General features: G+C 40.1%; 5 protein-coding genes across 8 annotated transcripts; 4 read left to right on the top strand and 1 right to left on the bottom strand.

Annotated features, from left to right (window-relative positions):
* The first annotated feature begins 78,087 nt into the window (after positions 1-78,087).
* SMIM15 (small integral membrane protein 15) lies at positions 78,088-80,909 on the top strand. 2 transcript variants are annotated; one of them, XM_034073003.1, is made up of 3 exons: positions 78,088-78,148; positions 78,266-78,342; positions 79,174-80,909. In XM_034073003.1, exon 3 carries the CDS (start codon positions 79,201-79,203, stop codon positions 79,423-79,425), a length of 225 nt encoding a protein of 74 aa, XP_033928894.1. In that variant the 5' UTR covers positions 78,088-78,148; positions 78,266-78,342; positions 79,174-79,200; the 3' UTR covers positions 79,426-80,909. The 2 variants fall into 2 exon arrangements, with proteins under 2 accessions (XP_033928894.1, XP_030907472.1); XM_031051612.2 differs by lacking the exon at positions 78,266-78,342 and having other exon boundaries at positions 78,125-78,148.
* On the bottom strand, positions 80,891-150,759 carry NDUFAF2 (NADH:ubiquinone oxidoreductase complex assembly factor 2). Its single transcript, XM_034073002.1, has 4 exons — positions 150,573-150,759; positions 109,759-109,848; positions 96,017-96,057; positions 80,891-81,998 (listed from the first exon to the last, which is right to left on the bottom strand). Exons 1-4 carry the CDS (start codon positions 150,697-150,699, stop codon positions 81,741-81,743), a joined length of 516 nt encoding a protein of 171 aa, XP_033928893.1. The 5' UTR covers positions 150,700-150,759; the 3' UTR covers positions 80,891-81,740.
* Positions 150,760-150,900: 141 nt separating this feature from the next.
* ERCC8 (ERCC excision repair 8, CSA ubiquitin ligase complex subunit) lies at positions 150,901-182,539 on the top strand. Its single transcript, XM_005151927.3, has 12 exons — positions 150,901-151,036; positions 153,183-153,278; positions 153,426-153,527; positions 157,344-157,467; positions 158,519-158,600; positions 159,197-159,265; positions 161,279-161,345; positions 164,183-164,286; positions 168,593-168,717; positions 172,658-172,855; positions 178,587-178,673; positions 180,740-182,539. The coding sequence occupies exons 1-12, from the start codon at positions 150,960-150,962 to the stop codon at positions 180,806-180,808; spliced, it is 1,200 nt and encodes a 399-aa protein (XP_005151984.1). The 5' UTR covers positions 150,901-150,959; the 3' UTR covers positions 180,809-182,539.
* A 22,945-nt stretch (positions 182,540-205,484) lies between these two features.
* Positions 205,485-239,685, top strand: ELOVL7 (ELOVL fatty acid elongase 7). Of its 3 annotated transcripts, none has more exons than XM_034072635.1 (8): positions 205,485-205,545; positions 225,113-225,206; positions 227,574-227,764; positions 231,613-231,693; positions 232,095-232,151; positions 234,338-234,443; positions 237,137-237,273; positions 238,555-239,685. In XM_034072635.1, the coding sequence occupies exons 2-8, from the start codon at positions 225,143-225,145 to the stop codon at positions 238,756-238,758; spliced, it is 840 nt and encodes a 279-aa protein (XP_033928526.1). In that variant the 5' UTR covers positions 205,485-205,545; positions 225,113-225,142; the 3' UTR covers positions 238,759-239,685. The 3 variants fall into 3 exon arrangements, with proteins under 3 accessions (XP_033928526.1, XP_005151985.1, XP_030907367.1); XM_005151928.3 differs by lacking the exon at positions 205,485-205,545 and adding an exon at positions 206,226-206,356; XM_031051507.2 differs by lacking the exon at positions 205,485-205,545 and adding an exon at positions 214,377-214,397.
* Positions 239,686-243,455: 3,770 nt separating this feature from the next.
* Positions 243,456-263,336, top strand: DEPDC1B (DEP domain containing 1B). Its single transcript, XM_005151929.3, has 11 exons — positions 243,456-243,561; positions 244,201-244,466; positions 248,213-248,348; positions 250,596-250,723; positions 252,758-252,888; positions 254,680-254,727; positions 255,196-255,336; positions 259,795-259,961; positions 261,447-261,623; positions 262,267-262,449; positions 262,698-263,336. Exons 1-11 carry the CDS (start codon positions 243,514-243,516, stop codon positions 262,857-262,859), a joined length of 1,587 nt encoding a protein of 528 aa, XP_005151986.1. The 5' UTR covers positions 243,456-243,513; the 3' UTR covers positions 262,860-263,336.
* The last annotated feature ends 18,440 nt before the right edge of the window (positions 263,337-281,776 follow it).

The raw sequence follows: 281,776 nt of genomic DNA, 5'->3' as shown, positions 1-281,776 counted from the left end.
ATAGGGAATGGCATGCGGGGGTGGGGCCTCCGCGGCCTCAACCCTGTCACCTCTGCGGGGAAAGCCGGCGAGCGGGTAGAGCTGCGCCGCGCTGCGGGAAAATACGGTACCGGCTGGAGCGGACGCTCCCGGCTGGGACTAGTGCGGCCGGCACAGCTCCGGCCTGCCCGGGAGATGGGGACCCGGGAGGGAGGCAGAGCGGAGCCAGCCTTCCGCCGCCGCTCCGAGGGTTGCTAAGAGCTGACGCGGGAGTGGCGGAGGGGCAGGTAGGAGGGAGCACATGTGCTGGAAATGCCTCTGCTCCTGCAGTACCAGCCCGCCTCTGGCGCGGTAGCCGCTGTGTGAACCCCGCGGTGCCTCAGCGGGCTGCGCCCCCATCTTTTTGTTTCTGTGATTCCCCGCTATTAGAGGGAACACGACACCGGCCGAGGGGTGCCCGGCGCGTGCGGTGCCGGCGGGTGCCTTGTGCCGGTCCCCGGAGGCCCGTTCGCTTCCCAGATGGTCCGTGCTGGAGCCCGAGGGCACGGGCCCGCCGCCGCCAGCCCGCGGTGAGTCACTGCGGCGGCGGGGGAGCTCCGGGAGGCGGCCGGCGAGGGGTGACTGTCAGCGAGCGGTGCGGCCGCAGCAGGGCGTGAGGTCGGAAGGGTTCTGTAGTGGGTGCCTGCGGTCACCAGAGGACACGCCATTCATTTGGTATCGCACAAAATGACTCAAACGAAGTGACCTTCCTGAAAGTGAAGAGTGAGGAAACTGGACACAGTGACAGGCTGCGGAGACCGGACATACATACACACACATCTGTATATCTATATTGAGATATATGTATACATATATATACCCATATATATCCATATACATATATAACTTCATATATATCGATATAGATACATATCTATATGCCTATCTTATGGATTGATATATAGTTATATAGATGCTTATCTGTCTATATTAATAGATACATAGATATCTCGAACATACATATGTCCTGCACAACACTGGGTAAATACCACACGCAGCCCTTGCTTGTAGCGGGGAGTTCCAGTCCTAATAGCAGCCACACTGCTAATGTAGCATTTTATGAAAATACTATACAGTAAGCGTCAGGGCAGGCAAATAAACCCGATAATGCCTTTCCTATGGAGAGAGACATTGATGTATCATTTTAGAGCAATCAGCATTCTTGATTGAATAAATATTTAATAAATGGTACCTTAGCTTGGAAACGGCATTTTTGCCAACTCACAGTTGAATAATACTTACTCCCCTGGCTGGGATTTAACAGCGAACTGCCCTGGCTAGTACGTGGTGCAGGAGCTGTAATTTGAGTGCCCGGTATCTTCATTCACATAGTCTAGTTCACCCAGCTACACTACATTTTCCATGATGCAATGCTAGTCTCCAGCTGGGAAGTTCGGGTGGGGACCTGGCTCCATCAAGGAATGCAGCCAAAGAATGTCAAGTGTGCCAGCCGTAAGATCTAGGAAGTACAAATAACATCGAGTTGACTCGAAACTTGACATCTACTTTTTGTTTCCAGCAAAACCCCAGTCTGGAACAATCGCTTATTCTCTGAACAGGGGAATAAGGAGCCTTGCAGAAACTGCACTTTCTATTTTTAGTAGAAGCCTGAAGATGGTCTAGAATACACAAATATTGGCCTTTTTATATGTTTGTAAACTCTCAGACTGTAGCAGTGATTTGAAATTTCATGAATAGGGATTTATTTTTCTAGGTATAGATTTTTTTTTGGTCAATTTTTTTTTCACTTGCTTATACTAAGAAAATTATTGATTTTTTTTTAACCACAGTTTGAACTGCAGACTACAAGGCCTGAACTATGGGGCTCTTTAATATATATACACTACAAGTTGTTCTTTCTTTGGGATCATGAGAGCTACCTTCTGGGTAAGAAATGAGTTTAAAGTGGTGCTTGTGTTTCTAAGTGCAGATGACACAAAACAGTTACTCTTGGGGTGCCAGTTTCATGAGTCCACAGATACCTTGCTGGGATATTAACTGGTTTCTTCCTCATTTTAGGCATGTACTTTACAAGTGATCTATTTGATTTATAAACTTAACTATAACTAAATCTTGAAGGGATTAGGGAGCCTGGATGCTGCAAGCCAGAGATGAGGATGTAGAACTTTCTTTTACTATAACCATGGTATTGATTGTAGTATTTCTGAAAGCAGAGAAGTGGAGTATGTAGAAGGTACAAAAAGAACAACTTCATGATTGCATGTGTATGAGGACAGAAGAAATTTATCTTTTGTCTCATTACTTGTTGTTTGCTTCATTAATTGTTAATAATTGTTCACATCTCAAAGCAGTTTTTCTTCTCTGTTGTTCTAGCACTATTTTGGTTTTAAACAAGTGCCTGGCAAGTCAGTAAAAATACTCTTCTAAATTAGGTATTGGCTGTTCTTTACCAGGTCTTAGCCACCTGCTGCAATAAAAATAACATGCTAATGCCATTCTTCCCGTTATAGTAAAGAAGCTTTACAGTAAAAATTGAGAAATACAAAGAGTGAACAGCCAAGCATCCATAATAAGCAGAAGTTGCCCATGCGTCAGTTATCTCAACTTGGTCGTTCTTCTGTCTTTTCAGCTCTGAGCAGAAATTAATGAATTCACTTAAGAAACCCCTGAGTAAAGGAGGTGGAAAAGCCCATAGATGTACCTCTTTCATCCGTCTACCACCCAGCAGGAACAGCTACTTCCCATTAAGTCCATGAATATTAATAGCTACACAGGATGCTGGTGAAGCTTTTTTGTTTCTGGGCTAGGGAGCAGATGGAGAGGTAATGGCATCTTTGCTTTTGACATTCCGCCACAAGCACCAAGTATGCTTCTCCCTCAGCTCCCCCTGCACTGGTACAGTGCCACAGCAGCTTGCAAATTATCGTCTGAGGCTGAAGTTCCTTTTTCCTGCCAGTTTTGCCTCTTGAGTTCCTTCAACTTTTGAATGCAAGTGGGAATGTGTGTTAACTTCGTGGAAGAAGTTAAAATGTGTGAAAGCCATACCTGAACTCTCTTTTAATTTCTCATTCCTTTTTCTTTCAGTGGATGTTCTTCTCATAGAAAGACCTTGCTGAGCTGAGCACTCATTTCCTCTTTTTCTGGCTCACAGTTTTGCAAAGTCTGTATTCCAGACCTATACAGAGAGGAGGGAATGGCTACAAAACAGAAACCTTAACTTGGTGAACTTCCTGCATGTAATCAAAGGCTATTCTGTGAACTGCTTGGAAAAGTACCCTTGGCCACCACTCAGTGAAATTCCTTCTTAATAATCTTTCAAAGCATTAGGCCACTTGCAGTCATTTTTGCTCATTCCAGTAAAACATGCAGGGCTTGAACATTCCAGCAGTTGTGCTAATTTAAACTAAAGATCACATACAGCTGCACAGCTGTCTTTCTATGAAGTAAATGATAGTCTAAATGTAGAAAAACAGGTGGCAGACCACCTAATGCTGGCCAACACAAGTTACCCTGGTGGCTAAAACTTACCTGTGGGGATGAAACTCAGCATTCCTGCACTAAAGCTGAACAAGAATCCGGATTATTGTGCTGCATAAAATATTTCTAAATGCTGGGAGGCAGGGGATCAGAGATGGAAACTTTGCAAGGGAGAGGAGAAGGCTCTCAGAGCTAGAGCTTTAAGGAAAAAAAGAGTAAGAAAAGTCACTTGCGGTGACAACACCACAATAATCAGATACAAGAAAGACTGACAGGTCTCCTGAAACAGCTGTGTTTGCAATGCTAAACCAAGTCTTTTTCATCCTGCTTCTTAAAGCATTTTTAGATAAATAGGCACTTCAGTTCCCACAAAAAAGTTACAGGCTTACAATATCAAATATACTCTAACATATATAATTTGAAACCTTGAAAAACACTGTTGATAAAGGTAGTGAATATCAATGCACTTTGCAGTGTAGTGGCTGTGGAAATTCAAATACAGGAAAAACAGACAATAGGTGATGAGTGTGCATGAAGTTACCATCTTAAGACTGGTAAGTGAAAAAAATTGTGTAGTTGGTCAATACCTTCAGTTTATAGAGTTTTCTTAAAACAGTTTGCTTCATTATGTTCAGAAACGACTTTTAATTTAATGAGTTAAAAAACGTTTGTGTTTTAGTACCTTTTAAATTAAATACTCTAGGATAAAGATTGCCAGCTCTTCAGAGTCTCTCTGTTAAAGTGAAAAAAAAAAAGCCAGCAGCACTGAATGAGCCCTTTCAAAGTGCAGCTTTTTATTCTAATTAAATTCCATGATGATTCCAAAACTGGAGTCAGAGGGTAGAATCTAAAAGCATTTAGGAAAATGTGCTTAAAATACTAAGCATGCTTTACCAGTATTCTAGAATAATGAAAAGAGACAAACATCTTAATTTGAGCTAAATCCTCTTGACACTCATTTCTGTGTCCTCTGCCTTTCTGTGGCTTGATACTTGACGTATGAAGTCATTCTGAGATGGACTGAAGGGCAGGGTATTGTGTGTGCCACAGTCCCAGAGCTGTGTGAATTAATGCTGCTCTGTATTTCCTCAAGGAATGAGCACATTCAGTTTACATTTATTGAGAATAGACCCTAGGAATGAATTATTTCTTCCTTATAAGGAGCCTTGTGTTGGTATATCTGCAGGGACAGTTTATCTCACTACTAAGTTACTAGGGATAAAAGCATTACTATTACAAGTAAAATGATAACGTGCAAGTGACTTCTTAAAATTAAACATGTTGAACTCATTTAAAGGGTTCAGAATTTCAGAGTCTTAGAATAGAGAAATAATAGTGTCTCGACTTTTTTCAGAGTTTAACTTCCTATTTACAAAAAGTCAAAAGCAGAAAATCCTGTCTCTAGGAGGACTGTAGATGTACCATCCCTCTGGGTTTGTTGTGACTTTCTGTGGTTTCAAGCTGAAAAATTCATGAATGCTCAAAGTAAAAACAGTGTTATTCCTCTCACAGACTTTTGTAAACTTTATTTTTAACAGATTATATTTTCCTGATTAAAAAAAAATAAAAATAAAAATAAAAGCAAACAAAAATAAACAAAAAATGTTACTGAAAAAAATTAAAGCAAATTTGATGAAAACATCAGGTTTTAGAATTACTGTCTTATTCTCTCTCTTTACTGTAAATACATACAATTAAGTGTACTAAAGTGGTTTAAAAAATACCTCAAAGCTTTATCCTGTTCTGGTCAGACATCCTCCACCAAAAATGCAGTAAGCCAGTTAAGAAGTTAACCAGGTGCAAAGTGCTTCTGATCTGTCTACCAGCATGTGTAGGTACACCTCAGCACATACAATGTGCAGAAAGGATACTGGTGGCTTAAAGGAAACATCATTGGACTGCCTTCTTGTGGATATGTGTCCTAGACTAACACTTCCTCCCTTTGAACTGCACTTTACTTCTGACTTCCTTGCATTACACAAAATACCCACCTTGCTATGGCAGGCAACATAATAATTCTTGGGCAGAAACTCATCATGAAGAAGGGCATGCAAACCTCAGTCCTCTAATGTCAGGAATAAAAGACATGGCTTACCTAGAGTTTCACCTTTGGCAAAGAAAGAGAAATATACACTAAAATTCTCTAAAGTGCACTTTCCAGCATGTGAAGTGCTGGCAGTATGGCTTTAAAAATTACTTTAAGGATAAAACCCAAGTCCCTTTTATCTCTCATTTCAAGAAGACTAAGTCCAGATACTTCTGTGATAGCAAGAGAGCTGTTCTTACAAGGAAGCAGTTTAAATAATGCCCAGAACTGCAGCTCATGCCCATGCACTATAGAGATGTGGTGCGTATCAGTAGGACCCTTGCTGTGCTGGTGCCTCCTTGTCTCCACCAGCAAAGCCAAGACAGCAGTGCAAGGAAGAGGCAAGTATAGCTGACTGGCCAGCAACTGCTTTGGAGATTTGCCAGTCTTCACAAACTTCTGTGCCCTTATAAGTGAGGACCCAAGGAAAGTATGGAGGCAGAGAAAAGGCTGAGATAGACAAACGCTTAAATAGTTCCTGTTTACACAATTGGCATTCTTTTAAAAAGCTTGGGCACAATGTCAGCTTCCCCTAACTCTGTCACCAGTGATTGCACTTAGCAATCTGTGGAAACTGAGCTGGATGTTTAAGTTATTTTTTTTCTTAAGAGTCAATTTAAAATTTGTTTCTTACTGATACTTGAATTCTGAGTTTACAAGTATTTGACCAATATTGCAAAGCTGCCTCTAGCTTTGCAGGGACTGAACCACCTAGTCAGGATTTACAGATGTCTCAGAGGCAAACTTGCAAGGTAGTGCTTTACATATGAGGGCTTCTGTATAATTCAGGCATCATATGAAATGGGAGACTGAGATTTTTCTGTTTGTGATAGAAAAATTGTTCTGTGCATCTGGTCAAGGTTCATTCGGTTGAAGAGGATTATGCACTGAGGAATCTTCTATTTGTATCTGTATAGCAGTATTTTGTGTCACTTTAAGCAAAGTGCCACTTAAATACTTCTACAGGATGGGTTTAACAAAGTAAAACTTGGGCATTTGCCCAGGGCTTTTAGAAAGGATTTGAAATTTTGCAGCCCAAGTGCTAATTAGACCAATGTGTACTTGTTTTACCAAGTTACCCCCCCCCAACACTGAGTGTCTGAGCTGTGGAAAATTGCATCTTTTTTGAGCAGTCAAATTTCAAAGTTACACAGAGCTTACCAATGCATATCTTAGGTGATGATACACTTTCACCTTTATTTTATACTCCAACTGTAACCATTTTCATTGTCTATCTGCCTGTTTCTATCTCTTCTTTCTCTTTCCCATCTTTGACCATACTTAGATGCTACCAGTTCGTTGTACACTGTACTTGCTCTGTCCCACCTAACGCCCTGTAAACTTTCTGTCTTCTTAACTTCCTTCTTCCTATTCTTCCGGTCCTGCAGTCTTTGAAATTGTACCAGAGCCAATATCAAATTCAGCAGTTAGAGACAGACCTCTGCAGTAAAATTTTGTCTGAGAAACCAGTACTTCCTTTCACTTCAATAGCTTCAAAGGTTTCACTAGAATCCCTTTCTTGGAGCAGGGATCTACTTTTTTCTAGTGGTCTGTCACTAAATAACATCCAACTTTTGAAGTTTCTCTGAATAACAACATCTAACTTTTGATGTTGCTGTGAATAGAAAGGGAGAGCATTCTTCTTTTTCCTCTTTTGTGCTCCAGGGATTAAGATGAGCTGGGAGATACGCCTCTGCTGCACTTCGCCACTTGAAGTAGTAGTGGCACAACACACTCTTATATTTCCGGAAAGTTAGTGCTTTGAGCCTCTTCCAGGGACGTATTAGGAGTTGCAGGAGTTTGACTGGTTTACTACTGAAAAGGAAGGGACCTCTTGATATTTAATACATATCCATGCTTCTTTGTTTCAATAAAGTAGGCAGGACTCACAGGAAAGCTGTCTTATTGCTAGACACTGTCCTCTGCTGGGCTGTACTGTGGTTCTTCAAAGGGAATAGATACAGGCACTGTGTGTGGTGTGGTTCAAACGCTCCAGGAGATAGTGTCAGATCCTGTGATCGCAAGTTTAGGCAGACGTCACCATCAGTCATCATGCAGATGTTGTGATCCATGTGCAGGAGGGGCAGAAATCTATCCTGGTGTGTTCATGTAAAATACATTTTTTAGAGCTTCCAACAACTGGAGCCTCTGGGCAGGGGACAGGTCTCTGTGGAGCCTCTGAATTTATCCATTTGTAGTGATGATCCAATGCAATGTCACCGCTCCCCCAGTCTTAAGAAGATGGCAGAATCTCCCCAGTTTCCTAACTCAGAAGTGCTCCCACTCAGTAACTTTGATATGTGCTTATCAGAGCTTTGTTACAGAGAGCACAAAAATCACCTCCTTTTGGGGTTTTGGTGGCTCTCAGCAGCAGCAGCAAAGCCTGGGCATGGTTTTTACTGTGCTCAGGGCAGCAGCACAAGCACCAAAGCTGCTTGGATATACACACTTGGATAACCAGTACTAAGTTGGTTTGTACCCTACTCTGACCTTTCAATTTATCTCTGCAAACATAAAGGCTTTGATTTTTGTTTTTTAAAACTGGCTGCAGTTGAATGTCAGCTTTTGAAGTTCACTGGGAAAGCTAGAGATCTTCTCTTCAGAAAGAAAATAAAACAGATCAGTAGGGTATGAGTTAAGAGTGGAAGAACTGAGAAAGAGAAGGGCAGAACTAATGCAAGATTTGAAGGATGAATGTATAAACCCAGATCCTTGCCAACTCCACCCTCGAAATGGCATTTACTGCCAGGGAAATTGGACCCACCCTGGACTGATTGTAGCGTCAGGAAACTCCTCCTAAAATAGCTCTGGGCCTTGCAAAAGTTGCAGTTTCCTTTCCCAGTAATTGATGCTGTGGTGACAACCTCCATCTGGTACTCATGAGCTGCAGCCACCACATCTGCTAAGGGGAAGAAGGCAACTTTTTCCCTTTCCTCAGAATCTCTTGCCTTGGCAGAGTGATGGTCCTAAGATGGAAAAATTGCTTGCTAAGTTTGAGCACTTCTTAAAAGGGATGGTGTCCCTTATTCTGGCAACTTGGAAATGACACTGCAATCTCCACTTACTCAAATTTCAAGGAGTGTAAACAAAGAGGAATCACTTTAAAAGTACCTGGGGATTGGTCTAAATTGCATTATTGCCATTGAATATGAGTTTATTTCATGCTGTTTTCCAAATTGAGAGTATAACCATGGCAACATTCATGACATGCTCTGTATGGATCTGCCAACACAACACTGAAATTAGCATTAAGAAGACAACTGATTGAAAGTAGATTGAGAAGTGAAAATGTTTCAGGCTACAGTCCAGATGAGAATACACTTCAGCATCTGCAGCATGAAAATTATGCAAAATTTACTACTTTGGCTTACACTGATCTCGGCAAGAGTGTTTGTGGAATCATTTATATAGATCTTAACCTTGATGAGTGAAAGCGCAATGATGTAATTACTAATAGCCAGTCATAATTCTGACTAGCCCCATAACAACCGTAGTTTTGTGTGAACTATACTGTAAAAACACAGACATTCCTAGCCTTTTATGCTCAAGTGTAGTGCAAATATGGTTAAAATCTTTTTTCCAAGTTTACTTGGGAAAACAAATAAATGACAATTCCTAAACAATACGAAGGATCTACTGTCTGCATATTTAGGAAATTAAAAAAAAAAAAAAAAGGTGTGGGGTGAATGGGAATAAGGAGGTGAATATAAAAGTAAGTTCTAGATCCCAGTTAGTGCTCTGCTGTCCCAGGTATAGACTAATAAATACTTTTTTGTTGTTGCATGTTGTGATGTTATTACAGAAATCTTTTATACAAGAATTTGTGGTTTGGCAAAGTGAAGGCAGATTGAATTATCGCTTGCTCCTTCATCTCTCTACAGGTCACTTCTTCCTGAAAGAAGCATAGTCAACATAACTACACCTTTCTCATTGAGTCATACCAGCTGTGACAAGTAATGCTGAACAAAAATAATTCCCTGGTTATGTTGTCTGTACTTCTATCACTGGTTAACTTTGCTGTTTTTGTTTAAGTTATTCTATTCTTTCATGTGCATCTGTCACATAGCAGGAAAGACACGATTCTGTAAATAAGTTTCACAAGTTGTTTAGAAGATGTGTAGGAAAATATAGAACTGCTTTTAACTCTACTTTTCAAAGTTGGCTAGATTTTAAGCTGACTCAGCCCTTTCAACAGATGCTCAGAACAGTGATTGCTCTTTATTCCCTTAACACACCATTTTGGGATAACACATCACACAATCTGATGAAATATTTCGTGTACAGTCACTTCTTTCTGTAAGTCAGTGTTGTAAGTGGCAATTACATCTGCAAATAACACAGCATCATTCATGTCCCTTGCTCCCCTCATGGCTAGAGGTGATAGATATAGGGAGGATTATGTTAGTCCCAAGAATCATCTGGATCTACAGAAATTACAGAAATGTTGCTAGTAAAACACAGAATACTGAATAACTAAATATTTTTCTATATTTGAAGCATGCAGGTAATCCCCAAACTTCTGTCACTCGCATGGTAACAAAAGATATCCTGCTCCAGCAGTAATTCTCGGAGCATGTTACCCATCAAAGCTAGGTTAAAAATAACATTCAGGTAATTCATTGTTTATATTCAAACTGACCAAAGAGCTGTCTGTATTACTACTGTTGTTTTTCAATGAATTTGAAACTGACAAAGGCAATCCAGAGGATTTGACAAAATTAAATACTTGCAGTAAAAAGTGTAAAGAAACCAATAAGGATAATTATTGGTTAGCATCCATGTAGGCGAAAAATGTATAACTAATATTAAAGGGAATTAGTAGAACTAATGTTGATCAATATGGGTATATGACAGAGCTGAGCACAGTCTTATTAAAAAACACATGATAAAGAAGTACTGTGTTTATGTAACAGTACTGTTTATGTACGACTTAGACTTAGAATCGTAGAATCATTGAATAGTTAGGATTGGAAAGGACCTTAAGATCATCCAGTTCCAACCCCTCTGCCATGGGCAGGGACATCTCACACTAAACCATATCACCCAAGTCTCTGCACAACCTGGCCTTGAACACTGTCAGGAATGGAGCATTCACAACTTCCTTGGGGAACCCATTCCAGTGCCTCACCACCCTCACATGAAAGAAATTCTTCCTTAGCCCAATCTAAACTTCCCCTGTTTTAGTTTTAACCCATTACCCCTTGTCCTGTTACTACAGTCCCTAATGAATACTCCCTCACCAGCATCTCTATAGCCCCCATTCAGACACTGGAAGGCTGCTATGAGGTCTCCATGCAGCCTTCTCTTCTCCAGGCTGAACAGCCCCAACTTTCTCAGCCTGTCTTCATATGGGAGGTGCTCCAGTCCCCTGATCATCCTCATGGCCCTCCTCTGGATTTGTCCCAACAGTTCCATGTCCTTTTGATGTTGAGGACACCAGAACTGCACACAATACTGCAAGTGAGGTCTCACGAGAGCAGAGTAGAGGGGCAGGATCACCTCCTTTGACCTGTTGGTCACACTCCTTTTGATGCAGCCCAGAATACGGTTGGCTTTCTGGGCTGTGAGAGCACACTGAAGCTGGCTCATGTTCATTTTCTCGTTGACCAACGCCTCTAAGTCCTTCTCCACAGGACTACCATGAATTTCCTTTTTGCCCAACCTGTAGCTGTGCCTGGGATTGCTCCAACCCAGGTGTAGGACCTTGTACTTGGCATGGTTAAACTTCATGAGGTTGGCATCAGCCCACCTCACAAGTGTGTCAAGGTCCCTCTGAATGGCATTCCTTCCCTCCAGTGTATCAACTGAACCACACAGCTTGGTGTCATCGTCAAACTTGCTGAGGGCGCACTCAATCCCACTGTCTGTATGTCATGGTTTAAACACAGTCAGCCACACAGTCTCTCCCCACACCTCAACCCCCCAGCCCTTTCTAGCCCTCCCCCCCCTCCCAGAGGGATGGGGTGGAGAATCAAAAGAATGTAACTCCCATGGGTTAAGAACAGTCCAGTAACTAAGGTATAACACAAACCACTACTGCTGCCACCGATAATAATAATGATAAGGGAAATAACAAGGGAAGACAATACAACTGCTCATCACCCACCGACTGATAACTCGCCCCATCCTGCCCGACTGAGTACTGACTGATACCTCATTCAACCCCACAGTCTAATAGCCCTTCTGGGTAACTCTCAGTTACATCCTGGGCATGAGGTGCTATGGTATGGAATACTTCTTTGCCTAGTTTGGGTTAGGTGTCCTGTTTCTGCTTCCTCCCAGCTTCCCCTCATCCCTGGCAGAGCATGAGGCTCATAAAGTCCTTGGTCAGTCTAAACATTTGAGCAGTATCTAAAAATATCGGTGTTATCAGCGCTGATGCCAGCCTGAAATTCAAACCCCCAGCACTGCACCAGTTACTAAGAAGGACAAAAATGACTGCTACTGCTGAACCTGGGACACCATGTCACCAACAAAGATGTTGAACATGACCAGTCCCAACACCAATCCCAGAGGGACACCACTTGTTACTGGTCTCCAGCCAGACATTGAACCGTTGACCACAACTCTTTGCGTGCAGCCATCCAGCCAGTTCTTTATCCACCGAGTGGTCCACCTATCAAATTGATGTCTCTCCAATTTAGAGACAAGGATGTCATGTGGGACAGAGTCGAACGCTTTGCACAAGTCCAGGTAGATGACGTCAACTGCTCCACCCCTGTCCATCAGTTCTGTAGCTCCATCATAGAAGGCCATCAAATTGGTCAGGCAGGATTTTCCCCTAGTAAAGCCATGCTGGCTGTCACCAAGCACCTTGTTGTTTTTCATGTGCCTTAGCATGCCTTGCTGGAGAATCTGCTCCAAGATTTTGGCAGGCACAGAGGTGAGACTGACTGGTCTGTAATTCCCTGGGTCATCCATTTTCCCCTTCTTGAAAATCGGGGTTATATTTCCCTTTTTCCAGTCATCAGGAACTTCACCTGACTGCCATGATTTTTCAAATATGATGGCCAGTGGCTTTGCAACTTCATTCGCCAGCTCCTTCAGGACTCGTGGATGGATTTCATCAGGTCCCATGGACTTGTGCGGGTTCAGGTTTTTAAGATGATCTCAAACCAGATCCTCACCTACGGTGGACCCAAGGTCTTCATTCTCACAGTCACTGTGTCTGCCTTCCAAGACTTGGGTGGTGTGGTCAGAGCCTTTGCCAGCAAAGATCAAGGCAAAGAAGTCATTAAGAACCTCAGCCTCCTCCAAATCCAGGACAGCCAGTTCTCCTGATAGCTTCCGGAGAGGGCCCATGTGGTCCCTAGTGTGTCTTTTATTCAGAATGTGTCTATAGAATCCCTTCCTATGATCTTCTTGGACTTCTTCCAAGCATTTTGACTTAGCACTGTGGGGTATTTTTTATGTCATGCTAATGTGATCAAGATGACCTGTTAACTAATAGAATATTAGTTAACTGGCAGACAAAAACAAAATGTTACCTGGAGAATTCTGAGCAAGTATACTCATATAAGAATTATTGTAGGACTTGTTTTTAGACATGTGTTATTCGATCTTTGGTTTAAATTACATCCAACATTGTACAAAATAATCAATGATGCTCATAGATGACCCAAAAAATATGGGTATATATTAAGCAACAAAAATAAATGATTTCTGAAGTGCAGAGAACTTTGTAAGTTGGGGCAAGCAGACAAGTATTTTGTGGATGACAATTAAAATAAATCATCTCTGAACAGTGGAAGCAGACTCTCCTTTCTACCTGTACATTTTGTCTGCCCACCAAATACTGGAGCTCAAGAACAGACACGACACTCAAATCTGGAGCTTCTGAGGGGTAGCAGTTGAGCAAGGTGTTCTTAAAATAAAATTCCCTAGCGCACACAGCCTTTTGTTTCAGGAGTGTTTAGGCCCCCAATTTGTTTTCCTTTGTTTCCTTGTATGTCATGGCTCTGACCATCACTGAAGTGTTCAGTTATGTTATAAGCTTATACAGTTTTATTTTGGCATCTCAGAGTAATGTCAAAACATCCCCATCCAATAGACTGACTTTACTTTTGAACCTTGAGCCATTCTTTCTAAGTATGTCTTATACCACTAATGTGTCACTACTTCTGCTACTCTTTCTCCACCTTGTATGGTCTTTTGACATGTGTTGGTACAGCTGTAATGAATAAGGGAATAAACCCATACTTGCAGATAATTCCCATAGTCTGGTCTTTTGCTGCATTATGAGAAAGCTAATGCTGATGTTGTCTTTTCCATCTTCAGAAATCTGCGTTTTTCTGGAGCCAAGAAGAGCAGAAGATGCTGGTTGGGATTTTCCTTCTGCTAGTGAGCTTGTATTTGGGGATTTGGAGGGCAAATGAAGAGGTGCAGAGATTTGTCAAGGAAAGTAATAATGAATGAACTCTTAAACATGGTGCTCTGGTTAAAACGCCTCATGTAATTCTTGGCTATACAAAGAGAAATGTTTAGTGACTATAAAGACAGTACTTGCTATACATTTGCTGCTGAAAAATTTTTTGTTGGATTTTGCTTTGTCCAGTTTAGGATTCAGGAAGACTGATGGTAGACAGAAAAGGTTGAGAGAGGAGCCAGAAAAATCATTGATTCATGTGCCATCACACAAGAAGGATTTTCAGCTTGGTTTATCAAACAGAAAAGTATATTGATTGCAGTCAAAAAGTATCTGCAATGAGATAGAAACTTAATACCTGGCTTTTCCATCTGGCTGACAAAGACATAACAGGATCCGATTACTGGATGTTGAAGCTGAACAAAATCAGACTAGAACTGAGTAATAAAATTTCCCTTAAACAATGAGCAGTTAACCATTGGAACAGTTTAATGAAAATTACTATGGGTTTTCCATCTCTAATAGTTTTAACCTCAAGAAATGTCTTTCTTAAACGATGTGTTCTAGCTGAACTCATCAGTAGTTCAGGAAATCTCAGGGACTTCTATGACAAAACAGATCAATCCAGATGGTCACATTGGATGCTCTAGCCTTATATTTGGTGGGGACAAATGTTGTTTTCATTCTTACTTCAGCTCTGCTATGGGTTTACCTCATGATCCATTTATTTGCCTATGGGTGCTAACATTTGTACTGGAACTTACCTGCAGCTGCAGCAGTTTAAGGAAGGGCATAACTGTCTGTAAATGATATAGTGTGGCAAGGCATCTAGACTGCATAAAAGCCCATTCTGAAGATGTACAGACACACACGGAACTTTATCACTCCTTTGTCACATTTACTCCAGTTTCTGAGCAACAGTCTTGTGAATTAACAGTGTATCTGGTGATTCTGTGCCACTACATGAGCTTATGGTCATATACAGAATGTGGAATATTATTTTGATTAGCAGTCTTAGATCATTTATTAACTCTTGTTTGCGTGTATGATTTTAAATGCACCACATTTGTAATTGGCTTTTTAGCATGTCCAAAACTTGCAACTTGAGTTTTGGGCTTTTCTTTGTGAAGTGATATTTAAATAAAGTGAAGTCCTTTAAATAGAAGGTGCAGAAGTAACTAGTAACATTAGCTTATCATTATTTACAGCAAACCAGTTCCCCCTTTCTGCATAGAAAACTAAAATTACATCCTTGCTTGGCTGAAAGCTTCCTTTCTGCAAGTGATTGATAAAAAAATGCAAATATCCGTTACAATGGCTATTTCAGTCTTCTTGCAGCTTGGGGCAAAACCACATTGGCAGAAGGATAATTTCTTGTCTCTGATGGCTGTGAAGCCACTGTGAACTTGACCTGAATATGAACTTACACAAAAAGGACCTCTGTGCAGTGACAAGAACTTGAAAACAGAGTATAATTATGTGAGAAATTTAAAATAAGTTGGGGAGCATGTTTCAATGAGATCAGCATTCCAAGCAGTCCCTAATCAGAATTGGATATTTGTATCTCTGTTGCCACTTATTTCTCTTTATGACTGATCATCTGAATTTTTCTGTTAAGCTTCCTCCAAGCTGAAACCTAATACCTGATACCAATCCTTCTTAACAGGCTTTTGGTGCAGAATTGGTCTTGGTATCCTACTGTAGTTTCCCCAACTTCTTTAATTACTTTGATACTGATAAGGAAGGTATGTGTTTAAAACCAAAAAAATAAGGCACCACAAAGGACCTTCTGCTCCCCTGTCCCTTGCTAAAGAAATTAATAAATTGCATTATCTCAAGAAATCAAGAAAAAGAAAAGCCACAATAGGGTCATGGAAGTAGTAGGTAGGTTACTTCATCACTGTAGCACTGACTAGGACAGAGCTGCGTGAATTGCTGACCTTAGTATCAGTAGCTCCAAAGCTCAGCTGTTATCCACACAAGTCTGTCACTCCTTCCTCATCCATCTTTGCATCAGATAGCTGCTTGATTACATTTAAACTATTTTGGAAATCTACAGATAAGCAAAACATCAAATTTCAAAGTATGTATTAGGCCTGAACATCTTGGGTGGGTGGTCCTTTGTCTGCATGCCTTGGGAACTCCAGTTTTGGATTGAGTCCTTCTAAAAATCATGTTTAACTTTGGAACTTTGTGTAAAGACTTTGTAGTAAAGACTCTGCTTGGCAATTCTCACTGAGACAGGAGGCTTCAAACTACAACTGTCATAAGACGATGGCTTAGTACCTTAACACCTCCATGACTGTTTTTTGCTTTATCCTAACAGAGTCTTGTGTTTCAGATGCTATTGTTTATGTTGTATCAAAGTCACAGGAGAAAGTCTTAAATGTGCAAAGCAGCACAGCATTTTCTGATCTATGCACAGATATACTTGGCCATCATTCACCCCTTTCTCATGGGCATTTGAAAAAACATTTGATCTGTGGCTGTGGGGGAGAAAGGCAAAATATTCTCCATCCTCTTTTCCCCTATTTTGCTCTCTATCTTTGGGTAGAAGTGAGATTCTCTTGGAGAAGCCCAAATCTTTCAGACTTCTGATGAAATTTTCCTGGGATTCACACCAGGCTTATGTCAAAGTGCTGTGATAATGGTCAGCTGTTTGTAACAGCAATCTAATTGCTCTTCCAGGCTGGAAGCATTCCTGTCTGAGGTACTCTTGAAGGCTTTTTCAGCTCCAGAGATACAATCTTGTTTCTGCTACAGAATGGTGAGTCTAATCTGTACTTTAAATTACAATGAAATCATATCCACAAACTGGCAGGCATTCCCCAGACTATCACACCTTGCTTTTAGCATATGGGCTGACTGACACAGTCAGATCAAATCATTTTCCAGACTTTTTGCTATATCAACTAGGCAGCATTTCTCATTTAAGATTCCTGTAGTGAGTCTGTATTTCCAATGATAGCTTAGATTCTCATCTGGTGTAAATTATCATAGTTTCCAGTCGACTTCAATGGATTTGATAATGTATGCCACCTGAGGTTAAGCATCTGAAAAACTCTGTAATAAAAAGCAGCTGCTAATCTGGAAACGATAAGTGCCTAGTATGCATCTCAGTTTAGCTGTCTTAATACCTGTTACACAGCTGCCAGCACACCACTGCATACTGCAGAATTAAAGTCCTTTGTCCTGCATCTGAGTTACTGGGGTTGTGTCCTGTATATTTTTAAAAATGAAAGCTGAACAGAGATTGCTGTAGTCCTTGACAGCTACTTTGCTGGGAGACCTGAAAGCCAACACCCCTTTGGCAAAGCCTGTGAGTTTGGCTCTGCTAGATAATTGTCATATCTTTATACGGACCATGAACATTACATATGTTATACACATGTAACATTTTAGAGCAGTTAACATAGATTGATCATTTTAGTGTGTTTTAGTTTTGATTTCTATAGTCATCTTCAAGCCTTATGAATGTTACTTGATGTTTGGTATCAATTTGAACTTGTAAAGAATAGGAGATTACACGGGTATCAACTACTTACACCATGAATGTGATAAGAGAAAGTGCCTATCACTATATCTTTGAAGAAAATGTGTCTTCTTTAGTTACAATTCTTAATTTAACTCTCCAGACAGAAAAAATCATCATTTTTATGTGACTAGAGTATGTTACGCAGTTTTGCCCGTAAAGATCCATTTGTGCTATAAAGCACCAAATTTCCCCTATTACTTTAAAATTAATATGCAATTGTGCTCTTTCTTTTGGTAACAGTGGGGCATAACTATAAACATTGCCTTTTCTATAAATCACATTCAGTTCTGGCTAAGGTATACACCATGACTGCTACTCAGTGGTGACACTTTTAATGACTGACAGAAGTTTCCATCTGTGCTCAAAAGCCATCCTTGACAGGACAGCAAGAAAAAGAATAATCTTTTGTTCCAACATGTTCTTCCAAAGTTATCAGTCTGACTATCTTTACACCTTGCAAAGACTTTACATTCATCTAGACCTAAGAGTGACTTTTCCTGGTATGCACGAGTAAAAGTATTGATATATGACAGAATGCTGGGTTTTGGAGATAAACTTTTATTCCTGCTACTTGAAGGTCGTCTTTTACATATCTAGGGCTGGCCATTTCATGTTTCCTCTGCATCACTCCCTTTGTTTAATACCCTACTACATACTTCAGCTAGTGCTAAGACATAAACCCCCCAGTTATAGTGGTGGTGTTGGGGGCAGGCAAGGGAAATATTTTTGCTTTTCTCTCCATTGTTAGATTTTCTTAAAATGTGTAAACAAGAATGACTTATGATCCACAAATCTAAAGAAACTAACTGCTAACAATCCCAAAGTGGGAGAGATATTTTGGTATTATTTGTCAAGTACTACTACAGTTGTGGGACTTGTTAAGGGAATCCTGGATTAGTTGCCATGGACAGTACCTGGAGCTGCATCACCCAGCAGGGCCTAGTATGTGCAAAAGGAACACATTCAGTCTTCAGAATGCTCTGGGAGGTGCAAACAGAAGCACAACAAAAATCATCCAGCTGACCCTAGGTAAATAAAATACCATCAAGCACAGCCAAAGTGTCCTTGTCTGTAAGTTGGTGGCAAAACTTAAGCAAGGACCTCCCCAGACTTCCATTTTCCTTCCTTTTCTCAGCCTCCCAGTGTCTTCACCCTCACTGCTGTCTGACCACATATTTGGGTGACTTCACCTCACTGCAGAGGGACAATGTCTTCTGTCCATCGCAGAGAGCAGCTGCTTTCCAGCTCTTACATTCTTCATCTTTCTGCCATCTTGTTCCCACATAGTGGCTATGTTGTGAAGTAATCACCAAGGGTGAGAGAAAGGGCAACAAAGACATATAAGTGTATGGAGATCATTGTCTCTGTGAGCTTGCAGGAAGCCTGAAGTGTGGTTGAACTGGTCTGGTAATATTCTGCCCTTTGGCATTATTTTATGTGTACTCATGGGAAATAATCAGTATTACAATCATTTTTATATTTAAGGTATACAGATAATTTCTGAGTACAATATTTTGTTTATGCAGCTCATATGTTTGAGTACAGCTTTACCTGCTTATGTTCAATGCCCCTTTATTCTTCATGTGCTTCAAAATAATTCTGCTTACTTTTTACATTGCTACTATGAATATATAAATAGTGTATGTTATCTGTTGGGCACAAACATGGCAACACATTGTATTGTTTTACATGCTGACAAATTTATTTTAATTTATTTGCAGCTAACCAAAGTACCATATCCAAAACCTCATCTTAATTATGGATATTCAATTTTGCATTTGCTAGAACAATAGGTAGTATCTTATGTCAGAGATGAGTTTGCATGATAACATATAAATGAGATGCAGTACTTGCAACTTCTCCTCAGGTCTAGCCAAAGGATGTCCTGAGTTATCAGTTGGTTCCAGAACCCACACAGCAAGGATAAATGCCTTGGCAGCAGGGGATGAAAGTACTTGGGCTCCAGGACGATCTTCAGAGGCAGAAAGGGAGACACCCTAAACTACTCCACAGAGCTAGTTTTGCAGCCTGTCCCACTTGTTTTTAAACTGTGTAGGCTGGGATGTAGTCAATTGTTTCTTGTTTGGCTATTCCCACCAACGGTCTTCTGAAAACTTAACCCACAATGTTTTACTAAGTTGAGCTGGTAGGATTTCCCCTTCAACTGTGAGAGATTTTGTTCATGTTCAAAGCCTCATTCAGCCCATTCTGGAAATACAGAAGCTTGGAAAATATTACAGACCAAATCCAAGCTGCCAGTGAGGGTCTTCAATTAGCTGCACCACAGGAGAACAGATCCCTTGCTCATTTTTCCACCTTTCTTCTCCTTTTCAGATTGCTTCCATGCCATGTGTCTCTACATGTCATCTAATTTACTGGATTTTGATATGCTTCCTAGGAAAATAATTTTGTAAGAAAAATTATTTTTCCTCTTGGAAGGTTTTTATTCTGATCTAGTGGAAGGTGTCCCTACTTGTCACAGGGGAGTGGAACTATATGGTCTTTGATGACCTTTAAGGTCCCTTCCAACCAAATCGTACTATGATTCTATGCTTATATAGTCATAACACAGGATGTAGTGTACTCTAGATACACAGTACATGTACCTATCCAGCCTAAGACCCAGTACAGGCAAATGAAGACAACCTCCCCATAAGGGAAGTGCATCCATCAGATAGTGGCAGCTTTGGTACAGTAACATGGCTTTTTGTGCACAATGAAAACATTCTCAGCTTCCTTCATATATGTGTGTGAATGCACTCATCACTCATAAAACTCCAAACTTTGTAGAAACACTACTTACATAAAAGAGGGTTTTGCTCTCATTCAGCTTGTGGGAGTCAACTCTTACTGCAAAAGCCTTTGTTTATGTAGAAGGCATTTCCCTTAGTGAGTTTTCTACTTGATATTATTTTGATTTCACAATGTGTCTTCTTCTCATATTATGAAATAGTAAATAAAAATGGTAAATTTCTTTACTGTTTGTGGTTTTTGTACTCTACACAAATGTCTATTGTATCTTAGCTCTGTCTCCCTCCAAACACTGAACTAGTCTCTGTCACTTCATACTCGAGCAATGGATAGTAATAATTTCCAGAATTCCATATCCCTATTAGGCTTTTTAATCTTTGTAGATGTTGGCTTTTTACATTTTTAAATCTTAAGTGATGGCACTCCTACTCAGAAAAAGGCATGAAAACCCTTCACATAATCACAGAATCCCAAGGGTTGGAAGGGACCTCGAAAGATCATCTAGTCCAACCCCCCTGCAAGAGCAGGGTAACCTGGAGTACATCACACAGGAACTTGTCCAGGCGGGCCTTGAATATCTCCAACGTAGGAGACTCTACAACCCCCCTGAGCAACCTGTTCCAGTGCTTACTTGCTGCTATCCTTTATCTAGATAGATGACTTCTTAATTAAGATCCATCTGTCTTCAAGCAGGGACAGTTAAAGACTGTAGCAGGAGAAATCCAGCTGAATTGACCTCTACACTTCTTCTGTAATCAATTTTAATGTACATTTGCAATTAAAATAATTTGTGTGAGGTGGGCATAACAAATAACAAATATACTAAGAACATTAAAATAATTTTAATTGTCAAGTGTTTTCTATTGGAAGTCAGAATTGTCAAACAGTTTTGCTTATGCAAGAATATAAGGGCTGAGTGATATTAATAACACCTCCTTTCTTTCTCATAGTACAACAGATTTATGTGCAAAGATAAATTTGCATAGTTGTAGTCTTCCTTGCTAACATTTAGCAATGCATATATATACATCTGAATCAGTATAATAACTGAACACATTTTGAAGAGCTAACAGTATTTCATTTGAATTTAAATGTCTTGTTTTGAATAAGCAGTTATGTTATGGAGCTAAATCAGTCAGCTTAACAACAAAGGGCAGTATGCTGATGAATTATGTATGTTATCTGCATTTTCTGCCTGCTGATAATTGACAGGTATCATGGCACCTTCTACAAACTTCCTGTAATTATGTGCCACATATCAAACACCAATGTACGTATAATGGTCCCCCTCACACACATATAAACACAAAATGTTTTTATGTTTTATTTAAAGCTTACAGCATTTTTAAATTTTGTTTCTCTCACTCTAGTTTCCAGCCTGCTTTGCCACTCAACCCATTCAACAGTGTTAAGTTAATAAGATTTTTTCAGTGTTAGTTGTCAGTTACCCATTCAGGCATTTCCTCCATCCTTTTGGGTTTTAGAATTTTTTTTTTAATAGTTGGGATAAATCAATACGAAAGAAAACTTGCTATTATTTGAAAGAAATTACTTGCTCTTTGGATACTTGTAGTAAAATAGATGTTTCAGTCTTTGATATCAAGTTCTTGTCCTTACTGACTGATATATTTCATCTTTACATAGTAACATTAAGTAGTTATAGATTAAAAACCCTAGTGTATTAATGGAGCTGATTAAATAGCTAGTTCCTTCTTGGTAGTATGCATTTAATTCAGACTAACTCCACCATAACAAGGGTGTATTAATTGGGTAGATCTGCAACTGGACTCTTTAGATGCAATGTCTACTGATTAAATTTAACCACTACTACATATCTTAACACTTGGTTCAGAATGACTTTTCTTTTAATTCACTGCTCTGCTCCTTGGAAGGAAATGAATTATGCTGAGAATTATTTTAGTAAACCTGTGATAATAAAGCTGTAATTAAAAGGAGTCTTTTTGTTACCTTGAAAGGCTTTTTACTTCTATTGCCTTAAATACCTGAATTTATATTTTAATCTAAAACCCTACATTCAATAAATGATATACTTGTTGTATGTAAAAAACACCACTGGTACATGCTGTGGAAGAGTTCTCACACTCTATCATCACATCTTTGACACTATTCATTACCAGAGGAAGCATGTGAAACAAAGCCTCAGCAATTACAGAAAGTAATTGTGCAGAAGGAAAATCAGATAAATATCTCTTTTGTTGCCATTAATTTAGACTTGATTTATCAGTTTCATTAGAAACTAAAGCTAATATTCTTATCCTGTATCATTGACTAAGTTGGTTCTGAGACTTACACTTTAGTGAAACAAGTGATCTGACACACTCTTTCTCACTGTATTAGAATAAATAAACTATTAAATATCTTTATAAAACCACTTTAATAAAAAAGTACTTCAGCTCTCAAATATGATGCCTTGACACTGGTGTGAAAGGTGACTGGCTGTAAACAGTCAGTGATGTCAAAGGGACGGTAGTGACTGCCACCAGCTAATAGAATCCCTGCTCTTCACTGAACTGAAAGACAAAACATCAGGAAGGGGAAAAAAAACTTGCACTACTTTTTTCTCTAAGGCATGCATTTTTTAAAAAAAAAGGTATATGAAAGTAGGGCCTGTCTGGCTTGAGAACCCTAAACTGAGTGCAGGTATACAAGGTAAAAAGCAGAGTGCAGGTTTTTCAGCAGCTGTTGGCAAATGATTATATGAACATCAATGCATCAATGATCATACATAAATCCAATTTGCAAAGACTTAGCATTCAGCTGAAGTGAATGCAAAATTCACAGGGACATGTGAAAGCACTGCTATCGGGCTGAGTGCTAGCTTCTCTACTGCTACCCCAGCACTGAGGACTTGTAGCTGATTCTACAGCCTTTGGGCTAAAAGTTACAAGGAACTGAAGCTGTGATTTAAACAGGAATGATCATGCTCCCTCTCAAAGTTTTATTTTACACTACCTCCAAAGCACCTCATGCTTCTGAAGGAGGTTTTGGTTCCTAGCTGATGCACATCCGGCTTAGCCTGAAGCAGCTCAGATGTCTCCCAGAAGGCCAGTGGGTTCAGCAGGAGAAGCTTTCCAGCTGACCTCAGATGTATGTGCACCACAGGAGGAGCTCAGGAAAGTGAGCAGGCTGGGGTGCTGGGGAGCACAAGCCTTCTAGAGGCAGAGTGTCCTGGGGACATTCAGCAACTGCTCTCAGAGGGAGTGGCAAATCAAAGATGGTTCCATAAATTGGCTTATTTAACATCCTAAAATGAAGATTATGGCAGGGCTGGATAACTTTTGATAGAAACAAAATGTGAATGTCTTCCACTCTGCAGCCTTGTAAACAACAATCAAACATTCAAAACCTAAACAAACTATGATCCTTTTTCATCTTTTAATGGTCTCCTCACTTGTCAATCTGCTTAGCATAGCATAATGTGTTTAGGGTTAAATAATACACCACTTTCTTCACAGGAGTCGTAGGTATTTAGGCAAGTAATATTACGAAATTAACAGGACTACTCCTTTAATTAAGGGGTTTAGGACAGGACCTTGGCAAAGACCTTTTCTTGTCAGTGAACATTCTCATCAAAAGTGCTTACATACGGGCTTATTATTATGTTAAAGCAGCGTTATCTGATGGCTTCTTTTCGGTGGTGATGGGCCCTGTTACATCCTATTTGGGCGCCCACAGGCTTCAGCTTCTCAACTTTCCATTATAGTGTGGCCAGGAGAGAGACTATTACATACCCTCCTACCATAGGAACAGATGTGTCATATTGCCAGATGGGTGCATTCCCCAGCACATCATGGAGAAAGATGCACTGAGCCCTTAGGACAGGGGTAAAATGGCTACTGGACAGATTTCTTGGCCCTGGCATGCAGTGCATTGCACAGTCGTCTCCTATGGGGTTCAGCAGCACCAGTAGGCCCTGAGCAAGCATCACCACACTAGATTTATTTAATAGAATTGTAGAATCATAGAATAGTTAGGGTTGGAAAGGACCTTAAGTTCACCCAGTTCCAACCCTCCCTGCCATGGGCAGGGACACCTCACACTAAACCAAGGCTCTGTCCAGCCTGGCCTTGAACACTGCCAGGGATGGAGCATTCACTACCTCCCTGGGCAACCCATTCCAGTGCCTCACCACCCTCACAGTAAAGAATTTCTTCCTTAGATCCAATCTAAACTTCCCCTGTTTTAGTTTTAACCCATTACCCCTTGTCCTGTCACTACAGTCCCTAATGAATAGTCCCTCACCAGCATCCCTGTAGGCCCCCTTCAGATACTGGAAGGCTGCTATGAGGTCTCCACGCAGCCTTCTCTTCTCCAGGCTGAACAGCCCCAACTTTCTCAGCCTGTCTTCATACAGGAGGTGCTCCAGTCCCCTGATCATCCTCGTGGCCCTCCTCTGGACTTGTTCCAACAGTTCCATGTCCTTTTTATGTTGAGGACATCAGAACTGCACACAATACTGCAAGTGAGGTCTCACGAGAGCAGAGTAGAGGGGCAGGATCACCTCCTTTGATCTGCTGGTCATGCTCCTTCTGATGCAGCCCAGGATACGGTTAGCTTTCTGGACTGTGAGTACACACTGAAGCTGGCTCATGTTCAGCTTCTCATTGACCAACGCCTCTAAGTCTTTCTCCACAGGACTACCATGAATTTCCTTTTTGCCCAGCCTGTAGCTGTGCCTGGGATTGCTCTGACCCAGGTGTAGGACCTTGCACTTGTCATGGATAAACTTCATGAGGTTGGCATCAGCCCACCTCACAAGTGTGTCAAGGTCCCTCTGAATGGCATTCCTTCCCTCCAGTGTATCAACTGAACCACACAGCTTGGTGTCATGAGCAAACCTGCTGAGGACACACTCAATCCCATTGTCCATGTCACTGACAAAGATATTAAACAAGACCGGTCCCAACACCAATCCCAGAGGGACACCACTTGTTACTGGTCTCCAGCTGGACACTGAACCGTTGACCACAACTCTTTGAGTGCGACCATCCAGCCAGTTCTTTATCCACCGAGTGGTCCACCTATCAAATTGATGTCTCTCCAATTTAGAGACAAGGATGTCATGTGGGACAGTGTCGAACACTTTGCACAAGTCCAGGTAGATGACGTCAACTGCTCCACCCCTGTCCATCAGTTCTGTAGCTCCATCATAGATGGCCATCAAATTGGTCAGGCAGGATTTTCCCCTAGTAAAGCCATGCTGGCTGTCACCAACCGCCTTGTTGTTTTTCATGTGCCCTAGCATGCCTTGCAGGAGAATCTGCTCCAAGATTTTGGCAGGCACAGAGGTGATACTGACTGGTCTGTAATTCCCTGGGTCATCCATTTTCCCCTTCTTGAAAATGGGGGTTATATTTCCCTTTTTCCAGTCATCAGGAACTTCACCTGACTGCCATGATTTTTCAAATATGATGGCCAGTGGCTTTGCAACTTCATTCGCCAGCTCCTTCAGGACTCGTGGATGGATTTCATCAGGTCCCATGGACTTGTGCAGGTTCAGGTTTTTAAGATGATCTCAAACCAGATCCTCACCTACGGTGGACCCAAGGTCTTCATTCTCACAGCCACTGTGTCTGCCTTCCAAGACTTAGATGATGTGGTCAGAGCCTTTGTCAGTGAAGACTGAGGTAAAGAAGTCATTAAGAACCTCAGCCTTCTCCAAGTCCTGTGTAGCCAGTTCTCCTGATAGCTTCCTGAGGGCGTCTACATTGTCCTTAGTCTGTCTTTTATTTGCTACATACCTATGGAATCCCTTCCTGTTTTCTTTCATATCCCTAGACAAGTTTAATTCTAACTGGGCTGTAGCTTTCCTAACCTGGTTCCTAGCTTCCCAGACAACATCCCTGTATTATTTCCAGGCCACCTGTCCTTGCTTCCACCTTTTATAAGCCTCATTTTTCCTTCAAATTTTCCTCAGCAGGTCCTTATCCATCCAAGGAGGTCTCCTGGCCCTCCTGCTGCATTTCCCTCTAGTTGGGATGCAACACTCCTGAGCTTGCAGTAGGTGATCCTTGAATATTAACCAAGAGTCTTGGCCTCCCCTGCCCTCTAGGGCTATATCCCATGGAACCTTACTAAGCAGGTTCCTGAAGAGGCCAAAGTCTGCTCTCTTGCAGTCCAGGGCAGTGAGCTTCCTGCACACTCTTCTCACTGTCCTGAGGACCTCAAATTCAACCATCTCATGATTTCTGTTTTGGTCACAGACTGCAAGCCATAAGGTTGTGGAGATTCAGACTGGTTGGTCAGCCTCTGAAAAGGCACCTACAGATGCTCTAAGATGAGATTTCCCATGCAGGTGAGCTACAGCTGGCTGTCTGCTCCATGGACCCGTAAAAGGAGAGTTCCCATGCTGTCCTCTCGTCTGCAAGGAGCTTCTGACAGGGCTTACACCTGTATCATTTTGTGGGCAGGCCTTCAAAGGGTGTACTGAAAACACACTGGCCTATACTTGCCCCTAGAGAATAAGCACATCATTTCTGCTTATTTTGGCACTTGAGTCCACCAACAAAAGGTTTCCCACTGTTTTCAAAATAGGCTGTCATTCTTATAGCAGGCTGACTTGATTAATATAGTTGCAAAGCTTGTTTTGCAATTCAAACCTTGTCAAACCAAATCCAAAATGATTTTCCGGGATAAATCCTATTAAAATGTAAATACTGAATCAGAATGTGTTTGTGGTATTTGCCAAACAAGTCTTTAAAATGGCTCTTACAGTAGCTAAACTGCTGCTCTTACCCTGCAAGCCCTCCTTGCCCACAAGGGGCACCTTGCTGGCACAGAGGTAGGCAGGGGAGGCAGGAGGTCATCCTGCTTGTGCACAGCCCCAGCTTTAGGCTATTTGCAAGCAGTGGTGCTCCACTCAGCCCTAGTGTTGCCTCGGTGGGAGGAGGGATTCCTGACAAGCTGATGTCTAATGGGAATGGACACATTCCCTATCCTCTTCTTATTTGAAGTCCTGTCCTTGATGAGTATGCTTCTGTCAGACCAATCAAGGCATCAGTAGGCTTTGCTCTGCATTGTTACTAAGACAGTGATGTTCTAAATTATGATTTGTCATTTGTTGTATGATTCTATTTAATCTAAAAAGAAAAAAGAAACCAAATAAGCATTTCTTATCTCTATAAAAATTTGCATAGGCAAGTGTTGAAAGTTCTCTCTTCCTGCAAAGCTGGCTGACATGTCGCCAAAATTGCTAATTGTGACAGGTTTGAAGAGAAAATGACAGATTTTCCTAACAACTGCTTTCTTGATCAGCTGGCAACCTTGATGTCTGCAGTTGCATTAGTTTGTATTGTCTGAATTTTAAGTAAGTGGCCACTTGAAAGGCTCCAAATAATTTGGAAGAGCCCCTTTGTTTTCATGTTACTGTTTTCTCCAGTTAAAATAACAGGATGCCAGGCCAGGGTAAAGGTCTCACAAATAACGACTGACATGAATGGTCCTTGCAGATTGATCGGGTTGTGCAGTAGAGAGTGCATGTTCATTCAGCACAGACTGAGGAAACGTTTCTAAGGGAAGCTTTTTTCCACCTAAAAATAGCAGTTGTTTAAACTGAATGTTTCCCAGGAATGTCTCAGTTTTGACAACAGCAACAACACAGAAATGTGAACAGTATCCCCATGCAAGAGCAGATTCTGTGGGATGAGGAGGAAGGGGATTCCCCTTATCAGGCTGGATGCATCAGAAACAAAAGGGTTTTCCAACTTCCCAGTCACAGAGCCACACTCTGTCCTTGTTTCTTTCCTGCTAGAAATATTCCACTTTGGAGAAGTCATCAGGTGGCACCTGGTCTGGGCTGCCTCACAGGCAGTGCCAGGGCTAAAGCTACTGCAAGGCACTGAGGATGATCCGCTTTCCCCCGCACTCTGTGCCTTGGGAACACCAGTGCTCTGCAGAGCTGGTCACTGAGGCACTGTCCCACTTTGCTGTTCTGCTTTCATTGGAGAGTGCAATTTTACACTTTGAAATGCTAAAGGAATCATCTGGTGCCAACACAGAAATAAAAGACACCTTGAATTTTTACATGGACAAAGCTACTGTTTTCCAGCCACACTCAACAGGACGAAAACATGGACAGGCTGTCGACAAGGTTGAGGACTACCTGGAGCTCTCCAAGCAGAGACTGAATCCCTATTGCATTTTTAGTGCCATATTTCACTTGAACAAAACAAACAGTAAAAGAAACAAGCCCCTTATCTCCAAAATGTTTCACCCACGCCAATAAATGTCCTTGTGCTGATGATGCTTAGACTAGGAATTTATGCATCATTGTATTTCAAAGATGCACTTTAAGTATTTACATGTAACAACTTCCTGAGTAATGCGGACTGTACTTGTCCAGAGCTGTTTCTACAGTATGTTTTTTCAACACCCAATTACTCCGTACTTGCCTCAAGATAGTCTGTGGAAGATTTCGTGAGAACTGCATTAGCCCTCAATTTTACAAGATGTTATCAGAATCAAAACAAAAATTCATTAAATAAATATACACTATATGCCAATTTTGTCTACCACTTCTGGTTTTATACCATTCACAAGTTCCACATTTGTATTTCATCTGTAATATTAATAAAAATATTGTCTTAAGACAGAAAAAATATGTAAAAGTGTGGGAAATTATGCTAAAATACCTGTGACTTACACATGAAAAACAAAGAAAAACATTAAAGAAATCCAGGAGGTCATTAAAAGCATCAAATCAACTCCTGTATTTCCTTACTTTTGATATCATGGACTAAACAGTGTCCTAGTTCTCTGACGAGACAATGGGGGAATAGTCTGTGGACAATGAGGTAAATCTAACAATTGATTCAAAAAATACTGCTATTCCGGAAAAAATAATTATGATGTGCTCATCAGTGAGAACCTACAAGTGAAACTGATCTGCTCTTGCTATTCAAGCCAGAGACAGAGACAGCAGGTCACTTAGGAACAAGACAAGTTTAACATCATTTTAGTGTCCTGTTTAGAACTTGGAAAACCCGTAGCACAGCACTCATATTTAAAGAATCCGTCCAGTTTTCAGTGAAAGAAGTGGGAAGAGCCCAAGCTCTAGTTGAGGGCTTTGCCCAGTGAGCATAAGAAGGCCTAAATACTCCTTTAATAAATATATTCTTTAAATACAAATGTTCCAGTCTGAATCATATTAATGTACAGAGGTTCGGTTCAGTGTATCAGCTTACCAATATTTCACCATCAAGGTCTGGTCTAAATCATCAAATAGTTTTCATTTGTGAAGCATCAGTCAGTTTCACAATACCTAATGCACAGAAAAGCTTCTTAAAACTTTTTTCTTTTGACAAAGAAAAAAGTTCTTGACTTGGGATGGGTTATGGGGAGTCGTGAGAAAAGATCCAAAGGACAGTGGACACAGCTACACTGCTAAGGTTTGGCTTTTAGACATTTTTTTTCTGATGGGAGCAAAGAAAGGAGGCCTGAATAATTCCCCCACCTTTTCTTTTTTTTTTTTCCTGCTCCACATAAGAATTTTTGGGAAGGGAACTGGAATTTCATAAATAAAGTAAAATGTAGAAATAAATAAATAAAAAATAAAAGCAAAAGCTGATTGTGCATAAACCTAGTGTTGAACCGATGCACAAGATCTCTTTTGGGAGAACTTCTGGCATCCTCCCTATCAACTAGTGTCATTAAAAAGGTTTCTTATTTAATAAACAGATGGTTTGGTTTGTGCTAGATTCTAGGCTCACTTTACAGTTGGATGTTGACACAATGGGAATATCAAGCCTTGTAAATTGCTCCATACCTTACAGTCTAGAGTTTCTCAGTGTCTTTTGTCTTAACAATATATATACATTTAAGAAACACTTATATGCTCCTTCTTTCAAGTTTGAAGATCACAACATCCACTCAGATGTGCAATGACAGTAGTAAATTAACAAGTGAGATTGATCTGTTTGCTGTATATGAGAAACAAGTACATACTCTATTGCCCCAAACAGAAATATACTACATTTCTCACTCCATCACTTGGTGTTACCCTTCTGGAGTCCTCCTTTGCCAGAGCCACAGTGAGATGTCCATGGGACCACAGACTTCTAAAGACCAAATACACAAAAGGGTTCATTCTGGAGAAAGAGAGAACACCTATTTGCAATGGCAAAACCAAGGACCTGAGTTCATTCATCCTACTGCTCTGCCAGGGCTAGAAGAGCGCATAGTGCCTGGCTACATCCCAGCACACACCGTAATCAGGAGAACAGCACTGGGTGTTCTTGTTGTGCTTCCTACAGGGAATTTAAACCCTATTATTGCACCTTTAGGCTTTTGCGAGCTGCATAACACACTTATTTATAATAAGCAGTTATATTTTTCCCTAGTGCCCTGCTTCTTTGCAGAAAAAAGCATCAGGTGCCATACATGTTACACCACTGGTTTATATTTGCACAGTGACTGCCTTGCAAATTGCAGTGCATGAGTAAGCAGAAGAGAAATGGAGAGAGAAGTCCTCATCTGGATTAAAGTTTTCCATTACCTGTGTTACACACATTTATCCCTGTGCTTGCCTTGGAATGGGTGCTGCTGACCAAAGAACATGACACCAAATTATTTGGTGCTATCACTTTGCCAAGGTCCCACATCACTGGCTATGTGGGAGCACTGGAATTCAAGAAGCAGCTGTCTACATCTGTGAACAAAAGCACCAGCTCCTTCTATTTCCACCCTACGCATTAATCTTAGTCTGCACAAGTTGAATTCACAGCTTTCACCTCCCAAGACTTGTGAGAGCAGAAGTAAAGAAACCACTGTGATTACTGATTTCTTAAGCACAGATGGGAAGATGCCCTACTTAAAAATGAGATGTTCTTCAAATCACCTCTATTACTGGGCAAGGAGAAGAGCTGGCAAGAGAGGGCGGAGCTACACAGAATGCTTCAGTTCTTCCTCTGCACCTTGGACATTGCTGAGTTTTGTCACCGTAACAAGAAGTCTGTGGATACAGCTGAAGGTGGGCAACACTGCCAGAAAATAACTGTGGTTGATGTGGCATCTCTAAAAAAGATTTCCAGCTAATTTTAATCCCAAGGTTTATGCCATGTTGGTCAATATTAACTCAGACTCACCAGTAATAGAATCATAGAATCACAGAATAGTTTGGGTTGGAAAGGACCTAAGATCATCTAGTTCCACCCCCCTTGTCATGGGCAGGGACACCTCACACTAAACTAAACTAAACCAAGGCTTCGTCCAACCTGGCCTTGAACACTGCCAGGGATGGAGCATTCACAGCTTCCTTGGGCAACCCATTCCAGTACCTCACCACCCTAACAGTAAAGAATTTCTTCCTTATATCCAATCTAAACCTCCCCTGTTTAAGTTTTAAACCTGTTACCCCTTGTCTTGTCACTACAGTCCCTAATGACAGCAGCGTTCATACCACAGAGAAAAGGTCTTGAATAATGATTCAACACTTCACCTCACAATGTTTTCAAAATAATTTTCAGCAGTATTTTACCTATTTGACTACACTGTTCTACATCTCCTTAGATGCATCTCCTAGAGCTGCATCAATAAAACCCTAACCATTTGGTTCTACATCTCCAAATGCCTCTCAGATATTGAAAAAACCCTCATATATATATCACAAATAGTGAATTTTAGTGTTCTTTCTTGACATTGATTTACTCTCTCTCCAGCCAACATTAATCTGCTCCTTTTTTGACACTTGTGTTGTGAGGCTTGAAGTGCTCCTGCTACATCACTGTGTAGGGATAGGAAAAAGGGGGCTAAGGGAAGGAATAATAGCTCTGTATTGAAAATAAACTCTGCCTGGGATGCAGGCAGGGTCATGATTAGCAGAGGCACAGACTCCAAGTCACACCACAGAAAGCAGCTTACACTGTTGGGTTCACACTGAGATCCTCTGCACTATCAGCCTCGAAGCACTCACAACTCTGCCCAAAGTTTTGCAGTTTACTTCATTTCTCAGCTCTCACTGTTTTTGGTTGGGTTTGGCAACAAAACTTACAGGTGGGAATGGGGAGCCCACAGGAGCTCTGAGGTTGTCACAGAACAAGGGGAAGTGACTAGAGCAGGTACACAGGTGAGGAAGGAAGGCTCAAGTGCTGTGGGACTTAGTGGAATGGCTGGGGAAGGAGCAATGAGAAAAACTCCTGCAGGGGAAGCATAGCCAGGGAGATGGGTGAGGAGCAGCGAAGAGGAGAAAGAGAGGTAACACCAAGCAGGCAGATGTAGGAACCATTTGGTCTCAAATGTGTTCTGACACCTTTGCTAAGATAAGCAGAATGGTTCAGATGGCTGACTATACGCCTAGGAACGCCCAAGGTACCCTCACCATATGGTACACACAACCCTAATGAAAACTTAGGGCACTTCATTATTAGCTCACTTGTGTAAAACACACAAAAGGTGCAATGGCAAATTAATATTGAACCCTGAAGCTGGAGAATTTTCTAGCTTTTAGTATTTAGTCTCTCAATCCCAACATCACTTTTACATCATGCACCATATATTCAATCATATCCAAGGAAAGTTAAGTGAAACTACAACTTACTGAAAAGTCATATTCTCAGGTTGTCATCAGAGTGCCATGTTAAATCTTTGACTTGCTTAGAAAACTTGAAATGTGTTAAAAATGCATTCAGACTTAATTAGATATGGTATTGCTGTTATAAGGGACAAACCTCAGATCAATACACTCACAAGAAAATACTAGATGTGATATCTTTTTTAATTTTTCTTTTCTAATAATAACCTCTTAAATGTGTTTATTCTATCCCATCACTTGGAATAGTTACCAATCACTGGTAGGCAGTACGCTCTGCTGTCGCTCATTTCCCTTAAAAAAAATGAAAGGATCAGGGCCACCCCATGTCTAACAAGGTTTCCTACAGAAGCAGTATTGAGGAGCGAGACTGCCCTCTCATCCCATGCTGTCCCACACTCCTCCTGCTTTTCCTGCTGTGAATGGTGAGGCTGGCTCGGCTTAGTGCGTCATTTATTATCTCAGGTCTCTCCATGAATAATAGGCAACAGAGTGTAAAGTGCATAGATTGTAGAGTGACTTCTCTTCCTTTATTAGCTACAGATGCAAGCAAGGAAACCCAGTCTTCTGTATTACAGACTACACCTTCAGCAGAGCTGTTCCCATAAAACCTCCTCTGAGTCTCAGACAAGAAGGTCAACTATTGACCAGAAAATACCAGAGCTAAGTCCACACATTAAATAAGTCCAGTTTCCTGGTCCAGCCAGCTCAGCATGACTGTCTGTAGGAGGCATATCCACAAGCTCAGACCTTCTTCCTTAGCAGTCATCAGCAGATGCAACTTTTGGAAGCCACCTTCTGCATAATCTTCACAGGTAAGAGGGCAAATACGTTCTTCCCCCGAGTTTTGCAGAAAGTCTCTATGATTGGCCACTAAAGCAAGACCTCTCAACCAGGAAGAGTCTACTATCTTTTTTCTTCTATAGCTGGCTAGTTACAGATGTAACTATGTGCAGAGTGGATATCACACTCGTGGTTATAACAAGAATTCTACCCAGCCACCATCCTGCTGCATTTCTCCAGTCCTTTCACCATGTAAACCCCACGTTATGGCTAAGCACCAACCAAACAGGAACAGAACAGTGTCTGACAGTTCATTAAATTATGTAGTGAAACAATAACAGGATTTTACATGCAAATAAACTTTAATCAGGTGTATAACTGCTGATGTATGACCTCTGATATCCGAACTACACCTCCTGAAAATTTCATCTATGCAGGTCATGAAACCAAAAGGAAAACCACAAAACTTGCACTGGCTTGCCTTTGGGACCGTCTGACACCTTGGGCCACAGTCACTTACCCACAGGAACTCTTGTTATAGCCCTGCTTGAAACTCCTCTCTCTGAATAGTCACAGGATACAGGACTGAGGTACTGGGTCCACCTTTTGAATCTCACTTGCTTTCAAGCCAGGTCAGCCAGAGTCGCACCAACAAAACCTCCACAGACCTTCCTCAGGCACAGGTGCTCTCTTGGGGGTTTATGCAGTTAATTATATTGCTGTTCCAGTCCAGTTTTACTCTCTGAGGACTATGTGATAGGTACAGCATTTACAGCCTTCACAAAGTAACTTTTTACCATACAGTCAGCCATTTCACTTACAGAGAAAAAAAAGAAGAGAAATAAGAGATGGGCAAAAAATAATAAACTTATTTTCTGGCATCCTTAGTACATCTGGGCAGTACAGCTCTTTCAGCTCCCCATAGTTGTGCTCACTCTTCCAGTCTGGTTACAATGAGAACTTTTTCCTCTTTACTGGGTGTTGCCATTCTCCCTTCTATTTTAAACTTGCTTACCAAGAGTTATTAGTAGTCCACAGCTGGTATCCTGCATTGCTCAGGCAAGACAGCTCTACTGGTTAGTACTCTTAGAATCATAGAATCATAGGATAGTTAGGGTTGGAAAGGACCTGAAGTTCATCTAGTTCCTACGCCCCTCCCATGGGCAGTGACACCTCACACTGAACCACTCCATGCAAGGCTTTGTCCAACTTGGCCTTGAACACTGCCAGGGATGGAGCATTCACTACCTCCCTGGGCAACCCATTCCAGTGCCTCACCACCCTCACAGTAAAGAATTTCTTCCTTAGATCCAATCTAAACTTCCCCTGTTTTAGTTTTAACCCATTACCCCTTGTCCTGTCACTACAGTCCCTAATGAATAGTCCCTCACCAGCATCCCTGTAGGCCCCCTTCAGATACTGGAAGGCTGCTATGAGGTCTCCACGCAGCCTTCTCTTCTCCAGGCTGAACAGCCCCAACTTTCTCAGCCTGTCTTCATACAGGAGGTGCTCCAGTCCCCTGATCATCCTCGTGGCCCTCCTCTGGACTTGTTCCAACAGTTCCATGTCCTTTTTATGTTGAGGACATCAGAACTGCACACAATGCTCCACATGAGGTCTCATGAGAGCAGAGCAGAGGGGCAGGATCACCTCCTTTGATCTGCTGGTCATGCTCCTTCTGATGCAGCCCAGGATACGGTTAGCTTTCTGGACTGTGAGTACACACTGAAGCTGGCTCATGTTCAGCTTCTCATCGACCAACACCCCCAAGTCCTTCTCCACAGGACTACCATGAGTTTCCTTTTTGCCCAACCTGTAGCTGTACCTGGGATTGCTCCCACCCAGGTGTAGGACCTTGCACTTGTCATGGTTAAACTTCATGAGGTTGGCATCAGCCACCTCACAAGTGTGTCAAGGTCCCTCTGAATGGCATTCCTTCCCTCCAGCGGATCAACCAAACCACACAGCTTGGTGTCATCGTCAAACTTGCTGAGGGCACACTCAATCCCACTGTCCATGTCACTGACAAAGATTTTGAACTGTTAATGGAGTATCTCAGTTTCTCTGACTGCCTTCCTTTCCTAACATAAAGTGGACAATTTGGGTTGCACTAGAAGTCATGGGGAGTTTGTAGAATAGAATAAATGCACATTGCAGAATTCCACTGGTGCTGCAGCCAGGGCTGCCTTTACAGTCTGGATTACAGCCTTCTGTGTTGCCTTGCCCTTGCCTCGCCCTATATGCAGCAAAGAAAACTGGAGAACAATCATCTGGTGGCCAGTGTGTATTCTTCATACCACCTTTGAGGAACATGAAACTGTGTCCACATAATTAAGGAAAATGTAGCACATTCTGGCCCTTCTTTCCATGTTTGCCTATTTTATCTTTTAAAAAATAATTATGACTACACATTCTATTCAATGGTGTATTTGTTTTCCTTTATTAAACCTGTTTTTCTTGTTGCAATAGCATGTGATCCATGAACTATTTAATACAATTAAGAAAAAAAAATCCCAGTAGCTCTGCAACCAACATTGTGCACACATTCCAAGGCTGTGATAATATCGCAAGTCATGAGAGCTTTGCTTTTCTGAGAGAGTATCATTTTGTCAGAATGGCTGGGTGTGGGTGCCTTTCAGTTAAAAATAAGTTTTTTAGGAGTTTTTTTTGACACAGCTTTTAATCCTTTGCCTACATTTTTAAGATAGGAAGGAAGTTTCACACTGCCAAATGTGGCATCTAAACATGTGACTAATTACATCAGAGACAAGCAGTGCTGCTGCTGCTAGGAACAAGTTCTGAGATTGACCATTTCCAGGATCATGCCAACATGTGCATTTTCACATCCTGATGGTATTTAAACTTTTTATTCTAGAAGCTTTCTCCACAATGTGTCTTTATTAGGTGACTTGAAGTGACCGTGTTTCACTTAATTAAATATCTCCTCCAAAACAATCGGGATCAAGGAAATTTGTCCTACTCATGCTGACCTCCAAGATGCAGCTCTTCTGACTTGCAGTACTGGTGGATTTCCAAAATAACTGTACATCCTATCTCATCCAAGGCTTCTTGCATACCTGATGGGTCATGAGATATTTTTCAGTGATTTTAGCCCTGCTGAATGCATTCAGGATGGTACCTGCATAATAATTTCAAAATCTAGCATTTGTTGTTTAAATTGATGAGACCTTTTTTCAGGATGTGTTTCAAAAGTACATATAACTTCAGCATTTGTCTCCTTTCCTTCCTGGCCTTCACATGCCAAGTATTTTTGTCTGCTTTTCCTGCTGGCTATTGCATGCCAACTAACTTATTGCTATGGCACAGAATACACCCCATGTGTCACAAGCATTTTTTAACAGAGTCTAAGCTGAATGTTGAATGGAACCATGCCTTATGTAGAGGAGTTTTAATTATTCTTTGGTCTATAGAAGAGGGGAGTAAGGCCTGGAAGAGGAGGACTGAGTTGTCAAGAAGATAGCTGGAGGGAATCAGAATATATCATTACCTAAGGGAGTGGTATCCTCAGTCTCCATCTCCTTTAATTCTCTCACCAGACACATCAAATGACAGTGCTGTAGGGCTTAAAAAAAATTGGGGCAAAGCTGGGGCAGCGGGTGGCTGATAATGACAGCCTGTCTAAATGTCTGAGTGGCAGACAAGTGGAGAGAAAGAAGTTTGTGGTATGGGCTAGCTAAGGTGGCAGGAGAATGTATTTGTTTTTTATCTGCCTTCCTGAGCAGGATTTGGCAGGTGGTTAAGCTGGATGTTCAAAGACAGGGTCTCCTGTACACATCATGCAACCGATGCTACATGGAGTAAGTGGGCTGCACTAATTACACAACAAGCTTGAATAGGAAATCCCAGTCATCCAGACATTCTAGAATCATGGACTGGCCAGAGGGCAAAGACTGTGGAATGTCACCAGAGAAGGAGGTGATGCGTGCTGAAGAGGCCCCTCCATATAATAAATTGTCAGAAAGTGAAAAGCAGTATGCCTTGTTCACTGATGGGTCCTGCCGTATTGTGGGAAAGCATCGGAGATGGAAGACAGCTGTATGGAGTCCTCAGCGACAAGTTGCAGAAACGGCTGAAGGAGAGGGTAAATTGAGTCTGTTTGCTGAGGTGAAAGCCATCCAGCTGGCGCTGGACATTGCTGAGCGAGAAAAGTGGCCAGTACTTTATCTCTATACTGACTCATGGATGGTGGCAAATGCCCTGTGGGGGTGGTTGCAGCAATGGAAGCAGAGCAACTGGCAACACAGAGGTAAACCCATGTGGGCCACTGCACTGTGGCAAGATATCGTTGCCCAGGTGCAGAACATGATGGTGAAGGTACACCATGTAGATGCCCACGTACCCAAGAGTCAGGCCACTGAGGAACACCAGAACAACCAACAAGTGGATAAAGCTGCTAAGATTGAAGTGGCTCATAGAATTATAGAATCATAGAATCAACAAGGTTGGAAAAGACCTTTAAGATCATCAAGTCCAACTGTTGCCCAGCACTGCCAAGGCCACCACACTGAAGGCCTCATTTACACGATGTATGAACACTCAGATGGGCTTAGGTTGGCAACATAAGGGTGAATGATTTTTGGCCTGGTGGGCCTATGACACTTCAGGCCATCATGGCAAAGATGCAACATACAGATGTGCTCATGATCGAGGGGTGGACTTAACAACAGACACTATTGCCCAGGATACTCACGACTGTGAAACATGTGCTGCAGTTAAGCAAGCCAAGTGGTTAAAGCCTCTTTGGTATGGAGGATGATGGCTGAAGTACAAATATAAAGAGGCCTGGCAAATTGATTATATCACACTCCCACCAACTCACCAAGGCAAGTGCCATGTGCTTAGCATGGTGGAAGCAACCACCTGATGGGTGGAAATATACACTGTGCCCCACGCCACTGCCCGGAGCACTGTTCTGAGAAACAGATTTGTGACGACATGGCACCCCAGAGAGAACTGAGTCAGACAATGGGACTCATTTCTGGAACAGCTTTATAAGCACTTGGGCCAAAGAACATGGCATTGAGTGGGTATATCACATCCCCTACCATGCACCAGCCTCTGGGAAAATTGAACAGCACAATGGGCTGTTAAAAACTACACTGAGAGCAGTGGGTGGTGGGACTTTCAAACATTGGGATACACATTTACCAAAGGCCACGTGGTTGGTCAACACCAGAGGATCTGCCAACAGGGCTGGCCCAGCCCAGTCAGAACTTTGACATACTGTAGAAGGGGACAAAGTTCCTGTGGTGCACATAAAGAATTTGATGGGGAAGACAGTCTGGGTTATTCCTGCTCCAGGTAAAGGTAAAGCCACTTGTGGGATAGCTTTTGCTCAGTGACCCAGATATACTTGGTGGGTAATGCTGGAAGATGGCAAAGCCCACTGCATACCTCAAAGGGATTTGGTTTTAGGGGAAAACAGGCAATGAACTCAGTCATATGCTGTTGCCTGCTATGTAGCACTTTGATAGCCCACCAGCCAGATGTCTTCAGGTCACCAGCAACTGGCCCTGACTTTCCTCCAACCATCATCGCAGCAAAGAATGAACTTTTATGAAACCAGACGAGCTCAGCAGTGAGCAGACAAGTTTTGTGGTGTCATCAGCAGGCAATAATCCAACACTGCACACTGTCTCTCCTGTTCTGAAAGACTGTTAGAAGAGATGGAGCCCAACATCATGGACCGGATGAGCTCAGCAGGCTGTGTGAGCAAGAGACTGCTTGGGTCTGAGTTACCGGCTGGGCTTAAATCACTACACCTTCTTATGAAAAAAACATGTCCATGTCTGTCTCACTATTTGCACATGTAAATGTATGTCCTACTCCCTAGGCTAATCTGACAAGCGTTCTTCTAGCTCATTCAGTTCTTGTGGCACATGCAGGTATATACTTGGCACAACAGCCACAAGTTACCTGCAGAACCACTGCTGATCCTTCCCCAAGCCCTGTGAGGTCAGGAGGTGCTGGTTCACCCCCAAAAGTAGGAGCCCTGGCACTTCCCACTGTTTCTCATGGGACATGAGGTGTCTCATCAGCCCAGGACTTCCCTTCCCTGTCCTGGCTCTGTGATTGCAATGAGCTGACAAGTGCAGAGTAATATGGTACTACCTCATAGCATAGAAGACAACTCCTGACTTAAAAAGCTTTTCCATTTCCAGTGAAAGAGAGCAGATGGAAGGTGGGATTGCGCTTATTTAGCTGTGTGTATTTAAAAGTTAGGCTTTTAGCTGGGGTAGTCACAAGCCTCCACCTGTAGACAAAGGAGAGAAACAGGCACTTCCAGAGGTGCATTCATGCGACCTGAGACAGGTATCTAAAAGCAGCACCTCTGGCAGGTGTTTCATCCCATCCAACACTTTCTCCACAGACAAGAGAAGGAGTCTAGACAACTGGGTGTCTAAGCTTCAGATGGCAAAAATGAGGTGAGTTGAGTTCAATACAGCATAGATAAAATTATACATGGGCACGAGTGTTTCCTTTGGATACCGTGCCCCAGCTGTTCTACAACGTTAATGTTGATTTGTTTTCTTTTTTTAATGTTAGCTACCATCTGAAGCCAAATATTTATTTAGTAGCAAAACAGGTCAAACCAGCTATTATAGATCTGCCTGTTGATTAGCAGCAGTTTTGTTACCACAGAAGATAACTAATGTACTATTACCATCCTGTATCATGGTAACTTCTTAATCAAAGTCTATCCCAGATATCATAAAGCTCATGACAACCCAGGGGAACACTCTCAAAGGTTTCTCTCTTCCACTCCCTGCTGTTGAAGCAGACAACAAGGTATTGCTCAGATGTAAAGGTGGCTGGCCACTTATAAGTAGTGTGCAGCATATAAACTCTTTGAAATTGTCCACTAATCCAGATTTCCAACTTACTTGTCTGTGGTGGTAGTCAGCAAGTAATCCCTTAACAACAAACTGAGTGCAAAAAGCTCACCACTAATAATCCTAGTTTCTGCTCTTCTGGACTTTCTCCAACAGCTCCATGTCCTTCTTATGTTGAAGAGATAATAAACAGGCCCAGAAGGGAGTACAAGAAAAAAGGCAGTAATGGACCACTTGCCAGGAAACACACATTGCACATCTGCAGCCTGGCTTATTCAGGCCTCTGCAAACATCATGGAAGAATACAGCTTGATGGAGACAAGCTGGCATTCTATGAGACTTATAAAGGGCTTTGGAGTGCCAGGGCAACATGGGCTTTCTCACAATCCACCATGAAGTTCTCTGTTCCTTCTGAGAAAGGAGAAGGTTCAGCAGAGTGATTTGGAAACGGCATCTTGTGTCACCCCACAGTAGCCTGTCAATTCTCAGTGAAGGATACAATTTAAAACATATCCTTCCCTCCCTGGCAGTGTTATTGCCCAGCTTTGGCAGCTCCCCACTCAGCTGCTGTCCACAAATCCGATTCCAAGGTGCCAAATATTCAGCATACCCATGGATTAGATTTGGGTGTTAGAAATGCCATTGGGTGCCTACAGCTTAGGAACTGACCTTCAGCATTATAGTGGCCAAATCTCCTTTTGGCTACAGACCAAAGGCACTGAAGAGCCTCATAAAAAGAGAAACAGAGAGGCTGTTCGCGTACATTTAGCTAGTAACAGGACATCTCTTTCTAGGCTGCCTCAGATTATGCCCTACTAGTTTCCAGTCTGCAGCACACTGGGTATTCACTCCACACCTTTCTAAAGGAGAGGAAAAAGACTCCAGTTTTACAACAAGATCCATAGGGCAGGACTCCCTTACAGGAGTCATTGCTAATCAGGGTGGTTTAGGTGTGAAGAGAAACGGTGTCAGGGTTAGCCTGGCTCTTTCATATTCAAACTGTACATCTCATTCCTTTTACCCTATCTTTTGATGTGTTTTGGTACTTGCTCAGCAGTAACATTTGTATGTGATTTATTTGTTTTACTTACTTACTTACTTACATGCTTGGATTTATATCTTACAGGGGTCCATATTGCCCAGCTCAGGGCAAAAGCCACAAAAACATGAAGTTGTGCTTAAAATACAACTTATAAATCACCCAGAGAGTTGGGACCCAACATGAAGTCACTCTGTTCTGTCCTTTGCTCCCAAATGGACAAAAGCTTTTAAATTAAGTAAAGCCATTGTACATTCACAATATCTGGAAGCAAATTTAAATTATGTCAGTTTCCAAAATGAGAAAACATGTTTTCAAGAGAACCATACTGCACAGGCCCATGCATTAGTCTGAATCCCAAAGAAGTTTAATATTGAGGATTTTGTGACCTCTCTAGCACCTGCCTGGCACTGACTGTGTCTGATGGGAGTTGTAGCCTTCTGCTTCAGCTTAGCACGCCATAAAGTTGGTGCTTGATTGGCCACTGCCTCTGTGATGATGTGACCCAGAGCCACCATTCAAGGGCAGCATATGAGGTATTGTAGGTACAAGTCCCTTCTGCCTTTTGTTTTTGCAGTGAAATGAAACATGTATTCAGGTAATTAAAAAAAAATACATTCTTACAGCCTTCACATCTACACTTTTAATCCCCTGTTGCACTGCCAAAATGTGAACAGCCAGTCCTACATGTTAAAGAGGGGTGTTAAAGACTTAGAAAAGCATATGATCTTTGGAAGCCATAGACCAAAGAGCCAGTAAACCAAAGTCTGCAAAATGAGAACCTCTTCAGGGCACATGGACTAACTTATTCAGGAATAAGCAAACTGCTTTAGCCTGTTGTTCTTTGATTTGCACAGAATAAACCTTCCAGACTGATACACATCTTACACAAAAGCCTATTTCTGGCTGAGGGGACTAGGGCCTGTATTGTCTTTTGTTTGGTGCTAGACCTGAAAACAAAAGACTTCGGTTAGGGATATTACTCATTTTCTGAGCAGTAGCACAACCAATCTGCACTCTAAAAATGGCATTTAGATGCATTCCACTTCATCACAAGTGTAGGTATTAGTTCTGTGCTGCAGTGTACTCCCTCCTCATTTGTGCTAGCACAGGAGTTTGCTGGGCTGCATTATCAGTCAGGGTAGAGGATTGACATGGCTTAAATCCCTCTTGCTCCCCTTTCTGCCAGAGCACACAGACTTAGAGATGAACCTCTTCACTTTCTGGAGGGCTTCGATGAAAGGACAATTCATGCACTGGCTGTTGGCCCTCAGCCCTGCATTTGGTCATCCGTTTTGGCCAAATTCTCCCCTTGGGCACGGCCTAACATGGTCACACAATGCCTTCAGTAGCAATCCTGCCCACTGAGCTGAGAGCACAATTTAGCTGTTAAAGCTGACACAAATCCTGATGCAAAAGTCTTTCCTTTGTTCTTTGTTATCTCAGAAGAATTTCAGCCTCCCTTGCAGCTGTTATTTTTATCCAACAATAACAACACTTTGGTAGTCTTTACAAAAAATTAATATCTGCCAAAACTTGTGCTTAAAATAACGCTGTACAGCATTTAAAGTATCATTTCTCTTTCATTACTACTTTCAGGCATCATGCTTAACTCCATGGGTTGCCTTTTTATATGCTGAGTTCGGTAGCTGCATTTCCTGTACAGCGATGAGAATAACACATGTACTTTTTAAAATTACTCTCCAACTTCCAGTGGACAAAACTGTCCCAAATGGTACAGGACCAGGCTCGTATCCTTTTTCTGGTATTGAAGAATAGTTTGCTGTGCAAGTTTTCCTACTGAATCGGTAAAACTGTCTGTGGAATAAAGCACCATTTGGGAATAGCGAAGATACTGACATTTAACCCTTCATTATAGCAGTACCTATTTCACTGTAGTCATATACCAAAACCAGTGCATCACCTAGGATAGCACCAACAAAAACACTAAACAAATTAACAAACATCTAATCCTCCCTCTTGATTAATTGCATGCTGTTACATTTAAATGGGCTTCAAGCTGTCTTCTGTGAATTCTTGGAGTAGTATTTTCCAGATATAACATCTTTTACATCTTTATTTTATTCAAAGATTTAATTAAATACTTATTTTTTAAAAATTAGTATGCAGAAAATTTAAGTCTGGTTGTATGCTCTGGTCTCCCAAGATGGTTAAAACAATGTTGAGATTTGAGGAAAGTGGATCAAGAGCTCATGGAAATTCTAAGTTTAAAATGAAGTATTACCAGTTTTTGAAAATTGTACATACACATCACACACACATTCAGGCTCGCAATCCCAGAATCATTGAATAGTTAGGGTTGGAAAGGACCTTAAAGGTCACCTAGTTCCAACCCCCTGCCATGAGCAAGATCATCTTCCACAAGACCAGGATAATGTAGAATGTCTTGTTCTAGGGCACCACCATGGTTCAGATGTAATATCCTTGTCTCATTGAAATTACAGTTTTTGTTGCTGATGACCTATGCTGGCAATGAAGGGGGCTGGAATAAGCCCTCTTCTAGTAGCTATGTAAGAATCTTAACTCTGAACTCCTCACTGCTCGCACATGGAGGGCCTCACTGTGACAGGAGGGGGAAAAAAATCATACGCAGAGAAAGGAAGACAAATGGACATCCTCACAGCATCTGCTGTTGGCCTGTGTGTCTATACACAGGCAGCATGGAAAAAAAGGTCCAGCCATAGAATGTAAGCCTGCATTTGACAGTGAGTGCCCCAAGACATTTTTTTTTTTAGTTAATTCATAACTATATGCCTCAGATTTTGAAGCAGTACAGATTATATATATGAACAAAAACTTCCTGCATGTGAACTAATTCTGTTGGAAACAGATGACCAGTTCTTGAATTTCAAAAGAGCTTTGGGACTACTACAGATTAAGCTCATGGTACATAGGATTACACCTCAAGAACGTGACATTTTCCACTGCAAAAGTATGGGCAAACCCAGAAACAATTTTTCAAAAGTCCTTTAAGAACACCGCAGAACAACAAAGTTGTAATTGTCATAGGGAATTGAGAGAGAGTGGTAAAACATCTTGACATATACAAAAAGACTGTGCATTTTGGGGTGCATTTTGTTTTCTAGGCCTCTAAATCTGCCCTGCCTTTCCTCTTTCTGTTACCTGGATCGTAAACTATCCAAGACAAGAAGAATATGTGTTATGACTCAGGATGAACTCTAATCATAGTAACTAACAATGAAGCACAGAGGTGCCATTGAAGGGGGAGAGTTCCTCGGTAGGGTGTGTCTTTGTCAGGAGCTGTTTCTCTTCAGAAGAACCATTGTGCAGAGAAAGACAAGATTTGAGAGCAAGCCTGGCATTTGGCACTAAATCTGAAGTGTGCAGAGCTCCACGGCATGCTGCCTGGCAAAGCAGCATTTACTATTGGAATCAGGAAAGGAGGTGCAACAGCAAAGACTGTAGTACATCAGTAATGCAAGCTCCAGCTGAGGCTTGGTTATATTAAAGGCAGAAATCCCTTTATATCACCTGGATGTATAAAAGCTAGACATCACATCCAAACTAGTCATCTTCACTCTTTCCTTGTTGCCAGTGGTGAAAGACAGACTCTTCAGAGCGTGATTTATCCTTCCTTTATCGGGTGCATACCCTGGGATAACATCACTCACATTCTGAAATGAATTTTGGGTAGAGGAAGGTTGCATTCCCTTTTCCAAAGGTTTTAGCAATTCCTGATTCAAAATGGCAGCACTGCCACAGTGTTGGAAGCATCTGCAAGAAGCTGAAGGAAAACACTTTTGGCTGTTAGTCATGTGAACCTGCTTCAGGATGTTGTAGGTAACAATGAAAACACCAGTAGTTTCCAGGGCCTGATCTATACTCACATTCTCCCTGTGACTAGCTGAAAGGGAGCTGTGCTGGCAGTAGGAGCAGCAAGCTATTTCTGCCATGCAGCATAAAAGGGCAGGATGACAACTCTCCAGCTAGCTCCAGCTAGTTATAGAAATTGACATTCTCCATTAACAGAGTGGATGGCAACACAACACACACAGCAAATCTGCCAAAGAATTCATTATAGTGGATTACTGTGGTGTGGGTTGCTCTGCCATATAATGACCCCTTTGTTAGGTGTAAACTGCACATCCCTAGATGAAAGATTTTATCAAATGTGTCATCATTTTACATTTTCATCTAACGACTGGGTTGCAATACAGATGTAAATGCTGCCTTTTGTTCCAAAAGAAGCATCTCACTCTGAACAGTAGGGGCATATTGCCTTCTTTGCCACCAATACATAGAAGTTGCACTGCAAGGTCATTCCTAGTGAGGCTCTTTTTGCATGTACCAGCCATATTTTCTTCTTAGATGTATCTGTTAACCTGGGTTTGGTTCACTGAAGTCAGTGAAATAATTGATACAGGGGAGATCAGAATGTGCTGGCTGTGACATTAGCCTTCAAATTGCCTGTCAAGCAAATCCTGTATTATTAGGTAATGTTTTTTTGCCCAGAACAAGCTACACTACAGAGAAGGAGAAGTGGCTTTGCAGTTAAAACTCCAGCACCGGTTTAAGGCCACTTTGTGCTACTCTTTAGGAGATTCAAGGGATAAACAGCTGTACTAAGCCTGGAGACCTGGATGACTCAGCCTGGGAGACTCAGGAGAGCAAGGGCTGGTTTTATCACCCCTTTCTGTCTGCAATGTGTGAGCACAGAGGGAGCAATCCCCTGGCAAACAAAGATCCTTCCACACCATAATCATACACAAAATTTAGAGCTGCCCTGAATGAAGAGCACTGTTAATGTCTGGACTACAAATCCTCTCCAGAGAAGGTGATTCTATTCTGCTGTGTAACTTAAATCTGCAATATAAATGCAAAGCAAATAGCTCAGTGTAAATGTGTCTTCACATTTCAGTTTTAATACACCATTGATATAATCACCAATAAGAAACAAAAACTGGTATCTGGTGACCCCATAATTTCACAAATGCTATAATCAGAACAAGAGAGGTTATTTGGAAAGCTTCAAAGGACCTTTCCCATTCCAGAATCAGATCTCTTGCTGATCTTAGTTCCTCCTCTGAATAATAATGCCAAAGCTTTATTAGTTAATCAATAAGACATGATACAGGGTATGGTTATCATAAAATAATCACACCCTGGAGCATTTTGAGGCATGAGCCTTATGCCTCTAATCAGATTGGGGTGAGATTATCTTTTGATAACCACACCCTTGGGGACTGGCTCATTTCTATTATGAGTAAATTTTATGGTTGGGGAAAATGTGCATTTCTGCTGTAGAAAAATGAAAATGGTAGTTTAGAATTAACAGCCATTTCTCCTAAGCTGAAAAATCTGATTTTCTCTTGGAATACTCCAGGGGAATTCCTCACTATACATGCTGTTTTAAGGCAAAAGTAATTTCTTGGGAAGTCATATTGCGAGTCATGTTTGGGAGTTAGGAAGTCAGTTTTAACCTATCGTTTTTATATATGTATTATATACATGTACAAGGACCACAGAGGCACACAGGAAAAAATATCCATGACAAGTCTGTAAAGATGCAAAACAAAGAAAGGCATCGCCATGGTTTTTTTGACAAACAAAATAAAAGGTTGGCTAATTAGGTGTTGTTTCTGATATCGTACATGCTACACATCAGATCTCTGTTTATGTACATTAGAAGCTTATCTGTGGTTCCTTTTTTATCTACTCTTTACTAATAGGAAATTAGAATGTGGATTAAAGTTTCATTTAAAGAAAAATAGCACATTGCACTGAACCAGGAAATAACATTTTCAAACTGTAGAGACTAGAAGTAGCAGTCACGCTTGGGTGTGTATATTGAAATGTACATGTATGCTCTGTTTTTATAAACAAATTCTCTGTAGATACATTTAGATATTCTGAAAGTGTTTTCCATGAGTGTTCATAACAAGCATTATTGAAAAAAGGTCTCAAAATTGCAACTAAATGTGCTTGCACAAAGCAATTTTTAGTTGTTTATGAACAAATGGGTGTATGAAGTGTGTGTGTGCACATACCAGCCCATGGTCAGTAGTGACAGAATCCCAAGATTTTTCTGAATAAGAGTAACATTATTAATGAACCCTCAAATAACAATGATTTCAGGACTTCACACTTAAGTTGGTATTTTTTATCACTGGAGCTCAACTCTGTTTCCCTTCACCGTGCTCCAATGAACTGGGAAACGAAGGCACAAAAAGGTGAAATAACTAGTCCCAACTTACTCAAGACCCCAGCGACAGAGTCAAAAGCAGAACCATCATCACAGTGTGGAGCAAATTTCTACACCATGACTTGCTATGGGCCTGAGAGGGTCCAGTCGCTAAAATGAGCCCATGTTAGGGCTCTTGTTTATGCCCTCTCAGGTAAAAATGTTCCACTGGAGAAAAAGCACTCCCTGCCTTGCTGCAGAAACAGTCAATATAAGCGTTACTGCAGGAAGCAGAGAGCACAGGGGGTTAGCTGTGACCTTACAAAGAAGATCCAGCTGATAAAAAGCTTCCAAATCAAAGAGAAGGCATGGCAAAGCAAGAGCTGTTTCACAGCCCTTGTTCCTATTTCCACCATAGAATCATAGAATCATAGGATAGTTAGGGTTGGAAAGGACCTGAAGTTCATCTAGTTCCTACTCCCCTCCCATGGGCAGTGACACCTCACACTGAACCATATCACTCAAGGCTTCATCCAACCTGGTCTTGAACACGGCCAGGGATGGAGCATTCACTACCTCCCTGGGCAACCCATTCCAGTACCTCACCAGACTAAAGAACATCCTCCTTATATCCAGTCTAAACCTCTGCTGTTTAAGTTTCAACCCATTACCCCTTGTCCTATCACTACAGTCCCTAATGAACAGTCCCTCCCCAGCATCCCTGTAGGCCCCCTTCAGATACTGGAAGGCTGCTATGAGGTCTCCACGCAGCCTTCTCTTCTCCAGGCTGCACAGTCCCAACTTTCTCAGCCTGTCTCTGTACAGGAGGTGCTCCAGTCCCTTGATCATCCCCGTGGCCTCCTCTGGACTCGTTCTAACAGTTCCATGTCCTTTTTATGTTGAGGACACCAGAACTGCACACAATACTGCAAGTGAGGTCTCACGAGAGCAGAGTAGAGGGGCAGGATCACCTCCTTTGATCTGCTGGTCATGCTCCTCTTGATGCAGCCCAGGATACAGTTGGCTTTCTGGGCTGTGAGCGCACACTGTTGGCTCATGTTCATTTTCTCATTGACCAACACCCCCAAGTCCTTCTCCACAGGACTACCATGAGTTTCCTTTTTGCCCAACCTGTAGCTGTGCCTGGGATTGCTCTGACCCAGGTGTAGGACCTTGTACTTGGCATGGTTAAACTTCATGAGGTTGGCATCAGCCACCTCACAAGTGTGTCAAGGTCCCTCTGAATGGCATTCCTTCCCTCCAGCGTATCAACAGAACCACACAGCTTGGTGTCATTGGCAAACTTGCTGAGGGCACACTCAATCCCATTGTCCATGTCAGCAACAAAGATATTAAACAAGACCGGTCCCAACACCGATCCCTGAGGGGCACCACTTGTTACTGGTCTCCAGCCAGACATTGAACCGTTGACCACAACTCTTTGCGTGCAGCCATCCAGCCAGTTCTTTATCCACTGAGTGGTCCACCTATCAAATTGATGTCTCTCCAATTTAGAGACAAGGATGTCTTGTGGGACAGTGTCAAACGCTTTGCACAAGTCCAGGTAGATGACATCAACTGCTCTACCCCTGTCCATCACTTCTGTAGCCCCATCATAGAAGGCCACCAAATTGGTCAGGCAGAATTTCCCCTTAGTAAAGCTATGCTGGCTGTCACCAAGCACCTTGTTGTTTTTCATGTGCCTTAGCATGCCTTGCTGGAGAATCTGCTCCAAGATTTTGGCAGGCACAGAGGTGAGACTGACTGGTCTGTAATTCCCTGGGTCATCCATTTTCCCCTTATTGAAAATGGGGGTTATATTTCCCTTTTTCCAGTCATCAGGAACTTCAACCATGTTCTTCTGTGCTCACCTCCATCCTCTCTGTTGTCATGACTCTTTTAAACTTCGTATGCATTTCATAATTCTTCTTCCATAAAAAGAAGGAAGTTATTTTTAGAAGTAGATTTTTTCTTGCTGTTCCTTGCAGGACATGCACTTTTCCCATCAATATTTGCTAACACTGTTCTTACCCATAGATGTCCATACAGTCCAATCACACCAGATTTCATTACTACTTAGAGATCAGAACAACTACTTAGAACTATCTCAACTGACTCAGGACCTTTTGTTGGTCTACCAGGGCAACACTTTGTTCCTATGCTTTTCAACATGGATCTATTTCAGTTATTCTGGTATTATAGTCTGGTATTCGTGAATAGAGAAGGGCTTGTGGGAAATGTAATGGTTGGTGGCTGTCTTGGCCACAGTGATCATGAAATGGTTGAGTTCAAAATTTTCCAACTGAAATATTCTGTCCTATCCTATCCTGCCCTGCCTTATCCTATCCTATCCTAGGCTATCCTGCCCTATCCTACCTTTTGCTATCCTGCTTTGTTATATCATATCCTATCCTATCCTATGCTATCCTATCCTATCCTGTCATGTCCCGTTGTATCTTATCCTGTCCTGTCCTATCTTATGCTATCATATCCTGTCCTGTCGTATCCTGTCCTACCTTATCTTGTCCTGTCCTGTCCTGTCTTATCCTGTCCTATCTTATGCTATCCTGTCCTATCCTATCCATCTTATCCTGCCCTATCCTATCCTATCCTATCCTATCCCATCCCATCCCATCATATCCTATCCTGTCCTGTCCTACCCTGTCCTGTACTATCCTATCCTATCCTAGCCCATCCCATTCTATCCTATCCTATACTATCCTGCCCTGTCCTATCCTATCCTATCCTATCCTATCCTATCCTATCCTATCCTATCCTATCCTCTACATTCTAATTCTAATCTTCCCTAATTCTGATCTTCCTTACTGCAGTTTTAGGTAAATGTAATGCTACTGAAATTGGTGGAATGTGTGATACCCACAGACACAGAATGAACAGAATTTAACTCCAAAGATGTTAAAGGAGCAGGATCAGGCCTAATACTTGGATGCTTGGGGAAAAAAAACAAACAAACAAACAACAAAAAACCCCACAAAACTCAGACTTCATTAAAAAAACCTCCCAGAATCCAAGCAATCAAAATACTCTCTTCTCTGTCTTACAGAATTAAGTTGTGAGCCTGTGTCCGGTTTCTGTCACATTTTATGGTTAGTCACACTCATATGCGTAGAAGGAAATGTGCAGCAGAATTTTTAATAGCTCAGATTGTTCTGTGCCATCGCCCTGAACATACTCACTATTACAGCAAAGATCAAAAGTTGCCATAGCCTTAATGTTAAACAATGAAGCATGTGTCCATGTAGTGGGAGCATGTGTTAACAGTACAACTGTGACTGCTCTTATGTGATGCCTTTAAGGGTCCAAACTACGCAGGCTTTAGTCATGCAGTTGAGTCTTCCAGCTCTAATTTCTGAAACATCTTTCAAGGCCAATTTACAGAAGTAATCCAGAAAGATGAGCAACTGTCCTTTTGTTTTTCCTTACAGACATGTGATTGCAACAGTGTCCAGTGAGGGGGGTGTTCGGGGGTGTCGCATCTGAAGCACATCAGAGCATGTCACAAGACAGCATTCCTTCTGTCCCAAATTCCCAATGACTCTGATGAAGTTTGGCATGTGTTAGCTGTTCTAAGAACTTCTATTTATATGATGATGGTTAACCCTCCTTGGTAGTTTGCGTCAGCTGCTGTTTACTGTATAAGGAAATGGTTTTACATTTTTTTTAATTGATCAGTCTTCGTAATTGCAGCACAGCTGAAAGATCACAAGGCTAAAATAGGAAATTAGATACGTATGTCCATGGTGATCTTCTGAAGATGATCATCATCTCATCATAGGCTGTCCCCAAACCCACCAAAGTCAGTGAGAATCTTACCATTGCATCCAAGGAGAGAACTGTAATACCTGACCAATTAGGCATTACACCAAGGAGGTACAACAGAAGTTCAGCTCATGCTGCAAAAGGCCAAAATACACATTGTTACACCATGTGAGCTGTGACAGACGTACGGATGACCCTGGTAGGATGCTCCCCAAAGCTCTGCAGTTTACACCAATTAACAGCTTCTTCATGATCACCTTGCACAGCTGCCCACAGGCTGTTCATGGCCTAAAGTCTGGAGAATGCTCTGTCTACTCCGTTTCAGCTTCTACTGCTCCCTGAAGGAGAAAATGTTCAAGAGTCAGCCCACAGTAGCTCTGTCCTGGCAGTATTCCTGAATTCCTATTATACTGGCTGTAGTGTTACAAATGGCCAAGGCTGAAATGGAGCCAAAAATTGGGCCATATGTTATCCAATTAGTTACATAAACTTGAATTTAAAAAGTCAGAGATGGCAAGGGGATCATCTTTGACATGAGTGCTAAAGTTGTATTTGGCATTTGTTAGCCCCAGGTCCTTTTTTTTATTATTATTACAGGATGCATCTTATTATTAGAATATTTAGCTTTCATTCCTTGTTGACTGTAATACCAGAAAAATTGAAATTAACTTGCATTTTTTTACCAGCTTTTATTTGGAAAATATTGCAAGTATTGCAGCAACCCTTTTTAAGGGGGATAATATAAAGAGATCCTGCTTTAATCTCTTTGATTTCTTAGACATGCATGATTCCAACATAATTTGGGGATTTATAATTATTTATTAGTCTGTGCTCCATTTACTGATTGGCTGGCTTTGCAACAGCAGATCAAGTGTGCTGAAGAGAGCCACATTAGCATGGAATACTGTTTCTACAAACCACCAACGGATTAAAAGTAAACTAAAAATAAAAGGTCATCTCATGTAGCAAAACAGTCTCAGAAACATTCACCACACTATTTGCCAACATCTCCTTAATATTAAAACTGCACAGACACAACTATATTTTCTAATTCATCTGAAGCTGATGGATACGCTAGACAGATACCAGAAATGTATGTCAATATAACTGGGAGGAATTAGTCTGTGATTGGTAACAATAAGCATCCTTTGACCACATGCCATCAAAAGAATTATCAGAAACTTTGATACATTACCAAAAACCACCGTGAACATTTTAAATGTCATTAAAACTGATTTACAATCCACAGTTCAGTCTCTAGGACAATAACAACATTGTTTCTCAGGAAAATAGAGTACCTGCAAGAGAAAAGCACAAGAGAAAGAGGAGAAGGAAAAAGTTAAATATAAAATAAGTTATATTATATAAAAGGGAAGTTATGCTATATAAAACATTATCTAAGACATAAAATAATTCATGTTATATAAAACAGTAATGCTCACAAGTACCATGAAGGTTTAACTAATGAAAATTTTAGAGTATCTGCATGAGAAATCTATGACAAATCATGCTTGCTCCGAATTCTTGCCATTCAAGTCTTATTAGACTTTACACTATTACAATCTAATATACTGAATAAACGTGTGTGAGAGAGGAATAAAACATGTTCATGAAAACACTGCAGTGCATTCATCAGAGAAGTAATTTTCTGAACTGTCAAATTGGCCATTCAAATGTGAGATTTTTTATTGAAATAATACACTGGATTCTCCTCTAGCATCATTTTTGTTTATTAGACAAATGACACATGGAGTAAACATCAGCATGAGACTTTAAACAATAGTAACATTTATATCTAGCCTTCTTGAACATCTAAAAACACTAGGGGTACACCAAAAATACAAGCTTAAGGGGTGCCTTTAAGTCTTTCTCTGAATTACATGGTGTCAGCTTATTCTGGATGTTTCATACTTCTGCTTACATGAAAACTTCAGTATTATGTACCTGTTTCTCTTAAGTATTAAACACTAGACAATTTTTAATTTGCTAACAGCCATTTGCAGTGTGAAAGCAGATCCCTCTTTCCTGCTCCAATCCCAGCAAACATCAAATAATCATATCACTTACCTTGACAATGTGTTTTCAGAGTGCAGCTTTTTCAATTTGGTTCTGCATTTGCATGGAATTTCCTTCTTCAAGACAAAATATTTCTTCATTTTAATTTCAGGATGTGATTCACTTCGAGAAATTTGTCCTATTTCTTATGAACCCTTTTTAGTGGCACTGTTTTGGTGGCATTCACCCAACTCATACGATAAAAAGTAGTGTATTTTCCTAGTTTTGTTAACATGAGAAACAATTTAAGATCTTGCTTACTAAAGCCCAGCAAACCAAAAAATTTCTCAAGCCATGTTACAATAAATCCAGGGTAACACTGATAGCAAGGTACAGAATTCCCAGTAGCATGGAACTTAATTGGATAAATAAAACATCCTAAATTTTACAGCAGCCAGTATTTGTCAATGCTGGTGAAATTAAATATATTCTGCTATGTATTTGTCTTTTTTTTTTTAATTATGCACTTACAAAGAGTCTACACTGGGTCTCTGCCACTGCTAGAATCATAAAACCAGGAAGGGACCTCCTGAGATCAACTAATCCATGCCCCCTGCCTATGCAGGTTCTGCTACAGCAGGTTGCCCAGAACCATATCCAGCTGGGTTTTGAGTATTTTCACAGATGGAAACTCCACAACCTTTCTGGGCAACCTGTTCCAGTGTTCAACAGTGGAAAGTGTTCACATGGAATTTCATGTGTTTCAATTTGTGCCCATTGCAGCTTGTCATTTCAGTGGGCACCACTGATAAGAGCCCATCTCCTTCTTCTTCATTCCCTCCCATCAGATATTTAGACACGTTGGTAAGATTCTCCCTGAGCCCATCTGTTCACTGGGACAGAAGCTGTAGAAAGCATCAAGGGTCTGTCCCTATAGAAAAGTACTGCATGATCTCCAACTACCACCTGCAGAACTGATTGCCAAAGTGAATTTCTCTCCAACAGTTCATTGAAATGACAGAAACACAACTTTCTTTAGAGCTTCACAGTTCTACCACCAGTTCACAGGCTTTCTGATTAGGAGGGGAAAGTCCTGACCATTTAGCTTAGAGCTGTGCTTGCCATGAGGTCAGACATGTTTCCACACATAAAATTTCCATCCTTCCAGCAGAACACATCCATATGACAAGATCATTAGGGAATTTTTGAGGGCCCACATAACCTCAATGCAAAGCCTACTGCTGCAGCTTTCAGAATGCAGTTTGTTTAGCTATTTCTAGAGCATTTTCAGAGCTCAGGCCTACCATGAGCTACTGAAGGGGCTGTAACTAAAGATGACAAGATTAGCCTGTCTCAACATCCAGTCATTTTCAGGATCCATTCTGTATAGCTGATCAACAAGTGACAGTAGCTTCTGCCACAGAGATACAGATACTAGGATGTGGACTAGACAAGCACTCTTTCATTTCATAGGCTGTGGCTGCTATATAAAGGAGAGCATTTGTCAGCTCCTGCTGTAGATAATTTTTTTTCTATCGATACAGAAAACTGATATTATGAAGAAAATTCTAACCCAAGCAGACTTAAATGCCTAAAGGCATTTAGAAGTATAAAATTACTGAGACTACAATAAGAAAGTATAATTCTGACGGCTAAAAATTAAGGAAGCCAAAGGCAAATAGTTCTGCTGCTTGGCATCCATGTCGCATGGGCTCCACAGCATACAGGTTGGACACACCTGGGTGGTCACTGAAAACATGTAGTACCTTAGGAACTTCCTGCTGAAGCTGTTTTGTGTGGTTATTTGTTGCTGCTGTGGTTGGTTTGGTTTTGTCACACACTTCCCATGCAGAGGAAGAAGCCAGAGGAATTACATTCCCAAAACAAGTAGGATAACTGGACTGTGAGCAGTGGCCAGCCCTGTCCCCCGAGGAGATGAGCAATGAACTTTCCTCACCTTGCTACCTTTCTTATCAAGATTTCTCGTCAAGTTTAAATGCCCCCCCACCCAGTTCTTGCCACAAGATCTGTAAACTCTTACCATGAGGACATTAATAACTTGACTTTTGTGTCCCTGAATGAGAGAAAAACAGGTTGCTAATATTTAATTTAACATTATTTCCGGTAGCCCTCCCCAGTGCATGAAAACCCAATTACTGCAGGTAGTGGCAAAGCTGAACTTAACTTTAATTGGCTGGATTTTACTCAGCCACTCTTAAACACTTTATGGCAGATGTCCAATATTTCACTGTAAACTCTGCATGCACACACTTTTCAACTTGTTAACAACTTAATGTTTTTGCTCTCAGAGGAGCTTATCACATGTTAATCATTGCCCCAAGACCAGTAAAATCATACAGTACATGGTACAATGATTAGTTTAAACCTATAAAACAAAGACTGCCTTTGTCCCAGTCAAATGGACACACAGCTAGTAACCCAAGAAATACCAGGGAAAGAACATATGCCGGTTCTCCTGTTTTGGCATTCCTTGGTAGTTCTAATGTTTGACATTACCAGGACTGGTGTAATTGTCTAGGAATACAGAACAACATTTGCCATTCTTTGCTCACCACTGCAGTGCGTTGTGTATTTTCCACAAAATGAACAAATAAAACACAAAACCACAATGAAACTGTGTGGGAACTACAACTCCTAGAATAGATAGCCTGCCAGATCAGCTGTCATTGGCCAAGCTGATTTCATCTCTATTTGCAGCTGCTTCTGCAGGGTTTAGATCAGGTTTTTTCACAGAAAGGATCTATTTCTTAGTGGTCGGAAGGAGTTAAGGCCCCAGAGACACGAACACACTGGTTTTAGTCCACAAAATCATGAACAGAATTAAACCACCATCACTTGTGACTGACAGAAAGGATCTGAATTCACTGGCTTCAGCTTCAGAAGATACAAGAACACCACACTGTGTTTCAGTTAAAAAAATATATTGTTGTATAATGCAAAATTTAATCACAGATGTACATACTTTTCTCTGAAATCTCATTTAAAACCCAATCTATCCCCAAAGTAATTTCTACATTGCCTAACAAAGGCTTATTAGCATCCTAGTGAAAGTATGTCACTCAGTATATGAAATGCCACTCCAAAAACTTCACACCTGGGGCTGGTTATTCATGCACTCCAGCTGATAATGAATCAGTTATTTTTAATGAAATCATATAATATCACACTTCATAACTAAGAATTTGTAGGAAACTTTTTTTCGTTCTTCTCTTTGAAGCACTAGAGCTTGAAATGCTAGCAATAAACTGTGTCCCAGTTGTGTGGTACCCAGAGTTTATCCCTCATTGGACCAGCTCAGCAGAGAGCCTTGACCTACTGATGTTTTTATTTTAATGTTACGCCCTTGGAAGCCAGAGTCAGAAATAGTAAATGTCTTCGAAAAGATAATCTAATTTGAGACTAATACAATGCAGAAAACACCTATATTAGCCAAATAGGCTGTTGAAGTCACTGAGAGAACTTCAGCACTGAGACCTACATGTATGAGTTTTGCTGAAGAAGGGCTTTGGTCAGAAGAGTTTGGTCCAGAGAATACCCTGGATTCTGCTCCCGTATCTTCTGCTTGCTATCTCATACAGCCACAGTCATATCTAGCAATGGATATGAGTCATCATAATCAAATTTAGGTGTTTAGGTCCTTATTTATGATAACACCCTTCATCCATGCAGTGGCCACTTCATAAATTAGGCTCACAGTCTTCTGTCTTAGACTCCCATAAGAACTGCCTCATTTGTGACCGCTCTCATCAGACCAGGCAAGCACCCCACCATCACCACAGGACCTAGGCACTGAAAGAGAGACATGTAAGCCCTGCTCAGCAGATATTCTCCAAGCACACCCAGCTGAAGCTGACAGAATGAGATCCTTGCAATCGTATTTTCCATCCTTTTCAGACCCCATTCCTGATGGCACAGGTAACTTATCTAACTAACCTAATGCCGAGAGCACTTACCTATCTGAAGTGGGAAATACAAGTTCAGATGGTTCTCCAGACACAGTGAGTTCAAGTCCACAAGAAAATCCAGATGCCCAAGTTACAGGCTATGGAGTCAGTGCAAGCCAGGACAGCAGAATAGTAAGCAAAGGGCATGATTCTGCAGTGCTTAGTGGCTTTCAGGCTTTCTTATGGGAAAAAGTCAGAATCATCCTCTTCCTCCTCCCCCAACTACAATCCCCAAACACATTTGGAAGGGAAGGCGTGAAAAAACATATGAGAAGTGTTAATTTAGGCCCACAGTACTCACAATATTTTCACTATGCAGGCATTCCTCTTTAAAAATACCTGTAACACCAAAGCAATCCTAAATGGCTACTCTATGAAAGAAATTTCTAGCTGCCTAGCTAGTCAGCTTACCTCCATCTATTAGCTTCTGGGATATGCATGTCACGTTCACAAACTCAGCTCTGCCTCATTTCATGCCAGAAGATACACAAAAGCCATACACAGGGAGTTGATTATGCTGTAAAAGGGAACAACAGTTTAAGGATTGCAGGGGAGCAATGGCAGTAGTAATATTAATGAGGGCTGCAGGTGTTTTTGTTGTTCTAGTAAAGCACACAGACAAAGTGCCAGCCCTACAGATACTATGCTCTGACTTAGCAACACGGAACAGTTACAGAAATGAAAAAAAGAGAGATGTGTCTTTGCTGAGGATCACAAGGTGAGAGCATCGTGGAAAGAAGCAGTTCTAGAGATGAATTAATGGCAATTAGGAAGAGTATACAGGGCATACTAAGCAAGAATGAGAGGTGAGGGAGATGTGTGCATATGAGCCTAATTGCTGCTAAACAGTTATGGGCAAAATATCGTGGAAGAATACAGGTACTTGGGAACATACAAAGGGTAAAAGCCTGGAGATTTATGATAACAAAATTACTCTGGTTTAATTAAGTGCTTCTGAAGGACATATTTTTAATTATTACACTGGTGTTAATAAAACACCAGGTGCAAATAATTTTAGGGACAGAATGAGTCACAAAGTATGTGGGAGATGGCAGGGTCTAGCATGAGCATTACTGCACAGGAAGCAGTGGCCGAGAGGCAGGAGGCAACAGATCTATTTCAGACTGTGCCACTGGCTTGTTTCTTAACTGAGTGAATCACATAGGTTTAAATATTCAAAATCAGCTTCTAATTCCAGATGCTTTGCTTTAGACACTGAGTCTGTCTTTTCAGAAGTGTTGGACACCTGCAGCTCTCTTTGCAATCAGACAGGATATTCTCTGGATGAAGTCATAAATATCTGAAGCCAAGTTCTGAATAACTAAGAGTGAGGTTTCATGTTATGGCAAATCTAACCAGCCAGCTAGCTGCTGGTAAGAGAGCTGCCCTGCTCCCACCTGATTCTCCCACAAGCTGCTGCTTTAGCTTTTCTTGGGATAGGTGTGACCTCGCAGAGCCAGGGGCTAAACTGGCAGACATACTCACTTCTGGGGGCCTACATATCTTCTGGATTAGCTCCTTGAGTCATCTTCCTTTATGGCTTCAAGCACCAATGGAGTGCAGGGAAGCATAGAGGCAGTAAGGAGGAGTAAAGATTCCCTCTGAGGCAATCACATTTCAAGGCTGATTTTGAACTCATATGTCTTGTCTTTACTATTTATTTGTTTCAGTCCCAGCATTTGTAAAATAGAGATGGGAACAGGTTATTGTAACACTACACTAAAAATAAGAAAATACAAAGACTAAGAGCAACTCCATACAAATAGCAATCTTAACTAAAATGTTCTTATCTTATTTCTTCCACAACCCTGCCCACTTTGTTCCTTGCTTGTCATAGAGTCATTTATGTTGGAAAAGTCTTTTAAGGACATAAAGTCATTCTCACCTCTCTCCTTATTAATGCTGTTGAACTCATGTATTTGTTTCAGTTCAGATGTAATTGAAATACACCCACCATTTAGTACTTTTAGTCAGGCTTGTATGTTGACACCAGGTCTACCACTTTTAGTTTCACTAGCTGTGATGCTGCTTCTTGTACCCTGAAACAGCACTTCTCAATCAGGACCTCTTATCAAAGCCTGACAGGAGGTGCTGCTTCCAATTCATCAGCTTGGAGGAAAAGGCTTGCAGTAGGATAGCCATGGGTCTGCCAATGCCACTCCACAATAGTCAGCCTTTGAGAGGGATTACTGCTTCAAATACCCAATTAGTGAAATCTTGGCCATAGTGAAGAAGGCAGTGGGATCTTTGCCACTTGCGTGTACAGAAGCCAAGATCTCACTCACTGTCTGTATGGGGTTGCAGCACACCAGGGCTCAGGATTTTCAAGCTCACCCATAAAAGGCTGTTCCCTGCTGCTGAATTAACTCAGGAGTTTTTGCAGTTACAGACCACCCAATATTTCACCATGACAGCCCCCACACAGATAGATCTGTCAGCATGGCTGTGAGAAAAGGAGGGTAGATGTTAAACATCAAATCATATTTAAAGCTAACAGATGCTGAAAGGTATGATTGATTCTTTTTTTCCGTATATTTCAGACTGAAAAATTACCCAAAGAAGAGCACAAAAAGCACCAAACTGCATTTGTCAGCAACAGATTATAAAAAAGCCACATGAACTTAACTTAATTTGCACACAAGCAGACAGTCTCATTATGCAACTCTGTGATAACTGCAATAACCAATTCAGCTATATTAATTTTGCTTCTTAATACAACTATTTTATAAGATTTATTGACTGAACCACAAACTGTAACCAATAATTAAAAGCCCGTGCTATGTACTTATACTCCAATAACCTTCCTATAACCCGCTAATATGAGGTTATGAACAAAATGTGGCCTCCTCCCAAACATACACCAATACCCACAAACTCATGCTTTATGTGTAACTGATGATACATGGCTATTATTAAAGATTAATATCCAATTATTATTCTGAAGATTGATAATGTGACGTGCAACCACATTAGGATATCATTAGGACCATCTAGCTGAAATCACAGCAATTACTTATGTACTAAGTATAGTGTGTTGAATAAGAATGACCTCCCTCACCTGCAAGTGGCCTGCATCAGTCACGCATATCTAGAACTATTCCTCATCCAAAAGAAAGCTGAGAAATCAAACAAATAAAGTAATAAGGCTGTTGGCATGGGAGAACTAGCTTTCTATAGGTAGGGAAGCTGCACAGAAACAGGACAGCTTTTGCTGTGAAACATTAGCCTATAAATAGAAGTGCAGTATGTTCTAAAATAAACATGGAGGAAAAAGAGAAAAAAAAAACTAAAAAGTTGCTCTCTTTGTGTGCTCACTGTTGGATTCACCGTTGTATTTTTGGGCATGGAAAGTTCTGTATAAACAGTATAATAAATTTCAGCAAGGTATTCAGGTGTTTTTTAGTGCCTTGTGTTCCATACAACTGAAAAGAAAAAAAAAAGCTGTAGAAAAAAGGCATAATGCAATACTTGCAAATAGCAGAAAAAGCCTTGTGACACTTCTGCTTGCAACTGGTTCGTGACACTTCAGCAAGGAAACAGAAACTGCTTAACACCTGGAGCACTCACACGGTCTGTAGACACTGGCATCATCCCTCTGGCTAAACTTCAAACTATCCATTTTATAATTCCTTAACTATTTATTCAGCATTTGGAAATGTCGTTCTGTGGACAAGGTGAATGCACTAAAGCAGCCATTAAAGTAAATACTGACAGAACTTCATTTAATGCAGAAGAGGAAGTCCATTTGCATTGTTCTATTCTATTTTCTTTAAAATGCTGAAGTATTACACTTAAGAACACAGAAGATGTCTATATCTAATAATATACCTGAGCTTAAGCCAGACCCAGTCCCAAACTGGAGGTCCACAGCACCAATTCTTCCAGTACATACTGAAATTAATACAAGTCCTTCCACCAACTTCTAAGTGCATTGAATCATGCAGTTAGTCACCATTGCATGATTTTAAAACTACATATAGATGGGTACTTTTTTTTTTATAAAGATACACACTTTCATTTTAATCACTAAAGTGGAATTATCTTACCAAATTTTTACTCATGTTCAACATAAAAGAGGGATTAGTCTTTCAAATTATTTTTTTTGCATGTCCAAAAATAGATAAAATCAAAAAGATTTTGCATGCATAAAGAAATGGAAGAGTTTTCTCACGTTCTCATATGCTTATCTCTAAACTTCTTACTTCCATGTTAGGTAAGAGAGCTCTAATACAACAAAGCTAAACAAAAAACTAATTTTAGTCCACTGTAGGACAACAGAAAAGAAGTCAGTTTCTTCTTTTTATGAATAGGTAAATACATGGCTCAACAGAACAAAAAATTGATTACCATTTACTGCCAAGGCTGAGAACTATCTCATGCAATCCAAGTGCAACCATCCCGAGGATGTCCACAGCATTTTAGATATTTGCCTATGAAAGTATCAAACAACGTAAAACTGAACACTGCTATTTTTAAAACCTAAGGCAAATAAGTCATTTTGTTTTATAAGAACTATATACCCCTGAATAAGAATTGGTTGTAGCAACATCTTCCTGATATTCTGAAGTAAGATGCTGACTTGCGGAAAGGGGAACACTTAAACAGCTTCAGAAATACTTAAAAAGCATTACATTGTATACAGAAGTACTTCCTTCAGGTGGGCCATAGCAGCTCCTATGCACAAGCTCTGGACCTGCATGTTTTGTTGGTTTTGAACAAGAGACTGAGTGAAAAAGTAGATACAAGACTGTCAGAGAGGTTCTCAAAAACACTGACAGCTTATATATTAATTTGTGTCTTTGACTTCCTCAGTGTTTACAGCTAACAGAGAATTTCACAAGTGACACGCACACTTTCTGTGAAATAAATACGGGAAGAGTGAGAGCAAACCAAAGCAAGATTGCCCTGCGCATCCCAGTTTTGCAATTCGTTTCCATAGGTCACAACAGCACACATACCCCACACTGTGCAGGGAAGCCTGTGAGAGGCCTACATAATGGGAGTGGGACTGGGGAAAGAGCTATACTGCTAGAAAAAGAATAATAAGAAAAGCAATCTGACAGGCACCCTGATGTTCCTTTAGTTGCTAAAGGTCTTTCCATGTTCTTTACTTCATAGATATGCATGAAAGCACAAAATCCCACCTCCTCATCGTATGACTCCAAGGAGATGCTGTTGCCAGGATGCTGCAGCATATTCTCTACCTAATTTTATTGTTATGTGGGACAGCACTGACTTGAGAGACCAGATTATTCTCCTTTATGCGATGCACAATAACTCAAATTCATATAGATATTTATACACACAATGTTGCCATTAATAAAACTGGTTTTATTAGGAGATGACTAAAATGTTTATTTTTGGATCATAATTTTTTCTTTCCTTATTGGTATTCTTTTGTATAGACAAACAGGTTAACCAAGTATGCATGTTAAAAATTGCTTCCTTAGTTTCTGCCTTATGATCTCAAGACAAACACTTTTAATTTCCAGATGTAATGAAAAGATCCTCTTGTGTATTTATAAAGGCTCTCCTGGATGTCACTTTCCAGTTTATAAATTGCTTTCCAAGCTGTTTAGGCAATGCCACGTAATTCATGATACAATCCAATAAGCACAGAGTCATTCTGGAAAGTGGCAGGCAAAGAAAATATAAAAATCTATACTGAAAAACGAAACATAGAAACATAAAATTGTGTTTATTTCTGAAGGTAAAAAGAGAATCTTTGTTACGGAATGTTTACCTAGTGTGAAAAGCAAGCCTGGTCTAATGAAAACTATACAGAACACATTCATTTTACACTGGAGCAAAAAAGTCTTCTGAATGCCATTCTCTTTGCTGTAGGGGCTGCTAGGCCACATTTTTAAGGTGTGCAGTTTGAAGAGTAACTGTGTCTGAAGGACCCGCATGTGTTTCTGGTATAAAAAGGGGGAGTCAAGTCATTTTGAGTGGGAGGGCTGTTATGGTACAACCTGAGAAGAAGGTGGAAAGAAGCAGGACGTTCATTTGGGATTAACTGAACTGTAAGTAGATGTTTCTGTGTGACCTACTCATACAAAGTCCCTTTAAGATTACTGCAGAAACAACCAGGCATTTCCAGGGTTGCAGTTCATCTTACCCCAGACTGAATTACTTGGGTCAGGTAAATTTCACCCTTAAACTGACACTTCCTTATAGCAGCTGTGAGGAGGTATCAGGGCTCAGCTGCAGCACTAAGGCAAGAAGAATCCTTCCAACAATGATTATTAGAGACACAGATGAGTTACAAGCAGGAAGGAAAAAACCCAGCACATGAAGAAGGGGAAGAGGAACGTATAAAACCATCCACCATCCAGGAATGGGATCTGATTCAGGATGGGATGGGATGTGAGAGTAGGATGGGTTGGGATATGAGAGTGTCAGCGACAAAACAGTTGTTTGTTTCTGGAAGGGGACCCATTCTTAGCTGGAGGGATACAGTGCCATCAGCTTCAGGGAGAAATCCGTGCAAGCAAAATACTTAACACTGTACACAGTGTAAATGAGTGAATGGAGACGATGTCTCAGGGCACAGCTGTTTCCTGGTACAGCACCAAAACAAAAGTGATTATTCCTTGGTCTATATGCTGTACAGAAAGAGAAAAAGATGTTGTGGACTCTCGCTTGAGAAGACTTCTCTGACCTCCACAACATTGCTGAAAGCACTATCTGTTTTCTTGGAAGAACTGAAAATGCAGGTGGTAGATTTTATGCTGCTTAGTATAGCCAATTAAAATGGGACCTTCCATAAGCTTTTGACTCTGGGTTACATGGGAGACTTGATGGGTGACACTACAACCGAGGTCTTTTCTAAAGATTAGCAACTGGTGGAGTCAGATCTGGAGTAGATAGTTGATGTGCCCTAAAATCTAGAAATGGCCTATAGGTCACCATGTGAAAATCTTGCTTTACAAGACAACTGTTCTGTATTATTCTTGCTATCTAAGAGAATCATATCCTATCTCATCCCCAAAAGGACCTAGACACAGAAGACCTGATGTGATTGTGTTTTGTGGCAGACAAAAGTCTATGACTGGGTTACTGATGATGTTTGACACTGCAGCCAAAAAATCTAGCAGCCTGCTTCTACCAACCCTGTTGATTCCTTCCTGCCACTGCTCTTTATTCATGCCCTGGTATGTGGAACAGTGTGTGTTGGAGGATCTCCTCTGACTCAAGGAAAGAGAAGCAGTGGTGTGTGGATGGCAGAATGGGAGTCTATGGGTCCTTCTCCTTCATCTAGGCTGGCATTTAAATACATCACAGCAAAATGGACTGGACAGCTAACCTGGCATTAAAGTTAGCAGTTCGTTTGACAACCATTTCTCAAAGGACTGAGTAGCCATGATAGCTTCAAATTTCTTAGCGTCCATGGCAAAATTGAGCTTTGTTACCTTAAGTTTGCTTTGGAAGTAGATAACGTAAATAGGAGAACCAGTTGACACAGTATGAGCATCCATAAATGGACTCACTCTGTAATGCTTATCCCACTCTATTTTACACTAACAATCACAAATAGACAGGTTTCAAATGTCCATCTTTTTTGTTGGTAGTAATCTGGTGGCAATCTGATTTGGGAAAGGAGATCTTTCAGCTTGAACTAGGGTTTTACAAGCAAAAATACTTTGACTCACTGATAATAGTAGTGTATGGTCCTACATATATAAAAATGCACAGCAGCTGTAACATTAAATTCAGTATACTTTCTTAAAATTGACCTAAATCAAAACTGTTCCAAACCATGCTCCTCTCCATTCCTGCTTCATGCAAAGTGTATTTGCCCTGAGCCCATGTAACTGCTTCTTTTACAAAACTTTAATGAAAAAATGGGAATTCTAGGTTCTAACTTTATCTCTTGAGAAAAGGAAAACAGGCGAAAAAAATGTGATACTACAATGAAATACACAGAAAAAGCCTGTATCTTCCACAGTCTCCACATGCATCTGCAGTACTGGACCAAGCTACAAGGCAAACACTTGGCTCTTACCACTGTGTTATGTGCTCTAGAAAGAGTAAATCTCAGGCAAATAATAGAAAATGCCAAAGTCTCCCTGAGAAGGGCACTTTATATTTTTACACTGACTCCTATTCTATTTCTTTGAGAATTCTTCCCTTTAAATAGCTAAACACCAGATTTAATTAGCTGTATTTAATAAGCAGAAAATATTGTATTAGATATATGGTCTCTGTGAGGACGTAGTTACATAAGAAGGGAAAAATCTTCAAGACTTCAGAATTACAGCTGCTAACCAACCCTTAGACAAAGGAAATATTCCTTATTTTCTTTACATTTCTTGAATGGTTATCACTACATAGTCTTAGATTGACGTGGCCCAAAAAGAGATCCCCAAATCTCATGCTGTCAAAACTATTTGGGAGCTCAGAAATAACTCCCTATGCGAGGCCCTAGGCTCTGGAATCTGTTTTCCTCTTTGGTTTACTAGTTCCTGGATTTAGAAACATTCCAGGCATGTTACATAGTCCTTCTTATCTTGCAGACCACTCAAAGAGGATGAGGCTTGGGAGATGGATGGGTTGGAAACACGAAGCACAATGTAGGTAGGGGTTTGTAACACTGGTCCCTAGAGTGTGTTTAATTTTCATGGGAGAGTAAGTAAATAGGAGCATTCACAGCAGGAAATTCGGATGAACTGAAGTATGTATTGAAACCTTGTAGGCTTTCAGCATGCTAAATGATGAAAGGTACTTAGAGCTGTGGGTCATTATATATATCCTGTGCTTGTTCCACAACAAAAACAGTATGAAGAAACCATGCGGTATAATTGAGTCCCAAATAACTGCACTTACTAAATAATACACAAACATGCAAGATATAGCTAGGGGCATGCTGCTGCTCTGACTGGTTTCTGGCAGTTTCTATAAACAGAGGGTGCTATTAAGAGGTTCACAAATGATTTAAAGAGACACTACCATATCCTTATACAGTAAGAAATGAAATTGGAGCTGTGGAAATCAAACCAATAAATAAAAAGAAATTCAGACTGTAAAAAGAAAGCATTCCACTATATTGTCCTTTTTTTTTTGTTTGGTGTTTTGTTTTTTTTAATGAGAAAAAGTAAAATGCAATGGTTAAAGGCATTTTGGTCAAGAAGGACAACATTCTTAAACACCACAAATTACAACTGATAAAAGTTCACAGAATAATGATAAAAGAATACTGAAGAATTTCTTCCTAATGTCTAATATCAGTCTCCCTTCGGTCAGTTGAAAGCCATTCCTCTTTATTCTATCCCCACATGTCTTTGTAAAAAGTCCCTCTCCAGGTTTCTTTAAGCCCCTTTAGGCACTGGAAGCTGCTCTAAGGTCTCCCCAGAGCTTTCTCTTCTCCAGGCTGAACAAGTCGAACTCTCTCAGCCTGTCTTCATAGCAGAGGTGCTCCAGCTCTCTGAACATCTTCATGGCCCCATCTGAACTCGCTCAAGCAGGTCCACATCCCTCTTGTGCTGGGGGCCCCAGAGGTGGACACGGTACTGCAGGTGGGGTCTCACCAGTGTGCAGTAGATGACTGTACAATAGATATCCCCAAACACAGTCTGATAGAACACCATTCTATGGGTGTTTGTTTATGTATATATTTGTACAATTATATATGTTTACATGTACATATATTTGTATGCATGTATTTATATGTCTGCATGGCTCATTGTAAAAAATAGTGCAGTTCAGTTTTCACTGCATCTTTGACTACATTTTGATTACATCTTCGTATCTCATGTTTTGGGATTATGCAATTCAGGGCCCTATCAGGATATAAAAGTAAAAAATGACAGAAGAAACATCTCTGAAAACAAGTTTGACATTTCCTACCTTGTCAATCATCAAAATTAGAGCTTTAACAATACATCACACACATTAACACTTTAACAATACAGCACACATCATATATAACATTCTTACCATAGACTTCCCCACGTTAGTTGGCCATGAAGTGGGGCCATGAGAAAACCCCTGGTTAAGTTACAGTCAAAGAAGCTTCTGTATTTAACACCAAGCACGTGAGAAGTGCAGCCAATATCAAAGTGCAACCTGTCTACAACATTTCAGAGGTGGAGAACAAAGTGATGCACTCTAATGCAGAAGGTAAATGTCTGGATTTCATGCTTTTTTGCATATTTACTGACCAACATTTAAAAGAACTGAAGGACAGATAATACCAAATAATTTTTAAGTGAGCATCAAATATACTATTTCATTAAATCGCTACTTTATTACATTTGCATTTACTATACTGCATTCAATACATTTTTTTAATACGTTCTCAACTTAGGATGAAAGATGCTAAAACCAGCATGAGACAAACAGGTAGTGTAAGTGATCACATAGGTTTATTTATTATGCAGATTATTTGTGCACATCCTTGTATTGGTAGAAAGTCATAGAGCTCTTAAAAGCTGCTTCTAGGAAACTGACTGGAATCAGGACTGAAGATTCCAACCCTGTGCTGGGCTGCATCAAAAGGAACGTGACCAGCAGGTCAAAGGAGGTGATCCTGCCCCTCTACTCTGCTCTCCTGAGACCTCACTTTGAGTATTGTGTGCAGTTCTGGTGTCCTCAACATAAGAACATAAGTACAGCACAAGGAAGACCTTCTTTGTTTTCAACCTGTCTTGGTTATGTGCATCTGTTTTAGTTTATTAAATCCCAGAGGCCAATGCATTTTGTAAAGCACTTGTCCAATATCCAAATTCAGCACAGGCATTCATCTCTAAACAATTCCGACAGCACTCTCTTTGCCTTCAATTTTTCTTTTTTTTTCCTTTTTTTTCTGCAGATTCTCCAGTGTGTAATATTAAGCAGCATCTTCTAAAAAGACAAAGTGTTCAGTATCTGCCTCCTAGACTGATATAAGAAATGTTTCTGTAGGTATAATATTTGCATCATGCTTCTCACTGTCTTCTCTGTGAGTTTGATTCTTCTTCCAGTCAACAATAAATTCAGTACCAACATCAGCAAGGCACTGGTCCAGGAGTCATGAATAACCTTCATCTAACAAAGGAGTCTGATGGCTGTTCTTTTCACTGGTGGAGTGGGCAACAGAATTACTGGGGCAGAACTCACATGTCTTTCTGTTCTCTATTCCAAAATGGAGAGAGCAAAATTTCCAGTGGAAAAGTTTGAGCAATTAAACAAACACAACAAGCACAGAGTAGTTAAACTTCAGGCTGAGTATAAACATGCTTGTTTGGTTCAGAATGTTTTAAGAATGAAAATGAGGGGCCCCGCCTCTCCCTGCCTAGAAAAGGACTGTGACTAATGTGAAAAATGTTTTTGAATCAGAGCAGGAAAAAGTGTGCTCTCTGTTTTTTGGAATACTTCCTTGGCATTTTTGATGAAGTGAAAGCTTTCCTTGGAGAAAACACATTGCCTCCTGTAATGTATGCCTGATGGGAGCAGGGAAGAAAAGGCTTTCCTTTTGAGAAGCAAATTGGAGAGGAAAAGCATAAAACTCAAGGAAAGAAATGAAGCAAAACTTTGAATGAAAGAAATAGTCCTAGTTATGCAGGTGTTTCTTTGTTAATCAGAGTTTACTGGTGAGTCTCAAAATCAAGAACATTGTGTACTATTAGGCTGAAGCAGTCTTGAAATGTTAGAGCAGGTAATTCAGTATCCACATGATCTAAAGTTTAAGGTGAATCATAGCCTTCAACCACATTATGAAACAGTTCCATTCAAAAAGATCACCAAAGCCATTAGCTTTCTCCAGGAATTATTATATAATGTGTAAAATAACAGACCAAACAGGTGTCACAGAGAGTATGTGCCTCATCATCCAAGCTAAATGAAAGGTGTTGCTGGGAAGTAAAAAGAAACAGAATGGCAAAAACCTGCTGTTCCTTAATTTGGATGATTGTTATGCAATGTAAAATATTGTTGACTTAAACTGCTACAAAAGCAATAGTGATAAAATTACTAACTGGAAATAAAAACTAAGAGTAGGAGGCAAAAGTTTCCTTCAGATGCCATCATCAGCTGGCACCACAGCCACTAGAAGCACTGGTTTCAATTCAAAGATAGACTATTCTCTAAATATATGATATAAAAAATCCCCTGTGAACACCTATTTCATTTATTTAATGCTATGATATTTCATTGAACCAGCTTCTCTATAGAATCATTCTTTCCCCAGAAAAGGGTGCTTTTGAGATATGTAAACCTGGCCTACCCTTTATATGTAAATGCACACACATATTAGGCCATAAACAAGACTCTTCTCAAGATGTAGGTCATAATATTTACTGAATATTTTCAACAGTTCCTGGACCAATTCTTCTACTAGAACAGAATACAATCAAAATTCCTAGTTAGCCTTAACTGCTGGCTGTAAGTTTGTTCTCATGCACTAACTTCTGTTATCACCTTTCTGCAATTCCTACCTTCTGTTTTAGAGTATGAATTCATGTTCAGTTTTCCCTTACTTGTTATCTATTATTTCTGAAATAATGGCTTTAATAGTCTTTTTTTTAGATTGTATCATCTACTTTTTTATTCTGGGACATCTAGAAAAATCTTATTTAAAAGTTTGCAATAATCATTCATACTTTTTCTGTTCATTTTAATAAGTTATTTAGCTTTTAATTATTTACATCATTATTTAATGAAAGAGGAAAATATGAAGCACAAATTTACAAAATGTACATGGGTAATGGGTACAAGATGATCCCAAGGAGATTTCAGTTGGACACAAGAGGAAAATTCTTCATAATGAGAATGATTAGCTACTGCAATAATCTTCTTCAGGAAGTGGCAAATTCTCCAATACTGAACACTTTTAATACTGAGCTGGATAGTATGCTGGGATATCTTGTCTAGACTGCTTTGTCAAGAAAGGTTGGACCAGATGATCCTTGAGGTGCCTTCCAACCTGGTTTCTATGGTTCTGTGAACAGTTATTGTTGAAATTAAAAGTTTCCTAGTAGAACTGATTACACTTGAGAATCTGTTTTTTCTTTATCAATAAGCCTGGCATTAGAAGTAATATGTCAATGACCAAGTTGGATACCTGGAGAACTGTTTCCAGTTCAAGGCTCCCCCATATAAGACAGACAAGGAGACCAGAGCAAGCCCAGAAGATGTCAAAGAAGATGATTAAAGGTTTGGAGCATCTTTAGTATGAAGAAACAGTAGAAAAGCAGGGACTATTCATCCTGGAGAGGGGAAGGCTCGGAGGGATCTTATCTATCTCTATAAATGCCTGACTTAGGGCAGGAGAAGTGGCACAAAAAAGATGCAGCCAGACTGCTCCAATTGGTGCCCAAAGGACCAAAGGCAATGAGCATGAACTAGGAAATGCCACACTTTCTTACTCTGAGGGCAGCCAAACACTTGAACAGTTTGCTCAGAGAAGTTGTGGGGTCTCCACCCTTGGAGATACTGAAAACACTACTGGACATGGTCTTCAGCATTTTGCTCCAAATGACCCTTGCTCAAGTTGGTCCCTTCCAACTTCAACTATTCCATAATACTATGAAAATAGAGGACAATGTTGGCATTAAAAAGCAAAGCAAAACCAAACCAAAGCAAAACCAAACCAAACCAAGACAAACCAACACCAAACCACAAAACAAAACACAAAACCAACCAACAAATTAAACATGTTTATAAACTCGCTATAAACAAAGTTAGATGACAAAATTAAATGTTACAAACCTTCAGAATGAAGAAATTCTGCACAAACCCTCCAACAGGAAAAAACAGTTTAGAGGCTGAATTAGATCAGTTTATGAAAAGGATTAGAAGACAGTCTCCCACAATATCTTGTAATAAGACTAATCCACTTAGAAGATACCTTCTGGTAATAATTTCCAAAACTAGGGGTTTTAGAGCATGAAGTATGTAAGGACATTTTAGACATCCTGATCTAAACACAGTCAATTTGAATTAAGAGGTTGCTTCCCCTAAAGGTTTACCAGTATTAGTGCATATGTAATTGCTCACTAACCCAGTTCTGTTAAGTTCCTCAGTTTATCTTAAACACAGTTTGCATTAAACATGTTTTTAGTGCATGCTTTCAAACCAGATCATTCTGACAGAAGTGTTAGAAAGCAGTTACAAGCACGGGTCCAGCTGGGTGATGGCCGCTCACAATAAAAGTTTTGACAAATGAACACTGGGGGCAGCTTCTTAACTTGTATCAGCTATAGGCAGAACAGTTCACCTTACCATGCCCAAAATTACATGTGTGGATCTTAATTCTTTTCTAGACAAGTGAGTCAACTCACACTAAATAACTATGCAGTCAGTGTACCAAGGTTTGTTAGATCCCCAAGTGCATCACTTCTTCACAGATCGTGGCCCAACCTCAAGTACTGTGTGCAGTTGTGGGTCCCTCTTCTTATACAGAACGACATCAGACTGTGTGTACAAAGAAGGGTGACCACGATGGTGAAAATTCTCAAGGGCAATACCTGTCTCATGACCACAGGCTTGCCTGGTAATCTGAACTGTTGGCTACCACCAAACCTGCTCTGCTCAGTACCAGGGACTGCATCCTTAGTCAGTGAGGCCACTGACCTGCCTGCCTTGTCCCCTGGCTGCCTTCCCTTACAGAGAGGCTTGCCCATGCTGCTTCCTGCTGAGTATGACTGTGAACCTTTGGAGGGTAGAGAATATATTCTTGTGCTAATTCTGTGGGTAGAGCTCTTAAAAAGTATCCTTGCAGGAATTAATATTTCTATCTTTACAAACATACCTGATCTCTTCTACAACAGCTTTCCAACATAAGAGAAAGCAAAGTCAAGCGAGCATTCAAATCTACTGCTTATGTACGCTTAGAAAGGAGAAATAGTTTAGGAAAAAGCACCTGATTTTCTTGCAGGGATGGAACATACTGAAGGCAATTTTCAGTTGCCTAAGCTCAGCTGTCTGAGATTTACAAACTAACCTACCAAGATGCTTCTAAACAAATCAGATCTATGCTACTGTATTCAATGACAGTATAAGGTACACAGTTTTAGTTGTTTTTCCTAAGGGCATACTCAATATCTTTGAAACTTAGCAGTGGACCTGGCATTGGCAAGGATAGGCAGGCTGATAAGCAAGTGTTTAACAATTCCATTTCAAGAATGTATATTTATACATTTTGCAAAACTGACCCCTACTGTTACAATAAAGGCAAATTTATGTCAGTGAGACATCACAGTTATGAGGACATTTCTAAGAACATTATTTCCCATGATTTAATGAAAATCAGAGTAAGTACAAGTTCCATAAGAGTGAACCATGTAAATCATGTATCTTTTCTTATTGTCTTTTTGAACATGCAGTATCATTTAAATATCTGATCCTAAGCTGAGGGGTTTCAGTCCACAAAATCAGCATCAAGACTGGCTGATGTTTAGATCTTCTAGTGTTGACTAGAAGATCTAGTCTAGAACTAAATGTTCCTGTATGTTTGGTCAATCTGTTTTGTTGAAAATGAACTGAAAAGCTTTTCACTTTAGGTGTTTAAACTCTAACATGAAAATTAGGTAAGGGAACATATTAGTATTTCCTGGTTTACTAAAGAGTCTTCACTGTAGAGCAGAAGGCAGGAGGGAGGTACACGTAATGCTACACACTGATATAGCATTCCATTCCAAAGGACTAAGAATTCAAATACGGTTCAGACATCCACTTCCACTGACAACAGTTTCATTCTATATAAGACAGAGCAGGAAGCGCCCAACAAGGCTGGCTGTCTTTCAGAGCTCAGTGACATATATATATGTGTTTAGATTTTACTTTAACATCTGAATCCTAAAAGTTCAATTGATAGTCACAATGGTACTGCTTCTTTCATTCAGTACCTCAAAATATTTTAAGAAGGTGGATAAATATTACCACCTACTTATATATAAAGACATGGCGTTGATTCTCCGAAGGATACGCTGTTTGGTTTGGGTTTCTTGCACTTCACTTGCCATTTAACTGAGGCGTTGGAGCTGGGAGCACTATCCTCAGTCCTTAGTGCCCTCTATGGTCCGTGAGAGGTAACAAGCATCTTCAGAGAGTGACGAATCGGGGGAGTCTGAGTTCCTGCTCAGAGACAGGAACCCATCTCTCCATTGCCTTTCTCCTTTGTCCCCGGGGGAACAGATTTCCGTGAAGATGCCTAGAATTTCCAGAATGAGCCCAGGCCCAGGGCCACAGTTGGTTTATAATCCTGTGATTCTCGAGTTCTTACCTGAACAGCTACATTAAGCTACCTCTGGGAAAAGCTCTGAGGATTTATAAAAGACATATTGATTATGTTTTTTTTTCTCTCCTTCCCTTTGTTATAACCCAAGAAAACCCAGAAATATGTTAATACCCATATCAGTCATGACCATATCAAAATTTAGAAGAAAAATATCTACTGTTTGACTAACTTCTATTTGTATCTTAGGTAACTCTTTTCCCTTTTTGAACTGTACAAAACCCTAAAAGAGGAGCAAATGAAGGATGGACACATGTCAGGTCTTCAATTATATCTTTCATTATAAGGGTAGTAAAAAAACAGTGCTATTATATAAATGAGTCCACCTAGAGCACAGAAGCATTTGATCATTCTTTAAGCTAATATTAGCTATATATATTCTATATTCTATCACATACTTACAATATGAAAGTGGGCAGCATGTTACTTGGCCTATGGGTTATGGACTGCCCCAACACTTGCTCTGTCCTTGAAAGTATATAGTAGCAGAACAATTCATAAAGATGGTTAGAAATGAATTAAGTAGGACTGCAGTATTACTCATTATTTTGACACTTTCACCTTGGAAAGTCAGACCCAGCTGTGTTTAATACTAGGCAAACTACAAATACATCAGTATCATGCAATTTAAAGAATGAAGATACACTGCAGATCCACTTAAACATAAAACAACAATTTTCTAAAGCAAAGATTTGCACCAGGAAAAAAAAAATCCTTAATCCCCAGTGGTACAAAGGAGTTTTGTTGGCTCAAGTAAAGCTATTAAAATCAGACTGTTTATTGGCTGGCACATGCTGTGGATATATCACACATGGTTAAAAAATCACCAATAAAGCTTTCACAGCTTAGAGGTTTTACAGGCTGGAGAAAAAAGCAATAGTCGAGTTGCTTTTTAAAACTCTACAAAAACCCACCACTGCACAACAGCACAAGAATTCCACCTAGCTTTTCTAGAGACAGCAATATTCAGCAGGTGGAGTACAACATGCCCGGGACATTAATAACTATGCAAAAAAAATACTGGAGAATTCACACTGTATGTAGGAAAAACAGAGCCTCAAGGAACGTATCATCAGAATTTACAAATCATAAAAAGGTAGTAAGAGATTAAATTGCATGACATACCTGGGAGCTTCCGTATACAGAATGATTCTGGACCACTGACACGTCTACACATCTGAGTGAAAAAATATCTTTACCGAAAGCTGGTCTTCACCACACACACTGAAACAGACTTTTCAGTCACTGTTGGCATGAGAAAGTCTTTGCTTTTATGCAAGCAACTTTCTCATTTTCCATGCCTACATTATATTCTCAGCAGATTTCTCTGCATTGTACCTTACATTATTAATGCTGTATTTTTGCAGTGCTGCTTCTGTTCCTCTGCCCACTCCCTCTTTGAAAGTGTGACAATGGACAGTCATGTTTGTTCCCTCAAGCATGTTCTCATGAAATGCCATTGAAACTGAAATTTTAATGCTGTTCATATATATGTTTTTATGTCTAAAAATCAACTAGTGATTTATCAAAGCTGATGATTCATAAATTCATACTGTATTACAGTTTGATGATACTTCTGTAGCTGCTGCCATTAATGTTAGTATCTGAAAAGCTACTTAAAGGAATTCTAGATGAGATGTAAAAGAAAGTGCATATTTACAAAGTAGCAAAATAATAATTAACATAAGCATATGCTTAAAAGGGTCTTTTAAAGTGTTCTGATGTTGTGTTAAGGGTCGTGCTGCTTTGTTCGAGTTGCAGTGAATTCTGGAATTCCTGTTCTCCCTTTGCCTACTTAAAATATAAAACTGAGTAACTCAGAAAAGCAAAACAAGTACCTTGATCTCCTGTGGCATTGAGGCTGAATTATTCTGAATTTGGTAATTTGGTAATAAAAATAAGAGTGCAAGCCTCAAATGAAGCCTTTCTATCTGGTAGTAACCATTCTCTTCACTAGTGATAAAGATGCACTGCAGCTTTCAGTCAAGGTTGTATCCTGGGCCTCCCTTCTCTATCTACCTGCCTATTTTCACAAATCTTCAAGAAGCAGACTTATTATGCATGAGACCTCTACTACTTTGCCAATAAAACCAGTCAACAGCTTCAGAAGATATTAGGGGCAGAAGAATACCAGAAAAGGTAATTAAATTAGACCTGTTTTCTTAGAAAAGAGAATTAAAAATCCTTACTTTTCATTACTTCCCTGCCACAGCAGGGAATCAGGCACTTTCCTCTTTAAATCAATAAGGCAGAGAAATCATAGAAAGACAGACATATGAGGCTATTACTATTATGGGAAAGACTGGAACTGGAACTTAATTTTGCAGCAGGTCTAAAGGTGGTGGTATTAAGCAGCTTGCATATAGCTGTTGACTAAGTTAGTGCTTATTTTGGCATAAGTACCTGAACTTGACACCTAAGCATCAGAAATAGAACTGTGACCCCTCTTGGCCCATATGCAATTTTACCATAAATAGGCTATACTTATGTAATAGCCCATCTTATTTTGACTTAACTACACAGCATGCAAAACCATCTGATAATGATACCAATAAATACAACACCTGAGGATTGATATCTAAGCTCTAGTAAACTTAGATTGTTATATTTTGCCAAGATTTGCAAATTACAGACCAAACAGGGACCTATCAACACTCTAGAGGTTAATGCTCATGTAAATGGCTGGGTAACACAAGTACAGAGATACATGTACAGATATCTGCCAAAGGTCTTGGGAATCTGGGGAGATCCCCACTGACTGGAAGCTAGCCAGTGTTATTCTAATTTACAAAAAGGGCAGGAGGGAAGACCCAGGAAACTATGGATGTGTCAGTCTGATCTCAGTTCCTGGAAAAAAATATGGAGAGGATCACACTGGGTGCCATTGAAAGGCATTTAAAGAAAAAAGAATAAATTATTGGGCACAGTCAACATGGGTCCGCAGAGGGAAAATCCTGTGTAACTAATTTGATACCGTTCTATGATAAGGCCACCTGCCTGTGCCTGAATGGAAGGCAGTGGGTGTAGCTTTTCAGGATTATAGGGCTCTGGGGAGACCTTACAGCAGTCTGCTAATACCTAAAAGGAGTCTACGGAGATCTGGTGAGAGACTTTTGACAAGGGCAATGAGGTCACCTCTCAGCCTCCTTGTCTCTGAACTAGACAAGCCCTGAGTCCTCAGCTGCTGCTCACAGGACATGCCCTCCAGCCCTTCCAGCAGCTTTGTTGTCCTCCTCTGAAGGCATTCCAGGACCTTCACATCCTTCCTGAATGGTGGGGCCCAGCACAGCACACAGTGCTCCAGGGGAGGCTGCACCAACACTGAATACAGTGGAAGAATTACCTCTTCTGACTGCCTGGTCATACTGTGATGCACTCAGGGTACAGTTTGCCCCCTTGCCTGCCAGGGCACAATACTGACTCCTGTTGAGCTTAGCATCAAACCAGCACCCAGAGGTCCCTTTCTGCAGAGCCGCTCCCCAGCCACTCCTCTCCTTTCCAACTGAACTAGTGTAGTCTGTGATATGATATGTTATGGTAGGTTATACTACATTACATTCTGTTCTATTCCATTGTATCCTGTTCTATTCTACTGTGAATTCTCTGCACAAAATTGCATTCAACAAAATATAAAGCATTTTAGGTTGCTCAGATCTCGCCAGTGACTCTCATTGAAAAACTATTTATTTGCCTGTTTGCCACCCTTTAAATGACATAAATAATCACAGAACAAAAAGACATACGAAGAGGAATGCCCTGATGGCATTTGCTGTTATGCTACAGCGAAAAGAACACTTTATTTGGTCAATACAGTGTCAATGATTATAAGATCTTCTCACTTAATAAGCTCATACCCTAATCTACACTTAACTTTGCCTTGGAAACGTTTGTATTCCCATTAGTGTTTGCACACACGTGTGTGGAAAGGGAGAAGGGAAAGCGTGGTGCAACACACGTGAAGCAAACTGTCAAACCCTGCTTGTGCAGTACGAGAACACCAAACGCCGTTGCAGTCACCCGGAATACGCAGAGATCCGCTGAGCCCCTTTGCTGAGGTCAGTCCCGTGGGGAGCAGCGCTGCAGCGGCAGTCTCGGGCAGCTATGGCACAGCTCGCTCTCGGCGGGAGCTGCTCGGTGCACTGCGGCCGGGCACCGGCTGTCCCACAGCCGGGATTTCCCGCACGGTGCAGGAGGCACACGGAGAACCTCCACAAGCCACCGGCAGGAGTTACTTGTGCTCGGCCTGCAGGTCCTACCACGCACTGGAGCAGCACCACAGCGGGAGAGGGAAACGAGACACTACGGGGCACTTGGTCCCAGCCTCGCACTGGCCCAAGTGGGTCAGCGATCACAGCCAGGCTGTGGTGGGTCCGAGCCTGTTCTGCGAGGTGAAAATCCATGCGGACACCGGGAAAACCGCCTCTTCCGAGCTACGGCTTCGCCAACCGACTAACGGCGGCTTCCCTGCGGCACTCAGCGGCCGTCACCGGGAGCTCCGCCCACGGGGCGGACCCACACCGGAAGCCCCGCCCACCGCAGCGCTGCCCCGCCCCGCCGTGACGGCTGCCGGCTCCTCCTTCCTGTTTCCGCTCGGCAGGCCCGCGGCCCACAGAGACGAGGTACCGCGGGGTGGGGGGCGGCGGGAGGGATGGGGGGGGGGGGGGGGTGCGGCCCCCTTCGCCCCGCCCCTAAACCCGGCGGGGCCTTCCCTCAGGGGCTGTGTGCTCTCTCCGCAGGGCCCTGGGCGCCAGCCTTCCGTCGTTCGGCAGGCCCGGAGGGTGCCGCGGCGGCGCTGGGCCCCCCCCCGCCGCCGGTGAGTGAGGCCGGGGCCGAGGTCTCCACAGCGCGGCCATTGGGAGGGGGGAGAAGAATGGCGTTGGTGGCGGGCGGGAGGGGTCCCATTTTTCCCCAGCACCCCCGTGCGCCTCGCCGCTGACACAGGCCTGAGGTGGTTTTTGACTCCCCGACTATTTTTAGTTTACCATTTAGCATAGCATGAACTGGGTTGGAAAAGACCATTAAGATCACTAGGTTCAACCTTTACCCCAGCACTGCCGAGACCACCACTAACCCATGTCACTGAGGGCCTCAGCTACACGGTTTGTGAACACCTCAGGGACGGTGATTCCACCACTGCCCTGGGAAGCCTGTTCCAATGCCTGACCACCCTCCTCGGGGAAGTGATTGTGCCTAATACCCAATCTAAACCTCCCCTGTCGAAGCTTAAGGCCATTAACTCTTGTCCTATCATTTGTTACTTGGGAGACAGACCGCACCTCACGACTGCCTACTGTCAGGTAGCTGTGGTGAGTGATAAGGTCCCCCCTGAGCCTTCTCCAGACTAAACAACCCAAACTGGGCTCTTCCCACAGAAGCACAGACTTAGCTTTTTTTCATGTAGCACCTTGGCGTTACCTGAAGCTCTGTGGATGAAATGCCTAATTATTTTGTAAAGACTGTACCTTTAAGGCAGGGTCAAGACTTTGTATTACACTTCCATGTATGTATGATGCACTGCTTTTAACTTCTAGTAAAAGTGAGCTTTCTCTTTAATAATGAAAGATGACATATTAAAATGAGAATTCGTGTGTATGCATTCCTCTATTTTCCTAAATACTCAGAAATAAATTTTATTATTCTTTAGGGTTTTCCCAATAGAAAACCAGAAAAGATGATTGATATTAAGGCGTGGGCTGAATACATCGTGGAGTGGGCTGCAAAGGACCCATACGGCTTTCTTACTACAGTGATCTTGGCCCTTACACCATTGTTCGTAATTAGTGCAGCGCTTTCATGGAAGCTTGCAAAAATGATTGAGGCCAGGGAGCGAGAGCAAAAGAAGAAACAGAAACGCCAAGAGAATATTGCAAAAGCCAAACGAACAAAGAAGGATTAAATGGGAAAAAAAGGTCTTCCTTGTGCAAAGAATCCAGTTCCTAAATGAAACACTTACTGTGTTGTAACTGTCCTTTGATACTTGATTATCTAATTTCTTGATGCAGGGAATTCAGTCCCTCCAGTGTATTCTTTTTTCTGCTGAGATGGTTTGTGTTAGTTTGTCCAAATGACACTTGTTACAGTCATTTAATCTCCTACTTGTTCTAGTCCAGGTTGCTTTTCTAATTTTGCATGTTAAACTAAAATACCAGTGTGTTGGGTGGCTCTGGACATAGATGATTTTTTCCCCTATTGCCTAAGTGTCTTAAAATTGTCAAATTATGGGGGCAAATTGTGAATGGTGAACCAGGTTACAGAAAGGCAAGTTTCTGCAGACCTTTAGCAGAGCTGTAGAGATGAGCTTGCAACAGTCTTCCTTAGTAGCACATGTTACCAGTTTCCTTTAATGACACTGCATATGGCCCTGCAGTTTATTTGGGTCTCTGCCCATAGGGGATACTGTAATGTCTTTGATGGTGGGGCCTGTCTGCAAAAAAACAAAACCTATTCTAGGTCTTCCTGAACTACCAGCCATCAACAGTATTTAAATGCAGCCCAAATTCTAGGAATCTCATTGCTTGTTCTAACTACCTTCAGTTGTCTTGAGCCACTTCTGTTGTCTGGGCTTCCCCTAATGCTCACCTGAATACTCCACCTGTAACTGTTTTCTGCCTTCAAACACTTTATGCCTCAAAGAATAGCCATAAATGGGGCAGGACCAAAGGCCCAGGTGGCCTAGTGTTTTGTGGGGTTATGGGAGGAGGATGTGCCAGTAGTTCTTCCTACTTGCTAACCTGGCTACCTTTGGTCTAGGACCTTCTCAGTTCAGGGGGGATCTCTGCCCTCATGAACCCTGGAACTCTGCTGCTTTCCAGGTTGCAAAATGCTGCCATGCTGGAAAAAGTCCAAGTTGTGTTTGCGTTGTAATTATGCCAACATTATTTAAAGTTAATTCTAATAAATGTTTTTCTAACAAGTGATGAATTTTTCAAAGCCTAATTTTTTTATGAAGTCTAGTTCTAAAAAGCTTGTGTCAGTCATTAATTCCTTAGATTTAGTGTATTTCTAAACAGCGGCACAGTTATGCCTTCTAGCAGCTAGACCTTCATTATATTTAGAAGTAAAAAATAATACTATTGTTCAAAAGAGAGAACCTGCAGAGCTGGTGGATACCAAGAGGGATTAGAAATGGGGAGTCTGAACAGAATGAATTGAATGTGAAGTACTGTTCTTCCCCTTTTAGTTTTGTTGGTCAAAGCAAGCATTATTGGAATGTGGCATTTCAGCATTTTATAATCACATGGGATTAAGTCTCCAATGTTTTGTATCAAGTGTTGTCAAATGTGTACCTGTTCCATCTTTGATACATACTAGCTTAAAACATGGAGGAGAACTGATGAAGGATGCACTGCACAAATAAATTTGATACTTTTTTTCAGAAAATTGGATGGTCTTTATTTTGACTTGAAGTTCTCAAACACCATCTCTAAGACAAGTTAACTGCACACTGTGTATCTAAACTATGACCAGATACATGTATAATTTAGGGAAGTCCTTGCATACACCAAGAATAAAACCTTTTTTTTTAATGACAGTCCCTTGTCCCATACCTTGTGTTATCTTCCAGCAACTTTACCAAGTGCTTCTAACCTCTGCTATAGTAGTTAGATGTAGTTTAATTCAGCCTAATTTTATCCTGTGCTTACTGCTGGCTCAAATCAAGCATTATTCAAATACATTGACTGTTTTCTTAAGTTACAAGAATATTTGTAAGACTAATACAGTGCATAGTGTGGTGTCGTAGTGATTCCTGTCAATGAGATCAACTTTTCCATCCACTTGCCAGAGTCAGGGACATTGGCACTGCCAAGGGAATTAAGCATTTTGAAAAACTACCTCAAACTGATGCCTAGGCTTAGGAAAATTTCAAGTGCACTGATGAACTAAAATTTATTACATCAAAACCAATTTTAAATAATTCTTTTTTTTTTCCATTGAAAACTCATTTATCTTTAAGAAAATAAAGGTAGAAAACCTGCCTATGATTTCAAAAGTAACTGATAAACAGCAACTGTTGCAAACAAATTTACATAGTAACACAATGCTGCTTTTTACTAAACCCCAACATTTTCCAGTAGTTTGTCATGATTAAGCCTATGTGAACAGTTCTGCAAACATAAACTGCTTTAATATTACTTTATTGCAGACTTAGATATACCAGCTGTTTATGTTCATGTTAAACTATTTATCCATTAGCAGTATCTGTACAATTTTTTACTTATTACGACTACTATCACTGCTTGGTGGCATCCATGAGCCTGGCTGAAACGTATTTGCAGTGCTGGTTGGATCTTGTGAAGGCTCCTCTTTTCCGTAGTAAGGGGCAGATGCATGGCCTTTAACATGCGTATGAGCTGGTTCAGCAACAAGTCCCTCCTTGTATCCCTGAGCCTGAAGCAGCTTATCCTTTTCAGATACATCTTTGATTTTCAGTTTCATTTCTTCTCTGTAACTTTCATTCTTAAGAATCTCCTAATAACACAATAAAAAAATAATTAGACACATCAGAAATCAGTGCGATACACAAAGTTGGAGTAAAATTATTTAAACAGTCGCTGTGTCTTAATTTCATAATCCAAATTTTCAGGTATGTAGCTAAAATAAACTGTTGCAAAATTAACAATTTTCAGTGTCAGCCCTGGTTTAGAATATTCTTAATGTTTTGATCATATTGTTGAAGCAAAAGTGCACTGTGGTATCCCAGTTTCAGTATTTTATTGGATCAAAAAGGTAAAGATACTCAGACATCAACAAATGTGAAAATGCACTACAAGTAAGGCTACCTTTTACACTGTTTTCTATGTAGGACTTGCTACTATACAGCTATACTATACACCTGCATCTCTTCTGTAACTCATTATGCCTCTGACTTTAGGTATCTGTGCACTGGGGTGCAGTTTTGGGAGAAACAGATGTTCAATCTTGACTAAGCTGAAGCCACACGAGAAATAATAATAATATAAACCCAGCAACAACAACAAAACCTGAATAAAAAATAATAATTAAAAAAAAGCACTAGGACAGAACTGAAATTACTAAGGCAGTGTCAGGAGAAAAAACAGGGGTGAGCATTAAAATCCCTGAGGCAAACCCTGCTTCAGACTCTGACAGCTCAGCAAGGCCAAGCACCAGCAAGGACAGAGCAGCACAGGAGGACAACCTGCCATCCGCTGCCCAGCTGATGACTGCCTGGCCAGCAATGGTGAACAGGGAGTTATGATGACACTAAGCACAACACTCCTTAGGTGACTGTATGTTAACTCTAAGCATCTACCAAGTGCAGTAGCCAAAATGAATGTCCTACATTCATAACAGGTGCAAAATCTTACTGCCTCTGCACAGGTAAAAATAAAAAATGATCTAGCTTTAGCATATTACCTCTACCCCTGATAAACGGAAGTAACTGTATGATGTATGATCCTACTGCAAGGCCAAAAAACCCACCCATGACATGTATGCAGAAAAGGCTCATACAGCTTGCTGATTCAACTTCATGAAGGTCTGTACTGAAACATGGCTGGGTACAGGTTACAGCTGGAAATTCACTAATAAAGATGACCTGAACTGGGATTGGCTTCTTTGTCTGAGAAATGCTGAGGCTGAGTTGAAGCAAATGAAATTACTGGCTTGTCCACAGGTATAACAGAAAAAATGCTGCTTGTAGACTTTGCCATCTTGTTCACAGGAAAAAACATAGAACTCCCAAAGTAAACACAAAAAAGCCTTGAAAAATACTGAAGTTTGGTTTCTATCTGTTCACCTGTGTTTCTTATTACAAGGATATTTTGCAAATTTTGCTAACAACACTTCTCTATGCTTTTTCTGGGGCAGATAGTGAAAAGTATTCTAAACAAAAGCAGACAGGTAATATGCATATTCATAACAGATTGAGCCCAAATACAACTTGACTATAACCAACACCATGCAATAAGGAAGCTGCTAATATCCACATTTAGACTGGGATACAGGAGGAAGAAGGCTGAACACTTTCTCTGGAAGACCTAAGGAGAAACTAGACCAGTACCCATGACATAATTTCAAGAATGGCATTAAAACACATGATATTGCCAAGAGTTGATAAAGCAAGTATGTGAACATTTAAGAACATTTTAAAAGGCAGTATTTAAAGAAAACAGTCAGTATAGCAAAGCCTCATTATAACATCTCTCAATTCCATCCTTGTTTACTATATGCCTTTATAAATCTATCATGACCTTACTGATTTCAAGGGGATTACTCCTATGGTGCTCATATTACCCCACTATTAAGAAATAAGTGTGTACACCTTTATGATATCTGACAACGGCAGCATAGTGTCTGCTAAAAGAGCATGAAATGATTTATTAAAACACAAATGTAATTCACTTATCAACTACCTAGTGGACAGCTACTTACTAACTTCAGATCTTTTCCAGTGATTGCTTTAACAAAGTTATCCTGATAAGGTAATAGCAGCTGTAAGTAAGTCAAGTAACAGCAGTTGTAACTAAACTCCAAATGCTCCAAGTCCATCTTCAGTGTTGATGTGAAATTGTTACCTGGTTTTCAGACTCAAGTAAAAACTCTTTTAATCAGCTTTCACTGGCCAAAGTGAAAGCAAACACATAAAGCTGAAGTGACTTGCTCAGAATCTATACAACCCACAGCAGGAAAAAAAATTCTCATGTTCAAAGTACCTGCACATGCTGATTTTATGCATTAAATTCGTGCCACTAACACGTACACTGAAATCAGGGTTCCTGTGCTTAAACTCATGAAGACGTGAATGAGGAATGTTGTGTCAATTGGCACTTTATAAAAATTGTGTCAAATAAATGAGTCCTTTGATACTGGAAAGTAACAAATTCCTATTACGATTCCACAATTCTGTGGAATTCTCAGAGTCCTTCCTGTTCCAAATACTGCCTCCAACAAATACTTCATTCCCAATTCTCGCTATATATACTTTTTTATAAAACACAGTGATTGTATTTCTAAGTACTGTTGGTTCAATTACAATAGCTACTGCAGCTTGGAAAAAGTGTAACATCACAGTTTCACTGCCATTACAGGAATTTCCAAATCTGAATAGGATAATCAACTTGGTTCACAATGACAATTTTAATGAAATTACTAGATCCATATTTATACAAGGAATTATCCTTAAAACACACTAGAAATGTGCCAAATCTTTACAAAAATCTTCCAAATTTGGCTTTCATCTGCATGGCTCACTGTACCTAATGACAGTGAGTGTTAGAAAGGGTCCACCTCAGACATCCTCCTGGTTCTACAGGGCTTCATATCACCTGCAGAAGAATGGTAGAGAAGCCAACATCTGCGGGCTCTTCTACCCCTGAGAAGTAGTCTAAGTAAATCTGCACAGCTCCACAGGCTCTTCAATCCGCCTGCACACAGCTTACATTTTCACCCTGAATCTCTGTTGATGCCCTGTCCTTCACTGTTCGGTAACTTTAAGCAGTGACTGGGAGCTGAGTCTTCTTTTTCTCTTAATTACATTGGCAGATTCAGAACATTTATCTTCTCCTCCAAGATGAACTGCAGTATTTTATAAACGGCTAGCTTCACTACAGACAGCCCCTCACACCCACCCCCCAAACATACCATTTAAGTTTTCTGGGGGAATATGAGAACATAAATATGTAATGTGCTCTGACCTTTAGGGGAAATACAAAATCACACTATCCAGCACAGAGGACATGGTGTCTACTGGGTAACTGCAGTTTTCTAAGGGTTAGCTTGCTCTTCAAATACTTTTTTTTACACAAATTAAAGATATAAGCCCTTTGAACCTGTAGTTCTCAGGAGATGAGGTATCTAAAGAGAATCAGAAATGCCCTTCATCGTTTTTTATTAAAAGAGAAATCTAAGGATTGGGATTGTGAAGCAAAACTGAAAAAGGAAAAACGCCTGAAGACATCCAGACATGTTTTATACCAGCTGAAATCCTTACATGAAGATATTCACCTTGAAATACATCAGTTCCCAGCATTTGGAACAAGAAATCACATGACATGGTGAGAACTAGGTCCAACTATGTGTATTAAAGTTCACTTTTAGGTGGAATGTAAAAGAAGAAATTTTACTTACTGCATGTAACTACTTGTCTAGCTTTGGTGATTACTGTAAGCTCTATGAAGTTTTTGATCCATCTAATGATTGCAGCTGCCTGCCTTCCCTCCTTAGAAAGGCAGGGTTTAATGAAGTGATCTCCAAGGTTTTCTTGAAGAACCTAACATTATTATTATTAAGAAAATGCCAAAGTGGTCCTATGTGGGTTTTGAGGCAGCTGCTTTTCATCCAGAACCTGACGACTTCTGCACATTCTGACATCTTAGGTGGTAACTGCTGCAGAACAGAGAATGAAAAACAGTCTGCTCATGGGGGCCATGCAGCACAAGACATGTTGCTGCCTTCCAAGTGTGTTGCTGCAAAAGGGACCAGGCTGCATTTTATGCTGCTAGCATGAAATTTCCACTTTTCTTGGAAACTATATTTTTGTTTAAAGCACTCAACTGTGGCAGCTGAGATGTATCATCAAACATCCTCTGCTGCTTGGAAACTGTATTCACCTCTACTCCACAGGAGGAGAAAAATCTAGAAGTTTGTTTCTAGTCAAAGGATTTTCAGAGCCTACAAGGCTGTACTGGAAGACCTGCTGCATCTGAAGATCTGGAATGGACCCTTCTTTTGCACTTCAAGGATCCCATATTGACATAGCTTTCCCTTTTCTGAATAAACTAGTAGCCTTACACAATGAATAAAATTAGTTCCCCCTGGTAGGAAAATGTTGTAAATATGAGAAAGGTTTCTATAGACTTACTCCTTCTGCTGGGATCTTGCTCACTAGTGGATAGCCTTTACTGAACAGTCCTTGGTAGTCTTCTCTACAGGCAAATGTTTGTACTTAACCCTTTCTGTCCTGCAGCACCTCCTGAACCCACAATCTGAAGAACTACTCCTTCCCTTCCTCTTCGTTGCTGTTCCCCTCTCTGTCCTCAAGCCAGCTATCAGTCAGAACACCACTTGCCTCTCAAGGAGCATTTTCAACCTCCTGAAGGCAAATCCAAACTTGTGAACAAGTAGTTCTAAGGAACCAGATGGCAAGACATACAGTACCAATGCAACAATGTCCAAAAGGGATTGTTTAAAGGTTAACATTGCCACTTGTTTTGGTTTTGCTCTTTCCAGGTGATTTTCTAAAGACACTATAACAAGCCTATAAATGCAAAGGGCGTATATATTTTGAGAAAGATGTCACATTTCATTTCAGAAGGGTTTGTATTTTGATTAAATTAAAAATCAATATATTCCAACTTCCCAAGTTATCTTAATTACCTATGCTGAAATCCTTGTGATTTTGATTTCTGCTGATTTGAGTAGAGTTAGCTAATTATTTGATGCCAGAACTGATAAATCTGGGCAGATTAATGTTCTTTGTTGGAAATAACACTCAGTATTCTTAGAATACTTGCACTTTGCTGCTTAGTTTGAATTTTTATCTTTAATCATAAGTGATCTTGAAATTTAAACTCTGTCAAAAATTAGCATGCACAAATTAGCAAAAATTAATAAAATTACAACTGGAAAGGAAAAAATCTGGTTTTGAACAGATTAAAAAAGCTGATTCTTTTATCACAGTTTAACATGTCAGAATTTTTTCTTCCCTGACAAACTAACTAGAAGTCCAGCAAAGTGCTGGAAGTTCAGCCAATTCACCTGCCTGTTTTTATAACACTGCCAAACTAGTTAACTCCATTTTCTGGTTTGACAAGTTATAAAAGGCAACATGAAATAATTGGATATTACATCATGTTTCAAGAGTAGGAGGCAGAGAGAGGACCTAATCGCTGGGAAGCACGGCATGTTCTGATCTGGGGCAGGGCTTGTGAACTCAGCAGCTGAGCATGACAGTAGCAGTGTCATTTGGTTGGGAATAAGAAATAATGTGGTAAATGGAGGGCTGTGTCAGTGCATGGTAAAACCAGAGGAACAGTGTGAATTAGAAAGGCATACACCGAGCCAACTGACTGCTGATTTTGTAATGTACGTAAGTGCTAAATATCTTTGGTCAATAGACAATCAACATTAGTCAAAGCAATATACAATTGCTTCATTCAGGTTTAATTTTCAAGCAATCTCAATCAGACGCAATATTAAAATATAGACTGGGTTCTGTGCACTCAAAGTGATTTTTTTTTGAAGGCTGCAACCTGCATAAGTCAAAAATAAACTGATCTGAATGATTCTTGTTCGATACATCACAACTTCTGCCATCTCTTACTGTCGCAGCTTTGTAGAACAGCTTTTTTTAACCTTTGAATGTAAATTAGGTGAATTATCTAAACAAATAACTAAACTAACACAGGTGCTGTTTTAGAACAGTGTTTGTAACCTTCCATGACCCCTTAAACATAAAGCAGATACAGAAATGGACCACAGGTTCTGAAACTGATTCCCATGCTATTGTAAGGGAATCATGGGATCATGTTATAGTTCACTCTGGATGAAGACTGTGCATTTTGAAGTCCTGAAATGAGAGGTGCACTAATTATTTGGAATCAATCAGTAACAGCACAAAAATCACAATTAAGTCTTAAAAAGCATTAATGTTAACACAATGCAAGTGTTAAATCAACATATTGATTAAAAATGTATATACAAATATATATTTTATGACAGCCCAATGTTTAGTTTAAATGCAGTGCTAATACCACATGTATTACCAAGCTGAATCATTCAAATACTTATTCTAACTCTCAATAAATCTACAATCAAATCTACAGAGAAGCAATGCTGTTACTATATAACTACTTCTGAGAATGCAGAATCTCTGGCATGAGCTGACATAATCTCTAGGGCACCACAGTGTAGCACACATGTATTTGGCAAGAACACGTATTGAGAGGCAAAAGTAAGAGAAAAGGCTCAGACATTTACATTTACTGGAATGTAAAGCCTGTCAGAAACACACAGACTTAGTAGCAGTTTGTGCCTGAATTATTTTTAAAATACTGCAAAGATTTGTCTACAGAACAACGCATATAATAAATATAATCTAACATATAACAGCAGTGTGCACTTGCACCCCAGAAAGCCAAATGTACGTACCCTGGGCTGCATCAAGAGGAGCGTGACCAGCAGGTCAAAGGAGGTGATCCTGCCCCTCTACTCTGCTCTTGTGAGACCTCACTTGCAGTATTGTGTGCAGTTCTGGTGTCCTCAACATAAAAAGGATATGGAACTATTGGAACAAGTCCAGAGGAGGCCACGAGGATGATCAGGGGACTGGAGCACCTCCCATATGAAGACAGGCTGAGAAAGTTGGGGCTGTGCAGCCTGGAGAAGGCTGAGTGGAGACCTCATAGCAGCCTTCCAGTATCTGAAGGGGGCCTATAGGGATGCTGGGGAGGAACCTTTCATTAGGGACTGTAGTGACAGGACAAGGGGTAATGGGTTGAAACTTAAACAGCAGAGGTTTAGATTGGATATAAGGAAGAAATTCTTTACTGTTAGGGTGGTGAGGTACTGGAATGGGTTGCCCAGAGATGTTGTGAATGCTCCACCCTTGGCAGTGCTCAAAGCCAGGTTGGACAGAGCCTTGGGTGACATGGTTTAGTGTGAGGTGTCCCTGCCCATGGTAGGGGGGTTAGAACTGGATTATCTTAAGGTCCTTTCCAACCCTAATTATTCTATGATTCTATATGTTCAAGATCACAGACGAAACTCTGTAGAGGCAGCAAAAGACACAAATTAACCTGGCACCACTGCACCCTGCCCTGAATAAAGGGCAATGTATAGCCTTGGTGCGCCCACAGAGCAAACAAGGAACTGTAGCTTTGACTCAGACCCAGTTTGGTCCTTGCTTTCCCCTTACGCTACAAATGATGTAATCTGTACCAGCCCTTTTCCTGGTACACATTACTTCTCCCTCCACCCCCGTTCAGCTGTGCTGATAGTGAATTGGGAGGCAGAGCCAATGCTCTGTGTGTTCCCTCCCACTCGGGAGAGAAGTAGCAGCTCTCTCCTCTATGGCCTTGGGATATGCAGCACAGGCAAACTGGAAGTAATGGGAGAAATTGGTGCCTTGATACTCTTCTGTGAAGGCTGACAGTCACATACGTTTTAAACCAGAGAGAAAGTTAAAGTGAATAAGAGGGAAGAACTCTCAAATATGACAGCTTCTTCAAGTGCCTTTTCTAAAAATGACTATTATTTGAATGACTTTTCTGACCACTCCCTTACATTTAGACCTTTGTAACTCAGCGCTTTACATAGTCAAATTTCACTGCCCTTTCACACTGAGTAATAACCCCTCTAGAACCATGCATAATTTACTATGCAAAAGGCTATTTAGTGCAAGTCAAGTCATTTGAGTATATCCCAAATTTTCAGTCCTGGTTGTCATCCTGGACAATGGTGGAAAATGTTTTGCTCAGACTGCTGTTTACTCCTGTGCTTTTTAAACAGCATTTCCCAGAACTGTAAATCTTATTCTGCAGCTTTTTGTGGCTTCAGGAGTAAAATACTCACTTGCTAAGCCCTATTCTCTATGCAAGAATGTATGATCTCCATATTGGAGTTTTTGTTTTAAAACTTCTCAACAGAAGCATTTGAAAAAAAGACAGAAGCAAAACTGCAAATTGCAATCCCAAAAGTGACAAAAAAAAATCACAAAGGGTTTTTCTAAACTGCATCTCATTCTTGTTAAAGGAACATGAATTCTGTGTAAATTAATCTCCATGACTGAAGCTAGTTTTGATCATACCATCTCTCAAATAAATAATAAGTATGATCAAACAAATGGGAAAAGTGTGTATGCGCTGCGGCAAGCAAACAGAATGTAGTTTCAGTGTAATTATTTGGGCTGAGGGGGAGGGAGAAACAATCATTGAAATCTTATGCTTATTACAACTCACTGACGTATATTTTTCCTCCCTTCACAAGGAGTTTGTCAAAACAGATAATTATGGAAATGCCTGAAATGGTGTGAAAGAAGACAGGAGCTGTCACGAAAAGTTTCCTTTTTTAACATTTCACCTTCTATCCAAATGTGTAATTCAGAAGCCACAGAATTTTATTACTGTGTAACAAGTACATAATGCATGAGAAAAGCAGCCATTTACTGTGGTTTTCTATTTAAAATTATTTTCAGGCTCTTGACACTAATTAAAGGAATATACAATTCTACTTTACTTACCATGAAATATTAACACACATACACATGCATACAAAGAAACAGTGAGGTTTCAGTTGAAACTGAGAATACTTGTAGCTATGCAGCCCTGTGTGCACTACAGAGGAAGTAGAATCTAGCTTAACAGTGAACTCACTTCTAGAACAAAGATCTGTATCTACTGAAGAGCCACTATAGGTATGCATGTAGCAACTGCAGGACATGACATTAGCAGGTTCAGAGGTAAACTCTATTTTTCTCTAAACCAGTTTTTCTAGGCCGTATCATGATAAATTTCTCTGTTTTCTCCTCCTGCATGTTCTGACACCCCAAGTTGGCCTGTAACTTTATTTATATCTCCATCCTCCAGACAAGATCATACACAATGCCAAGTTACTCAGATACTCTTGAACCTTAGGACACTGTCAGAAGGGGTGCATGGCTACAGGGACTGTCATAGGAAAAAATAAGGGTTAGATTTCTAAATATATTCAAGTACTTGGAAATACATGCAGTAGGATTCTTTAAAAGCCCTTACAAATCTGATACCCTCTAAAATCAGCAGTACTAAAGAAACCAAATAGAAGCTAGACACAGAGAGGCTTAAAAACAGTGTATGTCTGCTATTTTTAAGGTTCATTACATCCTTAAAAATATGCCTCTTAGCTACTCCAGGGTTAGAAGCTGAAGACTCAATGTGTCTTAGATACAAGATATCTAAACCAATTCTGGTATGACTCCCACTACCACATGGGAGAAAACCTGTCTGTGTGTAAATACACACTGATCTTACCAAGAAAACAGACAGATAGAGAGGTAGATTATCTACTGAAACATGCACCACAGCCAAAGCTTACAAGGATCTTATGCATGCAGCCACTACCTCAATCAGGAGCTGCACCACCAGAAACTAATTTTGTTCATTAGTATCTTTAATGTATTTATGTAATGCTATCCCAAATTTTAAATAAAGCACTTTTTCTTTTTTAAAGGGGTTATGAATCAGCACAAAAACAGGAGATGCAGAATGCAGCAAAGCTTGTCAATGACATGCAAAGTTGCCTATCAACCAATTGCTGCTCATCTGCAGAACTTTGAAATTCATAAGGTGCATGAAATGTATGAGACATATCCACAGTGATATCTTATAAGATAACTTATAAGTGATATCTTATAAGTATTACATAGTTAAACATCCTCTAAATTTGGGGAGTTCTGCTTTGGTGATAGAATAGTGACATAAGTCCCCCATAAAAGGAGTTCTGAAGAGAAGGGTTTTACCCCTGCCTCCCAAGAGCATTTTTAATTTGCTTTGCAACCATAATGTGAAAAATCCAAAACATAAAGATGACATGCTTTAAGTTAGGAGTTAAATCTTTTAGCCACAAAAAAAACTGGGAACTAGGAGTATATGCAAGACAGCACGTTTGCATTTACCTCACCACCTAGTTGAGCCAAAGTGAAAGTGGACTATGGCTCAAAGAATGGAAGGGAATAGTCTGTTAAAGAAATAATTTGCATGGATGGAACATCACTCTCACAAAACAACTGCTCACAAGACAACTTTAGTTAATAAATTCTGACAACATTAATGCTTGGCAGGTAAATTAATTGCATGTAAAGTGATAAATTATTGAATCTGCTTCCATAATATAGCATTTGATTAAAAATATTTTAATATTTGTAGGCTTTAAAACATTTTCATTAATTTAACACTGTAAGCTCTTTAGAAAAGACACATTTCCTATTTGCCAGAAAACTTGCTACAGTTTCCTATTTCCTAAAACTTGCTACATCTAGTTTCCTATATATATACTAAAGAAATATAATAGTCTACTTTATCATTTATCATTTGCTAAACTGTTTAAAATATGATTTATGGCTGCACAGGAATAAAGGTAATGACTAATTTTCCTCAGCCAACCATCTGTGACCATACATAATACATATAAAGGGAAAGATGACAGAATGCTATAGTAATGCAAAATTATACATATACAAGTCAGATTATCACCAATTATAAAGCAGTATGTGTACATTTATGTGTATACACACATGCATGCTAACACTGGGTGCAGACATGATCCAAAGTTCTCTATCAAGATGGGACCCCCTGATTACCACAGGAACAGAATACATTTAAGTGCAAGATAAGAAACAACTTGATCTGCATTCATTTGCAAAGTTATCACGCTCATTATAACTGAGTTGAGACTTTGTGTATTTGAAGCTGTAATAAAATCAAAAAGCAACCAACTATTTCCAGTATACCAGAATCTGGCATTTAAAACTCAAGGCTTCCAACCACTAACATGCCTTACATTGCTGGTCAAATTAGAAATAACCAAGGCAAGGAGCAGCATTCTTGGGTTATGACTAGTGCAGTCCACAGAAGTCTAAGTGACTTCTTCCAAAAACGGGGGAAATGTGGTAGGGGAACAGGGAGGACAGAAACCATGAAGTATGTGAAACACTTAGGACTGAAGCTGACTTGTGAAGTCACTGGAGTACTCTTCCATATAAAATAGTAGAATCTAAAGAAGAACAGATGCAAAGACACTTCTTCTGTGACAAAATGAAAGCTTTACAATTGAAACAAAAAAGATCAGTTAGGTGTTTGTGGAAGAAAGATTGGTTTGAACGCAAAACATTATCAAGTCTTAAGAACATCTTCTACAGACTTAGCTGCTGTCATGACCCATCTACCTTGATCAGTGTAAGGAAGGAGAACTCACCTTTGTCTCACTTAAGTGACTGACAAGTCATGATGATTATGAGTGACATTTTGTTGGCCTACATAAGCTGCCATTCTCAAAATGTGGTCATAAGTGCTATCAGTAAATCCAGGTGATTTGAGAAGCCATATATCTGCAATATTTTCAACTGAAGTTTGATCATACAGCTCATCATGGGACGTGATAGCCTAAGCATTTAGGCAACCTCTCATCCATAGCTGAGAGCTGAATAAACAGTAAGTTTGACAAATAGATAGAAAACCCCACACATAAATACTAAAGGTGGTAGTCAAACAGAGCAGGGAATGCTAACAGAAATTTACAGAAGTTTAACTATGTCTATAATAACATATTAGAAAGGGGAGAAAAAAAATGATGAGCAAAGAACAGGGAAAAAAGTAAAAAACATCAAAAAAAGTGGTATTACAGATCACAAATATAGGAACATAGAATGTATGTGAAAGAACAAAGAGATTTGTTACACAGGGTTTCAACGTGAAATATCGTGACAAACAATCCCTCATTCCATAGCTGTTTACCGTATCACCATTATTGTCAAAAAAGGGAATATAATACAGAATAGCAGCCAGTAAAGTTTATAAAGCCAAAACACCAAGCCTGCAAATAGGGACCAAAACAGTATTCTGTATGTACTTCACTAGTGTAATTATATCAATAATGATATTATGGTGTAAGGGTTTATAGTATAACCATTTCAAATCAGGAGAAAAGTAGATCCTACATATCACCACACTAATACAGGGGGGTGGGAGGGAGGGAAAGCTTCATTTTGATATATTTAAAATGTGACTGCAGCCTTATTTTCAAAACATCATGTCAAGAATTTTTAACATACATATATTTAAACTACCTTTCCTTATATAGGAAAAAACAATTTAAAGATTACTTGAAAGGAAAAGATAACAGCCCTTCAAATTCCTGGTATATAATTTCTGCTCTGACAAAGTCAATGCACACCCTTGTAGGTAAAGTACCTAGCTGCTAAATTATTTTTCAGATGTTTTACCTCATGAAGCTAAAGGTGCAAGCTGTCCTGTAATCTGAATGCACCATCACTCCCAAGAATCTTTCATTCTCCATAAACTGTTTTTTCTGGAAGGTAAACATTTAGCATGGTACTGAACCTGTGGAGACTCCTTGTTCCCTATTTTGAAACAGAACCACCACCTCCAGCACTAGGAGAAGCTTTGCTGCATCAATTCCAAACCCAAGGTTGCCCATATTCTCTGAAGTAGGCTTATATTAGCACAACTATCATGGCAGATTGACTCATGAAATGGCAGGACAGAAGACGTGCAACACCCCCATCTTTAAGTATCCCACAAGACGGTAAGTTCAACAATAAAAGTTGTATGTATACAGTTAGCATGAACCAGAGCTACTTAAATGGAGATTAGTCCAAGCTAAGAACAACGGCACTTCTGCACAAGTAACTACAATGAGGAGGAAGGGGGATAAAACTAATTAAAAAGAAAAAAAAATCACAGTATTTCCTGGACTGTTAACACAAATAAATGCATGTTAAGTCCTAAAAGCTTTGAGAAGAAATTTAACTAAACTTTATTCTGTTCATGGTTGTATTACAGATCTTCTTATCTCTACAGTCACAGTGTGGCTCACAGGCAGGTGTGAAACAGAGGCAGAGAGAGTAAGTTGAGAAGCTGCAAGTTGCATAGGAGCTCATTTCGGTGACAAGCTTCCCCACGTTATCTTGACTCACAGACAGGCAGGACAACTGTTCACAGACCAGATCTCAGTGACCAAGTCTTTGACTAGAGTGTGCCAACACAGCTTTACTGAACTCAACACAGTTATTCCTACTGCTGCAAGTGTCTGCCTCTGTGGGTGTCAGTTTGAATCTTCTGTAGAAAACCATGCCTCCTCTACTGTCTCATTCCTAGCTGGTGCTTAGCAACTTGTCATACAAATCCAGGACAAATAGTGTATGCACGTGCATCTGTACACACAGATCAATAGCTAAACTGTTCTGTCTTCACAAACTCATCAGCATGAAAGACAGTGGGAAATTTCTCTGCTTCCGTCCATTAGAAACCACTCACAGAAAAAGCCATGGCTTCATCTCCGCCACCTCATTAGCACTATAAAGCGCTGCTGCAATTTGTTTTCCTGTACTGATAAATCCACTGGCAACTGAATTTGAAACTCGCATTTTAATATCAACTACCATGAAACAAATCTTGCATTAATACACAGACAACCTATTGTAAAAATTCATAGCAGTAATTTCAGAATTTGTTTAGCTAAAGAAACTCTTACACGGCCATGATTACCTTAAAAGAACCTACACAGGTCATCTTAGAAGAATCCATGTAGATAAAAGTAACAACTAAAGAATATTGGAGTTTGTATTTCCATTTGCTTTTGTGCTCCCTAAACGTTAGATATTTAGTCTGTGTATTATTTCATCTAATTAGGCAAGCAACATATTAAATTTCTCGCCCAAAAGTGTCAAAGTACTGGATAGATGAGTCCACTATAAATTAATTTTTGCAGTTTAATTACAGTTTAAAAATTTAAAGACACTTCATCTCTCTCACCTCAATGGTGGGTGGATTCTTTCTTTTTTTTCTTATCCATGCTGCAAAAGAAAATAAAATCAAATGGATTATTTCAAAGATCAGAGAGACTATTGAAACTCAGTTATGATGTATTTGTGACAGAAAGTAAATGCTTACATAAAAATTACAATAGAATTTGCCACAACCTGGCAAGCCATATAATTTCCTAAAATATAAAGACCCAACATGTTATTTCCCACCTAAATACTCTCAGTCTTTGCAGAAGGGAGGGGGAAAAGGAAAATTAAAAAGAAATCATGTCTATGAGGAAAGCTGAACGTAGCTTACATACCACACTGGTTGCCAAAACAGGGCTCAAAAAGCAGCACTCACAGCCCATGCCTGTTGTTGAGCTTTCTACACAGAGCTGAGCTTCACCCTGAGAAAGCTGACTGGTGAAAAGTATGAAAAACCTTAGACCTCTCTGCAGAAAAAGGATTCCTGTAAATGCTTCAGGCATTGTTAAAGCCAAACCATATTTATGTTAGTGCCAACTAGGATTCCTTTATGGGATGCAAGGCAGAGCCCCAAACCTGACTGAGGAGCTGCAGAGCCTGCCTGCACCACGTTCTATGGCTGTGTGGGATTACCCACTCCATCAAGGGGGAGGATCCATAATTCGGGGAAAGCTCCTTCCATCTCAGTCAACTCATGCTGGAAGAGAGCAGAGGGATGAAAGCAGTGGCAAGCCCAATTGTTCTGTGGCTGATGGTTTCCATGACGAAACAAAAGCAATATGCTTATGCCCATCCCATTGCAAACACTGATGGTCAGCATGGGACTGGCTGGAAGCAGCAATCTAAAGGGACCCTATTGCAGACTCCATCAGTATTCCATTGGGTCTTGCTTTATTCAGTCAATGAATTATTAGGCATACTCAAGCTACAATAGGCATTATTTAGACAAACAAATTATGCGACTATGGACAAGACAATACCCATCACTCTTCAGAAGTATCAGTACTGTAGCTTTTTTTCATGCCTTTTTAGCCACAGAATTGGTAGGTACTTGGTTGTATACTTTTTCAGACAGTCTTTTCTGCTCATTTTTCAAATGAACAAGTAGCAGAATGCAAGTGGCCAGTAGTGAACAGAAGGACAAACATAAGGAAAGCCAGTTCCAAGTGCCAAGACATGGCAAAACATTCTTTTGTATATTTGCCTAGACAATTAAGAATTTGGCTACTGTGCTTGAAAATTAGAGTGAAACTGACATTTTCATTATCACCCAGTCAAATTCTTGTCTGACCTGTAGCTGTCTATGAAGTTTCAGCTTTAAGAAGGAACTATTCCAAATTTGAATTTTCTAATACCATCTGTGCTGCATTTTGAGAACTGGGGAATGATTCAGACAGCATGTCCAGAACACCAAAAGCTGCACAGAGTCAATTTCACCTCACTACTGAAAATGCAGTTACACACAGAGTGAAACACTAACACCATTCCCTTTCAACAACATTATGAACCTGGTTTTAGGAGTGTAGCTTCCAATTAAAGTAAGAACAGAATTAAGGCAGGCAAAATGGCATTGCACAGCTTGGAATTCAGCCATGATAACAAGGCCAACAGCCTTAAGGTTAATGGTAAAATACCTGAAACAATACAAATTAAGGTATTACTTTTGGTTCTTGTCTATCAAATGACATTTTCTGAATATGTGTTCTTTCAAATACCATTCTTAAACATCTCTCAAAAGCAGTTATTGCCAGCTCTTCTCAGAAGTCTTTTGGTCCTAACAAAGGTTAGACCTACATTTGTTATTGTGGAGAAGCAACTGAGCACTGAACAGTCAATATCATCCTTTCTGCAAAAGTTTTATGTTAGTGGAAAGAAAGACAGCCTAATAAGATAATCCAAAATACAACTAAATTACTTTAAATTGAATCTGTAGAACCAGAAAACATTTTGCATGCACCCATAGCACTTTTGAATCCTTTATGAGGATTTCCAAATACAAAATCTGGCAAGACCAGAGCTTAAACTGACATGACTGAGACTGACACTTCCCACCAGAAGCCTTGTAGACAATCTTTGTAAAAGGGCTGACAATGCTATTAGACAAAATCACAGCCCATACGCCTTTTCTCTTGACAGAAGTAATCTTTGTCTGTGCTTAGCAACAGTTCCAACATCATCCAGAAAAGCAAGAAAGTGGTAGAGGTATCAGGTATAGTGAAGGTTGTATACTAGGCACTAACCAATAAATGAGACAGCTGGAGAAAAAAGGAAAAAGCAGTAGTTTCAAATACTTCATAGAAAAATAAGTTTTAAATCTTCAAAATTCAAGGGATTGCTTTCAACAAAGTATCATCTGCTTTGCCATGCCTTGCTTCTGCCACATGGAAGTATGATACCACTGGTTTCAGTGCCACTTTTCTCAGCACCTAAAAATTGCTTCAGTAGTTTTAAACTGCCAGTATTCAAACAAAACAACCCTAAAACCAGCCACATTTTAACTTCAGCTATGTGATTAGATTCTTAAAGAAAAATTCTTAAAATTTGAAATCCTAGAGAAGCTAAGCTGCAGTTCAAAACTACTGCTGAAATGCAACCATTATAATAGATTTTCTTTCAACAATAGATGGGACTTTTAGGCAGTTATTTGATTAATGATTTTCAGATGAATGAAATACTTCTACCAAAAGATTTTATCATTTAATTATCTGCCTCAGTTTAACAAGCCACAGACGGAACAGTGAAGGGTAACACAATGACATGCATCCTGTGAACAGAAGCTGCGAAGCAAGGAGCATTATGCAACACGTTTTCATTCATTAATAGATCTCAGTTAGTACCAACACTCAAAAGCAACAAAACAATCCTTAATTTAGGAATATTTCTCATATCAAACATTCCATTATCAGACTGTATCTATTTTAATTCATTAAATAATGCACAAAGTTGTAACATTGTGGGGTTTTTTTTTCCAGCTATAAAAAGCATTTGAATGCATGGGTTTATAGTAGCTAGTAACCTTCCTTCTTTCTAATGAACGTCAGGACTACAATACTTTTTCAGTTTAACCCTTGCTGATAAAAACTTGCTGACACAAAGACTGGACACCATTTTCCAAATTATTACAGGTAAATTAATTGTAACATCTCTGATGAGCTGCGTTAGGAAATCATTATTAAATTAAATTTAGTGCTGTGTAGCTGAGGGAGAAATACTGTAAAAAAAATACTAAAATCTCTTTATAGCCATGAGGTAAAGTCAGTGTTAATATATAATATCTCCTCTGTGCAAATCAATTTCTGAAATATTCTTTGCAAAGTACAGCTCAATATACATTACAAAATTAAAAGCAAACACCACCTGAATTGGGTGTATTTTAGTATATTGGACTTTAGCATCAGTTTTACCAGTCTTTGAAAAGCAATACATTTTTCTAATAATTTACCTGTCCAGTCCTCAGTCTCTGGGGAGAAAAATCGGAGGACTCTACAATATTTTAATTCTCATCTGCTTTTCCCGACAAAAAATTAAAAAGACTTTCAATGTTTTTATGTTATCAGTAATATTTTGAGCTTCCAAAATAACATTCAAAAAAAACCAGCAACACCTCATAACTCAGCCATAAGGGAAATTCATGGTAATAATTAAAGGAAGAATGAATGTATGCAAAAATATAACCAGTGATTTACTACTGAGTTAGCACTAATTTTAACAAAATTTAAGTAAATAATATCTTGATAACAAAACATTTTGCATTCTCTTTGAAAAATATAGTCAATGTATACACTTCAGCAAGGAAAAGCTCTCCCATCTTTCTCCCACATCTTTAGCAAAGGAAAAGCTCTCCCACCTCTTTCTTTCTTTGTGCTCTACATTATACTTTCAGTCAATGCAGGTTTCAATTACTGAAGGGACTTATTCCACAGTTAAATATTTGTTGAGGAAACAAAGCAGGCAGGTGCTTTATTACACATTATTTGAAGACCATATGCACACAAGCATATATTTAATTAAAAAGTGAACAATGACAGTTCTGGCTGGAAAAGATTTTCACATGAACACTCCCATTCCCTATGCTAATAAGAGAAAATGCTCTCATCACTGTCAGCCAGGATGTTTTAAATCTGGTAGAGAGGGTAACATGTATGTACTGAGCACAACTAAAACATGCTTCCCTGCCCCCAAGAGCTTTCACAAAATTGCTTCCATTTCAAACTAATTATGCGCTACTTCTAATTTTATCTGGCTGGCACTTCCTGTATTCTGGACCCATTGTAAGGTTACCTTTGTCTAAAAGGAATTTAGCAAGATAGCTGGACATTTCCTACCTTGAATCCACATCCTTTCATCAGCCCTCATTTGCATTCTTATTAGTATGCATGAGATTTTTCATTGAACTTTAAGACTCCTACTGGCACAGAACACACTGTAATGACCATAAATGCGAGCATGCAAATTAAGACTCCCACTAATCACTAATGTTTACCAAGAAAGAAATAATGAGAAAAAAGGGGAAAAAAAAAAAGAAAGTAGGAGTATATGGGCAATAAAACGATGCTGTGTGAAGCATGCAATCTCATGCATCTCTATAGATATGCATGAATTACTGATCTCCCCTCAGGAGAGCCATTGACATGTCCCAAGGAGGTAAGTTACACTTTCTACAGTAGGTGAACATTCAGTGCTAACATTATAGAAAGGTTATCAGTTGTGCTTATCCATATTGCCTAGGGAAAAGTATGTACTACCACTTCATAGTAAAATATGAGACTTCACCTAAACAAAAATAGGTAGCATTTGTGTTGTGCCTATGGATTATGTTCTAAATTCAAAACTACAGTACAAACAGAAACATATTTTTTGATTTTTAGAATTAAAATGAACTTAATTTTCATGTACAAATAGCTAGCACTAAGCCTGGTTCAGGCAGCAATCATTTTTCTCCTTCTTAGTAGCTGGTGCAGTACTGGGGTTTTGACTTTTGGCCTGGGAATAGCACTGATAACACCAATGTTTTTAGCTGCTGCTCAGTAATGTTTACTCTGACCAAGGACTTTCTGAGTCTCATGCTCTGCCAGGGAGGAGGAGAAGGAGGGAGGAAGCAGAGACAGGGCCCCTGACCCAAACTAGCCAAAGAGGTATTCCGTAACACAGCACGTCATGCCCACTATATAAACTGGGGGGCAGTTACCCGCAAGGGCTAGATCACTGCTTGGGTTGGGCTGCGTACGGTCAGTGGTGGTGAGTGGTCATATTCTGTTCCCTGTTATTTCCCCTATCATTATTATTATTTGTGCACCAGTAGTGATTTGTGTTATACCTTAGTTACCGGACTGTTCTTATCTCAATCCGTGTGAGTTACATTATTTCGATTCGCCTCCCCATCCCTCTGGGAGCGGGGGGAGGAAGGGCAGGATGTGAGCGAGTGGCTATGTGGTTCTGAGTTACTGGCTTGGCTTAAACCACGACATAAGGATAATACAAGGATTATAATTCTGTTCTTTTCACATTGAGCATATTTCAGTTTTACAAAGCCTTAATGGACATTCAGTACTTTTGTAAAATTCATGCATCTGAAAATTGAGGAAATTTAATCCCACAGCTCACTTAAAACTAAGAAAGAGACATTCAGAAGAAACATTCCAGGCAAGCCCTTCGGAAGTAAGCCCTTGGCCCTGTAATTGTTAAACTCTCAGGATTAATACACAAATTCTCTCTGGAGTCAGAGAAACAGCTTGCACAGATTGAGTCTGTAATCTGGATGACTGGTTTATCTACTTGCTTTATAGCTTTCTCCTTGGTTTCCGTTACCTTATTACGTGTTTATAATTTGATGAACACAATATAAAATCAGCCCTTTAGTTTACCAGCTGACCAGGCTGAAAGTCCTTAGATATACAATGAGATTAAGCTCAGACTAATTTCACTACAGCCTGCTCCCAGTCCTTAAACAATCCCTTGACCTGGTTTTGTGCAACTTCTCCTCAGACAACTCATGCCCTTAAGTATTTCCAGGGACAGTACTTTTATTCATTTTGGTTACAAGAGGTTTCTTTTCTAGTCAGAAAACGTCATGTAGGTAAACAAGGATGAGGGAAGGGGGTGAGATGACTGCTTTCAAATCAGATGACCATTAAAGATTATCTACAAGCTAAAAAACTGAGTCCTGGCAGAACAAAGCACAGGGGAAAGCAGCTCTCCACAGATCCCTAGAAAAAGGAGAGGAAAACAGGCATCAGAAAATTTAGCACAGTCCTTAAAGTTAAAAGCCTGAGAAGACTAGGCAAGGAACTGTTACTGCTGAACCAGCCAAAGCTGAAGCAGAGGCCACAGGTGCCAAAGTGCATACAGAGGATTTAGAGAGAAAGCTCCTGGAGATGTAAGCATGTGCCCAGCAGAGAGGATTTAGAACACTAAAAATGTACAAAATTTCCAAGAGCAAAGAGAAAATAGAAATAAACAATATTATACAGCCTGCTAACCTTGGGTTCATCTGTTACCATTCAGAAAAAAACAACAGGTATTTCAGAAATCCTTTCGCAAAGTCTCCAGACTATTTGCTGGAATGATCAGCATCCATGATAGCACAAACTATAATGTGAACTCCCACAGAAAGAATGCATTGGGAAATTTTCAAGAGTCTGGACAGAAGATACAGAGTGAAAGTTCAGCACAGTTCTTGTGTGCCTGGGAAACTTCAAGATCTCAAAGCGGAAAAAATAGAGACAGAATTGAAATGAGCCTTTTCAGCAAAGCGCATCTAAAACCCATAAACAGTTCCCACTCAGATAACTTGACTTCTACAGTATTATTTAAACCCTCTACTCTTTCCATTCTTTCCCATTTCTTACTGAGAAATTTTCATTTTAAAGGAAGTAGACAATAGTAGTTATGAAGTGAACTTCAGAGCATCCCACATCCACGATTCACATCCCAAAATGTAGCAAAGGCACAATAGCTATTTAACAGCCTTTACATCCACAGCAGAAGTACCAGTTTGGCTTTTAAAAATTGTTTTATTTCCACAAAACTATTTGTAATGTTTAAATTGGCATTGGACAAAAATATACAGACTGGCCATCAGTGGCCATTCTCAGACACTTGGTGAGGGGAGTAGCTTGAGAGAGGATGCCTGTAACACCGGAGCGGAGCTGGGGGAGATCAGCATCCAGAAACCTCACCACAGAGCGACAAGAGCCACTGAGGAGGGAGCCTCAAGTCCTCGACAGGACTTGCAAAGAGCTCAGCTAGCGCGAGGAGGTGACTCACCAGGGGCGGGAGACAGGAGGAGTGGCACCCAACTGTGAGTGGTTAAAAATCTACCCAGGGAGCGCGGCGAACAGAGCGGGCAAACAGAGCGGGTGGAGGCAGTTTGTGCGGGCAGTTCACGCGGGCAGGCGAGCAGGATGGTGAGCACTCACTGTACGACCAGGGTCTGGTCTGGGAGCTCTGCCCCGGCCACCCCAGTGGTGGCCAGCGTAGGCACCCAGACAGAGCCGGTAAGTGGGGAGGTTGCAGTGCAGAGCTTGGAGTGTAGAGAGTGCCTGCACTGGTCTTGTGAGAGAAAGGTGCAGAATGGGCAGGGCTGTGCTCGCTGCTCCCTGATGGAGGTCCTCCTGCAGCAGGTGGCTGAGCTACGGGATGCTGTCAGTAAGCTGCAAGGTGTCAGGGAAGCTGAGAGGAAGCAGGACTGCTTGCTCCAGGACCAAACAGCACAGGGGCCTCAAGATTCCCCTCTAACTCATGGAGGAAAGAAGGAGGCTGTTGATCAGGGAAGCTGGGAATTAGTAACAAAAAAAAAACAACCAAAGGAGGAAGAGAGCAATTAAAAGCAAGGGGCTTCCTCCTAAATCTGCTGTCCCCACCCAGAACCGCTTTGCTGTCCTGCAGGGGGCTGATGAGGAAATGCACTTGCATCAGAAACAGTCGGCTGGTGCACTGGTACAGAAGATCTCTACTGGTGCCGCCAGCAAAAAGCGGCAGGTTGTAGTAGTAGGGGACTCTGCCTTGAAAGGAACAGAAGCGCTCATCTGTCGGCCTGACCCGGTCGCAAGGGAGGTGTGTTGCCTACCTGGGGCACGGATCAGGGATGTTGCAGAGAGGCTGCCTGCTCTAGTAAGTCCCACGGACTAATACCCGCTTCTAGTGATACATGTGGGTGCTAGGGATGTAGATAGTAGTAGCCTGAGGAGTATAAAGAAGGACTACAGAGCTCTGGGAGAGGTGGTTAGAGGTTCTGGAGCTCAGATAGTCTTTTCGACAATTCTCCAAGACACAGGGGAGGACCTTCCAAAGGCAAGGAGGATTGGACTGGTTAATAAATGGTTAAAGGGTGGTGTCATAGTCAAGGGTTTTGGGTGTCTTGGACACGGGGCCCACGTCTGTAGGCCAGGCCTACTGGGGGCTGGTGGAACTGCTCTGATAAAGAAAGGGACAGAGTGGCTTTGCTGGGAGGCTTGCCAGACTTGTCAAGGATGCTTTAAAACTAGTTGTATTGGGGGAGGGGAGCATCATTCCATCCCGACACACCCAGTCAGTTGCCAGCACCTATAATAAATACTCTGAGCAATGTAGTAATATTCTAGCTGCTCCAGCCACTGAGCTGGCTTCATTTGGAGCTCGGATCAGATGCCTCTATATAAATGCCCGTAGCCTGAGGAATAAACAAGAGGAATTAGAGATGTGGGCACATCTACGGGGCTATGATATAATAGGCATCACAGAAACATGGTGGGATGGCTCCTTTGACCTGGAGTGTTGGAATGGAGGGTTATAAGCTTTTTAGAAAAGACAGGCCCGGTAGGAGGGGAGGGGGAGTTGCCCCTTTATGTTAGGGATAGGCTGGAGAGTATGGAACTCTGTCTGGGGACAGGTGATCAGTTAACAAAAAGTTTGTGGGTCAGGGTTAAGGGGAAATCGGTGATGGGACACATTACTGTGGGGATCTGTACAGACCGCCTGATCAAGAGGAACCTGTGGATGAAGAACTCTACAGACAAATAGGAAAAGCCTCACACTTGCAGGCCCTTGTTCTCATGGGGGACTTCAACCACCCTGGCATCTGTTGGGGCGACGGTACATCCGGCACAAGCAATCCAGGAGGTTCCTCATTTGTGTGGAAGACAACTTCCTTCTGCAAGCAATAAAGGAGCCTATGAGGAGAGGTGCCATGCTTGACCTCATGCTCACCAACAGGGAAGGGCTCATTGGAAATGTGACTCTCCAGGGAAGTCTTGGATGCAGTGATCATGAGATGGTCGAATTTGAGATCCTCAAGACAGTGAGAAGAGCGTGCAGTAAGCTCACTGCCCTGGACTTCAAGAGAGCAGACTTTGGCCTCTTCAGGAACCTGCTTAGTAAGGTTCCATGGGATATAGCCCTAGAGGGCAAGGGGGCCCAAGACTCTTGGTTAACATTCAAGGATCACCTGCTACAAGCTCAGGAGTGTTGCATCCTGACCAGAAGGAAGTGCAGCAGGAGGGCCAGGAGACCTCCTTGGATGGATAAGGAGCTGCTGAGGAAAATTCACAGGAAAATAAGAGGCTATAAAAGGGGGAAACAAGGACAGGTGGCCTGGGATGAATACAGGGATGTTGTCAGGGTAGTTAGGGACCAAGTTAGGAAACCTAAGGCCCAATTGGAGCTAAACTTGGCAAGGGATGTTAAAGATAATAGGAAGGGATTTTATAGGTATGTAGCAGCTAAAAAACAGACTAAGGACAATGTAGGCCCCCTCCGGAAACTTTCGGGAGAACTGGCTACACAGGACTTGGAGAAGGCTGAGGTTCTGAATGGCTTCTTTGCCTCGGTCTTCACTGGCAAAGGCTCTGACCGCAGCACCCAAGTCTTAGAAGGCGGACGCAGGGACTGTGAAAACCTAGACCTTGGGCCCACTGTAGGAGAGGATCTGGCTCGAGACCATCTTAAGAACCTGAATGTACACAAGTCCATGGGACCTGATGAAATCCATCCACAGGTCCTGAAGGAGCTGGCGAATAAAGTTGGAAAGCCACTGGCCATCATATTTGAAAAATCATGGCAGTCAGGTGAAGTTCCTGATGACTGGAAAAAGGGAAATATAACCCCCATTTTCAAGAAGGGGAAAATGGATGACCCGGGGAATTATAGACCAGTCAGTCTCACCTCTGTGCCTGGCAAAATCTGGGGAGCAGATTCTCCAGCAAGGCATGCTAAGGCACATGAAAAACAACAAGGTGGTTGGTGACAGCCAGCATGACTTCACTAAGGGGACATCCTGCCTGACCAATTTGGTGGCCTTCTATGATGGGGCTACAGAAGTGATGGACAGGGGTGGAGCAGTTGACGTCATCTACCTGGACTTGTGCAAAGCGTTTGGCACTGTCCCACATGACATCCTTGTCTCTAAATTGGAGAGACATCAATTTGATAGGTGGACCACTCGGTGATAAAGAACTGGCTGGATGACCACATGCAAAGAGTTGTGGTCAATGGTTCAATGTCCAGCTGGAGACCAGTAACGAGTGGTGTCCCTCAGGGATCAGTGTTGGGACCGGTCTTGTTTAGTATCTTTGTCACTGACATGGACAATGGAATTGAGTGTGCCCTCAGCAAGTTTGCCAATGACACCAAGCTGTGTGGTTCTGTTGATACACTGGAGGGAAGGAATGCCATGCAGAGGGACCTTTACACACTTGTGAGGTGGGCTGATGCCAACCTCATGAAGTTTAACCATGACAAGTGCCAGGTCCTACACCTGAGTCGGAGCAATCCCAGGCACAGCTACAGGTTGGGCAAAAAGGAAATTCATGGTAGTCCTGTGGAGAAGGACTTGGGGGTGTTGGTCAATGAGAAAATGAACATGAGCAGCTTCAGTGTGTGCTTGCAGCCCAGAAAGCCAACTGTATCCTGGGGGTGCATCAAAAGGGCGTGACCAGCAGATCGAAGGAGGTGATCCTGCCCCTCTACTCTGCTCTTGTGAGACCTCACTTGCAGTATTGTGAACAGTTCTGGTGTCCTCAACATAAAAAGGATATGGTAGGGTTGGAACAAGTCCAGAGGAGGGCCATGAGGATGATCAGGGACTGGAGCACCTCCCATATGAAGACAGGCTGAGAAAGTTGGGACTGTTCAGCCTGGAGAAGAGAAGGCTGCGTGGAGACCTCATAGCAGCCTTCCAGTATCTGAAGGGGGCCTATAGGGATGCTGGGGAGGAACCTTTCATTAGGGACTGTAGTGACAGGACAAGGGGTAATGGGTTGAAACTTAAACAACAGAGGTTTAGATTGGATCTAAGGAAGGAATTCTTTACTGTTAGGGTGGCGAGGTACTGGAATGGGTTGCCCAGGGAGGTAGTGAATGCTCCATCCTTGGCAGTGCTCAAAGCCAGGTTGGACAGAGCCTTGGGTGACATGGTTTAGTGTGAGGTGTCCCTGCCCATAGCAGGGGGGTTGGAACTAGATGATTTTGATGTCCTTTTCAATCCTAACTATTCTATGATTCTATGATTATTGGAATTTTCATACCTGATTTGTCAGAAACATGAACTACACACACATTTAAGGCAGGTACAGGATGGGTGAAAAGATGTATGTATATCTTCCATTTCTTGACAAATTTAGTACTTAACAAGAAAAGACTGCTACCTATCTGATACTGTAAATTTTCATTTTCTCTCTGAAGTTTGTATTTGGTGCTGACAAAATCCCAAACAGCAGTTACAAAGCTGAGGACATTAAGCACTAAAAGCGTAAATGCAGCTCATCAAAACAGGACTTGTCAATTGCCTTTGTCCTCTTTAAAACAGCCCTGGATAAGATGCTTGACTTGCAAAAGTGCATCTCAGGTCCATCAGGGACCCTGATCATTGACTGGTGCTTGGCAAAAGCAACCCTCTGAACCGCTGTACCTTCCCATGCACCAAGCTGTGAAGTCACATGGAACTGTGATAAGATACCAGAGCTGGATATAATGCAAGCTTGTTAGTGCTATATCAATTCCAGCAGTCCTGAGGAGCAGGTTCATAGAGCAAGTTCGTTAAGACCCTTTGTGAAATGGTGATTAGCTCACACCATCTGACACAATGTGACTGCCCATGTTTTGTGCTGTTAATTCAAGCCATGGTGCAGGCAGACACTATTGTATTTAATTTTTCAGCTCTTAAGGAGGCAGGAGCAGGTCTTAGATGAGAATTCATTCACACAGCAGAGCAAAGTTTACCTGAGGGCTTTGTATATGCTCAGTGTCTGTGATACAGAGTGACTGCATGACAGTCAGGCAGACCTAAGAGGACTAGAAGTGGTTGGAGAACTTCTGCTGGAGGAAGTAGACCTTCAGAAAGTTGCATTAGGTAGATCACCATTCAAGCACCAGGTGATTTAGTAAGGACAAGTATAGGACGCTGCTAACTCTCCTTCAGAAGATGGCTATCTCAGGACTAATAAAGAACCAAGATGAACTAGATTAAGACTTGTCAGCCAACTGCAGGTACTGCAGCAGTATTTGTTGATACTGTGGTTTCACCCACAGTTGGCAAATGCTGCTAATAGGGTTGAAACACATTTGAGAAGCTTTTAGTTATTAATATAAGCTTTAGTGGGTGAAAAAGAAAAACACCACAGGAATCAGTGTAATGACAATACAAAAAAATGAAAGAATTTAGAGCATTTGATATTTCTCTATTGACTCCATGAATGTATACTAATGAGACCAAAATTTTCTCTTAGTTCAGTATCATCTGCCTCGGGGGCAAACAGTGGGCTCAAAGTAAAAAGAATGAGGTAAAACAAGTACATTGTGATATTTCCTCAAAATACACTGTAGTCTGCCTCAATTAACTGTAGCTCACTGACAAATTAAACCATAGTACCATCTATGTACATGAAAGATTTTTCTTCCATAAATTCTTTTAATCACTTTTTGAACTCATGCAAACTTCCAGCAAGCAGAATATTCAATGACAAGGTTATTCTACAGTTTAACTACATACTGATTAAAATTTAAGTTTGCTTGCTTAAAACCTACCAACTCCTTTGAGTTGCCTAGATATTATTCTCCCCCCAGAAGCATGATGAGTAATGGGCAAACTATCTACTATTTCAGGGATTCCTTGTTTAAGCTATAGAGTGCTGGGTTTTAAGCCACATTTAATCCCACACTTGGCTCAAGCTCCTGCAGCTTCAAGGAGCAATACATACTCCTTCTCTGCTCTCTCTCCTTCTCCAAGGTCTGCTCAGCTAATCCTTAGAACTCCTCTGATGTTTCTAAACTTCTTTATATGCCCCATGTTTTCAGACATGATTTAATCACTAGCAATGGGGGACAAAATGGTTAATTATTAACAGGTTCTCAACTCTCTATAAGACTGTGTAAGGAGGAGTACAGGAAACCAAATGCTACCATCACCGTGCCACTAATAATTCCGCTGATCTACAAATTAACACTGCAGTGAAGGCATAATTAGGAAGTTTTTCACATTTAGTTTTGGTTATTCTATCAGATCCCCTCAGGCAGAAATATTTTCACATTTAATAGGAGAAATTCATGATCATAGAGCGCTTTATTTACATTTTTATTAAGTACAAATTCCTAAACATATTTTTTTTCCTATTTGTAAAGGGGCTACTTTAAGAACTCTTAATAATTATGCAGCTAAACAAAAGCCTGCATTACACAAAATGAAAGATAACAGACAACCTATTCACATAGTCAGGCTTTCCAGTAAAAACAATGAATCCACATTCAATGGTAAAATTATCTTGAAACAAACCCAAAATATTCAGAATTTACCTTCCCATTCTGTTGGAAAGTCACCCATTTCATACTGATATGCTTGACGATTTATTGGCTCTACAAATCTTCTTTCTTGTATAATATGCCCTGTAGCAAAAAAAAAGAAAAAAACAAAAACCAAACCAACAAACAAACAAAAAAGAGTTAAATATATTTCTACATAAATTTAAATTGCTATGTCATTGTTTCGAAAGAACTATACTATTCATACAAGTGCAATGATACCTGCAGGATAAAAACTAAGGATTAAAATATTGAGAAAGTTTTTACCATCTAGCTGTCCATTTGAAATGCTCTGTGTTCAGTAATTTAGCAAAAGCTTGCCTGTTCTACAACTGACTTAGATTATTAATGACAAATATATTTCAAACATAGTTATCCACCTCTGTTTATCCCTCTCTGTGAGAATGTTTCCCTGAACAAGTGTTGATAAGCTTTCTAGCAACCATTTTCCCTCACCATTGCTGGTGAGGGATTAGAAACTTGATGTGGTTTTTGAGTCAAAAATAAGCATTGAAAGTTCACTCATTGGCTTTGCAAAGTGGTCAGGCCACATCATCTCCCACTCCTGGCTACTGCTCAATTCATGCGAGCCTTTCCACACGTTTGCAAACTAAGTATTTTACATGTTAAAAACTAAAAACCTGTAGGTTGCCCTCTGATAGGGAACATTCACTATACAGAAAGGGAAGCCAGTCTGGAGAATCTGGATCTACATCTCACCCGCAGATTTTACTATTGTCAAAGAGGAAGCGTGAAGGTTCAAGTGGTGAAGTAGCTTGCAGCAGACTGATTGCCAGATCTCATGCTACTGTACAGCAAAAAGAGTATTTTAATTTGCATTTTAAATTAGCAGATACTGGAAAGATGTGCAAGCAACCCACCCTTCACAGGGAAAAAAAACCCTAACAACATTCTCCAGGCTTTTTCTCCCAGCTTCTTCCCTTGGAAGGCTGATATGGAGAAATTTCTCATTTTGAGGAAACACAAGTAAGTATCTGCACAAAATACTTTCTTTCATAATGATGTGATTCATGCAATTCGTCCCTTCCATATGCTTACAAGTATTTCAAATGAAGTTATTAAACCTGACAGAACTTACAATTCACCCATCTCCGATTAAAACTGCATACAATTGTTCATTATTATTTTTAATACAGCAAAATAAGAACTTATATAGAAGCTGCAACTCCTTTTCTATGTGCTTTCTTTATCTTTATAATATTTCTTTTTATTTCAAGCAATGCAACATTTTTACTGCTTCAGATACGCAATTAGGCAAAAAAATAGCATAGCATATTTTCAGCTATGATTTGTACTTGTTTGTCTTATAAATACACAATTCCTATATGCTGAAGGTGAAATAACTCACAAACATGCTTCAAAATAATTTCATTTCAACAATACCAAGGATAATTCAATTTCTCAAGCTCCTTTATCTATAAAGCAAATCAAAACTACGGAATTATTTTCCTCCCATACAGATTTCCAGAAAACCTGAAGACAAATCTGATTAGGTCTGATCCTATGTAAGTCTCAGAATTAACACTCTTTGCCATTATTGGAAAGTCACTAGATTTTACTGCTAGCACAGCACCTGTTAAAAAAGGTGTCCATAATTTGAGTCCTGCGTAGGTGGAACAGTATGAATAAACTGACAGAAGGAAAAGTAACAAAGAAGTGTATTTTTTTCTACCTGCTACCACAACTTGTGATTGATGTTGTCTTTCTGCATTCCCAAATAAAATATTCTTAACTAATCTACTTCTAAGAAAATCCACCACTTTTTATCCTACTGCAAGCTTTCATAAGACATTTGTAAAAAATTCATTTTCCAGATCCCACAATCAAATTACACTGTAGAGCCAAGCTCGGGGAATTATTGCCTGAAGATGTTATTTTGAAGAATCATCACACAGTAGTGCTGCTGGCTTTAGGCCTCTCTGCATTTGTGATGCACACAAAACACTAATTAACTGCAACTGTCTGATTTGCCATATCCCATAGGTTTCTTTGCCATATCCCATAGGTTTCTTCTGCAGACTACCACTGACAAATAATTTACATAGACTTCCTATTGAAGATTACACTGCGGCCTCTTTAGATATAATTAAAACCCTTTACAAGCTGAGAGACCTGTTCTTTCATACTAAAGATATTGACTATTTTGCTTTCTATTAACTCATTCCCACGTTTTCAAATAAAATATTCTGGTCTTTGCCGCTGCAAAGTTTACTTGTACATGTATACATATGAAGTAATTACCAATAAATAGCAATGCAAGAACAACAGATTAACTGCAAAATTAACCCCATTTTCATGTGACCACTAGATCTTAGAAACTGAAGAATCATTAATACTTCCAGCTGGGATTTCATAAAACAAAACATATCCAAAGAAAAACAGCCAATCACTCATAAAACAAAAAGCTTTTTACTTCAGAAAGACTTAACAGATGTACAGAATAGGTCACATACACCATCATTTACAAAAACACTGAAGTAGCCAAGATTTGCAACTTTGCAGAAGTTACAGCAAGGCAAATGGCCAAGACGTCTAAGTAGTGGACAGATCTTTCAGCAAGTGATACAGTATTAACACATTTTAGATTTATATACTTTCTTACTATACACATTTTCTCTAAGGCTTTCTGTCCCAGTCAATCTGAAAGTTAATGAGTGATGACTGAAATAAATTTGTATAAAAGCCTGAAAACAGAAGAGTTTAACAGAAGTTAGGCAGCCTGCTGCCATGAGAAAGAGATAGCCAAAGCCAGCAAGGGAAACAGTGAAATCTGAAAGGGTAGCAAATGGCTTAATGATTTATCTTCTCATATGAAGCCTAGAAACTTAAGTATTATTTACACAACAAAAAATATGATTAACTGTAGATACACACAGATGCTAAAACATTTTATTTTTCCAGTTTCTTCTAGTAAGAGCCCTTCTTCTATAGGCAAACCATCCAGTCACTCCTCCCCAAGCATGTAGCATTGCATGGGGCTGTTGTGGTACATGTGCAGTACCCAGCACTTTGCCTTGCTGAACCTCATACCAGTGGCCACAGCCCATTGATCCAGCCTGTCCAGATCCCTCTGCAAAGCCTTCCTATCCTCCAGCAGACCAACACTCCCACCCAACTTCATGTTGTCTGCAAACTTACTGGGGGTGCACTTGATCCCCTCACACAGATCATCAATTAAGACATTAAGCAACACTGGCCCTAACACAAAGGCCTGAGGGACACTGCTAGGAACCAGCTGCCAACTAGATGTGACACCAAATTAACTGAATTTATCTCAGATGTTCATGAGAACTCAGAACCAGAACTCTTCTGGCTTGCTGATTTGCACTGCTGCATAGTAAGAGTCCATGGGAGAAACACTTTATTAAAGAAATATATATATGTTTATATATATTTAAATGCACAGGCTGACTATACAGCCTTTGTTAATTTAAGAGATATGGACTGAATTTCAGTTGCATGGCACTGATGTGAACTTTTATCTTCTTTGTAGCCAGCCTTAAGTACTGGAACACGGTGATAAGTTGCCCTTTAAGCCTTCTTTTCTCCAGGCTGAACAAATCCACTTCTCTCTGCTTGTCCTCACAGTGAAGGCTTCCTAGTCCTTGGATCATCTTTGTGGCCTTTCTCTGGACCCTCTCCAGCCACTGGAAGTCTGGAATACAATAATCCATGTGTCACCTGACAAGTGCAGAGCAGAGTGGGATACTACATCTTCACCTCTGCTGGTGATGCCCTTGTTGACAGAACCCAGCATTACGTTGGGTAGATTTCTATTTTATCCTGTTGTAGATGTCTATTGAAGGTACGAAGTCAAGATGATTCTTTTCGGGAACACATACTTTCAAAGTTAAAGACTCACGTGCAGTACAATCCTCACAGACCCTTTTCACCTCCCAAAACAAATGCCAGTTGACAATGCCAGTATCATAGCCAAACTATCTCAGTATTGTTTGTTATTTTTTATTGATTACCATTCTTACTACGCCTCACTATGTACCAAAATAATTCTTACTTTGCTCCGATTTATAGTATGATTAGGCTGATTTTGTTCCGAATTTTAATCCATGATGTCAACTTAAATCTGACTCTTCATGCCACCTAGATTCTGCCTGTCTTATAAGCATATACTAAACAATGGAGTTTTTGTAAACAAGGCTTACCACTTACTATTTATGAACTATTTACAAACTAGCAATTGACCTATCACAGTGCATACATACTCAGCAAGCAAACAAAACCCAAATAAACATATGTCCATGATCTACAACAGGACACCTCACTGAAAGCAGAAAGAGATGTTTTCTCAGTACACAACCCCCATTCAGTTTACTAAGACCAACCATAAATTGTTAGTAAGGTTAGTTTTACAGAAAAGAGTTTAGTACGTTTTAGAACCAAGGTGTTTAAAATGGACTGCAGAATGTTTCTCAACTCAAACTTTAAGCAAAAGTTAGCAGGAATAATTTCCCAGAAGTAATTTTAAATTAAGGACTGGAAATTAAAAAAAAAATCAAAATGTTAATACACAGGCCTCCCACTTTCTCTTTCAATTCCAAACCATATTTCTGCTTGATTGCTCCAACTGCCAAAAATTTTACAATTTCCAACTGTATTTAAATGTCTCTTAAATGTTTCCTTAAATATGAATAAGCATATTTTCCAAATTAAATGAACTTTGCTATGGAAAGCTCAAGTCTTTGAAAAACTTTACAATAAATGTTTTATTTACATGCTTCTGTTTTACAAACATCATCAAAAAATCTAGAGTATCCTAGCAAATCATTAATGGGGGACACCCCCTTTTACACTGGTCCTGGCAGGGGGGATATTTTTTATGATAAATAAAGCAAAAACACACAGAGATGTTAATGTCTTTTCTACTAAACATAACAGTATCAAGCCACAGCCAAAAATAGAAAGCATAAAATATTTGTACCAAAAAAAAAAAAAGCACTGTCAGGTCAGAGAGAAACTTTTGCAAACTTGCAAAATATTCAGTGCAAACTGTGCACTGGGTTTGCCAGCATCACTTTACCCATCTCTGAATGGAATCACCAGAAATGGGAGGTTTAAAATTACATATATACATGCACACACATATATATATATATAAATATAAATATAAATGCATCAGGAACTTAACACAAGGATTTAGAGGCTAGTAGAATATAACTTTTTTTTTGGTATACAGTCTGATGTGAAGACAAGCTTAGTGTAACATCAAATTAAAACCTTTACATGCGGAGAAGAAAAGCTTTGCCTATCACCCATTTTGCAGTCCAATTCTGCATTAGATCTCCCAGAATAATTCTGACACACTCTGGTTTTGTCGAATATTGCTTTGAAATCATTCTGCAAGGCAACAGTGAACCCAACCCAACTACAGCTTTGGGCTGAGAGGGCTCTAAGTTTTTAGTAGGCCAGAAGATTATTTTTTCAGTGTAAACCATCTTGCCAGGTCTGGGTTAAGATCTACATGCCAATCTAAAGATGTGGCTCCAGCTCCTATAGATGTTTCTAAACTAACATCTGAGATGTTAGTTCAATGGAGCTGGGATGGCAGAAACCACTTGATTAAAATACTGCTGTTACTGACTTAACTGCCAAGTTGAGTTTGACCATGTTTGCATGGTCTACGTCCATTTAGCTATAATTCTGACACATGCATTTACTTCAGAAATAATCTATTCTGTCACTGTTATTGAGGATGTGGATGCCATCACTATTCTGAGGATATGGGTTCCATTACAATGCTATGTCATTACCATAGAAATCTAAGTCATGGACAAGGATCAAAACATACTGTTTGTTATCTCCAAAAGGTTGTGCTGCTGAAGAAAATTAAAGAAAAAACATAAAATCACACTTTTCTCAAAGAAGGGCATTTAGTTAGCAGCAAGAAAAATACGACTGCTCTCTCATAAATATTCTGTCAGAACATTTAGGGCTAAAAGGATTTTAAAACAAATGAGGATAGCCATTTTGAGACATGACAAATTACTACCAAGCAGCAAGACTAAATCTAGCCTTAGATACAGCAGATGAGGAAACCACAGAGTTCTGTGGATCCAGATGTTCTACAGTATCTTCTCTACAGCCAAATAAGTGAACAAAGAATAAAACTCCCTCATCACTCCCCATAAAAATCCCCAAACCATTAGCTGCAACAAGAAGAGAACAGGAAGGCAGAACCTGAAGTAACTGTACTAAATACTTGTTACCACTATTCTACATTATTTCACAGGAAGATCAGCAATCATGTGCATACACTGATTCACTAGGGCTCCCACACATTGAGAAATACTTTACTTCCACAAAGAGCAAAAAGGTGATTATTAGAATGATTCAGTTTTGAGTATGTTATTCTTAAAGAAATGGTCAAGACCTATACATAGTGTCAGTACATGTCCTAGTAAGTGTTTCTGGACAAGAACGAATTATCCAGGAACATCTCAAAAATTGCTTTTATTCACACTTTATTATCAAGCAGCTAATGATTAAGAGGGTGGTTTCAGGGTTTCTCTACATGCAAATGCTCCCTCATAGCTGGCTGCTCAGGTCTTCACAGAGCCTTCTCTTCTACAGGCTAAACAGTCCCAGTTTTCTCAGTCCCTTGATCATCCTGGTGGCCCTCCTCTGGACTTGCTCCAACAGCTCCATGTCCTTTTTATGTTGAGCACACTGAAGCGGCACACAGTGCTGCACATGGGGTCTCATGAGAGCAAAGTATAGGGGCAGGATCACCTCTCTTAACCTGCTGGCCATGCTCCTTTTGATGCAGCCAACTAAACATATGTTATCCTTTTAGCAGTATTATTTACAGTAAAAGCAATGGGAAGTAATGCTGAACTTACTGAAAGCACCCTTATGAGTTCAGCCTGAAAGGTCTCTAGGGAAGAAGTCTACTTTAGCTGTCATTTCAGATCTTACACATTATGTAGTAAGTACACGAAAACTTGAAAAGTACATATTAATGTTTTCTGTATGTAAGGACAAATAAATCTAAACATACTCATTCTCATTTCTGAGGGTCAATTTCAAGCTCTGTATGCAATTTGCAATTTTGCTTTTTTAAGTATCTTTTGTCATTGTAGGACACTGAAACTAGTCAGACAGGATACTTACAACTGTGTTTCTCTAACATTAAACAGTTTATTCTAATAAAATTAGAAGGCTATGGATAATTATGAGCTGCTGAGCAGTCAACATGTATTCACTTATGACTACATCATAAATAAATGAAAAAATGGCAACCTGTGTTCTGTATTTTCTTTTTAGGAGTGGCAAACTTAACAATCTGAAAAAGCTGAACCTGTAGCTTCCTGAGGAATCGGAGACCATTGCTTTTTTATACAGTCACAGAAACCTTATGTTTTGAAATCTGAGGCTCCAGCACTTCAGTAAAAAATACCTTTTATTGTAGTTTGTTTAAGAAGCAAGTTCCTTCAGCAGACAGACAAACTACAATAAAAGATATTTTATTGTACTCACTCTGCCATTTTAGTCCCCAGGCTCTCCTCATCTGGCAGCAGGATGTACCAACACCAGTTCCCATTCCCTGCTCACTGGAGAGCCTACTAGATATATGCAACATTACATTCATTTTGCAACAAAAGTGTAAATGATACCAGTACAAATGCCACTTCCTTGGAGAGCTGATGGATTCTCAGTGCTCTGGCATGCAGAAGCTTTTTCTCAACTGTTCTTTTGGTTTGTTTTGGTTCATCAGATTCAAGAAACGCTTTTTTACCAATTACTGTCAAAATGTGAATAAATCCAGGAATGAAGTACTGAATATTTTCTGTAAATGCATGAAAAATGCTTAAAATGGGGATTTAGCATGTATAAAGGGAATTTAGCAAGCAGACAGAAAGCGTACAATAGTTTGTACTCTATAAATACAAACATAATGCAAGAAGATAAACATGCAGGGAAGAGAAATGGGCAAATGATAGTATGGGTATGAACTGTAAAAGACATGAAAGTTACAGTTGTGGAGAACAATAATTAATTAAGCAATTATTAATTAAGCATTATGAACCCAACACAGCAGTGTCACAGTCTGGTTTGGATGATTAATTATATTCCAGTTATAAGCCACCTGAAAATGCTCATTTACCATCTCTATTTTTTCAGAATAAATGGAATTATTACAGCTAGCTGCACATACACTCTAAAGGAGCTAATGTTACTTCTGTTTTTTTACTATGCTTTAATAAATATTATAAAAGTATTATGCATTTGAGATTCGCAGAAAAAATTCAGTTGTACACAAGGTCTGAACACAATGACAGCTAATACTGTGCATAGCACTTAAAAGCTTAAAGAACACTAGTACTGCTATTTTATTGTATTTGCTTTTCATTACTAAGTATAGGGGAGAAAACTCATGTACTTCAGCCACAATTAACACAAGTGTGCAACTTCAGAAGAAAAGGAAAGTTAGCTAAAGTAACTAGTCCTTTTAGCTACATTAGCCATTTCATATATATGCATATCCTACAGATATTTATTTTAAACAGCATTAAAAATTATTCTTTATCCTACAATTTATATGCTACTCATTTTATCATACACATTACAAAATTATCCTTTGATGCTGCACTTGCACTATTCATATACTCCAAGCAGCATTTTAAGAAAATAAGAGAAGGTGTGTGTTTATAAACCTCACCTAGTTCTTTCACTAAAAGAAATCTCACACAGACTCAGATGAAAAAGCAGAATACAGATGTATCAATGTAACATAACAAATCCTACTGTAGTTAAGTTGCTTGTTCTTCCTGCTGAGCAATTACACAAAAACTCTTGCAAGTCAACATCTAAGCAAGATGTGTACAGAGGTCATAATATTTCAGACACTAAAGGTGAAGGTGGTCCCCCTCCAAATATGCAGATGTGGCTTCCCAAGCTGGTGGTGTGGTTGGAAATCTGCACAGAACAAGACTGAGCTCCTGATCTCTTCTGCAGATGTCACAGATGCTTGGGAGATTTGCTAAACATGTTTATTCTGTTTTTAAAAAGCCTCTCCGTTCATCCAGCAGGTGAAACACTACTCTTCATGATTTAAAATATGGCTTTAGAAAGAAAACAAGAAATATTGCAAAAGCTCAAGGACAAAGGTTGTGGTGGTGAGTATCAGAGAACAAGGCCTAAACCTGATGCAGTCTTCACAGACAACCACCTGTGGGACCCTGGCAGTCCATCCTGTGTTGCACTGACAGTTTTAGTGGGGTGACAACCACCAGAAGACCATTTATAAAGGAAGGCTGTTACAGGGATCAGGCTAGTGTGGAGTCAGAGGGACAGCCTGCTAGGCAAGACAAGGCATGACAGTGATCTCAGGTAACAGCAGGAGCTCTTCCTTGGAAGAGGAGGAAGCGACAGTAACACAACAGGACAGGTGACTGCCTACACCATGATCCCGAGTACACAAATGGTTTGCAGGGATGCCCACTGCGGGTAACCTACCAGAGTCAGGAGAAACCCTGTACAGCTGCAAGTACATAAAATACCTAACAAAGATTTAAGTAAACACAGGTAGTGGTAGAGTCTGCCAGGGCCTCCAGGAAGGAAAACATTTTCCATTTCATCACACAGGTGGGTCTAACAGGAAGTTTTGTACCTTTATAAAAAAACCCATGGCTTTCAAAGATACGTCTTGTGAGATGAGACAATCAAGGTCAACACAGCCAGGTTAAGTGGTACCAGGGACTCCTCTCCCTCAGATCTTGAAAAAGGCAACCTAAAGGGCTGCGATGGCACAGGCACCAACATGGCAAATGATGTTAATCCACAGCATTCAAGTGTGCACACAGGGCACTGCTGCCTACCTGAGAATGCAGCCACAAACCTGGCAGCTTAAGATGAGATCTTGCAACCATCTTTTGCATCAATATTTTATTCATATCTTATATGGAACAGGACTGAAGACTCTGAAAACACAGACCTTTCACTTGGATTGTGCTTTAACCACTTCTAAAGAATCATTTGAGATGAAATAAAATTGGTATTGGAACAGATGAAGAACATGAACATTGCCTGACCTGAGAAAGTAGCACGGTACATTGAACTTACTGCTCAAAACGCATCACAAAGATTTCATGTGTTTCAAAATACCAATGTTATGTAGTACATATATATTGCAGCAGTAAGTTCCACTAAACATATGCTTTCATAACTTATTTCCAACTTGAAAAATTAATTTTTTACTTGGATAAACTAACTGAACTTGAATATCTCATGGCATAAGCAAATCATACCTTACTTATACAGGAAAGAAAAAATATTATTAAGGAAGGCTCTGAAGACAACTCCATGTCTACAATATTATGGTAGGGTTATACATCTTGAATTAGAACATGTCATCTCAGTCCTAAAAAACTGAGGCTATGCCCCATCTTTTGTGATTTATATAAATTATTATAATAGCATTTCACTCTCAGAATCCTTAACTAGAGGCTGGGTAAACAGGTATAGGCAAAAAAATTCCCAATGATTTTATTCTTGTATCCTAATTTGTTCAAATATATGAGGGCTGAAGATACCTGAAAAAGGTACCCAAAAAAAGGGTGCACACCAGTTTAGAAACAGCTTCCTAAACATTTTTCTGACTCACTAGTTTGATGTTTTACAATAAGATTTTTTCATGCTCATCAGTCATTGTATTTTCCTGTACCTTCAAGTTCATACTTACAATAAATTTCTAGTGTGCTTTTTAATGTATCTATTAAGATACATATGCTATATATATCAATATTTAATATTTATTTTAAAGGCACTGAAATAAAAACCAAGAAATAAATTGCAAGCGTTATTAGTAATATGCTTTTTTAAAGAATGCTATATTAATGCTTACAGGAACTTAAGTATCATTCAAGTTAGCATGTAGTTCTATAACTTTTAATATCTCAAGTATGCAAAATGTCACCATTCATTATAAACAGAAATAAACAAAATGTTCACTTGGTTAGAGTTCTAAGATAAACAACTTTTTAATGAAATTAAACAATACATACCAGAAAGTACAACAATTCAGTGGATTAATGTTAGTAGAATGAAACCATTTATCTTTCAACAGCTGAAAATTTTTGCCCAATTTAACTCTTACTTTACATTGTTAGGTTACTTTTAAAGCTGTGCTTCAAAAGTCTGTTTCTTTAAGATGGCCTGTGCACACGCCATGAATTAAGGTATTTTCCAGTAACACCAATTCTAAGGAAAAACCAGCAGATTTTAGCAGATTGGGTGAGCTCAGAGAGGTTTAGGTGGTGAAGAAGTAAAAAACTTTACATAGCCAAGGAACTGCAGCAATATTTTCTCTGCTTTCACAGCTACTTTGAGAAGGAAGACGCTAAAGTGTAAGAGCAGGGCCCAAGAACTACCTGAAAGTTAAAACTTTTTAGGTGAGTCAAACCATGAGTTTTTCTACTAAAATCTCAAGAGTTTCTGTGGTCACTTTGCAAGAAAAAACAAATTCACATGCAAAAATCAACATCCAACTCCCAGTTAACAGTTTTTCCTGCTTTCTATTTTCACAGCTCCAGTTTAACTAAGCAAATTTTAGACTAAACAGCAAATACTGAGGTCACATGGTTTCATATCATCTAACTACCCAGTCATCAAGTATTAAAATACTGAATTTTGTGCCTGTTGATTTTAGAATACTTTGCTGCTACTGACAGCTAACACACTAAGTGCAACTATTCTTGACAATAAGTACATGCAAAATTTTCTATGTCAAAGCATTTATTCTGATACCATTGAAAGAAAAGACGAAAGACTTCCCCTGGACAGCAACCTCTAGACTTGCATAGCTTGCAATAACCATAATACAATGTTTGATATACAGCGTTTACAACCACTGAAAGAACAAGCTGTGATAATTACAAGCTCTACAATCAAATAATTTTATGTCAAAGACTTACAGGTTCCTAAACTGTATTTTAATTTTTAGAAGCAAAAATTAGTTACTTTATTTCACTTCACCAATTTAATCCTTAAAATGTAAACACTCAGAAATAATGATGTTCACAGAGATTCTCATTATGGCAGTTATTTGATGAATCTCATTAGAATTCTAACACATTTGTTTCTGGTGTGAGCAGCTAAGAGACCTGATCCCTATGTTTTTATATTAAGAGGCTGCACAAGCACTTTCATTCTTAAATATCCCCATACACTAGGAAACCATACTAATATCAAGACTACATGACTTGTGCCTCACCATACTAATTCATAACTCTTGTTATTGTTCAGCTACGGAGAATGCCGTTACCAGTTTCTGCAACATTTAGATGTCTACTCACCTCAAAATCTATTTCTGTTGACCTTCCTTAGTTTGTAAGACATGATAGAACTGCAGCTAAGGACAGCACAGATGCAGGCTATTAACTGTAAGGAAAGGTTTCTGAATTCAACTCTGTGAGTACAGCTGCCTTGCTATCCACTGGAAGTTGCACACAGAATTCTGTAACACCAAGATAAAAGAAAACACCTAAACATTAAACCTTCCCATACTCTAAAGATGTGCAGGTATTTTGAAAACAAAGCTGTTACGGGAGCTAGAATCTCTCAAGGAAGATAACAGTGATGATGCTTCTACCATAAAAGAAACTTTCCCTGTTGCCTTGTTCCTTCCATAAAAACAGAAGTAAGACAGTAATATGTAAACCATTCTAAACAAAAGATAAATCTGTTAAATTTTATTACAGCATTTGTTCCAATAGCATTTCTTACTAATTGTTTTGACAACATGGGTTTGTTTTTGTGATCGTGTGTTTGCTTTTTGAAAGATCAACATAATGAGAGTTGCTGCTCAGAAAAATGAATTCAGATCTTACACATCCTCTCCTATCTGTGAATAAGAGGGAACATGCCAGAGACAAAATAAGATGGGATTTTTGCCCCTAATAAAGATGACCTACTTTTGCACATTTCTATATCATTAATTTTCTATCCTGGGAATTTATTCTAAAATCAAATTACCTGTAAAATAAACCTCCTGTAATTATCACTAAAAGTTTCATGTTTCAGTTTAAGGACATTTTTAATTTGTAGTTGTGCATTTTACATACTGTACAAATGACTAAACATATATTTAAATATCAAATTCAGACATTGTTAGTTCAAATCAGTTAAACTGAGAAATCATTCCCTTCTGGCTACCTGCATTTCTCTTTAATCCTGGTCAGTGTAAAACCTTATTACAAGTAATTTGCTACTATAAGATTGACGAAAAAATGCTAGCCTCACAATTTTTGTCATTTTTCCCTGACTTCCCCTGCAGGCTGTTACTGTTGATGGCCTTTATGGAAATATAAATTCAATCAGCAGCTGCAAATTTCATGAGACGTCCATCTTCATGCTGAATTTCTAACTGAGTGTCAAAACAATCTGTGGATTTCTCCCTGATGAAACACACTTTGAATTGTAAATTTCTGCAATTTTCTCATGTTAGAGTTTTGAGCTGCACTAAAATAGACCTAGTCCAGATATAGTGCCTACCAGCTTGAGACAAGTAATTTTTCCTCTCATTATCTTGCTCTGCTGTTGAATGGGTTAAATAATAACCCAGGAAAAATTATCCATTTCTTTTCTTTTACATAAAAAATTAGATGACATTTTCTGTTCTTTTTAGTAGAAGGAAATATAAAGGCCTTCAATACATTCCAAATGCTCTCAAATCAGTTATTTCAACCAGCTATTTATTTTATAGTACTTAAAATTAGCTGCAATAAAACTTAAAGCATTTCTTACAGTGTCAACATGGTGCAATATTCAAAGAGAACAAATTCAGTTTGCAAAGACAGTTTCTTCTGAATCTTGACTTACATTAAATCTATATAGTAAATATAGTAAAACAAAATACAATTTCTCATTCAATTACTGTTTCTTACAGTAGCAGAGAAAGTATACCACCTATCCAGTATATTATAGCAGCTCACACAATTTGCTTTAGCGTAATATTTGTTTCTCTTCTGTAGATACAAACACGAATATGTAAAACAATACTTTTCCAATTTGCAAGCAAAAAAACCCCAAGATACACATTCTTCTTATCTCCACTGCACATATGAAAGTGCCATTCACAAAGAGAAATTAATTGCCAAAGATGATGTATCTATTCATGTAATAAAAACTTGCTTTGTATTTGTTTTCTTCTCTCCAGGGATAAACATTATAGTGTCATGGAGGGAGAGCTTAATAAACTGTACTGACACTGAAAAGAATGATTCTAGTTTGGATGTTTCAGTATAAATACCATATTCCAACTCAAAATACTGTCTTCCAGTAAACAGAAAATTCAGTGGGGCACCTTCTTTTTGTATACACCAAACTTCCAATTAATTATCAGAATGAGGAAAGAAACCCAAAAATGAGTAGGTACAGAATAATTTCTTTGCACAAGACTTTCAATGTACTGAATTTTAGCACTCTTAGTATGTCACTACAGCATTTCTTTGGTCATGTCCTCCCCCTAGCCTTCCTTGGCTACCTGCACCCTCAGATCTAACTGATCTATACAATTTCCCTGACTGTTTTCTTAACCTTAAATATGAAAAAAAAAAGAAAAAAACCATATGCAACAATACTAGTCTAAATCAAAAATCTAAGTCAAAAAATCACGTTTGTCTCAAAAAAAGGCCTAAGGAATGAATGCTGGTATGCAGCAGGGGACTGGCAGTAGCTAGCTGAAATCTTATGCTCTGCAAATAAGCGTATCAGAGGAGCCAGAATACTACTGGGCTCCCTTTTACACTATGCTTGTTAAACTGACCCTTATAAACTCGTTATTATTAGAATGCAAATTTCCTGCTCAGTGTGTCAAAAAAACCCTCAATTTTGCTCAAAACATTATTTCAGAGATCTCTTGCTTTGTTTCACTGAATCACAACGCCCCAGATCAAATAATGTCAGGACTTTATGTCAGTTTTACATGGTCATGCATTTAGCTTTAACAGCAAAACAAAACCACACCCCAATTTCTGCTCTAATACCAGTAATTTTATATAGTGAAGCAGATGTTCTGTAACACACAGTCTCCAGTCAAAAGTTTTAGCACCCAAGTATAGCTACATATTCTGTTGGGTAGGTAGCAGGAATGGTAATTACTGAATGTATTATAATTATAATAAAGCTTTCATTATACCAGCTTCTTCAATATTGAATTATTTGGTTACATTTATCAACAGAGCCTGCCAGAAAGGAAGAGAGGCGTAACAAGAAAATCTATTTCTCTTTCTCAAAATATCCAGAGTACTACTGACAGAGCTGCTGTAGCACATGCAGAGGACAGGAACCAAGAATCCATCCCAACCATGTTAATCCACCATTAAAGGGCACTTGCTCCTGTCCAGTTTTAGGATTTAGCTTTATCTTGCATGACTTCAAAACCTCACCTCTATTTCTCAAAAACAATTGCTTTCATTTCATCTATACCTTCTAAGTCTTCCAAGGCCATGATACTTTACTAAAACACAGTCCCTAAAGCATTTTCAAAGGAAGCTGATTAAAGTTCCACCTAACACATGAAAGCATAGGATTTTCCAGTACCTGTGTGGATTCAGACATACCAAGTTCCAGGCATCCTACCAAAACTGTTAACGCTAAAGTACTTCAAAACTTAAGGAAGAAAACGAGAATTGGAAACAGTGTTAATAAGCAACACAGAGCTGCACAAAGAAAACTTACTGTACTACAAATCCAACAAATGTGATCTTACACAATATAAGATATGCTACATATTTCTTCAGTGCAGTCTTCGACATGATAGTTACAGCTACTAAACAAGTGTGATTTCTTTCTTCCTTCCAATATAACCTTGAAAGTCATATTATATCAATTACATAAGCACGTTTAACAAGAACAGCAGTCATAAAGAGCCCTCAGCAAAACAGTTTTAGAATTTTATGCTATATAAAAAGTTGCATTAGGAGGGGAATACAGTCATTGCTAGTATATTAAAGAAATGTATCAAGTAGTGATGTCAGAAGTCAGATAAACCTAGGATTACACTAACCTTACAATTCAGCAAGGTGTCAGAAGTATAACAAATACACAAAAATGTTAATTTTTATGGCATTAAGGCATACCACCTTTAGATTATATCAGTCTCCTTCCAGATACCCCCAGACTCACATATTTATCATTAAAATACTTTTTAAAAAATTTCTGACTCAGAACTGAAGATATGTTTCTGGGGTCAAAAAGAAGTCTGTTTATTTTTTCTGAAAATATACTGGTTGCTCTAATAAAAATCTTGCCTTCTAACCACAAGCCTTGCCTTGCTCCATCTCTTAATGACCATAGCTAAAATGTCACCACAATATTTTCCTTGGCTTTTCTACTCAAAGGCCAACAATATTAAACAGCTGATTCAGCTTTGTTTTTAATTAAGTAACACCTCCTCCCCCTAACACGCACAGGAGTTCATGAAGATTCCTTCTTCTCACCTTCTTCCTGAAACAACTGGAAAAGTTTATAAATGTCAAGACATATAGCACGGTTTTGCTCAGAACGGTTGGTAGCACTACTACCTTATGAAGATAACTTTGGTTTTAAAATACAGCAGACAGTATCAGAAGCAGGCAAAAGTGAAGTGAATAATAAAAATTAAAAAAGGGCTTGATTTTACCCTTTGGTTTTGCGACTGTCAGCTACTTTCTCACAAGGTATTTTATAACATGACAGTGCCTAAGACAGATAATAATTCCACTCAAAAAAACTCTAAAAATACCTTCTTGAAAATTGACATGAAGCTTAAGCAAGACTTAAAATGAAAATGATAAACAGCTTTCAAAACAGAAAATACACAGTTGTTAAAACTATATTATTTGCTGGATTGTCAGTTAATTCACCACACAGCATAAAAGACATGCCTTCTCGCGAACACTTTCGTAATTTCAGCACTCAGTGGATAAGGAATTGGCTGGATAGTCACACTCAGACAGTTGTGGTCAAGGGCTCAATGTCCAAGTGGAGACCAGTAACAAGAGGTGTTCCTCGTGGGCTGGTGTTGGGACTGGCGCTGTTTAACATTTCTGTTAATGACATGGACAGTGGGATGAGCCAGCAATCAGTAAGCCAACCCTGCATCAGGAGAGTGGCCAGCTGGTTGAAAGAGGTGATTCTCCCCCTCTGCTCCACACTTCTGAGATCCTCACTTGGAGTATTGCGTGCAGTTCTGGTGTCCTCAACATAAAAAGGACATGGAACTGTTGGAACAAGTCCAGAGGAGGCCACGGGGATGATCAGGGGACTGGAGCACCTCCCATATGAAGACAGGCTGAGAAAGTTGGGGCTGTGCAGCCTGGAGAAGAGAAGGCTGCGTGGAGACCTCATAGCATCCTTCCAGTATCTGAAGGGGGCCTACAGGGATGCTGGGGAGAGACTATTCATTAGGGACTGTAGTGATAGGACAAGGGGTAATGGGTTGAAACTTAAACAGCAGAGGTTTAGACTGGATCTAAGGAAGGAATTATTTACTGTTAGGGTGGTGAGGTACTGGACTGGGTTGCCCAGGGAGGTAGTGAATGCTCCATCACTGGCAGCGTTCAAGACCAGGCTGGATGAAACCTTGGGTGATATGGTTTAGTGTGAGGTGTCCCTGCCCATAGCAGGGGGGTTGGAACTAGATGATCTTAAGGTCCTTTCCAACCCTAACCTATAATTCTATGATTTATGATAGACTTCCAACCCTCATCTGGAGAGAGGCCATGACAGCATAATCAGTCACATAATTTTCATGTGATTCTATACACTAAATGCAATTTTAAAGTGATCAAGAAGATTCATGATTATGAAAAAAACCCCTCACATAGGCTGTGTGCACAGCATGAGTTCTCCACAGCTTTGATGTAACAGGAAGAACACAAGGCCTAACCTTATTTTTTAGGTATCTGCCATCAAATTCTAGCCTTCTGTACTCATTAATATTTAAAGCTTACATCCTAGTGCCTCCTAAAAGTACAAATTTCACTTTCTTTCACTTACTTCTTCAAAGATTAGCCCAAATACCTTTCTGTTATTCTTGTAGTTTCTCTTAGTGGGAGGAAAAAACATACAAACAACCAACAAAACCAACCAAAACCAATCAACCAACCACCATCACCAAAAAATGTTTCACTGTTGCTTCATATGAAATAGCGTCTCCTCTATACAAACCTCCCTTCCCAAAGTGATGCACAGAATTTGGCAGTCAACAACGCACACAGATGTCAAAGCTCTCTAATTGCTTTTATAATCTGCATCACAAACAGCAGTCAGAGTACTGTCCTGATGAAAAAGTATGAAAAGGAGAACACTGAAATGGAAAAAAAACTGTGGACTTCCTTGTATGGATTCTTCCGTCCAAGACTTTCTGCATGCCTGCAATACCAAGAGGCGTGTCCATCTATATCTATACGCACACACATCCAATGTTTCTTGTACTTAAAAAAAAAAAACAACAAAACATATTCTAAGTGGCAGTTTCTATTGTGTATTTTAAATATATTTTGCATTGTCACTCCCATTTTATAAGTTGCAGTTTCTTTTTCACTACACAGAATTAAATACTGTGCTTCAGTCCTCGTTAATCTTCAGCAATTTATTACTCATCCACTCTTATGCAAATCTTCAGATGCAGCCAATAATATTTTTATTTTTAAGCCAAGTCCAGGTGTCCCATTATATTTTGTTTGTTTATTTTCCTAATTAGCAATGTCATAATTTTTTACTCGGTTCGTTCTTCATCATAGTACCCACTTCCCCCCTCCCCCCCACGTTTGGTTCATCTAGGTGGACTCCAACTACGTATCTCCTCACAGGCTCCAATAGAAAGTCAACATATTCTTGAACCTCACTGTACAGAATGTCAGAGAAAACAGCTGAAATGGCTCAGTACATTACAGAAGCACTTCAGAATCTCTGTGTCCCCAGTCCCTCACTTATAAAATACATCAGAACCCTATTATGCCAGTGTCAATCCAAGTGCTTGCCACCTTATTTATGCAGACTATTAATTCTTGCCTAGAAATTGCCTCCCATAAACAGTTTCAATTTCACCTAGCACTCATGAGGTCTTCTATTACAAAAGTTTTCGAGACAACACCATATTTTAACACCAAGTTAAAATACTTACATTTTGAAAATAATAAATAGTGATACTATGATTTTAACCTACACCGTGAACTTTCACTACAGTAAGGTAAGATGAAAGTTCCAGTCACTCAGTAACTCTTCAGAAATAAATCTGGACCTCTTTTGAAAAGGCTCACAATAAAACAACAGCCAATAAACTACAAATTTTCATTTAAGAAGGAAAAATTTTCTAAATTCACAGAAATACCAGTTTCATAATCTGTGTGCTTCTTCAGCACAACAGAAGGCAAGCCACGAAACATGCCTTGGGAAGCTACTCAGAGAAAAAGAAGCACATGTAGCTATGCAGCAGTATGCCAGCTAGAGGAGCAGGGTATCCATAAAGGGGTTAAATGTTATTGCTACTTGTGAATTGTTACTAAAATAAAGCACAAATGGTTGCTATAATCTTCATGGCTTGAGGATTTGCGAGGGAAGTGCAGTATCTAATGAATACCGCATGCATGTCATAACTTGCCTTGCCACTACTGCAGCACCACAGACATGATGGAGGGGGAGGGGGAAGTATCATCATTTGAGACATGTTGGGTTTAAGTAGAGAATCACTTATTCTTAGACACCTAGAAAGTGGGGAAAAATTAAAACCAAAAACAAACCCCAACAGATTATGCTGTCAATTTTAGATATGATAATGTGCTTCAGAGATAAAACATTCTTCTAGACAACAACTGAACAGATGGAATTTCTCATTTTTTCTTAATTGGACAAATACTTAAAATATAATTCAAATTAAGCTGAAAGTCACTTCCACCTATGAAGCAGGTGCATCATTCAAAAAAAATGATTGAGTGCTGCAGAGATTAAACTGACTCCTAGTGCATTACACATTTATGCAATACCTCAAACTAAATGCTGAAGAAAGAATAGGTGTTAATGCAGAGTTCATTAATGTGAGAAAGAAATACATTTCCTTAGTTGGGAGGAAAAAAAGTAAACAACTCCACAGGGTAAGATTCTCCTAAATCTCAAATGTCTACACATTCTGTTCTCTCCCCTCTCTTCCCACCCCTCAAATTGTCTTATTGCTTCAAACAGCAGTGTAAATGGACAGAACCCTAAATATCAATATTTAAGCCCCCTTCAATAAGTGCCTTTTTTTTTAAACTTTCAGCATCTCTAAATCCATTTCCTTCTAACTGTATTCATGAGGGAAATCTCTGATTTGATCCAAGTCTTTGCCCCCTCTTACCTTATTTCTCATGCATGCTTGTCAGGCATTTCATGACACTTCCTCTATATAGTATGTCAATGACATTGCTTTCAGAAAACCTCCACTGTATCCTTTCCCGCTACAGTTACAGTTTCTCTATTATACTACTTCACTGGCTTCCACATTTTCCTGTTGCATCAGCATTTGAACAGCAAGATGAGCTAGAAAGCTTCAGTGCACTACAAGATTTGCAATTGTTCTAACAGTTGGTCTCAGAAATACGTAACTAGTAATTATACTGCAGTATTTCTAATGCTACTGCCTTGTGGCACTGACTGTCCTTGATCCCCTCTTTTCTTTCTATGCTTCACCTCTGGAGACACTGCAATCTTTGCAGCACAACCAACCTTCAGACAAATATTTGAAGTACAGCATGCCATAACATAATGCCAATCTCTTTCCCCAATTATTAAATTATTGCTAAATACCCTCCAAATTTGTTTTGAATGGGTTCACCCATTTCATACACAAAACCAAATTCTCCTAAGAATTTCAAGACCTGCCTCTTCCTGCTTTAAGAGCTCTGATATCTCCAAATAGATGGGTAAGAGTTAGATTAAAATCACCATATCTAAAACAGATCTTATTCTCCTTCCTTTCCAAGCAATCATGATGAATTCTTTCTTTCTGGTATTGTTTTAGACTTGGAGCTCTTGTGTCTGTACTCAGGACCTGTCTCCAACGTACAGGTTCTTTCTGCATGAGATTTTTTTCAATAAAGCTTTCCTGGTTTCCACACTGCTAAATCTGTCATCCAGGCTCAATTACTACGACATTATTTTCTCTTGACTTGGCATATAGATCCCACCCTACTTATGAATTTATAATACTGCTGCAAAGACTGCTTTTCTAGTCAGACACCGTGAACACTTCAATTCTGTCTTCAGACCCTTCACAGGATCCTTGTTTTTCACTTTGGCTACAAGCTGCTTTGTTTCAAACTCATCTACAAGCTGTCCCCTTCTCTGCCTTCCAACAGCCTGAGACATACATACAGGTCACATACATACAGGTCTGAACCAGTTAACCCAAATATACAGCTCCTTGTTTAGACAGGAGAACACCAAGAATACCTTTAAACTAATTGCAGAATTTTTCTGTACCTTCTATTTTGCCATGATGCGTAAACCAAAACCTTCAGTTTGGCTGCAGGTGAATTACATTCTTATTAATGAGGATGATCACTACTGTCTGTATTTATCTAGGTTATGCATCAACTTTAAACACTGGATAAAGACTATCCTTCCATCTCAAAGGCCAATCAGGTACTCAGAAATGCAAGACAATGGTTCATGGGTCATAAGCATAATACACTTACAAATAAAAAGAGTAATACCTGTAATAAATTTAAAGTACATTGTAAATGAATTTAAACTACATGGATGGGAATAGTGCTGCAATAGCCAGGAAGATAACATAAAACTAGAGGTGGTTTTTTTTCTCTGCCCAGAAGTACAGAAAATTTTGAAGTAGTCCTACACAATGGTGTTTTCCTACTACAAGGTCAATAATTTGAAATAACAGTATATAAACAAACACATTTCAGCCCAGAGCAATTGAACTTCATTTTCCTCCTAATATAATTCTTTTGTATTCTTCCACTTTCAGAAAGACGCACTTCTTTCTAAAGAAGAATATTTGGTGGGATATAGAAGAAAACAGGTCTCTACAGATAATGAAACTGCCTAAGGAGAAAATGAAATATTTGAGATTTCCTAACTTTTTTTAAAAAAACACTTGAAGGAGGAAAGATAAAGGAGGCTGTCAGAAACAATGATAAGGAATCATCATTCCTACTGCATTACACCAAGCAATGTCAGTGTAAGAGTAGGTGCCCATAATCCTCTTAGCAGACTATATAAATCCACACCTGATCAATATGCAGAAAATATGACATGGTAGCTTAATGCCTAACAATATTTCATCTAGGCTGTTTAATACATTTTTCCACCTAGCCAGGCAGAAAGCCAGCTAATGAAGCCATGCCTGGTCTCAGGACATGCCCACAGAATAAAAACAAATAAAAACATTTATTAAAGAAAAGAAGGTAAAGTTTATTCCCTTCCGTCACCGACTGCACCTTACACATCTGAACAAAGAATCACATCAAATTTGCATTTAGCTTCCACTGTGCAATTATCACAATTATCAATTTATTCCCTTATAGCTCATATAATTTATTTCCACTTATTTCCCTATTTACATTTAAGTAGTTGTAGTCCCTCTTCACATTATGCCATACCTTTCCATGACACAAAAGATTTCTTTCATGAACTCTGCGTACAGAATAACATATCTACAGGGATCCAAGCACACTTGAGGAAGAGAACAGAATCCCTTTCAGCTCAAAAGAGGCCAGAGTCTGCAAGTAGGTGTATTTTAATCACTGGTTCCTTTGTCTTGATTACCAGAAATAATGTAGCTTTGATTCAGCATTTCTACCCCAAGGGTAGCAACCAAACTAAAATTTGGCACAAGCTCAATTAATCAATGCATTCAACTTACATGGTAAGTAAAAGTATATAGATATTGGTAAGCAGTTCTATTAACTTATGGCTGTTCCAAATTTTTAAGTGAGGACAATTCAAATCAACTTTTTCAATCTACACAAGATTCTGGAAACAGCTTGAGCAAAAAAAAAAAAAAAAAAAAAAAAAAGGAGGAAAGGCATTCAAGGGAAGTTTTTCCATCAGAACAGATTCGTAAATTATGGCAAGGAATAACTAAAATCCTTGACAATCTTCACCCACCATCTGATTCATACTTCTCCTTATCTGAGAGGGTGGCAAGGTGGGAAATTTAGAAAAGGGCAGCTGTGTCTTCCTAGTGCTCTTCATGGTAAAGTCTATGATACACTGCAGCAATATTTTCATAGCAACAGGCCTCCATGGTGAAAACTCTTCCCTTTGACAGTGAGCCCCTTTTCTGTCCCTCCCCCAGAATTAGACTGGTTGTGATACCGTGACTCCCTCCCATGGCAAATAGTATTTACAGCTATGCAACTATACTATAAAACTCAGTGAAGGGTCCTTTTTTAGGTAATGGCATAGTAATTCACATTAAAACACCTGATGTTTTATGTACTTTAATAATTTATAAATGCATTACTACAAGATATTTTGGTGACTTCTCTTTATACAAAAGAGAATGTATGTTACTGGACATAAGCTTACTACAAGCGTAGAGACAGTCACAGCTCATAAAATCCAGAGAAACAGTCAGTGCATAGCTGTCACTCAAGAGGGAGGTCAGGATGTTGCTGCCTGAAGATCTCTTTCTTTTGTAGGAATGGCTGTACTGGCTCCAAGATGTGTAGCTCACCCATGTTTGTTCCTTACTGAAACTGCTCACCAGCTGCTTTAAGGCAAACCAAACATACAACAGCTAGCTTACTACTATGCAACTTACACAACTAGCACATTTCTTGTTGGCTTTCTGGTACATTGAGATTATTTTGGCAGACTGTTGTGGTTAGGCATTCAAGCCCTCTAACTCTGATTTGGAATAGCTGCATTTCTTTTCCTGAGGGCAAGATGTGAACAATTAAAGGACATGGAAGAGGCTTTGTCAGTATTATGAACTATACTGAATTGCCCTGGAACATTGGAACAGCAGAAAACAGACAGTTTAATTACTTCTCTTTGAGAGTCTGCCTATATTCCTGTTCCAGATGACAGAGTGGCACAAGTTAATTGCACTCAAGAATACTGTGGCCTTTGCAAAAGCTTAAAAATTAGTATGACCTGAAGATACTGAGCCTCTTTTTTCCCCCCTCAAAGGAAAGTCCTGGCCTGGCACAGACAAGTAGCTCCTCAGGAGCATTACCTTACTATTGTATGTGGCCTGCACAGACCATACAGACCTTCCTTCCAGCTGAAAGCAAGTCAAATATTAATAGAGATTCCACTAACAGAAACTTTCTACAAAGTCTGTTAAAATCCTCAATTTGGCAGCCTTCTCTTCTGGTGACAGGGTTAAATTGCTTCTTCCAGGACTGGAAATATATTTAATACACCTGCCAAAAAACTGTGATTCTAACAACAAATGATATTACACTAATTTCAGCAAATACTACCACTTCTTTCTCGTATGAAAGGTTCATGTTTTGTTCCAACACAAAACAGAAATTAGAATCTCATAGGCAATCCTATAAAAACATTGAAGATGAATTAAGCTACACAAGGAGGAATGTGTTCCCTTGGCATGTCTCAGGCTCTGTCACCCAGAGCCACTGAACTCCCTCCCCACCTTCAGCTCAAATGTTTCACCTTCCTCCTTTGTCCCAGCTTCATAGCTCATAGGACTACTTGCTTTTCTACTGTGCTGAGCTAAACTGGCGCAGAACTAAGGCTCATGAGTGTACTGTCAGCTTGAGGGGCAGAAGGTATGAACAAGACCTTGCCCTTTCAAGCTTCTGTGAATCAAGCAACTCCACCTTCTGGTTCACAAGAGATCCTGGCTCCAGTTTTTTTGACTTTATCCCATACTATTACACATCTGGGTCAGATCCAAATCAAGGAGTTCCTCGTTTTCCAGCTCTGGCTCAGAAACTGCTTACGTGTCATGTCTTTTTGATCTAAGATGACAGAAATGTCACAAAACCAGCTGATTTAATAAACTACCTGTCATTTTGCCACTTGAATATTTCAAGAACAATATAGGAAGTTTTGATGCATCACACTGAAGCAAAGTCATTACTTGCTGCTGGATACTTATTCTCAATACTAAAATCAGGAACAGATTAAGCAAACTGTCCTTTTTTTTGATTAGGAAATATCCATATATCAGTATCAGGCACATTTTAATAGCACGAACACATGTTTCTATTTCACCTGAAGAAATTCTTATAAAGACACAAAACTATTACACTGACTTAAAAAAAATGTCCCAGACAGATAAAATAACAACCACAACTTAATTCCAAGGTATTCTTTTCATTATTTTATAATCTTTATAGTAGGTTTAACTCATAATTAGCAGCTCAACTAGCATTTCAACCCAGAAAAAAAGATAGGTGACCTGCCTTGTTCTCATCCCTGCGCACTTTCTGCAGATTTGCACAGCTTGCATGATGAACCAGACCAGATAACTACTCCTGCTGGACAAAAGGAAGCACACTAGGTTAGACAGATGACAGACCCAGCACAAGGCTGCACAAATACTTGTAATGATAAAGAGAGAGAGGCCAGTGTGAGAAAGCAGACAAAAGCAGCAAGACAAAGGAGGAGAACCACTCTGGCTTTTTCTTTTTTCTTGACAGAAATACTAGGTTCTAGACTTCAGATCAGTAACTTAGTTTATCATGGAAATAAACCTGGATGTTAATTCTACTATAGCCAAGTAGTTTTGCAGAAAATGGTACAATAAACAGGTTGTAGGGTTTTTTTTTTGATACTTTTAAGAGTCCAGTATTTCTTGCATACTGCTTAGATCATGTATTTACAGTTTGTGTTTTTAAATCAGTTTAAATACTGAATGCCATGTGCATCAAATTAAACATACATTTACATACAGAGCTCTCCCAGTAGGTCTTTCGCAAGAACAGCAAAAAGTGAGGTGAAATTCTGCAAGACAAAAGATACGCAACATGAGCAGTTTTGGTAGGAGGCTTGCCAGACTGGGTCAAGGATGCTTTAAACCAGATGTGTTGGGGGAGGGGGCATCATCCTATCCCAACTCACCTAGTCAGTTGCCAGCACCTATAATAAATGCTTGGAGTAATGTAGAGATATTCCAGCCACTCCAGCCAATGAGCTGGCTTCATCTGGAGCCCAGCTCAGATGCCTCTACACAAACGCCCGTAGTGTGGGGAACAAACAAGAGGAATTAGGGATGTGTGCATGTCAATGGGGGTATAACAGGCATCACAGTAACATGGTGGGATAGCTCCTAAGACTGGAGTGTTGAAATGTAATGTTAAGGCTCTTTAGAAAAGACAGGCCTGGCAGGCGGGGAGGGGGAGTTGCCCTTTATGTTAGGAATAGGCTGGAGAGTATGGAACTCTGTCTGGGGACAGGTGATCAGTTAACAAAAAGTTTGTGGGTCAGGGCTAAAGGGAGAACAGCAATGGGAGACATTACTGTGGGGATCTGTTACAGACTGTCTGATCAAGAGGAATCTGCGGATGAAGCACTCTACAGACAGATAGGAACAGCCTCACGCTCACAGGCCTTTGTCCTCATGGGGGACTTCAATCACCCTGGTATCTGTTGGACGGATGGGACAGCCCAGCACTAGCAATCCAGAAGGTTCCTCATTTGTGTGGAAGACAACTTCCTTTTGCAAGTAATAGAGGACCCGACAAGGAGAGGTGCCCTGCTTGACCTCGTGCTCCCCAACAGGGAAGGGCTCATTGGAAATGTGAAGCTCCAGGGAAGTCTTGGATGCAGTGATCATGAGATGGTTGAATTCAACAGTGAGAAGAGCATGCAGCAAGCTCACTGCCCTGGACTGCAAGAGAGCAGACTTTGGCCTCTCCAGGGACCTGCTTAGTAAGGTTCCATGGGACATAGCCCTAGAGGGCAGGGGGGCCCAAGACTGTTGGTTGATATTCAAGGATCACCTGCTACAAGCTCAGGAGTGTTGCATCCCAACTAGAAGGAAGTGCAGCAGGAGGGCCAGGAGACCTCCTTGGGTGGATAAGGAGCTGCTGAGGAAAATTTGAAGGAAAAATGAGGCTTATAAAAGGCTACAAAAGTGATGGACAGGGGTGGAGCAGTTGACGTCATCAACCTGGACTTGTGCAAAGCATTCAACACTGTCCCACATGACATCCTTGTCTCTAAATTGGAGAGACATCAATTTGATAGGTGGACCACTCGGTGGATAAAGAACTGGCTGGATGGTCGCACTCAAAGAGTTGTGGTCAATGGTTCAATGTCCGGCTGGAGACCAGTAACAAGTGGTGTCCCTCTGGGATCGGTGTTGGGACCGGTCCTGTTTCATATTTTTGTCGCTGACATGGACAATGGGATTGAGTGTGCCCTCAGCAAGTTTGCCAATGACACCAAGCTGTGTGGTTCAGCTGATCCGCTGGAGGGAAGGAATGCCATTCAGAGGGATCTTGACACATTTGTGAGGTGGGCTGATGCCAACCTCATGAAGTTTAAACATGACAAGTGCAAGGTCCTACATCTGGGTCAGAGCAATCTCAGGCACAGCTACAGGTTGGGCAGAGAAGAGCAGCCCTGCGAAGAAGGACTTGAGGGTGTTGGTCAATGAGAAAATGAACATGAGCCAGCTTCAGTGTGTGCTTGCAGCCCAGAAAGCCAACCGTATCCTGGGCTGCATCAAAAGGAACGTGACCAGCAGGTCAAAGGAGGTGATCCTGCCCCTCTACTCTGCTCTCGTCAGACCTCACTTGCAGTATTGTGTGCAGTTCTGGTGTCCTCAACATAAAAAGGACATGGAACTGTTAGAACAAGTCCAGAGGAGGGCCACAAGGATGATCAGGGGACTGGAGCACCTCCCACATGAAGACAGGCTGAGAAAGTTGGGACTGTTCAGCCTGGAGAAGAGAAGGCTGCGTGGAGACCTCATAGCAACCTTCCAGTATCTGAAAGGGGCCTATAGGGACGCTGGGGAGAGACTATTCGTTAGGGACCGTAATGACAGGACAAGGGGTAACAGGTTAAAACTAAAACAGGGGAAGTTTAGACTGGATATAAGGAAGAAATTCTTTACTCTAAGGGTGGTGAGGCACTGGAATGGGTTGCCCAGGGAGGTAGTGAACACTCCATCCCTGGCGGTGTTCAAGACCAGGTTGGACAAAGCCTTGGGTGATATGGTTTAGTGTGAGGTGTCCCTGCCCATAGCAGGGGGGTTGGAACTAAGTGATCTTAAGGTCCTTTCCAACCCTAACTATTCTATGATTCTATGCTGCTAACAGACTTCAACAGAATCAATTTCTTCTTATTTCTTATGGAAAAACATTCAAAGTCCGGTTTTTAAAATCTGATGTAGTAAAAGAGAAACCATAACAGATGGGCCTGGCCATAATCAAGCCATCATTTATTAACTAATATTTCTTGACTGACAAAAAGTAGAGAAAAACACATTACATCCACTTACACAAGTCATATCACTATAACTTAAACATTCATAGTTCCACTATTAGAAGTTGTTGACATCAGGGCAAACTTTTTTAAAATTTCTAGTAGATGAGTTAATCTGAAGTTTAAAATAACCCTCGTTGTTTCAATATTGTGATGACTACCAGTCAGTATTCAGTATTTCAATATTCTAGCTAGTACACTAGAAAAAGACACCACTTACAAAGTACCAGACCTGATGGCTAAACATAAACAGACAACTATAATACATTTTAGCTAGAACATTGAAATGGTCTATAAGGTCTCCTGGTAACACTCAGCTCTGAGACATTTTTCTTGTTCCAACTGAATCTTTCACAACTCTTGTATAGCATGAAGCTCTTCACTAGATCTATCTGTTTTTTTCATTTATTTCAACACAGAATAAATGCTTGCTGATAAGGAGATAATAATGGCTGCTAGATACAAAGCAAATTAAGGTAACACTGAATTCACTGTGCCCTGGCTCCATGCTGGTCTGAAAAGGTAGCAGCATGAACCACCTTGTGTAAGGGCAGAGCACCACCAAGACAATACCTGATGCAAGACAATCTAAAGTGAAACAGTGCCGAAGTGACCAATGTCACAACACCCCTAAATACAGTACCAAAAAACACAGGTTATCTTAAACAACTATCCTTAAAAGTTTTTTCAAGTTGCAAATTCTTTTTAAAATTTTTTTTTCACCATAAACATTCCTACTGTAATATGTGCCTTCCAAACTTTCCATTTCTTAAAGTAAACAAATACATAAATAAACTGAAACTTCTGTGATCAGTTTGGTCACAGGAGCAAAACAAGTGTTCCTCACCACGCTGTTCTGGATGCATCTGCTTGAAACCTGCAATCCCACTGGATTTTGCCACTCTTCATGACTGGGAAATCTATTTCCCCTTTGCTCAATTTCTAATCACCCAGTCTACGTTAGAGGAGCAGAACCAGCCAGCAGGCTACAAAAGTGAATTTCCTCTGAGCGCAGATTTGTTGTACTGATGATGCTGAATTAAGAAAACATTCAGTTCTCTCTTATGCTCCATACAGTCAGAGAAACAATACCAACAATTCAACACAGTTAAGTTTAACAGCATAACAGTAAACTGCATTATCAACCTATGTAATTAACCTTTATACTAATCAAACATGAACTATGCTCCTGAATGAATTTCCCCCCTGCTTTAGGCAGAACCTCACCCTGGCTGCTATCAGCCTTTGGGTGGTGCATCTTGACCCAGATAGCAAAACACAATAAATGGTATTTCTGACCAAATGGGGGTAGGAAATGCATTTAGTTTTCTACACAACAAAATATAAAGGAGCAACTGAGCTCAATTATCTCTGTTTCTTCACTACTAGTTTATCTTCCTGTTACAACTGTTAAATTTGAGCATTCTTGACCATACTAATGAGTCACTGCTATAACTCTAAGCAAAAAGGAGAAAAATAGGGATAAAGGTGAATGAGAAGTAGCCAAGACTAGGAGGCTAGGAAACACTGGCAGTGTTCTGCTGTTCTAAACTGCCTTGTGTTAGATTACTTTAATTTAAGATTCCTCCATAGCAAAGAAATAATTATTCCCCAGCACTGAAGGAAAAGCCTCGATTTATGTCTTGGAGCTTTTTGACACCTCCATATACTTAAGCAAATAAATGACTAATGAAACTACACAGCTACTACTGAAGGTGTGGGAAATCTTAGTTGCTTAGAAAACCATGGCATTTGGAAAGTCTGCATTATAGAAAGTTCTGATGCAAGCCTGGAATAAAACTCAGGCCAGTGTATACCAGCTGCTAGATGCAGAAGCACGTATCTGCTAAACGGGTATTTTCTTCCAATATGCTTCTAAAAACTCCCCTGTACAAATACTTATACAAGCAATGAAGCCTCATATAATCATGTTCCCTCATTCTGTTAACTAGAACAATAACATTTTGGCTGAGATGATGCCACTTTTACCAATATCCATTCTCACTTTCTCTCTGGGTATCAGTGACTGGATGCAACCTCCTTTCAAGGACATCAGCTCTGCTAGATTAAAGTCTGCTGTGGCTAATATCTTCAGGGTGCTCATCAGGCTTTGCAGTGGACATCCTGCTGCACAGTGCTATGTATCTTTCCATTCTATCTTTCTGTCTGTAGTTCTGTGGACCAACTTTTCCTGATCCCTGAGTTCGATATCCATTACAGGTATGAAACATCAATTAGTCCATCCACTTCATGAGTTCCAAAGCTTGTGACATTTTCAATTATTACAGCACTGACCACTGCCTGCAGAAGTCTGCCAGAATCAATCCTTTCTCTGACCTCTCATCAGAAGCAAATTTCAAACTGACTGCTGTTCCCCTTGACAGAGCTTCCAGATGACCAAATTAGTCCTTCGCTTTGAGAAGGATGGAATGATAACACATAGCATTTCACATGCACATGGCCATAAGCACCTAGAAATTAAGATCTTATCTCCCTATTTCATAATTTCCATTTCCTCAACCTGTCACACTCATTTTTATATATTCTTCATTTCTGTGCAACTCTTGTACCCAGAGGCAGAACATGAAACTGATTCTTCCTTCTCTTCAAAGCAAAGAAGCTCTTATCTCTGCAAATCTGACCTTAAAACTATCAAGCCTCTTATGACAGAAACTTTATTCAGTATTTTAAAGATCTATAAAGAACACAAAAAACTTATTGTACAAAGCAGAAGTCAAACCTAATTCCCAACTGCCTCTATTCTTCAGGAGAAACTGCAAAGGTTACAGTGGCCCACAGGGTAGCATGCCAGCCTTCCTCAGCTCCTTTCATTTAACCTCTCTTTTACTACAGCTTCTCAGCTGCACTCTTTTGTTCACCACTTTAGCCTTCTATTCTATCTTTTTTAAAAAAATAATCATGTAGCTCCACCAGTTCTATTTAAGTGCTTTCATTTTCTTTTTGCTTTTATTTCACAGTAATTAACAGTTTCTAAAAAAAGATAAACTAAAAAAGGTACCAGCAAAAATGGACATGGAAAATTTTCACATGACAATCAAAATTAACAAAGCATTTGGACAGTATTTATAAACTTGCTAACTCTAACTCATATAAATAATAAGCTGACATTAATTATACAGACATACTAGAAAAATTTTTCCTGTACCAGCTACAGACACAATTCCAGTCTTTTCTATGTTAAATCTGCTCTTTAGTTTGCCAACACAATTTCAAACCTTAAAGCCTTATACAGAGTAGGTGATGTGTTCTTCTTGTACATATTAATGATGGATTTTTTTTTGCCCCTCCTTTGGAGCCAGAAAAATAAGCCAAATTCTGCTTACATTTCAGGATAATGAAACTGAAAGGGATAAAATTCAGCCATAAAGGCATGATATGCCAATAAACCTGATTGATTTAACAATCATGTTTGCACTCATAGCTCTAGCGATTGTGTTACAATGATGAAATGTGGGTAAGATGACTGACAGTTTCAAAAGCAACAGAGCCCCATTTTTGGGACAATTTGTCCTCCTGTGGCTGTGAATCCACAACAGGCTCTCCTGTGCTAACTTATAATGGGATGACATAGTGGTGAGTCAAATAGCTTTTTAATGTATAGCTAGGAAAACAAAGTGCAAGCAACTTCATCAAGACAGTACAGATTCCTTAGAGTTATTTTAACTCTTATGTACTATACTGTTTTTTTCTCTATACACAGTAGAAGAATGCTATTGACCAAATGTACTTTAGTTATTACTGATGACTTTCAGATCATCAAAAAGACCTCTAAAAAAACCCAAACCAGAATCTCCTCACACACCTCTACTGAAAGAATCAAAATGGGTTCTCAAGCCAAACCTGTAACAAATGTACAGCATACAAAACTCAAAAGTAGCAGGCAAAATTGAACAAGATCAGTTTAATATCAGTATAGACACTCAGATCAAACATGGCCATAGGGACAGATAATAGGCAAGTTACTGCCTGTTCTCATGACTACTTATTGCTATTTCTGGTTTTCAAGTCAGAGAGATTAACATACCATGCCTGTTGCCAGTTGACTTCTGGCAGCTGGAAGAAAAAACATATCACTGCACCCAAACACCGTTTTTCAAATATTAATGCCTTTATAATCTGTGGTAGGCTCTTCACAGTGTAATTGCTTTTCTGCATAATGTACCAACCAAACTGAAAAGCTATTTTGTCATTCAAGAATTACCATCCTAGAAGCTGGCAGTATTATTTCTGTACAAACACAGATATACACAATTACTTTAGAGCTAGGCTTCTCTGTTCCAGTCTCTTATCACCTAAAAGGAATATTCGGCGTACATGTCAGTCGCTACCCACTGTCCCTGGAGCAATGCTGCCGCCATGTGGACAAACCTGTAACTAGCTATTACTGGATAGATAAAAAAACCTCTATGCGAAAAACCCCAACACTTCCACAATACACTTATTTCCATATTCAAAGTATTTAAGTCTTAAAATTTGGTTTTGTACTCATTAATCAAAACGCAAATTCTGTGTTCCATTATTATATTAACACTAGACATGTAAAACCAAGATGAGTTTATTAGCTTTCCACCAACACTTGAAAATCCAAGTTTTATGTTCAGCGACATTCTGTAAGGTTATCTGCAATACCTGACCATCGGTTTATGAATGCTTCATACAATCAAAATCAGTCTCAGCCCCTCCTCAAAATTCATTCCTGTCAGTGAGAAAGTAACATTTGAAATCAAAAGAAAACTATAGCTCTAACACACAAGATAATGTTTTGCAGAGATCTTCCACTCTATCCTATTCACTATAAAGCATTAACGGAATATTTCAGTCTAGTTTTCAATATAAAAATGTACAGGAGATTTTGAATGAAAGTAGAAATTCTAATCTACACTTCTGATCACAGGAAGGCAACAGGCCACCATCTAAAACAGAAAAGAAGCAGCTACAAAAACGTCACAGAGAATTCCTTTATTCTAATCAAAACTGAAAAATTTTCCAATATTCATAAAATATGTGCATATTTCTATTCAAGTGTGGATTCAATAAAATTTAGCACATCCCACATGTTTCACACACCTGAACACTTGGTATCTTTTCCTTACACATATTCTTTCATATTCGCACAATTCTAGTTTCTTAAAAGTTCACAAGACACAGGGCTTTTATGTAAATTGAGTGGCCATTTGACATGAACAAAAGGTTCCCCTCAGAAATCAGTGCCAGCACTCAATTATTAGCAACAAAATTTACAGCTGAAAGTTGGTAATTTCTGATGGCATTTCTGAGAATACCAGGAAATATGTTTAGCTTGCCAGCCTCCTTTCATAAGGCTCCTATCACCACAGGCTCAGGACATGCATGCTCCCTAACAGAGAGTTTATGTATCATAAAAAAAAACCCTATGGCATACAGAATGCTTTGGGCTTTTCCAGCTCCTGCTGGTAAGCTGCAGCTCCAAATCAAGTCAAACCTGAATCTCTTGTTTCCCCAAAGGGAACATAAAACTTAAGCCATGTTTTTAGCATCAGTACACTATTTTAAAAAGAAACTACCCTTGTTGCTGATCTACTGTTCCTATAAAAACTTTCAGATACTGGCATTTTAGAGAGAGAACTCATATTAACTCTGAATCATTATAACAGAAAGGACAAATGAAGGTACTAAAAAAGTTTAAATATAAGCTGCTCATTAATCAGCCTTTAGAAAAGATGAGAAATATATACCAGATCTTAAACATTTAGTGTCTCTTATCTTCCTGCATTGTTTAATAAATTGGTTATTAAGAGTCCATATAAATTATTTACAATGGAAAATGGAATCAGATACTTCCTGTAGGATACATTTGGTTGTAATAAATGTACAAACTGTTAGAGAAATCTGTTTTGTAATTTAAAGAAAATGAACATTTTAAGTATCACTCCATGTTTTGCAGCAAGAACAATTAATCACATAGCAAAGATATGGCAATGCCCTGACAGTATGTTACACAATAAGAAAAATAAATGCACTACACTGATAAAGGTAGCCTGTTTAGCTATACTTGTCTGAGATCTTTAAATGAGTCATCAATCACTACTACCCCACTGTCTATTCCCACCTTCCTTCACATCCAGCTTCAGGACTGGCAACTGAAGAGTCATCTCAAAGTTAATGAGTTATGTTGGATGTTTGTCTCATGACATGCATGGTGTAGTTGTACCATTTAATCACTGTCATCACTTTAAGGTTATCTTGTAAAAAATTACCACTTGCAGAATGTCATTAAACACAGAGTCATCTTTTCTTCAAAACGAGCCTACCTCACCATATTGCTAAAGGTTTGGCTTGACTTTGAAGATTATAGTTTCTTCTCACTTATAAATAAATAAAAAAATAAAATAAAAATCCCTGATAAACACTAAACAATGTACCTTCAGTCCCGCTTTGTCTGAAGTTCCATGTTTTCAGAAAATTAACTACTCTATTTCTGAATTCTTTCATATTTCTATGAGCAGAACAGTTTCTTTTTCAGGGTGCTTCCCCTCTGTATTACCACTCAAATTTTCCCTATCCCTTTTTCTATTTCTAGCAATTACCTTCTTTACTGAATCTAACAACTTTTTATTCTAACAGTCTAGGGACTTTCAGTGTTCACTTTCTCTCTTTCAAGAAAATTAACACAACCAGACTCAAACCGCTCAGTTTTACATTTCCCTTCCCTTTTACTCTAAAACTGCCAAGCCTTTCTATATTCATCCAGGAAAACTATGATAACTTTGCAAGCTCACAACTTTCTGCCATTCGTTATTAGACCTTTTTAAAGTAAGGCAAAACATCTGTTAAAATCAGCACCTCTGCATGTTACTGACAGCTGGTACTGCTGCTCACATCTTCACAATGATTCCCTACATCACAATGAAATGCATTCAAGTAGCCAGTTCTTCTAACAATCTAATTAGCTAGAGAGTCAAAATCAGGAATGCAAGATAACTTTCCTGTGACTACAAACAGGCAAAAGTGGTCTGAGGATACAGTTGCTACATCTTGAGTTTGACCTGGACATCCCACAGTTTAGGATATTTATGAGACTCTGTCTCTAGCAGTGACTTGATTCAAAGCAAGTGTGGTTTTGTAGTGAATCCTGTGCTGCCTCTATTTACCACCTGCTGATCTGGATCTAGAAGCAGTTTCTGTGTGCACAACTTAGCTTTTCTCCCCCACCCCCCTTCCCCCAAGAAGAAATCCTCACTTAAAAACATTTCAAAAACCAACAAGATGTTAGGTGCCAAAGCAATGTGAAAGCCACACCTGTGGCATCTACCTATTTTACCTTTTTGAGCTCTTCAAATTGCATATATTGTGGAAGTTCAGTCCTGGTAAAAAGACTGAATTTAATCTGAAATAAACTCTTTGAATCACACGATGGAGGTGTAAAGAAACTCGCCATCAACTACTTGTATCCACTGATCAGCTCCTACTACTCCTTACTCATGCAGACAAGGCTTCAGGATCCAAGCATCCTGGACTCTGGACCGAGTACAGGAGAGAACAGTTCACATCTGAAAGAAACTAAATACAAATTCTTTGCATCATGGGCTCCACGTAATTCTGTTCTAAACTGTCAAGGGCCAGGGAAGACCAAAAGGAAGTTGTCAGCCAGCTTTTCCTTGAAGCACAAGAAGGCACACATAGTACACTCCCCATCCATTCTCACCTCTAGCTGAAGGTGGTATCTCCCCACTGGTCTGAAACAAAGCCCTGCCTGGTCCTGATACACCTACCATGTCTAAAACATGAAAAGGTAAGTAACAGCTATCTGTTCTGCATGAGCTTATTTGCCCAAGTACAGTACAAAAGGATGAAGCATGTTGGGCCTGGCACTGTGCTAGAGCTACTCAGTCCTCTCCAAATCCAGAGAACAGAAAACCATGGTGTAGACACCATGGAACCCCCACACAAGAGCTTTCTGCAAGGTCTATACAAGGCTGCCTCTACAAAAAATTTTTGTCCAGTGCTGTCTGCATCCTGCACTGGTCTCTCACATAGTCTTTTATATACACAACCATCTATAATCACTGTCCTAGCGACAGAATAAACTGACATATCCTCAGCCACACGGTAATACAAACCTGTGAAAGCACTGGCACACTTCCCTGCCCTCGAATAGACCAAACCTAGTATATTTTCTCTAGTGACACCACAAGGATTGATTGACATATGCATAAGTAAAAGCACAAATTACAGTGGAAGTGAGCCACCTGTGGGTGGCAAAATTTAATGGATATAGAATCCCCTGCATCCCAGTAACCCAAAGTTGCAAGGCACTGCCACAGGAGGCAGGGAAGATTGTATCTTAATAATAATACAAAAATTCATAAGGGGTTTTTTTTTTTCCTCAAGGAAATTAAATAATGACCTGTAAGATGGAAACAGAGAAAATGGGTATCCAAATTAACAGAACACAGAAATGAAATTTGTAGCAGCATTAATATGATACATGCTGTACTACTGAATTACATGCCACCAAATCACATGCCCTTTGTTTAGAAATAAGCATGGTTTGATGCCAGCTGATCCCCCAGTTGCATTACATGACAGTTGACTTGCCATAAGAGGTTCACAGCTACTCTCAGTTTCCTCCTGCACAGTTTGACCTGCAAATGTAATAAAAATACTTTCTTGATCTTCACCAAAATCACTAATTAAAACTTTGTGTAATTCTGAAAGTTCTGAACTTCAACTGACAGCTGGTGGATACTCCCCTCCAGCTGACAGGATAACATTTCTGACAATTCCAAGAACAGTTTTCAGCCTGCTCTGCAGCCACACAGCAAATTCATCATCCACAGTCTTAAATTTGGCACACAAAAAGGTCTAAACCCGTCAAAGTATTGCCCACACTGAAAACAATTTTGGTAAGAACCTATCTTGTCACACCAACAACTTCACATCAGTTTTCACTCACTACATTGTGAATATACTTGTAAGCTATTTCTGGTTCCTCTTACTTTTCTAGCACCTGTCAGTTAATCTTATTCAAGGAGTGTTTTTTTACTTTTAAGGTCAGTAAAACCTCATGATTTAGCTAGGTCAATTTACTGTTATACTTCTTAGCCTTCATCCACATTAGGGCAATTTGTACTTGTGCCTTTAAGAGTTGGAGGAACACGAGTTAAGAGGTATGAACTGTGCTACATAGCTTTTCAGTTATTCTTCTTAGCCATTCACAGGATCTCTCCTATTGGTTTTCCAGATTTACTGAGGCCTATTTTCCTGAAGCTGTTTTAATTCTACTTATTTTCCTCCCTCCTTAACAATTATTACATCTCACATCTCAATGGTCAAATGTGTTTGATTGTAATGGTGAGTTCCACCAATAAATATAACCCAGAACAAATCAACAGAATAAAATGCAAAGTTTCATGAAAAATTTTCACCATCAATTTCTTCTTTGTGTGGGGAAGTCTTTCTTCTTTCAGAGTTCTCTCATCTGCTGATGCTGAGAGGCTAGGTTTTTTTTAGATCATCTAGAGCCACAGGTAGCACAGTGCCAAATATACATCAGTACATTGAACAGAAAACAGGACTTTGAAAAGTAGTATTTTGAAAAATAGTATATTCACCCAGAATTCTAGTAGCAGCAGTATTTTTGATACACACTATCCTGTCCTCTACTTACATAAAAAAAACAATAAGGAAGAATGAACTAATTGTGAATTAATACATTTGTGGAAAATGTGGTATTTTTCTGAGTATCTCAAATTTCCATTTATAAATTTAAATTATAGGAACCCTTACCTTACTTTCATTCAGTGGTGCACTGGAGGAGTGAATAAAACATTAGCCATTTGCTAGGGTTTTTTTTTTTCTTACTCTACTTTTTAGTATTTTTTAAATACATTATTTTTCCCAGATAATATGAATTAGACTGACAGAGGATTTGAAAAGCTTTATAGCAAACTATTAGAAGGCAACGAAAAATTGAGGCAAATATGGTTAGGAAGTATTAGGGACTTTAACTCTGTCCAGGACAAAGTTCTAGCTCTCCAATTTGTTTCAAGGTACCTTGTATAATCTTATTCTATCTAACAGCTCATCCTACTCATTCCCACTTCTATGCCAGTTCTAGCTTGTAACCAAGTTATTTTAATCCATTGTTCCATTAAACAATTAAAAGAGGATCAAATAAATAATAGTGAAAAGTTAGCAGCAGTGAGAAAGAAAATAGACTGAAGAGATCTCTCCCTTATGGTGGCAGTAGAACATTGCATCAGTGCAAGCTGGTGGTGCATAATTTTCATCAGGCCAAGGCAAAGACAAATGGGAGAATGAGAGGAAAATCCAATAACAGAGAAATACCGATAATGCTGTAGACCTGCATTGTATCATCTGTATCATTAAAATGAAGTTAATCTGCAAGAGCTTTAAGACTTACAGCAGCGCTGGTCTCACAGATTTCAATCATAGTTGTAGTTGCAGAGTATTTAACAACCAGCCCTCCCTGCCCAAAGCAAAATCTGTGCAAGTTCACCTCCTACACTTCACCTTAGCAAAAAACCGGGAAACATAAAGACTAACACGATGTGTTCTTAGGTACAACTACTGCAATTCATTACTAATTTTAAAAGCTCTTAATCTGTGCTCCTGCTGAGTACAACATCCCACCTCCCCTGCCCTCTTACTGACACTACAACTACCATGTATTTAAGTCCTAAATACAGAGATCAGCCTTAAAGTTTCAAGAGAGAGCTTCCACTGTAAAAGGCATGGCAGCATAAATTCAACTATCAAGAAAAAGTCTGCCACTATTTCTGCTAAAACAAGGTATTTTTACTGGTAATTAAGGACTGGAACTGCAGTAATCATACACATAAAATTTGACTGTAGTTGTTACTGCTTCTTGTATGCTAAAAGACAAAGCCCTTTATATGCCCCTCAGAGTCACCATGAACCCCAACAGAGAGAAGACCAACAATTGAAAGCAAGACACAGAAAGCCTGTAAGTGCTACACTGTTGTATTCTGGAGAGGGACTTTTTATAGAGGCATGTAGTGACAGGACAAGGCAGAACGGCTTTAAACTGGGAGAGGGTAGATTTAGATTACATATTCAGAAGAAATCATTTTTCTGAGGGTGCTGAGGCACAGACATAGGTTGCCAAGAGAAGCTGTGGCTGCCCCATTCCTAGCATTGTTCAAGGTCAGGCTGGATGAGGCTTTGAGCAACTAGGTCTAACGGAAGTTGTTGCTGGCCACGGCAGAGGGTTGCAACTGGATGAGCTTTAACATCCCTTCAAACACAAACTATTCTATGAGTCTATGATTAATTCAGAGGAAAAACACACTGCTGACAAAAGGGTGTTCACATCTTCTTCCCAGATGGCTATTTCAGCAGACCTGCTTTAAGTCATTGTCAGTTATTCATGAAGTTTCACAGCAAAACTGATCAGGGGAACTGCCCTGAAGGCAAAGTAACTTCAGAAACCATTACATGCTTCTGAAGGGAAGGTTTGCACCCCTTCCTTCCCTCCCTTCCCTTTAGGAAGTGTACTGACTTAAGTCTTAGACTTTCACTTCTCTTGTATTCTTTTTGTATTCTTCAGAATACATAGATACAATAATACAGTTGTGCTCTAGTTGCTGGGCCATATAAAACATGGAGAACAGCAAGCAGACAAATAAACCTGTGCAGGGAGAGGAAACAGGACTATGAAACATTAAAGCATGGGTACTGACACATCCTCAGGGAAACCACCCTCAATAAATTACACATAGCTATGCAGTGTAAGCATCGTGTCTGATGATGTGAGGACATGGTATGAGAGCACCCAGGCTCCCGGAACACATGCAGAAACACAGAAAACTATTTTTCCTAGGAATGCAGTGCACATACACACAGGAGTTAATTTAAAAACATATGCAGAAGTGCTCTGAATTATCAAGGCAGGGTGGTTAGAACTAGATGATCTTAGGGTCCTTTCCAACCCTAACTATTCTGATTCTAAGATGAGTCAATCTGTTTATTGCTGCCTACCTACCTACTACAGGGTGACGGCTATGCTCCAAAACCTCTCCATAACTTGCTTTAGGTTTCTTCTTGCCTTAGAGCATCAGCCCAGTGATTAACCGAACACGTATCCCGAAGCGAGCCGCACGGGATGGGCCTACCGCCGGTTCCCCACACTCGTTCCCTCACTTACGAAACCTACCCAACTGCAAACGGCAGCGGCACGGCGACAGACCACGCAGCACCGCGCTCCGCCTGCAGATCGCAGGGTCCCCGCGCCACCCTAACCCCAGCCGCCGCCGCCGCCGCCGCCGCCGCCACCACCACAGGCCCGGCGGCCCACGTCCGCGGCCCTCCCGCTTCCCGGTCCCCACGCGTACCTGGGCGAGTCTCGTGCTTAGGCACCCGGTAGTACTTGTTGCCAAACTGGTCGGTGCCCACCAGCTCCTTGTCGGGCCCGAAGAGCCGCAGCCGCAGTGCGCGCAGTGCCTGCCAAGCCCGGCTCATCCCGCCGAAGCAGGGCTCCAGCCACCGCTCGTAAGGTCACCACCACAACCCACAACCCACCACCCCCGCTGCCCCTCAAGCCCCACCCCCGACGGGTGGCGTCATACGCGTGCACCGTCCCGTTCCCTGACCTGCCCGGGCGAGCACATTCCCTGACTCCGCCCATCTGTAACGGGCATGTAAGCAACGCCACTTACCATTGGTGGAGGGCGGTCACCCCAAAATGGCTGAGCAGAGTGGGGTGGCTTCACGGTTCCGCCATGTTGGGGTTAATTTGGGCTCGTCAGGCCGGGCTCGACGATCCATTGCGGCTGCGCCGGGCCGAGGCTACCCGGAGGTAGCGGGGACCGGTGGGGAGCAGCGGGTGGGCGGGGCTGTGTGCGTGAGCGAGGAGGTCCCGGAGGCGGTGGCAACTCCCGGCGCTGTCGCTTCGGAAGCTCTCACCCGATTCAAGCCGTGCTAGGCAGGCCTGAGAAGGGGCTCCGGTCGAGAGCGGAGCTGAGCTCTGCCTCGCCCCGCTGAGTGCTCCGGGCGCGGGGAGCCGGCAGCCTCCGGAGGCCTTAGCAGGGGCTGCCCCATGCCCCCGGTGCCTCTCCTCGGAGCGTCCCGGGGGGGTTTCAGCTGTGGTGGGTCAGCAGCCGTGGGGTGGGCTGAGTAGGGACAGGGCAGGTAGCTATAACCCGGTCTGTTACTACTGTAACAGGTTCGGCAGGAGTTTTAATGTGTGTGTGGCCATGCTTTGCTTTGTGAAAAACAAGGTGGCTGTGATGCTTGTGCCCCTGCAGTTTGTCCTTCCTCTTCCCAAACTTGGCATGTTGGCAGGTTGCAGAAGGGGGATTTTTAGGTGTCCAGCAGCTTTTGTGGAAAGTGGTGATTGCATGGAGAAGCTTACTAATATTCCTGCTAAAGATTATAACGTGATAATTGTTCATTATCACAGAATCAGTTTTGTACCTGTATTTCGAGATAAAGCCAGTCTCAGTTCAGTCACTCAAACGACTCCAGCAGCAGGAAGGATTTGTGTTGCTCATTTACAGCTTTTGTGGCTCCATCATTGTAAAAAAGTTCTTCTAAAAAACTGAGATTAGCTTTGGTGATTCAGGAAACTTGCTTCTATGTGCATTTTGACAACACGATTTTACTTCATTTCTGTGCTCTAAGCACTCATTGTTAAGAACAGAAGCATAGTGGGAAGGATTTATGTTACTTGGATAGCTGTCTACCTAACATTTCCCATCCTAAGCGTTTTAATTTCGACTTTAAAAATAAATAATCTGTAGTCTTCAGTAGATTGTATTTATAACTGAATTTTAAAGTAATTTGTTTTAAAACATTTCCTTTGGGGGATTTATTGTTTCACTAAAATTCAGTCTTGACCTCAAAAGTTTTAAACTAGGTATCTTGTATACATCAGACTTCTTGTTCTAGGTGAATTCTTGCGTCCTTACATTTAACATGTTTTAAAGGAGCTTAAATGACTCACTGCTTTTGAAGCATGCCTGCAGACATGCTATTGGGGTTCTGTCTGTAACAGCCTATGTTTCTTGCATCAGGATTTTTGCAGCTGAAACAAAGTAAGGGCGCTTGGCCTTACAGCTTCTCAGTTAGCTACTTGGTTACACTTTTGTTGATAGCAGTTTTTACAAAATAGTGCTGTGGGAAGCTCTGGTCATCTTGTAAGGCTAATATTGTATCAGGTAGCATGGCTAAAGGAAGCAGAATCTGTCTCTTCTTTGATCATGTAATATTAGCATATTTAAAGATACAGGCTACTACTAAGTAGTGCAAGATCTTATTTGCAGTTAAGAAAAGTTTGCCTTGGGAACTTCATGTGGATAGTGTAGTTTTTATTTAATGTTACAGAAAACATAACACACAAATACTGTTTCCTTAAAGTAAATACTGTGATTTGTTGGACTGAATGAATCTGTCCTCCACTAGGTGTCCGTAGTTCCAAGCAATGAATCTGTCCTCCACTAGGTTTCCGTAGTTCCAGGGAATGAATCTGTCCTCCTCTAGGTGTCCGTCGTTCCAAGTAAACGGAAGTTTGGAAGGATGGTACATGATGAAGCTTCGAACTATTTGTTGCATCTAAACCAACTGCTTCTTAATCCTGCTTTTGCTCACTGTTTGCAAATTACATCCCTTTTTTTTGTTTTATATCTTGATCCCCAGATGCAGTATTACTATTTCTTTGAGCCTATTCTACATTTTTATTTCTCTTTTAACCTTCCAAACAACAAAGTATAATGTTTTTTCCTTACAAGTTCACGGGACTTATTTCCAGCCCTGTATTGCATCTGTCGTCTAGTTTTGGAAAAAATAGCAGGGATGGGTTAAGTGCATTGAGGAAGTGGGAAACTGGGGTTTGAGCTGATCAGAGCACATAGGAACATTTTGAAATTCTGCTGTGCTAGTCTTGTTAATTCTTGTTCATAGTTCTGGTTTTATTTTTTAATTGTTTCTATTGTTTTTGTTTTAAGGGTTCTAAGTTTGGAATTAAATAAAGATAGAGATGTGGAAAGAATACATGGGAGTGGTATCAACACCCTTGATATTGAGCCTGTTGAGGGAAGATAGTAAGTATATGTTTTAGTTGGTAAAAATGTATATGTGTACTTCACTGTGTTGGTACTATGGATTTATTTTCTTGTTGAACAATCAATCATATTGAGCATATTGAGATCCTGAGTATTGTAACTTATGGGCTTTGTTAACTCTTTCAGCATGCTATCTGGTGGGTCAGATGGTGTTATTGTGCTTTATGACCTTGAAAACTTGACCAGAGAAACAAGTTACACATGTAAAGCACTTTGCTCTGTGGGAAGGTAGGTACTCAAAAGTTCTATTAAAATTTTGTAATGTAACATCTCTTGCATGACAAATTAATGTGTGTTCTTATTTCTAGGATAAAAGACTGTGGAAAATAGTGCCAGAAATAGTGAAAGCTAGCATGATGCATTATGTGTTTTGGCATGCAAAAAGAAATCAAGAAACTGTGTGGTTTTATGTGATTTACTAAGTAGCAGGAATAATTGTTTTTTTCTTTATTTGCCTAACAGTTTCAGTATACGTACAATGACTGCCTCTTGTAGAAATACTCTGCATCCCTCAAGAATATACAGCATGTGTATCTTTGAATAAATACATGTTTAAGCAAAAGGAAAATTACATTTGCTTAATCCTGTTCATCTGATTGAAAAAAAATCTAATACAGATTTACAGTTGTTTTATTTCCTATCTGCTTGCTCCAGCTTTACTAATAGCTATTTTTGGTTCACCAGATGCAAAGATAATTAATACAGGACTTCTTAAAAACATGTTTGACAAAGACATGTTTGACATGAGTGGTGAGGCACTGGAACAGGCTGCCCAAGGAAGCTGTGAATGCTGCATCCCTGGTAGTGCTCAAGGCCAGCTTGGACAGAGCCTTGGGTGACACGGTTTAGTGTGAGATATCCCTGCCCATGGCAGGGGGGTTGGAACTAGATGATCTTAAGGTCCTTTCCAACCTTAACTATTCTATGATTCTGTGAAAGACAGATGCATTCCTGACAAAAATGAGACATTTCTGAAGAACAGGGTGCTACCATATTGTGTGTAATCTATACAAAGACTCAAACCTTTATTGACTTGTCTGGGTTTCACTGCAGGCAGTAAAACTTTCTCTGTTGTGATCATTAAGTCTTCTAGGAAAAGCTTTTTTCCTTGTTTTTAGATAGCAAAGTTGTCTAGTAGGTGAGGGCTTTATCTGAGACTCACAAAGTATGTTCTACTGTGTGAAAGATTAGTAGCTACATTTTCCCTCATTTTTTTGTAGTCTTCAAATTACTTGAGGTCTAAGAGCTTCATGAGTAAGACCGACAAGAATAGAACAGATTTGTAACAGTAAAAGCCCTAAATGGTATCTCAGGCCATAAGAACGAAAAAGGGTAATAGAACATGCATGAAAACCAGTGAATAGGAACAGAATTTACTGCAAGTCAGCTGCATTTGATAAGAGTTTGATGGCTGTGATTTCTTGAACAAAATTAATTAAAACTGTAATTAAGAACAAGTAATAACTATACATACCCAAATGTCAAAATAGAGATGAATTCTGAAACAGATACAGCAAACTGAAGAAATACATGGTGAGAAGACAGCATGGAGACTGGCAAATCTGTGCTAAAAATGACACTATCATTAACTTTAGTTGGGTCAGTAAAAATATTCCTTACTTGAAATTTCCATTTATGAACACAGTTGATAGTCTGTTTCTTGAGTAGGTATTAAGATGCATCCAGGCAATTTTGTTCCTTATCAATTGAGTAGAAGCATAGATCACCCTAGTAGAATCCAATTCTGTGTGACACAGTAATGATAGGCTTGTTTTGCTGTCATTTGTGCATAAAGTGTCTACAGTAGGTTTTTTAGCCTCTTGTTATTTGTTCCTAGTTTTTGTGTAGCTTTTTAGTACATTTTAAATATTTAGTGTAGCTAATTAGCTTCAGATAGAGCTTCAGATGTTGGAATATTATTCATACGGAGTTCCTGATATCTTAAATGAATTTGTAGTTACCAATAAGAAATGCTTCCCATCTGACTGTCTGGCCCTTATCTTTGAAGCATATGATAATGTCATGTTGTTAATGTTAACCCATATTCACAATGCAACTGTGCTCCCAAAGTTTCTTACAGGAAAGGTAGAGGTCTTTGAAGCTCTTTATGTATAGACCCTGAACTGGACCTGCTGAGTTTTAGCGCGTTCTAATGTCCAGCTGTGGTTTAGCTAGTGTTTCTCTCTAGAATGTAGGGCCACTATGCAAAACCAAGAACTTTCCTTGTTCCACTGGGAGTCAGCACACACAGCTTTACATGTTTTTGTGGGATCTGTGACAAAAACTGACATTTGAGTGTAACTGAACAGTACCAGCTTCTAGGTAATACACAGCTGATGCTTGTCTGTAAGGTAGTCTCTTCTGCTGAAAGCCCTTCAAAGAGGAATGAATGGCAGTGACCTTACTATCCATAGAATTAATTATGTACTTTGGTAGAAAACTTTTGGGACATTCGGTGTAATGGGAAAAAAATGGGTATAAAATACAGCCCTGAGAGGTGAAGTTGGGCCAAGTGACATGAAGCTGGTACTAAGCCTAGCCAGATCAAAGATTATTCCTGCAGAGCTTCTCAAGAATATTTCAGTTCATTCCTTAAACCCTCTGGATTATGGAAGAAATAATTGCTTTCACTTAGTGCTGAGCACAGTCCAGTGTTGTACACCTGTACTCTTATTACCAGGATAATTAGTTCTGTAAGTTTAGGGTTGGTTTTTTTTTTCTTCTGCACAGTGCATACAAAAGCCTCTGCAAGAGTAAGTTCGCTCTCAGTTAGGAGTGATTTCCTGCTGCTGCAGGTCGTGAAGATTATTAGCTTGGTCCACCTGTAGAATAAGTGAATAAGATCTGTTGTTTTTTAGCTCTATGGCAAAGTAACAGGCTGCTTTCAGCTACGCCTCAGAGATAAGTGATGCAGGAGTTAGTAAGCAGAGCTCAACAGTTGCTCAATAGTTCCCACTTGACGTCTTCAGTGCTGGCTTATGGCTTATGGCAAACTAAAGATATCTTGTGTGCTTTCTAGCAACCCAAGTGAGCAGGAAAGTTTACTAGCTCAGGTGTAGTGCCAGATCTGTACAGAAGATCTGCATCTGTGTTTACACAGTGATAGCCGTGATAACTGCAATGGTTACTGCTTTGGAGGCCAGGACACCTGAGAGAGCAATGCAGAGATAAGAGCTGAGGTGAAGAAATCTGAGCCCTTCTGAGCTGTAGATGGAGCCAGCTGAACTATTTTCACAAGTGTATTTTGTCTGGCTGGAATGGAGTTCAGTTTCATCCTACTAGCTTGTATGGTGCTATGGTTTGGATTTGTGACCAATCTTGCTATCATGCTGTTTTAGCTATTGCAGAATAGTGCTTGTGCAGTGTCACATATAGTCTGTTCCTCACTGTGCTCCCTTAGCAAGCAGGCTAGGAGTGGACAAGAGGCTAGGAGGGAATACAGCTGGGACAGCTGACTTGAATTGGCCAAAGGGATATTGATGTTCAATACCATGCAACATAATGTGCAGCAACAAAATTGAGGGGGAGGGAAGTTTTTAAGGGGCTGTCATTTCTCAGGTCCTGGGTAGTAAGGGATTGCTTTCGCATTGCCTGCCTCTTTTTTTTTTGTTTGTTTTATTTTTTGTAGGGTTTTTTTTGTTGTTGGTGGTTTTAAATTTATTTTATTGTTTTGCTTACTTTTACATATTAAAATGTCTGTATCTCAACCAAGTTTTCTCACCTTTGCCATTTGTATTCTCTCCTTCATCCCACTGCATGTGGGATGTGAGCAAGCTGCCGTGGTGGTGCTTAGCTGCCTACAGTTAACCCACAACAGCGTGGTTAAAAAGGTTAAAAGATCTGTAGTTACTTGAAACAAAGGCTCTTGGAAGTAATTAACATTGGTTGATAGAAAATTGAGGCACAGAAACAACTAGTTCTTTAACGTACAAAATTTGGTTTAAGAAGTTTAAACTATGTTTTCAGCTTGTCATCAAATTATCAAGACAGTTGTAAGATGATTATCAAGACACTAACAAATTGGAATCTTTTCCTTAATCTTAGGAGCCATCCTGATGTACATAAATTCAGTGTGGAGACAGTCCAGTGGTATCCTCATGACACTGGCATGTTTACATCCAGCTCGTTTGATAAAACCTTGAAAATATGGGATACAAATACTTTAAAAGTAAGAGAACTTCTGCAAGTTACAGGCATGTTTGTATATATATTATTCATTCCACAAATGCAGTTCTACCAGAGCTCAACAGGACCAAGTATCCAGAGGTTGAAAACTAATGAATTGTTAGAACTGTGGGTGCAGGTCTGTCATCATTGTTATCATTGCAGGGACACAATAGAGAATAAATTTTGACCTCTTTTTGTCAGATGTGAAACCATATTTGCAGTTACTAAATCTTTTGATAACTCAAAAGTTCAGTTTACTTCCCCGGTAGCTCTGTGAGCATCACTTAAGGGGCAGTGAGCTTGTGAAGACTGATTGACCTGTTGTGCCACCAAATGTTGTATTTGAAAACACAAAAAAAGTTACTTTTAAGTTTTTTTTTTTTTTCAAATACACTTTATTTTAGAATGGGACAACAAAAGCAATTGTTCCTGAAAGTAATTGTACTGGTTGTTAAGGCAAATACAATGTTTCTGTAATTTTCAGATTCACAATGTTAAATAATTTTCTGTGATGGTCTTTTTGTGGATTTTTCTTTGTTTCAGTTATATTGGTTTGGGTTTTTGTTTCTTTTTTTTTTTTTTGCAGGGGGTTGGGGTTTTGTTTGGTTGAGTTTTTGTTGGGTTTTTTGTTGTTTTTTTTTTTCTTTAGGAATTGAAGATAGTCTGTGATGTTTGTGAATGACAAGAGACTTCTAAATTTAAATTAAGTGCTTTCCTCCTCTTGCCTTCTGTCTCCATATCCTAGCATTCCCATTTGATGTTTTTTTTTCTTGCTAACTTTTTTTTAAATAATTTCCATTTATGCCTCTGAATAGGCAGTTTTCTTGGTCCTTCCTTTGAGTCACCTCAGAGCTCTAGCCTAGTTGTTCTAATCTTGGAAACATACTTACTTTGCAATGTTTGTGTGGCATGGTTTCTAATCAGGAGGGTTATTGTTAGTATGTAAAAAGTAATACTTGTATTAGTCTTGTAGCTGTTACTTGAAAAACTATTAATAATGAGAATTTTAATACTGATAACTCGTGCTGTGATTAATTTAATCTTGTTATAAGTCTGCAGATGCCTTTCACTTTAAAGGAACAGTTTATAGCCATCACATGTCTCCAGTTGCTACAAATCATTGTTTAGTAGCAGGTATGTATGTGTTTTTAAGAAATGCCATGTGTATTTTGGTCTGAAAGTAATAAGCAAGTGTAATATTCAGTAGGGTTTTTTCCTCTCCCCGTCTTTGTTCGTTGATAAAATATAATTGGCTAGTTAGGTGTTTATGAAAATATCATGTTGTTTCTTCTGAAATAATGCATCAGATAAAAATTCCTAGCTATAATTAGATTACTTTTCATTACATAAGTTAGCATTTGAATGTTGTTAGATCCAAACATAGTAAACAGTGTAAATGAGCTCTGTGCATGTTACTTGCATGTCCACAGTAGAATTACGTTTAGCAAAAAAAAAAAAAAAAAGTTTGTTGGTTTTTTGTTTCTTTTTTTAATGCTTAAGTTTCTTAAGTACTGTTCTGTTTACCCCCAGTTTCTAAGTTGTCTGTTATACAGGAAGTTTACTTGGACTAAAAATGTAAATCCATTAATAGAACCTGTTGCTCTGACTAAATTAACTGTTATGCAGCTAACATTTTTCTTCTGTTTCTGTCTTATTGTTAAGATTTTTTATTATTTTCTAAAATGCTGGGTTGTTTTTTTATCTGTCCTTGTTTGTTTCTTTTGTTACAGTTGGTACCAAAAGCCCCAAAGTACAGCTCTGTGACTTGAAGTCTGGATCTTTTTCTCACATTCTGCAGGGTACTTTTAGTCTGAAACATAGATGTTAAACAATAACTACTTTGAGTAAAACAAGTCCTGTAAAGAAACACTGTATACAATGTATTCTTTGTAAGTAACATGAGTAATTTATTTATTGCCAGTTGTGAAAGTTACACAGTGGCGAAAGGTTCTTCTGGGTGATCCTGGTAATGAATTGGAGAATACAAATACTAATTAATGAACAATTATTACAGATGTTCAGGCGTTTTCATGATCTAATTGATAGTGATAACTATTTATTACATGTTTAAGCATAGACAGTGTTTTTGTGTTCATAGAAATTTGATATGGGTTGCTGTTTCTTTTGGGGTTTTGGTGGGATTTTGGTTGGGTTTTTTTTTTTTTAAAAAAAACCCAAACTAACCAAATACACACACACACAAAAAAAAATCACTCTTCTGAACAAAATATCCTGTGGAGGTGCTTGCATGGCTTTGTTTAGAAGTTTTTATATAACTGGCAAGTTATTACTTGCTATAGAAAGGTGATATCTCATCCTTTTCATTTAACCAATTCGGTAAACACAGGGGCTTTATTGTTCTGCAAGCCATTCATTTTTGTACTCAATGTTTTCTAATGTTTACTTTTTGGAGTATGAGTATATATACAAATGCTCAAGTGAAGGCAATTACAAAGTAAATCATCATGCTTCAAACCAGCAGAGCAAGAGCCAGGTCTGATCCAGGAACTTTAAAGGAGCGTTAGCTCAGACAGCAATGTGGAAATGCAGCCTTATTTCTTCACTGGCCAGCTCAAGTCTGAAAGGTGCTTTCATGGGATTCAGAGCTTAAGTCACCAAATCCTTCCAAATTAAATTTGCTGCAAGGGGTATGTCAATGTTCTGTTTCGAGAACAGACAGCACCAGAGAGTGCAGACAAAAAAGTTGTTCACTGAAGAATCAGTTTGGTTCCAGCAGAGCTACTTGATTTTGACAAAAGAGTTAGTGCTTTCCAGGAACAAGCTGATTGTGTCTTTTCTGATATAGTTAGCTTAAATGCAGTATTAGGGGAACAAGCAGAAGGAGATTGTCTTCCACTGAACATAATAATTCTTTACAGAACTTGAACCACTTAATAGTGTCTTGGAAAATAGATATGAGCATTTTTTCAAATTGACTAACTCTAGCAGCCGAAATGGAGGTGAATGCTTGTCTGTAATTTACTTAATGGATCCAAAAAAATGTGTCTACCCTGAACCTTCCAGTTGTATCCAGTGCTACCTGTGTTATAGATATTTTTTTCCATTATCCTGGACATCACGGCCCCTTGATTATTTCAGGTAATAGAAAACCAGCTACTAGAAGATATACCAGGAGCAAGGTGGTTCACATAGATTTAAACTGCATTAGCAAAAATACATTTGCTACAAATTGTATTTACTATAACTTAAGGTTTTTTTCAACAATGTGTTTCTAGTATTACATGAAGCATGATTGTTACCTTTCCGTCTAAGACACCTTACACTCCTACTGCCTCTATTTATGAAATTATATTCATCATTTTAAAATCTTACCAAGTTTCAAAGTGTGTGTGTGTATGTACATAATACGTATCACTTACCCACTAAGCAGCCCTGGGTATGACATTTTATCTTAATGTCTTAATATTTCAGACCTAATTAAGGGAAAAATATTCCATATTCAGGACAAGAGTATTTGAGCTGGGTGAAGTTTTAGTCTTAAGTACATAAGGTAAATATACTTTTTATTAAACATTTTGAAAGGAGTTGGAGAAAAGGAACTGGAAAGTACCTTCTGCATATGAGAACACCAGTGCAAACATTAAACTTAATAAAAGTATTAGAAGTAAATTGCAATTCCACTTGAGCAAGAGGAAGAAAGAGAAATAATCTCTAGCGCAAAATAATAAGTTTTCACAACATTCACATTCATATTACAGTTTATTGGTTGGTTCTATAGAATGAAGTATTTGCTTTTACTTTTAGCTATTTACTTAAAATGGTATGTATAAGCCTTTTCATTTAACTTTTAGGTCACAGGCAAGAAGTACTGGCAGTGGCTTGGTCCCCACGTCATGAATATGTTTTGGCAACAGGAAGGTAGGGATGTTGTTGGACTGTTACATGCACTAAAAATGTCTGATGGTAGAACTTTTAATGTTCATTTTGCGTGGTTTTTACAATTCAAATGCACTTTTCAAGTTTTTTTCATCATTTACCTTAACTTAGTCACAGTTTTGTAGGTCCTGCCTAAAAAAAAAAAGCCTGAGATCCAAATTATTAGAATCATGGAATAATCAGGATTGGAAAGGACCTTAAGATCATCAGATTCCAATCCCCCTGCCATGAGCAGGGACACCTCACACTAAACCACGTCACCCAAGGCTCTGTCCAACCTGGCCATGAGCACTGCTAGGGATGGAGCATTCACAGCCTCCCTGGGCAACTCATTCCAGTACCTCACCACTGTTACAGTAAAGATCTTCTTTCTTATATCCAATCTAAACTTCCCCTGTTTAAGATTGTAGGGTTCTGAAATACTAATTGGATTTAAATGTATATGAAAATGATAGAACATTATTAAGACACATACTTTTTACTGTTTATTAGCACTCGTATTGCTGATGTGTTTTATAACAAAGTAAAATGTTATATGCTCAAAGTACCATTCTGATTAATCACCAGTAATGTCAAAGAGCATAACTTGTGTAGCTTTGCTGGTGGGTAATAATTTTCCAAACTGCAGTGAGAACATAGATTTTATGTTGATATTCCTGGGCTTTTATTTTTTTCAGTCTAAAAAATCCTCTTGACTTACCTAGAAGTTTTGCCTAATTTAGCTTTTAATTATAATGTGACATTGCTTAGTTTCGTGGTTGGCATGTCTTTTCTTTTGAATTGCAGAGATAAATGGCCATTTTATAACTTGAGAGTGAAATTTAATTGAGTTGATATCAAAATTGCATACCTTTGCCTTCTGATGTCAAACCTCTTAGTTCAGACATGAGCCAGTGCAAGCCCCACGAATTTCAATAAGGCTAAGTGCAATGTCCTGTACCTGGGTTAGGGTAATCCCAAGAGCAAATACAGGCTGAGCAGAAAATGGATTGAGAGCAGCCCTAAGGAGGAGGACTTGGGGGCATTAACTGATGAGAAGCTCCACCAGTGTGAGCTTGTAGCCCAGACACTATCCTGGGCTGTGTCAAAACAAGTGTGGCCAGCAGGTCAGCAGAGGTGATTCTCCCCCTCTGATCTCATGATATCCCATCTGGAAGACTGCATCCAGTTTTAGGGGTGCCAACACAAGAGGGATGTGGACCTGCTTGAGTGGAAGGTCACAAAGATGGTCAGAGGGCTGGAGCATTCTGCTACAGAAACAGGCTGAGAGAGTTGGTTTTGTTCAGTCTGGTTTTGTTCAGTCTGTTCAATCAGGCTCCAGAGAGACCTTATAGCAGCCTTCCAGTACCTAAAAGGGCCTTGCAAGCAATCTGGAGGGTGACTTTTTACAAGGGCATTTAGGCATAGGACATGGGGTTATGGCTTTGAACTGAAATAGCATAGATTCAGATACAGGTATTAGAAGGCAGTTCTTTACTGTAAGGGTAGTAAGGCACTGGCACAGGTTGCTCAGGGGAGATGTGGCTGCCCCATCCCTGGCAGTGTTCAAGGCCAAGCTGGATGGAGCTTTGAGCAACCCGGTCTAGTGGAAAGTGTTCCTACCCGTGGCAGGGGAGTGAAATGAGATGTTCTTTAGTGTCCTGTCCAGCACAAACCATTCTATATTTCTGTGATATCTATTAATGTTCTTAGAATATTTCTTTGCAGTAAAGTAATATGCTGTCTGCATACTCAGTAGGAATATCACTTGAAAGTTAATAGAATCGGTCTGTAGTATACAGGGAAGCACAAAAGAATTGATCAGTCATTAGCTTTGTCAAATATAGAACCGATAAGTAACAGTTAATTTTGTTTTGGTCAGTTGGAATATACTATTTATATTCCTCATATACTGCACTGTTTATGGACAACTAAATTGCTGGGAAGTGTCCAAATACTTTCATTAAATACATCTACACTGATGACTTAGTGCATGGGAAACAGTATCTTCTATTAATTTACTTCCCATCTATAACTGGGAATCTTGGGAATGCACGGAAAATTATACTACTGAAATGCTTAAACCAAACTGGACTTAAAGGTGTTATACAAAGTGCACTGCTTGCAATGTTGCAGTCCGTATGTATGTAGTCCCAAGAGTGACCATGACTTTTGTTGCTGGCAAAGACAAAGGGTGAGCAAAGCATGAACGTGTGGTGGCCTGGGAACCAGAATGAATCTCAGCAGCCTGAAACTTGATGGTTCTTTCTTTGTGCCACCCTGGTAGACAAAGCCAGAAAGTTTATACAAAAGCAAGAAGCACTGCTTCTGTGCCATAGCACTGTGTGAGAACAGAGCATATAACCTGTATGACAGCAAAGCATATAGACCTATCCAGCCTACAGGTCACCAGCCAACTTCTGTACCAGTCATACTATAGATTTGTGATATCAAGATCTTAGTTCCCAGACAATCATTATGGAGAGTGGTGGAGTCTGTAGCTACGATTTACTCAACAGAAGAATTAGCAAGTTTATTCCTAGTCTATGTGGGTATGTAAGAGTATTGTGCTAATGACAAAGAGGCAAGTGTATTGTAAAAAAAGGTTCACTTTAACTTAGGTGCCTGTAGTGTACTAGCTATGTGTATGAATACTTGTAAATGAATGTCTGAATTCTGACAAAAATATTTTCATTAAACTATTGGCTTGATTGTGACTGCATAATATGTAGTTCAGAATAGTTGCTGAACCAGGGTGAGTGCAGGTTGGTTGGCTTAAGATAGTTATTGAACTAGAGTGCACACAATTTCCTTAATGTACGCAAATCTGTTTTAATTAGTGCAGATGGCAAAGTGAAATTATGGGATGTGAGGAGAGCATCTGGATGTCTGAGTACACTTGATCAGCACAATGGAGAAAAGTCCAAAGCATCTTCAGAGGCAGGTAATACAGAATATAACTGGTGTAATCTGTAGGTAACTAGAAGTAGTCTTGTATTTCATAAATGTATTGAGTGCTAAAACTAGCAAGGACAATAGTGATAGTCTAGTTATTGTCTATTGTGTGACACTAGCCATTGAATTTTATTCAGTTACTTCTGTTACAGAGGCAGTGTTTGTCATTGGGGATCTTGCTGGGGGTCTTTGACAATGGTATTGTATCATTCTAAATGTTTACCCCCGTAAAATGGGAAAAGTTGCCATCTGTTTTATGGACAAAAGAATTCACTCCTGCTGGAGATAAGGCAATCACTTCTTATTTTGTAAGCTGTGTCATGTTAAGGGGGTGTTTTTACCCCAGTGAGAGGCTTATCACCCTATAAGGGGGAGGATTTCACCCCTTTTCCTCTAAGTTTGATGCATTTATTACTACCCCAGGAAAAGTAAGACCCTGGAGACTCTTGAGCCTGATTAGCCGATCAGAGTCCTCTGCAGGCACTCCAATGGACAGCATACTATATCAGAAAGTGATTCCTACTCTCCTATTCAGAGTGCACAGCAACAGATTCACCCATCAAGTTAAAAATTTTCTAAGTTCTTAATCCAAGTTAAATATCTGAAAACTCAGACAAAATAGATATTAACTGAGCACTTTTATTAAGTAATTTTGACAGTTTTAAGGTTCAAATGTTGCTGGTAACAATATAATATAATAACTCAGATAAGCAACATGAAAATAATGTATAAAGCCATTCAAAATCATGCATAAAGCTAAAATTCAATCATTAAATATGCACAAATGTGTACTTTTCTTTGCCAATATGTGTCCCTGTCTGCAGGAAAAGATGGGTTCAGACCATCAACTGATCCCAATAGTTACAATGGATTCTTCCCTAGTTTCACACACACACAAACCCCCACACCCTTAATTTTGCATACTTATGTGATTTAATGTGAATTAGTAACTTCCCACCCCACCCCCCTGCCTCCTTTTACTGATTGGTCTACTAATGTGCATAAGGATTACATTATTAAATGCCTAACTATGCATGGTCCTAGGAGGGTCTACTGACCTGGGCAGGGGTCTTTGAACCTATGGGTATGACTTTTAGTATTAAAGTGAGGTTGTGATGAGGGAAGTTTACAAAAAGGGCACCTAATCATGTATTTCAGGCTCATGAAAAATATTTTGACAATTGTCCTGGTGTTATCAGGATGTATCAGACTTCAAGGATAGTATTTCTTGATTAGAGATTCATTAGTCTAGTTTTTCTCAGTCTTGTTTTCCTGTCAGCCTGCAAGGCCAAAGTTTCTCCAGCTGTCAGTTCTCATTGTGACTCGCTATTGTTTCTCAAGCCTAGTGATCCTTTCAGGGTCTTTCACAATAACACAGGTTTTAATTTCTTAACTAAATATCCATGGAATTGTAACTATATATCATTATGGAGTTTATGCCTATGGGCTTTTAACTAAACATCTATGGAGCTTGGGTGCCTCTAGTCATACATATTTTGGTGTGGAATTCTCTCACTTTACAATCTTTGTCTGTCAGCTGCTCAGAAATTTATCCGTACATATTGTCTTCACATTCCTGCGCCTTCAGGGAGTATAATAGCCTGTCCACAGTGTCTTCACTCTGCTCCACTCTCTGTTCAGTTTATTATAGCATGTGCTAAGGTTGCAGGGTTGCTTGAAGAACTGTTGTAGGGTAGATTGTGTACATGCTAGCCATATTCCATCCCAGAAGTAGCAGCTGCATTTTAGCCTAAAATTTCTTTAGTATTACAAAAGAGTTTGAGAATTTATGGGGGGAGAGAAGGGATTGGCGGAAATTACAGACGTTGTTCCGAAAGCTGTTCCTGTTGTTAATTGCCCTTATTTAGAAACAGACAACAGAAACAAAACCCACCAAAGCACATTCCCTTTCCTGTTTAAATTAGTCCACTGCAAGCATCTAGAATATTCTCTTATGTGGTGCTGTAAAATCAATTGTATTCCTTTTATACTGCATAAAGTATACAACAGAGTATAAATTTATGATTATATTTAATTATACAGGAAGCTAAATTACGTTCTTATTTCACTGCAGTCATATGGATTAATGATGCCTTGTATCCGTTGTTACTAACTGCACCATTAATATTTTTATTCATCTTCAGGTCACATTTCCTTGCCTACAAAAAAAAAAAGCCTGAACAAAACCCAACCCTAATTCAAAGGGAAGGTTTTGAACTTAAAATTATAGCTCATTATTATTGTAAATTCTGGACAAAAAATATGTAATTTTGTCAGGCCAAAAAAGTACTTGAGCCGTTGCTGCTCTGAGGTAGAAATAAGTAGTATTTGTAATCGAATTGTAAAGTAGGAACTGTTTCATGCCTCTGAGCAAAGGGGTTTTTGTAGCATAGATTATAGTGATTAAAGCATACAATTCTGTCTCACTTGTATGTGTAACTTAAAATTGTATGTAGAAAAATACACATAAAATTCTAAATTCAAAATAATTTTCTAAAATGTCAGAGGACATGAAGTAGCAGTATTTGTTTTAATAATAGTTCTCTAAACTCTCTGCTGTATAAACTGTAATGTAATATAAATGTTTGGTTTTGAAATTTCATTGAAGTTCAAGAAATTACTGAGATGAAAATGCTCTAAGGAAACCTATGGATTATGAAAAAAGAAAAATCTGGGCAGATTATTCTATGAAAAATTGAATTCTGTGTAATTCACAAGATAATTAATGCCATTCCATTGAGTGTCATGATGTCTTATTTAAATACAACTTTCTTTGCAACTTTATTTCTCTGAGAGGTTCAAGATTATTTTTAACCAATCTCATGGCAATCACATAGACTAGGATACTAAATACATTGAAATGTAGCTTAAGTAAGCTAAATGTGGCTAACTTTTTCTAATAAAGTCTTTGAAAAACAGTTAACAGCTCTTACCCAAAAGGTACGTCTTAATTATGTACTGCAGTATAATGCAGTGATACCTTGTCCATTTTTCATGAGTTCATTTATGGGCATCATAATTAGGTTTGCTTTGGTAGCACTGGGTTGAATTTAGCTACTTGAATACACATAAGAATGTGCAGTATTGCAGGATGAACTAAGTAGAGATGTTCATATATATTATATATATATATATAGATAGAGTTGATGTAATAGATAGTACTCTATAAAAAGTGTAGAATAGACCTACAATAATTACCTAGTCCAGCTGCCTATCCACTTCAGGGCTGACCAAAGGCTAAAGCATCTTATAAAGGATGTTATCCAAATGCCTCTTAAACTCTGACAGGCTTGGAACATCAGCTGCAGCTCTAGGAAGCCTCTTCCAGGGTTTGACCACCCTCAGTAAAGAAATGCTTCCTCATGTCCGATCTAAACCTTGCTTGGTGCAGCATTGAGCCATTCCCATGTGTCCTGTCACTGGATCCCAGGCAGAAGAGCACAGCACCTCCCTCTTACCTTCCCCTCCTCAGGAAGCTGTAGAGAGCAATGAGGTCACCTCTCAGCCTCCTTGTCTCTGAACTAGACAAGCCCTGAGTCCTCAGCTGCTGCTCACAGGACATGCCCTCCAGCCCTTCCAGCAGCTTTGTTGTCCTCCTCTGAAGGCACTTGAGGACCTTCACATCCTTCTTGAACAGTGGGGCCCAGCACAGCACACAGTGCTCCAGGGGAGGCTTCACCAACACTGAATACAGTGGAAGAATTACCTCTTCTGACTGCCTGGTCATACTGTGATGCACTCAGGGTACAGTTTACCCTCTTGCCTGCCAGGGCACAATACTGACTCCTGTTGAGCTTAGCATCAAACCAGCACCCAGAGGTCCCTTTCTGCAGAGCCGCTCCTCAGCCACTCTTCTCCCAGTTCATACGTGTGTCCTGTGTTACTCTGTCCTAGGTGCAGAATCTGGCGTTTGGACGTGTTACATTTCATCCCATTCATTGCCCAATCCTGCAGTCTACCTAGATTGCTCTGCAAGGCATCTCATCCCTTGGGAGAGTCAACAGCACCTCCCAGTTTGGTATCATCAGCAAAATCTAATGGTGCGTTCTGCTCCAGCATCCAGGTCATTGATAAATATGTTAAACAGAACTGGCTCTAGAACTGAACCCTGAGGAACACCACTAGTGACTGATCACCAGCCAGACACTTTTATAAACTAAGAGTTTAAAATTAGTAATTTACTGATACATTGACATTTAAATAACATTTTCAATACTATGCATTGAAATAAAAATGTGTATACAAATAGTAATTCGTCTGCAGAAATCTGAAGCAGGTTTTTCTTTTCCTCACAGCAAACAGTGCTCACACTGGGAGGGTTAATGGTTTATGCTATACAAATGATGGACTTCATCTGTTAACCACTGGTACAGATGATCGGATGAGACTCTGGAACAGCTTCACTGGAGAAAATACATTAGTAAGTTATCAATGATCTTCAGTTATGTTTTTAATTCCTTTACTTAAGTAAAGCTTTACTTGCCCTTTTTTTACTTAGAAGATTTATAATTTGTGCAACTGTCATTACAACTTTGGATATTCATTTTGTAAAGGATATAGCTGCTTAATCTAATCATTAGAAGATTGAGTAAGCTTTTATTTTTTCAAATTTCTTTTATTACTTCTTTTGTTATTTCTACTTAGTAAAAAAAACAGTATCAAGAAGCTTGGATCTACTTAAAGATTGAATATAGTAACTTCTCATGGTTTAAGCCCAGTCAGCCACGCACCTGCTTGCTCACCACCCCTCCCACCCCACCCCACCCCCTGCCTTCTGGAGGGATGGGGCAGACAATCGAAAGAAAGTAACTCCCACAGGCTGAGATAAGAACAGTCCAATAACTAAGGTAGAACACAAACCACTACTGCTACCACCAATAATAATAATGATAAGGGAAATAACAAGGGAAGAGAATACAACTGCTCACCACCTGCTGGCAAATACCCAGCCTGACCCAAGCAGTAATCTAGCCCTTGCGGGTAACTGCCCCCAGTTTATATAGTGGGCATGACGTGCTGTGTTACGGAATACCTCTTTGGCTAGTTTGGGTCAGGTGTCCTGTCTCTGCTTCCTCCCTCCTTCTCCTCCTCCCTGGCAGAGCATGAGACTCAGAATGCCCTTGGTCAGAGTAAACATTACTGAGCAGCAACTAAAAACATCAGTGTTACCAGCGTTGTTCCCAGGCTGAAAGACAAGAACACAGCTCTGCACCAGCTACTAAGGAGAAAAAATGACTGCTACTGCTGAACACAGGGCATAATTTCATAAGTTCATTTTGTGAGTGCAGTTGAAAACACTTCAGACAGTAATGAAAATCTTAATATGTAGTGACTATTGCTAGAAATGTCTATATTCTTTTTTTAACTGTTAGTTGTCAGTATGCTAGCCACAGGGCAGTTGTCCATACCTGATTGACTGTCTGGCTTTCTAGCAACTTTGTATTCTTGTGAAATCTCTTCTGTGAAGTTGTGTAGCAATTGTTAAAGTGTTTATTCCTTTACATCTTCATTGCAACCAGATGGGGAGGGAGGAATATTAATCTTCACTGCTTTTCCATCCCTTCCTATTGCTTACTTTTTGCTAAAAGTTCCTGTTTAATTTTCTGTTTACTAAATATATGTTTATTTTGAAAGAAAAACATACTAGATAACTCACTTTCTATGGGGTTGTAGCCAGGTGTGGTTATGGTCTGTCACTGCTAGCAGAAAAGGAAGAAATTTTACTCTACTTTGTAATATTTTGCTTCTGCTGCTGAGTTTCAGAACACAGCAAAAATAATTCTTTATGAACATTTAAATGGAAGAACTTTTCTATCTCCTTGCTACCCATATTTGCCAGCTTGTTCTCAGGACTTCATATGCACACATCTTTCTGTCTTGAAATCACCATCACAAAACTAGAAAATACAGTTTGTTCACTCTCCTGTCACCAGCTGGATGAGCATGTTCTAGTTTTCTGTGCCTGTTAGCCTATGAAACAAATTAACAAACTATTTTACAATTTTTTTTTTAGTGTGGAATAGCTTGATATCCTGCCTTGATTTTTCAAGTTTAGAATTATAGTGTCCAGAGTAGTTTTTTCACACATGGCCCAGAGGTATTGCTTAAACTAATTTTAAGGCACTAGCAGACAAGTGTATATACAGGTCATACCATAGTCCCTTTATTTACCCTAATAGTGGCAGTCCTTTTGATCTCAGTGTTTTTTTTTTTTTGTGGTTTTGTGTTGTTTGTTTTTTGGGGTTTTTTTTTATATTTTTAGCAATGAGCCAAATCTGGGGCCTAGTGTGTCATTTCAGCTACTAAGAGAAATTAATGTTGTAGTCACATGTATCTTGCATACATCCTTTATCACAAAAAGAATAGGAAGTCCTGATTCACCAAGCATAGAAAGAATCAAATAGGAAGCAGTTTTCTTGTTTGAGGTTTAAGCAAGAAGCTTTAAATTGACCCAGAGAGCTTTGCTAAAGTGTGTATGTAAGCAAATCTCTGCTTTTTGCAGCAGAAATTAAGAGCAGAGGACAATAAGAAATTAATATGAAATTAATAAGAGAGTATTGTAGGACAATACTATTTGAAAACAAAAATATTTTATATATAATGCTATGTAGTATTAATGAATTTAATTTAAAACACCATTATTAGAAAGAATACTACCATTAAATCATAAAATAATATATGAATTTAAGGTGTTCATAGTGAACTTCTTCATAAAAGAATGTTTTATTTGTCAAAATTCTAATGCTTTGTTTTGCTTGGAGGTAAGCTATGTTGTTCTCATTAATGTATTTCTGTATTTTCTCATGTATGCATTTCTGATGTCTGATAGGACCTAATTAGACTGATATATCCAACTGCAGTATATGCTAGCATGTCTGGAAACTTTTCACTTTCAGCCTTTGGTGAGATTATTGTTTGTACAGGAACTTGAAATTAACAGATGCTAATGAGCTATGCAACTTACACTACTTCTTTTTCCAAGGCTTGCCCCACACCTCACAGGCCAGGTCTTAGAAATGTAGCATTTGCTCTTATCCTAGCTTTCCTTATAAGGAGCAGTACTGAATATCTCAGTGGTGATTTGGCTTTGGCTAGAATTCAGCTTTGGCAGATTTTTTTTTCCCCCCCCCCTCTTCCACTCTTAACTGGTCCATATTTTAGCAAGTTATTCTTTGTTTCTCCTCCATAAATCTCTTTCTTCTAATCCCTTTGCTTTCCCCTTTACTTATGCCATCCTTCTGCCTGGCCTTCAGTTGTTTTCAGTACTACCTAATCATCTCCTACTGTTTCTTTTTTAATCCATGAGGAACAGCTGAGAGAGCTGGGGTTCAGTGTGAGGAAGAGAATGCTCTGGGGAGGCCTCAGAGAAACTTCCAGTACAAGTCTTCTTTGCCCCTCTGCTGTGGTGAGACCCCACCTGGAATACTACACCCAGCTCTGGAGTCCTCAGTACAGGAAAGATATAGACCTATAAGGGCAGTTCCAGAGGAGGGCCACAAAAATGATCAGAGGGCTAGAGCACCTCTCCTGTGAAGAAACACTGAGAGAGTTGGGCTTGTTCAGCCTGGAGAAGAGAAGATGCCAGGGAGACCTTGTTGCAGACTTTCAGTTCTTGAAAGGGGCCTAAAAGAAAGATGAGGAATTTTTAGCAGGGCCTGTTGTGACAGGATGAAGGATGATGGTTATAAAGTAAAAGAGGGGAGATTCAGGCTGGACATGAGGAAGACTTTCTACAGTGAAGGGTGGTAAAACACTGGCACAGGCTGCCCAGAGGGGTGGTTGATGTGCCATCCCTGAAGACATTCAACGCCAAGCTGAATGTGGTTCTGGGCAACCTGATACAGTTCAAGATGTCCCTGCTTATTGCAGGAGGCTGGACTGGATGACCTTTGAAGATCACTTCCAACCCAAAGTATTCTATGATTTTATGATTTATCTACTGTTGTGCATAGGGAGTTCTTTAAATATCTGAGAAAAAAAAATTATTATGTTGGATCATCTAGGAAAATATCTGAGGCAGTAATTTTGTACCACTTCTAATTTCAGTGGTAATTTAGGTGATTGGTGTAGATCTGGCACACAACAGCCTATGCAAATTCAGTTTCTAAGTGTGAAACTCCTTGGTTTTAGACATAGCTTTCTCTTTTTTTTTTCTTTTTTAAGGTTGATATTAAGGAGAGTGAAATTTAATGAACAGAAATGATAGACATCTGTAATTGGAAATCTCAAGAGTTGTAATATTGCAAATCTTAAAATCACTTGTATTGGGTATTAAAGAAGAAATTAATTTGACCTTTTAATGTAAAATCATTTCCTGTAGTTTTAGTTAATAGCTAACTGAATAATCCTTCATTTTACAGGTGAATTATGGGAAAGTCTGCAATGAAAGCAGAAAGGGACTCAAATTCACTATCTCTTGTGGCTGTGATCCGGAATTCGCCTTTGTACCATATGGTAGTACCATTGCTGTTTACACAGTTTTCACAGGAGAACTGATAACTATGCTTAGAGGGCATTACACTGCTGTCAACTGCTGTGTATTTCAGCCTAATTTTCAGGTAAGTAAAGTACAAACTATTTCAGACAACCTGAAGTATTTAAGCAGATTGCCAAACCATTTGCACAGTAAGTGTTAAGTTTTCAGGGATATGCTTTAATCAAAGATCTTGACATAAGAGGGAGTCCTGTGGCCTGTGTGTCAAGCAAGAAAGGTTGGCTAAGTTATTGGGAGGACCCTCTCCATCCTGGATTCATTCCAGTCTGCATTTTGTCTCATACATAACTTTTCAGTGTACGTATGATTTTTTTGGCTTATACTGTCATTAATAAATGGTATGCATTAAAGCTTTTGCCTGTTTTTTGTAAGGCTGAAGAGGAGGCATTTGTCTTTCTCTGAGATACCCAACACTAATCATAGGTAGAAAGAAGTACATTTAGCTGAAGTGTACTAGCATTGCTGTCAGTACTGAGAACCTCTCAAGTACTTTGCAGAGGTGATCTTGCTCAAATGCCTTTAGTTATACCAGTCAGTAAATCTATGAGCAGTTTGGATGAAGTGTTGGGAACATGGTGAGCTTCTTAAATTAAGCTGCAAACACTTCATCCAAGAAATATCGTAGCATTGCAAGGATTCGGGTTGCTGACAGCCTTTCTTTCCTTTACCAGACCTTTATTTTTTTTATTTTTTATTTTTCTTCCTCTGCCCTGTGGTAAACTTTTGTAATACAAGACTTAGGGATAAAAGCATAATTTATTAAGAGATACATTGCAACAGATTGTTCTTATGAAGTGTGGTATGGCAAGATCAGAGTAGATGTTAGTATGGCTTTTAAGGCTCTTAAATAATTGCCCTCAGGTGCTGAGGATTGTACTTTAGTTCCAGCTCCTCCTTTCTCATCTGTTGTTTCTGAAATGCTAAACAGAAAGGGCATATGGGTATCTTTTGGTGACCTCTCGTACAGTGTATCATAGAAGTGAATCTGATAGACCTCGCTTTGAGTCCAAGAACTTTAACTGAAATAATGTTTTCCTGTCACTGAGATGGACCTGACCGAAAGTTTTGCACACCTTGTGGCTGGACCAGTACTAGATGAAAAACAACAAGGTGGTTGGTGACAGCCAGCATGACTTCACTAAGGGGACATCCTGCCTGACCAAATTGGTGGCCTTCTATGATGGGGCTACAGAAGTGATGGACAGGGGTGGAGCAGTTGACGTCATCTACCTGGACTTGTGCAAAGCGTTTGGCACTGTCCCACATGACATCCTTGTCTCTAAATTGGAGAGACATCAATTTGATAGGTGGACCACTCGGTGGATAAAGAACTGGCTGGATGACCACATGCAAAGAGTTGTGGTCAACGGTTCAATGTCTGGCTGGAGACCAGTAACGAGTGGTGTCCCTCAGGGATCGGTGTTGGGACCGGTCTTGTTCAACATCTTTGTCGGTGACATGGACAGTGGGATTCAGTACGCCCTCAGCAAGTTTGCTGATGACACCAAGCTGTGTGGTTTGGTTGATACGCTGGAGGGAAGGAATGCCATTCAGAGGGACCTTGACATGATTTTGATGCTTTGGGCTGATGCCAACATCATGAAATTTAACTATGCCAAGTGCAAGGTCCTACACCTGGGTCAGAGCAATCCCAGGCACAACTACAGGTTGGGCAAAGAAGAAAGTCAGAGCAGCCCTGTGGAGAAGGACTTGGGGGTGTTGGTCAATGAGAAAATGAACATGAGCCGGCTGCAGTGTGCACTCACAGCCCAGAAAGCCAACTGTATCCTGGGCTGCATCAAAAGGAACATGACCAGCAGGTCAAAGGAGGAGATCCTGCCCCTCTACTCTGCTCTCGTGAGACCCCACTTGGAGTATTGTGTGCAGTTCTGGTGTCCTCAACATAAAAGGACATGGAACTGTTGGGACAAATCCAGAGGAGGGCCATGAGGATGATCAGGGGACTGGAGCACCTCCCATATGAAGACAGGCTGAGAAAGTTGGGGCTGTTCAGCCTGGAGAAGAGAAGGCTGTGTGGAGATCTCATAGCAGCCTTCCAGTATCTGAAGGGGGTGTACAGGGATGCTGGGGAGGGACTGTTCATTAGGGACTGTAGTGACAGGACAAGGGGTAACGGGTTAAAACTAAAACAGAGGAGGTTTAGATTGGATATAAGGAAGAAATTCTTTACTCAAGGGTGGTGAGGTGCTGGAATGGGTTGCCCAGGGAGGTTGTGAATGCTCCATCCCTGGCATTGTTCAAGACCAGGTTGGACGAAGCCTCAAGTGACATGGTTTAGTGTGAGGTGTCCCTGCCCATGGCAGGGGGTTTGGAACTAGACAGTCTTAAGGTCCTTTCCAACCCTAACTATTCTATGATTATATGATTCTATGATTGAGTCTCTTGTTAAGAGTTTTCTTGTGTTGCTAGTCTTCTAAACATTTTCTGCTGTCGTTAACCTTGCTGAGTGATATTTGTCCTACCCACCCTCACATCTGTTCCTTAGATATTCTTACTACTTTTTTGTATGCTCAAAACTTCTGATTGGTTGCTGCCAGCCCTTTAAGTTCTTTCTGTTCATTAATTGTATTTTAATTACTACCTTAGTTTTACCTTGTACCTGGAATAGGCTCTAATAGAATCTTCATCTTTCCACCAATTACATATTTGAGGTGAGAAGCTTCTTCTGTTTGCTCAAAACCATATAATCAAATATGATTGCTGATACATAAGCAACTACCTATTTGCAGTGCAATGATATTAGTTCTTTAGGTCCAAATTAATTTGCAGGCTTGTGTCTGATGTATTGTGTGGTGCTATCTCCACAGAGTGGTGGAAGGTTTAGTTAATGTCTCTTTTGAGAACCTGGGAGTAGAGCCATAAAGTCCAATATGTTATTGTTGGCCTAAATTGTTCTTACGTAAATATCTCTGTAAAGTTAATAAGATGTTAGTCTGCTTGAGTAATAAGAACTGCAGAATTTGACCCTTTAATAAGAGGCATTAACTTAATAGGAGGTCGGTAATTTCAAGGGTGGTGTGGAAGAGGTAATCTTCATTGTGCAATCTCTTACATGATGTTTACTGTTGGATGTAATATGCTAGATACCATTGTGCCATATTAGCTGCTTAGAATAATTTAAATAAACAGACAAGGAATAGCATAAATCACTGTGCGTGAATAACATGTCATAAAATTAGGTATGCATCAGGAAATGATTTTGCTTTGAATTTATAGATACTTCTATTGTTCAAGACATACCAATGACATTTACAAAGTTGTTCGGCAAATCCAGTGGCCGGCTAATAACTGAACATAACTGCAGGTTAAATTAGGTTGCATTTGCAATCTTTCCTTGGAGTCTTAAAGCATAATATTTCCATATATTGTACCATAAACATGTAGTACAATATCTGTGTATGTTTTATACTGCATCATGTACATACTGGCACTTCTTTTGACTGACTTTAGGAATGAGTCACCATTTCAGGCTGTAATCATTAATTGTAAGCATTACTCAATGCAGTGGATATTAACTGAAGATCTTGCAATGCCAGGATCAGAAAGTGAGACAAGTGGTAATAAAGACTAAATGGAAGTGTGCTGATGTCACTGACATTCCTTATAAGCAGAGAATTTGGTGTGGGAAGAGATTTTGAAGTTGTAATGATAATCTGTATCCTTTCAAAGACAGGAGGCTTGAGTAGACTACTACTGACATGACGAAGTGGGATTTGACTTGTGTGTTGGTGTAACTTTGACATGTCTTTAGCAAGATAGGTAGAATATTTCTCTCATAAAATGATAAAAACTAATCTTGCATGTGTTTTTTGTACAAACAACTTAATGCATGGAACCAGTTTAATCAAAGTCAGCTGTCTTAAAGATTACCACATAAATGAGTATTTACAGAAATTAGGCGCTAAGTTCCTGCACTGTCCGCATAATTCATAGAATCGTAGAAGGGTTAGGGTTGGAAAGGACCTTAAGACCATCCAGTTCCAGCCCTAGTGTGAGGCATCCCTCACACTAGACCATGTTACTCAAGGCTCCATACAACCTTTCCTTGAGCAGTGCCAGGGATGGAACATAAACTTCTTTAGGCAACCCATTCCAGTGCCTCACCACCCTCACAGTAAAGATCTTCTTTCTTGTATCTCGCCTGAATTTCCCTGTTTAAGTTTGAACCCATTACCTCTTGACCTATCACTACAGTCCCTCTCCATAGGGATCTGGCAATAGGAGTCCTTCTCCAGCATACTTGTAGGCCCTTTAGTTACTGTAAGGCTGCTATGAGGTCTCACACAACTCTTCTCCAGGCTGAACAGCCCCAGCGTTCTCAGCCTGTCTTCATACAGGAGGTACTCCAGCCCCTGATCATCCTCATTGCCCTCTCTCAACTTGTTCCAACAGCTACGTGTCACTTATGTTGAGGACACCAGAACTGCAGAAGATGGCATGGAGAAAACACAAGGATGGAAAGAGATGCATGAGACAAAAGGGATAAAAATATGAAAGACAGAATGACTATCCCAATAGCAATGGGGCCCAAGGTCTCTTGGGAAAGGCAGTGTATTATTTCTTTACATGTTAGTTTCTCCCGTATTAAAGAACAATTATAATGCAGATATCAATCAAGATTTCAGATATCAAAGTCCTTAGAGTTTTTTATATAATTAATGCAGTTCTAGAATTAAATGTGCATAATAAAACAACTTTCTGCAAAGACAGAACTGAAATCATTTATTGAACTTACGTTGAATCAATATATTAGTAATGCGTCCATATGCACGAAGTTGTTAAAGTGTAAAAGCCAACTTGCATAAAGTAAGGCTTTCATATTGTCAGCCTGAATACCAAAAGAATACTTGTATGTTTCACTCAGACAGTTTAAATTCATGGAAATACATGTTGTCAGACATCGCATATAACGTGCAGGAGTATGATTCAAGACTGAAGGCATATGGAAATATCCTTATCCACGTTCATTTATGTAGCACTTTGAAAAATAAAAGCATTACTGCAAAATTTACTGCAAAGTTGATGAAGTATTTCTCATTAGCAAAATTTCTTTAGTTTGAAGTGGCAGAGAAGTCTGTGTTTCATTAAATAAAGAATGAAGAAAACTAAGCTGTGTTTGACTGTTAGCTGTTTAGTGTAGAGACTGTTTATTTCCATGTGTTTGCAGGGTGCCTTGCACAGTGGGATCTCAATCCTTAGTTGCTACCATAGTTATTTATATTAAAAACAATAAATTGGTCTTTCTGATATCTGCCTTCTCAACAGGATACAGGCTTCAAATTGTCCTTTATTTGTTCTTTTTCTTCCCTAGGCATACTGAAAAAGCCTTTACTTAATGCTTCTTTATTCCATACTTACGTAATCTTAGCATGTGTTACTAGATGCTTTTGAGTTGATTCATACTTTATAATAAGAAATCTCTTCCCCCCCCCCCCCCCCCTTTTTCCCCTTCTCTATTGAACATAAATAATTTCTTAATCTTCCTAACTTGAAATGTCTTTTCAGGAAACATGAGAGAGCAAAGAATAAAAGTGAATTTAAGCAATAAAGTTCGCTTAAATGTGGGTAGTGCTCTTTTGATGAGCAATCTGGGAAAAAAACATATTGTGGCTCATTATTTAAAATACTGTTTATTAAGATTACAGTACAAATTAGAGATTATACGTTTATCTGTATTTAAAGTAAATCTTTCAGGCATCTTTATTCCCAGCATTATATCTATGTCACTGTTCAATAAGTTCACGTAAAAGTAATTTTTGCTTACTTTCTTAAAGGAACTTTATAGTGGTAGCAGAGATTGCAATATCCTTGCATGGATACCAGCTCTTCGAGAGCCAGTTCCAGATGATGTTTCTGAAAAGGTAATGAATATGTGAGCTTGAACTATGTATTACAGGTATTATACTTGGAGAGGTGGTGTGGAAATTAAATAGGAATTTTGTTTTACCATCAAAATCTGTAATAATGCCTAATTAAGAGGAGAATTGTCCATTATTTCTGCATAATTTTTTATTATTGTGGGGTTTCAAGAAGGTGTTTTCTTCCCAAGTCTGTAAAATCTTTAGCAAACTTCAGTTACTTAAAAGTAGTACTTGTCATTTAGTTATCAGTCTTCCAATGTCTATTTAGCTTCTTTAATATCCACATGGTTTTCCATAGTTTATGCTATTTTGGAATTGAAGAGGTGACAAAAACTGTGTTTTAAATTGTTTAAGAACATGCTGTGTATTAAACAGTAAGATTAGGGGGTACTACGTTTCATACACAAAAATTTTGATGCACAAATTTAAGAAAGAGGATTCTAAGCAAGCTTATTTTAGTGTCTGAGGAAAGAAATTAGCTTGTTACTAGGAAGATAATCTGCAACACTGATTTCAAAACAGTACTTTATCTCTCTTAGTATTAGATCTGGGCAATAAACATCTCAGTGAGCAACTGGAAGAGGAAAAGTTACAGATTTTAAGGAACTTAAGCCATTCTCAGAATAGGAATCTGGCAAACTGTACTAATGTCAAAAAAAAAACAAGCTATGTTAATGTTTTGGATCATAGAATACAAAACTTCTACTTTTCAAAATTTCTGAAATGTTCCATTTTGGATGGGGAAATAAGGATAAAATCTTTCAAATTCTTGTTTTGCTTTGAAGACAACCTGTTTCAAAACTACCCTATACTTGAGCAAAGAAGGAAAAAAAAGTAGCATTCAAAGGTTATATACCCCAAACCCAAGATGTGTTCAGTTGACCTGAAAAGAATATTTTTGATGTAACTGAGAATTTTTATGAGTGTGAATTTTTTTTTTCTTGGTATGAAAACAAAACCAAACAACAGTGAGATTATTTACCCAGCTCTGATTAGAACTGCCACTTTAAATTTGATATGATGAAGGTATGTAAAACATGCCATTGCGTTGAAATCTGTTAAGCTACAGCTGCTCTTTGCAAATGGCTAGATGAGCATTGTCTCTGAAGAGAAGCATTTCTGCTGTTCAAGGCCACTAGTTCCTGCTCCCTCTCATCGAATCATAGAATAGTTAGGATTGAAAAGGACCTCAAGATCATCTAGTTCCAACCCATCCCTGCCATGGGCAGGGACACCTCACACTAAACCATGTCACTCGAGGCTTCGTCCAACCTGGCCTTGAATACTGCCAGGGATGGAGCATTCACAACCTCCCTGGGCAACCCATTCCAGTACCTCACCACCCTAACAGTAAAGAATTTCTTCCTTATATCCAATTTAACCTCCCCTGTCTAAGTTTCAACCCGTTACCCCTTGTCCTGTCACTACAGTCCCTAATGAAGAGTCCCTCCCCAGCATCCCTGTAGGCCCCCTTCAGATACTGGAAGACCACTATGAGATCTCCACACAGCCTTCTCTTCTCCAGACTGAAATACGACAGCCATTTGAGTGCCTATATGACCAGCAATCCAGGATAGAAATAAACAAGAGAAAAGTTCTATGCCGAGCCGCTGTGATGCAGTGCATTACCTAGCTGCACAAACCCTTTAGCTTTACCCTGGGGTCTGAGGTGTGAAATGGTTGTTGATGTGGATAGAGATCAGGGCTGCTTCTTGAGACACTATGCTCAGTTATGCTGGGCCAACAAAATAACGACTTAAAATCAGTGATGCAAAACAAACACAGTAATGACCATCTGCTGTATTTTGTACCAGAGACTTCTAGTCAGTGCTCCAGATATTCTTTTGTAGAAATTTGAGTTAAATAGAATATTGTTTCTTTTCATCATTCATCCTGTCTCTAATCAGTAGAATGCTAAATAAGTAGTTTAAAAAATTCCAATGCTCATAAGAGATATAACAGTTTGTCTTCATATAGTAATCTGAGAAATGCCATGAGCATTGCCTGTATTTGATTTTAGTATTTCTAATTGAGCAAACCCCTGAGTGAATTTTTGTTTTCTTTAGTCTCTGCCTCAACAGCATTTAAATCCAGCATATGAAGACGCATGGAGCAGCAGTGATGATGAAGGCTGAATTTAAATTATGTGCTGATGTGAAGTTGACATTTGGGCACTGCGTTCACAGACTTCATCTACAGATTTGTATAATGTCTTTTAAATTACAACTGGATTTTTGGTACAGTTCTGTTAGGGCAAGTTATTTCAGAAATAAGTTTCCACTGTTCTGTGTTTTTCCTTCACTGTTAAAGTTAAATTTAAAGGATTGCTTTTTCATATTTACTGACTTTTATACTTAGCTTTTCACACTTGTATTCTTTATTCAGTTTTGAATATCTGATGAAAGAAAAGTCCCTTAGCGACAGTAAATATTGCACTGCTTCTGGGGTCACTAATATATAAGGAGATAATATCTTCATTCCCAAGAAGCATGATACAGAGGATTTTGCCTGAAATAGGACTAGCTCAGGGACACTTCTATCTTATTTTTATCAGTGTCTATATAAAACAGATCAGCATTCATTTTCCATGGATGTTGATCATGGGAGCCAACAGGATTTTGTGTCTGTTCTTTTGCATTTTCAGTTTAGCCTAAGTTTCTGCACAAATGCAGTATTCAGTTCAGAAGGAGGCATAGCTGAGATCATCTATTCAAGTATTTATATGGTGAACCCATCAACTAGTAATTTAATCTGTCCCAGAAAGTTAAGAATAGAAAGTAGTTTAGAGTTTTTGTTGCTTCTGTTAGCAGGTTTTAAGATCAGACTCCTTGTATGAATCTCTCACTCTTCCCTAGCCAGTATGAAGAATTCGTGCACAAACTCAGGCTTGAGGTACAGTACAAGGCAGAGTGAATCACACTCAAGGTAGGAATATCAAATGTAGCCCTCCAAACTTCTGAATTCATGAATTTGCTCTGTTTTGAAAGGAGAAGCTTTGTGAGCTTATTGTCTCTTCTCAGTTGCTAGTTTGTGCTTCAGACATAGTGCAGTCACCAAGCAGAGAGCTTAGTTAGAGGTTCCCAGCAGCTGTAGGTGCAGCTATATAGATAAGAACTTCCTTCCAAAGCAGAGCAGATACTAGGACCACGAATTCATACACAAGGAAAAAATATTGTAAAAATGAATGAATGATAATAATTTAATCTTTGTATAGTGTATATTATTCTGATTACTACACATTCACTGTGCTTCTGTATTTCAGTATGAATACAAGGTATGTCAATCTCCAGTCTAGCACTGTAAAAATGATACAAAGTAAGGAGCGGTCATATCAAGAGATGCTGTAATTAAAAAAGCTTCGTATGTAGTGCATTTTTGCTAGGAGACACCCACTATTAAGTGGATAGCTGCAGGGTGGAAGACTTCCAGAAGTTTCGGCTGGAGTTAAGAACCAGCGTGACACTGTCACTTTACAGGAATAGAGAAAAGAATTTTCTATTTATTTTTTCTCCGAATTAGTTTTCAATAGCAATGGTGGCTGTTACCTCTAAAACTGGGGAATAAATTTTGAGAAAATACAACACATTTTGACTTTTGTCTTGACAAGGATGACCCTTTTGCATGTTGTAATTGTGCATATGATTTGTATATGCAAACTGGAAAGCATGTATTTGGTATTTGAATTTCTAAAAATGTGCTTAGTAAATTATAGAGCTAGTTATCAAAGAACTTTTTTTTTGTCAGTTTTCAGTTATCTGTAATGTCACTATAAGTGGTGTTGATCTTAAACAAAAGCCTACCACATAACCAGATCTGTGCTGGTATATAAAATGGAAGAGGCAAAAAAATTGCATTTATTAAAAAAAGGTGATACAAAAATTAAACCCCCAAATAAGAATGTTGTATTAATTCTCCTGGGTTTGGGTTGTTGTGTTGTTTTTTTTTTTTTTTTCCTCTGGATAGCATTTTCTCAAATTAATTTCTTTTCCTGTGCTTTAAGTATCACAATTATGGAGATTACAAAGGACTACTGGAGCTAATCTAGTCCAACCTCCCTGCTTAAAACACAGTCGTGTATACAGGTCGCTCAGGTTTGTGTCCAGTCAGGCTGTGAGTATCTCTGCAACCTACAAATCTGTTCTGGTATTTGAGCATTATTAGACTAAAAGTTTCTTCGTAGATTTAAATGGAGTTTTCTGTATTTTGGGTTGCAACAATTGTGTCTTCCCCATTCTTGGATATCTGCGAAGAGTCTGACATCCTCTTCTGTACTTCCTTTTCCCTGCCTCCGTCAGGTATTTCTTCACATTTATAAGATCTCCCTCTGCCTTGCCTTATCCAAGCAGAACAGTCCCAGCTCTTTCAGCCTCTCCTGGTAAGAAGAATCATCTCCCTCAACCTGTTGACATCACTCTTCCTAATGCAACTCAGGTTGCTGCTGGCTGCATTTGCTGCAAGGGCACATTTCTGCCCCTTTAGTATCAAGTAGGAGTGCTGCATCATTTTCTACAGAGCTGCTCTCCAGCGGTTGGTTCCTGGCCTCTCCTGGTTCATGGCCTTTTTCCTCCCTGAATGCAGGATTTGATATCTGCACATATTGAACATCATGAGATTCCTGTTTGCATATTTGTCCAGTCTGCTGCTACCTCTGAATGGTAGCAGCACAACCATCTGGTGTATCAAGCACTCCACCCAGTCTTGTATCACCTTGTATCATATCATCTGTATCAGACTTGTTGAAGACACATCCAGTTTTATCATCAAGGTCATTAATGAAGACTTTAAACATGACTGGATCCAGTATTGCCCCTTGGGGTACACCACTAGTGACTGGACTTTGTGTCACTGGTTGCAAAGCTTCTAGGCCTGCCCCTTCACCATTTTTCAATCTTGCTGTTCACTTACCTATTATTTACTTTCTCAGCTTATCTGTAAGGGTGCTATGTGAGACTGCCAAGAACCTTTCTAAAATAGAGGTAGATATCATCCAGTGTTCTTTACTCATCCACCAAACTAGATATTGTATTGTGGAAGTCTGTCAGATTGGTAAATTGTGATGTTCCCTTCATAAATTTAGGCTGACTGCTACAGTCTTTGTCCTTTATGCATCTGGTAGTGGCTTGCAGGATTATTTGCTCCATCACCTTCTCAGGGATGGGAGTGAGGTTCACTTACCTGTGTTTTATGGATCTTCCTTCTAAAAGACATAGGTGAGTTTCACTAGCAAGATCTCCAGTCACACTGCCCAAGTTGTAGAATGTAAAGGGAGGATGAAGAACTGCCTGCTGTAGGAGATCAGGTTTGAGATCATCTAAGGAACCTGAAGGTGCACAAATCCATGGGAGTTAAAGAGATATGTCTATGCATCTTGAGAGATCAGGCAGGTATAGTTGCCAAGCCGTTATCCATCATGGTTGAGTAGCTGCGGCAGTTCAGTGAAGTTCCTACTGATTAGAGAAGGGGAAACACAACCCCTATTTTTTAAAAGGGGAGAAAAAGGAAGACCTGGGGAACTACAGAGCAGTCAGTCTCACCTTGCTGCCCATCAAGATCATGGAGCAGATCCTCCTGGAAAATATGCTAAGGCACATAAAGGAAAAAAAATAAGGGGATGATTGGTGACGGCCACCATGGCTTCACCAAGGGCAAATTGTGCCTGAACAGTTTGGTGGCCTTCTGTGACAGGGTGACAGATTTAGTGGATAAAGGAAAAGTGACTGATACCATCTACCTGGACTTGTGCAAGGCACTGTCTCACCTGACATCGTTGTCCCTAAACAGAAGAGACACAAATTTGATGAATGGACCACCTAGCAGATAAGGAATTGACTGTATGCCCACAAACAGAGAGTTGTGATCAATGGCTCAGAATCCAGCTGGAGGCTAGTAATGAGTGATGTCCCTCAGGGATCAGTGTTGCAACCAATCTTGTCCAATATCTTTGTCAGTGACACGGACAGTGGGGTTGGGTGCACCCTCAGCAAATTTATCAATGACACCAAACATGTGGTGTGGTTGATAACAGTAGAGGGAAGGGATGTCAACCAGAAGGACTTGGACAGGCTTGAAAGGTGGCCGATGCCAACCTCATGAAGTTCAACAAAGCCAAGTACAAGCTCCTGCACCTGGCTTGGGGCATTGCCAGGCATAAATACAGGCTGGGCAGAAAATTAATTGAGAGCAGCCCTGAGGAGAAGTACTTGGAGGTGTTGGTTGACGAGAAGCTCAAAATGAGCTAGTAGTGTGTGCTCGCAGCCTGGAAAGCCAACAGTATCCTGGGCTTCATCAAGAGGATTGTGACCAGCAGGTCGAGGGAGGTGATTCTTCTCCTCTGTTCTGTTTGTGTGAGAACCCAACTGCAGTTCTGGGGCCCCCAATATGAGAGTGACATGGACCTGCTTGAGCAAGTCCAGAGGAGGCCATGAAGATGCTGAGAGGGTTGGAGCACCTCTCCCATGGAGACAGGCTGAGAAAGATAGGCTGGTTTAGCCTGGAGAAGAGAAGGCTCTGGGGCCTAAAGGGGGCCTACAAGATATCTAGAGAAGGGCTTTCTATAAGCGCAAGTAGTGACAGAACAGGAGGTGATGGCTTTAAACTGAAAGAGGATAGATTTAAATATTAGGAGGCAATTATTTTCTATGAGGGTGGTGAGGCTCTGGTACAAGTTGCCCAGAGAAGCTGTGGCTGCCCCATCCTTGGCAGTGTTCAAGGCCAAATTGGACAGGGCTTGGAGCAACCTGGTCTAGTGGAAGGTATCCCTGCCTGTGACAAGGGGGTTGGAACAAAGTCGTCTTTATGATTCCTTCCAACCCAAAACATACTATTATTCTTGATTCTATGACCCTGCCTTTCTTTGAGTCCTCAGAAACCTCCCCTATGTCCTGTGACTTTTCCAAGATAACTGAGAACGGTCTTGCAATGACATCATGACCAGTTTGTGTGTTTCTCCATCAAGGGTACGCTTTCCTTGCTTCAGACTTAATAGTGGTCTTGAGAACCAGGGGTTACTGAAGTTCAGTCTTATCACTAAAGACTGTTGTGAAGAACTATTGAGTACCTCAGCCTTTTCTGTGCCCTTTGTGTCCAGTTTCCCTCCCCCATTTAGCAGCAGGATCACATTCTCCCTGGAGTCTTTCTTTTGCTGCTTGTATACATATAGGTATACTGTAGGTTTTAGTTTTGCTTTTCATATTTCTCACCAGACTTAACCCCAGGTGGGTTTTGGCTTTCCTAACCCTATGTGTGTGCTAAAATAGTTTCTCTATATCCTTCCGTGTTTCCACCTCTTGTATGCTTTCTTCCTGCATCCGACTTTTCTCAGGAGCTCTTTTTTCATGTATGGGTACATCTTTCCATCTTTGCGTTGTTTCTTTTATGTGGGGATGGACTATCCTTGAAAATCAACCAGCTTTGTGGACCCTCCTTCTCATCAGGGCTGTATCCCATGGAATTCTTCCAAACAAACCCCTGAATTTATTTGGAAATGTGGAAAATTTCTTTTATGCTTTTATGTGGCTCATTTTCATACTGTTGCTGAATAAATTTTTGCGTATCAGTTTTGCGTAAGTTGCATCATGAATGTGACATGGGATTCATCTAAGGGGAGGTGGGCTGGGGATTATTTTCCCTAGTATCTATTCATCCAGGCATCTTCTTGCTTAATGTCCACATATGTCCCAAGCAGTTCAAAATAGCTTTGGGGGCTTATTACTTCTACTAACAGCTAGCATTTTCTACACAGGAATCTTTCCAAATTCTCTTCTGGTATAATGATGTCATTACTCTCCCTCTTCACTGTTGTCTTTTTGGGGAAATGAAAAACATCTGTTGCACTGGCATGAAAAACATCTGTCACATCCTGGCAAGAATCCAGACACATTTTTCTTCAATCCAGCACTGGCAAATCCTCCATGTAATGGCAGTAGCCAATAGGTGGGTCTTAGTTTGCAAGGTTTGAAACCTCTTGGTACTAGCCAACATCTCAAATGCAAATTTCTGTGAAAATTCTACTTTGAATGATGGCATATTTGTTATGATTTCCTTCAGTACTTACAGTTTTCTGTAAATGTATTTTTTTTTCTAGAAAAAAAATACTATATTTTATTTCTGCTGTATTCTTATGATGGCTTTATTCAATTACTAAATAAAGTGTTGATACTTCAAAATGAAAAATTTTGAAGGCTGGTGAAGATATGCTGTGTATTATTTTTCACTGGAAAGAACCAAGTACTAAGCCACTGGTGTCAGCTGCAACTGTGCATGTGTTGCTTGTATGTAAGTTAAATATGATAATTAAATCTGAGTCTTCCTCTTCATTCATGCTCATTCTTCTTCCAGAATGTATTTTTATACTATCAGAGCTCTTTCAGAGCCAGAAACACAGCAAGTGGTGTACAATAGACTTAATTGCACTTCCCATTCTTATGTCTGTCCTGGTTTGAGCAGTAGCAGTCATTTTTCTCCTTCTTGGTAGCTGGTGCAGTGCTGTGTTTTGACTTTTGGGCTGAGAACGGTTGCTGATAGCAACTGTGTTTTGAGTTACTGCTCAAATGTTTGGTTTGCCCAAGGCCTTTTCTGAGCTCATGCTCTGCCGGGGGAAGGAGGGAGGCTGGGAGGAAGGAGAGACAGGACACCTGACCCAGGCTAGCCAAAGAGGTATTCCATACCATAGCACGTCATACCCAGGAGGTAACCGGGAGAGACCCAGAAGGGCTGGAGACTGGGGGGATGGAGGAGGTATCGGTCGGTGCTTGGTTGTGCAGGGTGGGGTGAGTTATGGGTGGGTGGCTGGTGAGGTGTTGTATTCTCTTACTTGTTATTGGCTTGACCATTATTATTTGTAGTAGTAGTAGCAGTAGTGATTTGTGTTATACCTTAGCCATTAAACCGTTCTTATCTCAGCCCATGGGGGCTACATTCTTTGGATTCTCCTTCCCAACTCTCCGGGAGTTGGGGGAGCAAGGGGGGGAGTGAGTGAACAAGCTGTGTGGACTTGGTTTAAACCACGACATGTCAGTAAGGAAGAAAAAAACCACATTTGAAAATCCAGTCAGGTATCAAAAGGGGTGTAGTATTCATGAAGTAAAGCTGCTCACTTGAGAGGCAGCTAGCTGATAGCTGCGTTCTTAGTTCTTGTTAAAAATAGTAAGAAAGTTCAGACTGTAAAGAGAGCACTTAAGCTGGAATAGACTGCACTCTTACCGCAGTAGCGGTAGTGGGATCTAGTAGTCATACTCTGTATCAGAATATGTAGAGAAATGCTTTCATCTTTTCAGGCTGTTCCAGGAACTGACTGTTGCTTGGAAGATTTCCTTTGCCTGCCAAGGCAGAGACTTTTATTTGAGCTTGATATAGCAGGTACCAAAAAAGGGAAAAGAATTTATTTGTTCTTATAAGAGATCAAAGAATTTCCTTTCCCTTGTAGCCTAAGCAGACCATGGAGGTGGGAGTCAGTCTGAGCCAGCCCAGCTGAAGAAATCCAGGGAGCCTAAGACAAGCATTCTTCAGTTTGAGTGAAAGTTGAGTTCTGTAGAGACAGTAGGATAGGACTGTTACCATTCATGTCTAGGTTATAGCGCTCAGAAAGAATTGAGACATCCAAGCAAAAACCTGATTCTTTTTCCCCCCCTCCTGTAAGCACACCTAGAAGAAAGCATTAGCACATGAGAATTTAAATACGTTTAACACACTAGTATTGAGAAGAACAAATTAACAGTGTTAAGGTAAGTGTGAGGTAAGGTAAGTGTGCTTACCTTCCTTTGCCCTTTTTTCTATACCATATGTACTGACTCCTAGGCTCAGGCTGAAAAGACTGAAACTGTAGGGATTTGTTTGCCACCTTTTTTGTATTGTTTGGATCTGTAGTCAGGCCAGGCTTCTCCCCACACAAGACATCTGGGGTTTGGTTGGGTTATTTTGTTGGTTTGGTTTTGAAGTTCCTCTTATGCTCAGGCAGGTTTAGAGCCCAGAATTTAAGACCGTTGTTCTCATTGTAAAGCTGAAAAAGTCTTAGATATGGTAACATCAATAGAATTAATGATTTATTTTTTTCCATTACATTTACATTTGTGTTACAGTCGTTATCTTACCTTGAATAGAAATACAGAGATATATGTGTATGCACACATATAGAATCATAGAATTGACTGAGTTGATCTTTAAGATCATGAAGTCCTACCACCAAGAGCCAGGAGACCTCCCTGGATGGATAAGGAGCTGCTGAGAAAAATTCACAAGAAAAAAGAGGCTTATAAAAGGTGGAAGCAAGGACAGGTGGCCTGGGATGAATACAGGGATGTTGTCTGGGTAGTTAGGGACCAAGTTAGGAAAGCTAAGGCCCAATGGGAGCTAAACTTGGCAAGGGATGTTAAAGATAATAGGAAGGGATTTTATAGGTATGTAGCAGCTAAAAAACAGACTAAGGACAATGTAGGCCCCCTCCGGAAACTTTTGGGAGAACTGGCTACACAGGACTTGGAGAAGGCTGAGGTTCTGAATGGCTTCTTTGCCTCGGTCTTCGCTGGGAAAGGCTCTGACCGCAGCACGCAAGTCTTGGAAGGTGGACGCAGGGACTGCGAAAACCTAGACCTTGGGCCCACTGTAGGAGAGGATCTGGCTCGAGACCATCTTAAGAATTTACACAAGTCCATGGGACCTGATGAAATCCATCTGCGGCTCCTGAAGGAGCTGGCAAATGAAGTTCCTAAGCCACTGGCCATCATATTTGAAAAATCACGACAGTCAGGTGAAGTTCCTGATGACTGGAAAAAGGGAAATATAACCCCCATTTTCAAGAAGGGGAAAATGGATGACCTGGGGAATTACAGACCAGTCAGTCTCACCTCTGTGCCCAGCAAAATCTGGGAGCAGATTCTCCTGCAAGGCATGCTAGGGCACATGAAAAACAACAAGGTGCTTGGTGACAGCCAGCATGGCTTTACTAGGGGGAAATCCTGCCTGACCAATTTGGTGGCCTTCTATGATGGGGCTACAGAAGTGATGGACAGGGGTGGAGCAGTTGACGTCATCTACCTGGACTTGTGCAAAGCGTTTGGCACTGTCCCACATGACATCCTTGTCTCTAAATTGGAGAGACATCAATTTGATAGGTGGACCACTCGGTGGATAAAGAACTGGCTGGATGACCACATGCAAAGAGTTGTGGTCAATGGTTCAATGTCCAGCTGGAGACCAGTAACGAGTGGTGTCCCTCAGGGATCGGTGTTGGGACCGGTCTTGTTCAACATCTTTGTCAGTGATATGGACAGTGGGATTGAGTGCACCCTCAGCAAGTTTGCCGATGACACCAAGCTGTGTGGTTCTGTTAATACGCTGGAGGGAAGGAATGCCATCCAGAGGGACCTTGACACACTTGTGAGGTGGCTGATGCCAACCTCATGAAGTTTAACCATGCCAAGTGCAAGGTCCTACACCTGGGTCGGAGCAATCCCAGGTACAGCTACAGGTTGGGCAAAAAGGAAATTCATGGTAGTCCTGTGGAGAAGGACTTGAGGGTGTTGGTCAATGAGAAAATGAACATGAGCCAGCTTCAGTGTGTGCTCGCAGCCCAGAAAGCCAACTGTATCCTGGGCTGCATCAAAAGGAGCATGACCAGCAGGTCAAATGAGGTGATCCTGCCCCTCTACTCTGCTCTCGTCAGACCTCACTTGGAGTATTGTGTGCAGTTCTGGTGTCCTCAACATAAAAAGGACATGGAACTGTTAGAACAAGTCCAGAGGAGGGCCATGAGGATGATCAGGGGACTGGAGCACCTCCCATATGAAGACAGGCTGAGAAAGTTGGGACTGTGCAGCCTGGAGAAGAGAAGGCTGCGTGGAGACCTCATAGCAGCCTTCCAGTATCTGAAGGGGGTGTACAGGGATGCTGGGGAGGGACTATTCATTAGGGACTGTAGTGATAGGACAAGGGGTAACGGGTTGAAGCTTACACAGCAGAGGTTTAGACTGGATCTAAGGAAGAAATGCTTTACTGTGTGGGTGGTGAGGTACTGGAATGGGTTGCCCAGGGAGGTAGTGAATGCTCCATCCCTGGCAGTGTTCAAGATCAGGTTGGACAGAGCCTTGGGTGATATGGTTTAGTGTGAGGTGTACCTGCCTATGGCAGGGGGGTTGGAACTGGATGATCTTGAGGTCCTTTCTAATCCTAACTATTCTATGATTCTATCTACATGGTTTGTGAACACTTCCAGGGATGGTGACTTCACCATTCCCTGGGAAGCCTGTTCCAATGCTTGACCATCTTCTCTATGAATATTTTTCCTAATATCCAGTCTAAACCTCTCCTGGTGCCGCTTGAGGCCATTACCTCTTGTCCTGTCACTTGTTACTGGGGAGAAGAGATTGACCCCACCTCACTACAGCCTCCCCTCAGGCAGCTGTAGAGATCAATAAGGTCCCTCCTGAGCCTCCTCTTCTCCAGACTAAACCTCCCCAGGTCCCACAGCTGCTCCTCATCACACTTCTGCTCCACACACTTCACCAGTTCTGTTGCCCTTTTCTGGACCCACTCCAGCACCTTAGTGTCTTTTTTTGTAACAAGGAGCCCAGAACTGAACTCAGGATTTGAGGTGCAGCCTCACCAGTGCCCAGTACAGGGGATGATCACTGCCCTGGCCCTGCTGGCCACACTATTGCTGATACAGGCCAGGATGCTGCTGGCTGTCTTGGCTGCCTGGGCACAAGCTGGATCATGTTCAGCTCCATCCATTGGCACCTCCAAGTTCCTTTCAGCTGAGCATCTTTCCAGTCACTCTGCCCCAAGCCTGGAGCTGTGCATGGGATTGATTTGACCCAAGTGCTGGACCTGGCACTTCTCCTTCTTGAATCTCATACCATTGGCCACAGCCCATTGATCCAGTCCGTGCAAATCCCTTTGCAGAGCCTCCCAACTCTCCAGCAGACCAGCACTCCCACCCAGCTTGGTGTCTCCCACAAATTTACTGGGGGTGCTCTCAATCCCCTCATCCAGATCATCACTGAAGATATTAAACAACACTGATCCTGACACCGAGCCCTGATGGACACCTCTAGGGACTGGTCATCAACTCAGTGTGACACCATTTACCACCACTCTTTGGATTTAGCCATCCAGCCAGTTTCTGATCCAGTGAAGAATCCACATATCCAGGCCATGAACAGCCAGTTTCTCCACTGCTGTAGGAGACAGTGTCAAATACTTAAGTCCAAATATACAATGTCCACAGCCTTTCCCTCATCAGTCAGTAGGGTCACCTTATTGCAGAAGGAGGTCAGGTTGGTCAGGCAGGACCTGCCCTTCATGAGCCTGTGATGACTGGGACTGCTTCCCCCATTTTCCTGCATGTGCTTTATAATCTTGCTCAGGATCAACTGCTTCATGACCTTCCCTTTCTCCATGACCAGAGCTTAGGCTGACAGGCCTGTAGTTTCTGGGGTCTTCCTTCCTGCCGTTTCTGTAGAGAGGTGCCACACTGGCCAACCTCCAATCCTCTGGGACCTGCCCACTAGACCAGGGCAGCTGATAGATGCTGCAGAGTGGCTTAGCAAGCTCCTCTGCCAGCTCCTTCAGCACTCCTGGGTGTAATCCATCCAGCCCCATAGGCTTGTGCACATCTTAAGTGGAGCAGGAGGTCGCTAACCATTTCCTCCTGGATTTATGGGAAAGTCAATCAGCTCTTCATCTCTGACATTCAGCCTGGGGAACTGAGTATCCTAAGGATGGCTGCTGTGACTGTTCTAGACTGAGGCAAAGGCAGCATTAAGTACCTCAGCCATTTCCTCATCCTCAGTCACCAGATTTCCCCTTGTATCCAGCAGAGGATGACAGTTCTCCTTGGCCCTCTTTTTATTACTAATACATGTGTAAAAGTACTTTTATAATCTTTTATGGCAGTGGCCAGATTTAGTTTCATCTGTGTGTTCACTTTTCTAACTTTCTCTCTACATAACCTAACAACATCCTTATCATTTTCATGTGGTGACAGTCCCTTTTTCCACAGCTGATAGATTCTCTCTGAATTAAAGCAATACCTTCCTGTTCAGCCAGGCTGGTTTCTTCCCCACTGGGTTGATTTTTGGCACATAAGGACCACCCACTCCTGTGCCTTAAGGTTTTAATTCTTAGAGAGTGTCCAGCCTTCCTGGACCTCTTTGTCTTTTAGTAATGTTTCCTAAAAGGCCCAAGTCAGCCCTCTGGAAGTTTAAGGTGGAGGTATGGCTGACCTTCCTCCTGACTTCTCCAAAGAGTGACAATTCAGTCATTTTTTGATCACTTCGCCCAAGAAGGTCTCCAGCCATCACATCATCCACCAGTCCTTCTCTGTTTGCGAACAGCAAATCTAGCCAGGCACCCCCCCTAGTTGGCTCACTAACCAGCTGGGTTAGGAAGTTATGTTCCACACCCTCCAAGAACCTCCTGGGTTGTCTCTTCTCTGCTGTGTTGTACTTCCAGCAGACATCGGATATGCTGAAGTCCCCATGAGAATAAGGGGGGATCATGAAACTTCTCCCAGTTACTTGAAGAACACTTCATCTGTAGCTTCATCCTGGCTGGGTGGTCTATAACAGACTCCTGCCAGGATATCTGCTTGGCTGGCCTTCCCCCTGATCTTCACCCACAGCCTTCTCACTCACAACATTGAGTCCAAGGCAGTCGATGCACTCCCTGACATACAACACAACCCCACTACCTCTCTTTCTTTGCCTATCCCTTCTGAAGAGCTTGTAGCCATCCATTGCAGCCCTTCAATCATGCAAATCATTCCACCATGTTTCTGTGATGGCGATTATGTCATGATTTCCCTGCTGCACAATGGCTTCCAGCTACTGCCTTTTGTTGCCCATTCTGTGGGCACTGGCACAGATGCATTGAAGTTGTCCTGTGGATCTGGGCTCCAACAGTAGCACCCTACCCCGTGTCTCATGTCTAGCAAGCCTGGTGTTATTGCCTTCCCCTTCAAACTGAGTTTAAAGCCCCTTCTATAAGCCCTGCTAGCTCCTGGGCTAGGATCCTTTTCTCTCTTTGGGACACATGTACCTCATCTGCTGCCAGCAGGCCTGGTCTGTGTAGACTGACTCGTGGTCAAAACCCCCAAAATTCTGGTGCTGACACCAGTCATGGAGGCAAGAATTAATTAATGAGATTTTTCTGGTGTCACCACTGTCATTGATTGTGTCTGGCAGGAGGGACGAGAGCACCACTTGGGCTCCCTGTCCTGGGTTCAGCTGTAACAGTCAACTTTCTCCTTCTTAATAGCTGATGCAGTGCTGAACCCTGAACCAGTCACCCCAAGGCCCTGAAGTCCTTCTTGAGCCTCTAAGGCTTCTTGAAGAGATTTCCTCATCACCCACCTGGAAGACTAATAAATGACATTAGTCGCTGTAACAGACGAGTGAGTTTCCTGGTGAAGTCCCTTACCCTGGTCCCAGGGAAGCAGCAGACTTCCCCATGAGCCTGGTCAGGCCTATATATGGGGCCCTCTGCTCCCCTTAGGGTGGAGTCACCTATCACAACTACTCTTTTTCTAGTAGAGCTGGTCACAACATGAGGTGCCCTGCAATTCTTCTGTGGAAGACCATGTGCACACAAGATATAAATGTATTTAAGTTACCACTGTTTTGGCACCATTGGAGAATAGTTCTCTGTTTCCTCCCTAACTCACTTTTTAATGAAGGTGAGGATTTAGTGCATACAGTTGATAATTGTAAGCTACTCAGTGCACATTGGCCTAGGATCCGCCACAATGAATCAGTAAGCCTACAACTAGAGTTTGTGATACATAGTCAAGTTATAGGCATATAAATTAGACCACTGGAACTGCACAGCTACATATTTTTGTCATGTAAAACTTAGGAACTATCATGGTTCAAGTAGTCCATAAAGAAAGAGAACTTCAGTATAGGCCATGTGCTTAGACTCTAAAATGTGTGCTAAGGTTTTGCCACAAGGGAGATATTCTTGAAGGCCTGGTTTCAGGGGACCACATCATCATGAAGGGCTGCAATGGATGGCTACAAGCTCTTCAGAAGGGATAGGCAAAGAAAGAGAGGTAGTGGGGTTGTGTTGTATGTCAGGGAGTGCATCGACTGCCTTGGACTCAATGTTGTGAGTGAGAAGGCTGTGGGTGAAGATCAGGGGGAAGGCCAACCAAGCAGATATCCTGGCAGGAGTCTGTTATAGACCACCCAGCCAGGATGAACTGGTTTCAGAGGACCACAGTTAATGCTTCTAATACCCAACAGACCAAAGTATGTAAAACATATCAATAAAGTCCTTTTGTGTTGTTAGAGTTATGAAATGGACATGCCTTCTTCCACCCTCTCATGCTTTTTAGTTTATTTTATAAAAACAGTGGGAATGGGGGATAAAAAGGTGGCCCTGAATTCAGGCAGGTGCATAAATACACATCTTCATCTCTTCTAATTGTATCTGTGTGCTGCATAGGGAGCCTTAACCAGCAGCCCACACGTTCTGACCAGATAGCAGCAGTTAACCAATGTAATCCACCATGCTGACAACCCTTACCCACGCCAAGTCCTGCCAAATTCCACCAAGCCCAGGAGGGTGGAGAAAAATATTTGGGTCTTTTAAGGCAGCTTTCTATTTACATATGAAAGAATTTTTTAATTGCATAGGCATACAACTTTGCTCCTAATTTCAATTTTATCACCATTTGTTTTCAAACTCAGGCAGAAAGAAACTAGGGTATTTTTAGTTATGCATCTTAGCTTTTGACCAAAGAAGAGACTTTCAGTCAGTCACTGAGATCTGTACACTTGGAAGATTACAAATCTGCCTTACAGCTATGGCACAGAGGTGCATGTGCAATCCTAACAGGTTTAGAGCAAATTTCCTCATGCCAAATCAGAGATTAAAATCAGCAGTTTAAATCAGTCCAACCAGTTATTTTTACAGCCACATGTTTGTAATCTAGAGCAACATGTTTAAACAGGAATGAGATAATTTATTCAGCAACAAAAATATTATGCCTTTGTTTAATACAAAATAGTTTAACTTGGGGAACAAAGAAAGGGGGGTTTCTTAAAAATATTTTTTGCTGTTCTCAGTGGCCACTTTTCAAAGATTCTGAGCATTTTCCTTTTCCATTGACTGCAAAGTATTTATTTAACATGATACTTGCTTTGTATTAGTTACAAGTCTTAACTTTCAACAGAATTATTAAAACAACTTAAGAAAATTTGGAATAATATTTTTTAGAAAAGTTAGCTCAAAAAGTTATTAATAATAAATGAATAAATATATTACAGTCTTGCTGGAGATCATTGGCAAGAATAAACTTACATTTGGTAGCTAGCCAGTTCCACCTGTATTTAAAATTTAAAGCTGACTCTTAATCTTCCCTGTTAGTAGTTCAGGATGGTCTCTGAAGGAACTGTAGTTATTAATGCCTGCCTGCAATGTTTTCCTTTCATCCACACAAATGCATCTTGATCTGTGTGGTAAATCGCTAGCCTATCAGTGCCATGTTAAGAAAGGGGAATAACCTGGGAAAAGAAAGGAAAAAGAGAATCCTTCTCTAACTTAGGTTGTATCTGTTCCGCAGTGTAATACAGAGCTGTTAACTCCAGCTTAGGTGAGCAACTGCACCACAAGCTAGTGTATCTTGCTGGCATGCTGTATCAGTTCACCTACATCAGTTAAACTACATGGAGTTTAATACTGCCATGGCTGCGCTACTCTGTCACTGTATTAATATGCTTATTTCCTATTTTCTGTAGATAAACAGGGCACAATGAATGCAGCAGTCTGGAGCACCCATGTTTGCTGTGATAAAAGATGCACCAAAGAGTAGGTGTATGGTAAGAGTATCAAGTTCTCATGTTTTGTGGCAGTCAGTAGGGAGTGTCTCCTGTTGCTCAACAGTTAATTACTGTTGCTATCGCCTCCTACACTGTTCCCTAACACCTCAGGAAACCAGCTGATTATGTTTCTCATGCTAGCAAACATGAAAAAAAAAAAAAAGAAAAGGTTTGGTACTTCATCAAATAGTGTATTTGAATGAAGCTCTTTTTCTTTTGCCCATTGCTAGATCTTCCAGGTGATGTCCCAGAGACTATTTTTGTACCCAAGTCATGCATTATAGCCTATGTGAGTTGAAGCATCCTATGTATCCAATTGGTCCAGTGCTGTTCCATGGTTTTGCACTGCCACTAATTCAGCAGGTGCTTTATATTGAGCAGTTCTTCTGCACATCTTCTGTGGGAAATGGTCACGTTTGGCACTTGCTTGGAGTATATTGCATGTTCTCAGTGCAGTGCATAAATTGTTTCCCAAGGAAAAAAAAATGCATCTCTAGAGTTGCATGGCATTTTGCCATCTGAATGCTATTCATCATTGTTTATAAAGAAAGTTTCCAGAATATGTAATTGTTTTGCAGACAGCTAACACACCTGGGGGCCTAAATGAAAGTTTGAAACAGCTGCTTCATCCTGTTCTGCCACTATTGGTAACTATTCAGGTTTAGGTTTACTAATTAAGTATATCAAAGTAATTTAAATACAACTCAGTGATGGGCTACTATATTAAATGTAAATACCTGTGACACATGCAGAACTGTGGTGGATAAGAACGATATTGCTGCTTATCAGAACTCCTTGTGTTGTATTATGGGTTTCAGTACTTCATGAGGTTTGCTCTGTGTGCCTTAAGCATGTGTAAAGTCTCACTAGAATATCTTATATCAGGAGGAAGGCTTATTATATATTCCAGTGGCTTGAAAACTGTGCCAGCAAAGTTTTTTTCCCTGCCAGAGGGAAAAGAAATGCCAGTCAAAAGGTGGAAAGTCATTCAGTAGTTCACAAGGCTACTCAAGCATTAAGCTGTACAAGAACTATGAAGACAGTGTATTGTAGTTTAACTGCAGCCAGCAGCTAAGCATGGTGCAGCCACTCACTCACTCCTCCAGCAGGCTGAGGGAAGAGAATTGGAAGGATAAAAGTGAGAAAACTCATGGACTGAGATAAGAATAATTTAATAATTGAAATAATAATAACAAAAATGTAATGAAAAGGAAAATAAAGGGAAATAAAACCCAAGAAAGACAAGTGATGCAAATGAAAACAATTGCTTACCACCAACAGACTGATACCCAGCCAGTCCCCAAGCAGTGGCCCCCCTGCTCACTTTCCTCCTAGTTTATTGCTGAGCATGATGCCATACAGTATGGAATGTTCCTGTGGTCAGTTGGGATTGGCTGTCCCCGCTATGTTCTCTCCCAACCTCTTGTGCACCCCCAGCCCACTCACTGATGGAGTAGTGTGAGAAGCAGAAAAGGCCTTGGCTATGTGTAAGCACTGTTCAGCAATAATGAAAACATCCTTGAATTATCCATACAGTTTCCAGCACAAGTCCGAAGTATAGCCCCATACCAGCTACTACGAAGAAAACTAACACAACTGCAGCCAAAACCAGCACATGGAGGAAAGAAATGAAGGAGCCATTCTAGCTGATAGAATTAAAGGTAGAGTCCAGCTTGTTCCCCTGGACACACGGTGTGTGTATGTCCAGCAATCCTCCATGCCGCAGTGGTACATCATCAAAACCAGTGCTCACTTCTGTGGAGTCTCCTGAAACCTGAGCTGAGGGTGCTGCTCCACATGGGCCAGTGTGCAGGAGTTGTGAGAGCAGTGGCTTTCACACTGCTCCTTCTTCCACACACAGCTCTCCGAGCTAGGGCTTTATCCTAGCCTGTCTCTACACTGAATTCCTCAACCTTTTGCTCATTGAATGTTATTCATCAAGATCTTCTGCTTAAAATTGGTGGCTCTGTTTGCTTTTGAAATATCACCTAGCCTCTCTAGGCAGACCTCAGGCCTGTCCTCTCCCATTTCCATTTGCTGGCATAGCTACGTGCCTAGGTGCATACTTTGGTTTGCCAGTTCAGGTAGTGTTTTGAGCAGAAGAACATGAGAGCTTTGATCTGAAAGCCATTTGGCTGTGTTAGAGCAGGACTGCACCCACAGAATAAGGAAAATGGAAGGGAGGCTTCATTAGCTTTTTCGTAACCGTAGGTTCACATATACATGCAGTTTCTGGAATAACATTAGCTGCTTGTTAGCTTACTTGGACCCAGTGCAATACCTTTATATGAAGAAGCAACTTACTAGTTCCCACACTTACAGCATTTGTTCATTAAAGTTGGTAGAAAATAGTCGTGAAAACCTGGCATTTTAATTTTATAATTGACCTGTGTTCATCACTATTTTCCCCTAATTTCAGCTCATTATTTGTAGGGACTGGAAGACTGCAACCTGTCCCAGATAAAAGCATCTCTAGGATGCTGCAGGTTGGTCCTTTTAAAATCTTAACATGCAGGTGGTTGATTTAGCTGCTTTGGTTGGTGTCTGCTTCTCTCCAAAGAGAACCATCACCAGCCTTTCTGCAGAGAGTGGCAGGCAGTGCTTTCTCACTCTTCAGATTAAAACACATCAATGACTCCAGTGTGCTCTTTATGACTGCCACTGCTCCTCTGCAGCACACCTGCACCACCTGAATATACCTGAACATGCCCTGTGAGACTGCTTTTGTGACTCTGACAGGTTATGGAGGTAACTGTGTATCTGCACAGTGCATCCTTTCATAAAACAAAGCTGTTGGGTTTCCATATTTCTATGTATAGAAGCATGATAATGGAAAATGTCCTTAACGCCTCTTGCAAATATTTCTAGAAAAACAAATACATAAATGAAGATATTTTTTTTTGTTCTTTGGGTGTTTGCATTTTCTGTTGTTTTTTTATTTTGGTTTTGTCATTCATTTTTTTCTTAATTACAAAAGCCTAATTTAAAATACCTCATCTGTGCTAGTACTACAGGTATGAGAGACCACAAAAGAAGTGGAATTAACTGTGAAATATAATGCAGATTAGTTTGATTTATTGGTAGTTTAAACAGCGGAGGTTTAGATTGGATATAAGGAAGAAATTCTTTCCTGTTAGGGTGGTGAGGCACTGGAATGGGTTGCCCAGGGAGGTTGTGAACGCTCCATCCCTGGCAGTGTTCAAGGCCAGGTTGGATGAAGCCTTGGGTGATATGGTTTATTGTGAGGTGTCCCTGCCCATGGCAGGGGGGTTGGAACTAGATGATCTTAAGGTCCTTTCCAACCCTAAGTATTCTATGATTCTGTGGGATTTCTCTTTCTCAGAAAAGATTCTTCTCAGAGTCATGCCACAGGTCTTACATTACCAGTGAAGAAGCTCAGTTTCAAAACCAGCTTGCTTATGTATGTATCCTAGCTGTGATAACACAGTATGAACTATGAATACTCCTCTCTCATGCCACAAGATTAAAAATCTATGGAAGTTCCCAGCCTACTCTTTTTTACATCTTATCTAGAAATTAATCTAAATCAGCAAGTTCTTACACTTAATCAGTTGGTTTCTTCTGAGTTTATTGGAACTCTTATTAGGAAAGTGGCAGTACTTATTTTAACCCATGTGAAAGGTATCTTGTCTGTAGCTCCTTTTCTGAATCCTTTAAAACCATGTCTGCCACAAAGCTGTTTTTCCATGTTTTACCTCTCCTTGAACATGAGTTGGTATCTTTGGATTCAAGGTAACTTAGTAATCTGTAGCTTCTACCAAGCACAAGTGACATTACTGTCATGGGGAGAACAGGGACAAAAATAGCCTGATTTGTCTGAAATCAGACAGGAACCCCAACCAGGAAAAGCTGTAATGTATTCACAGAAATTGTGTTGAATACCCCTTTGCCTTGTGCTTATGCATTTAGAATCACAGAATCAACTAGGTTGGAAAAAACCTTAAAGATCAAGTCCAACCACTACCCCATAGTGGTGGCCAAGACCACCACTAACCCATGTCACTGAGGGCCTCAGCTACACAGTTTCTGAACGCTTTCAGGGACGGTGATCCCACCACTGCCCTGGGCAGCTTGTTCCAATGCCTGACCACTCTCTCTGTGAAGAATTTTTTCCAAATATCTAATCTAAGCCTCTCCTGGTGCAGCTTGAGGCCATTACCTCTTGTCCTATTGCTTGTTACTGGGGAGAAGAGACCAACCCCCACCTCACTACAACCTCCTGTCAGGCAGCTGTAGAGAGTGATAAGGTCTCCCTCAGCCTTCTTCAGACTAAACCCTCCCAGCTCCCTCAGCCGCTCCTAAGCACACTTGTGCTCCACACACTTCACCTTCTCTGGATCCGCCCCAGCACCTCAATGTCTCTCTCATAGTGAGGAGCCCACAGCTGAGTACAAGATTTGAGGTGCAGCCTCACCAGTGCCCAGTACAGGGGATGATCACTGCCCTGGCCCTGCTGGCCACACTATTGTTGATACAGGCCAGGATGCTGCTGGCTGTCTTGGCTGCCTGGGCACAAGCTGGATCATGTTCAGCTCCAACAACCAGCACTTTCAGGTCCTTTTCCACCAAGCTGCTTTCCAGCCACTTTGCCCCAAGCCTGTAGCATGGCATGGGGTCGTTGTGATCCAAATGCAGGACCTGGCACTTCTCCTTCTTGAACCTCATACCATTGTCCACAGCACAGTTGTGACAGATCCAGCACACCTGTGCAAATCCCTCTGCAGAGCCTGTCTATCCTTCAGCTGATCAACACTTTTTTCTTGATACATGTTAGAATGATTTTTCAGTCATAAAGCACTGCTCTGTAAAAGGAACTTACTTTTCCAGACATGTTTCTGCACCCAGCTCATGGATAAGTCTGTGATTATGGTGTAATGTTGTGGCCTAGGTACAGACTCCACAACCCTACAACATTTGAAAAGATTACTACTTCCTTTTGCTTTGTCTGTGAGAGTTCCTGCAGAGTAAAACATTTGCTCCCATCACTGCCCATAACACATGCAGACAAAATCAGACTTATGAAAGATTTAGCTTTAAATTTTGTATTAAAAACCAGTTGACAGCACCTGAATTAGAATTCTCAGCTATAAAAAGCTGTAAAATGTCATGGCTCCAAAACAGCCACTGTCTCTAGTACTATGGAATATGCTTAGAGTGATCATTCAAAGGTTGTCTATACTATACAACAAGCTTTTAGATCTTCATATTTATACATTTTTAAGTTAGAGATTATATTCACAATGTTAGTGAGGTTGGCTCTTTTCTTCACATACTGTTTCCAGAGATGGGACAGGGTAAAATGGAAAATCTGGTGATGCAAGTTTATGATTTTTGGAAATAGTCTGGCCAACTGTTGTGGCTTTGGTTGTCTCATCGCATTACGTACACTTGTTTGGCTGACTGCAATGTACATTTTGCGTCTGACTTGATTCCCCTTCCTGGTATAGATTGAGCTGCAATCAACCTGCATTTAAGCAATACACTCTGAGGAGGTGTGTTGCTATCAGTTTTCATTTCAGAAGCACAGTGTTTATGTAATAAACTGTATTATAGACTGTGTGTGCATATGTATTGTAAGTGTATTTATATATACAATATTTGATACCTGTGTGTTACGTATATAATGTGTATGTACTATATACACATTATACATAAATTTTAAAATACATACATATAATACAGAACGTAGTATATATGTGTATCAATTATTTGTATCATAAATATATGACAGCATGACACTACCTCTGTTAAACATCTCTTTTAAACATATTTTACATATATTTATGAATATTGCTTCTGCTTTTGCAATAGCCATTTTTCTTTTGAAGCACCTTTGTTCACTCCTGCCTAGCACCAGTCTCAGCTGCATAAACAGTAAAATTGTTTTTCATGGTAAGGACCTAATGACTTTAATACTGTCATTTGGTATAAGTGAGTTCCTGATGAAAGTTCCCTGTCTGAATAGCTTTGTCACGGTTGTGAGAATTTATTGAATTTCACCATTGTTCAAATGGCAAAACTGGAGCTCAGCATGTAGGTAAACATAGAAACAGAGCTGACTTCACAATACTGCAGGGGCTTGTGTTGAGTTTATGATGCTAAGAAACCATGCAACTACAGCAACAGCTACTCACTTCTGCACAGTTACCTGCAGCGTACATCCACAGAGGGGGAAAACTTCCTTGCACACCTCAGATCATCCTTAGATAGATGAGCAGGACTGTGCAAGTTCCCACCCTGTGCCTCAGCAAAAGTGATGATACATGTATGAGGAGGAATTTCTCTGCTATTTGGAAACTGCTCTTGAAAGGTCACCACCACCATTACACAAGGACCCACCCCTGGCTCTCTGTAACAGACCTCGGTGGCGAAAAGTTTAGAATGCCTCAAAGGACGCTGTTCTGGCTCAGAAGATTAGGTAGTAATAGCAGTTCTTTTCTGAGTAAAGAGTAAGCAAAGTCTGAAAGTAACTCCATCTGGAAAACGAGAAGGATCATGAGAGCCCTTCTGTCTCCAGTCCAGCTGCCAAACACAGTAACACACTGCTGTTAACAGGCATGGGATGTGGGCCACTTGCAACAGAGCCTGCCTGGGACAGATTTGTCAGTTGTGACTCAACTCGAGTACAGGTGCACAGGCAAACCAGATGTTCTCCAGGAAAGCAAAGCTGGCAAACAAGATTTGGGTAGTGTTTGTATCTCTTGAAGACTGATGTGCAGATACCTGTTGCTGTTCTTTCAGTGACTATCTCACTTGGTTAGAACTGTTTCAGCAAAAGCTCACAGCACAGTTGGTGCACGAGGGAGTGGTTCCTGAGATTCTCCTGGTGATCAGCCCTTCAGGCTTCAGATACAGTCCTAGAGAGTACTGATCTCTAAGAGTCTCTTAAAACACAAATCTTTCCAAAAGTGATGTGCAGATAGCATGACAATCTAAACATCCTTTAGTCAGTGGAGAAGCAGTGTCTGAGCTATGTGGATTCCAGTAAGGCAACAAAGGCAACAAGCACAGTTCTCCATCCAGCATGGACCAGGAGTTAAGTCTTCATTATCTTGTAAAATCTGGAGAGCTGTCTGCAGTCTCTGCATTCATTTCCCTCTTGTCCTGTTCTTGCAATGTTGAATATAGGGAACTTGAAAGATTACTTACAATAAATCTCATGTGCAGATTTCATGTGCTAAGCACTGAAAAAAACTGAGTTGCTGCCAGCTGTCTATTTTTACAATTTACATCTCTGACTTCCTGTGTGACTCTGCTTTCTTTGTGCGTGCAGGGCAGAGCCGTCTCTCCTTCATGCTGCCTTTCCCCTCCTGCATGTTAATCATTTACTTGCCACGAGCAGGTCAACCATTATTTCTGTCCTCTCCCAACAACCCAGGCTTGTTTGATGGTTCAAATTACCTTTGCTCCTGAAGCACGTGGAAGGTGAGGCCACTTACTCTCTTTATGGGGCTCCAAAGAGAGAGGAAATGTTGTTGCTAACACAGTTGGCATCAAATGTGTTAGGGCTGTTAGCTTGCATCTGGTAATTGTTATTTTCTTCCATTAATGACAACAGCCTTGCATTCTGAAGTCTACAGGTGACCTACTTAGTTTTTGTTGTTATGCTCCCCAGTGTCCCATTTTGTCTCGACCAAGGCAGCCCTATCAAGCATGGCTAAATAGATTTTACAACACATGAGGAATATTAGTTGCTTGCTCAGCCACATAGCTGCATCCCTCTGGACAAGTCAGGACTTATTAGCCTTAAGGCTCCCAAGAACTCTGTCTGAGCAGGGGTGTACTGGTTCCTAAGGTCTGTTTGTAGTTTTTCTTGGCTGATGCCTTAGAAAAAATAGTTTTGAACCAAGAAATCAAAGAAAAGGCTCCAACTTCTGAAACTTAAGGGGTGGGCAAATGTTTTAATTTTTTTTTGTGATATTCCCCCTCCTAGGTGAGCCATACAGTATTGCTCAATGGATTATCATATTTCTACGTATCCCTTTTGACCAAACCCAGAGATCTTATTAAGATGTTCTTTCAAAAGTGCCAGGATTTCTTCACCTGTCATAATCCCAGCAATTCCAATAGGGAGATGAAGCAAATCCATAATGTTATGGTCCTCCTCCCAGTTTCCAGCCTAATCAATCACTCATTGATGTGGAGCTCTGCACAATCCCTGTTACAAGTGCTTTGTTTACCCATCCCCATGCCACCACTTGTTTTTCAGCCTCAGAGTATTTCCACACTCATAACAAGGTTTCTATGCTGGTTCTGCCTCTTGTGATCTCCAAATTTGGGTTTGAGCTTCCCTATGTCCTCCAACTCAGAGGCCCTTTAAAGTGCCTGCATGTTGGCTATATACCACAGCATCAGCTTACAGTCCCTTTGTCTCGTACTTTCCTGCACATCATAAATGGAGTTTGCCTCTTCAGATTGCCTTCATGCTCTCTCCCTGCTCCTTAGGTTTTTTCTTTTGACTCAAACTATTACCTCCATGTTAAACACTTCAGAAAGCTGTTATTTCTAACTTTTTGTGAACTAAAGAGACAAAACGAAAACATGGCACTTATTTACACACTAGGAACCCACCAATACCTTTCTGTGTGCCCCATACTTCTCTAGACCGGGGTCATTGGGGAGTGTTCATCCTCAACAGCTTCTAAGAGAAGGGTACTGCAGCGGTTCCGGGGTACGCCGCAAAGCACGGAGCTGACCCTGACCAGCCGTGCTTTCACTTTTCAGAGCAGTTGCTAAGCCTCCCTCCTGCGCTGCCGTGGCTCACCCCGGCTGCACCGATCCCGGACTGCCCCGCTCCGCACGGGAAGAGGGGTCCAGGTGCAGCCGCAGCTCAACAGGCGGGTCACGGCTCGGCTCGGAGCGGGCAGCAGCGCCAGGGCCGGTGACTCAGGGCCGCGGGCCCGGAGGGGCGTGCGGCGAGGGGCGGGGCCTCAGGGGGGAGGGGGCGGGGCTGTACCCCCCCCGCCCCGCCGCGCGCTCTCCCTCCGCGCGCGCCGTCCCGCCGCGCAGTTGCTGTCCGGCGGCTGCGGGGACAGGTGAGGCTGGGGGGGGGGGGGGGCTGCCTGCGGGAGCGGGGAGGGACCCCCGGCGTCCGTCGGGCAGGGCTGGTCCCTGGGGTGGTTCCTGCACTCCCGACCCCGTAAACTCCTTCGCTGCGGTTGCATCCTCCGCGTCCCGCCGCGGACACCCGGCTCTGCCTTTTCCCTCCCCGCCTTCGTCCACCGGCTGCAGCCACATCCCCGGTCCATGTCCCTGCTGCGCCTTACCCCCAGGCCCTAGAGCTGTGTCCCGCCAAGCCTATTTCCCAGCCTTCCTGCCGTGCTTGGCCCCCAGGGTTTCTGTCTGCGCTTCCCACTTGACGGTTGCTGTTCCCCCAGACTCTGTGTCCCACACCTCGTGGTGCCTGTCCCTCCAAGCCCTCTAGTTAAGCCCCACATGCGCTGAGCTTATCTTCCAGTGCAGGAGAGCAAGTTGCACCAAGGATGAAGCATGGGGATGGCCCGCAGCTTGCACAGGAGGCTGCACGGGGGGGTTATGTTTGTAAAATACCTCCTCTTACCCCCTCACCTCCCAGAGAGAAGACGGGTCCCAGGGATCAAGAAGTTGAGGGGCAAATGGTTGGAGGCAGCCAGGGGAGAGGTGTGGCCCACGTTCTTCAGATGGTGGTATTAAAATGTGCGGCTGGAGGGACCATGTCTAGTCAGGTGTTGTCTGGCCGGTTGAGACAGTGACTGTCTGGCTTGCTGCCTCTTTCCTGCTTGCAGACAGGTCTCCTCTGCTGCCGTGCTTGGTGAGTCCGTCCTTCGGGACTGGCTGCAGAAGTAGTGCCATGAGCTGAAGAGGCAGGTGGGTGCTAGCTTGTGTGGCTGACACAACTGCATTGGGACAGTCTCCTGGGCTTGTCCTCTGCAGCCCTGGTTGTTGTGTATGTCGTTTGAACATTGGAAGTACGTTGTTACTTGGTTTGTAGATACGTTTTAAGTACGTTTATACTTTGGTTGGGTTTTGGATGTCTCTGCACAAAGAATTGTGTGATGCTTGAAAATGCGTAGCGAGGCTGCAGACCAACTTTTACTGATTGCTTGCTTGCGTAAGAAATCAAGATAAGTTAACAAAAGCTATTTGGGCAAATCATAAACCTTACTCCATTGAAACTCAGGCCTTCCCAGACCTGTGTGTAGGTCCACACTGAGTGTTGCCATGTGGGAGAACTTTGAACGAGTTTTTCTGGTTGTGGGGAACAGCCTGGGAACAGCGTGCTCCCTGGCTTATTCTGCTGCTCAGCGTCTGGGGTGCTGCCCGGGAAGCGTTCTGGTTGCCTTGGATCTGCCTCGGGTGGAGGTAGCGTCGTTGTTTATCAGCATGGCGTTAGGCAGTGTGGATGTTCCTTCAGAACGCTTCACTGAGGAAAGGGAGTGCTTGTAATTGCACGTTTGCTTGAAGATAAAGTGCAGAGACCTAGGATATGAAACCCTAACCAGATGCAGGCTTTTAGTCTTCCTAGGCAGCATCTCTGTTGCAAGTGTGGGGCGTAACATAAATTTGCAATTCGGTAACTTTGCAATTTCATTGCAATGTGTCAACCAACTTTCTATTAAATAGTATTTATTTGCTGGTGGAGTCAGGCACATTATGGTACAGGAAGCAATATCCATGGAATGTGTCGGGAGAGATGCCATGGCATTAGTCAAGTAATACATGCCAAATAAGATTTAACTAGTTATGAAGCTAACTGAATACCATGAAATGCCTATCAACTAATTGCATATCTGTAAAGGAACTAATGAGGTACATGTCTGTATCCTGACATGACTCGGTGGCCTTTGCTGAGCGTGCTGCTCCCCTTGCCATGCTGTGCACTTCCGGGCTTTGTTTCACTCCACTGCAATAAATCGGGAAGCTTGTTTTCTTTTTCTCCCCTCACCTTGGGCTCCTGCTCTTCCTCTTGAACCTGCTTCTGCACAGTGCTTCTGGTCTAACACTTATCTCTTCCCTTGCCCACCCTGTCTGATTGCTTAACACAGAGACTTTGGGAGGTGCAGGCATATGCAGAGCAAGGCAGTGAGGTGAGTGGTGTGTGGAACCAGCTGTGTGGGGAGATTGAAGGTGGGAGAATGTTCCCTCTGAGCTGGGTGCAGAAGGTGGAGGGGAGCAAGGATCCCTTTCTGGATCTTCATTAGCTGCTTGTAAAATCGTGTTTGTCATATTCTTGGTCTAACTTGGTAGCCTTCAAGTTTGCTATCCCTTCCTGATGCATCTCAGCTTTGACGTGGCTCTCAGAGGCTGCCACTCTAACTCTCCTAATGAAGGCTGATGTGAGCTCCTGGTCTGCCCCAAGCAAAAATGAGGTGGTTTAGTGTTGACTGTCAGTTAATCTGGCTTGCTTTGTCTAAATGGATTAAGAATGGTTTGTAAAATATGGGTAGTAAAGCTATGGTACATAGGCACAGATGACTACATGGGATGGTGTCATCTTCAGTGGCATGGCATGACTTGAATAAAAATGATTTTATAGTCCAATACTCACTTGACTTCAGGCTAGTGGATGTTTGAAGCTTTAAGCTACTTCCCAAAGCCTGGATAGCTGACAAGGAAGACATGTAACCTAACATGCTATTCCCCTGTTCCTCACTGCAGTTCTTACTGCCCTGGTTTTCTTTCCTGAAGTCACAGCAGGTGACACACATGTGCACTGTTTTTATCAGTTTCCCCATTGCCCCAGTACATACTAAAGGTGAGAACTGACAAATTTGATTAAGTTTTCCTCCACTGCAATTTATGGATGTTTCAAACAGCAGTTCTGGTCAGCCTTGCTGAATATTTAGGAGGAAGCTGGTCTGTGCTTGGAAGCAGTTCCTGATTCGGAAAGGGGTGGTAGCTAAGCAGCGGGAAACTCGGAAGTAAAGGTGTTCCAGCACTAAGAAGAGTTGTTGCCATGAAACAGGTTTACAGCATGTTACAAAATCTTTGCCGTTGTTTTAGGTTTGTTACCTTTCTGCTTAATTCTAAAATTACTTTGCATGTTACTTAGAAACTGGGTAGTTACAGTGCATTGTTGGATGTTGCTAGGGAGTAGGTCCCAGGTGCTTGCTCAAGGGCCTCTCTTCTGTACCCAGGCTCAGTGCTGCATCTAGAGGGCAAATGCAGCCTAAATGGTGAAAAGTAAACCTTTCACTCCCTGAAAATATCAGATTATTAGAACAAAATCATAGCATTAACAAAATAATTGATTTTGTAAGTCTGATTGTACTTTTTAAAATGTGGTTCCTTTAAAAGGTGAGATGTTTCAGAGGGTCATGCAGTAGTTTTATTTTCTGTAGCCTGTTGTTGGTGTTCAATGTACAAGAAGTTTTCCAAAACTGCAGGTTTGGAAAACTGCAGGAACCATAGTAAAGGTTTTCTTATTTCTATCCTTCTGATACTTAGTTGAGATCCAAAAGGCAAACCATCATTTCATTATTTCAAATTAATTATGTAAATTTATGCTTATAGGACACACCAGAACAAGTTACGTGTCTCTTCTCTTTGGTTTCAGTGTTTAATGCTGACCACTGAACTCAAAATGTTGAACAGTTCTGGGTTTGTTTGTGGGTTTTGTGTGTGTGTTTTGTTTGTTGGGTTTTTTTACTAAATCCATGTAGTAAAGTGCTTTCCATGTATCTGTTGATGTATGTCTTGATTTTTCTTTTTTGCACGTATTTTGTTCTGTCTGCTTATGGTTACATGAAACATTTTATCACTGAGATGTTGACTAGAAAAGACCTGTAAGTAGCTCGTAAATTGAGTAATGTGAGAAAAATACATGGTTTAGAGCAGCACAGGTTAAAAAGTTACGTGATTATTATCTTGGTTCTGGATGAGAATCTGAGGAACTGAATTTCAGTAGCATTTTCAACTTTGAAATCCTGAGCTATATACAAAACTAATCTCTTAAAAACTACTTGTAGAGCCTATCCAGCCCAAAGTAAGCGCTGGGTTCCATCTGCAGAATGGCACAGATGTCACAAGAACAAATATAGGTGGCAATAAACTCCATGAATCATCTTACTTGCCAGGAGCAATTTGAATTGCCCCTCTTAGCTGTGTCAGGGCTGTATTACTCATCATGGTAGAAGCAGTGAACTCTGACTCTTATCTCCACTCATGTTACCAGCTTAGCTTGATGTTGTAGTTTCACCAGCATTTCTTTTATCCTGAGTGCTTTTGCCCTTGTGTCACCTTTCTGTTGTGCTGATATAACCCTCGGTGAAGGCTGGTGCTGAAAAGCACTGAGGAACTGGTCTGGGTTAAAAATACCCTTTCCTTTCCTGCGAGGCTGCCTCCCCCGCCCTGGACATGTTTCCTAATTTATATTATTATGCAGCCAGAAAAATGGTTGTTCCATCATAAGTCAAGGTTGAAATAGGAGCAGATATGAGTAATGGGGGGAGAGGTTGATTAAAATGACATTGCTACCATTAAAAGTGCACTTACAATTGCAGATTTACTCTGTAAACAGTCAGACTTGCTCTGCGTGAGCAGGCTACGTTCAAGAGAAGCTGCTTGTAGAAGCTTTTTGAATTCCTATACACTGCCTGCGTGCATTTAATTTCATTGTGGATTCTTTGTACTTTGGATTATCTTTTATACTGATATGGTGCCTTGCACACTGGGCCCCATGCCTGGAGCCTCTATTCGAAGCCTCTTTTTTCTTTTTTTTTTTTTTTTTAGAAAAAGCAATACTTAACCAAAAGTGTGTGAATGAGCATAACTTTGTGTTGTGCCTGCAAAAACCTGTACTCAGGAGTAGAATATACAGTGCGCAAAGTTGTTGAGTTTCTACAGGCATCTCCTGGACTGGAATTCAAGATAATGCTCCTATTCCTGTGACAGTATTCTAGGTTTATGAGTATGTCCAAGATGAAAATATGGCTTACTAAGAATAACTCCATGCCTTTTATTCTTTGTTTTCTAACAAAAGCAGGGGACAACTCTTGTTGGAGTCTGAAACACAAAGATCAGCTTGTTTTGGAAATAATTTGCATTGTATCATTAGTCCTGAAGTGGCTTAAAACAAAGTCACAAAAAACTGATTCAGTGCTTTTCTTTATGCTTTTACAGTAAGTGTATGGTTCAAGTTGGTACCGCGCCCTTTCTTTCAGGAAAGTTGTTTGAGGTGACAAGTAGTGGGTTTCTTTTTTTTTGTTTTGTTGGGGTTGTTTTTGTTGTTCTGTTTTTTGGGGGGTTTTGTGTTTTTGGTCTCATCTGTTTAAAAAATAAAGTGCCTGAAAACTGTTTTCTTTTGTTGAAATAGTTTTTGAATTGTTTTCAATGAAAAGCTGTGGCTGTAGAGTATCAGGATAATTGGTCAGTTGTGCTTATTTACTCTGCTAAGTAAATACTGTGGTATTTCTTTACCATATGGTATCACGTGGGGGTGGGCAGCATGGAAACTCTGTTCAGAGAAGTAGTAACTGGTAATGTTGCCACCTTCTGTACAGGTGAAAGTTACTTGGATTCACGTATACTTCAGGTGCAAATGAATGCTGTAGTGTATTTTACAGTATTTGCACTTACAGCATCCATTACAATTCCTTTCTTGTTTGTTTAGATGTACAGTTGAAAATATCTGGGTTAAATACATTCAATCACTTTTGTAGTTGGAATTGTGTGGCTTGGCTTTCCAGTACTGGTACAAAAGATTCACTTTTGAAGCTCTAATTGTACAGAATGAGTCTGGCAAGCTTAATTTGCCATTCAGAGGTGCCCTGTCCACCCTTGTCTTTTGTGGCTGAGATGTATAGAAGACACTGTGTACAGAGGCCAATGGGCTAATGGAGTAAGCTCAGTGTTCACCATCATTGAAATTAAACCTTTCACAAAACTACTTCTGACCTGTGTTCCTCAGAAGCTTTGTTACATGTATTTATTCCTTTGATCACTTGCATTATTGCTATTGTGCTAACAACATTGTTTCTGAAACACCTTTTGTTCTGTACTAGCTTAGATTGTTAAAGAGGAGTCTGCTTGAGTTTTGTTTTGCACAAAGAAGTGATAAAACTGTAAGGCAAGGCTGTAAATAACTTTATGCATAGCTTTGGTGTTCAGGAAGTTTGTTCATTTTAACTTCTAACTATTAACATGCCTCTTGACATTTTGGAGACAAAACATAGAAGCTGCTAGATAGAGCTTTCTGTGCCTCCCTTCAGCAGGTCCTCTAATGAGTGCTTGAAATCTTACTTGGTGAAAAATCCCCCAGTTGAATTTCAGATTATCTTGGAACTGCTTCTCATAAACTGAAGTCATCAGTGATCAAGTTGTCAGTGATAACCTGATCAGTTAGGAAACCCCATCTGAAAGTTGCAGAAAAAAGGTTCACAAGCATGGCCTGAGCCATGCCAAGTTCTGGTTTGATCTGGAGTTTTTCCCAATCTCAAATAAGGCTGCTACTGTATTTCAAAACCAAACAGCTTAGGTACCCCCTCTGAACTACGTTGAAAAATATGAGATGGAAAATTGCCTCTGGAGCCATGGAAATCGTGCAGTTTGGTGTACTTACGGAGACTTCATGTGTATCCTTGTGAAGTATGATTGCATGCCATCGGTTGCTTTCATCCAAGGTGCTGGAGCATTAGTCAAACCTTAACTGAAATTGTGTGAGCTTGGTTCACTTGTTGAGACCACGGCAGTGGGAAGAGGCCCAGTCCTCCATTCCAGTCAGTGGGAAATTAAGTTTAGATTCAGAAAGCAGTGCGTGGCCTTATAGTTTTGCACAGCAGCTGGAATACTGAACTGGTACCCAACACTTTGATTTTGTTTGCACGTTACAGTGCTGACAGGTAGAAAAGGTGCCTTTTTTCCTTTGGTGTCTGAGTGTTCCATGTAGAGAGTGAACTAAACATGCTGACCTCTTCTTCAGGGCACTGAGACCTGTATGTGAAAGATGCTGTCTAAGACTTCTTTTGATAATTTAGATGCACAGTGATATATAAGCCTAATCTTCCTTTGTTCTGGAGATGGTCCAGTTTTCTTCTTTTCTACTGCTGTTGCATGCTGAGTAGACTATTAGACACTTGTCTGTTTCTTGTATACTGGTGTTTTACAGGAACATTAGTATTTGGCTGAGTACTGTGCTGCTTGCCAAGCTGCTGCGCTGGAAGTATATTATTGTCTCGTGTTATTCTGATGTGGCACATTCATTGCCTAATGCACTTTGTTGATGGGATACATTGTTGTTTTTTTTTTTGAGCTATTTGTATTTGGCAATCTTTCAGGATTGGAAAGAAGAAAAAAACAAGTGCAGTTGACTTGGCCAGATGTAGCTGGTTCATTCCTACATGCTAATCTATTTTAAACCACAGAGTTGTCTTGTGGTGCTGAGTGGTCTCTGAATGTTTGGAAAGATGGTAAAAACTACGTTCTATTGTAGTAGTGGAAAATACTGAGAGAAGATTTAAAATCCTTACAACATACCTGTGACTAACAAACCTGTGTAGCATTTCATTCTGTTCTTCTGTGAAGAATGAACATAATTTGATGTTTTAAGCTGATTTTAAAAGGCTCTGCTGTTACAAATGCACAGCCTCCATAATGCTGCTTTATACACTGTTCTTGAGCTTCCTGAAAATACAAAACAATGAAGACTTTTAAAAATTCCTCTTAGCAAAGGAACTAAGTTGTAGCTGACTAGATCTGCAGCAGAAGGAAACCTTCACAGCTGTGTAATGTCATTAATGTATTTTTCCCATCATATCAGCCTCTATTTTGCATTTTCTGTTATGCAAACTCCTGCTTGTTGATTGCTGGGAAACTGAACAAAGAACTGATATATTTTTAAGTTGGATTTGCTGTATCAAGGTCTGGTTTAAGAAATGTTGTGAAACACTTTTGCTTATCAAGTCAGTGAATGGTCTTAGAGTAGTAGTCTTTAGAGTTTTGTTTTTATGTGAGTTTTGGGGGTGTATTGTCATCTGAATGCTGTCCTGTGGAGCATCGCTTTGCCTATGGAGCAACCTTTTTCTTTTGTCTCCATAGGCCTTTGACTGCCCTTGAATCACCTTCACTGAATGTTTCCTCTCTCTAGTGCTTGTAGGCAGCTACAATTATTCCTATGCCATACTGATTGAGTCCTGACCCCCAGGTCTTCCATGTGAACCCTCTGGAAGTCCAACGCTTCTATGATCCTTAGAAGGGTACCTTCACAAGTGGAAAAGAGCATTTCTGCAAGTGCTGTTGATATCAAGTCAATGCAAGGGTGCTCCCATGCGTGTGTTCCTGCTGTGTGCCTGACCTCTGTCAAACTGGGTCACCCCCCAAGAAGTGCAGTCACCTCAAAAGAGGAAAGTGCTGTGGAAAGTAACTGGCCGTGAAGTAGTGTAAACAGCATCCAAGACAGCTATCCAAAAGCTTACTCAAATTTCAGATAGAATCAATTGTGATTTTGTAATACACTATAATTTCCATGCATTCATCCTTGAACTCAAAGTATAAGCAAAATACAACATGTGGCTTTGACTAGAGAATGAGTCTGCAGGGTCATTTCCTCCCAGTGTCCCTAACATTTAGATGTCTCGTTGCTGTCTGTCCTGCATTCCTCTGTGGTCCTTCCCTTGAGTACAGAGTGCAGCTGGCACTTACCTGGAAAATACCTGGCTTTTCCACCTCGCCTTGATTTCTGAAACTGTATTTCAGTTCTGCAGTAACTCTGGTCAAGTATAAACTGATTATTTCTTTTTTTTTTTAAGAGATCATCCTTGGAATGCAGGAGAAAAAACAGGAGTGTCATGAGAAATTGGAAGGCTGTTCATGTTCTTACTGCTGTGTTTAGTTGTTCTGGCTGAGAGGCCTGAGTCTGCAAACAACAGTATGACGTCCTTTTGTGGGTTGCCTGACACCGATACTCACGGGAGTATGTTTTGTAGTGATTAACTGGACTTTTCATCATGCTGAAGAATGTTGATTTAAACAACAAAACCTCCCCAAACCTACGGCCTTTATATCTCATTGCATACGCTTCAGTGATTTGAAACCTCCAACTGCAGCTGTACAGATTGGACTGGAAAGATTTAGGATGTGGCAGTCTAGTAGCTTCCTGGAACGCTCCAAAAAGCACATTTGTAACAGTATTCAATGTGCCAAGAGTGAACTTGGGAGCTGCCGCTTTTTTTTATGATACTGTCAACACACTTCCTTGGGTGGGGAGAGTGTTCTGAGACTAGTTTAAAAACACTTAGCAGAGATTTCCTTTAAACTGGCTTTTATCACCCTAAAGCTCAGCCATCTCCCCTCTGTGCAGCCATTGCCTGTGTCAAGCTTCCCAAAGTTCATGGTTGTGCTGTGCGGGTCATTGCAGAAGGTGCCGGCACAGCTGGTTCCAGCTTTCGTTTGGAAGAGCTTCCTAGGGAGGTTGCAGTTGCTGATGTGTACAGTGTTCAGCAGCATGTCTGCTATGTTGTGTGCTAGCTTAAAGAAAAAGAGGGTGCTAGCAAGGGAGGGTGTCAGCTCTAGGTCAGCTGCCTTTAAAATTTATGCCTGCCTAATGCAACACAAGCAAAACTGGAGTAGAAGGAATGCGTTATTTTGCTGCTTAGGATATCAGCCTAGGACCCAGAGGGTGGGTAGGTGGAGCAAGTATAAGGCAGTGGGAAACAATGGTAAAGGAAATCAGTCCACATCAGCACAAAAGGAGCGTGGGAGCAATTCAGCTTTTGTAAATTGTTGCATTAAAGAGTGAACAAAATAGTATTTTGGAACTCCACAGTGGTGTTACCAGCATTACTGCTTAACCAGTAATCTGAACCCAGCAAGATTACAGCTGGTGCAATGAAAGTTCTGTAAAATGACTTTGACTTTGCAATGTCATTTTGTCATGGCAGCTGCAGTGACAGTAGCTAAGTGTATGCTGTAGGCAAGATGGGAGTGTAGAAGAATACTTCTTTTTTTGGAAATGGTGATTTTTTTTTTTCACTTCACACCTCTTCTTTCTTAAGGTATTGTGTTCTTAAGGTAATTATGTATTTTTTGTCTCTCCTTCCTGTGAAACTCCTTTCTGGTGTATTTTTCTGTTACAAAAGACAGCAATGTCTGTCTTTGTCTGCCACAGGTGGAAATTTATGGTCTGATTTTTCTATATCTATTTTTTGCAGTGCTGAATAGCTACAGGTATGTTGCCATTGATTACTTAGTTACAAGGTGCCTTTGGAAATAAGGCTTGTGTGTTTTTTTCCATTCCTGTAGGTTATCAAGATGTTACCTGTGTAACAAATGGTGTTCCCATTTGTTTTAAGGATTCTTTTCTTGAAGATGAAGCCTAGTTCTGCATTTCTGTTTCTGCTTAGCTTCCATGGAATACCCCCCCATACTGGTTATTTAATGACAATTTATGTCACTGTTCTGTTAAGTGGTGGATAAACACAAACTTAAGTTCTTTATCGGTCCTTGGTAGCAAACTGCTTCTACTGTAATTAATGGGATGTATGAGTTTTTCATATGCAGTTAAGTCATATGCATTAACTCTTAAATGTTAATGAGGATAGATGACAGAGCCAACTCAATGATTCAGCTTGCTGCTAAAGGAAGGGGACAGTCTCCCTCGTGTCCCTTTGTATTAGCGACTTTAGTTGGGCAGATAGATATAAGCAATAGTGCTAATAACCAGAGTCAATTCTAAGCCGTCTTACCCACAGGTTCCACAATGATGCAGACTTAGGTTAGTGATAGCAGGAAGGAGTAAAGAGAGAGAGCTTGAGACTGATCACAAATCTTGGCAATGTTAGCTGAGACTGTGTTGCTTGTGGTCTGCTTTGTTGAGTGTACTGGGAAGGTATTGATAACTGATATGAGAATGCTTTTTTCTGTCTTGTAGAATGTGGAAGAGTCTTACCAAAGCATTCAAGTAGCTACAGCTTGTACTCAAAAGAAGCAATCTTCATCACCACAGTGAGAAGACATTAAATGTCATTAGACCTATTTTATGGATGCCCCTTCATTTTTAGTCTCATAAAATGCAAACCTTTGATGTTACCAGCCATCTTTAATGCCTTTCATTCAAAGTATTTCGTTGGCATTTGCACTCCCTTTGCCTTTTTAGGGCTTACCTATAAATTGTCTGAAAAATCTAGGCTGTGCTATTGTTGCAGAGCAGATGAGTTCCACTCCTTATCCTCTACTTCAGTACAGAGCTTTATATTCTGCTTTGCTTTGTTACTAACAATGTGTATGCACTTTAGAAACACCTGAACTGTAAAGAAGTCTTACATTAGAACTGTCTCTACTGTAGAGAGAAAATAAAACCCAGAATAGGTAAAGCTCACCTTATTAAGAAGATGCTGTCTTGTAGGAATGAATGGGGAGTACTGGATGCATGAGTTAGCATGGTTGTGTATCACAGCTGAAAATAGTAGATTGTGTTACTGCTCTCTAGCCCCTGCTTCTCATTTTGTGAAAGCCTGTTTGAAGTGACCCAATGCTTAGTTGATCTGGTCTTGAAAGAAAGATTGAAATGCTGCAGAAATTTTTCTAGTTACATAATAAGCAAAGAGGGATAAGGAGAATCTATTCAAGACCTTTAGGTAAGGAGATGATTAACCTGGGTTGGATAGGACCAGTTACTAAATCAGTACTTTACGTAAGGTGTTTGATAAGGGTAATAATATATCAGTAGCTAGTGGAAGTTGCATTCATAAAAATAATTACATCCTATGTGAACCGCATTTTCACTTGTAGGTGAAAGTTGACATGTGATGTGCCACAGGGCTCACTTCCTGAGATGGCATCACTGAGCAGCAGTCGAAGGAGTGCAAGTCATGCACTGTGGGACCAGGGAGAAGAGCTTCTGCCCTTGCCTGGGTGCAGGAGTGTCATGGTTTAAGCCCAGCCAGTAACTCAGAACCACTCAGCCACTTGCTCACTCTCCCTCTTCTTCCTCCCCCCACTCCTGCAGGGATGTGGAGAAGAATAGAAAGAATGTAACTCCCATGGGTTGAGATAAGAACAGTCCAGTAACTAAGGTAGAACACAAACCACTACTGCTGCCACCGATAATAATAATGATAAGGGAAATAACAAGGGAAGAGAATACAACTGCTCATCACTCGCCAACCGATACCCAGCCCTACTCGAGCAGCAATCTAGCCCTTGCAGGTAACTGCCCCCAGTTTATATAGTGGGCATGACGTGCTGTGTTACGGAATACCTCTTTGGCTAGTTTGGGTCAGGTGTCCTGTCTCTGCATCCTCCCAGCTTCCCTTCCTCCCTGGCAGAGCATGAGACTCAGAAAGTCCTTGGTCAGAGTAAACACTACTGAGCAACAGCTTAAAAACATCAGTGTTATCAGCGTTGTTCCCAGGCTGAAAGTCAAAACACAGCACTGCACCAGCTACTAAGAAGGAGAAAAATGACTGCTACTGCTGAACCCAGGACAAGGAGCTGCTCACTGCAGCACAGCAGTAGGCAGGTGAGACTAGTTGGCTGCAAGATGTCTGACATGCAAATGCTGAAGTAAAGAATTCTTGTAAAGACAGGGGAGCACTGGTAATAAGTTAAAATTCAAGGAGCTTTTTTCCACCTGCTTATGTTTTTGCCTTCCTCTGAAACATTTGGAACATGGTGAAGGAGAGAAAACTGGGGAAGATACACTTAATTTCATGGTGTTCACATCCCAACTGAAACTGGGAATCTTTTCAGGGGCCTGCTCAGAGATTTTCTGATATTTGAGTTAAACTGAAAACTTGCATTCAGGTCTTGAGCTGGGTTCTCACTTACAAAGAAACTTTCTTCCAGGCTATGATTGCAGGGACTATGCGGACTTGATGTGTCTTTCTATGTGATGTAGGACGTCAGTCCCTGAGATAATTTTTGCATGTGTCACTGCAGCCACTAGTGATGCATTTAAGATGTTGGTGATGCCAGATCTTTTCTGCCTTGCTATATCCCAATGTAATTTTTGTGGCTGTGGCTCTCATGTTGTAGAGTGTCCCATGTTGCTTGTGATGGACAGAGTGATGACTTGTTGTGGTTCAGGGTGTGAACTTCGACAGATCTAGTACATGATTGTCTATGAGTAAGCAGGACTGGACATGATAATCCTGTGTCCTTCCTACATGATTTCACAATCAGCTTAAAGGGATCTAAGACAGGGTTGCTATTGTCACCTTTCTCGATGCCTACGGCGTTGCATTTCTTTTACCTCAATGTTTACTTTGTGTGACCCTCAATGCTTTTGGGTGCAGGTTGGCTGAAAAATAGCTTATTTTTCCAAAAGACTAAGCTTTGAGCTGCTGTGACATATCCTGCAGCTGCCAGACCTGCCAGCAGTGTTGCTGTGGGACTTCACACTGAAGCTTTCCCATTTAGCTATTGCTGGTGATTGATCAGTGTATGTGGATCAGGAGAATGCCATTATGATTCTGGCTGGGCATTGGGCACAAAATGAGGCTTTACTCCTGAAAGATTTCTCACAGGAAGCAGCATTTTTGTGCCTGTTGCCAGTGTTCAGCTTTGCTATGAAGTCTACAGTGTCAGTACTTTTAACAGTTTTTAGGCAGGTGTGGAAGGAAACACAAACTAGGCTTTATTTTATGCAAGATCAGAATAGAAAATCCATTAGTCTGGCAGAAAACCAATCTGAAGTGTGATTGAAATGAAACGTGTTTTCACTAGTTCTGCTGCTTAAAGACGATTCACATAAGTGAATGACAGAGTTGATGTTAGTTTAAAAAGCAAAACATTAAAGAGATACTGCGTAAATAATTCAGGAAGGGTGGCTGCAGAGATGTGTTAGATCTGATACTGAATACTGCCAATGGGTAATTTTACAAGTAGATGTTCTAATACAGTTTTAAAAACTCTTTAATCTGTTTTTAGGATGTCCACTTTTTTAAAAAAAGAGTTTATATTTGTCTTAAAATCTGCTATTCTCTCCCCCATGTCTACTCTAAAATGTACGTGCAGAGATTTTTGATGCATTCTGGGGAGTTAGGGTTGGTGTTCTAAAATGGACTGGCGTCAGAAACAGAATTTGAAATTTAATGAAGGTAGCAGCTAGTACCTCTCTCAAAATTTGGAAGTTTCTCGAAGTACCTCTGCAGCATAGAGTCTTGCTCGTCTTTTGTCACTTACTTGGGCAGAACTGCCATCTGACAGGAACAACAGTGTTAAACAGCAACAGTAACAAAGAAGAAAAGGCCACCAAATGCTGAGCAGGATATAGCCAATTTACCTAAGAGATGAATCTTTCAAAAGGATGGTCAACAGAAGGCATAAAGGATGGGGAAGATAACAGAAACTTCTCTGAAGGAAATCCCTAACAACAGGAAACATCCAGCTAAGTATAAAACTTTGTAGCAGAATATAGGTGAGTAACCCTTCTAATGTAAGGCAATTTATATTTGTTTGTGAAATGGCATATGGGAGTAATGTAGCTAGAGTAACTGCAATTATGTAAGCACAGAGCCGTGGGAAATAGGAAGGGTAGAGCTGGTATTTCCCAGGTAAAGCTTAAGATACCATCTGTGAAATGTCTTGATTTAATTACCCTCTGAACTTCAAGAGCAGCATTAACAAAAGTATGCCAAGTGATTCTGAAACATAGAAGTTTCGTAACTGTGCCTGAATATGTAAGCCAGTATTACTGTAATTTCTTAAGCTAACATTTTGAAATCAGACCTGCGTGGGTCAATGCTTTCTGCAGACTTTCCCCATCTTCCAGTGGGCTCTCTGGTGTGGCGGGTGCCCCCATCATTACCTACTTGCCTGCTTTTCACATTCCCCAGAACCTTGGGCCTGCCTTGGGTGGAAATTATTCCATTGACGTTTGAACTGTATTGTTTTACAGGGGTCCCTGTAAAGGTAGCTTTTTTGTCTTTCTAATAATTAGCTTTGCAAGTTCTAGTGCAAATTCTTAAGTTACCACTGAGTTTTGGAATTTTTTTTCTGAAGTGACAGAGCTTACATTAGATTGTTTCACTTTCCTTGGTTTTCTGTCAAGTTCCTTTGCTTGCTTGTTTTGTTCAGTAGCCATCAACACAAAACACTTGTAGAATTATTATTTAAAAGCAAATCTTGGTATCTGTTTTAATGTTTAAAAAATATGTAGGGGGAATAAATGAGCATCAAGAATGGCAAATATCTGTCGTGTGGGCTAAGCAAAGGAATGTGAGAAACTTCATGTGCTCATTTAAAAATAAGGAATGTTTGAGGCATACCAGTAATTCCCATAACAAGAATCAGTAATAGTTTTGTGTGCTAGCTGAACTTGAGCACTTCTAGCAACTTGTTACAAACTACTTGTCATCATGAGATATTCATGTATAGTTTGGTGTGGTATTTGTGGCATTTTTGGCTGTGTAAATGATCTTATCAGCTACCTTTGCCTCTTCAGTAAAAGTAATAGTCCCACTTGAAGTTGATTCTGCCAAGCTGGATGCCCTAACTGCAGTTAGTGGTCTCTTTCAGCTGTCTGCTGAGCTGCAGGGGACCAGAGTCCAGCAAATTACTTCTGTCTTATAGCATTTCCCTCCTTTGCCTCACTTACACTCTCTATTTTCATAATGGTAAGGATACAATTGTTTAAAGATGCCTTCAGATATTATGTTAGTGCAGTAGGCTTGAACCTAGGTGAACAATATTACTACTCCAATGGCATTTTAAAATAAAAATATAGAAAAGAAAAATAGCCCTAATTTCTTTGTAAGAGCTGAGTACATTTCACATGCTTTTGGGGTGGTTTCAGGGCTTGTTTTCTGAATGCGTGTGCTTGAGAAAACTGCCTCTATGTTCTAAAGAACTTTTCAAGCTAAGCAGACTGAAGTTACATGACTGCATTTTTTTAAGTTTCTATACATTTCTTCCAATATGTCATTTGAAAGAACCTAAGTTTGAAAAAGAGTCAAATTTGTGACTTCCCTAATTCTGAGAATGTGAACTTTCTAGACACTGTTTTAAGAAAAAAATTCTCTAGTGTTAGTGCATTTTAGTTGCATTTTTTAATTTTGTTAAAAGCAGAAAGTGGAATATTGGAAATAAAAGTGCTGATGTGCTGATTCTGTAAGTACATTAAAAGTTATGAAAACTAAATACGTATTTTCCTGACAAAACTGTGGATATACAAATGATTAATGTTCAGGTGAGTTTACGTAATGAAGAACTAAAGCTGTGTATTTATGAAGTGTCCTTCTCTGCCCAAAAGTCTTTATCCCTACAGGCCAAATATTTCCAGTCTCACATTAGAGGATAAGGTCTGTAGACTTCAGAACTGCTAAGTGTTATGGAAGATTGCATTATGATCAAAGTGTTATCAGGTTGCTCCTTAACAGGGTGTTGTACTGTAGAAAAGCAGTTGTTAAAAAAGGCTGTGGGTTTTTTGTTGAAGCACAAGCTAATTGTTTATTTTGTGAGTGGCATGTGAGGTTTTTTGATGCTTCTATTAAAGAACCAAACAAGCCTTAAATGTATTATTTTCCAGTAGGTATGAATTTGTGAACTAAGTGTAACAAGGCAAGACAAAATACTTTCCATACTACCATCAACCCTACTTGTAGGCAGTTAACAAAGAATCCTGAAATGCTAACAGTAGTGCAAACATTTGTTCATAGAAATGGACTTCCAAGGGAAAACTAGGTACCTAATTAAGAAAACAAGTAGAATTGTAAAGCACATTGAAAGCAAAGTAGTAGTGTTATATATGAAAATTGATTTAAAATGAACCTTTTAACTGTAGAAAAGTTCTGAACAGCACTGTGTTTCTTGCAGATATTACTCCTACTCTTAAAGTAGTTTTAACTTATTGTAGTTTGTTTACCTTCAGATTCAGGGTAATTGATCAGTCAGTGGGTCTTTGTGTTGAGGCTGTGGCTGCTTTCTGACTGGTGCTTCATTCTTTCTAGGATAGTAACTAAACTGCAGAAACTTCCAGAAAAAGTTTAGCATCTAATGTGGAGTTTCCTTGCTTGGTTATGAACAGAAAAGAAACCTTGAAGGCTGAGAGGCTTGAAGTATATCTTTGCTCTTGTGAAACATTCTATAGGGGGAAGAACTGCAAATGCTGGAGTCAGGGGAGGTGGGACAAATGCCTCTCCATCAGCATGGCAGGGCTGGGAAATGTGAGGATTTGCTATTTTCACCTGCTGTCTTTCTACTAGAAGCAGAAGCAATCTGTTGGAAGTAGTCTAGTTCCAGATAAAAAACTTGCGTTAGATTCCAATAACTTGCAGTCATTAGAGTTTGTTTAAACACTGACAAAACATTTATTGGACTCCTAATGCAAAAATAAAATGATGTCAACATATCAAGTGATAAACGTAAAGAATTGTCTATTTGTGAGGTTGCAGTTTTCAGGATGAGAGGTTTGCACTGTAAAAGGGAGAAAAAGTCAGTCAGTGCCCCAAGCTTATGATAAATGGCATTTTTTTTTGAGCTAGCATGCACACAGAATTTTCTGGATTTTTTGGAAGCGCGTTTTGAAGCAGTAGGTTACTTCTTTCGTTTAGGTTTTGGTCAGCATGCTGAGCTACCTAGTCTGACTTGGTTCCAGTAACATAATCAGATGAGAGTGGGAAAACTGACTAGCAGTAAAATCAGTGAACTCCTTTTATTATTGAAGAATTGATTAAATATAATGTAATATTGGTATTCAGTAAATATATTTAATAAATACTCAGCCATGCTGTGCACAAGGTGTCTGTAGACTTTGGTAAAATGTTGTCCTGGCTCCTGAACCAGGTACGTCCTATTTGCCATGTCTTGTCTCTTGATAGACTGTTCTCATGAGACTGAAATGGCAATACTGGATTTTAAAGATAACTTATTGAAATCAATGTAATTATTGAAATAAGTATTTACAAAGTACAGATTTTGTAACACTTCCCCCAGCACCAGTTACAGCTGAGATGCCTTGCTGTCATAGTTGGGCAGCCTGAAATACTTGTGTACAAAACAGGGTTGGTTTTACATATGGTTGCTGTAATTTATAGTTTGGTTTATGGAGCAAAATGGAAGGGATATTTTAATTTGTCTTTAACCATAAAATATTTTCTGTCTTGTGATTGCTGGTCCCAAAAGGAAGAGGGCCACTTAAGTTTCCATTAGAAAAGGAGGAGGATATCCCATGCTGCTTCTTATTTTGTCAGCACCTTCATAAATACAGAACTTTGTAGCAAACATTGTAATATAAACATAGGGAATGTGAAAATGGTCACCATAAAGGCATTGACATTGAGCTGGGGAATGCTGATGCTGGAGTATGGTATTTCTGGAAAATGTGAACCTTAAACAGACTAAGAGGGGATATTTTCTGAACACAAAATTGATGATGGTTTCAGATGTTCATCAGGCACACAAGACAGAGGTGCAAGCAGGAGAAATGATGGCAAAGTGAGAACTGGGAAAAGGTAGGTCAGATTAACTCTAATGAAGGGAAGCTTGTCTGTGTTGCATCTTGTGATGGAGGATGGATGTTGTGTACTTTTGAGGCACCTAAAAACTCCTGTGAAGTGGCAGTGAACAGGAGGGTGCTTATAGACACGGAGATAAGGGTGAAATTGTTTTTTTGGGAGTGTTAAGGTAAGGATAAATCAGAAGATGACAGTGGGGAGATATGAAGAGAGATGCATTACCATCATGAGGGTAGAACTGGTTCTCCAAACCTCCACCTGCCTTAGTCTGAAGGAGATGCAGAAGGGCAGCCTGAGCAAAGAAGCTGGTTATCAAGATGTGCTACAGCCTGAACTAATAGAGGTGTGACTAAGTAGTGTGAGGATTGCACAGGGGTATAGAGGGAAATCATATGGCAAAGTGAAATCCTGAGTGGGAATAGGAGAGACACCCTTTAAATGTGTTGGTATTTTTCAAAAGTATTTTCCAGGTGGAATGAGGCAAGAGCAGGGCTGATTAGTGTTTGATTTTGGAGGAAAAATCAGCATTCGTGTAAGTATACTTCTCTGAAAAGTTTTACATATGTAGGTGGTGCTGCAGGCAAACTGGATATGCTGGATAATTCTCGTGAGTTAATGATATTACCACTGGTGCTATGACACTTCATGATCCTGGTGTGGAAACAGTTGATTCATCAGGGTGTGATTTCCATGCAAATTGTAGCATAGCTAATTATTGTATTTAAAAGGTGTATGCAGACATATTGGCACCTTTCTCCTTTCCCACCTACCTTAGAGATACTTCTTAGTTAGAAAAACTAAAATTTTCAACACTAAAGATTGGAAAGCTGAACTTCATCTTGTAACAGCGACTTGCTCTGTCAAGTGGAGATGGTAGTAAAACTGAACTTAAGCAGCTCTCTTTATTTATATTTACCCCTTAACTGTAATGGTTAACCACAGCATGGTTTCTTGAGATAACACTTTATAGCATGGAACCATCTTGTGTGGTATGTAGAGATTACAAAGTCATATTGTTGTACATAACAGCTCAGCTATAAATTAACCCTAAGCATAGTGTGATATGGTCAGTAAAAGCTCCCTGATCTGTATTTCACATATGGTGCTCTATTGGCCCCATATATTTTTCCTTTCTGTTTTCTGAATATCTTTTCCCAAACACTTTATTGACCTTTATTTTATTAATAAAAAAAAAAACAAATCCATATTTCTGTTTTGGTTTGTTTCCCTGCAGGCAGCATCATAAAATCTTAATCAGGTGAAAATGGCCTTTAGCAATCTGACATCAAAGGCTGTTCTACTGTATGATGAATGGATTAAAGATGCCGGTGAGTCATTTAAATCTTAAACTTGCTAACTTTCAATAATTCTGAATAGCAATGCATAGCTATTCCAGGTATACTGTTTATCAGCTTAAAGTAGCTGTGTCTTCCTGTAAGTATTTCTAAGAATTGCCAAGTTACCTATTGACATTTTGAATTATGAAGAACAGACTATGTGCATTTTAAAAAAGAAAAAACTCAAAACCCATCAAGTTTATGGGTTAACCTTAGATTGAGTTAAGTACAGACAGCGATTCTTCTGTCATAATCTCTAGTTTACCTGAATTGTACAATTTACATTTTTTTTCTATGCTTCTGAGTGCAAAGGTTTAATTCTTCTTTACTACCAAATAATGGTGTTTTTCACTTACTTGAGCTAGGTGTGTGGTATTTTGCTTTTGCAAAATACAAAAAAAAAACCTTGCTAAGTCACAGTATCTCAAAAATTAATCCTCAAAGTAATTAACTCTGACACAGTTCTGTTTTGAAAAAGAATGTTAGTCTCTTATTGCAGCTGGTAACAGATACGAAAGTGTGCTTTAATGTTGTTGTTCTGTAGTTCTGAATACTTGCCAAAAGAGAGATGAAGATGATTTCAAGTCTGGGGTTAAGACCCATCTGTCACAGTAGAAGAGGCATGTTCCTCACTGTGGTAGGCACATAGGGAGAGGGATTAGCTGGCTGCTGGGGAAAACCTGAGAAGCAGTTAAGGTTTGATCAATAAAATTACAAATTTATCTTTTCTAGTACAGCTGAGAACCATTTGTCCTGTTCTGCAGAGCCACAGCATACAAGTGAGAAAGGAGTTTCATCAGTATAACTCCTGAGGGGGAAGTGGATTGGGATAGAGCTGGATTATGGAGCATTTCTGCTGCAGTGTACATGACTTCGGAATCTGAGCTCCTTGTCCCCCTGTCTACCAGTGCTTCTGTTTGGCTTTTCATGGCATACTGCTAGTGGTGGGATGTTTTGTCAGGATCAACTTGGGAAGACCAGTGGGAAAATTTTGGTAGTACCAGTGCAAGGGGTGGATGCAGAAAAAGCAGTCAGTTGTGAAGAGCTGGTGATTCTCTTGCAGTTCAATACATACAGGAACCTAGTGATGTGTTTCACAATCCTTGTTGGTCTGTGGGCAGCACCACTGGGCACATGACAGGCTGTGAGCAGCATTGTAATATGTGCTTTCTCCCTCAACCTGTTCTAAAACTTCCAGTGGCTGTAAACAAAATCAGACAGTATCTTAGTTGGTATGTTTCTTGAATGCTGTAGGATGAAAAATCAGCCTTCAGACATTTGGCCATGAATTAAGCACTTAACAAAAATTGCAGTGGTATAATTTCACCCCTAAAATACAGCTACAAACCATGAAAGCAGCAGTTTACTGAATCACTGGGGATTGGACCAGATGACCGTCGAAGGTCCCTTCAAACCCAAACCATTTTATGATTAGTTAAGTTTGGGGTCATTCAGAAATAAATATTCCAAAAGTTGGGTTTTAAAAATTAAAACTAATATATATGTTAAAAAAAAGAACATAAAGTGCCGTACTTATGGAGAAATATGGAAGTCTTTGCTGAGCGGGGACCGAGTGATGTGCCACAGAAGGGTGCACTGGCGTTATAGTGAAGCTTAGGAGTGCCTGCCAGCCCCAGCTGCAGGGAGAGGGAGTGGGGTGTGCATAGGAGGAGGACTCTGCAATACTTCTGTCAGGGATAACTGGACAGAAGCTGGCAACATTTTTGCAGTTCGGAGGCTTGTAATATGAAAGTGTGTGTTTTATGGTGCTGTGGTGATGTGTCTGGACTGAATAGGCATAAAGCTTCAAATACTAAACTATGAATACCAATTTATGGGACAGAAGGTCTTCTAACTTTAAAATCCTTTTGCATACTATTTTTAACACCATGCAGCTTATAAAGCTCAAGGATCTTGAAAAGAGTGGCTGCTGCCTGTGGCTTTAACCCATGAAATAAGGTTCATGCTTTTCTAGAAGAATGAAATCTCACACGGAAAAGCAGCCTCAGTGATCTGCTTGTACGCTGCCTTCTTATGCTGTCCTCTGAGCCCCGTTCGTGTGTCAAAGCACAGCATTTTCATGGAGAGCCCTAGTTGTGCCACTCACGATGGTTTCTTCTGTTTATTGCGTGTGAAGAATTGATGCAGAGAATTGTTGAATCCTACAGGTGCTAAATCTAGTCAGTACGGATTTGTGATGAATGGACTCTGAAACATGATCAGTGACAATAAAAAAACATGATTAGTGAAAATAAAAAGCTATTAAGAATTAATTACATTTCTGTAGCTGGTTTAGGATGTAAGTCCTGGAAAGATCTGATTTTTGTCTTTTTTTTTTTCCTTTTTCCTGTCCTACAGATCCAAGGCTGGAAGGCTGGCCACTCATGTCTTCACCTTTTCCAACAACCTTTATCATTGCAACATACATTTATTTTGTCACTTCTTTGGGACCCAGAATCATGGAAAATAAAAAACCTTTTGAACTGCGGCAGATAATGGCATTTTATAATTTTAGTGTGGTGGCTCTCTCTATATATATGACTTATGAAGTAAGTATTACTTTTATTTGTAATGTATTTATATGTTTTTTGTTGCTAACTACTAACTTTTCTTAAATCTATTAACAAAATTCCCACTCTGCACTTCTCAAAAAGCTATTATTCTGATTTCTGTAATATATTCCTCCAAGCAGTATACTAGACTAGTTCAGATGATACTTGAAAAAAAGGAATAAGTCATACCTAGAAGGAAAGATTATAAAATATTTTATGTGTCATTATATGTAATTTACAAAATTAAAAATTCTCTTAGCTTATTTAATTTCCCTGGGCTGTAGTAGGTAAAGCAGACTAATGTTTTCCTTAGTCTGTTGTAACTATTTCTGTCCTATCACGTAATAATCAACACTGATTTTTCAGACACTGTATAGGGTATATTTACTATCAAATAAACTTCAGATGTATCTGCCTTTTAAATGACAGAAGGTAACAAAATCTAATCTTCATCTTAAAAAACCAACCAAAACAACCAAACAACCCTCCCCAAAATAAAAATTTAAAAATCCAACCAAAACAAACAAGAAAAAAAAACCCCAAACCAAACAAAACCCAAAAGAACAACACCCCTCTCCCCAAAACCCAAACCATGAAAGTCTTTAGCATTAATTTTTCTGTATCCCAAATATAGCAAATGCTTTTGTCTAAAAAGGAGATTTGCTGTAGTTCATTGCTCAAGCAAAATGTCACAAAAGCCTGATGAGATGTATAGTATTATGGATTGAATGACTTAAAAATCTTTGGTATAGACTGAATACAACCTAGGTAGGCTCTTTAATTTGCAGCCTTAATCCTTAAGATAGCTAATGTCTGCTGAGTTTTACGCTTTGTTGGGTTAGGTTTTTCTGGTGGGTGTTTGGGTTCTTTTGTTTTGGGGTTTGTGGGTGAATATTTGGGGTATATTTTTTTTTGTTGGTTGTTTTTTTTTTGGCTGGTTGTTGCTGCTTTGGTTGTGGGGTTTTTTTTTGTTGGCATTCTTTTTTGGTTGGTTGGTTCTTAAAGTGCAGCTATTTAGGAATAGTGTGAATGATAGTCTCATACATTTATTTGATGAAGCATCACTATGCTAGTACTGACCCTCTGTGTTAAATATGGCTGTGTGGCTATTTCAGGCTTGGCAAACTAGTAATGAAAGTTTTCACATTGCACCAAACTGGCAGGATACCTTTCTGTTAGCTCAGTCTGCATAAATTTCATCGTGATTTAACAATGAACCATGTAACATTTCTTTTAACACCACATTAAAGGCAGTGCAGCAGCAGCTGCTTTGTGTCATGTTTATTTTGGGGAAACTGGTAGGCAAGATGTCCATGTTTGCTCTTTAGACTTTGTTTGGAAAGATCACTGAACTTTTCTGATTTGGAGCCAGGTTGGCTTTAGAATCATAGAATAGTTAGGGTTGGAAAGGACCTTAAGATCATCTAGTTCCAAACCCCCTGCCATGGGCAGGGACACCTCACACTAAACCATATCACCCAAGGCTTCAGCCAGCCTGGCCTTGAACATCGCCAGGGATGGAGCATTCACAACCCCTCTGGGCAATCCATTCCAGTGCCTCACCACCCTCACAGGAAAGAATTTCTTCCTTATATCCAATCTAAACTTCCCCTGATTAAGTTTTAACCCATTACTCCTTGTCCTATCACTACAGTCCCCAACAAAGAGTCCCACCCTAGGATCCCTGTAGGCCCCCTTCAGATACTGGAAGGCTGCTGTGAGGTCTCCACACAGCCTTCTCTTCTCCAGCCTGAACAGCCCCAACTTTCTCAGCCTGTCTTCATACAGGAGGTGCTCCAGTCCCCTGATCATCCTCGTGGCCCTCCTCTGGACTTGTTCCAACAGTTCTATGTCCTCTTTATGTTGAGGACACCAGAACTGCACACAACACTCCAAGTGAGGTCTCACAAGAGCAGAGTAGAGGGGCAGGATCACCTCCTTCAACCTGCTGGTCATGCTCCTTTTGATGCAGCCCAGGATACAGTTGGCTTTCTGGGCTGTAAGCGCACACTGCTGGCTCATCTTCATTTTCTCATTCACCAACACCCCCAAGTCCTTCTCTGTGGGGCTGCTCTTAATCTCTTCTCTGCACAGCCTGTAGCTGTGCCTGGGATTGCTCCAACCCAGGTGTAGGACCTTGCACTTGGCATGGTTAAACTTCATGAGGTTGGCATCAGCCCACCTCACAAGGTCCCTCTGGATGGCATTCCTTCCCTCCGGCGTATCAGCTGAACCACACACCATCGGCAAACTTGCTGAGGGCACACTCAATCCCACTGTCCATGTCACCGACAAAGATGTTGAACAAGACTGGTCTCAACACCGATCCCTGAGGGACACCACTTGTTACTGGTCTCCAGCCAGACATTGAACCGTTGACCACAACTCTTTGCATGTGGTCATCCAGCCAGTTCTTTATCCACCGAGAGGTCCACCTATCAAATTGATGACACTCCAATTTAGAGACAAGGATGTCATGTGGGACAGTGTTGAACGCTTTGCACAAGTCCAGGTAGATGACGTCAACTGCTCTACCCCTGTCCATCAGATCTGTAACCCCATCATAGAAGGCCAGGCAGGATTTCCCCTTAGTTAAGCCATGCTGGCTGTCACCAAGCACCTTGTTGTTTTTCATGTGCCCTAGCATGCCTTCCAGGAGAATCTGCTCCAAGATTTTGGCAGGCACAGAGGTGAGACTGACTGGTCTGTAATTCCCTGTGTCATCCATTTTCCCCCTCTTGAAATTGGGGGTTATATTTCCCTTTTTCCAGTCCTCAGGAACTTCACCTGTCTGCCATATTTTTTCAAATACTATGGACAGTGGCTTAGGAACTTCATTTGCCATCTCCTTCAGGACCTGTGGATGGATTTCATCAGGTCCCATACAGGTTCTTAAGATGGTCTCGGATCAGATTCTCTTGTACAGTGGGCCCAAGGTCTTCATTCGGCAAAAAGCCGATTCTTTCCCTCTTTGGAACCAAGCCATTCGGTGGGTGCTATAGTATTGTGCTGTCTGGGTGGTGTTTCAAATCTTGTTTTATTTAAGCAACTGATTCTTCTAGGAAGTTAAATGGACTAAACTCCTCCATCTGTTAAGAGAGCTAAACCTCCCTGCTATCATGCATGAGTGGACAGTGATGATCAATGGATGAGAAACACTTTATGAATAGATAGAAGATAGAGTAGTCCTAGTGGATGCCAAGCTTTAATTTATTCCAAGAGAAAATAATAAATTATGTTTGTTACAGACAGTCCTTTGATCATGCTTATACTATTGATTGTAAACCCCTAACTCTTGTTGCTTATATCAGTGAAAGACTAAATGAATCATGCTGTTTAACTGAGGAAAATTTTAAAACTATGAGACAAAATATACAGTTCCTTGTGTTTCATAATATATCAAGCCATATTTTTCTGTTATGCTGGTTTTCTTACAATATTAAGATGCCATGCTAGTTTCTTTTTTGTATTAAGGTGGTTGACTGTGATAGCAATTTTCAGAAACTATCAAAATATTTGCTTTGTTTTTGTGGTCTGATTTACGCAGTAAGTTGCCTTTTTAACACTGGTTTTGAGAAGCAGCTGTTTCTCCTCTTCAGTTACCAGTGCTGAAATTACGGGTGTAGGAGGAAAGTTCTTGTCCATAGGTGTGGTCCTGGAGTTAGAGATTCATTAATTTGCAACAGCAAAGGATTAGTGGGTAGCTAGCCCACACAGAGGTAGGTGATTGACACGGCTGTGAATTCAACAAGTTTTTAATACTGTTTTTTCATTCTGCTTAGTGATTGTAAAAATAATCCTAAAGTAATGAAACTTCCAATTTTTTTCACTTTTCTTTGCTTCAGTTTCTTATGTCAGGTTGGGCCACAGGGTACTCATTCCGGTGTGATATTGTTGACTACTCGAGGTCACCTACAGCTCTGAGAGTAAGTTTCCTTAATTGTTATGCTACACTGACTTTATGTTTAGGAATGGTTTTTGTACAACCAAATGCACTGCAGTAGAGTGGAATGCACTAAATGGAAATAGCCTCTTGCATAATGTGGAGCATGTGAATTAACTGGAGGGGTTGGTTGTTTGATAGAAAGAAAAAGGCAATGTATTTGTTGGCTTGTTCCTTCTGCTTTTAAAATTCCTTCAGGATTAAATGTTTTGTGTTTTTAAAGAAAAACCAGACAAACTGTATATTTTAATATTTAATGTGTGCCTTGTGACACTGCTTACTCATCCCACTACTTTTCTTTATATACTTTATTTTTTTTATGCAGCTGCTTAGTTTTATTTATGACTCTTACGGTTTAACAATTTTTGGCTTTTACTCTTGCAGATGGTACGAACTTGCTGGCTTTACTACTTTTCCAAGTTCATTGAATTATTGGACACTGTAAGTATTCGTAGCTTAATAAAAGTATCGATGTTTCCTTTTCACAGTAGAAGAACAGGTGCTGTTGGTGACTGAGGAGCATAACCTGATTTTTATTTAGCACTTCAATCTTCAGTCAGTGGAATAATGTCAAGGTGTTTACCCTTACTATTTCTTTTCATTTTATTGTCCTATTACAGTGTCATTTATTTATTGTCAGGAAAAATGTTAATAATGAAACACACCTTTAAAAACTTAGGGAGCCATGATAACTTGTCTGTTTAACAGCCGAGTACACTAACCTGTTGTGCTATGTTAATGCTGTCTCAACACTGCAGATAAAAGAACACCTGATCATGGTGAATCTTTTCCATGTCATTTTCAGATTTTATCTTCCACATTCAGGATATTTGCATCAGCAGCTCTGGATGCAGCACAAATTTGCCATATATATACATACCTGCTCTAAATTCCTGTGTATATCTTGGAGGTCATGACTATAGATGTGTTTGGTGTCAGGCTGGCACTCTAACCTGTTTTTAACATCTGAGCAGCAATGCATTGAAGCAGTCTGCAGAGCTCACTTGCCACCAGCAAGCGTCTGCTTCCCCTCTTCCTGCGACCAAGACCTAATAGTTGGGGCTGTTCAGCCTGGAGAAGAGAAGGCTGTATGGAGACCTCATAGCAGCCTTCCAGTATCTGAAGGGGCCTATAAGGGTGCTGGGGAGGGACTCCTCATTATGGACTGTAGTGACAGGACAAGGGGTAAAGGGTTAAAACTTAAAAAGGGGAAGTTTAGATTGGATATAAGGAGGAAGTTCTTTACTGTGAGGGTGGTGAGGCACTGGAATGAGTTGCCCAGGGAAGCTGTGAATGCTCCATCCCTGGGTGGTGTTCAAGGCCAGGTTGGACAGAGCCTTGCATGGTGACATGGTTTAGTGTGAGGTGTCCCTGCCCATGGGAAGGGGGTTGGAACTGGATGATCTTAATGTCCTTTCCAGTCCTAACTCTTCCGTGATTCTGTAATAGGGTTGGCTTAGCTATTCTCAAGCCAGCTTCAGAGGGTTGGAATCAGCTCTGATTTAATTTCTGTGGGGCACAGCAGTGGTGATTCAGGAGCTGGCTCATGAGCAGTTCAGATGTTATACATCCTGTGAGCAAAGTTAGCCATCTAACTTTCATCTGCAAATACTCATGATTCAGTGCTGGAAGATCTTACTGACTGCGCCAAATGGAATGGTAATGGAAGGGCCAGGAATGCTAAAACTGGAAAAGCCTGACAAGTTTAGTCCTCTATTTACCTTTACTTCACTGCCCACTGGTTAGACTGCTCCTTTTTAATTAGTCCTGGGCCTGAAATTTCTGTTCTTTGGTTTGTTTTTTGTTTGTGGGGGTTTTGTTTGGTTTTTTTGTTTGTTTGTTGTTTTTTTTTAATTTGTTTTGTTTGAATCTACCCAATCAGGTACTTTTTTCTCATCAGCTTTCTGGATTTATTGCAGAAATAATTTCTTAGCTGTATTGAAGTCAGCTGTTCCCAAATGTTTTCCCTGACACACCAGACTTCTTTTCTTCTGTATTTATTTGCTTGCTACCTGATACTACCCTTTGCATGGCCTGACTTCATACGCAGTTTTCTTGCCCTGTCTTCCTTTTATGCTTCCCTCAATGTCTGTCCTTTAAAATGTGTCCCCATCAATACAGCTAAGAAGATGTACATATATTCAGTTCAGTTTTGCCTTTTTCCAAGAATAACCAAGTCAGTGTTCATAAAAAAGTACTATTTTTCTAATCAGATATTTTCTACTGTCTGTGTCTGGTGCTAGGCCTTGGGCTAGTTTTCCCAAATGGCCTTGTGTTAGTAGCTCAGGGGACTTAAAATCTAATGCTTCTAGATACTTCTCAGTCTAAGCAAGTCCACCTTATGCTGTCTGTTGCACATGTAAGTGATGGTTCAGCCTTGGAAATTTGCTTTCAAACGTTGCTCTGGCTTTTGAGATGTTACAGCTGAATTTTACATATGAATTTGATTACTTTTGAAAACTAGTCTGTATCTCCTGAGCCTCAGTTTCTTCTCTTCTCCCAAGACTAACTGTGAAGAATTGTTAAATGTATAGTAGTGGGCAGCTAGCACTAATGCATAGTTTTCTCTGAGTATGTTCAGCTTGATTATCTACTATAACATTCTGTTCATTAAAAATCTGTTTCAGATTTTTTTTGTGCTGCGTAAGAAAAACAACCAAGTTACATTCCTGCATGTCTTTCATCATTCCATCATGCCATGGACCTGGTGGTTTGGAGTCAAATTTGCTGCAGGTAGTGGAGAGAGAGTTGAAGTTGTACATATCTTCTGATAGTAAAAGTTAACTATGCTAGACAAAAAAATATTGCAAACATCGCTGTTTTAAAATTTAGGTGTCTGCAGTATTTCATGAAGCATCTGAGATCACCATAATTATTTAAATGGGTGGGGAATACTCAGTTTTCCGATTTGACAGCATTTTGTGCAGTGTTGTTTCTTCTTAGGGGGGTGAAGGGTGCAGAAGAGAACTTATATATGCAGAGATGTGACTGCAAAGACCTCAGGCAGGTGACTGTTGAAATGACTTCAGAGCCATCTGTCCCCCTTTGTAGCTATTTTTGCTGGCTTCAGGTAGTGTAACTGGGGCATGTTTACATCCCATACTTTGACTTTCACAAAACCACAGAAACATTTTTCTGGATCTTATTTACTACAGAAACTTATTTGAATTTTACTGAATTGAAAGTACTTGTCTACTCCCATCTTACCTTCACTTTCTCCTTTCCTGCTCTGTATGCTGTAATATTAGTGTGCACCTTTAATAAACAAAGGTTGCGGTGAGAATAGCCTGATAAGCACTGAGTGGAGAAATGCAGGGTCATTTAGCAATCCATCTCTATGAGGCTGTGGGGTTTGGGTTTTTTTTTTTGAGTTGCCCCTGAAAAATAGGGGTTTTGTGTGTTTCTTCACTCATGTTCTCTGGCATGTTTGGGTTTTGTTTGTTTTTTTTTCCCCAGAAAATGGGTGACAAATTGATGAAGAGAACCACTGCTTATTAAATCTGATCTGTCACGAATACAAAAGTAACAAGTGGAAGCAGTCCATAGAATTGGTACATTGACTCTTCTGACATATCCAGTGTGCAGATTTTCCTAGTGTATATAAGAATACATTTCTGCTGGATTTATTGAGTTTTTGTTAATAGGAAGCTGGTGGTTTGATCATGTCTTTTTCAAATGTTGCTGAGTAACTGGTATTTCAATTCGTTAATGATGAAATTGTGAGTAGGTTTCTCAGCATACAGTTTGGAAAACACAAAAAAGCACAAGCAACTAACAGTCCTTCCCCTTCAATCTCAAAAAGTTTCCATTTATAGGTGATTAAGTTTCTGCCTTTTATCTAGACATCAGATCAATAATACCAGCTATAGGCTTCTGATTTTGCATCAGGTTCAGATTTCCCATATGATAATTTGACAAATACTTTCAGCAAAGTATGCAAGAACCATTTTGTCCACTGCTAATAATAGTAATTCGTATATATGCAGAGCTGTGTTTGTTCCTACAGCTGTATTGCTTATCTTTACACTAATCTTTCCAAATACTTTTCTGTTTGATACCTTAATTTTCTTTACAAGAATTTCAGTCCCGCTGATGATTATCATGTATTCAGTTTCATCACTGTTTGTCCTTCTAAATGGTGGCATTGATCAAATTTCCAACCTGGTAAAAATCCAATGGGTTTGGATAAAGATTTTGATTTTTTTTAATTTTTTTTTTATTTTTTTTTTCTGATCTGATTCGGACAGGGAATTGTAAAATGGAGCTTATGTATGGTGGTGCTTTTTGAGGCATATTTTTGTACTGTTAGTTGGGTGTTCTTTCCTTTTGTTCTGATTTAACTATTTGTTTTTTCTTCTCAATATTCACTGTGCAAGCCAAAAGAAGTACATATATTTGAATTGTAAGAACACTTGAATTATTTTTAAAAATATAAATAGCTAAGTTTCAAAGAAAGTTTACAATCACGGCAGGGGGAGTTATGGTCTATCAAGGTGGAAGATTAGTGTGAGCTACTAAAATCACAAAAGATGTTTTCTTTTTAACTTGAATGGTACTTAATGGAAAATTGTCTTTTTTTTTTTTTGTTTCCTTCTCTCTAAATGTCTATTTTTCTGTCATCTTGCTTTCTTCTCATGCTCACTATTTTCATGTTCATATTTTTCTTAAAAATATTTTGCTGGTTGCTGCTTATTGCATCATTATTACCTATAATTTCTTGTGTTCATTAAAATAACACAGTTTTGAGCAGGATCATTTAACTCCATAGTTGATCCAATGGAAAAGGAGAAGTATTTCTTTACTTCCTTTGTGAAATGTTTGTATCTTACCTATTTCAGTCATGAGTTTGCCATAAGTAGGGCTACTTGGTCTTATATTTCCTTTTCGCTCCAAGAATACTTTTGTGGTGGATGATGGACTTATGAGATCCTCACTTAGGTCAAGATTCCAAAAACTTACTATGTGAAATTGTAATTCTTTCCCTGGGAATCTGGAAATCTGTGTTGGGGAAATAATTATTAGTTATCCTTTAGAGTTCTGCAAAGTTCATTGTGATGTTGACATAGGAAAGAGGTGTAAAACAGGAGTAACACTGTTTCTCCTATATTCTCTGAATTTCCATCATGTATATGTTTTAATAAAAAACAATTTAAAAAGTGAACCAAAAGAACAAAAAATTTCACTAAAATCTTTTACAGATAATTCAGTCACCTTGATTTTCTTGCTGTTTTGGAAATGCTCAGAAACTGGTACAATCCCACAGAATGGGTGTCAACTCAATTCAGATTAAATACCTTGTGGGTTAATCAAAGCTTGTAGGGTTTGTGGTACATGTTTTTTCTACCCCAAAACAAAGCACTAGGACCTGAGGTAGATTTTAAATACCTGATACAATAATACTGCTACTGTGTTTGTTTTTATTATAGGTGGTTTGGGAACATTTCATGCACTGCTAAACTGTATTGTCCATGTTGTCATGTACACATATTATGGAATCTGTTCTTTGGGACCAGCCTATTATAAATATTTGTGGTGGAAAAAATACATGACCACTATGCAACTTGTGAGTAACTTGTTTGATATAAAGACCTCTCAAAGCTGATTGTAGCTAACACAGAATTAATGCAGTACATTTGTACTTCAGTTATATTCATGTGTGTAGCTTACAATTGGTACAAGGTTTACGTGTGTTTTGAGTGAAACAAAAGTGAGCTCTCCTCAGTTCCATACTTAAATCTGCTGACTTCAGTATTCACTACAATCACAGGTTTAGACAGGTGAGTTTTTCAGGTATGCAGTGCTTGGTAAATATATTTACAAAACTCATTGCCTGTATGAAAGTGATTAGAATGTAGTTTACACCAAGGAAACAAAACTAATGTGCAGACTACATATGGCTAGTAGTAACAAAAGGGGAAAAGAAGTATTTCTTCAGAATTTCATGTCTGTTATTTCATAGAAAATGTGCAATTAAAGAACTTACTTCTCTCTAACTCAGAGCATTAAAACCCTCCCTTGCAATAATTACAGTGAGTGTTTTATTAGCCTTAGATCACTTTCAGAAGGTTACCAGTCTGGGTGCTTTTTCATGCCTGGCCTTTTTAATAGCTAACTTTTCAAAATTCAGCTTCCAGCTAAACAATTAGTTTGCCCTGAGCAAGGATGCTGATGGAGGAGGGAAAGGAGCAGGGAGAAGCAGTCATGGCTGTCTGCTTGCACCAGGTCTGGTGTTAATAGCATAGTTCGTGTAACCAGGTGAAACTGACCAATTTAGCTTGAATATTTATAGCTTAGTCTTTTTAGTCTTGGAAAAACTACCAGTGGATTATTAACTTTGAGCTCATGTGGAAACTTTTATTTGTAATTTTCTATTAAATTGTTCTTTGGAACCTGAAGAATTACATGTCACATGCTAGTATGTGGGCAAGGTGGAAATTCATGTTCTGCAATCCCTTAATTGTTGTCTTTTCATGTGTTTTTTTTTTGGTTGGGTGGGTTTTTTTCTGGATAATTTTTCTAAAGGAGCCTTCCATTCTCCACTAGTCAAACGCTATCTCCCATCTCCTGTCTTCAGAACTGGGCAAGGCAGACTCCCATTCTCCTAGTATGAATTTCTCAGTGCTGCTTATAATTCAGTTTGTCTCAGGATTTCCGTTTCTTTTCTATATGGGAGTGTTTTTCAGTGAAGTAACTTTTGGAAGAGGGGCTTTAAAGGTTCATCTCTGTCAATTTTAAAAAGAGCTCTCCCCCATGGCATTCTGTTTTTCTGTAGGCAAGTTGTGCTTCTGTAGTAAGGCTGATACTTACTTTAAAAGTATTTATTTTCTTCACCTTTTTCCTTCAGGTCCAGTTTGTTTTGATTACAGGCCATATTGGACAAATCTACTTCATGGATGATTGTCCATACCAGTATCCAATTTTCATGTTTATTATCTGGTTGTATGGCTCTTTGTTTTTGGTCTTGTTTCTCCACTTCTGGTACCACGCTTACACAAAGGGAAAACGACTACCAAAGATGGTGAAAAATGGGATCAGCAAAGATCAGTGAAACACACCCTCATCTCTAACATCAAGAAAGCGTATTCATCAAAGTAGAAACTGTTTGACAATCGAGATCTTTAGGTGCACACACTACATGGTGTATATTTTGTATGTTTCGTCCAAAACAGAATTTGTATTTTTACTGTAAGTTATTTGGGATTCAGAATTTGGGGGATGAAGAAAGCAGTGGGGATCTCTAAAGGATTTTTTTCAACAGCTTGTTCATGTCTGTTGTGTAAGAAATCAATGGATAGATGATCTCTAGAAGATGCTTGAAAATAACAATGTTCACTGGGAAAACTAAAATGTGTATGACGAGTACTGAGTACTTTGAACACTGAGAGGAAAATATTACTTCACCTTAAATGTTATAAGTTGCTGAGACTGTCAGCTGCATTTTATTAAAAGAATGAACCTTCAGTAAGTACCTTTTACAGAATCTCAAGCTTATTAATATAGTTCATACATAAACATCGCTACATCTGTTTACGAACTGTATAACTTTAAAGGAAGGATTGTATGTTAATCTGTCAAGGTATGGTGTTTCATTTGAAGATCACAGATTTTTGGATATACTGTCTGAGGTAACTTAATCACTTTATGTACTCACAAATATATGGTTCTGAATATTGGAAACCTGCTGATTTGAAGATTATCTGAACTGTTTTAGTGTGATAAAGAATCTTACTGACTTGTTCACCAAAGTAGCCTAATGTACTTACTATTGAGTGTATCTGTGGATATATTTTGATATTGGTAGCTTAGGCTGTTTAGGGGGGAAAATAATCTTGTCATTCAGTAGCTAAAATCTTAGTTGTCAAGTAAGTTTAAAAAAGTACTTTTGATTGAAGCCCGAGTATCACCTAGCATGATTTGTACTGTGTCTACTTTCTTCCATTCCCATTATCTATTGAAATACATGCCTAGAAAGATTTTTGCTGGTCTTTTTTTTTGTTGTTGTTTTTGTTTTGGTTATTGTTTGGTTTTAACCACTCAAGATTAAAGTTTCTCTGTTAGTAGCCAGTTACCTTGTCCAGAACGAGGCAAAAACATGTGCCATTCTTTGGGCTACTAAGAGTGAGACAGGCAGTGGTGCTTGTGCACGACTCCAGTCTGTGTAGAATTAACCAGTATGTTGTTTTCCATACTTAAGCAGTTTGTCAGGGTCACACATCTATAGAAATCAAAGGACCTGGCTATTTGTATACGAGTTGCATTTGTACTGTATAAATCTATTAAGGAATTGGTGCATGCAACACACCTGCAAATGTGGAGTTGAAGGTGTTCAATGTTATCTTTAAAAGGACTGTTTTCTTTAATGTTCACTAAAAACAGAAAAGAAGCTTGTTCTGTGCTTGTTCTATCTGTGGAATATTCTAACACCCAAAACTTTGGGTCAGGTTTTAAGTGCCTATGTGTTGTACAATTCCAAGAAAGTAAGTTTTGTTACCTGGATACTTTTATGGGGATACTGCCATTTATGGTGCACTGTTAATGCTAAAAGGATTTAAATTTTATCTTGGACATGAGTTGCAAATGATTTATTATGAGATTATATACAAGTTGTCTTTATAAAACAAATAAAAAATAATTTATATTTTAGCTTTCCAGTATTTACTCACTGCAGCTATCAGTTGCCATGGCAGATTGAAATTAGATCCCAGAAAGGATTTCGATAGCAGGAGATGTATATTCTAACCCCTGAATTTTAGATGCCTGATCCCAGAATTCTTAGTGCAGAGTTTAGGCTCCCTGTCTCTGTGCATGCAAAGAGGTGCTTTAGCACAGAATCCAAGTCAGGTAGGGTGCTGATCAGGGACCACACATGGTTTCAATGGCAAATGCTGTAAGTGACTCCAGGTCTCAAAACCTACCAACCTCCAGCCTGTCTACATGCCTGTGGCTTCCAAAGTGGGGGTAATCTTTTTAGGATGGAGACCTATTGCTCTTTTTTAAAGCAGCCTGAAAGGATTTTCCTGGTGTATTTTTAAAGCTTGAATGCTGCCTCTTTTTTATATAATTTGTTAACTTGGCACTAATGAAGAAAGTGGGACAGTTTGGTTCCTTTAGGCCTTCTTGAGCCTGTGGGTTCAAACATACCTGGGAAATGCAGGGCTTTCAACTGAAAAGCTGTAATAGCTGCTCTGCACTGTAACATAGATGATGCTACACTGCTGCCTCTGGAAGTGTGATGGGTTGATCCTGGCTGGGTGCCAGCTGCTGACCAAAGCCACTTTATCACTCCCCCTCCTCAGCTGGACAGGGGGAGAGATACAAGGAAAGGCTTATGGGTGGAGGCAGGGACAGGGGGAGAGATGGGGAGATCACTCAGCAGTTAACAGTCATGGGCAAAATAGGCCTGACCTGAGGAAATCAGTTAAATTTATTACCACTCAAATCAGAGTAGGCTAATGAGAAATAAAACCAAATCTTAAAATACCTTTTCCCACCTTTCCCCACCTCTCCTTTCTTCCTGGACTTCACTTTACTCCCACTTTGTTCTACCTCCTCTCCCCTACAGCAGGAGGATGAGGAATGGGGTTATGATCAGTTCATCACACGTTGTCTCTGCTACTCCTTTCTCCTCAGGAGAGGGCTCCTCACACTTCCTCTGCTCCACTGTGGGGTTCATCCCACGGGGAATCAGTCCTCCATGAAATTGCCAGTCCTTCCCACAGGCTGCAGTTCTTCATAAACTGCTCCATTGTGGGAATTGTCCTTCAGGAACAGACTGCTCCAGTGTGGGTCCCTTCCATGGATGCAGCCCTTCAGGAGCAGGCTCCTCCAGTGTGGGTCCTTTCCATGGGGTCACAATTTCTGCAGCAAACCTGCTCCAGTGTGGGCTCCTCTCTCCATGGGGCCACATCTCCTGCTAGAAGCCTGCTCCAGCACAGGCTTCCCACAGGTACACAGCCTCCTTTGTCTACCCCTCTACCCTGGCATAGGGTCTCCCATGGTGCAGGTGGAGATCTACTCCTCCATGGACCTCCATGGGCTGCAGGAGCATCTCTGCTCTGGCACTGGAGCAGCTCCTCCCCTCCTGCACTGGCCTTGGTGGCTGCGGAGCTCTTTCACACACCTACTGTTACTCCTCTCTCTGGCTGCAGTTGCTCCTCCACAGGAACTTTTTCCACTTCTATGTTGCCCCAGAGGTGCTACCCCTGTCACTGGTTTGGCCTTGGCCAGTGGTGGGTCCATCTTGGAGCCAGCTGACATTGGCACTATTGGACATTGCAGAAGCTTCTGTAGCCCCCCACTACCAAGACCTTGCTGTGCAAACCCAATACAAGAGGGAAGTAGGCATTTCTCCTTATTCTTATAGATGACTCCCATGCTGGCAGGGGAAGTCCTAATTCTGGTCACTGATTTTGCAATTTTATACCCCTCCTCCACCCCTACATAGCTCCAGGGAGGAGTGCATCCTGCAGCTGGGTGTGGGGGGCCTGGTGCCTGGGTTGAGACCTAGATCTGCAAGTGTTTGCTCAGAATCACTTGGGCTTAAGTAGAAGCTGAGAGTAAACATAGTCAAAAGTAGGGATCTCTGTGCGTCAGCAGGTGCTGAACAGAAAAGAGCCAGGAAAAGCTGCTGAGTCCAGCAGTCGTACAGTTGGCCAACTGCCTCTGAAGGCAGTTGTCTGAGATTAATCAGGAGCAAAAATGGGAGATGCTGATCATTCTGTGGGCTGTCAGCAAGTGCCGTTTCAGATTCCTACTGCATAATTTCTTGCACGCTGGTTTAGTTCTCTGAGTTATGAAGCATTTGGAGAAAGAGAGTTGTTTCATTGAGTTGTACGAATGCATTGTTTCAGAGAACTGTATGGATGTAGCCTAAAGGGTTGCATGCAATATAATTGTGTAACTGTGCTAGTGATATCAATACCGAATGGTTCTAAGCTCTCCTCCCCTCTAATGTCGGTAAACACACTATGTTGCAGTCGGTGAGAATAGCACAGTCTTGATCTGAATAGTCACATTTTTTCCCTAACAGTTGTGCACCTTGCATGCTGAATCATGTTACACATTTGAGTTGTGCTAGAAAGAGGGACGCAACAGTCAGCACAATCGTTAAAGTTATAGCGAATGTTAATGACAGTGAGGGGAATTAGGTTGAAATGTTGTATGCCCTGGATTTGGTGGAGGAGAAACACTGCTCTTGCTAGCTACTTCTCTCTAAATAAATTGAGTTCTGTAAATTGGGATAGGTTTCTTTCTTGTGCTCCAAATTAACGAAAAGGCAGTATTCTCTGTGTCCAGCTGCCAATTCACCATTTCGCTGCCGTGGTTTGACTGCTTTCCAAACCCAAGTTTGGAAGTATTTCGCTGCCGTGGTTTGACTGCTTTCCAAACCCAAGCCCCTGTTCCGAACCACTTACTGGCTGAGGAAGTGCAAACAGCAGAGCGCAGTTAATGCTCGTTTAACAAGTAACTTCCCTCCTGGGAAGCAAAGCGGCCGAAGCAGACGCAGTGCCCCGCCTGGCCGACGGGAGCCCTGTTTCTTGCCGGTCCCCTCGCTCTGTTTGCGGTCCCCGGCGGGGGAGCGGGGGCAGGGAGCCTGCGGCGGGCACCGGGGGTCGCGATGGGCAGGGCAAAGGAGTGGACCGGAACCAGCGGGTCCCCGCCCCACCAATAACGGTCGGAGCGTCACGTGCGGCCGTCGCCATCCAATAGGTGAGGGCGGCGTCTCTCGGGCGCGGATTCAAACGGTGGGTGCGGTGCGCGCGGCTGCTTGTTTCCGTGGAGACGGCGAGGCCCCGCCGCGGCCATGGAGCCGCAACTCGTCGGCCCCGGGCCCTACCGCGCTACCCGCCTGGTGAGTGCTCCCCGTCCCCGGGGGGGCTTATTGTGCAGCATTACCTCGTCCCTGTGGGCCTCCGTGCCCGACGGTGGCTCTCTAGAGCCTTCTGGGTACGGGTCCGCTGCCTTGATGCAGTCTGGCCACCTGGGCCTGGCCCGCTGGCTGAGTCTCTGAGGGTTCAGCGCCACCAGCTGGAGCGGGCCCTGGGTCTGTCCTGGGTAGCCAGGGCCTATTTCGGGGGGCCGGGACCCGGCGGGATGGTCCCCAGCCGCATTCCGGGTGTTGGTGCCCCTCACGCATTGTCTGTGTGGGGTGTCTGCGGAGCCTTGCGTTGAGTGGAGCGGCCGCAGCACCCGGCAGAGGGACGCATTAGACCGGCCTTTGTTAAGTTAAAAGCAGCAGGGACGTTAAAGCTGTACCTACAGAGCCATGGGTAGCATGGGCTCTACATCTCTCAGTTTTCTCAATCTTGTGTTTGCTTTCAGGTCTCCACTTTTTAAATCACAGCTTTAGGTTTCCGTGGGATTGTAAATGCAGATGATAAAAAAAGTTTGTGTAGTTCTGCTTTCAGATCTGGTTGTATCCCGACCTTGCTTTGTACGACTCAGTGCTTCTAGGAGAAGAGTTGTAACAGTTTTCTTTGTTCTTTTTTAGTGGAATGAGATAATAGAACATTTTCGTGCTGGGATGCCTTTACGGAAACATCGGTGCCGCTTTAAAAGCTACGAGCATTGCTTCAAAGCCTCGGAGGCAGTGGACTGTTTACATGAACTGCTTGGCTCTAATCAAAATTTTGGCCCAGAAGTGACTCGCAATCAAACGGTTAAACTGCTTAAAAAATTCCTAAAAAATCACGTTATTGAGGATATTAAAGGAAGATGGGGCAAAGAGGACTTTCAAGATGATGGCCATTTATATAGGTAAACCTGTATGTGATGTCTGAAAAACTTAAGTAATCGCTCCTTGGTGGAACAAATGTTTTTGTAGAATGCCTTTGTAAGGGGCTAATGTGTCTCCTCCCCCCACCCTGTTTTAAAGACTATTTTTTCTTTAGTGATAAGCAACTAACCTAGTTTAACATTTGGCTTGGTTTTGTAGTTTGGGTATTTTTGGTTGTGGGTTTTTTTGTGGGTTTTTTGTTGTTCCCACCCCCTTTTCATTTTCCTTCTCCTTTGTTTCTAGATATTTCTGAAGGGCACTTTTACTAAATTGCATTCAATGAATACTAACAAGTTTTTGCAGATTTTATGGTGTAGTGGGTTCTGTTTGCTATTGGCAGACATCAAGATTGTCAGTGTTGGAAGAATGCATATCAAGAATAGATGTATGGGAATGAGGATGCCATTGAGTATTCAATTCCTCTTGTTCTCCCTCTCCCCAGCCCCTTGGCTATTTTGAGTGCTTTTCTACTCCTGAGAGAAAGACCTGCAGAAACTGAAAGTCATTCATGATGTAATCTTTTTCAGTGCTCTTTTGGTTGTAGATTGAAAATGTCTTAAAAGATGCAAAGTTTGTTTATTTTAGCCCTTTATGGATTTTTTTTTTGTTGTTTTTTTATAATAATTTTTTTAAATATTGTATTTGGGGAAAGGTAGATCCGAATTTCCTGTTGGTGTGGATAAAATCATCTTTTCATTTTGCTCTATGAACTTAAATAGTTTATTTTGTAGAGTGTGCCTAAGCTTTTTTGCTCCCTAGTCTGTATATCTGTGCTGTATGTACAGTTGTTCATTACTCTCCTAGTATTATTTAATGACTTGAAACCCTTTAAAAGTAAGATGTAATTCTTTTATTTTGTCATAAACAAATTTGGGTCAAGATTTTTTTTTTATGAAAGAACTGTGGTTTATTTTAACTTTGTTCCACTGTAGTTCAGCTGATTTACAGTCAAATTGGGTTGGATTTGTGTTTAATTCCAGTAACAAATTAGCACTGATTCAACTTGTTCTTTATAACACTGCATGATATTTTTCAGTAAAAGTGACAGCTGGTTTTTAGTCTGCCTTATTAAGGCAATGACACTGAGTGTTAGGGCCTCCCTGCCAAATAAATATTCAAACCAATTTAAATCAGATTTAATGGAAGAAATTTTAAATAATTTGTGGGGAATAAAAATTAATGTTCTTTCTAAGCTTAGCTCCATACTAGGAAATTCCAACTAACAGTCAAGGAAAATGTTAAATTTTAGAATTTGGAAATCAAATCTGAAGGATCTAGTGTACCAGAGGATTTGTATCCGAAGATATTTTGAGCAGCTCACCTGAGAAAGTCTGTTGCTAAGTATCTCAAAACAAGATATGGCTCTGCAGTCTGTGAACTGACCATGACCAAGAGCTGGAAAAGGAGGGAGTATCATGTATGCTTGTCCTGTTTTTAAGTTCTCTGGCCATCTGCTGTAGAAGGGCAAAATATTGTGATCGTTTACCTAGTCATGGAGTAGTTTTTATTTTTCTAAGTAGAGTTAGAAAAGCAGTTAGATATTGGTACAAAACTTGGTGGTAGTTGTGGTGTTGGTTTGGTATGTTCCTAGCCCAGTCCTGCTTTGTCTGTTCTTTGGATAGCTCTCTACCTGCACACTTTTTTTTTCACTGGTGCCATAGGTAGTAAGTACTTTGCTTCTTTTCTTTCTGGGCATTGACTCTGTTGAAAGATTAAATGTGGGGTTTGGTAACCACTGGTATTATGCTATATCTATTTGTCTGCGTTTGTTGTGTTTGTAGTTTTTTGTCTCTTGCATTAGCATTGTGGCACATTCAAATTATTTTGCTGTTTTCTCCTTTGTATTTTCAGCCATGACTTTCCTGAGCTCCAGGCTGTAGAAGTTGGTTGGGTGAAATATTTTGGTGCTTTTCTTTCTTTTATTAGTACTTTGTAATTGTTATTCTTTTTAGTAGTGCTTTGCCTACTGATCTGCTATTGGACAAGAGAACTTTTTTGTTATATCTATCTTAATGATGTTCTTTATTCACCTGCCATTCAACTAAGTTACTAACAACTTTTTTTTTTTTTTTTTTTTACTAAACTGCATATTTTTCATGCATCTTGAAGTGAAGCTAGCTTTTCCCCCAATCAGCTTGGTGCATAAATAAACTGCATGCTACTCATGGTTTTGGTGTTTGGCTTTAAGTGTTGCTAGAGCATGCTTTTCTCCTGTTTATGGAGCTCAACATCAGTTTTCCAGCCCCCTTTATTCACGTATTTAATGTCCTTGCAGCTCCCTCTTGTGGACTTTCCTGATGTTATGTTGTAAATATGGTTTTCACCATGTTGATATTGATAGCAGTACAAGTTGCTTTTAATTCCACTGACTGTACTTTCTCTGGAAACCTTTGTATGGTTTATACATTTTCTATAAACTACTGTGTTAATTTACTGTAACTGTACACTGTGGAACACAGCTGTCATTCATTAACTTCCCATGTGAATGTAGTTTTCTGCTCTCACTCATTGAGTATTGAAAAGAGATGTTCCCAAATGTTGATTTGTCTGATAGTATTGGCCAAGTATTAAATATGAAGGTGAGAGCTACTGTTGCTTCAAAAATTCACAAACACTATCTGTGTGTTCTGGCTTATTGGCTCAGCGTAGTCTACAATAATAAAAGAGAAGTTACAGCTTCAGAAGCTGTAGGGCTTTAAATTTTTTGGAATTGCATTAAATCTGTGATTCTGTGATTCTGTTATATACACGCATACTATAAAGTGGCGAACAAGTTCTAGCTGCATGGTCACAGACATAACTGTATTTTATATTCAAATTAAAAGTGATGCGGAAGCATTTTCTTGAAGCATCAGGGATCTCATCATCTCAGGGATATCAGAGTGCAGATAAACAAGATCTGATCTGGGCCAGTTTGCTGATATGTTGCCACCAAACTGGTTTGTCTTTCTGATGTGCTGCCATTAATTCCCTTATACATGCTCTGACCTAGGTTTAGCAGTATTTTAATTCTGGTTAAGCTGGAACTGTGATTGAGCTGAATGTGATCTGGGATAGCTTGTTTTCCTTGTTTTCTGCAAGGGCTAGCTTAGGGTTTATTTCTGCTGATTTCTTCAAGGCACTTTTTGAAATGCCTTAAAAATTGTTTGAGTTTCCTGCATAGCCAGCTGGAAAAAGACTTCAGAAAAAACCTGCAGGATATGGTCTTCACATAGGAAGTATGTAAACACAGAGGAACATGGTAATGTGGACAAAACCTTGTGTGGACACGTGTGTATGCTAATTAAATCTGTTAGTTATGTGACTTAGATATCTTTGCTTTAAGAGATGATGCATGCTAGCAGTTCACTTGACATGCAGAAAATCTACCCACAGCTTTTTCAGCAGAGTCAGTGTCTTCTGGTGAAGAGCTGAGTCAATTTGCTATGCATAGGCAGCTGCTGCTATTTGAGATGCACTGTGATATCAGACATTCACCCATGGTTCAGCTGTGTCATGGGAGGTGCAAAGAACCTGAACTGTTCTGGAGCATCAGATGGAGACCACACAAGACACCTTGAGATGTTTTATGTGTCACTCAAACCTGTCTTCAGGCAATTAGGTTGCACTGTGAATGTCCAAGGCATTTTTTGGTATTTTTTGCATGTGAAGGCTTGCTACAGCTTTGCATTGGTAAATATGGAATAGGATGGAGTTCAGAGACATGAAAAATATTCTCTAATTGTAGATTTCCTCCTTCCTCACCACTGAAGTCCTATCCAAAGAAACCTTTGTGTGGAAATGAAGTAATTAAATTTCCAGACTGGAATGAAACAAAGGCTGGCATTTCTCAAGAACACATCCCAGTGAAAGCAGTTGCAATGGTAAGATATCCAGTTTTTAATTCCCGAGACATAAGCATATTTGGACAGCAAAACTAATGATTTCTTTGTTGTTGCACATGATACTTGGCTATAAAATTAAATGCAAAATACTTTTATTATAAACTTACATGAAGTAAAGTTGTTAATGATTTGCTGGTGATGCTGGCTTTTAGTGTTCTTTCTGCTACAGATTATATCCTGAGCATCTGAAGTTCAGCATGGCTGTGTTTGCCAATATTCTCACATTCCAGTTTGCTCAAATTCGGGTATGGCATTTGTTATGCAACAAGAAAAATACTGTCATTTACACTGTAACTCTTATTCAGATACTGTGTAGCAGAATATATACAGTTTTACTTCCTTCTTAGCTGTTAGGAGAATTTCTTTTTGATAAAGGAATATGCTGTAGTTAAGGAGAAGTGATCCTGGTTTCATTGTTGCCCCTTCAGCCTGGAGAATCATCCTGCCCCATTCTTATGTGGATTGATCCAGCATTTGCAAAGTTGTTGAAACAACTGTTTCTTTTATTAGTAAACCAAACTTGTATCAACTCTCACCCCCGGACATCTTTTAAAGCCTAGGCTTCTGGAGTTGTGTATATTCTAAACAGTCCCTCCAGTGTTATCTTGTATGTGAGTGTTCTCTAATTTTGTGAACTCTTGGGACTTCATTGATAATTTTGGCTTTTTCCTTAATGCTTCTCAATGCAGGACGCTAGCCTTGGGTTTCTTGGTGATTGATTGTTTGGAAAAGTAGCTCCTACTGTTTTGCTGGATATCTAGAGGTCCTGAATGCAAATGGTTATTCCATATTTGTAAATCAACTACGTATGTGTAGATCCAGTGCACCTTTCATGTACAGCACTCTTCTGAAGAGGAAAAACCATTAAGATCCTTAGAATTTCAGCAGTAGGTAGAAGATTTAAGACAGAAGAAACGAAAAAGTCAAGAGGATAAAGTATGTTAGTTACTGAGGAAGTATCTGCTGCAGTTTTAACATGTTGCAGCCTCCAACTGTTTGCTCAAAATTTCTGTCCAAGCTTCCTGGCCTGGTAAGAATTAGCAATATACAACAGCATACAGTCTGGCATAGCTCAAGGTTTCTTTCATTGTCAGTTTTGGCTAATACAGTGGACTGTAAATTGGTGTAACTGAGACAAAAAAAAAGGAAAAGCTTCTATAGCTGTCTCTTTTACAGGAAAGTATAACTTCCTCTGGAATGGTACAGTAGACAGGTAGCTGAAACTGGTGGCACATTAAATTGCTCCAGCATCTGTCAGGCCATATACTGGCTCTGTGTGGTTTGATGACATTCTGTGTAATGAATTACTGATGCGGAAGACCAGATAATAATTTCAGAGGGTGCTGCTTGTTCCAAACTAGCTCTAGTCCACTGTCGTGGAATTACAAATGATTAGTGTTTGGAATAATTAAGTGGAGTACATTTTGTGGGTTGGTTGTGTTTACAAGGAATACTGTTGATGCACAGAGACTGCTCTGTGATGTAAATAAACTGGGAATGACTAGGAGTTTTGCCTTAAAAAGTGCACCACTGACACAAACTGTATTTTATGTTCACCCATTGACATGTTGATGACAATCTTCAAGCACAGAGCTTGGAGATGAAGTTTTTGAGTACAGGATAGTAGTCTCTTCCATTCTATGCTTTGCTATATTCTGTTATAATGTTGGATTATATCTGAAGGGTGTCTTCAGCTGTATTTGGTTTTACTTTCTTCATGTACAGAATCTGCTAACAAACTTAATGTTTAGTTATTATCAGTATACACTGAATGAGAAAAAATATCAGTCTTAGCTATCTCATCTAATAATTCTCCAACAATTTTTCTGTAAGCAGACATTTAATCTTAGAATGGTAGCTGAAAACAAGTGACTTGAACTGATTTTAATGGAAAGGATCTGAACAAAGGGCTAGAGGCCATTGACTCCTGAGCTTTAATGGCTGTTCTGACTCACATAATTTACACAAGCTGTGAAAAATTATGTAAATGAGAAAAGATTCTGCATGCCTGTGAAACTCGAACACTCACCTGCATCCTGGGGACTATATTGGAGTTTAAGAATATTTAGAATACTTCTAATAAGGAGCATGCTGTACTATAAACATGCAATTTATATTGTTATATACAATGTTTATATATTTTATATATACATATGTAATATAAAATTACACTCTTCAGTAACTGAAAAATCACTAGTTAATGAAGATTATCTTTTCTGATTTCAGAACTCTGAGATGTGGTATAAGCGACATAGTATAGCTATAGGGGAAGTACCAGCCTGCAAACTTATATTCCGCAGAGAGCTAACACAAGCAAATATAGAAGAGATATGGAAATCTCAGGCTTTGTCACGGTGAGTATACTTCAGAGCCTTTTGTTGTTAAACTGTGTAGTAGGTAATAATCTTGTCTGTCTTCACTGATAATGTTCACTTTTCATTGCTGCTATTAAAGCCACAGTGGCTGGACTAGCTATATGCTTATTATTTGACTAACAAATTCAGCAAATAAAGCTTGCAAAGAAACTTCACTGTGCTTAATACTTTTTGACTTTTTTTTCTGTTCTCTTACACAAGTCCTTTTATTATGTAGGCTTTGTCTTTACTGATCACTTTTTTTCTCAGTCTTCCTCTTTTTCTTGTTGCTATGAAATAAAAGCACGTCTGTAGAAGTGCAACACCATGAAAAATTTCAATCACAAGTAAAATACTTTATATGAGATAAGAAATGGAGTCACTAATTGGGTGCTGAAGGCTTTAGGATTCGGATATTCTCTGCTATTTCCAAAAGAAATATCTATACAAAGTTAAAGGCAGTGCTTTAGAGTATTTCTACAGGAGAAAAAATAATATACATTAGCTATTTTTACAGCACAGCTGAGGCCTTACTAATGACTACTTTTATCTAAATCCAGAACATTATCTCAATGTAATAAACTTGATGCTCCAGTGCTGACAGATCCACAGCAGAGTGCTCTGGTGCAGTGTGCAATGGGGGTTCCTCAACTGGGGAAGATCTCAGGGGAGTGGAGAGATGCAACAGGAGACAAAGTCCACCACATGTATAAAAGCAGCTCAGAAGCACCGCAAACCAGGGTGTGGCATAGCAGTCTGCATGAAAGACTGCACAGGGAGGGCACTGTAGCTCCACCACCTCTACCAAGAAGTGATGGTATCCACCCTTCAGAAAGCTATTGCTTCGGAGTTCTGCAACCACCATGTTTGTTGCAGCTTCCCAGACAGAGTTCTGATGGGAATACGCTGCCACCCAGCTGTCCTGCTGCAGGGTGTGCCCTGCTTTTATGCCAGTACAAGATGGCAGTAGTGAGTGCTCCCATGAGAGGTGAGCCCAGGTAGAGGAGCTCCAGCGCATAGTGACAAGAGCTCCCAGAGGAGGTGAGTAGCTTGAGGAGTATCAGTGAGCCTGCGACATGGACTAATGGAATCACACCCTACCTTCTATGAGACAGCCCAGCAGGTGGACAGAACGTGTGATTTGGAGAATTTCCTATCCACTTTGTACAGTGACTGAAGGGATAGGGGACAATGGTGAGAAGTTCCTGCCTGACATAGCAGGCCTGTCACCTCTGTGACTATCCTATTTTTCCCAGTGCCCTTGCATAATAAGTAAGAGGCTCTGCATATGTGGAACTGAACAACTATGAGGATGATGGTTCATCTTGATTGGAGGTGTCACCAAGTTTAAGTTGTCCTACACCCTGCATCAAAATTATTTGCATAAAGGAAAAAAAAAGATTGTCAGCCAAAAGGACCAAGTGGGTCCTGGCGTGCATTAAGCACAACATAGCCACATGATTGAGGGAGGTGACTGATACACCCTACACCGCATGGGTGTGGCCCCACTTCTACTACTGAGTGTGGTTTTGGGGCTCTTTATGAATCTGTTAAGAGTTTCCAGATGAAGCACATTTTTAACAGTTTCCTGTTAAATAGTGAAAGGCCTTGAGGGTCAGACTTGGAGCTGCTATGGAGAAGGCTGAGGGGTGCCATCATCGCAGCCTTGATTTTTCTCAAGGGAGGAAATGGAGCTCAGGGTGCTGATCTCTCTCTGGTGACAAGGGAGCGGAATAAAGCTGTATCAATTGAAGTTCACATTGGACCTTGGGAACAGGTTCTTTACTGAAAGGGTGGTTGGTCACTGGAACAGGTTCCTCAGGGAAGTGGTGGCAACACCAAGCCTGTCAAACTTCAAGGAGTGTCTGGATGATATAGTGTTAGGTAGTTCTGTGAGGAGCTGGCTTGATCCTTATGGGTCACTTCTGACTTGCAGTGCTCTGGAAGTCTATGATATGAAGAGGTCCTGTCTATCTTGAAACCACATGTTTGCTATTTTCAGATTACATGATGTGTGTTTATGTATTTTTGCAGATTACAAAAGGTCTTGGGTTTGGATTCCCTGAATGAAGTGTTAGACGTAAAAACTGTGAATTCAAAGCATATACTCCAAAATGCATACAATGTCAATAAGCAAGGCATTGTCATTTTAGAAGACAAATCAAGTGAGTATTTTAGATGTTTTCTTTTAACTTTTTAATATTATAGCTTACTAGTATATAAAAAGCTTTTCTTCTAACCTATAGTAACAGGTAACATCTTTCTTCTTGGGTGACCACATCTATACAAAGTATGCCGTTGCTGTCCTCTGAAAACACAATAGTCAGAATTGGTATTTATTACATATTTACTCTCTTAAGGATATTGGTGCTTTAGGAGGATTGAAAGGTTAAAGTGAAAAAAGCAGCTTTGTCAGCCCAGGCCTTACCTGCCTGAACTGAACTATTTACATGAAGAAAAAGTGTATAAAAATTGGGAAAAAAACCCAAATGTATGCTGAGAGATTGAAAATCAAACCTGTGAAATTTTATCCATGAGTTTTGAAACCAGTGCTGAGATTAAAAATTCTTTGCACATCAGAGAGAAAGTAAAGCATATTTGCTGCTGTGATGCTTTGAGCTGATGTCAACCTTATGAAGTTTAACCATACGAAATGCAAGGTACTACACCTGGGTGGGAGCAATCTCACGCACAGCTACAGGTTGGGTAGAGAAGAGATTCAGAGTAGCCCTGTGAAGTACAATTTAGGGGTGTTGGTCAATGAGAAAATGAACATGAGCCGGCTTCAGTGTGCGCTTGCAGCCCAGAAAGCCAACCGCATCCTGGGCTATATCAGAAGAAGCTTTACCAGCAGGTCGAAGGAGGTGATTCTGCCCCTCTACTCTGCTCTTGTGAGACCTCACCTGGAGTATTGTGTGCAGTTCTGGTGTCCTCAACATATAAAGGACATGGAACTGTTGGAACGAGTCCAGAAGAGAGCCATAGGTGTGATCAGGGGACGGGAGCACCTCCCATATGAAGACAGGCTGAGAAAGTTGGGGCTGTTCAGCCTGGAGAAGAGAAGGCTGCGTGGAGACCTCATAGCAGCCTTCCAGTATCTGAAGGGGGGCTACAGGGATCCTAGGGTGGGATGCTTTGTTGGGGACTGTAGTGATAGGACAAGGGGTAATGGGTTAAAACTTAATCAGGGGAGGTTTAGATTGGATATAAGGAGGAAGTTCTTTACTGTGAGGGTGGTGAGGCACTGGAATGGGTTGCCCAGGGAAGCTGTGAATGCTCCATCCCTGGCAGTGTTCAACACCAGGTTGGAAGGAGCTTTGGGTGACATGGTTTAGTGTGAGGTGTCCCTGCCCATGGCAGGGGGGTTGGAACTAGATGATCTTAAGGTCCTTTCCAACCTTAGCTATTCTATGGTTCTGTGATTTATCACTTACAATACGTCATCATGTTTGCCAGAAGATTTGTAGAGAAGTAAAATATGAGATTGTAACCAGCTTTGGTTTGTAAATGAATTCTTTTCCAGAACATATACATATTCCTTTTAAAGACAATTGGAGCACCTCAGGATGTTTATCATCTCCATGCAAAAATGACCAAACAGCATGTATGAGTGCTTTTCATCATTTTCAATGCAAACACTTCACTGTAATACACTGTTGAAGGTGTAACTTGAATTAGTTTGGCTGTTTATTGCAGGTTAAGGATTTGAAATATAATTCATTTTGCCGGTTGAGTTGTAAGAGTTGTAGGCACAACTTGTTGACAGGGAGTACTGGAGGTACTCCAGTAAAATATAATTAAAGCTATATCCTATATTAAGGTATAGCCTGCCTTTGTAATCAGTTGCAATACCATATAGGGGGAACTTCTTACAGAATATCTATTTAACCTTTTTCTTTCAATTTTTCTCAGATTTTTTTCTCCTTTTAATTTCTGTCTGTTTCTCCTCGATGCAGAAGAACTACCTCACTGGATATTATCAGCGATGAAATGTCTAGCAAATTGTAAGTACTTTTGGGGGCAGAGCGGGAACAAAACCAACCCACCCTCATAGAAGACAATTAAACTGACTATGTATCAAATCCTGTTTACATTCACAGTTGATATATTTTTCAGATTGTTGCCTGAAACCTGGAAAAGGTCAACCAGCATATATTCTCCTGCTAATGCAGCTTATTTCAGTGAAGTATATAAAGTATATAAAACTGTTCATATTTTAACTTCATTTCCACTAGACCTACTGGAAATTGGTCAATTCAATAGACGAATACATTTCACTTATATATTGAATAATGAGTCTAAGTTGTTGGTTTTTTTCTACTTGATGTTGCATTTCAATTGGCAGGAATAGAAAATGGTGATCTGGTTGATGGCTGTGAATTCAGTTTTTTTTTTGTTTGTTTTGGGTTTTTTTGTTTTGGTTCATTTTTTGTTTTGTTTTTGTTTTGTTTTTCTCCCCACCTCCTTTCTAGGGCCCAGCTGCTCAGACTTGAAGCAGCCTACATACTCAGGCTTTGAAAGAGATGTCTTCAAAACTATAGTGGACTACTTTGGCCAGATGAAAGAACCTCTTCTCACATTTCAATTTTTTGATGTTTTTGTTAGTGTTTTAGGTAAGTAGTTTAGGATATAGTCTATTCATTTGAATTCATCATATCCAGATGTATCACAACTTATTTCTTTAGGACCTGTCCTGTCCATTCTACATGATGAACAGTTTAATATTAAAATTTATTACACATCGCAAGTCTGCATGCTTGTCTTCATTATTTTTAAAGGCCTCCGTTCATTGCCTAGTGCTGCCACACCTAACAGATGAATTTTAACAGCTTTTTTTTAAATGCCTAAGCATTTTTAAAACTCACAGAAGCTTTTATAAATTGCTTGACTGATGTCTACATTAAAAAAAAATGAGGCTGTAAGGACTATTTTAAACCATGGCTATATGATATCTGAAGGAAATGGAAATACTTAATTGCTTAAACTTACAGTAGACATTAGTGCTTACAGAAACAATAGTTATTAGTTAACTTTAAGAGTTCATGCTATATCAGATTCAGCTATCCTGTAGCTGAAGATGACCTACCAAAAGACACTAAATGTGAAAGTGTTTTATTATTTTTTATGGTTGCATTTCAGAATAGAACAACTGGATTGAAAAGTAAGCATGCTTTGTAGCCTGTCACTTTTCTGAGCTGCTTTAAAGGGGAACACCATTGCTTTTAACGAACTGTTGAGTTGAAAAAGGACTTCTGGAATTTAGTATTTTTTTACTTTGTTAGTTGATGATCTTGCTTCAAACAGAATGCAGTCCCTTCTGACTTCTTTTTCTTACACAATAGATACACTTGATAATATCTCTTAAGAATTCTTGCTGTCATTTCATACTTCCTTTCTGTTTGCCTTTCCATTGTATTTTATATCTTTCAGGTTTTAAGAGTTTCATTTCACAGTATTCCACAGATGTAAACATGAGGAGGAAAGAATTCATGCCAATGTTTATGTGGAAATGAAAGCAAATCATGCACTATTTCAAAAAGTTAAAAAAATGTTTTGTTTCTCACGAAAATTGAGGCATTAATACAGAATACTTCCTTACTACCAAAAATAGATTTACACAAAAAAAAAACCAAAAAACATAGGATACAGGTTTTCAAGAATTACTTTGTATTGAATCTTCATGCTTATTCAGTTTACTTTGAAGTACTGGTAGCATATATTTGAAAATGTCATATTTCTCAGGTATCTTTTCCACTTCTGTTTTTTAATTCAAGAATCTGTTCACTATCTAACTGGTGGACGGAGTTCAAGAAGACAATTCATCATACCTGTTCTAAAGCCTAATTCTTCTTTTTGTACCCAAAACTACTTAGAACAAATTGTAGGAAAATAAAAAAGTAAACATATATATGATCTGTAGTTTCAGTAGCAAGGTCTTCTCACACTTCCTTGTGAGATTTGATGTATGATTCTTGGGTGCTGGAGGGAATAAGGAAAAGACTGGGGGGGGGGGGGGTGTGGGTGATGTCAGCTGAGAGAAAAAGGGCAAGAATTTTGTTCTGTGCAATAAGTAATTAAGTCTTAACAGTAGAGGCTAATGTACAAACCACTATGAAGTTGTAGGTGAATGCAGAGGGATATGTAGCTGACCCATCCCTGAAAGTGTTCAAGGACAGGTTGGATGGGGCTTTCAGCAACCTGATCTAGTGGAAGGTGTCCATGCTCATTACAGGAGATTTGGTACCAGATGATCTTGAAGGTCCTTTCCAACCCAAAGCATTCTATGATTCTATGCATGTTCCATAAAATACTGTTTTATAGTAAGTGTTAATGCTAGTACTAAATGCCTGCTGTAAAGCAGTAATTAGCTGTACATTTACAAAATATGTCTATGGTTTCATTTTTTTTTTTTTTTTTTTTTTTTTTTTTTTAATGGAGGTGGGCTGATGCCAACCTCATGAAGTTTAACCATGACAAGTGCAAGGTCCTACACCTGGGTCAGAGCAATCCCAGGCACAGCTACAGGTTGGACAAAAAGGAAATTCATGGTAGTCCTGCGGAGAAGGACTTGGGGGTGTTAGTCAATGAGAAAATGAACATGAGCCAGCTTCAGAAAGGCAACCACATCCTGGGCTGCATCAAAAGAAGCATGACCAGCAGATCGAAGGAGGTGATCCTGCCCCTCTACTCTGCTCTTGTGAGACCTCACTTGCAGTATTGTGTGCAGTTCTGGTGTCCTCAACATAAAAGGACATGGAACTGTTGGAACAAGTCCAGAGGAGGGCCATGAGGATGATCAGGGGATTGGAGCACCTCCCATATGAAGACAGGCTGAGAAAATTGGGGCTGTTCAGCCTGGAGAAGAGAAGGCTGCGTGGAGACCTCATAGCAGCCTTCCAGTATCTGAAGGGGGGCTACAGGGATCCTAGGGTGGGACTATTCATTAGGGACTGTAGTGATAGGACAAGGGGTAACGGGTTGAAACTTAATCAGGGGAGGTTTAGACTGGATCTAAGGAAGAAATTCTTTACTGTTAGGGTGCTGAGGTACTGAAATGGGTTGCCCAGGGAGGTTGTGAATGCTCTATCCCTGGCAGTGCTCAAGACCAGGTTGGACGAAGCCTTGGGTGATATGGTTTAGTGTGAGGTGTCCCTGCCCATGGCAGGGGGGGTTGGAACTAGATGATCTTGAGGTCCTTTCCAATCCTAACTATTCTATGATTCTATGAGTATGGCTTTTTAAATTGGCAGTAATTCTTAAGATAAATAATTTTATACACCAAATTTCAGTCTTGTGAATTTTAATTTTTTCATATTGCTACCCTCAGGGAATTACAACTTTTCCACACAGCTTCTTTTTTCAGTGGATAAACTTTGTTTAGTGGAGGGCTTCACTAAATAACAAAGAAAGTGTTATTAGATTATATTTTTAGTCTTTTGGTGCAGCCATGATGTAATTTGCACATCTAAAAGTTCCATCTTAAAACCTGATAAATGTTTGCAGAAGTGATAGGCTATTTGTGTAAACATACTAAGATGCCTCACTTGCTTCTATTTTCAAATGAAGATTGTCTAGAGCACTTCTCTTCCAAGAGGCTGGCTGAAATTAGTTTTCAGAATAGCTAAAAAAATAGGACTAAGGTGTCAGTAATCATCAGATATTTCACTAACTTGGTAAGATTAAACTTGCTTTTTGCACAGGTTATGATGATTCTTTATGAACAATCTTATTATTTCTTCTCAGGGCATCCTGGGGAGGAATAACCCCATGCACCAGTGCATGCTGGGGGTGACTGACTTGACAGCAGCTTTACTGAGAAGGACGTGGCAGTCCTGGTGGGCACTAAAGTGACAATAAGCAAGCAATGTGTCCTTGTGGCAAAGACCAGCAACATGCTTAGCTACCTTGAGAGCACTGTGAGCAAGTTGAGGGAGTTTACGTTACCCCTAGTCAATGAGTCCAGTGGAGGACTACAAAAGCTATTAAAGCCTTGGAACACCTATCATATGGGGAGAAGCTGTGAGCAGTGACTGTTTAACCTGGAGAGAGGAAGGCAAATAAGCTCAGGGAGGATCTTTTTAATGTGTATAAAAGACACTGTAAAAGATTTGGGGAGACAAAGAGAGACAGACTTCTATTGATGATATTCAATAACAGAACAATTGACAATTCAAAACCTGCTTGAACATAATCCTGGGCATCTTGCTGTAGGTAACCCTGCTTTGAGCAAAGAAATCTAGATAATCTCCAAAGATCTCTTCCATCCTCTATAATCTTAAGTGAAAAACATAAAATGTATCTCTATCATTTTCCTAGTTCCTTTTTTTTAAGAGAAGTCGCTGTTGGACTTCACTCATGGATATTTTGGTCCTGACTTCTGTTTTGTTCTGATACTAGTGCTATTTAGGTAAATATGTAGTAGATGCTTCCCTCAATGAGCCTTGGAAACCCAAAAGTGGATGACATTTTGGTGGTGAGACTTCTTTATAGATACCTAAACTACTATCGGAGACTACTGTGCCTGTCCAGTTTTCTAATATCTCTGCCATGCTCACAGTCTGCACTTTCTCAAGAGTTTCTAATTAGAACTGGCCATAGGTTTAACTTCTATAGGTGTGAACAACACATCAGTATTGCCACAGTTGTCACTAGTACATAAGCACGTTTTATTTAGGTTTTCCAATTTTCCTCAGACTGAACTTTTTTTTTATGTTCTTGATACATTTGTGCATACATCTCAGATGTGTTTAAAGCTAAGGGCTATAAACAAACAAAAGATGAACAAAACCATTGTAGTTTTTCATGTCTACTACTATCTAGAGTTGTTTATGGTTATTAATATTTCCTGATAAATCAGAATGAAATGTTGTGAATACTTAAGCAAGGTGCCCAGTTCTACTAATCCAGTTCTATGGATGTTTTCCTAAATGTGTTTGGGAGTGGAGTTATAAGGTAGTCTCGAATGAGTAGCAAAGGAATGTGAGAAGACAGATTTTAAAATGTTACATTAATTGTTATGGAAATATGTAATTGAGAAACCTTGCTCAAACTTCTGATCTTGCATAAACCAGGTCTGCTGCAAAAACACAGCAAGGCCATAGAAGCTCTTCAGATATCTTGTCTGTTGCTGCCACCAGAAAATCGGAAAAGACTACAGCTGCTGGTGAGGATGATGGCAAGAATTAGCTTGAACAAGGATTTACCACCTCTTTCTGAGTCAGTCAGGACCAGAACCTTGGTACGTATAGTGTGTAAGGCAAAAGGCCTAGACAAGGCTTTTGGAGTAGTTTAGATAAAAGATTCTGTGCATTTGCTGTAGAGAATTTGTGCAAAATACAATTTGCTTGTTTGATGAATATTTTGTCTATTCTGGTTCAAATTCTAAAAAACTACCCTGAATTTGAATAAATTGGGATTTCTTGGTCAGCTTTGAATAAATGAATATGCTCAAAATTTGGAGACTTCAATATCTTTCAAAATTAAATCGTCACAGGTTTCCCTTGTGAGTAGAAAAGAAAAAATACAGGAGATAAGGCTTCTGGTGTTCTTCATCACTGCAGACAGTGTGAGAGAGAAACAGACTGCCTGTTTCAGTCATAGTTAGAAATATGCAGCTGAATGTTTTGGTTTACTTGGTTTTAGCCATTTAAAAAGACATTCCTACCAGTTTATTTAGGTATTTTTCATCACTTGAACTACAGCTTTTGACAAAGCACTCAAGAACTAATGCTTTTTCTGTAGGACTTCTTGTAGAGTTGCCACTGATGCTTGCAACAGCATGTTATTACAAAGTTATTGGGCGTAACTTCACAAGAGTACGTATTTATTTTGGTTAAACATGTGTTTATTTTGGTTGAAGTCTTTCTTAAGAAGGGCTGCAGAAAGCTAAGCTGTAGAGCCAGTCCAATAAAAATACTATAGTAGCATGCATAAATCTAAATTGTTCTACAGCAATTACATTTTTTATTAACCAGGAATAATATTTGATTTAAAAAGATATTTTTTTTACTGCAAATTTTATAATTTAATTAACTGTAAGTAGTCTTTGATTAAAGTAATTATGTTTATCTAAATGTCATTTTTGGAAGTGAATGCTTTACAGTCCAGGTATTTTGTAGTAAGTTTTAATTCAGCAGTGTAGTCTATGGTATATGACAGTCTTCATTGCTTTTTGTGTTTTTCATGTTAGAAATGACTGGTGCACAGACAGAAAACTCTTGTAACTGAATGTTTGGGCAGGAGACTACCTGAATTGATCTAGACCTGAAATTTGGTTTGATTTCAAAACAACAGTATTATTTTTTTACCTCTGGTGCTTATCTTATATCAAATTCCTTGTTATTTTTAAAATCTTGGAATTGTTTGTGCCCTGTTTAACTGGAAAAGCCACATAAAGTAGACATTTGATGAAATCTTTAGAATAAAATTTAATTCAGTCATAAGCCTAAAGTCAGGGTTAGATTATGTATATGATGCAAGAGCCATCTTCAGTCCACACAGATAACAATACTTTTTTTCCTCTCCCCACCTCTCCCAATATTGACTTTTGTGGAAATACTTGAAGTATTGTGCTGTCAAAACCTCTTTTTGTAAAACATCAGTTTTTAAATACAGCCTGATTCCCCATCACCAAACAGAAAAATTCACAGTAATGTTGTGATTTAATTTTATGTTGATTTCCTGTTTTGGGTTTTTTGTTTTCCCCCCCCCCCCCCCCCCCCAGATGGTTCAGGCGTTTTCCCATTGTATTCTCTGCTCAAATGATGAAATGGACTTGGATGAACTGCTTGCTGCTAAACTAGTATCTTTTCTCATGGACAACTATCAAGAGATCTTAAGTGTTCCCACCACCTTGAAATCTTCTATAGAGGAGCATGTTCTAAATCTCCAGAGAGTCCAAGTAGGTGTCTAGCAAAAGAAGCCTCTTATGCCTATGTTTCTACATCAAATCTATCCTTTCTGCTCTGAAGTTTGATAGTTCTTAAAGACTTTTTTCTGTGTCTGCTAGACTTTGAATAGCTTATTACTTTTGATTGCTATATTAAAACATAAGTATGTATTTAAATGAAAATACTCAGACGTTGAATAGTTTAGAGTCAAAAACTCTTAAATATTTTTTCTGTTGGTCAGCATTATCTTTTCCATGGAATGGGCAAGCTATGGTTGTGTTATTGAAGAAAACTGTGGATGTTTAATAAGTGTTTCCATTAATGTTCTGATTTTTTTAGAGCCATCCTTATTTGCTCAGCTGTTTATTATAATTGTTTCCTGATACCATACTTGCTTTTGTTCAAAGCTGCTTTTCAGTTATTTCTTATACAATTGCTACTGAAAAACTGATTTTTAACTCTTTCCAAGAGTTAAAAGGCTCAATCTGTGTCATCATTATTGACTTACTAAAACTCAACCAGTGCAAGAGATAGGAGGTACGATTCAGAGTCTTTATTCCATATCTTTTCTACTTACTGATTTCAGGTGATTAAGCCAGTTTTGCAAATCTATTGTGGAAAACATAGCTGCTCTTTTTGTCACTCTCTCTTCAGATAAAATATGCTGGAGCTGATACCGATGCAACTCTTCCTCAATCATTTTGCCACCAAATCAGTACAGATGAATTTGAATACCAAAGAGCAACTGGCTCTCAAGAACCACTGGCAGCTTTATTGGAAGAAATTGCAATGAATAAAGAAATATCTGTGAAAGATAAGAAAAAGAAGCTTAAGCAAGTAAATAAGAATTCCTCCAAAGTCTTTAATTTTAATTTCAAAGTTTTATCAAGTTTCAGACATGTAGTCCTTCAGAGAAATACTGAGATTTAAAATCATAGATACTCTTGGGGATGTATAACTTTAATTGTTTGGAACAAGGGTACTGTGATCCATCAAGCCATGTTAGAAAATATCACCTATTTTTGTATATATAGAGGTATAGAAGTTTGAGTAAATTCTTCATTTAACTCAATGTACTTTTCCAGTTTCAGAAATCTTATCCTGAAGTGTATAAAGTGAGATTTCCCACGCCTGAAACTGAAGCAGTGCTATTTCCAGAAAAAACTAAACAGAAGCCACCAATACTGAGGTGGGCCTTAAAAAAGCCCTTTCAACCATTTCACCGAACCAGAAGCTTTCGGATGTAAAAGGTTTGAAACATATCAATGGACTGAGTCAGAGCATATTATCAATGGATCTTATGCCAAAGGAGCCTGAGAAGCATGTAGTTATTGAAAAAAACATTGGGGATACTTTTGAGATGGTAGAAATGGTCAAAAGAAGAGGAAAGTATTGAGGTGGTAGAAATGTGAGCCTTTTCAGTATTTTTGTAAATAATTTGTTTTTAAATGTCAGTTATTTAAAAAGAAAAACAAAACAAAAATTCAAGGGGATTAATCTACGGTCATGATAAGGGCTAAATGTACTTGTGTAATGTGTTGTTGGCAACTTTTTTTTGTTCTCCCTGAAAATTAGTTTTTTGCACAGACTAGCCTGTGTTTGTTCACATGTAACTTGAGGAATTAATTTGCTTGAGTAAGTACGAAACACTGGATTTTGTTTTGTTGTACACTGTAGTGTTCTTTACAGTTTTTCAAAATAAAAATCTTACATAAAAACACATTCCTAATTTTTGATTCGTATGATTTATTGCAGCTTGAGTCAACCACTATTAAAATTCCATTCACTTCTGAAGTTCTGACCTACTCTTAAAACCCTGTCTTTTCCCATGTGCTTCTAATAAATACTGTAGTATGAAACTGGATGCTTGACAATACAACAGATTTTATTGGAAAAATCTGAAGCCTTGGATTTTTTTTTCTGGAAATGGAGTTTAAATATTGAATTGACTTTGAAGCACATGTGCCTTTAATTTTATTTGTTTTGCATTATGAAATCCACTGTACCTATAATCTGACTGTGCATCTCACATGATTGACAGCACTTTTGAACTCTTAAAGCATTATAATTTTCCCATATTTACTTAGAGTGGTGATTTCATGTTATCCATTAGAGACTTAAAGAGCAGCATTTCATACTGTATTGAGTGTCAAAGTAGTCTATGCAGGAGAGCAGACAGCTGACATCTCAACAAATTTCTATTTCACATTTTAGTAAGCAGCATGATGGTGACTATCCTGTAATGCAATATTGACAGTATTTTCACTTTGCTAAACTTCTAACCAGTAAATAAGCTTTAATATGTATGCTACATCTTAAGTGAAATTGGTACAAAAGGGGTACACTTTCCTTTTTAAATCATAAGGAAATATTAAAATGAATTCTAAAGTAGTCTGAGGCCACCTCTTACACTTTGTACTAGGTCTTCAAGGGTGACATAACCTTTAGATGTGTCCTAGTATTCTGTGTATGCTTTGACTATGACTAAGACTACTCATATATGGTAATTTGGCTACAGCACTAATCCATAAAGTACAATAATGAGTAAGGCTAGTTGGAAAGCAAGTATTGTATAAAAGTGGAAAGTTATACATCAGTTCCTAAATTGCAGAGAAGTAGGAATTAATCTGTTTGCCATTGGAAACAATCACACTGCCTCCAATAAGCCTTCTAATGTCATGTTGAAGTTTTCCCCATTGCTACTTTTTGAAAATGTATAGCCTTCCTTGAGCCTATTTTAAACAATAATTAAAGTTTCCCCATTAGTTTCCATGAGAATTTGAAAATGGAAGTTGAAGATGGAAGGGATGACATCCAGAGGGACCTTGACATGCTTGTGATGCTTTTGGCTGATGCCAACCTTATGAAGTTTAACCATATGAAATTCAAGGTCCTACACCTGGGTCAGAGCAATCCCAGGCACAGCTACAGGGTGGGCAGAGAAGAGATTCAAAGCAGCTCTGAGAAGTACTTGGGGGTGTTGGTCAATGCCCAGGAAACCAACCATATCCTGGGCTGCATCAAAAGGAGCGTGACCAGCAGGTCAAAGGAGGTGATCCTGCACCTCTACTTTGCTCTTGTGAGAACTCACTTTGAGTATTGTGTGCAGTTCTGGTGTCCTCAACATAAAAAGGGCATGGAACTGCTGGAGCAAGTCCAGAGGAGGCCACAAGGATGATCAGGGGGCTGGAGCACCTCCTGTATGAAGACAGGCTGAGAAAGTTGGGGCTGTTCAGACTGGAGAAGAGAAGGCTGCGTGGAGACCTCATACTAGTCTTCCAGTATTTGAAGAGGGTCTATAAGGATGCTGGGAAGAGACTCTTTGTTAGGGACTATAGTGACAGGACAAGGGGTAATGGGTTAAAACTTAAACAAGGAGGTTTAGATGGATCTAAGGAAGAAATTCTTTACTGTGTGGGTGGTGAGGTACTGGAATGGGTTGTCCAGGGAAGTTGTGAATGCTCCATCCCTTGCTCAGAGCCTTGGGTGACATGGTTTAGTGTGAGGTGTCCCTGCCCATGGCAGGGGGGTTGGAACTAGGTGTTCTGAAGGTCCTTTCCAACCCTAACTATTCTATGATTCTATCTCATGTTTCTATGGATCAATTGTACTTTTATGTGAAAGAATTATTTCCTTGACTGTGTTAAAGTAAGTAAAGACAAGAAAGTTTATTTGCTCACAATTCCCTAGCCCGTGAAAATTACCACCACAAAATGCCTTCTAAAATCTTGACAGGGCTGTAGGCAGAGTTCATAATTTCACAGGCTGAATTTTAACTGTTGCCCTATCTTGGAAGACACTTAGGAAAGCTTATTTTAGTAATAGGACACATGTGACTATGACCACTGTTTACAGCTCTTCCTAGTCTCAGAACTGAACCCACTGCAAATATGCAAGACTCATGATTTGAACAGAAAAGTGCCTATTCATTTCAGGCTGTGGATTAGAGAAATAAACCTTGAAAACTACTTCAGAGAAGAATATGGACTTTACTGTAGTGACAGGACAAGGGGTAACAGGTTAAAACTTCAATAGGGGAGGTTAGATTGGATATAAGGAAGAAATTCTTTACTGTTAGGGTGGTGAGGCACTGGAATGGGTTGCTCAGGGAGGCTGTGAATGCTCCATCACTGGCAGTGTTCAAGGCCAGGGTGGACGAAGCCCTGCTTTAGTGTGAGGTGTTCCTGCCCATGGCAGGGGGGTTGGAACTAGATGATCTTAAGGTCCTTTCCAACCCTAACTATTCTATGATTCTATGAAATACCTTAGAAAATACACAGGTTCTGTATCCATGAGGTATAGTCAGTAGAGATTTAATATTAACTTTCTCAGGAATTTAGCCTGTACATCTGCGTTAAAGTCCTGTGTTGTCCTAATGTTGTCAAGACTGAACAGCATAGGCTTTATTTGGTCTATTTCCCTTGACCTTTGAGGACCATAAGCCAAATATTCTTTTGGTTAACCTAGTGGCTATTTTCTAAAGAGGAACACTAAATAGACTGCTAGCTAGCATTCTTTTTAAAGCATATCAGACCGGTGTTTGACATCTAAGAGGAGCTTCTGCAATACCCATCTGTAAGCTTGTATGTAAGTGGGATCTATTTCTTGCTGAATTTTGCCAATACTGTTTAACTCCTTAGTACTCAAACTTGTAGTGTAATGTCGCTAGCTGTCATGGTACTGTTAGGCTTTTTGAACAAGAACTTTTACTGAAAACTTCTATTTTGTGGGGATGTTTGGTTTTGCATTTTTTTCTTTTTTTTTTTTTTTAGTGGGGTTTCTTTTGCTTTGTTCTTTGTTACGCTTCTAGTGGAGCAATCTCTATTTTTCCTTACCCTGCAGCCTACCTTGATTATAATATCTCTCCTGATCTATTGTTTCCTAGTGACACATCCGTCACAACTTTGCACCAGCATTTCCTGAAAGAGGCAGGAACAGTATTTGTCTTCTTTTTTGAGAAGGGAGCTTAACATACCTCTTTCTTGCTAATTGTGACATTGCTTTCCTTCCTTACAAGACGGTTTGCTCCATTTCCTAAGTGAACAGTCATCTGGTAAGCATTTCAGTTCATGTCTGTTTCTGCTCTAGACCTCTGATGTTATTTTAGTAATGGCCTCTGTTATTAGTTGCTAATACAGAAAAATCACTTAATTACTCACACGTTGTATGAAGTCATCACCTAATTTACCAGTATTGAGATATCAGTTGTTTACACTTATAACTAGAGAATGATTGATAACTGATGTTATTTTCTGCAACTGTTTTCAGATGTTATTTCACTTCACATTGGAGAAGCTTATGCAAAATCTGTGTGATCATATCTAATTCTAGTAAGTGGAAACAAAAACTAAAGTGAAGACTGTAGTATGCTAACATACCACACTTTTTAAGTTATTGGTGTGATATGCCAGAGCTTTTTTCCCCTTTTTCTTAAAAAGGTTCTACATTGTAAGAGCACATTTCTTTTACTGAGTCTGTTCTTACTCAGATTACTTGTTCTGTCTCTTAATCACAATTTTAAAGACTTGACTGCCTCAGAACTGATGATTCTAGTTATTGTAGCTGTAAGTAAGCTCATGCTTCTTAGATTTTACTCCACGAACTTATAGATACCATTTTCTAGGTATGTAAGTGCACTTGAATTAATTTTATCAAGTTGGAATAGCTGATGTACTTTATTCCACGTAATGCATTAATATTACTATTTTCATCAGTTCAGTGGGCTTGAGACAAGCTTTTCAGGAAAACAAATCCTGCAAAATTTAGAATAGAATTTATAGAAGCTTTTAGCACTGTTTTTAATTATCTGCTCTATGATATTTGTTTATCAACATCTCTTCCTTTGCTGAATGTCAGTTCTGTTGCTTCCTCCTCCCCCTTCTTCCCCCAAACTCAGATTATAGTATAGTTATTAATCCAGGACAGCATTTATCTTCTCTTTCTGTATGAATCATTTTTGAGAAGTGTTCCATTATAGTGTCTGTAAAAGGAGTTGATAAAATCTACTAAAAATCTACTAAGTATAAACACATAAAATTAGGTGAAGTAAGTCCTTAATGAGTTTCTGTCTGGGTGCCTAAATTCCATTTAATTTTAACAAGATATTTCAATAGCATAGAGGAGATGCTCAAGTCTGTATAAAAAGGGAGCTGATACATGTTTGTGAATACTTTTCTAGAAGTAACTGAAAGAGGCAGGGTATTAAAACAGTATTGATTAAGGGCAGTAATATTCAATGTCATTGCTTTTTTGGAACAGGCATGTAAAGCTGCCTGAAAAAAATCTCCTGCTTTTCATGATAAAAGCAGAAAAATAACAGAACTATGCCAAATACATTGTTGTTCAAGAGAGTAATTGAGAATAATAGCAATAGATAATTGCAAATGTGTCTAATGGCAAATCTGGGCAAAACAGTAGAAAAACTGATAGAGAATTTTACTGGAAAAACCTAAAACACAGTGATAGAGCTAAAGATATGTACTCTTAATTCTTATTAGAGAGAGCATGGCAAGCTTGCTTTTGTTACTGGTGGAGGCAAACAAACAACAGACTTTGGTCCTATTTGTTTTTTTACCTATTCCTTGGAAGTACTGATGGAGCCATGGGTATGGTTGAAATTTGTGTCTACAATAGGCTTTTTATGGCATTTCTTTAAATACCAACTAAAAAAAGTATTATTGGATGATGTCAGTAAGTGGTTAAAAACTGCTAAATGTTAAATGTAGGCACAAGGGAATCATGATGGAGATACTCTTTATGGGTTTTTTCAGGAAAGCAGTATTAGTTTTTTCTAACAGCCATTTTTTTCCTTAAGGATGTGAAAAAAATACAAAAATAACTTTTGGCATCATTAGGTAATATTATTAGTGTTTTCAGACATCAGTAGTAACAGAAGCATTAATATGGAGCAGTGCAGGTTGAAAATTATTTCAAACATGTTCACTTCAAAGTTATACGTCTGAGAACAATTTATGTAGGTCATGGAAAAAAAGAAAAAAGAGGAGGAAAGACTGTGTTCTGGAAAACTACAGCTCTGTAAAAGGTGTCTCCCACAGTGAACAAGGCTTCCTGACATTAGGCAAAGGGCTAATGTGGTTCTTGAAGGTCTAAATTGGAGGTTGTTACATAAAATCAGCTGACTCATCTTGTGTGACATCAAGACTGACTGACACTGAAACATTGCAGGTTTTGCAGCTTTTATAAAACTGTAGATGATGCAAGGAGAGTATTTGGAATTATTGCCTTAAACTGAGAGTTTGCATTACTTCAGTGTTTCCCATTTATGGGAAACAAGAACAGGAGGTCACTCGGTTATCTTGAAGTACTTACACTGGTAAGCAGCAAAGACTTGAGTTAAGAAGGGAGTAATACGGAGTGGGTGGAAGATGGAGCTGGATATGATGGGCTTTTTTTTATGCTGAAGTTACTGAATGCTAGGAATGTGATGAATTTTTACTTTTCCTGGTGTCTTCAGAGCAAGAACTCTGTTAGATATTTACTGAAACCCAAGTCATTGAGCTCTGAGCAGGGTCACCAGAGGGGAGGTATAATGACTGTAGAATGTGATGTGTGGACAATTGGACAAAATCTCAGGACTCCACGTGACTTTACATGGTTTGGATTTTCACATGTGAGTCACACACCTGGTTGAAGTCATTAGCTTCAGTCAGTGATGTGATACTGAGTAGGTGATGTGAAACAGCTGATGTGCCATTCCTCTTGATTTTTGAGGCAATTAAAGAAAACAGCATTTGTTACTTTTTTTCTTCAGCTAAACCCCAGTGAATATAGCAGAAAGAGGTCACCTTTTTGAATTGCCAGGAAACAGATGAATCTAGGGACAATGAAAATCAACTCTGCTCTGCCCAGCTCTGGTCAGGGAGGGTGAGGCATGTCTCTTGTGTGCTGCAATTGCTTTTCCTGAGATTGAGAGAAAGAATAAAATACATAAAAATGTAATGTGTTTTGAATTATAGTAATGCAGTCATTGCTGCTTTATGATCTAAGTAGGTATTTTGAAATGTATGTCTTAGTCATGTGTTTAGTTTTTGTGGTTTTTTTTGTTTGTTTTTTGTTAACCTGGGATTATGTGGTGCTGAACTGATCATATGTACGAAAGACAACTCTTCAGCATCGAGAGCATCCTGAAGTGTCTCTTGTCTTAGCATCAGTTTGAGGCTGCCTATAGCTACTTCCTTCTGTGATTTTTTTTTATACACTTTACAATTGTGGCTTGAAATCACTGCAAGATTTTCTGAAACTTCAGTGGTGACTGAGAGAGAAGATTCTGGCAATGATTTTCTGAGCTTGCTTGCTGAGAAGAGGAAGGATTGACCTTGGCACTTCTAGGCAGGCTTTGAAGGTGAATAAAAGGCACAATGTAATATATGTACATGTTTAAAAATCTTTCTTTTGTTTCCTTGTTTAATGTGAGTGCTTTTTCATATGAGGATCTGGCCTTGTGCATGACTAAGATTTGATATGTGATTTCAAAGCTTACATGAAGTGCTAGCTTTTAAATTTGATATCATAAAAAGCAGTAGTCCTAAATACTGTAGCTAGTTTTGTATTTAAATACTGGTTAGAGAATAAGTAGTGGGATTTTTAGTTGTTTGTTTGTTATAACAGCTTTCAGTATATTCACTATCTTGTCACAGGAGACTGTGTGAAGATTAGTATGTTATTTTAATGTTGAAATCTATGGAAAATATTTTGGGATACTATGAAAAATTCCTTCAATTTCTTCTCCTTGATAATTAGTTAATATTTTAAGTATCAGTCTAGATGCTTGGCAATTTATGACCCAGCAGAGGTCAGCCTTGTGACATTTCAAAAAACATACACTCAAAAAAGTAGAGCCAAAGTTCTTATTATAAAAGCCTTTGGAATTTTGTTTTATAAAATATATTCCTTCAGCTCAGACTTGGTGTTGTAGCTAGATCTGTGGCTTAAATATCTCAGTAACTACTCTATGTAATAGGAATGTTTATTGTTTTGTGAAATTGTTAAAAATTGTCTTAAACGCTACCCTCATTGGTATACTAAAATACCGACTTTGAGTATTGTATTGTATTTGGTTATGTAGTTCCGTGGAAACATCAAGAGAGAACACATGAAACTTGTTTACATTGTACATGCTTCAGGTTCACAATGCCCTCTTAAAGTAGAGTGTCTGTGTAACACTAATGATTGGGGCAAGGCAAGAAAAAGTGGGGAGGGTGGTGGGAAAAATAGGCAAGCATTTTGTCACTTCTCTCAAAGAGTCTATAAGAATAAAAGGAGTTATTACCTTTCCATAAAAGAGCTTTTCCTTTGTGATGCTTAAAAATGTGAAAGTTGGTGAATGAAGGGGAATTCATAAACCAGCTCAGAAACACAAATTATTTGTCATAATGTAAAATGTTATTCCTATGTTGTAACATAATGATAATAGAATGATCTGTTATGGTTTATTTGATGCTAATAAGGGTCTAATTGTATATAAAGTTGATGATTTGAATGATAATCTTAATCAAGAATAGGGGTAATCCTGTCTTAAATTGGCTGACTACCTGGTTTGTAAGTTCAGTTTCAGCTGGCAGACTCAACACCAGCTGATGTATTTGCTCTGCTTTTCCTGAACACAGTCTTCTGTGTACCTTGAACTAACCCCAAAGTAGTTTTATCCAATTAAACAGTAGAAATGAATATGCAATATAACAGCACTGTGAAGGCTGCAACTGAGTCTTCTGCAATAGAACATGCTTAAATGACTCAAACATGGAGTTGGAAACTGGGGAAACGTTGCCATTTTTGTTCAGCCAGTTTTTCTGAACTTTGTGAAGGTGTACTCCTTTATTTTTGCTGCATTTTTGTATACTCTGAAGTTGTTCTTCAGACATTAAAAACACTGTGATGAGAACAATACTCTGAGCTTTTGGAGTAGCAGATAAAATCATATTCTGTATCCCACAGCAGCAAGGCTGCAAGTAATCAGCCTCAGGAATAGAGGCTGCTTTTTAAAGCTTGCTTTTCTTTTAAAATCCTCTTCTCTCTCTTATTTATTTGTTTTAAATTCTGCTCTCAAGGAGGCAAGATCAGACCATAAAAACAGCAGCTGCTTTGTCTATCTTTCAGAAAAGATGGTTACAAACCACTCAAAAACCTGCCAGACAAAGCATTATCTTACAAAAATGTTCTCCAATTAGAGAGAGAGGAAAATAAGAACTTTGTTAAATGGAAGCCTTTCCTGAGATGGAAGCTTTTATTAGAGTGCTGTGACCAGAATGCTCTAGCCTTCCTTTTGAATATGTTATTGAGGAAGCTTAATGTTTGTTATTTTCTGGAGAATAAGAAAGACAATGTATTAAGACAAAAAAACCCTATTTATGCTAATCAGCAACAGGGTATGTTTTTGTTCCTGTTCACTCTTTTGAAATGGAAATAGTGTTGAATGCTTTGGGCATCCTGTAGGCTTAATAGTATGTGCTTATGTAATTAGACCTTAACCTAATAGGTATGCAAAAGAAAAGATATTGTGAATTAATGTTTCATAAATAAGTCTCATTTTGCGGTGCTTCTTAGCTCTTGAGTACTTGACTCTGCTGTCTTAACAGTCTCTCATTCAAAAGCATGTTTTGTCCTTGGCACAATGGCACTTTAGTTGTTAAAGAGAAACCCCAAATTTGAGAGCAATTTTCCAGTTTAATAAATCTTCCTTAAACAATGAGAAACAAAAGTAAGTGCAGAAATAGGTGCTCTGAATAGAATCAGCTTAGGTCCAGATGGACAGAAACTAATAAGCCCAGCTGAACTTAGACTATCTAAGTGGGAAAATCACAAAGGTTTGCAAGGTGCTCACCATGACACCTTATTGTGAGAACACAGTGCAGAAATGCATGGTCTGATTTTGACAGAGAAGCCTGTTCCTCAACATGTCACAGCAGGTATCTAAGACTCAGGTATCAAGCTTTTCAGACTTTAGATGTATGCATCCATAAAGGGTGTTCAAACTTGTCCATAAGCTTACCTCAAACACGTAATTCAGGTGAATGGAAATACACACAACTTCTTAGGTTCTGGGCTGCTGTCTGCAAAGCTTGTCTGAAACCTTCAAAAAGTCTAAATGCTTTTACCCTTCATGTTACTCCTGACGTTCTACATACCCAAGTTGAAAAAAACCAAACCCAAACAGCAGCCATTTTATGTCCTTTAAAATAAGCATGGTAGATTGAGGCAGAGAAACAGCATGGCTATCAGAAAACAGCACATCTGGTAACATTTACTTTGCTTTCCCAGTGTGCGGTGAGGAGAGGTTTGTTGGACTGACACTGGCTAATGTTAGGTGTCCACCAAAGCTGCTCTATCCCTCCACCTCCTCAGCTGGACAGGGGAAGGAAAATATAATGAAAGGCTTGTGGGTTGAGATAAGGACAGGGAGAGATGACTCACTAATTACTGCCACAGGAAAAAACAAACTTATTTCAGGGAAAGTAATTTAATTTAATACCAATCAAAGCAGAGTAATGAGAAAAATATAAAACAAATCTTAGAACACCTTTCCTGCACCCTTTTCTTCACATCAGGCTCAAATTTACTCCTGGATTCTCTTCATCCTCCTTGCCAGTGGCATAGGGTGATGAAAAAGTGAGTTTGTGGTCACTTTATCACATGTTAACTGCTGCTCGTTCCTCCTCACACTCCTCTGTTGGGCACTATGGGGTCCCTCCCACGGCAGACAGTCCTTCATGAACTTCTTCAACATGAGTCTCTTCCACAGACTGCAGTTCTTCAAACAACACTCCAGCATGGGGCCCTTCCTGTGGGTGCAGTCATCTGGGAGCAGATTGCTCCATTGTGGGTCCCTTCCATTGGGTGCAGTAGCTCAGAAGCAGATTGCTCCAGTGTGGGTCCCTTCCATGGATGCAGCCCTTCAGGAACAGACTGCTCCAGTGTGGGTCCCTTCCATGGGGTCACAATTCTTGCAGCAAACCTGCTCCAGTGTGGGCTCCTCTCTCCATGGGGCCACAGCTCCTGCCAGAAGCCTGCTCCAACACAAGCTTCCCACAGGGTCACAGCTTCCTTCATGCATCCACCTGCTCTGGTGTGGGGTTCTTCATAGGCTGCAGGTAGAGATCTGCTCCACCATGGACCTGCATGGGCTGCAGGAGCACAGCTGTGTCACCATGGGCTGCACCATGGGTTGCAGGGGAATCCCTGCTCTGGCACTGGAGCAGCTCCTCCTGTCCTTCACTGGCCTTGGTGGCTGCAGAGCTCTTTATCACACATATTGTTACTCCTCTCTCTGGCTGCAGCTGCACACCTCCTTTACCCTCTCCTTCATTCTTAACTGTGTTATCCCATAGATGCTACCACTGTTACTGGTGGGCTTGGTCTTGGTCACCAGTAGGTCCAGGTCCACCTTGGAGGCAGCTGGCATTGCCTCTGTCAGACATAGGGGTGGCTTCTATGGATGTCTTGCAGAAGCTACTCCCCTACTACTGAAATGTTGCTATGCGAATCTGACACATGAGGCTTATATAACTCAAGAAAATGCAAGAGGAATTGTGCAGATCTGTAGAGCAAAGTTGCATCATGTGTACTTCTGCAGGAACATAACGTATTCAGACAGCTTGGATTTGGAGAACAGAACATTCGATGATTGTAGCCAGTGCACACTTCAATTTAAAAATGCTTTTTTTCTTTTTTTTTATGAAACTAGGTATATAGCGTGGACTCAGAGATCATATTTGACTTTCTGAAGATAAAGACTCACCTGTGAAGTTTCTGTTCTCTGGGAAATGCCTGTTTCAGTTTCTCTAACTCAAATGAGTCTTTCTTCAGGATAGACTACTAAGAAGGATTTTTTTCTTGCTTAGGGATAAATAGGCTCAATTTCCTTTGACTTCCTTTTGTAGCTTTCTTTTCATTAATAATGGGTCTACTACAGCAATATGCAGGTTATCTCAATGTGGAATAGTAATCACAGGATCACAGAACGGTTTGGGTTTGAAAGGACCTTGAGATCATCCAGTTCCAATCTCATCACGGGCAGGGACACCTTGCACTAAACCATGTCACCCAAGGCTCCATTCACCCTGGCTTTAAATACTGCCAGAGATGAAGCATTCATAACTTCCTTGGGCAACCCATTCCCATGCCTCAGCACTCTCGCAGTAAAGAACTTCCTTATATATAACCAGAGCTTCCCTGTTAAGTCTGAGCCCATTGCTCCTTGTCCTACCACTACAGTCCCTGATGAAGAGTCCCTCTTGAGCATCCTTATAGGCCCCCCAAATGTTTGCACTTACCATGACTGTGCTCATTTTCCCACAGTTAGGAAAGAAAAAGAAGGAAGTCAAGGCTTGTGCTGGGCATGCTATTTTGCTACATCATTTCCCAAACTATTCTATTTGTTTGATATTCTGCATGAACATATTCAAAATATCTGGAAAATATCATTCTATATGAAATAACTAATGATTATTCTAGACAACCTATTTGCCCAAAACAGATAACTTTTGGTAGATTTTGGTTCCTATCATATCAGAAAATAGAACCACAGTAAAAAGTTTTATGCTATGTAATGCCAAATGTGTTAGTAAAGAGACAAATACATTTGGTTTATAGCATCTGAAGAAATTTTCTTCAGCTATCTACAAAGTTTTATTTAATCAAATTCAAATTTATTCCAATTTTATTTTTAAAAACATTGCAATGTTGGAATACTGTTGTTAGCTGGCTTCCATTAAGGAAATGCCTTTGTGTTTGGAAGGTTGGAATAAAATATTCTTAGATGTAATTTCAGTTTTGTAATATTTTCTTATTGTTTCAGAGTCCTGTTAATGAAGAAAACTATTGCCTGAAACTATGAAAATGAAACTTAAATTCAGAGACAGAGTTGTTGAGAAAGCTTGGCAGGCTAATTATTCTTATTTATATTGGGAATCATTATATGTAACTTCAACCACATAAAAGCTAAATCCCAACTGAATCCCTTCTATTGCCGTTTTTAGGGGCATACTTGTGTCCTGCCTTTTGAGATGAATTATTTTCAGAAAGTGTCTGTACTGCTCTGTGAATGTAACAAAACTGTAAAAAAAATTCATCAGCCTGGTACTTTTTTGTCTCATGAGACCCTGACCCACAATCCTGCATCCAGCTCTGGGACCGAGCAAAAGAAGGACATGGACCTGCTTGGGTGAGTCTAGTGGAAGGTCACAAAGATGCTCAGGGAGCTGGAGCCCCTCTCCTATGAAAACAGGCTGAGAAAGCTGGGCTTGTTCAGCTTGGAGAAGTCCCTGGGAAGACCCTAGAGCGGCTTCCAGTACCTAAAGAGGCTACCAGAAAGCTAGAGATAAGGTTTTCAGAGGGGCCTGTAGAGACAGGACAAGGGAGAATGGCTTTAAAGTGGGAGAGAGTAGATTTAGATTAGACATTAGAAAGAAGTTATTTAGTATGAGGGTGGCGAGGTACTGGCACAAGTTGCCCAGAGAAGCTGTGGCTGCCCCATCCCTGGAGGTGTTCAAGGTCAGGTTGGACAGGGTTTAGAACAACCTGGTCTAGTGGGAGATGTTCCTGCCCATGGCAAGGCATTGGAACTAGGTCATCTTTAATGTCCCTTCCAACTAAAACCATCGTATTATTCTGTTTTACAAAGCTAAGTGTATATAAGGTTGCTGTACTCTATAAAATCCTAAATTTAATTTGACATGTAACATTGGATAAAGTTGAAGAAACATATCTTTCAAAGTAGTATGCAAGCGTGCAGGGAGCCATGGAGATGTACTCAGGTTTCTGGCCTGCTGAGAAACCCTTGCTGTCATGATTTTTGCTAGGACTGTTATTAATGCTTCCTTAACTCAAAGCTATGACTGTCTCATCATTATATTATAGGAAATAAGTATTTTGGAGAAAGAAGTTTTTAAAGGCTATCTGACTTGAATTTCTTTAAGAAACCATTAATCCAAATTTAGGCTTACAGTGTTTTCTATACAATATTCATGAGCTTGCTTGTATACTTAAATTGTAAAAATCTTAGTAAAGCTGAACTGCAGGCATATATTTAAAGAAAGGAAGTGATAATCATACATTACTTCTGAGATAAATAAGATTCTATCATGTTTTAAAGTGCATACTTAGAAGTATGGAAGCACATTTAGGGAAAAATGAAAGGCTTGAAAAGAAATTTTGTGTTCTGAAATGTTCTCTGATTCTCTACTTATCTGTGAAAAGTGGTGTGTCATACAAACATAAAGGGATTTTCTTCAAGATAGGGCAAAACTAGCTTGACACAGGAATCATGATAAAGGGTACACAGCCATGAAATAACTGAAGTAAAAAAAAAATTGCGTAAATATTTGTATAAAATCTCTGTTTAAATAGGAGACACTAAGCAGTCAAGGATGCAGGAGGGATGCTGACCTAAAATGTTTTTGAATGATAAATGTAACATGCAAAGGAAATTATTTTTTTTTTATTTTAGCTTATTATTCTTGACGAATTGAAAGTCAAAACAGAAACAGGGATAAATTGCCCTGAGAGGACAGAGACACAGTGAGAACTTAAATTTCTTGTTCTGCATGGACAGAAAATTAGTAAGCAAATGAAAACTGTACAAATAATGGTTCACAGCTGTCATGGTTTGAGCATGTTTTGAGGTTGTTTTTGTTCAAGGTTTTTTCCAGCCAGGTGGAGGAGGGGAGGCCGGGAGGAAGGAGAGACAGGACACCTGACCCAGGCTAGCCAATGAGGTATTCCATACCATAGCACATGATGCCCAGGATGCATACTGGGAAGGAGAAAGCTGGAGGGGTAGAGCTCTAGAGGAAAATGGAGGAGGGAGCACGCGGTGCTCAGCCGGGCAGGGTGGAGTGAGTTATGGGTCGGTGGCTGGTGGGGTGTTGTATTCTTTTCACTTGCTGTTTGCTCTATCATTATTATTTGTAGTAGTAAATGGCAGCAGGGGTTTTGTGTTATGCCTTAGCAATTAAACCGTTCTTATCTCAATCCGTGGGGGCTACATTCTTTGGATTCTCCTTCCTAACTCTCCGGGAGTTGGGGGACTTGGTTTAAACCACGACAACAGCACACCATTAAAATTTTGTCCTAAAGCTTTGGCTCATGGAGTTCTCTATTGATACCTAAGAGTAGCAAAGACTAGTGTGCTGCTGACTGAGGGCACTCTGTGTAATGTTTGCATAGGAGGGATAGGTGTCTGATGTTGCTGATTGCTAAATACAGGGCACACGTGTTCATCTGTTCTTTGTGCTACCTCTGGTGTGTTACTTGAGGAATTTTGGTCATACTTCATTTTTATTTAGAACTTGAATATTGCCTGCTGCCATTCAGCTGAGATGAAGTTGCTCTAATGCTTGAGGAGGCGAGGTATCTTGACAATAATGACGCAGAATGTCATGGGTACAACAAAGGAGAGTGCCCAAAACTTGGTACAGGTAGGTTGTCTCAATGGCTGAATGAAATTAAGCATAAGTAATGCTACTGGTAACATTTGGAAGGCTTAGCACAGAGTAGAAGCTGTCTTAAGGCACATGAACAAATGAGGCTGAATGCTACCCACATGCTCCAGATGGAGGAGAAAGACATTAACTGTGAATCATTCCATTTTCTGAAAAGTTTTTGTTGTTGTTGTTTTTTTGTTTGGTTGTTTTTTGTTTTGAACATTTATCCTCCAAGGTGTTTGCTTTTGGTGGGAAACATTTTTCAATATCTGTAGCTGTCTTTGCTCAGGGAAGAACAGCCACTGTTAATACAAGCTTCTGCCAAAAAAGTTCTATGCCACTTTGAAAGCATTAAGTAAGATGGTACCTTCAGCTTCCCATCTCTCTACTTCTTGCCCTAACATGGTTATCACTTTTTTGGAAATCGCCTAAATGTAGTGTATGCAGAGACTCCTCTTTTCTCACATTTTTTTTCTGATGCTGATATATCAAACACTTAGACATGCTTTGTTATCAGAGTAAGGACCAGGTCTTTGTATAACCTCTCTAATTCTAGCTCCAGACTTGACTCTTGTGAAGTCTGTTCTCCAAGTATGATTGTGATTGTGCCTGATTGCCTCCGAAAGTAGCAGGACAGTCTTAGTGTTATCTTGAAACACTGCACGAGAACATTATGCAAGTTTGGCACAGTAAGTTCAATTGCTGAGAGTAATGCAAAAAGAGGATGTGGCAAAATCAGGTGTGTGGAGAAAGGTGAGACATGAGATTAGGTTTTGTTTGGACAAAATCAGTGGAGTGATGTTATTGGAAGGAGGTAGAAACTTTTCTGACTGTCAAGATACCTGCTATAGCCATGTGGGAATTGTCTGGCACTGTTAGTGTTTAATATGGTTCATTCAGCATTGTGCATGCCCATATGAACACCAGAAACCAAAATAACACAGAAGAGGGTAAGCAAAAAGATTCTGTAATGAGACTAGCTGAGTGACATTCTCTTAATGACAACAAAAATAAGAGAAAACTTGAAAAAAGAGAGAGGGGTTACCTAGGGTTTTTACCTAAGGTTTTTAGCTAGGGTTTTACCCGGGAGGAGGAAAGCCCATCATTCCTTCCATATATTGCTCTGAAGGCTTGTATTTGGCTGAATTGTTTTTTACTGAAGACATGTTTCTGCCTTTGCCAAAATGAAATATTAAACTGTGGGAGGGAAAAGGTGTCCGCAGTTCCCTGTGGAAAAATGTTGAAAGCTGACGTGCTCAGGAGGCAGGGAAGATTCTTTCAGGCGACTTTTTCAAGGATTGTTAATTTGCAATAAACAGGAGAACCATGGAGCATTCTGTATTCAGAAAACCCCTTGCAAGCTAACTTGAAGAGAGAAAAGCAAAATCACTAAGCACCTTCATAAGCAAAGCTGACACTACGAATGGTTGCGTATTACCTTTCAGAATGAGAGGTGTATCTCCACTGTTGTGACCCTTGCTATAGTCTCACCAGACTCACATGAATTCTAAAGAACAATCTAATGAACACAGGGAAATGGAAATAGTAGAATGTCATCTAGAATGCTCTTATTCTGTTAGTATTTCCCTTTCTGTGTATTGCAGGCAACGTTTTCTGTAAGAATGCTTGTTTCACAATACTGTGCTGTAGTTTAAATTGTGGTTAACTGCTGCAGGTTTCAACAAAAACTGACGGTTAAGCTTCTGCATTTGTAGTGCGTCCACAAATAGATTTGCCTTTTTATTCCTGACCCCATTTAAAATGGACTCTTCAGAGGAGTAGGACTGATATTTCCTCAGATTACTTTAAGAGCTTAGCAGGTGTTAACTGCAATCCAGGTTTCATGAAGTAATTTTTTATTATATTTGTGGCAGTTACAAACTGGTAGGTTAAATTAGGAACTTTGTCACCATTCATTTTTCATAGCTGTCTATTTGTGTCTGCGGGGAGCATGAGGGCATGTTTTGCTGTTATTCCATAGCTACCTCAAAAACGAGTATGGAGAATAAGTGCGCTATTGTGTGAATAATCCAAGCACGTTCCTGGAATCTCAACAGGGGTATTTATATTCTTTGTTTAAAAAGCTCTAAAAGTTCTAGCACTTGTAACTGGTGATTAGAAATGCTTGTAAACAAACAAAAATAAATCCAGGTTCTAACTGCCATTCTTTTTTCCAGGGAATGTGTGAGGATGATGTTTTATTACAGGTAGGAGTGCAAACTGTAGGACATAACAGTATTTTTTGTTCCATTTTTTAATAAAACAAATATCACTAGAACAATCTGTGTATGAATACTAAATTGCAGAGGATTTGTATGCTTTAGATATTCTTATTACTATATTATTGCTTCTGATAGTTAGTGCAGTTCTAGTCTGTTCAGTGCTGTGGAAACCCCTTATGTGTGGAATTCTGTTTTGTTGTATCTTCTTCCTTTAGCTTTGAAGATCCTGTGCCCCTGCTAAAAGGCCGCTGTATCTCTGGGACCTGGCACTTCGATATGGGGGTGGGAAAACAATAATTTTGCTGCACTGCAGGCTGTCCTGACGCTGAAGGAAGTTCTTCAGAGCCATTGCCCTAGATGGTAAAGAAGCATAATGTTTTTTTATCTTACACACACACTGCTAGTAATGCTCAGAATGCCTCACATTAATCATCCTGTTGGTTTTCACTGAGACACTGGTTTTCCTTTGCTTGGAGCAGCTGCCTGTGAATCTCACTGAACTGGCACCCTGAAGCATGCTGCAATTGCCTCTGCAGGGCTGCCAACCCTCCAGTATGTGCCAAGCTTGTGCCATACCTCTTGAAAAGCATAGGAACATATTTCCAGGTTCTGTTTCCAACAGCAGTTCTTTCAGTTAATAGGTAAGCTTTCCCCAGAGCCTTATACCAGCAGAGATCCATGCTCCTTCCAGGCTCATTAAGCATCAAAACTGAGATCAGCTACAGCTATTCAGTATCAAACTCAGTGTGCCACACGGCTCTCTTTGCAACAACTCTGCTGTTCCGCTGCCACCCCATGGATTCTTTACATCCCCCATCTTAAAGCCAGAACCATCTTCGCTTCTCTGGCTGAAATCTCTTGAATTATTTCACCCTTCCTGTTTTCCTGTGAACACTTTTGTCTTTAGTAACTGTACTTCTTTATAACTGTTTCCTAATCGTTACCCTGTTTAATTCCCCTCTTTGCAAACAGTCTCTGAATCCCAGAAGACTGTCATAGATAAGGGTTGTCACGTTTACACAGTTACACATTCTTTGATTTCAAGCTGGGTAGCTTGTCCAAAAGGCTGAAATGTGAATTTTTTGAGTTGAAGCTTCAAAATAAGCTTGTCTCCTGTATAAGCAGCAGAGGTTTAGATTGGATATAAGGAAGAAATTCTTTACTGTTAGGGGGGTGAGGCACTGAAATGGGTTGCCCAGGGAGGCTGTGAATGCTCCATCCCTGGCAGTGTTCAAGGCCAGGTTGGATGAAGACTTGGGTGATATGGTTTAGTGTGAGGTGTCCCTGCCCATGGCAGGGGGGTTGGAACTAGATGATCTTAAAGTCCTTTCCAACCCTAACTATTCTATGATTCTATAATTATATAGCAGTTCAGAATTTTTGTTTATTACGCCTAATTGTCATGGCTTCCTACAGGACATGTCCTAATTTACTGCAGTAGTTTGTAAGGATGTCCCTAACAAAAGGTCTGCATAACATTCAGAGTATTGTAAGAGATGACTT

This window comes from Melopsittacus undulatus, chromosome Z (genome assembly GCF_012275295.1).
Source record: "Melopsittacus undulatus isolate bMelUnd1 chromosome Z, bMelUnd1.mat.Z, whole genome shotgun sequence".
Lineage (NCBI taxonomy): Eukaryota > Metazoa > Chordata > Aves > Psittaciformes > Psittaculidae > Melopsittacus > Melopsittacus undulatus.
This window is presented reverse-complemented; position numbering and strand designations above follow the sequence as displayed.

Coding starts and splice junctions, on each gene's coding strand:
- SMIM15 (XM_034073003.1), top strand. CDS start 79,201: ATGATTGATATTAAGGCGTGGGCTGAATACATCGTGGAGTGGGCTGCA.
- NDUFAF2 (XM_034073002.1), bottom strand. CDS start 150,699: ATGAGCCGGGCTTGGCAGGCACTGCGCGCACTGCGGCTGCGGCTCTTC. Junction 109,849..150,572: donor TAAGCACGAGACTCGCCCAG/GTACGCGTGGGG, acceptor TTTTTGCTACAG/GGCATATTATACAAGAAAGA. Junction 81,999..96,016: donor AGAATCCACCCACCATTGAG/GTGAGAGAGATG, acceptor TTGTGTTATTAG/GAGATTCTTAAGAATGAAAG.
- ERCC8 (XM_005151927.3), top strand. CDS start 150,960: ATGTTGGGGTTAATTTGGGCTCGTCAGGCCGGGCTCGACGATCCATTG. Junction 158,601..159,196: donor AAATCATTGTTTAGTAGCAG/GTATGTATGTGT, acceptor CTTTTGTTACAG/TTGGTACCAAAAGCCCCAAA. Junction 168,718..172,657: donor TCACTGGAGAAAATACATTA/GTAAGTTATCAA, acceptor TTCATTTTACAG/GTGAATTATGGGAAAGTCTG.
- ELOVL7 (XM_034072635.1), top strand. CDS start 225,143: ATGGCCTTTAGCAATCTGACATCAAAGGCTGTTCTACTGTATGATGAA. Junction 227,765..231,612: donor CTATATATATGACTTATGAA/GTAAGTATTACT, acceptor TCTTTGCTTCAG/TTTCTTATGTCAGGTTGGGC. Junction 237,274..238,554: donor ACATGACCACTATGCAACTT/GTGAGTAACTTG, acceptor TTTTTCCTTCAG/GTCCAGTTTGTTTTGATTAC.
- DEPDC1B (XM_005151929.3), top strand. CDS start 243,514: ATGGAGCCGCAACTCGTCGGCCCCGGGCCCTACCGCGCTACCCGCCTG. Junction 243,562..244,200: donor CCTACCGCGCTACCCGCCTG/GTGAGTGCTCCC, acceptor GTTCTTTTTTAG/TGGAATGAGATAATAGAACA. Junction 254,728..255,195: donor GATGAAATGTCTAGCAAATT/GTAAGTACTTTT, acceptor CCTCCTTTCTAG/GGCCCAGCTGCTCAGACTTG.